General features: G+C 40.7%; 3 protein-coding genes and 1 pseudogene across 6 annotated transcripts; 3 read left to right on the top strand and 1 right to left on the bottom strand.

Moving 5' to 3' along the window:
- Positions 1-35,697: 35,697 nt before the first annotated feature.
- On the top strand, positions 35,698-36,268 carry LOC108402558 (AP-3 complex subunit sigma-1-like; annotated as a pseudogene).
- A 72,114-nt stretch (positions 36,269-108,382) lies between these two features.
- On the top strand, positions 108,383-182,525 carry IGFBP7 (insulin like growth factor binding protein 7). Of its 2 annotated transcripts, XM_017669183.3 has the most exons (5): positions 108,688-109,224; positions 173,897-174,006; positions 180,429-180,545; positions 181,190-181,316; positions 182,347-182,525. In XM_017669183.3, exons 1-5 carry the CDS (start codon positions 108,750-108,752, stop codon positions 182,364-182,366), a joined length of 849 nt encoding a protein of 282 aa, XP_017524672.2. In that variant the 5' UTR covers positions 108,688-108,749; the 3' UTR covers positions 182,367-182,525. The 2 variants fall into 2 exon arrangements, 1 of the variants encoding a protein (XP_017524672.2); XR_012131727.1 differs by lacking the exon at positions 182,347-182,525 and having other exon boundaries at positions 108,383-109,224; positions 181,190-181,222.
- Positions 182,525-227,070, bottom strand: POLR2B (RNA polymerase II subunit B). Of its 3 annotated transcripts, XM_037018721.2 has the most exons (27): positions 226,914-227,033; positions 225,193-225,220; positions 224,761-224,887; positions 223,825-223,897; positions 218,748-218,898; positions 216,477-216,589; positions 216,167-216,386; positions 215,638-215,796; positions 213,032-213,196; positions 210,281-210,477; positions 210,018-210,137; positions 208,725-208,911; positions 206,589-206,732; positions 206,203-206,342; positions 205,996-206,107; positions 202,677-202,831; positions 201,696-201,894; positions 201,196-201,364; positions 191,326-191,422; positions 190,227-190,321; positions 188,971-189,221; positions 188,801-188,890; positions 188,471-188,578; positions 187,622-187,735; positions 187,055-187,215; positions 183,236-183,431; positions 182,525-182,787 (listed from the first exon to the last, which is right to left on the bottom strand). In XM_037018721.2, exons 4-27 carry the CDS (start codon positions 223,893-223,895, stop codon positions 182,698-182,700), a joined length of 3,504 nt encoding a protein of 1,167 aa, XP_036874616.1. In that variant the 5' UTR covers positions 223,896-223,897; positions 224,761-224,887; positions 225,193-225,220; positions 226,914-227,033; the 3' UTR covers positions 182,525-182,697. The 3 variants fall into 3 exon arrangements, with proteins under 3 accessions (XP_036874616.1, XP_017524674.1, XP_017524673.1); XM_017669185.3 differs by lacking the exon at positions 225,193-225,220 and having other exon boundaries at positions 226,914-227,038; XM_017669184.3 differs by lacking the exons at positions 224,761-224,887; positions 225,193-225,220 and having other exon boundaries at positions 226,914-227,070.
- A 136-nt stretch (positions 227,071-227,206) lies between these two features.
- Positions 227,207-238,647, top strand: NOA1 (nitric oxide associated 1). Its single transcript, XM_073237560.1, has 7 exons — positions 227,207-228,802; positions 229,699-229,863; positions 230,334-230,539; positions 232,901-233,032; positions 233,985-234,101; positions 237,087-237,207; positions 238,294-238,647. The coding sequence occupies exons 1-7, from the start codon at positions 227,662-227,664 to the stop codon at positions 238,503-238,505; spliced, it is 2,094 nt and encodes a 697-aa protein (XP_073093661.1). The 5' UTR covers positions 227,207-227,661; the 3' UTR covers positions 238,506-238,647.
- Positions 238,648-260,267: the final 21,620 nt, after the last annotated feature.

Here is a 260,267-nt window from a genome sequence, read left to right on the forward strand (position 1 = left end):
TTTTATGTGGTAAATTCAGAGCCCTGCTGACACAAAATCAAGGAAATTTCAATAAAGATAGATTTATCTTTTCAGATCTCTGTAGGTAATAAGAGGTCAAAGCTGAGAATCACTACAAAATGAAAGCACCTTCAGTCAACCTACCTGTTAGCCTAGAGAGGTCTTAGGGGAAAAGTCTATGAGAGGTAGACCACTGAATGGTCTAAAAAGTGTATGAACAAATGTGGAATATAAGGAAAATCCTTTTAGTTTTGGATTTGATTAATTTTCACCATGAAATAATATGACTGGTTTTAATAGCAATGATAGGATATACATTTTGGTTGAAATAGTCATTGCCTTTTCAAAACAGTCATCTTGAGAGACTATCCATATTCTAACTATGCTGCTTTTGTTCCAAAAATGTCATCTTTTACAATTGGCTTCAGGGCCACATTCCATCAAAATCTTCATCCTTTTAAACTGGACTTCATTTTTGGAAACAACCTGTGGCAGGCAGACTCTAGGTTGTCCCCATGACCTCTGCTTCCTGGTGTTCATGTCCTTGTGTGACTCCCCTCCCCTCAAGTGTGAGTGGGGTCTGTGACTTGGTCCAAGTGAACAGAATTTGGCAAAAGTGAGGAGACATACGTAATTACATGTACATGGTTATATTACCTAATATTATAACCTATCTTGTTAGTAGACTCACTCTCCCTTGCTGGCTTTCAGGAAGCAAGTGGTCATGTTGGGAAAGTCCATATAGCAAGAAGCTCAGGGTGGCCTAAACAGCAAGAAATTGAAGCCCTGAGTCAACATCCCAGAAGGAACTGAATGGTGCCAACCACCATGTGAGTTTGGAAGTAAACCCTTCCCCAGCTTAGCATTCCGATGAGACCAAGCCCCAGCTAACACTCTGCAACCCTTCAGAGGGTTCAACCAAGCCATGCCTAGACTCTTCACCCACAGAAACTATGAGATCATAAGTGTATGTTGTTTTAAGCTGCTAAATTAATGGTAATATTATTATGTATTAGTAAATTACTAATTTGCAAGCTCTGGTCATTCTGAACCAGGACTAGTCAATATTTTATATATATTTTTTTAATTCAAGATATTCTTAAATCTAACCCTCTTAATTATCTTTCTTCACCATGCTTTCTTACACATTCACTCCTAACAAAATTAAGAATTCCCCTGAAAGGGAGCTACTTTCAAATCTATCTAGTACTTAATAAGTTAGATAAATAGTATCTAGCATTTATAGGACATTTACTGTGTGTCAGGCACCATCCTAAGCACTTTAGATATATTATTTGGTTAATACACACAACTTTATGAGGTAGAAATTTTTACATTCCCATTTCTAAAAGTGAGGCAACAGAGTAAAATTATTTTCCAAGGTCAAAAAGCTAGCACACCGCAGAGTAAAATACATAACTCAAGCAATCAATTTCTAGAGTCTTCACAATTAACATCTCTCCCATAAAGAATGTCTACAAGCAGTATCTCATCTAATCCAAATGAGGCCTCTAGGCGGAAGTTATTCTAATGACTGAATTTAGATGAAGAAAATGGGGGCTCTGGGAGTTTAAGAGATAAAGTTATTTAACTTGTAAATGATCGAGTAGAGAGTTAAAGAACAAAAGTTTCACTGATGCCCTAATCCCATGCTCCTTCTACCATGAGAACACCAGTCAGTTGCTGCTCTACAGTCCAGAAGCTTACTGTCTTGCAGGCAGGTCTGGTAACCTGAGTGCAGCAATATCCAAAAGAGAAGCTCTGGAATTGTTCTGAACGAAGGAACCCTGATCAAGACACTCGATGTAAATACACTCAAGGGCTCCATTTTGAAAGATAACACTCATCTCCAAGCAGTATTTCTAAGATCATTAAATTATAATCATCACACCTCATAAGCAGACACAAACTTTACAGTTACACCTCATAAGCAGACACAAAAATAAGATACTGAACAGAAGGTACATAACTGAAACTTGCTTTCCTAAACTATAAAGAGAACTGTTGAAGAAGATCAATATTTCTCAAAGTATGTTCCAGAGGACAGTAACCTCACAGGATGTTGGAAAGTGCTAGGGCTGGGGGAGGGTGGGGGGAGCTAGTATGGGGAGTCAAGTGAGTCTATGCTATTTGCAGGCTGTTTCCTTTGGGACGCTCCTAGTCCACATTAGCACTTAGAGGCTCTGAGAAGTCCTGCACTAAAGAAATCTGTGAAATTGCTGAACCCAGTGGCTTCAAACTTGATAACTACATACCTTTTTTTTCTGGTAACACTTTTTAATGTCTGCTAGGACTCTAATTTCTACTTGGGAAATTCTATGAATTTACCTCAAGGTTAATTTTCATTTCATGGGAGGTTAAAAATTAAGTTTGACCTATAAAGTGAGTTAGAGGTAGTTTGTTTAAATTATACATAACTTAGGAGGCAATTGCAAATGTCCCCAAGAGCATACATTTTTTTCCAGGCTTCAAATCCATCAATGTTAGCTGCCCATTATCTACTTGTTCTTTTCAAGGTACCCTGAGTTGATGATTTTGATGAATCTGAGAATGTAAAATAACATTGGCAGATAATCCATTTCCAGAGCAAAAGTTCTTGGTGTAACCATTTATTCTACCAACTTGCTTCATGTAATCACACATTCACTGCTAAGGAAAAGAAAAAGGGCAAACGCATTACATTTCCATTACACACATAGTCTGTGAAGTTTCTCCCATGCTGTTTCCTTATTTCAGCTAAAATAACCATGTTCAAAGGGTGTATTAATCCTATTGACCTTTGCAAAGCTATTTAAAGGAATCTTGCCTTGTTTTTCTTTTTTTCCATATTAAAGTTTTTGGTAGAATTTCCTCACCCAGGTCACTTTTGTAGCCTGTAATGTGGAGACAAAGTGAGGCTTAATGATTCAGTTCACGTCCCTTTATCAAGTCACTGCCCACACAGCCAAGTCATTAGCATCAGATACAAGAAAGAGCAGTTCTTTCACTCTGAGTTACTGGCGCTCCAGCTCCACCACCTTCAAGCAAATTGCTTAACTTTTCCCAGGCTTTGTTTTTAAGCCTCTGTTTCCTCATCGACAAAACTGTCTTACAGTAGCTCTTACCTCACGGAGTTTTTGAGAGAAGTAAATGGGATAATGCATAGGAAATACCATTCAGTCCACTTATTCAAAAAAGCATCCATGTGTCTGTAACTCTACTTCTAGGAATGTTACTACAATTAATTATTACAATAAAACTTACATGGTGGCTTCTGTCATTCCAATTGTTATCAATGAAAGAACAGGAAAGTTAAGGAATTTGTCCACATTCACCTACCTAATAAGTAGAGTACCTTGAATTTTAACTCTTTTCTATTTGCCTCTTTGTTCTTGCCATTGCACCACACTGATGCCCAACAAACTGTTCAGTGTCTCTGAGAGTACGCTTTTGTCAAGATGCTGAAGCACATTAACAAAAAGACTCACGTGAGCCTGATCCTTAGACAAAGCCAAATTTATCTCCTCTACCCTTGCTGTCCACCTCCAGGAACAGGGTCCTCGTGTTGCCCCATAAGCCCAGGGATCTTCTCACAATGCCTCAAGCCCTGCCCAGACTGTGACCCATCTTCTAGTGCTACTCAAAGTAGCTGCTCCAAGAGGTCTTTGTTAGCAGAAATTACGACATTAGGGATCTGCCCTAGAATGTAAATTAACATGCTGCTTCCTTCAGTGAAAAAGTCTTAATATAAAAAAAAATCTGTTTAACTTTAAGAAGAATGCTTAGTGATCCTACAAGCTACTTATGCTGGACCAGCAGCTGTCCCCAGACCACACTGAGTAGCAGTGTTCCAGAACACTCGCAGCTACTTCTCTCTTTCCCCAACAGAACACAGTTGTTTTATGCTCATTTCCCATATGCACTGCTCTTTTCTATGACTAAGCCAGCAAGTTAATTCCTGTGAAGGTATTGGTGTTGCTAATGGTTAATGTTTGGTGTCTCCAGTTAAAATATTTATCATTTCAAATGGGTCAATTATAAATGCTCCTTAACTCAGAGAATCATTCTGATAGTAAGGAATTTAGGTACCAATGCAAGGCCATGAGGAATATGTACTCAGGAGACAGATGAGAATTTAGGTGCTACTTAACCCATGGCAAACTGACCCACAAGTGCGTGTGAGTGTGTGTATGCATACACCCACATGTATGCTATTATGACGTGAGGACTAGGGAGAGAAGCTGCTGCTCTTTAGTCAAAAGATTTCCTCTAAGTTTGCCAGGGAGAGGTAGGCTGAATTTAAACCTTGCTTCTCTAGCAGAGATGATGATATTTCTCTATTATCTTCCCTACTCTGAGTACAAAGGACAACTATGCACCCAGAGGGCCAAGAAGAGTAACTGGCACATAATAGGTACTCAATAACTTCACCAGTCCCTCAGCAAACATCCACTTAGCACTTAATTTGTGCCAGGCCCTTTTCATACAACCAAAAAAGAAACAGATGAAGACCCTGTCCCCATGATGCTCCACTGCAGAGGGACTGACATAAATAAAGGAGGAAGGAAGGGAAGTGGAGCCTTTAAGAAGTGTGAGCTGGGTGTGGGGCAAAAGCAGAGTAAATGTGCATGTCCTACACTGTGTTTTCTTTCTCTTGACCCTACCCAGAATGTTATACAACCATGCTCTGTGACAGGTCTGACTTGGGCTATTTAAATTGTTCTTTGGGGCAGCTGGATTATGTATGAGGAAGAAGTTTCTGACTGGGATAGATTATCCTGAAAAGGGACAAATGCCATTCCCTGAGTTGTTAAAACAAAATAAATTATCCAAAAATGGATGATTAAAATCCAACTCTTACTAAGAACCATGAGTGAACACTGACCAGGGGACCTGAGCCCCTGCTGTGCCATTATTAAACACCTGTAAGTCTCAGTGTCCTCATGTGTAGAAGGAAAAGAGAGTATCTGGTGACTCAGTTTCCACTGCAGTCCTGTGATTTCAGTGACACTAAACTCTTCTGGTCTCTCCAAGTCTTCTACATGTTACTATAAGTTTTCACCAGAAAAATCAGGTACATCACTTCTGAAAGTATAGTGTCATTCTCAAGATTTTATTAAAAGTACAGCCCACTGCTAGGGCTACATTCACACAGTCTGAGAGTCAGAGAAAAAGAGAGACAGAGAGAACCCACAATATCACCTCATGTCTGCATGTGGCATGAGGCTCTCTTACTGTCATATGGTGCATCACCCTCCCTGTCATCACACAGATGAAACAACTACTATACAGTCTATAGTGCTGAAAAGCACTCTGTAAACCCAATTTGGGTTATTTAAAGCATATCATAAGTATGCTAAAGAGAATACTTTAACATTTTTTGCAATGCAAATAAACACCCATATTTGGTTTTTCATGATAATATGCATTTGTATGAATCTATATTTAAAAATTACAACCAATATTTACAAAGGGCCTACTCTGTGCCAGACCATATAACAAAAGATTTACTTACAGTATTGAATCTAATATTAATAACAACCTTATGAAATTAGTACTGTGATTATCACCATTTTATAGATGGGGGAAATGCAGCTCAGAAAGGCTTAATCCAAAAACACACAACTAAAGTACCAAAAAGCAAACCTATAGTTATGTGATCAGAGAGCCCAAGTTCTTAACCACTACTCCACAGTTCCCACGAAAACTGAAGCAAAGGTCTATCTTGGGCACATTTGGAATGTGTTCTCGCTTTGTACTGTGATTTCTATTTTCTTAGGGCCAGAATCCCTACACCCATTTCTCAGCTACTAAACCTTGTTTCCAGGTCTGACAAATGACACGGAGTTTCCAGGCACAGATGCTGCTCTCACAAGTCCAGATGTGTGTGCACAGATAGATCACAGGAGGCTCAAAAGAAAGCGGCCAGGCCAGGAGAAGGCTCAAGGCCATGTTATCTGGGGACAGCTGGCGGAAGTGGACTGGAGAGGAGAAAACTCAAGGGAAACTGGTACTAGCACAGTGTTTTCACAGTTCAATGGTCTCATTTGAAGAAGTCGCTTTGGCCAGAAGTAGCAGACTCTTGGCACATTCGGCAACACAGATAAATCTTTAAAATATTCAAAGTAACAAAATGTGAGCACAATGCCATCTATTTCAATTAAAAATCTTTGACAAAAGGACAGTGCTTATTTTATAAGAACTCACACAAATAGAAGGATACATATAACACATATTAAGATGCTTTCCTATGAGAAGTTAAGGAAGGGATGTCAAAGGGAAGATTTGTCTTATTTCTATTTTACCCCAAATGAAGGAGACATACATGTGTTTCTCCATATTTTCATATTTCTCCATATGAAGGAGAAATATATGTGTTAAATAAGCCCCAGCAGATGATGCTAGGATCAGCAGGTGAAACTTGAAGGGCACCATTCAAAATTTATCCAGAACCCAATGACTTTTCACACCTCCGCTTATCTAAGACTCATCATCTCTAGTCTGAACTATGGCAAAGCCTCCTACCTGCTTTCCTTAAGTCCACCCTTTGCTCTGTACAGTCTATTTGCAGAGCATACAGACTTTTAAAAACATAAGGCAGATTATACCCCTCAATCCCCTCCAACGACTCCCCACCTTCGAGTAAACCTAGTATCCTTATAATGGTCCACAGGGCCCCATATTTCCTGGCTCCCATCCCTTTCTAATCTCATCTCTCTCCCCCTTGCATCCCCCACTCCAACCACAGTGGCCTCCTTGCTGTTCCATGAACACATTAAGCACACTCCTGCCTCAGAGACTTCTCACTTACTGTTTCCACTGCCTGGAATGCTCTTCCCCCAGATACTCATATGGCTTGTTTAGGACTCCATGAAAGTCACTTGTCAGTGAGGCCTTTCCTGACCACCCTAGTTAAAACTGCAAGTGCCCACTCTGGCACTCTATCTTCCTTTCTTACTTATCTCCTGTCATGCTTTCATTTACTTGCCTTATTTGCTGTCTCTCTCCTGTAGAAAGCAAACTTCAAGAGCCCAGGAATTTCTGTCTATTTTGTTCACTGTTATATCCTCAGAACTTAAACAGGATCCAAGTCATGGTGTCTTGCCTGAGAGTTTCAGTCATCGGACAAGTTCACTAGGAATTCAGTGAAACCAAAAAGTGACAACAGAACGTTGGGGGTGAAAGGGTTTATACAGAGCTTTATTTTAGTGGTGGCAGGTCAAGCACTAGAGTACCATCTGCCTCTGGAAGAGTCTGCATGCAGCAAGCACACGTCCATCTCTGCCTCTGCTCCAGCTTCTGCCCCAAGCTCTGGGCAGAGCTCTTTATATAGCAACACAGACAGTTATGGATCACTGACAACAGGTGTGCAAGCATTTGCCCACGAGCACTGCACGTGCACAATGGGCAAGTAAATTAGGGTCAGACAAGGATCTTGGCCGTGGGGACTTCCATTTTTCCTACACATGGTATGTGGTCAACAAATATATTTGATTTTTATTCAACATAAAAATCTTCCTACAGAATTGTCCATTGATGAAATGAGACACATCAGGAAATAACAAGCTCCCCACCCCTGGAGCTATTCAAGCAGAGACTAAGTGACCTTTTGTTAGAGATACCAAAGAAAGGATTCAAGCGCTGGATATTTGTTTGGACTAGATACTAATCCAAACTCCTGCCAACCTTTAAATAGCATAGTTTCATGAACCACCACAAAGTTGCTAAGATGCTCAGACTCCTAAAATTGGACCTCAGAAGGTCAGGGAATGCTTAAGAAACCAGAGTCGTATTTCCAGCCTTCCATGACTAGTGAATTGAACACCAGTAGCTTAGGTTTTTTCTTTTGTTTCATTTTTAATGTAAATCTTTTAAACCCATGAGTCTGTTTGGTAACATTTCCTTCAGAATACAAAAAAGCAGCATACATCTAATTGCAAATGAGAAATTTCAGGACAAGCTATTGTTATCAAATAACTGTATTATTATCTGAAAAAAATTTCGTCTCATATAATTTAAATTCTTGCCCTTTGCTCTCTTGCATATATTTTTTGCATTAAAAAGTCTACTTAAAATTAGTTCGGTTCTTTGCTTTGGGGTAGACTTTAAAACAAAAACTTAGGAGGATTAAAAAGAGTAAGAAAATGACTGATAGTTGACAGTTCTTCTATAGATCTCTTGATTTATGTGTGATAAGAAGGTTGAAAGCATACGTGGAAAAACCAAAAAAAGGAATGACTGTCCACATGAATTAATGATGTTGCTGCCCTCAAAGGAAGAAATATTTTGATTGTATCTTTTACAGTGATAAGAAAATTGCAGAACAAAGAGATAGAGACTCATGCTTTAGACTGTATTAAATGTGTGCTAAACTAAAGTCCAGGTAGTTCCTGCACTGCCTCTGACCTCTGCTTACCAGAAGGCCGTTCAGTTGTGTGAAGAGTCCGGGGGTCCTACACGTACCTGTGTAACAGCAGCAAGAGTTGTCTTCTGCTCCTAGAAGGGGAAATCCTGAAGCCAGTAGGGAAATTCTTCAGAGCAGAGGAGGTGGTCCATCCCTGCCACAACTTTTCTCAGCACAGGGATTGCGGACCCAGGGGGATATCCAATTGCAATACTTTATTTCATCTAAGACATGGAGAGGCAAGCTTATCCCATTACTTTTACAGAAATCCATCCTTTCTAAACAAAGAAGGAGTTTGAGTTTGGGGTTTTTCAAGTAATACACATTCTCATTGTTGCCAATTTGTAGTCTATTTCTACAACAGAGCCCACCAAGCGTACTGCAGTAAGAACAGATGCCAATACTTACCACTTGTTCATCACATTCCCTACCAGTGCAAGGATACCTCAGGGGACTTTTAAAGGGGGTTCTCCAACACTGGGTTGAATAGTGATCTATAGGATCACTGCTACTCTCCTAATATTTTCTCTTTCATGCTCCCCATATCCACTCCTTCCCTGATAATGGAGCAGTTCTTTATTCTACAGAACACATGCTTTATTATAAACATTGACACTCTAAAAGAAAAGTGTTTAATAGACATTCAGTAGGAGATTCAGTGCTTCTTCTACATGCCTAGCATTGTGATCAGTGCAGAGGTAAAGATTAACAGGGTCTGGGGGAATGATGGAAGGTGGGCACAATAAAGGAGCATCTGTTGATAGCCAAATGGAGCTCACAATCCATTGGGTAGACAAGACTATTACCATAAAATAAAATAATTAAAGAGTAACATAAAATGGTGTTCATGCCATCAAAACAAGCATATTTAGCACTGGAGGTGACGAGATTCATGTGATTTAACCTGCACTGGGCCTTAAACAGTAGAAGAAAAAAATAGAGAACAAGTGGTGTCGGTCTCTAGATAAGGCTGCCCAAGGTCAGTCAGACAACCCATCCTGTCCTTCCTGCTAGCCTCCCTTTCATGATGGAGCCTGGTAGTGCAGCAGGGGGACTGCAAATAAGCTCAGGGGAAATCAAACAGGTTTTAGTCCCATTTTGATGTACCAGCTTTGGATTGTTCAACATGTGGAACCCAATTCTCAGAAACCACAAAATTAAAACGCTACAACTAAGTCAAATTCTTCCTTTCCTACAAAGAACCAAATGATTCTAAGTACATGTTTGTGGTCAGTTTTTCTCCAAAATGAGAATTTTAAACAGGAAACAACAAGCAAGAAATTTTTAAAACAGGTACAAGATTAGGGCAAAATGCCTGGGTCCCAGAAGAGTAGGGAAGGAGTTAGTGCTTAAATCCCAAGCAGGAGGAATCAAGTGTCCAAGTATGGCAGAACACCATGCTGGGAGGGACAGTCCCTTCCCATTAAAGGCCCTCTACTCCCACCCTACGGATGACCTTCAGGCCCCAAGAGACAGGAGGCCTGACTGACCACAAGCGTGTTACTTAAACTCATACAGAGAATGGGGGCAATCCTACTCACCAAGGGTATAGATATTCGAGATATTATGGACAAGGGTTTAGTATGGGGCCTAGGACAGAAATTACTCAATTTGTATTTATTAGCATTGTTAATAATAATAATTTCACTATCACCCATCCTTTTTAACAAAGCTTCTTCTTTCTTTCTGACTTTTTTTTAATACTTAAATAACTGTAAATTTCCATGCTCAGATTCCTACAGGGTTTTCTTCTCTTAGTGCTGTTTGGTCATCCTGGTTTAATCAGTCCTTTTAAAGAATCACCAGCCATTCTTCTGGCTGACATTTTAATCAGGTTTTCCCAACAATCCCAGTGGAGGGGGGAAATGGAATTGCAGTGAAAAAAAAAATCCACTTTTCTCTACATGCCAGTAAATTATAACTTTGTAGCAGCCTCAGAAAAAGAACAAAAGACACACGGCAGAACATTTTTCCGGCTGAAAAAATTGACAAAGCAGTAGAACCAAATTCCTTGCAGTATTGACAGTGGAGGGACAGGCAGGGGCAGGGAAAGAGTGTAGTTCTGCAGAAGCTCAACAAATGCTTCAAATAGTAAATGAATCAATGAGTGATGCGGGGAAGATTTATGCTATTAATATTCACTTTTTATTCTGCTGCTTCCAGAAGGATTTGGGGAGGTTGAGGAATTACTGACATGAGTCAGAGTTTATATGTTCTGACAACCATCATGGAAGGTAAAATATACAAAGATTCCAAATTGTCCAAGATTGGAAGCATTAATTAATTAATGCTAACTCTTCCTGCCTGGGCAAAGGTCTCAGGCTAATAACATTCTGAAATTGCTTTAAAGCGGTTATTGTCACAAAATCAAGATACACCAGGAGTCCACTGGGAGCTTTAATAACATTACACCTGAGCTCTTTATGTCAGGAGGGAGCTCAAGAGACTGTTCACAGACTGAAGCAAGATGGGAAAATCCTCACTCAGCAAATAACATGCCATTAACTTGGTCTGTGTGAATAGTACTCAGGGAAGCAGTAATTGAGTCAATAAAAAGTCAGAGTGGATAAACAGGCCAAAATGGGAGGGAGAGACAGGGAGGGAGCAGTGAAAACTGCCAGTTCCCAAGGAAACACAGAGTGAGACAACTTGAAATACATGTGTAACGAATCAGAATCTTAAATACAGGGCACATTAAATAAGTGGTAGCAATAATAGTATAATGATGTTAATAGGGTGATAGTCATTTAATTTAAAAAATGGCTAAAGTATATCATGTGTTTACTACATTCAGGGCCCTGTCCCAAGCATTTTATCCAAGTCTAATCTTCATTTAATCCTCACAACAGCCCTAAAAGGCAGGTTCCATGACAATCCCTATTTTGCATTTGAGGGAACTAAGGTATAGAAAGATTGACTTAATTTTTCATATATTATCTCATTTAATCCTCACCATAATGCTTTGAGGAGTTATAATTATTTGTCCCCATATTATAGATAAGAACAGTGAAGCACAGAGAGGTTAATAATTTTGCCAAGGTCACACATTTAGTAACTACTAAACCAGGGTCCAGAACCATCCAACTGACCTCAGAGCTAGTAGCCACATGAAATATACTGCAATTCACCACAAGGAATATCAGGAATAATGGCCAAGGGAAAGCCACTCCAAGATGTGCTACTGTGACATGCAGATTATTCAGAGCTGAAAACAATGAAGGCCCAAAACAGAAAGGAACTTTGACCTTCACCCCCTCAGTTGCATAAACAAGATTTAGAAGGGGGGCCTGCTCCAGAAGGAGACCTCTCAGCATAGATAACTACATCATAATATGAACTAGGTAGACATGTGGCTGTGGCTGTTAAAATTCTTCTCTGTGTCCATGGTGTCTCTGTGGCCCAGCAAACATTTGTTTCCCAAACATTTACTCCATGTTTCTGTGAATTACTTGCCTTTCCCTTTGAATTCTCAGACCCTTACCCCCTTCTCCTTGGTTCTGGATGACATATATTCCTGATTGTCCCTGACTGTCTTTGGAATCTATGTCTGTGGCTTCTACATATGTATGCAATTAACTTTGGGGTTTTTTTCCTGTTAATCTGTCTTAGGTCAACTTGATTCTTACACCAGCTAGAAGGATCTTGAAGGATAGAGGAAAACTCTTCCTCTGCAATACTAGCATGACAAGTTTGGCTGTGTATTCATAGTAATAATAATAGTAAACCCTTACATAGAACTCACTGTGGGCCAGGAACCATTTTTAATAATTAACTTATCCTTACAACAGTCCTCTGGGGCAGGGAATATAATACTATGCCTATTTTGCAGGTAAGGAAACTGAAACAGAGAGGTAAAGGGTCACACGGTTAAGTAGTGGAGTCAGATCATTTGGAGTGTGTGTTTTTAACCACTCTCCTCTCCTGCCTAAGTAAGAATGATGTTTTGAGGCTGTATTGAGCCATGTAGCAATCACTGGTGGTTAAAAAAAATCGACAACAGCAGTGAATTTCCTTCCCAAGTCTCATTTTCTCACTGGGGTGTATTCACATCATCACTATGTTTCCATGCCAATTATTCCTCTTAAAACTGTTGGTCTAATCCAGGAGAAAATTTTTTTGTTTCCCAAAAATAAAGAAAACACACGAATGGAAGCACAGTGCTGTATCGCAGACCATGGCAAGATACAGAGACAAGGACATGCAGCGTCCCAAACACCTGTCATTTCTGGCCCTAAGGGCAGAGCTCTCTGCTGCCCCCCAGGGGGTGGCAGCCCTAATGACTGCCCTCGCAGCCCAGGGGGAGCTGGAACTGCAGTTCCAGGCCGCAGTCCTCTCCTCCCTTGGAGAGCAGGCCAGGACTTCATTTCATTTTTTCTATGCCCTGACATTTCTTTTCTATAAATGCTATTACAAGAAGAGACCCATAAGGAGATAAAGCCAGGAGATGCTGGCCTGTTGAAAATACCTTTTGTAGCTGCTCACAAAACGTGAATACGCCTGCCACCACTCACTGTGCTGATGCGAGACCCTTCTGGGCTGTGAGGGCTGCTTGCTCTCCCCACTGCTTAAACATCTCATCCACAGCGCATGTTGTGAAGAGGCAGTCACAAAAGATCAAACAAAATTGGCTGGAAAGGGTTAGGCTCCGTTTTTATTAAGGTTTTAAATTCCAGGAGGACCCACATGCTCTGGGGCAGTGTGTCTCCACAGGCAAGGCTTCTGACCCACAAAAGTAGAGGTGACCCATACGTTTATAACCTTCCATTCCTCAGTGATACCTGTCTGCTAAGGTCTGAAAATCAAAGGAGTAGCCCCAGGGTCCAGAGGGAGCTCTAATTAGCTGCCTCATTCTGGATTCCCGTACCACCTTGTGTTTACCTCATCTCAACACACGTCAATCACATTGTAGTGAAATTGCCCAGGAACATGATGGCATGTCTCACCCAAAAGGCAGTAATATCTCTGCGATCAGAAAACAGGTTTAGTTTACTTTGGTTTCTACAGAGCTTGGCACCATACCTAGCTGATATAAACACCCGATAAATATAGTGACGCGGGAGGCAGCCCATAGGGTGGCACCAGTCCCAGCTAATGATAAAAGCAAGAAAAAACAAAACACTGGAACATGTTTTCAATCATCTTTCACTGAGTGCTTACTTCACTGTACTAGTCATTTTGGTGTAAGCTCTCATTTTATACTCACAAGCAACCCTATAATGTAAGTAACATGATAAACCTTATTTTATAGATGAGGAAATGGAGGCTCAGATGAGTTAAGTAATTTGCCCAAGATCACACAGTTAGTGGTCTGAGCTGGGATTTCAAATGAGGAAATTTGATTCCAGCTTGCATTAAATTAAGCATACCCTTCCACACATCCCCTCGGGACACAAGTTCCATTTTTCCATGTTGCAATTTCTACTGCCTTCCTCTCTGCCAGCCCTCTTTCCTCCTCCGTGTTCTTTACTGTTAACTTTTTTTCTATATAAAATGGCTGGAAGGTAGAGTACACAGCACCCTTAGTACTGACCCTACACCCAAATCTTATATTCCAGGTCAGATCAGACAGCCCTAGGCTAGAATATCTTGTTCCTAATCAGAATGCAGCTCTGTGGAGGAGAGGCCCCTCTCTCACAAACACCCCAGCCTTGACTCTGCCACCAGCCTCCTGCCCAGCTGACTTTGGGCAAGTTTCCAACCTCTCTGAGACTTCCCTACTTCAAACATGAGGATAATAATTTCTGTCTTGCATTTTCCTGGGCCAGTTTCCATAAAGATTTAAGGCTGGGGTATTTAAGAGTGCTTTGAACACTATGAAGTACCTCTCAGCCAATGTGAGAAGGAGGTGGGGTCAGGGTGCAATGACTCCTATTTAGGCGATGGAGATAGATTGCTTTTACTCACTTATGTTTTTGTATCTAATTAAAAGGAGTGAGAAAGAGAAGGATCACGGGAAGATGGTGGTGTGAGTAGTTCAGAGGAAATCTCCTCCCCAAAAACATATATATTCATGAAAATACAATAATAGAACTATTCCTAAAAGAGACACCAGTGGATGCAGTACAACAGCCAGGATGCATCTACATCTGTGAGAACCCAACATCACACGAAGGGGGTAAGATACAAGCCGCAGCCAGGCAGGACCCAAACGCTCCCCAACCCCAAAACCCGGTGGGAAGAAAGGAGTCAGAACGGGGAGGGAGTGAAAGCCCAAGACTGCTAAACAACCAGCTCTAGAAATCTGCACCGGGAACACAGACACAAGGTGCATGGGGTGCTGGATACTAGAGAAACAGAAAAGCAAAACCTGTGGGCAGTTCCCCGCAACTGGCGCCCCTGAGACAAAAGAAAAGCGAGTACTTTCTGCAAGTCTTAAAGAGACAGGGACCCCATAACTGGACAAAGTTGTCCTGGCACAATTAGCCAGCAGCTGGGAATCCCAGGGAAACTTAGGCACCCTAAACCTCGAGAAGGGAGCGCAGCTCTGAAGTCCCTCACAGCACTAAGCAGCCTGCCAGTCATTCCTCCAACTGGCATGGACCCTGACACACTGGCCAAGTAGCGGGAGAGAGGCAGCGCGTGCCAGGGACAGTGGTGCTGGAAGGTACCGGGAGCAGATCCATGCACCAACAGTGCCAGAGGGGACCAGGAGAGGCTTGTGCGAGCCCACAGCAGCACAACCAAACAGCCCGGGCATGGCTCGCGCACACCAGCAGCAGTGGAGCCAGAGGAGCCCAGAAGAGGCCCACGCACACCTGCAGCGGAGCCAGAGAGAGCAGGCATGCTCCCAGCAGCCAACCAGAATCCCAGCCCAAGGCACAGCCACCCAGGCCAGACCCAAAGGCCATTGCTGACACAGAACTGCCCAGCAGGGGCGCCACTAGCATGGAGGAGTGCACCTGGTGTGCCTGTCACTCCCCGCAGGGCTCCGGGCTGCTCTGACGGAGACTCCGCCCACAGCAGCTTAGGGGACTAACCTGGTGGCTGCCCCAGGAGTGCAGGTAACCGTCACAGGCAGCAGAGAAGGGCAAGGCATCCAGCAAGCAGGAAAGGACTTTCTTCTCCCAGCTGACACACCCGCAACCTGCCTACAGCCACCTCTATCACCATGAAAAAGTAAAAAAATTTAGTCCAGTCCAAGATAGTTCAAACAACACCTGAAAAGGATCGGCAGAGGCAGACCTAACCAGTCTCCCTGAAAAAGAATGCAAAATAAAAATCATAAACATGCTGACAGAGCTGCAGAGAAATATGTAAGAGCTCAGGTATGAAGTCCAGAGGGAGATTACAGAAGTGAAACAAACTCTGGAAGGATTTATAAGCAGAATGGATAAGATGCAAGAGGCCATTGATGGAATAGAAACCAGAGAAAAGGAACACATAGAAGCTGATGCAGAGAGAGATAAAAGGATCTCTAGGAATGAAACAATATTAAGAGAACTGTGTGACCAATCCAAAAGGAACAATATCCACATTATAGGGGTACCAGAGGAAGAAGAGAGAGAAAAAGGGATAGAAAGTGTCTTTGAAGAAATAATTGCTGAGAACTTCCCCAAACTGGGGGAGGAAATAGTTGCTCAGACTACGGAGGAACACAGAACTCCCAAGAGATGGGACCCAAAGAGGACAACACCAAGACACATAATAATTAAAATGGCAAAGATCAAGGACAAGGACAGAGTATTAAAGGAAGCCAGAGATAGAAAAAAAGGTTACCTACAAAGGAACTATCATCAGACTTCTCAACAGAAACCTTACAGGCCAGAAGAGAATGGCATGATACATTTAATGCAATAAAACAGAAGGGCCTTGAACCAAGGATACTGTATCCAGCACGATTATCATTTAAATATGAAGGAGGGATTAAACAATTCCCAGACAAGCAAAAGTTGAGGGAATTTGCCTCCCACAAATCACCTCTACAGGGTATCTTAGAGGGACTGCTCTAGATGGGAGCACTCCTAAAAAGAGCACAGAACAAAACACACAACATATGAAGAATGGAGGAGGAGGAAAAAGAAAGGAAAGAAATAATCATCAGACTTTGTTTATAACAGCTCAATAAGCGAGTTAAGTCAGACAGTAAGGTAGTAAACAAGCTAACCTTGAACCTTTGGTAACCACAAATCTAAAGCCTGCAATGGCAGTAAGTACATATCTTTCAATAATCACCCTAAATGTAAATGGACTGAATGCACCAATCAAAAGACACAGAGTAATAGAATGGATAAAAAAAGCAAGACCCATCTATATGCTGCTTACAAGAGACTCACCTCAAACCCAAAGACATGCACAGATTAAAAGTCAAGCATTCGCAACAACATGGATGGAGCTAGAGGGTATTATGCTCAGTGAAATAAGCCAGGCAGAGAGGACAAGTACCAAATGATTTCACTCATATGTGGAATATAAGAACAAAGGAAAACTGAAGGAACAAAACAGCAGCAGAATCACAGAACCCAAGAATGGACTAATAGTTACCAAAGGGAAAGGGCCTGGGGAGGATGGGAGGGAAGGGAGGGATAAGGGCAGGGAAAAAGAAAGAGGGCATTACGATTAGCATGTATAGTGCGTGGGGGGCACAGGGAGGGCTGTGCAACACAGAGATGACAAGTAGTGATTTTACAGCATCTTACTACGCAGATGGACAGTGACTGTTAAGGGGTATGTGGGGGGGACTTGCTGAAGGAGGGAGCCTAGTAAACATAATGATCTTCATATAATTGTAGATTAATGATACCAAAAATCAAAAAATTAAATAGATAGATAGATAGATAGATAGATAGATAGATAGATAGATAGATAGATAGATAAAAATTTTAAAAAGGAGAAAGAAAACCTTTCTGATAGAGACACACAGAAAGAAAGACAGAGACAGAGACGGAATAAAGAGGTAGGCAGCAGAGAAATGAGACATAGGCAATGAGGAAGGAAGGGAGAAACCAACTGAGAAAGAATCAGACAAATAAAGGGCTAAAGACAGGAACAAAGTTAGAGAGAGGAGCCGGAAAGAGGGCCCAAAGTTAAGACACAGTCTCACATCTCCTCCTTTAGATGCAACAAGTACGGTGCCTCCAAGATTGGACACAAATCTACTTTTAATAACTTAAACCCTTTCTTCCCAGCTAACAGACCTTCCACTCTTCCTCCTTAGCTGCCCCTCTACTGCTCCACAGTACTCCACCCAAATCAACACCTCACTCAGTAAGGACATGCTGGTGGGAGGGAGGTCCGTCCAGCGGAACCATGCTGCCACGTGAGGCCCTTTGGGTCACGCGCCAGCACCTGCCCCAAGCGCAGGTGCGTGCCTTTCTGTGCATTTTCCCACTGGGTCTCCCAGGTGCTCAGCCTCTCCCCTCACTGCTGCTCCAGCCCCTGGGTAAAGAAGCTGTGTTGGCCATCTTGGGCTCACTGAACGGGCTTCAGGAAGGACCACCCCAGGTATATCGGAGACAAAAGCTCAAACACCCCGGCCAGTGTACAGATGAGATGAGGACTACCAACCTGCCACAGGTCCGAGAATGATAAGCCCACTTCTCAAGAATGACGTGATGTTCCCCTCTGCTTTGAAGGATAAAGGCTAGAATCCACATTAGTCCTTGAGCTCAGGGCCAAAGAGCCTGATAACTGACTCTTTCAGCGACCTAGCCCCTGGCTGTTGTACAGATTGTCTCAGAGACTGCTCGTTCAGGGCACCCTCTTCATACCCTTTACTGACACACTTCTTACTTCCTAGATGGAAGTAAACAGCTATACACCTTATATTTGTCCCTTACATCACAGTTCCCCTGTCACACACATGTGATCCTCATAGCCTCCTGATGTGATGACAAAGGTAAGAAGGTAAGGCTCAGAAGTGTGTGCAGATTGCTAATTAATACTCATGGAGCATCTACTCTATGCCAAGTGCTGTCTGAGGCCACTGCACAGCCACCTCATAAAAGCCTTTGATCCTAGCTGAAAGGAAGTTACTACTTACCCCAGTTTAGAGATGTGGAAACTAAGGCCCACTGGGTTTAGTGGCTCAAGTATGGTCATGCAGCAATCAGAGAGGCGTTGCTGGGACTGAAACCTTTGACTCTACATTCGGACATACCAGTTCTCCCTATATTCACCCTTGCAAGATTTCAGAGGTAGAATTATTGTTAAAAGAAAAAATATCTCATAGTGGGTAGATCAGGTTTGTGCTGGCCAATAAGAGCATGAAAAAAATGGTTCTGGAGCCTTCCATGTATGTACAGTGAACAATTCCTCTGACTTGCCACTTCCCCTTCTGTGCACTCAATAATATAGAAGTGCTGGCTACTTAAGGATGTTCCTAAGAAATCCAAAACCTTACTTGTAGTGGTATCCTTATAACAAGTGTCTTAAACAATGAAAATTGCTTTCCTAAGTGAAACCAGACTCCAGTACTTTGTTCTGCCCCCTTATAGCCATCCAGTCAGTAGAAGTGTTGGTGTGATTTTTTTCAAAGTTCCAAAAACAACCCGAGGAGATAATAAAACACCATCCTCTTTATTGAAGTCTGAGACTCCCTAAAGCTGGAGACTACAAATTGTGGTGTTTGATTGCCCTAAATGAAAATGTTGGAAGATAAAGAATCCCCTTGGCTCTAACCTTCAAGGAGCAAACCATGCCCAGAGGCAAGGAAACACAGCGAGTCTAACATGTTCTCCCTCTGCTAAGTTCCACATTCTGCAGAAAAAATTCTCTCTTCTCCCTAACTACATTAGTGCAGAAGGCAACGCAGACAAAAAGGCCAGCCAGGTTTTCATCCTAAGGAACCCCAACTGCAACACAAAACTCTAAGCAGCACAGTACCAGAACTTATATGATTAACCCCTTATTCTCTGTGTGGCAACCTCTCTGAGATACTCACACATCTTGGTTTTCAAAGTGAAAGTCTGTTCTACTGAACCGTGAATTCTGTTGTTACAGTCTAATGTAAAGCAAAGCCTTTATAACCAACTGGAGGGCCTTCCAACTAGAGAGCCTTTGTCTCAGGAGATCAGTTAAGTTTATAGCACCTTCATAAGACCATCACCTCCCTATAACACCTAAGTACAACAAGGACCCTGCAGGTACTCTTCTTCCTCTTCACTGATGCATTGATGCCTGGGGTTGATTATAAGAAGGTATTTCATACTTTCTCCAGCACTCACCAGCGGAAAGCCACTGTATAACTACCACAATAAATCGAACTCATCAGTCCCACTCCCCTTTCTGTTACTGCTACAGGACATCCCAAGAAAACAGGTAAATCAGAAAAGGACACAATGTGGAGAACAAATTTGAGGAGTAAATCAATGATGGCAGGGAGGGCTTAAAACTTTATTTATGGAAAGGAAAGTATATTAAGAATATATGTATTATTTTAACAGAATGTAAGTTCTAAACATTTTTAAAAATTAAGTTTTAATGTGTGGGGGGGGGTTCCATTTATTTTCCCTAAAAAGAATTGAACGACAACTCAATTTAAGGTCCATCACTTCCCATTTGACTTTTACAGAATGATCGTAAAGAGGATTGTTTCTGCAAAACTATTCAAAGGTTTCTTCAATTTTATCAGGGGTCTCTATTCATTTGATATTCATATAGTTTTCTTTTGAGACATTGTTCTAGTTAATGTAGCTGCATAACAGATTACCCCCAAAATTCAGCAGCTTAAAATAACAACTATCTTGCTCACAAATGGGTGATCTGAGAAGAGCTCAGTGGGGACAGTTCATCACTGTTCCTGTCGTGAGCTAGAGCAGCCAAAGTCTGGAGGCTGGCTTCATCTGCCAGCCTGCACTCATGTCTGGCACCCGGACAGGGAAGACTCATCTGGAGGCTAAAACAGCAAGGGCTCTTCAGGCTACTTTCTTTCTCTCTCTTTGGTCTCACCACATGGTCTTTCCAACACAGTGGCTTCAGGTAGCTAGATTTTATACATGGCACCCTCTGGGGCTCTGATAGAAGGCAGAAGGTATACCACTTTGTATGACCTAGCCTCAGAAATCACACAGCACTTGTACAACATTCTATTCCTTAGAAGCAAATCTCTAAAGCCAGCCCATTTTTAAGGGGAGAAAAATTAGGCTCTATCTTTTGTGCAAAGAGCGTCAGAGGTTTGGTGGACATATTTTAAAACTACCAAAAGCATCTTTGTGATCCTCTTTGTGAATTTTCTCTTCTGATTGTTGATTGGTTCAGCTCTGCCAGATCCATCTGTCATTGGTTCTGTTAAACTTGGCATGTTAGGTCCATGAGGGCTGGGATGTTTATTTGTCTTATTCAGGGCTGGTTTCCAATACCTAGCATAAAAGATGCCTGGTAAATACTAGCTGAGTTAGTCAAGAGTTCTCTAGTATTACTTTGATCACTTTCGTGAAATCCTGTATCCTTTACAAGATCCGCAATTTAGTTTTTATTTTATTGTATCGTCTGAAGTTAAGGCAATCAATGAGAGACTAGTTTAAAAAGATGTTGGTAAGATGAGCAGAGATAGAAACTAACATTATCCAATGATATTGAAATAGGGATTAATATTACAAGTAGTCACTTCATTTTGGGGGGAGCATAAGGAGCTATATTCCCACATGAAGTTTAGAACTGCAAGGGCCCAGATAATGAAGACTTAAATAACAAGGACCCCCAGATACCTCTGAGCTAATCAAAATCTCACCTACCTTCAGGTTTTTCAGTTGTGGAAGGGCATTACCTCTCATGTTCTAACTTCTTGATGATTTTAAAACTTAGAATTTTAGATCAAGGTCATGGATATAGATGGGCAGATATTTAGCATCCATGAGAACAAACATATAATAATACTTATTAGCATCATATTCCCTGATTTCAAACTATATTGTAAAACTACAGCAATCAAAACAGTATGATATTTTATGGCATTAAAAAGACACTTAGATCAGTGAAACAGAATAGAAAGCCCAGATACAAACTCATACAGATATGGTTGCTTAATTTATGACGAAGGAGCCAAGAGTATACAGTGGGAACAGCACAGACATTTCAATAGGTGGCACTGGGAAACTGGACAGCCACATGCAAAATAATGAAAGTGGACCACTATCTTACACCATACACAAAATTAACTCAAAAATGGATTAAAGGCTTAAATTCAAGACCTGAAACAATGAAACTCCTGGAAGAAAACATAGCCTGAAACATCAGTCTTGGCAATGATTTTATAGATTGATACCAAAGCAAAGGCAACAAAAGCAAAAATAAACAAGTGGGATGACATCAAGCTAAAAATCTTGTGCACAAAAGAAACCATAAAAAAAAGAAAAGACATCTACTGAATAGGAGAAATAATTGCAAATCATATATCTGATAAAGGTATTTGCAAATCATATATCTGATAAGGGGTTAGTATCCAAAATATATAAGGAACTCATACAACTCAATAGCAAAAAATAAATAAATATGATTAAAAAATAGGCAGATAATCTGCACATTTTTCTAAAGACAAACAGATTGCCAACATGTACATGAAAAGATGCTAAACATCATTAATCATCAGGGAAATGTATATCAAAACCACAATGAGATATCACCTCACACCTTTTACAATGGCAACTGCCAAAAAGAAATAAGTATTAGTGAGGACTGGAAAAAAAGGAGACCTTGTTCTACTATTGGTGAGAACATAAACTGGTGCAGTCTCTATGGAAAAAAAGTACAGATGTTCCTCAAAATATTAAAAATAAAACTATGATATGATCCAGCAATTCCTCTTTTGGGTATTTATCCAAAGAAAACAAATACACTAATTGAAAAAGATAAATGCACCCCCATGTTTATTGCAGCATTATTCAGAATAGCCAAAACATAGAAAAAACCTAAATCCACTGAGGGATGAATGAAAAAAGATGTGTTGTATATATATACAGAATGGAATATTATTCAGCCATGACAAAGAAGGAAATCTTGCTCTTTGTAATAATAAGGACAGACCTTGAGGACATTCTGCTAAGTAAAATAAGTCAAAGAGAAAAAGTTACATGTATGAATCTTAAAAAAAAAAAGAGCTCAAGGATATAAAGAACATATTATGGTTGCCTAAGGATTGTGAGGGAGTGGGTAAAATGGGTGAAGGGCATTAAAAAATACAAATTGCCAGTAATAAAATAAGTAAGTCATAGAGATATAATATACAGCATTGTGACCATAGTTAATAATACAGTGTTGATTATTTGAAACTAGCTAAGATAGTGGATCTTAAAAGTTCTCATCACAAGAAAAAAAATTATAACTATGCATGGCAAGACCTTAAGTGGACTTATTGTGGTGATCGTTTGGCAATATATATAAATATTGAATCATTACATTGTACACCTGAAACTAACATAATGTCAATTCTCAATAAAAATATTTTAAAAATAATAATCATAAATACTGATATTTAATATAGCTGTCTATACCACTGATTATGTACCAGGCATTGTGTTTTCCATGTACGATCTCATGTAATCTTTGCAGCAAACCTTTGAGATAGATGATATTATTTCCATTCTTCCAATGCTCAAATAAATTACAGACTTACCTCTGGTAATATAATGGAAACAGGACCAAACTTAAGACTAACAGCAGAGCCCATGCTGTTAAGAGCCATGCTTTCTCACATCCCATTATTGCAGTGCAGAATGATCACATTAGGCCTGGCTGTGAAACTAGTCATACTGGAACAGGGAACTCATAATGAGGCTCTATCTCAGGCCTCAGCAAAGGACTTTAAATTTCAACAAGGCCCAGAACGACCAGGTTATAACCCTGCTTCATGGACAGCTTTCTGTAGATGCTGCCACATACCTTCTCTCTCCTGGTCTCTCACAAACGACTTTCTAAATAACTCTTAATTCAAAAATCTCTCCTCAATTAATCAGAGCCTGCTTTTTCCTTTATGGTTAAGTTACTGCTTCCATCCTATCCTAAGATCACAAATAAGGATTTGATCCATTTTTAAGCAGTATATTTTGAATATCATATTTAAAATGCAAGCTAGAAATTAGAGATAGCATGTGCCTTTGTCCTTTAAAGTGGCTCAAAATTGTTCACAGACATTATCTAATTCACTGTCACAACAAAGCTGGCATTATCTTCTCCATTTACTCATGGAGAAACTGAAATAAGGAAATTAAAGTCTGACTTTAACACTGTATAAAGGCACTTTTGTTAACTCTGTTGCAGGAGCTGGCTGGGGGGAGTTTGGGGAGAGCCAGACAGGGAGTGGTCTAGACCAGTTTTCAGAAGGACTTCATCAAACATGACAATATCCTGGAGATAAATGGGTGCATAGACCAGCCAGACCTCTTTAACCAGAGGCATAATGGCTCTGCATAGATTTTATCCACTTTAAGATTAGTATTTTTGTCAAAGATTTCCTTTTAACAAAGGTATCTTCTAAATACCTGATAAAACCAAGGACCTGGACATACTCAGGGTATTCCACCTTTAAAACAGTAATATTCAGTAGCCATTCAAAAGTCACAAAAGCAATCATTATTAACAAACCCTGGGCTTCTTTGTGCCCAACACTGTGGTAAGCACAGTGCATTAATAACAGGCATTAAATTATTTCATGACGGTAAACTACCATTTTTCTAATGAGTAAACTGAAGCTTAGAAAAATTAAGTAACTTGCCCAAGATCATCAAGATGGAGAGTGATGAAGCCAAGCAACTCAGGCTTCCTTCTTTAAGGCATTATGGGTGCGGGCTTCTGGGGCGCCAATCCTATGTCTGCCAAGGTCCAAGGCTGCAGGAAGCCACCCAGAACGCGCCGCTCCACTCGGGCAGCCCAGAAGTCCTCCCAGGAGACAATTACAACCCAGCCTTGGGACCTTTCCACCAAAGAACAGCCTCAGGGCATTGTTGTGCTTCTGACCAGCCCAAGTGCCAACCCTGCAACGGGCGGCTGCCCTCTCCTCAAGAAAATGTTCCTCCTTGCAAACAAAGTAAGGGACGCGTCCCAAGCCTGGCCTGGGTGAGTGAAACGTGGTTTCCCAGGAAGGGAAGCAGGGCACGGCTGGAGACCTCAGGGCGCACTTTGTGGCTCTGATGGGTGAGTAGAGAAACAAAGCTGAGTCCAGATATTGGGTCAGGAAGAGGATGAGCTCGGATGCGGCAATCGTCGCAGTGTCCAGCGGAATAGGAGCAGCGGGCCCCAGGCCAATCTGCCGGCTCTTCCCGAAGAGATCTCGCGGGATCTCCGGGGTCCAGCGGGATTGGAAGCCTGGTGGGCGACAGTCCTGGGATGAAAACTTCCGGTCGCCAGAGCCCCCGTGTCCTAGATTCAGTGTGGGTGCTGGCTCACGCCACCTTCCAAGCAAACCCAAATCCTCATGGACACCGCCTCACTCCGGACGCCTCCTTCCCACCCACCCACTCCGGTCAGTCACAGCGCTGCAGCGGCCCGTGGGGCCTGAGGCGCAGTGGGCGCAATGGAATGTGCGTGTTCGGCCAAAAATCTAAAGGCCTGAAGGGAGGGGCTACAGGCACGACTCCCACGCGCGAATCTGACTTTTCTGCAAAGGAAGGTCCAAGGGCACTGCAACGCAAAACAGCCCTAACTTAGCCATTCTGCCGCTGGGTCTCTAACCCAATTGATGACCTCAACCCATTCCTTAGGTACCCGTGAGAGAACGGTAGGAAGTACTAGGAACTTGTCCTCTTACAAAGACTTAGAGGACAGACAGAAGCAAAAGCAAAATGCCTTTGTTCTAGGTTACTGGAAGGGAGCCTCTAAATCCCTAGAATGTCAAGAGTAAGGAGATGTCTTTGTTATTCTTAGAGGGCTCAGTTTATACTAACAAAATTACTTAAGGTGGATCCTAAATAGTTTAAGCTAGTGACATGACTCAGGATAGGGGCTGGCCGCACCAGAAAGACTAAATGATTGGAGCTTTCACCCAGCCGCCTGATACCAGCCCCTCATCTGGGAGGGGGCTAGAGACTGAATTCTACCTTTTTGGCCAATAATTCCATCAAGCATACCTGGGTAATGAAGCTGCAGTAAGAGCTCCAGACAGAATCCAAGATGACCTCTCTGGTTGGCAGTGCTCTGTGTGTGTTGTTAAAACACTGATGAACTGGGACTGTTGATGCATCCTGACTCCTTGGGGAGAGGACTCCTACCATGAGTCTCTTCTGTTTCTGATTTTTATCTTCTTCACTAAGATAAAACAGTAATCATTAGGTTCAGCCCTTTCCTGAGTTCTGTAAGTCATTCTAGCAAATGATCCCAAATCATTGAGAACCCCCAATTGGTTATAAGTGAGCATGGTCTGAGAATCCTCAAGACCACGGCTGTTGTGTGAAGTAGGGCAGTTTTGTAAAAGATAGTGTCAGAAGTCATTGTGCAAGGCTATGTGAAAAATTCTATATTCACCTCTACTTGGCTAAAAGGTATTTTTCTGGATTCAGAACTAACCATCTTATGGCTTTCACAAGCAACAAAATTCTCTAAGGACCATTGCTTCCATGTCCATGTTTCATTCTTTCACTTAACCAGATGATCTTACTTTAACCACTAGACCCAGGGTTTATTTATGACAATCATGAACCACCACAGTTGCTTCAAGACCCTCACCAGTGGGAAATTTTTGCTCATTGGCTCTGTGACTTTTATACTTTTATACTTTTATTGTTTTTTGCAACTCCGCTGTGTAACAACTAAGATTTCATTCCTCTATTATTCAGCCATAAAAAGAAAAGAAAGCTTGCCATTTGCAACAACATGTATGGATTTAGAGAGTATTATGCTCAGTGAAATAAGCCAGGCAGAGAAAGACAAATACCACATGATTTCACTTATTTCTGGAGTATACAAACAAAGCAAAACAGGAGCAACAAAATAGCAGTGGACTCATAAACACCAGGAAGGGACTAGTGGTTACCAAGGGAGAGGGGGTCAGGAAGTTCCAGGGGGGAGGGAGAAGAGGATTAAGAGTCACTATAATTCACAATCACAATATAGGTTGGTCACAGGGACAGTTGTACAGCATGGAGAATACAGTTAATGGTTCTGTAACATCTTACTCTGTTGATAGTGACTGCACTAGAGGGGGTAAGGATTTAATAATATGGATAACTGTTGAACCACTGTGTTGTATATTTGAAACCAACATAAGATTGTATATCAATGATACTTAAATTTAAAAAATTTCACTCCTCAGGAAAATAAGGAACAATATCTAGATATACCTAACATTCTCTTGCACTATTCTTCAGACCTCCAACTAGCCAGAAGTCTGGACACAGAATTTAAAAATACTGCATAAGTATATAAATAAGATGAAAAGATAAAGCATAGTATAGACCAATCAGTGATTTAAGGTAGGATTTGAATTAAGCAAAGGAAAGGGGATAGATCTCAGGATCACAGGATTTATGTTACTCTTATGATGAACTAAGTAGAAAATTAAGGAACTATAAAAGGCCTCAGAGATTATCTAGTTCTAAACCTTCATTTTGGGTGTTAACTGGACTTCCTATGATGATCATTTCCCAATACATACAAATATCAAATTATGATGTTACACATCTGAAACTAATACACTGTAAGGTCATTACATGTCAATTATATCTCAATTTTTGTAAAAAAGAACCTTAATTTTGTGGGGGAGGAAATAAAGCCCAGAAAGGTTACAGTGAAATGTTTTCCCCTAAATTATAAACTAGGGAATCTAAAGACAGTATTTTCTTGGAATGCATTTCATATTTAGAAGTCAAACTTACTAAAATTCTTTTTTCCAAAGCAGAAAATTCAAACCATCAGTATGATATCTTATTCACAACATAGCTTGAAAATGTCACCATTAACAGTAGAATGACCTTATGATTATGTCATGATTGAATGCTAGAATCTTCCAGGTTTTGGGAAAGAAAGGTCCTAGTTTTATTTCCATGGAAGCTATTCTTTTTCTAAGAGAGTGAGGGAGTGAAAATCAGGTATCCTAGGTCATCTTTCAAGAGCTACACAGAGTTTCTATGGCTTTTTTCTGACTTTCCCAGTTCTTCAGTTATAAAATTAGATGACATAAAGCCTAGCTTGTTTTCACAGTAGATGTATTTCTGAAAGAGAGTTTTAGTCGGATTCTTAATCCAGTAAGGGACTTCTCTTTTTAAAGAAATCCTAATGTGAATTCTTTTGTAAAACCAAAAACAAAATGATTTTCTAATTTAAATAAGCCCCCCCACAATTTTTCTGTTTTGTAAATTCATATTTCTGTATGTAGTAGTTTATTTTAAGTGAGATTCCCCTTTATTGCATATTCTGTATTACTTATTCTGGGATGATGTGAGAAAAAAGCAGATGAATATGGCAAAGTGCTCATATATCCTCAGAAAAATAATCACCTGATTCAAGTAGAGCAGGCAAACACACAAAGGCTATATTTCCTTTATCCTGAACTAGCAAGGCTGTTTTTTCAAGACCCAGTCAGAAAGTGCAGAAGCAAATAGCTCACGAATGTTTAATACATGATCGAGTGCACCTCAAGATTTCACCCAAACACCTAATGTATTATTCCACAAGGCTATGAGGGACAAGCATCAATCAACATTCAGCCTACAGCATCCTTTCTCAAGGTGAAATAACTAAAACAACTGTATTATCTGTGTGACAATCACTCCTGTTTTATTTGGAGCTGCGTTCCACTCTGACCATAAGAGAAGCAATGACATAGTTTTACTGCTGCTCTTATTAAATATTATTACTGTGGTGCAAGCTTGACGGTCGAGAGAGGAGAAAAAGGAGGCAGCTTCATTGCCCAGAGGAGATGCAGTAATCAGATGGTCTGCAGCCTGAAGAGGACATCAATCTTCTAAATCCAATTCTGACTACACACTTTAGCAGTGACTGTATGGTCCCAGTTTAAAACATTGACAGTATTAAGGCAATTGCTAACCTAAAAAGTGTGTGTTTAAGAAAGAGAGCAAAAGGGAGGACTCAGAGATTCAAAACAATGTTAAGAATGCTAATTGAGATTTTTTAAAAACATACTGAGAAAACACATCGGCCTGGCCATTGGATTTCTTTCTCCTATCATAGCTCTTTGTCTTTATTATTTATTTATTTATTTATTTTGGAGGGCAGTCTAGCATCCAACCTGTTCCCTTCCTGGATCTGAGGAATACCTACTTCCTTGAGCATACTTTCCAAGGGTTCCCACAAGCCCCCACAGAGGAAGCTACAGAGGCTCAACCCTTCCTCTCCCCATGCCCTGGCAGGCAATGCTGGTACACAGTCAAGGCTCAGCCTGTCAGATGCTCTCACTCACCTGATTTTGAGCAACTGAAGCAAAGATAAAGGATTGGTTAAATATATTCATGGCATCAGGTGACACACAGTAGCCTGGCCAGATTCTTCTGCTCCTGGCTCTCTGTATCATGTTCATTTTCCAAACATAATCTCCCAACCTCCACTGTGCTTTCCATATGTCCCTTCTTCGCTTTAGAGTCAGAGTGGGTCTTGGAATCCAAAGCATCATGACTGATATCCATCATTACAAGATCATCCATGATTTTGAGACTGAGGCCCAGAAGAGAGGACAAACAAAAGGGGAAAAAAATGCGCTTTCCAAAAAGCTCATTATTATTCAATGCTATTTGACATAATATGAGAAAGGCACACAGAAAATGAATACTCTTTCTCTCATTTGTTTATTATTGCCACTTTATATATGAGGTATTTTTCTACTATTACCTGTTCCTCCGAGTGGGTGAATCCCCAAGAGTAAGTAGGGAAATGGAATGAATGGTAACATGTAGAGTTCCTTCAGTAATCCCAGCCCTGCAAATGAACACAAGAGATATCCCTTAGGGCTAAAGTAGGAACACGGTAAGACATCCAACAGGGTACGCAAAGTTTTGAAACTAGAAGAAAAGTAGGCCTTGTCTACCCTGGCAGGAAACTGAACTAGATGGCAGGAAAGCCTCACAGGATGGATCCTTCAGCCGCACAGGCTCCAGAACCCTAAGAGAAAGCAAGCCCAGCCACTGCCCTTGCCCAGCAAGTAAAGAAGCTAAATGTCACTGAAAGCTGCAAATGGAGGGTACATAAACTAAGGTGAGATCAGAGCACCAGATTGCTTATATTCCATGAAGGGATTGTACAACCCCAGAGAAAAACCTTCTGCATTCCAGGAAGACTTGCCTAGGAAGCAGAGTGACTATACAGATGAAGGAGAGCCTAACCAGGGCCAGGGAATGACCTTAAGGTTGTTACGCCAAATTAAAGGCTCAGAAGTAAGTTCCAGCAATGCCAAAAAGAAACTATTAATCTACCTTGGATCAGATAATCCATCTATGCTCTGAAAATGCATCCTCATCTATGTTGCATATATTCTTTACATACATGTGTATAGGTGTTTGGGGATTGGTGTTGATTGTTTTACCATTTGTTTTCCACTGAAATATTCCACTTGTCATTACTGAATTAAAAGGAAAAGATCTCTGGGAAAACCATCATACTCACCTTGACCTTAGAATAAAGGAACACTAAGAAGTCTTCCTAAAAATGAGGGGACTCTAATCTTCAGTAATTGCTGACTCTCCAAGCCAAAGAACACACATGCGCACACACATACATAAATGCATACCTGCACACACACAAACCAGGAAGCTTAGGGTCAGAGCAACACTCACTGAAGCCAAATTAGGCACATGAAAACTGAGCTCACCAAAAGCCTGAGTCATTACCACCAGTCCCTAGGAAGGGTCCAAAAACTACACATGCCAATGGCCCTTTAAGAACCCTTCTTAAAGGTGGAGTATCTGTAAAGACCAATGAAGAGGTTCAACTCTGCAAGACTATAGACAATTAAATAATAAAGTCCCCAGCTGGAGCCATGGAACATCTTGATTAGGAACATAGGCCAGAGTCAACCAGACCTGAGTTTGCCATCCAGCTGGGTGACCTCAGCAAGTCACTTAAACCTGGTATTATCTATGGGTAGTGACACCCACTTTGTAGGGCTATTTTGAAATTAAGTAAACTTTTAGATGTGTTATAGACTGCAGATTTGTGTCCAAAAATTTCATATGTTGAAACTCTCATCTCCATTGTGATGGTATTAGGAGTTAGGGCCTTTGGGAGATGATACATTTAGATGAAGTCTAAAGAGTGAAGGCCCCATAATGAGATTTGTATCCTTATAAGAAGAGAAAGAAACTGGGACTCATTCTCTCTATCATGTGAGGATACATTGAGAATACTGCTGTCTGCAAACCAAGAAGAGGACCCTCACCAGACACTGAAATTGCTGTTACCCTGATCCTGTCCTTCCCAGCTTCCAGAGCTGTGGGAAATAAACTTCTGTTGTTTAAGTCACCCAGGCTATTGTATCTTGTTATAGCAGCCTGAATTGACTAAGAGTATATGAAGTTTTTTGCATAGTGTTTGGTATATAGCAAATGTTCATAAAAATAAGAAAAATATATAAATAAGAATACAGGTAAATACAAATAAATGAAGCCATGTATTAGACAAGTCTGAATTTCAGTGAAGCTCAGAAAAGATTTCACTTACACTGCTAATCTAACTCCACCAAAAATACAGCTAGCAATATGATGGACCCACTTCCTAAATATACTTATTTGCAGTTTTTGTTTTGAAGAAGCAGAAGCAGCAGCCGGCACCATCTCCACAACAAACCGGGCAGCAGACACATGTCCGCAGAGCTTGCAGGAGTCTCTGTCAGGGGAACACTGACTCTCTAGCCAGTTTCATATGGAAATCAGGAGGACAGATTTTTTCTTAGGCAGTTTTCTCATTCATTCTGGTTTCTGCTTGGCTAGAAAGGGTACATAAACTGTTTGTCTCAGATGAATGCTCCAGTAGATAAAACACCAAAAGGGGTTTTGGGAAACATAACAAAATAGGAATTGCCATACTGGCTTAGACCAGCCGTCTGATAATAGCATCAAGAGACATTCTGTAGGAAAGAGCTGCAACTTACTCCATGATCATGGCCTCACAAACTTAGAAGCAACTCCTAAATATACTTAAATTCTCATTAAGGTTCTAATGTCCATAACTTTACTTAACCCTCCTTGAGTTCCATACTAGCATTTTCAGCTAATACTATGTATAGGGCAAAAAGTTCATTTACTTAACCAACTATTATTCCTGTGTTTTATTCCTCTTGACTACAACCTTGATTCACTATATAACCTGAAGCTAATTCTGTCATATCTCCATCTATAAAATGGAAACAATAGAGGCTCATTAGTGAGATCACAAATAAGAAAGATATTCCTGGAGCTGCATTTTTCTCTGCTGTGAGCCCTACAAAGGAAGAAAGGGGCTTTAATCCAGACACCCAAGTTCCATTTTCTATGCTAATTCATATCAATCCCACAATAATCAAATAATGGATAATGGAAGAGAGAAATAAAAGAGGGAAGGGAAATAGGGAAAATCTTGGGACTGAGTTGAATTATAAGCAATTGAACCAACAAAAATGTGTGTGCCCATCCACAACTGAAAGGCATTAGAACTTCGTTACTCACCTGGATTATAGTACTGCAGAATCCAGGTGACTTCTAATAAATGGTCACTTGTAAATATAAATGTTTGGTGAGAATAAGAATAAAAATGGCATCATTTTCCCTTTTGAGCTGTGAAAACCCAAAGAAATGTAGTCCTGGATTAGCAAAGCAGGGAAAAGCATAACAAACTATGTATATACCTAAATTACCCAGATCACACTAGAATTTGACAAGACATTTTTATTGTCATATATCTCACTGGTTTTAGACATGAGTTACTTTAATCACTGTTTTATGTCAGACAAGAGTAATAATTAGAGTGAAGATTTGGAGAGGAGATTTGATATTTTCTATTTAGAAGGAGGAACTATGGGAAAATACAATTATGGAGAAGCTAACATGCCAGGCAAGACAGAGTGAGTGATTAAATGACACTGTGGTCTCGATCTCACTCTCCCTTATTAAAGGCAAAAGAAAATTTTAGTGAAGTAATATAGTCACTTTCAGAAAGCCAAAATGAGTCCAGTGTGAAACATTTGTATATAACTAAGTCATCTGAGTTTCTTTGAAATTGAATTTTAGAATTTATTGAGAAAATAATAATTAAAAGTAAATACCCTCTAAATAATTTATTACAACCTTATGATGCTCACATTTGTTAACTATATAAAAAGGGAAAATTTTGCTGCTAGAAGAACATATATTACAGCGAAGGTAGTTCTATTTGTTATAATGCTGAAAAATGTTTTTAATTATGTAATATTAATATAAGTGCAAATAGAATTCTTTGGGGCCACTTCTTCTTTTAAAGAGGTTTTAAATATTAAATGAAGGAAAATGCAAACTACCTTAGTGTGTCCATCTTAAAAATTAAGTTGTATGACCTCGCATCAAGGGAATGCAGTGTAGACTAATCAGCTAATTAGATCTTTGTTGTATCCAGTGTTATGAAAGGCAAAGTGTGTCGGTGGCCCTGGCTCAAGCCAACTCTGATCTGAAACACAAAGGCACTTAAATCAGAACAAGGGGCCATCACCAGATCAAAGAGAACAGATACATCATAACTACAGTGTGGTCTGGCACTTGGAGAATCAGGGGGACGCTAGTTTCGTGGCCTGGTCAAGTCACTTGACCCCCTTGGGACTCAGTTTCCTAATCAATAAAATGAGAAAGGTTGACCTTGAGGGAATTTTTCAGCACTAAAATTCCATGGCACACAGTTATTACTGCCTGAGAGAAGCAAACAGATCCCTATGCATATTAGAGAAAGGTGCTGACTTGCTGCAGAGGGTGGAGCTGTACCATGTGTGATGCCACACAGGTCCAAGGAAAGGGCACATGTTCAGAAGTCCCCCCTGCCTCATACCACTTAATTGCCTGCCTTTTTCCCAGCCAACAGTAGACCCAGGTTGCCCAGGAAAATCCTCAGTCTGGAAACCTAGTGACACATCCCCCAGTTCTCCAGCAAAGGTTTATATGTGCAGCTCTTCCCCAATTTCTTTGCAAAACCTCTGTGACTCCCTTTCCAATCTCTCGGGCCAACAACTGACTTGCCCCTTCCATTTAGAAAACTCGTAATGTCTCCTCTTTTTTTCACTCACATGAATGACATGTTAAGGTTACTCTCGTTCTTCCACTCATTGTTTAGTCTTTCATTCACCAGTCTCGCATTTATTGAGCAACTATGGGCAGCTGTCTTCTGTAGGGGGCTTGAGCTCCTTTGACTCAAGCTGTGTACATCTCTGATGAGTTATACTGCCTGAGTTCAAATCCCAGCTCTCTACTTACTGTGTTATCTTGAACAAGTGTCTTAACTTCTCTGTGCCTCAGTGTTTTTATTTGTAACATGTGACTGATAGTAGAAACCACCTCAGAATGCTTAACAGAGGGTTAAATAAGTCATCAGTGTTTTGTGCTTCAAAAAGCACTTGATAAGGCCTGATGAGCACTCAGTAAAGGTTAGTTCTTATTACCCCCAAATGATCTGAATCAGTCTGAGATCAGCAGCCCCTCGGCTGAGCTGCTGATGACATGACACAGCACCTCCTATTTAAAACATGATATTTCACGGCTGTGAAGGTGTTTGTCCACTTCAAAGGCCCATTGGGAATGGATCTGAGGAGCATTTGTCACTGACAAGGATTAGCAAAGCAAGCAGAGTTGCTACCTCAGAGAGCTCAGGGCAAGGACAGCCACTTTGTCCAAGCCTGAGCCGTAACAAGAGAATGGCAAAAGCCCAAAGGAAAGAACCAGATGAGTAAGTATTGCCAGGCAAACCCAGGATGACCAAGAGACTTGCCCCAGCCACCTCTCTTGGAAGGTACAGAAGTCTGCGTTGCATATTTATTATAATGGAAATATTTCCCGTGCCTGGACACACAACAATGGAGATGCTAATGATAGTATAACTGTCCTAATAACGGTAGTACTAATAGTTGCAGTAATGGAGGTACTTGAAATGATAGTGGTGGTAGCAGAGGTAGTCAGTGGTAACAGTGAGAGTGCCTCAATAGCGGTGATTATCGAAGGGCTAGAGTGGCGACCAGAACCGCGTAGTGGTGTAGTGGTGACCATAGCACTGGTGTGCTAGTGACAAGCAGTGACCATTGTGCTGGCATGCAGGAAGCATAGCAAGGGCATGGTGGTAACAGAGCCTGAGCAGGAGCAATGGCAGAGCCATAATGGCAGCAGTGGCAATAGTCCCAGCAGTGCTGCTGGCAGCAGAAGTGGTCGCAGTGACGTGCAGCTACACATTTTTGGCTACTCAAAGCACTTTACACTTATTAACTCAACTCACACAACTACCCTCTGAAGGAGGGATTATTACAAATGTCCATTTTACAATAGTGCCTATAACATTTGGAATTATTTCAGTTTCAACTGATGCCAATCTTGTTTATGCTGGTTCCAGCAGCATCTCATTAAGACTGAGGTCCTCTCATCTCGATTCCCCAGACCCCACTCACGTCAGCCAAAGCCCCAGAGCCGCTGCCTTCTCGTAGGAGCCTCTGATGGGAAAGATACACGTTATGTAATGTGAAATCACTTTATTTCAATAGAGGTGTCATTCTTGACAAAAAGTAGAAGTGGGGGAATGGTGTTGCCTTCTGACGATTGTATTTTATTAAGTGGTTGGCTAGAGTGATGGAAGGAAAAGAAGCAAATGAGAGGTTGTCCCTCACCTCCTCCTTGGCTGAGGCAGTCATCTCACCTCCTCGGTGCCAGAAAGAGTTCTGTCCTTGACTTTCTGCGACAACCTACCTTCGCACGTGACATATTCTTTACCTTCAATGAATTAAGAAGTCTCTAGAATAGCCATTTTTAGTAGTGGTAATGAGTCAGATATATTGGTATGCAAATGCAAGCTCCCTCACTAACTGCTTGGTTCTCTCAGACTCAGCTTCCACCTCTGTAAAATGAGGATAACCATTACCTTACAGATTTCTTATAAGAAATGAGAGAGAAGGTACATCAAGAGCCTGACCCACAAGAGAAGGTACATATTAAGCCTCAGTAACTATTACTCATTACCGTTAACTGTGGTTATTGCCTTTATTCTTTTCCTCCAGCTATTAAATACATTATTGTCATGAATAAATACCCAAGTAATTCTTGCCTTCCAAAAAGCTTCATTAATTGTGTTACTCAAATAATTCAAAGAAATGAAATTTTTGGTCTGTAGTGTCAAGAAATCCTCCACACCTCCATTCTTCAAAGATGCTATATTGTTCACCTATTGCTGCTATAACAAATGACCAAACAAAGCACCCCTCCACCCATCCCCCACCACCCCGCCCACCAGGTGGGCCAGGCTCAGCCATGATCAAGGCAATTCTCATCTTCAGCCATGGGAAGACGTGGCTCTCCAAGTTCTACCAGCCCTACAGTGAAGATACCCAACAGCAAATCAGCAAATTTGGTATCCAGAAAAGATGAAAATATTTGCAGTTTTCTAGAAGGAGGAAAATTAAGTGGAGGATGTGACAACACACTGATAAATAAACATTAAGCAACATTGTATTTTGTCTTCCCTGTGGATTCTTCAAAAAGTGAACTTGGCATTTTAGATCTAACTCAAGTATTTGTGGAAACATAGACAAGTGTTTTGAAAATGTTTGTGAACTGGATTTAATTTTCCATGTAGACAAGGTTCATAATATTCTTGCAGAAATGGTGATGGGGCAGGTGGTATTAGAAATGAACATGAATGAAATTATGACACAAACTGATGCACAAAATAACCTGAGAAATCTGAGGCTGGCTTAGCAGGAGCTCCGGCCCATGATGTATCAGCTGTAAAGAATATGAATCTTTCTGAGATCCCAGAAAATAATATGGTGAATATGGTGACATCAGTATAGGAGTGCCAAACCTGCCTTCTTTTAAATAATAAATTTAAAAGGCCACTCCCAGGTAAAATCCAGGGGAATTGTCATCTGAGTTTACCATGCAATTGTTTACCAAAAATAGAGGAAGAGTTTTATCTTTTGCTCTTGAATTTAAGTCAATGTACATACAGAGGTTGTGTTAGATCAGTATGGAAGTTCAGTTTTGCTTCTCTTACTCAGAGATTTTGAAGAAATTGTGGTTTTTTTCTTTCTTTTTTAAACTGCATTCCTATGCCCACCTAACGCATGCCTCTATGTATTGGCTACTAAAGTATTTCAAAAAGTGTTTGAGAAATTTCTTTAAATTATGTACAAGCCACAATGTTGGTGTTTTGTATGGATCCACAAGGGCAGCATTCCTTAATTCTATTATTTGTCAGAACCAAGTATGTATTGCATGAAAACATTATGACCTTTTTCTCTTAGTCTAAATAAACTCCAAGGTAACTGAACTTCTAAAAAAACAAAAAGACTGCAGATTTAATGGTTTAAAACAACACAAAGTTCTTATCTTATCATTCTGGAAGTCAGAAGTCTACAATGGGTTGTCAGGAAGCTCTCATCTTCTTTGAATCTCCTACCTCCCTCTGACCCTTACAGAGACCTTTGCAAGTATATTGGGCCCATCCAGATAAATCAGGATAATCTCCCCACCTCAAGATCCTTAATCACACCTACAAAGTCCCTTTCGCTCTGTAAGGTAACTTACTCACAGGTTCTGGGGATTAGGTCACGAACATCTTTGTGGAACTATTATTCTGCCTACCATAAACACCCTGAAGAACTAGCCATAGAAAAAACTGAGTTATTTCACAGAGTTCCCCATCCTTAGTCAGTGTTTGCACATTCATTTGTGATCTTCTATCCTCTCATTATCCTCGATATGGTACCCAATCCCTCTGAGGGTCAGTTTCCCCATGTGTCAAACAATAATAGCCATCACATATCAGTTTTTTTGGAGAATAACCGATGTACTTGTGTTGTAAAACACTTGGTATATTTTAGAATAAAATGCCACATTAAATGAATGATTAATAATTAAACTGCCACAAAGTCAATTAATAGACTCAAACTGCTTTGAGATCTCTGGATAAAAGGCATTCTTCCAATGCCAAGTATACATTATGTTTTCCCTTTGTCCTCACTTTCAGCCATTTATCAAGAGCATACTTTAGCTCATTTTTCCTGTTTCAGGTAAGCTATCTCATTTCTGCCCCTGTGGTTTTCCTGAATGTCTCCTACCCCCAAGCCTTCCAGTGGAAGAAGTGTAGCTCATTTTCTTCACTGGGTATTCTGTGGGTGGGTAGATCTGGCCTCTTTAGTCTTTTTCTATCCCTTTATTCTTAAGCTACAGCTTTTGCTGCCTCTGACTTGGTTTCTGCTGTGTAGTTATGAGTTTGCCACCTCTCTTTTAAACTTCATCAAGAGCTGCTCTGGCCTGATATGTGGGTTTCTCTCTAGTTTCACCATCGCCAGGGGAAATGGAGTCGGTATGGTTGTCCCTCTGCTGAGTTAAATGTGTCCTCATACACATGCCATATTATTCTAGCTATAGGGAGCATGCAGAGATCGGACTTCTGTGGACTCCCACGTGAAAATAGAGAAGCTACTCTGTGTCCTGTAGAATTCCTCTGGCTTTGCCTTGCTGCTTGAAGGGCAGGAATATATACCAACTACACCCAGGAAAGAACATAAAGATGACTCCACCTTTTGAAGTTGACCTTCCCCAGAAACCAAGCCCTGCAAAGAAGCAAACCTTCATGCACTTTAAAAAAAGAAACCAAAAGTTGCATCACAATTTTTTATCATCTATAAAGATATGACTGCATTTAGAATAATGGGATACTCCCCTTTATCTCCTTCCCAGGAAAAATAGTTATGTGGATCTGACAGTCGCCATTCACATATTTCAGACAGAGAGGACTTAATAGAGAAAAAGAGTGATAAAACAGTGGCTGAAAGATGCTGAAAACACTGGCTACAGGGAAGGTGGCGTTACCTAAAGAGCAGCAGCTGCAGGAAGTTGCCCATGTCCCCTTGTTGGGGGAGAAAAGGGGTGTGTGGGGTACTACCCAGCACACAGTTGCTGCTACTGTTGGGGCTGATGGATCAGCCCTTGTATTAGTTACCTATTGCTATTGTGTAACGAATTATCTCAAAACACAATGGAACAACCGTGAGTACTTTACTACCTCATAGTTTCTGTGCGATAGGAATCCAAGTGTGGCTAAGCTGAGTCCTTTCACTGTTCCAGGGTCTCTCATAGTTTGTAATAAAGGTGTCAGGCTATACTCATGTGAAGGCTCAAATGGGGAAGGATACACTTTCAGGCTCTTGTAGTTATTGGCAGGATTCTGTTCCTTGATGGCTGTTGGCTAGGGTCCTCCCTCAGTTACTTGCCATGCAGATCTCATGCACCTGGCATCCTGCCTCTTCAGAGCATGCAAGCGGAGAAGGCAGTAGAGAAAGTCTCCTTAGCTAAGCAGTAATCACAATCTTCTATAACCTAACCACAGAAGTGGCTTCCCTCAAAATTGCCATATTCTGTTGGTTAGCAACATGTACTCAAAGGGACAGGATTATGCAAGGCATGAATACCAAGAGGTGAGGGTCCTTGGAGGCCATTGTGGACGCTATTGCCCATAGCTACTTGGCAGGAACCCAGGAGCCTAGGTTCCCACTGGTGATGCAGAAACCACCACCAAAGCTGTTAGTCAATGCCCTAATCACCCTTGGGACCACCCACTGCTGCCACTGTCACAGCCAGAGGGACAGCCTTCTCTTCCACCACTTTCCAGTCTCCCCTGAGCACTCCCATTGGCAAACCCTGCCTGAAGTCCACCTCCCAAGGGAGTCTAGAAGTGCATTTCCCAAGATTCTAACAACATGCAATTTAGAGGAGAAGGAATAGGGTGAGAATAGGACTAACAACAGACAATAGCTGGCATAATAAGAAGGGTTGTTTCTAGTCATTTGCATAACTCCTACATCACTCACTCTTTCAGAACCCCTCCTAGTCCACCTCACTTTAATCAGGTGATGCCCCAACACTGTATGCTCCACCCGTAAGGGCCACTCACTGCTGTTCACTGGGAGCTTCCACCTGCACTTGGTCTCCAAACTGTACTCCAAGTTCCCGTCTTTTCCTGCCTCCTTGCCTTTTCCCTTCCTGCAGAGCTTAGCTATCCTACATTCCTTGCCCTTTTCTACCTCAAAGCTCTTATTTTTGCCAAGTAGCATTTGATGATAACGGGAAGCTTTGAAATTGCTTCACTTCAACAGAATCCATTCGGAGATGCTCTGTTTCAGGCATTACAATAGGGGCTAGGGATGCGAAAACAAAAAAGAAGTAGTTTCTGACCTTGAAGAGTATGCAGTTATGCTAGGGACATGGATGTCCATAAAGCAAAGTGATAAGTGCTACGATACAGGTACATTCTGACAGACTGATTGACAGACCATACAGATCTGTCCTCAGTTGGCAGGTTATCTACACTTTTGGTTCTTGCTGGGAAAAAAATGCAACCTTGAACTCTCAGTCATATAATCCTTATCAAATATACTTGTAATAAATAATTTTGGAGGTTTACCTAAAAGACAAAAAGCCCATCTATTACTTTAGATATCCTAAAATTTGCTATTCATGTACACAGAAGTATAATTTGGTTTTAAAAAATCTATAAAGACCTAAAACAACATGATCCATGGCTTGTTTTCACACCTCAGGGAAACTGATTTTACTCAGCTATACTTTGGTGTCTCATCATCTGCCTAGTTTGAGCCACATTTTAAAAACTGCTGAATGAAATTTAATATGTAGCCAATGTAGGAATGTTGAAAGTGTCCTCCCTTTTATCACACTGTGCTCATTTTCTAAGAACCCCATGGAGAAATTACTCTCAGATCTCAGATGTAGGAAGAGCTTTCTCAGAACAGCTCATTTGTTTTTGTCTTCTGGATACAGCAAAATCTTAAAATTCAATGTGTTTCCATTTTTCTTTAGCTGCCAGAGGCTTAGGACCAAATTTTTAGTCCTCTTCTAACAACTGTACAAGAGGGAGGGGTAGGCATTTATTTTGCTGCCCTTGTTTGCCCTTGACCACATATCTCCTTTTATCCTTTTGTAGTTCTATTGGTAAGATAGCTCAAACTTTTTGTGCAATGGGGAAGTTTATATTAATTACAGATGAAGTGTACAGGTGTATAAATGGTGCTATTTCTACTTGGGGGAAAGAATCAAAATCATAGACAGAAATGGTATTTGATCTGAACCTTGGAAAGTTATGACATTTATCCAGCCTGAGAAGATCTTTCCAGCTCAAGAGAATAATATGGCAAATTCTTAGAGGCATAAAAATGTATGTGGGTTTATGAGACCAGATATAAAGGAAGGGGGGATGTAACACCTTATGTTTATTTTCCTATTAACACATTATCCCTCCTAGTTAAAAGAGCAGTTAGCCTATTAAAATGCATCTTTACACTGATGAGCCCTTAAGGAGTGGCTCTAATGATAACAGTTTCTATTAGGAGAGAGAATATTTTCTATCAAGTAAGCATTTTCTATTTATACAAATTACAAGGGCTTCCCACTCTGCCTGTGGGTTGGTTAACCTAGACACTAAGCTACCAAGAATGACAATACCTGTCACAGGCTTCTCCCAGAGCAGGTATAGCCAGGGTAAAATGAGAGAGCCCATCCCCCAAAGCCCAGTTCATAGTCCTCTGCTCCTGTGAAGCCAGCTCCTGGCCTGGCTGAGCCTGCAGGAAGGGTCGAAGGAGCAGGGAGTGGGGACGAGAGGATGATCTTAGGCACAGTGGGGCTGCTGCTAGACTGTTTGGTACCCACAAGACTTTGAGCAAATTACCTCCTTCTTGCTAGTCCTCATTTTCTCCTTATAACTTGAATGGCTGAGATCCAATGTTTTTACCTGATCTCATTATTCTAAAATCACACTGCCTATCTTGACAATCTGTGATGTTCATTGATTTTTCTCAGTCTATAAACCATCTATATACATCAACATAGCTAGAGATGACTTCAAAAATGAGTCATTCACTATGCTTCAGGCAGGAAATTAAAGCTTGTAATATTGAGATGTTAATAGTTTTAGGTGCCTTTCATTACTCTGGTTTCTTTTTTCTGATAAATATCACAATTATTCAGGCAGTTGAAAATGTCATGTTAAAATGTCCATAAATACAGTACCAAGTCTAGCTTTTAAGTGAGTCCCCACCAAGGCATCATGCAAACAGCAATTTTCTGGAATCACATATGAAAAACATCAGGTTATTTGAGGATTTGAGGTGATTTCCAGTCTGAAAAGTGGCCTATTTGAGAAGAAAGAACCATCTCCAGGAAGGAATTAACAGAGCAATGGCTTTTGTTGTTAGTTAAGTACATTTCAAGGTTTTTAAGTGTTGCTTTTCATAAATACCAAAGGAGGAAAATTGGGTTAACTCTTATTGTGGTTTTACCGTTAGCGTTAACTGAGAGCTTTATGCCATCCTGGGGCCCCCAATGAGGGAAATATCATGTGGGGACCACACAGGGTATTCAAAAGAAAATCTGCCTCTTTTGCCCAAGGAAGTTGGGTGCCGACCTGAACAAATCAGCCCCCTGAATGCAAGCAAAGCATTACCCTGAAAAGGCATTGGCAGCAAAGGCATCCACAGAAAGCACAAGCAGGAAGCAGTGAGGCAAAATGGTTATGCTTGAATATGAGTGAAAAGAAACCCTGCCATGAGAATTCTAGTCCTGAGGTGTCCATTTACTGATCCCACCTCAGACCTAGCCCTGAATTCCCCACCACCCCATGCGTCCACCCACCACCTCCATCACCTGTGCCCATGATGTTACACAAAGCACTCAGGAAGTTGTCTAGGACTGTGACTTCCTTTTCAGATTAATATGTGCAGGTTAGGGCTTTCCAGGTTGTGCAATTTTCACTGGGCAACTAGCTGTATGTAGCCATTGTCTAGACTGCCCCAGGTGCCTTAGGCTGAGACTATGAATATTTAGAGCCCAATTTTTTTAAAGCCAACCCTCATATGACAAAAGGCTATATTGCTTAATACATAAAGAGGTCTTACAGTCAATAAAAATGCCAGCAATTTTTAGAAAAGTATAAAGAGACATTGCACTAAAAAAGAAGTACAAGTATCTTTAAACATGATGCTTCAAGTTCTCATAATCAGAGAAAAACAAATTAGAACAATGAAACACTGTTTTTTTTCTATATCAGATCAGAAAAGTCTAGCAATTTTATAATTTATAGTAAGGCAGAGAGGAAATCAGCAGTTTCATGAACTATTACAGAAGTATAAATTGTTATTATCCCATGTAGGGTGATTAGGTAATGACTAGTGCAATTTAAATACATACATATTTTGACATGAAATTTATCCTTCAGATTTTTTCAGAAAATTTACCCTTCAAATTTTTTCAGAAAATTTATCATTTTCACATAAAATTTATCCTTCAAATATACTGTATTACATGTAAGCAAAAATGGGTTTCTGGAATATTTATGGTAATAATATCAATAATAACAAAAATGGAATACACCAGAGATGACAACCAATAATCAGGGAACTCCAAATGTCCAAGATTACACAGTTACTTAAAAGGTGAGTTAGATCTCCCCAAAAGATGTCCAAAATAGGTTGTTAAGGGGAAAAGGGGCTTGACTATTTCATACAACACCCTGTTATTTGCCCCATTACAAAGTAAGCAAGGTCACCTCTAGAGCCCAGAGCTCTTTATACAATCAAAGAAGCCCACCTTCTGGCAGCATTCCAAGGCAGTAGAGGTAATATCTGCATATTTGATAAGGGTTAAAGAGAGAGTAAAACTCCTCAGGCAAGTATCTGCCACATCTTTGTGCTGAAAACATACCCAAGCCTGGTCTTGTCCAGGGAGAGGAGACTGCCTTAAGTTTGGCAGGCCCTAGAACAATGTCTTATTTTCATAATAAAAAATAAAGTTAAGCTTCAATTAAATGAAATAAAATATAAAAGCTTTCTTATTAATTTGTTAATATAGACATACAACAAAACAGTAATTACCAATGGCTTTCCGATACATTTAAGTAAAGATACAATTTGAAACGATTTTCACAAAACTTCAACTCTCTTCTCTCAGTGCTTAATACAATCTTTTTTCCTCCTGCTTTAAGAAAAAGCTTTAACTTTCCTCACCAAAGCAGGCATCACCTAGCTTGCCCACGTTCGTGGATGCTAGCTTAGGCAACGACTCTTGGAGTTCATTGATTTGCTGCTTGCATATGGGAAGGCTTAATGGTGTGACTTCCATTATGTCGCTAGCTGGTGATCAGGTCTCACTGGGGTCTCTAAAAATAGGAAAAGAATTGCTTCCTGCAAATCTCAGGCAGCCACACTGCGTCCACATCCATTTGCTTACTGATCTTAAACAGAAAGAATACAGAGAAAGATTATGTTTCATTGTCACGCTGCATTTACATAAAACCCAATTGCCATCCCTTTCTGATCAGCAAGATGTTACCTTGGCAACTACTTTGTACAGCTCTTATTCTTCCTTTCCTTGAAACTCATCATTTATTTAAGTTATTTTACCTCCTAATAATTAAGACAAGACATTTGTCAGGCTGACTGGTTCCCTAGTCCTTCCAAACAAATGTTATAAAACTGGCAGCTGACAGATCAAATCCAACACTTGGGGACAGTTGGCCATACAGTTTTCTATTTTGTTTTTCTTTATTTCCATTTTTTTAATGTAAGAACATGGAGAAACCAGAAAATCTGACATGAAAATCCAAATTTCTTGTTCTCTTTAACAATCTTTAGGCCTGAATGCCCCAGACCCACATTCTCAACAATCAGCCTCACTTAGTGCTGGCTCCCTCCCCCGCTCAGCCACTTCCCTCCATTAGATTCCCTGGTAGGCATTTGGGTTGTGACCCCTGCTCCAGTACCCTTCAAAACATGAAAATATTTAGAACTGAAGTTGTTTCTAAGTAAAGATGTTTCTCTTATTCAAAATTCAGTGGAACTTCAAACTCACCAAAGGTCTTCCCAACTGCACCAAGTTTTCTAACATTATTCTTATCTTTCAGCCACCATTCCTAACGAAAGCCAGCAATTTAAGATACTTTGAGGGTTTAACCAATAAAAAGCCAAGCTCATGTCTATTGATCAGCTAGGGTGGTAGTGAAGTTGGTAAAAGTGGCAGTGGTCCTCAAACTTGATGCATCAGAATCGCCTGTAGAGCGTGTTAAAACACAGATTTCTGGATCTGAGTTTCTGATGCAATAAGTCTAGGGAATTTTCATTTCTATCAAGTGGGAGTGACACTGATACTCTTGATCTGGCTACCATGCTTTGCACATCACTGAATTCTCATTGCATCAAATACATCTGTGAATGCATAACACCCAAGGACAATAGTTTATTTCTCTTTCATGTAATAATCCAAAACAAGTTTCATTAAATAATTCAGAATCACAAGTTCCTTTGGGTTTACATGTTTATATAACCACTAAGACCATCTACAGATGAAAGTGGGTAAAGGTATCTAGAAATTAGACTACTTTTGAAAAGTCTTGGCATTGAAGTGTCACATATCAGTTCCACTCACAAATTATTGGTGAAAACTAAATATATGACCATATCTACATGCAAAGGGTGCTGGTAGTAGCCTCTGGTGGAATGACCATTTCCCAGTAACAGTTCTGCAAATGGAAGGGACAGCACACATTTCTGCTGATAACCTCTCCTCAACAGCCATGAATATGGCTTGCTCTTCCACCTGCCTAGTACCAGAAGGCTCTTCTCCCTTCTTGCTTTCCATGCAAACCTTAAAACCTTTCTGATTATTTATTGTCTCCACCAGAATTTCCAACAAAAACATTTACAGTTTTTTATCTTGGTAAGTAACTAAAGTAACTTTCTCCAAAGAGTTGTTGTTTCTTTGTGGGTATTTATTTTGATTATAACTCTTTAGAACAAAACTCATTTTTCTCCAGTTAATCAGGAGGAAAATATAAGCTGTTTGCACTTTGAAAGTTTTTGATTAAAGACTTACTAGAGTCAAGTATCACATCAAATTATCTGCTGCCAAAAAATAACAAATAAATAGACAAAGGAACTAAGTAATGAAAAATGCCTAAAATAATTATTATTGTGACATTATAATCCAACTACTCTCCCTGTGGTAAATTAATACTTTCTAAAGTCATCTCTAGCTCCTTAAATTTAAAGTGAGTTATAGAGGTGATCTGTGGGCCTCTAAAATCAATTTAAACTAACAATGTGAAAATAAAATGAAGACTGGCTCATTTACCATTGCAAGTAGCACAAAACTAAATCCAAACTAGCTTAAGCAAAAAGAGAATTTATTGTTTCATTCAGGATGAAAAGTCCAGAGCTGGCTTACTTAGCTTCAGTCATGAGCTCAATCAATATCATCAAGACTGTGTCTCTCCATCTTTCAGCTTCTTGTTGGAACCAGAATGGCAACAGTGGTTCAACCCCTACAACCTTTTCAGGTCCAGCATATAATGTCAGGAGTTCCTCCATGAGGAAAACATCGCTGCCATTTATTGGGTCTGATTGGGTCATATGTTCATCTTGAAACTAATCTTTGTAGCCAGGGGAAACTAACTGGGTCTCCTGTGTGAAATCAGTTTCACTTAATCTAAAATATAAGTTGGAAAAGTTGGTTCTGTAGAGGGGAATTGGGGTATGTTTGCTATTGAGATTTGAGGAGGTACAGTGGCCTAATTTTGGAACCAGCTGAAGGACCATGAGCCAGGGTCACCTTCATTGCATGACTTTAGATCGTTAACCAAGTGGGCTTGCTAATTCCTGAATTAGACGGGCTTGCCCTGTCAGACATGCAGTCTTCCATAAGAACCTGACCTTTTCAGATTTATGGCATAAAGAAGCAGAGAATGCCCTCTGCAAACCCATAGGTGATGAAGAGAAAATTGAAAGGGGCTGAGTTTAACATGCTTGGCCACTGCACCAAGTCAGGTAAGTCACTCTTCCTCCCTTGGTGCAAAGGGAGAAGAGGACTATAGGGGTAGAAGACCTAGGATTGCTACTCTGAAGAATTCCCTACACACAGCAATGTAGGAATGAGAAATAAATGTCTCCTCCCAACATTTAACAAGAGAGTAAATGGAGGGTGATGTCCACTGCCAATAGAAAATAAGACTTTTAAATACATAGAGCAAAATATATGCATACAAATGGTTAGATTCCTTAATCTATTTAGTTATAAAAGGATATTAATCCCACCTGCTATGGAGGCACCATAGTAATCTTTAGATTTTATACTTCATAGTGATTAACTCATATCTGATTTAGTGTTTTTCTATAAAAAATAACCAAGTATAAAAGTGGACTTTATGTTGATGCCCTGAGGTGAAGCAGGAATGAGTAGCCAGAGAATATGGTTTTAAAAAAAGCATTCATGAGTAGCCAGAGAATATAGGTGAAAGCTTAAGAGATTCAAACAAGATAAAGAGGAGACCATACTGATCTGGACCTGCTTCTAGAATATAAATCCCATGAGAACAGCCTCATTGTCTGCTCTGCTCACATTGTAACCTTCCCCGTTGAGTAGAATGGGGCCTCTGGCATACAGTAGGTGCTCAGTAAACGTTTGCAGATGAATGAATTAGGGAAGGTGTTTTTGGAATCAGAGGAAAAGAGAATCTTGTTTGGATAATAGTGGCCACAAAAGAGCAGTGTTGATTTGGTTCTAAGATTGTATCCTGACCCTAACTAAAAAGATCCTACTTTATGCTAGCTAGGAAGTAATCAGTTGACCTAGAAAAATTAGAGAACTAGGGAACCAAAAAGCTGAAATCATAGGGGTCTTAGAAGTTATTTGATATAGTAATTTCCAAAAATGGCTACATGTCTGAACTCCTTGGGAAGCTCTTCAAAAATTCCGATACCCAGACCCCACTTCCAAAGAATCTGACCCAGGCATCCATAATTTGTAATAGTTCCCAAATGATTCCAATATGCAGCCTGGGCTGAGAAACACTATTCTATTATAACCCTCATCTTATGGAAGAGGTTGAGCTTAAAAAGGTAAAGAATTCAGAATGTAACTTCATTATCAATGTCAGTGTTTAGATATATTTTTAAATCATAAATCATGGTGAAGAAACATCCAGTCCCTAATGTCCACCTTAGTCAATTCCTGAAATGAATAGGTCTGAATTTCTCAAAATATTACTAGAACTAACTCTTTTTACAGGTAGAAAAGGATGTTCATTCCAACCCCCTACTCTGCCCTGGGTACCATAGGGAGCCACTGACAGGTTCTGCAAAAGTGAGTGTCATGATAAAAAGGTGCCTTCCAGAGATGGACCTGGCTATGGTAGAAGGACACATGGTAAGGAACAAGTAATAGACAGGGAGGTCACACAATGACAACAAGGAATGAGCCCTTGATCATCTAATGTGAGGTGAAGATGGTGAACATGAGCAATATTACAATAAGTTATCAACAGGGCTACAGTACTGATGGCCTGGGAATCAAGGGTGAGTTGCAGCCAAAGCAGCTAGTTCAAGCTGTTTACTTAATTCAGCTTTCCCTTCTAAACAGCTGCCTGTCCAAGAGCTACCAGAAGCCCCTTTAATGGAGAGGAAGGAAGGGTGTAAGGAGAGAAAGTGCAAAGCCCTTGTCTGGCCCAGTCTAATTCATTTAGTCTCTCTAGGGTGCCTGCCACACTGCTGTTTTGTAAATAGAACCAAGTAAAGATGGTTATATCCAAAGAAGCCACTTCCTGGTCACCTCCAAAGTCCTCCACTGGGCCATCCTGGAAAAGGGGTGAAGGAGCAACACCTTCTACTTGATGGACCCAAACCTGTTTCATCATCACATTTAAAAAATTAAGTGTGCAGGTTGAGTAAATCTATCCACCTCAAACAAAATTCCCTTGAAAATACTTTGCAAACCATCACCCACCCCATGAAAATTTTGTTTTCAAAATTTCTCTTATTGGACCCTGCAGTCACTCCCACACCTGGAGGCTGTGGAGTGTGCTGCCTGTACACATAGACGTGCATACACAGCACTTGCCCTTTGCAGAGGCAGAACGCACTCCACAGTGAAATCTCACTCAAGGAACTTGTGTAAGTGGCCCTTCCAACAGCCCCACAGGGGCGAGGGCAGGTCCAAGCAGTTAGCCTCCTGTCTGCTCTGGCAGGGCCCCCAGCCCTGAGAAGGAGCCATGCAATCCCCAGCTGCCCACCCCCACCGGGTGTTACCAGGGTCCCCTTCCTTGAATGTCTCCAGTAATGGGTCTTCCACAGCTTCCCTTAGGAGAGGATGCCATGGGCTAATAGACATCACTGTCAGGAAGGCTTTTACGCTGTGCCGCTCACATTTTCCTTTGCGCAGTTTCAGCTCTTTGCTCCTAATTACCTCCCCCTGGACCCCCCCAGCATACATGATCACAGCCTGGCCTGCCTCAGCACCTCTCTGCCAGGGGTTCTTCATTCAGAATGGCCCACTTAAAATGCAGCCCAGCGCAACCTGGCTGCAACTCAGTGACAGGTCCTGGGAGGTGGCACACTTTCCTGCTACCCTCTGCCTCGCTTGAGGCCTCCTATGGGTTGAGCCCGGCAAGTGAGCACACACTACTATCTCTGTCCGCCTCCTCTACCTGCCTGGGCTTTCTCGCAGGCTGTGTGTTCCTACAGCATTTGGGGCACAGCTGATGGAAGCAGAGCTCTGGGTACTAAGCCAAGGAAACACAGCATTAAATATTCTCTCCCTACAAGCAAAGGTGTGAGGGCTGTGCCCTGCAATGAGCATGGCCTTCCAAGTAATAGAGCCAGCATTACTTCTCCAGGCTGGAAACCAGGGGGAGTCCCATTCAATTCCCTCACTCCTCCTGTGCCTTTTAACTAACTTTGAAATTCTTCTTGCTGCGGCAGGCGCCTCTGTGCTTTTTCCAAGGGCTAGAGCCCCACATAGATTTATTTGGTAACCACTGCAGGAATTTCAGAAAATGAGAACCAGAGGAAGAAGCCAGGCCTGAAGTAATTAAGGTGATTTGTTTCACGTGGTTCAGACGGGAACAAAGGGGTATCTGAACACAGAGAATAGAAGATCAAAGGGACAGCAGTCCAAAAGTGGGAGCTCGACTCTGCCAAATGAAAACCTTTCTCTGTATTTTTAGTTTTATTTTCCCGGAGAGAAAACAGAGGGAGATCATTTCATTTTTTTTTTAAGCTTTTGCTTTTAGCAGTTAGCTTCCAGAATAAAAAAAATTCAAATTATGAGCCATATTTACAAGGTCACAAGACCTGTCCACCTGAAATCATCTGTCAATGGAAAGCAGTGCTCTGTTTAAGCCCCAGGAATCAAGCTACAAGAGTGAATATTCCTTAGAAAGTACATGTTCTCTGCAAGCTTATTGATGGCTCTGGAAAATCCTCTCTGTGATGGGACCGCTCCTGCCTACTGCACGCTACCAGCTGTGGATGTGAAGGGAGGGTCAGGAAGGACAGGGGCAGAGGTCAGTGCATGGCAGCAAGGGAGCACGTCTGAGTGAGTCACCTTTCAAAACCATGACATGGTACTTTCACAACATGGTATTTGGTTGTGTTATTTTCCTTCCCAACAGCACTGATCATTGAGAATCAACTATCATTATTTTCCAACACTATCGATACCTCAAATCTTCTGATCTTTTGCCACAATAAATATATCCACCTATCTTCCCAGTTAACTAATTCTGTGGCTCCAGGTGACCTGCAACAGTCTCATCCCTGTTCCTCACTCATAATCATCCAGAGTTCCTTACAGGCCCTGGGAAGTCACACGTGTGCAGGACTTGGGTGACAGACCTAGGGTTGGAAGCCGTGGCTCTGGCAAGGTGAAAACAGAACCTTTTTCATCTTAGTGGTTTTCCCTTCCCTGTTCCCTTTCCATAAGGTGACTTCAAGACTCCTTCCACTCCTGAAAGATAATTCTCACCTCCTATAAAGATGACTTAAAATCTGATAGAGTGAGAATTACAGAATGAACACTAAGCTTAGTATTTACAACACACCCATAAGTTCAGTACAATTCCTATAATCAATGTTAAAATGGAGAATCTAAGGGTTGAAGAGGTTAAATAACCTGCCTGCAATCACAGAGCAGGCAAGTGGAGGATAGAGGCGTCTCTGCTGCTTCCATAAATAAACACCCAAATTCCTTCAAGACCTAAGACTGCATTTCCCAGTGGCTTCTGACTTGCGGTGGAGACCAACCTGGCTATGCAGGCAAACCCGCACGGGACTGTTCTCACCGAATGGGCTGCCTCCAGAACAGACAGACCTGCATGCATGCTGCACTGTCAGGAGATTTCCCTGAAGGGAAGTCTCCGAGGAGGGCTTTCTCCTAGGAGGCAGCTTCCATGGTGCCAGCCTTGCACCAAGCCCCCCGGGAGCCTGCACACCCACTGCATGTGATGTTAGAGGTACTGACCATGATTATGGGAAGAAGTAAATTACCTCACACAGTGGTGTCTAGCCCATGATGTGGTCTCCTTATCCCCGTGCTCTGAGCAGAAGGTCGTTAACATTCCTTGTCCCTACAAACAGTCTTAGAAATGTAAGAGTCCCCAGTCATTCTGCCATAAGCCAGAAAAAAACCCCAGAGGCTACAGTGATGGGACAGGGATGTCCCAGGATTTTCTTCCCCGAGCAGGCTAACAGGGAGTTGCTCCCTGTGGTGGAGAGAGATGGTGTGGACAGAATGGTCCTCACTGGTGCTTCTCAGGCTTCAGCATGCACACAGATCACCAGGGGAGCATGTTACAGTGCAGATCCTGTTTCAGCAGGCCTGGGTGCCTGAGAGGCTGGATTCCCAGCCAGCTCCCAGGGAGGACCATGCTGTGGGCCCCGACGCTGCAACTGGCCAGGTGTTACTTACACATTTGTTTTTTTCAGTGTGAAGGCCTTGATGTTGCATTTTGACAAAGTTCTGTGGAAAGTAGAAGCCATGGCCTCACCTGATTACTATGAATAGGAAAAGGGCTTTCATCTGAAGTAGAGAGCATTCCCCAAGTCTATCATGAAGAAAACCCTTCAGAGCATCCAGAGAGGAAAGCCCTCAGCCTCTGCTGGACCAGCTCCTCCACAGCCAAGGCCTGTCTGGTCTCTCAAGGATCCAGGATTCTGCCCCCTGGCAGGCTGACAGTGGGGCCATAACTAGAAGTAAAGTCTGCCCTGTAACCTGACCTGCATGTAGGTCCTGCCGTGGCCAGCCTGACTCACTCCAAGAATTAAAGAAGAGACAAGTGTCCCTTTAGAACTGGGACATTAACCATGCATGAGCACCCCTGAAGCCAGCATGGTGGGGCCTGCAGAAATTAGCTAGAGACCCCCAACAAGAAGATAAATCTTGAGGAATCTTTAAATTCCAGCTGCAGTTCTTATGTGATTTCCCCCCTGTTGCCAAATAGGGAGCATCTAAGTTTGATTATTAAGGGAGAGAGAAGTTTCCAGTGCATGGTGATACGTGAAGCTTAAAACAACAACAAAAAACAAAAAGTAAGCCTCAGGAACTTGGTTCCTCAATGCTGCTGGTGGACATGAGGTTGCCAGGTTGTGTCTAAAAACTGGGAGTACACAACTTGAGGGAGAGTGACCATGGCGAAGCCAAGCCACCTGTTAGCACACACATATGTGCGCTCGCGCACACACACACACACACACACACACACACACACACACTCCCCAGTGGAGGAGATGGTAGCCTTCATGGTCCCTGCTTCTGATTAGCTGAGGGAATTGACCATTGGGATCCCCTTAAAGGCCATTTCACTAAGCAGGAATCAACCCAAGCTCTGATCGTCTTAATAGCATGACTACTTGGTGCACATTTAGCCAACTGTTAGATAATGCTAATTCCAATACTGGGCCAGAGAAGCCTTTAATGAGCATCCCAAGGCCTGACCAGACTCTAAAGGAATGAGCGTATTGAGATATTAGTTGAACCTCAAAAACAATAGGTGCCGGCGCCCTCTAAGTAGCTTGTGTGTTACAGATCTGACAAGTCTCATTGATTTAAATGGCTGCGGCACTGCTTGGATTTTAATCTCCTTCACCCTTATACCAAGGAGGTCGCTGTTTAAACACTTTTACTTAATAATGTAAACACCTGTCACACACCAGGGGCAAAGCTATTAAGGAGAAGGATTATTTAAAGCAATGCTCCTGGATGCACCATTGCTGTTATTGCCTTATCCTCAGCTGCCAGGGCATGAGCAGGACTTCTTTCTTAGGACTGGAGACACTGGCCAAACCATCTAGTGCTCTGTCCCCAAGAGCGGTCAGCAGAGGGTCCTCTAACACCCACACAGAATGGGCATCTGCTCCCATGCTGTCATCTGAAGGCCCCCAAATATCTGACCTGCCGACACTCCTGTAGTCAAAGCATGCTTCTACCAAAGTCCCTTGTTAAAATAGAAAGCTGTTTCCGAAAAGGTGTATTAAGCTGTCATCCTGGTAGCTACAAGGTACAGGTACAGACACCTGTGACAACCCTGTGCTTTAGTGCTGTTGTTATCACCATAATCTGAAGTACAGAATGGTTAAGTAACTTACTCAAGAACACACAGTATTTAGCAGGAATAAGATTCAAATCTAGGGCTGAATTCAAAGCACGCACTTTGAATTATGCCCAATTGTCTCTCTCATTCGTTTACGACTTAAGCTGGTGAGAAGAAAGCAAAGGAGAAGGGCCCTGAAGAGTGTAGGAGAGAAAGACCGAGAACCTTGGGGGCTGCAAGGAGGGAGGGCTGCCAACGTGCTCTGAAGCCTGAACTGGGGCTGTAGAGCAGAATATTGGCATCAAGAGCCCAGGAGTTAGGACCAGAAGGGCAAACACCCCTGAGATATTAAAGAAGATGCCAAGACTGAAGATGTGAGGGCCCTGCCCATAGCCAAGCTCAGAGGAAGGGTGTTCCCTGCTGCCTGCCCTCCCTGTCCTTCACCCAGGCTGCCTCACCAGGAGGCGCACCTGAGGCCCAGGCACAGGTCCCTCCCTGACCCCTACCTGACATGTCTTCTGAATACTCATCACAGCTGCCTGTTCTAGCAAAACCCAGGTCAACTCAGGCCCTACCAACAATATCCAAAGTCCTGACGTCCTCAGCCAGCTGTGGGTCAGTGACGTTGGCCTAGGGAGGAGGGCAGGCTACGGGACAGCACAGGCTCTCAGGGCCACTGGTCCCTGTCCAAGTTACTGATGAGATATGGAGAGGTTTATCAAGAGGACTCCTCCACAAAATCATGTCAGGGATGAAAGCCAGCCCTTGGCTTAGTCTTGGCATCTGAACCAGCAATTGCTGACTATGAAGGGGGAATGTTGACTGTAAACAAATATTTGTCATAAACAAACCTGTTATAGGAGTACAGAAAAAGAGAGAGAAAATGGCCATGCACTCATTCAACAAATATTTATTGAACATCTTTTATAAACCAGGCACTGCCTTGGTACTGTGGATAAAGCAGAGAGCAGGAGCATCATGTCCCACCTGACATGGAAACTCAGTTGTATGAGGACAGAAAGCACATCAAGAAAAGGTAATATTATGCACTGAGAGAAAATAATCAGAGCACTGTTTTCCAAGAGCAATGTCCAAACCAGCAACAGATACTCACGCCCCTCCCCTGACCCAAAGAATCAAAAACTCTGGGGGTAGGCCCCAGCAATCTGTTTTAATAAGCCTGCCAGGGGATTCTGATCTGTGCTAAGGAACCACTGAGATAGAAAGTAAGGGTGGGGAGGAGAACATCTTTGATCAGGAGATCAAACAACAAGATGATCAGGAGAGGGCTTTCTGACATTCAAACTGATGATTGAGAGATGATAAAAAAAGGCCATGCAAAAGCCAAGAGAGAAAAACCTCAGGTACAGGCAACAGCAGGTGCAAAGCCACTGAGACAAGGGAGAACTTGTTATGGCCAAGGAACAGAAAGGAGAAAAGTATGACTAGAGCATGATTATTGAATAAGAGAAGCCTCTCAGGAGCTACATGGTAGAGGGAATTACAGACCTCAGTGAGGAGCATGAATTATAAGCTGACATAAACAACCTAATGAAAGAAACATGCTTCTATGAGAGCATAAACATGTGACTCTGACCTCGATTGAGGGTCAGCGAGGGATTTACAGAAGTCATGATGTTTGAGACATCAATGGTAAATACAAGATAACTTAGGAGATGGGGGAACTATCAAGTGCAGAGGCCCTGGGACAGGAGTGAGCATTAAACTGTCAAAAGAAACTGTGAGGGACTTAAAAATAGAAAAAAATGATTTCTAACACACCCTTCCTGGTTATATGTGCCTTTCATTATCTTTGACCTATTTTATAACTATTGCAAGTTGTAGAAAACTAAGAGTAATGCCCATGACTCTCATCCATAGAAATTAATTTGCCCAATGGAATGCAACTGATTATTGCTCTATGAATATGGCTAGTTTTACATCTATTAACAAATTCATTTCAGCATTTCCTGAATGCCTGCATAAACATGTGTGTTCCAAATTCTCCTTTGAACCAGTTGTGACTTAATGGTTATCTCATCAGTCAATGAGTTAAAAAAAGATTTGACACATGTTCATTTTATGTTTGTATAGAGTTATGATTCATGCCACATATTCTGAGGATTAGGGACAAAAGAAAAAAAGGGAGCGAGAATAAGGGCTAGTTCTGTGGCATATACACAGTAGGGGCTGATAGTGTCTTGGGTCTCACACAGCCTCACCCTCCAAATGGCCTCTTTCCCAGTGAGGCTTTGCTGCTTCAGGCTCAAGCTTTTCCGTATTCAAGCCCCGTAGTAAAATGCAAATATCCCCCAGGAGAACATCCTAACAACGGCTAGCATTTTAGCCCAAATTGCCTGACTGGACATGATATACAAACCAAGCATTTGATGGGAGGCAGAACAGCAGCTTGGAAAGGTGTGTGGGGACAGGCAGGAAGAGACCGAGGGAGCAGGAGGACCACAGTGTGAGCGAGACCTGAAGTCAGGCTTGCTTTCAGCCGCAGGCCAGTATTGCAGGCAAAGTCTTTAATGTGAAATCAAGGGGCAGATCATTTTAAATTTAGGGTCAAATGCTCTTGTTACTTCATCTCCCTTTCCCTAGAATGCGATAAAAGATTCTTCCCAAAAGAATATCTTCATGGCAATATATTTTTAACTCAGTAGGCATCCCTCCAGGCTGAGACTACAAAGACGCCTGCAAAATGAATAACCGCCCCCCACCACCACCAAAGGCCACTTTGAGTCCCCGCAGGGCTTTGATCACATCCTCCCAAGTTCCTACCGCACTGGGGTTTCAGGGGAATTACTACCACTTTCCAAATGCAGAGGACAATGAATGGGCCTGGTTCTTCCTGGAATGTAGGAGGGGAATCCCAGCAGACAGATTCTCTGCAGATTGAATATGCTGGGCAGTTCAGGGAGAGGATCACTGCCCCCAAGAAGCATTCATCCCTTTTTAAGGGATGGCTGTACACTCCAACTTAGGCCCCAACTTCTGTTTTATCTCTGTTATAAACTGGACAGTGCAGTGTGTGGTCAAAGAGCCATTACAAGCCCTCTCATGCAAGTTTTCCCAGGGATTTGATTTCTTAAAATGTTGGAGCAATAGTTCTCTTGGAAAGTAGGACAGTCACTTTTGAGCCTGCCTGACAAAAACAAAACTGAAAAACAAACAAGCGAAGTCTCAGAAAGGATAACCCAGGAGCAGGCTTCCTCCTGAGCACCTGGAGGCCCCTCCCCGCCAAGCTGAAGCTGTCGGCTCACTAATGAGAACAGATGGCACCTGTCGGGACAGGGGCTCGAGATGCCAGGCCTCCCGTGTCCTCCTTCTGAAACCAGATTTTCACAGATTTGGAACCAGTTGTTGAAGTGGTAGCCTAGATGCGTGCCAGAAAAGTAGGATGTTAATATGCAACAATACATTTACTGCTCACTTTTGGAGAGCTCAGCACTTCATAACGGAGAGGGGTGAAGTCTTCAGAAGGCCCTGCTTCAAGGGTGGAGGAAAAGGTTGCCATGAGCCACCCACAGTTGGTGAGTCATCTCATAGTTGGCAGAGAGGAAGTCACACCCCCTCCCCACAGGCCGCCACTCCATGAGCCCAGCTGCCTAGTGCCACCACATGGCTGGAGCACCACCAGCTGCTGGGCAGGGCAGAGTGTGGGGAACAAAGATTCCTCGTGGGTGCCAGGGAGGTCATTCCAGGTGGAAGGAGTCAGACTGAATCCGAACCTGGGAACTTGGGCTGGCCCATTCCTCCAAGTGGTGGAAGTCACCTGCCTGCCTGGGAGCCATTTGTCATCCTGCTGCACTCAGCAGCCAGGCCTGGCGGCACCCCTGAAGGGGTATCCACAGAATGAAGGCAACGAGAGAGTCAGGTTTCAACAGCAGGAAGCTTGTGAATTTTAAACACTGCTTCTCACAAAATGTGTTTCATTGTCGGTTTGTAATTGCCAAATTTAAACTATCTCTATTTTCAGGCCTCAGGAAATCATAAAGAAAGAAATAAGAGATTTGCACAGTGAGAAATGAGAAATGATGAGGGGAAGAGGGTGACCTGTGGAGCAGAGGCTTACAGAGGATAAACACTTCTGGAGTCTGCTGTGGCTGAGCAAGCTGAAAAAGGAGGAAAAAGGGGCCTAGGTGAGTGGTTGGGGAAAACGGGAAAGATGAGGTGGCTGAACGATGAGCATTGAATCAGGTCAGTGGTAAGGCCTGAATGAAATTCCAGGAAGGAAATTTTCAAAGGTGGTCATTTAAAATAAATACTACAATGAATGTAGAAACTGAAATCATGTTGTTTTGTGCACCTGAGAGCAGTGTTCGCAAAAGATAGGGATTAAACACTCAGATTTCTTCTGTGTCTTTAAGAAAATACAAAAGCAAAAACCAGGAGTTGTGGGAGAAATAACAATGATAATCAAACACGTGGACCCTTGCCATCCCCCAGGCTTTATGTGTGCTTTATGATTTGTAATAAGAAATATATATCTAGTCTGCATCCATTTTCTGGCACAAAGGTCCTGAAACTCTTGGAATTTCTCAAGTGATCCTAATGATAAAGGTGTCTTTTGTTGTGTTAATGAGGCGACTTTTGGAATACCCTAGATCACCTAGGATGGGGGCTGGTCACCAGAGGAGCCAAACATGCATTTAAGGAGTTGGAGTGTTCAGTCCCATGTCTCTGGCCTCCGAGGAGGGAAGAGGACCTGGAGGTTGGAGCAATCAATCATGCCAGTAAAATGAAGCTTTCATAAAAACCCAAAAGGATAGGGTTCAAAGAGTTTCCTGGTTGGTGAACACGTGGAGGTGCTGGGAGGGAGGGGCATCTGGAGAGGACATGGCAGCCCCTTTCCTGTGTCCTGCTTCATGCATCTCTTCCATCTGGCCGTTCCTGAGTTATATCCTTTTATAATAATGATCTGGTAAGGAAAATGTTTCTCTGAGTTCTTTGAGCAACTCTAGCAAATTAATCTAACCCAAGGAGGTTGTGGGACCATCTGCACATAGCCAGAGGGTCAAAAGTATGGCCTGTACTGACAATCTGGTATCTGAAGTTGTGGGGGCAGGTCTTACAGACTGAACCCTTAACCTAAGGCATCTACTGCTGTGGCTGGGTAGATAGTGTCAGAATTAAGCTAAATTCTCAGACACTCTACCGGTCCGAGAATTGCTTGATGTTGTGTGGGAAGTCCCCCACTACATGCACAAATTGGAAATGGGTCCAGGAACCCAAAAGAGTACACCTATTAAGGAAGGTTAAAACACCTGTCCCTTTATAGTTATACCAAGTGTGTGTGTGTGTGTGCGCACGCGCGTGCATGTGCACATTTCTCAACAATTTTTAAAGGCTTTATTTGTGCAGGATTGGACTCCACTTTGGTTTCTAAATATATGATCCTCCTAAGTAATATCCAGAAACATAAAAAATGATTACCTTTGGGTAATTTTGGAACTACCATTTCTATAGCTAATAATGGTCTTTCATCAAGTATCTATTATGTACACACACATGATATGATGTAATGTTCACAACAACCCTTGGAGTAGGCATTATTCTCCCAGTTTACAAATGAAGAAATTGAGCCTCTGGGATGTTAAGTAAATTGGCTGAGGTTGTTGCTATGGATCCAACGCCTGTGCTGCACCCCCCTCCCCACTGCCACCTGGCCCACACCATTCATATGTCAAAGCCCTTAATCCTCAAAAGTGGTAATAGTAGTAGGTGAGGCCTTTGGAAGGGAATTAGGTCCGGAGAGTGGTGTCCTCATGAGTGGAATTAGTGCCCTTCTAAGAAGAGACAGGAGAGACATGATCTCTGTCAGCTGTATGAGGACACAGCAAGAAGGTAGCCCTCTGCAGACCAAGAGGAGAGCCCTCACCAGGAGCTAAGTCAGGCGGCACCTTCATCTTAGACTTCTCAGCCTCCAAAACTGTGAGACACAAACGTCCATTTTCTAAGCCACCCAGTCTATGGCATTTTTTCACAGCAGCTCAAGCTGACTAAGATAGTTACACACCTAGTAAATAATGGAGCAAGGACTTGATGCAAAGTCATTCATCTTTCTATTACACCTGACCATCTCAGCAGCAACCTAGCTTGACCAATCTCAGTCTCGGCATGACAATCACAATAATATCCTTTTTCTGTGTGACTCAAAGCATTGACAAAGCACTTCCATACCTATCACTTAATTTTGAGTGTCTTTTAAAAAGGGGTGTCTGCAAATTTTACATCTCAAATCCTAGATCTTAATACCCAGTGCACAGACCCATTGTTGCATATTCTTTCTAATAGAAACAAACCGATGGAACAAACTTTAAATTAATAACACACAGGATTGCTGAGGATGTGGGACACTGACATTCTCCTACAACCCTATGAACATGCCATGTGGCATAAACTTTCTGGAAAATAATTTAGTAATAAAAGTTTTAAAAGACCCCATTCTCTGACCCAGTAACTCTGCTTCTAGTACTATATTTTAAGAACAGGGTGAGAAATGCAAGGAAGGTTAATAAAAACGATATTCATTGCAAGATAATAAATAACAGTCAAAACTTAGGAATAACATAAAAGTCCATAAAATCATTAATTAATTAAATTGATTATAAAATATTCTTGTAACAGAATACCATATGTCTATTACATACCATGTCATCAAAGAATATGCAAAGATATGGAAGCTTCTAATACAGTTTAAATGAAAAGATGAGTCAAAACACAGTATATAAAGTATGATTCCCAATTTTGTTTTCAAAATGTACCTACATATAAATGTGGCCAAACATAAATATATTCATTATTAAAAATGGTTGCCTCTGGATTAAAGAGTTACAAGTGATCTTTAATTTCCTTTACATTTCTCATTACATTTTTCTGAATCCTCTATACTGAACATGCATCTGTTTCTAATGAGGAAAAGAAAATAGAATGTAATTTTTAATTTCTAACACATGCATAGAAAAGCCATCCCATTAATCATTTCTTTGCAATAGGGTCCCCAAAACTCCCATTCGCACCCATTCCCAGCCTCAAATCCAGATTGAAACTCAGGCCCCATCTGCATAATTATCACTATTGCTCCCATTGTTCCTGAAAATTTAAGTCTTTTAAAGAACTCTTGAAACTTTGTCTTCAAAGTGGTGCCTTCAAAGGCAGGAATTATTTCTTAATTGTTTTGTACCCCAGCAACTAGCATAGTGCCCAACCCAATAACTGCTCAATAAGTGTTCATTAATTGAATAAATAAATGACTGACCTTTTTAGTCCCCACAGCAGATTATCACATTTATTCCTCAGCCCCTCTTGTGTTAATAGATCAAGAGAAATATGGTGGCAATGCAAGGCACTGCCTTGTTTCTCTTCCTGTTTCCCAGGCATGCACTTGTTCCCTGCAGCCTGAGTCATCATGTCCTCACCTACCCCATTCATTCCACCATGGCCCTCAGCAAAGGCATGACGGCCAAGCACAGAAGGCCTGTGATCAAGCCCTTAGTGAGCCTGGACAGATTCAGGAGTGGAACCACATGTGCATTCTCTTGACCACCTGCACCATCTCATCCGTAGTCTTAACAGTGAGCACGTGGGATCTGTGCAAGGTTCCTGGCTGGGGCCATCTGTCCCCCATGCACCACATTTCAGATGCACTGGCAATTCAGTTTCCATTAGGACCACCAGGAAGCCATCTAGTCTAATGAATGTCCACAGAGGGCCGGGCCCTGAGAAGACAAAGAGAATGCTTTCTGCCACATAGCTCTGTTGACTGTGAGGGGAGCACAGGATGATGGCAGGATGCCCAGTAGCTGCTACTGGGTGATTGGAAGTCAGAACCAGAAAACCATCATCAGGCAAAGCCTACCAGTGTATATCACTACAGGAAATGGCCATTCCTTCAGCTCACTTACTCTGCTTCAAGAAATTCGTTCAAAGAAACACTTGCACATGTGCACAAAAGTAAATGTAAAAGTATATTGATCACAACAGTATTTGTTTTAGCAAAAAAAAAAGTCACAAACAACTTAAATGTCAAGTAATAGAAAACTGGACATAGTAGGAAATACTGCACTAGTATAAAAACACCAGCTAATCCTTATGTAGCATGTAACACATACATAACATGTGCCAGCATCCAAGTATATTATATGTGTTAACTCATGTGGTCCAGGCACCCTATCAGGAAGGTTACTATCACAAACCCCACTTTACAGATGAAGAAACAGAGGTATAGAACAGCTAAGTTAGTTTCCCAGGATCACTCAGCTAAATGTGATGGATCCAGAATTCAGGAAAGAGATGGTATGATCATATAAAATAACACATCATGTAACACCGAATTGTGGCAGAATCTGAAATCAGCTATGTGACCATTCCAACATGTGACCACCAGGAAGAATGAGGTCAATTTTAATGTCCCAAGATAGAAAATGCAATGTATTGTTAAGTGAAAACAGGAATTTCAGAATAACCTATGCATTTCCATTTTTACTTTTAAAAAATCTAGACAAAACTAAATGCATAGACATAAACTTGTGAAGGTGTTCACCAAATTGCTAACAGTGGATACCAGAGGGAAAAGGGACTGAATGAGATGGGAGGCTGGGGAAACTGTCACAGTTTGTCTTAGATCCTTCTAAATTATTTGAATTTAATGAGCAGGTATTCCTTTGGCGATTTTATAAAGGGTAGACTATGAATAAAGAAAAAAGATGTGCCTGTGGAGGGCCCCTCAGGAAGCAGACTGGCTGTGTGAGAAAGGCCAGTTTAAGGAGTCTGCCTCGTATAGGGGTTTCTTTCCCAAAAGAGCAGAGTCACAAGGGGCACAACCAAATACCTGAGCCCAATAGAAGTGCTACCAGTCGTGCATGCAACCGGTCATCTGTGGAGCTCGGGTCCTGCTCGCCCAGCGGTGGCTTGGCTTATGGGACAGTGTGCGTTAGCAGGAAGAACTCCAGGCCTGAGGCCCAGCCCTTCCTCTCACAAGCTATATAGCCGTGGGCCACTCAGCTCTTTGGCCTTCAGTTTCCTCTTCTGTAAAATGTAGATAATAACTCCACCTCACAATGTCGTTCCGGGATGAAACGAGAGGCCGCACCCATGCCAAGCTCAGTGCCCAACTCCAGCTAGAACCCATTTCCTGACCACTAATCCAGTGTTCTTTCCATTAAGCCTCTGTTGTCCTATTCGCCCAGATCTATGCTTGCATTAGAAAAGGTAAAGTAAGACAAGGTCGGCCTACATTCACATGGGACCATGTTCAAAATGTTCTTGGACTTGTGCTCCTTGGGCCTCTAACCCTAGTTGCCTTGAAGATTTCTCTTGAAAGGAGCTATAGTCATGGGAACTTCTGTTCTCAGGCTGAAGAGTAAGTTTTCTTCAGTGAAGAAAGCTTAGTGATTAATAGCATGCCCTATATGGGTACCTCATGGCCATGCTTTTTACAGTTGTCCTACTGTGCCATGTGGCCTCAATGCATGATATTGACCAAGTCCCTTAACCTCTCCATCTTGATTTCCTCATCTACAAAAAGGAGGATAAGTAATCTCTGCCTCTCTTCTAACAAGATTGTTGAGAAAATCAAATTGCATGATGGAGACAAAGCTCTATGGCAGAGACGGCTAATTATCCACCATTATCCATCCATTCTCATCTCTTTCCCTTGGCAATTACACTCCACTCCAGCTAAACACACACCACCCAGCCAGAGACAACAGTCCCCAGCCTTCACTGCAGCTAGATGTGGCCAAGCAACCAATTGCTGTCCAACATAGTACAAAGAGAAATGACATCTGTGATTCTCAGGCCATGCCTCTGAAAGGAGCTGTTTGCCCTACTTGCCCCTTTCCTTCTTCCTGCAAGTCGGAAGCTGGACACGGTGATGGTGAGTGGTCTTCGACCTTGAAGGATGGTGGATGAACAACACTGAAGATGTCTGGGTCCTGCACAACCTCATGAAGCAGAGCTGCCTAACCTGCTGGGCCACCTACCAGCTCAGATTTCTATGGGAGAAAAAAATAACCATTTTGCTTTATTAAATCCACTGTTGTTTTGTTCTTTGATATAGCAGCTGAGCCAATATCTCAACTACCACAAATCCTTTGAATGTATAAAAAAGCTGTTATGCCAAGACTTGATACTGTTCTTAGTGTTAATTACATCTGCAATCTTGATCTGACAACCTGCATAGTCACATAGCAGTTACCCTCTTGTTCACAGGACCACAATTTCTGCTTCTGCTGGTCTCAAAAGCTGCACAACTGCACATTCAGACATCCTGCACATGTGAGAGCTACTCCTGGCACCCCTCCAGCACAGTTCCTTCTGTTTCTATACGCCCCAGAGTCCCTGGTAACTTTCTTTCTTAAAAATTGAACTTTCTGTTGAGCATGAGGAAGCTTGGCAAATAAAGGCCACAGCCCCTGTGATAACTAGCCTTGCATGTGATGTTTTCCACAACCTGACTTGGAACAAGCAAAGAAACCATCACTTTACTTCTAAATAGCCTTCAACCAAGCAAACTAAACATTTCAATTGAAAAGGTTACTCGAGTTCCTTTTTTTTAACGCACACACAAACATGTACCTGCCATGTCTGCTTTGGGGAAGGTGTGCAGGAAAAATAACTAGGAGGCAACAATAACCACTTTCCCATCTCATTTCTTACCATGCCATCTTGTACTCTATGCCCAGCCACCCTGAAATACATTCAGTTTCCAAATAGACATACTGTCCTACACCTTAGGACCTGTACACTTTACCCTCCCAGTAAATTGACCTGTTAGCTCCTATCCATCCTCCAGGGCTCCCTTTCAACATTGACCCTCCCACAAGCCTTTTCTGACCATCCAAGACCAGGCCGAGTAGCTTCCACCGCTCTGTATGTCCTGTATTAAAACTGCCTCTCCCCCCCTGTCAGTGTCTTCACCTGACCTATAAGCATCTATAGGGTAGGGTCTGTGCCTTATTCACTCTGTGTCTCTGGCATCTAATGTCGTGTTTGGCACACAGTAGACAGTCAATAAATATTGGCTGAATGAATGAAGGCATCATACTCCCACCCCACCCCACCCTGCCACAGAGTCCCTAGTAGTTCTTGCTCCACACACACACACACACACACACGCATGCAGAGCAGGCCCTAGTAAATAAGGCAGCCCACTGCTAGGACCGCACTCTGCCTTCTACAGTACCCACACATGATGCATTTGGGGCACCTGTGGAGGACTGGCTCAGGAATGGGGGCTTTGGAAACAAAAGCTTGCCCTGCTGGTTGTGATAAGCAGGATCAGAAAAACTTGTCCAGCTGGATTGAATGACTTTGTACCTCCATCTGTTAGACTATTTAAAAAGGAATTTATTCCTTTAGAGCAAAGTGCATCCCACCTCTAACTCCAGTAGTAGTAGAATGGTAGGATAGTGGTCCTGTTAGAGACTTCCTCTGGCATGTTTAAATGGCATGCTATAGTTCTTACTGACTGCATTGCAACTGACACTGGATGGTTAGGCATTTTTAAGAAAAACAGCTTCAGTGGATGGTGGGTTTGCAAATGTGCTATTTTAACAGCTATTTATATTTGCTCTGTGTTAAAAGGTCCCAGGTTATGTCTCATGTTTATTTAGTGCTCAGTGTTAGAAAGAGTAATAAGCCCCTTAGTTTTGTAACAGATTGTTCCTTAAACACCAGACTCTTCAGCACACTGCCCTTGAGTTCCTGCTAAGCAAAGAAGATTCCCAGGGAGTAACTCCTTGATCCCATAGGAATTTGTCAAATATGAAATTGGAGGTCAATGGCAGCATAAACAAATCCAAAAATAGCTCTAGTGAGAAATCTGCTGCTGTGCCATGCAGAGCCCATTCTGCTAGAGCAGGTTGAGACCTTCCATGGGTCCAGGACCCATCCTACTGAGACTACCAGAAGGTGGGAAGATATGTGGATTTAGCACTTGCAACTGACTTGGACACATCAAATTTGGGTCAAGTAATTCTTTAGAGTTTTTTTTTAGTCCCCAACAATGTTTTTCTACACCTCTGAGGGGACAGAAATAAATAAGACACTCTCACCTTTGTTTTACTGGTGGAGGAGGCAAAGCATAGAAATATCGACAGCCTGACCCATACAGAAGGTGCTACCTCCTAAATCAGAACAGCACTTAAGATTCTGGAGCCTAGAACATGTCCTGACCTCTTGATCATATGCCTGACACAGTACCCAGCATAAAACATATGAACATACAATAAATGTTTATTGAGTGAATGAATGAAATAAACTAAACCAGTGTCTCTCATACTTGAGTAATACAAGGACCTCTTCTGGAAAAATATCAGCCTCTCAGCCCCAGAGATGATCTACAAACCCCAATTTAAATAAGACAGTCTTAAGAAAGTTTACTCTTATTCTTTGAACATGTCTCTTGGTATCAAATTATCATTGCAAAATGTATCAGTCCTTATAACTGAGAAAAATATTTTGTTATTATTGAAAGAAAACAACAGTTTTTTTAAGTTTTCCCAGAATTCATAGACCTCAGGTAGCACCAGAAAACTTCACTTGGACTTCGTCATGAACCCTTGACAGAGGGAGGCCTCAGTGATGTCTTTATGATACTGTCAGCACTGTGATCTGACAGCCTTCCTCCCACTATTTGAGAGTGCTGATGGAATATGATCGTGGCCAACCTCCCACCCTAACTGGGAAAGGACAGCTCACAATGCCAGCCAGTGAGGGGCAAGCACCATGGAGAGCTCTGCAGAATGATGGTTAAACTCAGGTGTTCCCCAAAGGTGCCACAGGGAAGGTGGAATGTCAGCTGGGCCTGGGGACACAAAGAGGACTTGGTGGCATAGAGAAGAAGAATGGCTTTAATCATGAAGAAAGGGGAGTCTTTTCCTTTCCTGCTGATGCTGCCTCCTCTTAAATTGGGTTTTCCAACAAAGACAGGCTGTGAGGACAAACACCAGAAGTCCACCAAACCTCAAAGGACTGGATGGGCTTTGAGTGATGCCCAACCAATCATGACATACTAGGAAGATAACTAAAAATCCAAAGAAACTCTAACTCCTCAGTGAAGAAAGCATCCCAGACTGCTGGAAGAATCTACTTTCTGTCTCCTTTCTCCCTACTTCTGAGTACGAAAACTTCTTTAGACCATCCAGATCCTATTCTCAAAATCAGAAGTTTGTCTTCTAGGCCCTGAAACTCCCCTGTCTATGTTTCTTATGTGTCTTAACCCACAGCTCTGTACTCATGCACAGTGGGCCTTGAGGTCAACTATCATGTCTTTTTCATGTTTATTCCCATATCCTATTGCCAAATTTGTACCCCAAAATTCAATAAATGTTTGCTAAAGGAATGTTGTTTTGGCAAATAAATGCCCAAAGTTGCCCTACTGCCCTATCTTTTCTCCCATACCACTAGCAAAGGAACTGAGCAATGTGGCCACATTATGACCTAACACCACTTAGTACACTGCCCTGCCCAGTGGCATTTTATATCCACTGTAAATAGGATTTTTTATATACTCACAAACAGATTTGGGGGACAATTCAAGGCTAAAGAGGAGGTGTTCTTTGTTTCTAAGCAAATAGGTATAACTTCTTAAGGCTGACTTTGAAGCCAGATCTTTCTTATCAAAAGGTGAAGTGAGATAGAGGACAGTAAAGTTGTTCCTATGATAACAGATACGAGCTACAAAGAGCAACCTTTAAAAAAAAATACATTCTACAGCCTTAGCAACACATATGAAGATGAGATTGAACCAAAGACTATAAAATCTTAAATGGTAGATAATAAGGTCAATCTGAGTTACTATTTTCAGCTCAGAACAGATGACAAGATAGGAGGACATAAATGGAAATTAAAAGAAAAGGGATTCAGAGCAGATCAGAAGGTTACCAAAAATAATCAATGGCTAAAATGACTTTCTGGACTCATTCACTTACACTGAAAATATTGGGTCATTGAAAAAGTAATGAGATGATATTCTTGGGAAATGGAATAGTTAAAATGAATGAGTCCAGATGGACCCAAAGACTTTAATCATGCTGAAGAGAAACACTCGCTGGGACATTCTCTCCTACACCAAGCTGAAATTTCATTCCAGGGAGATAACGGGAGAAGACTCCACTTTTCTCATTCCGTGGGTGTTTGCAGCTCCTTCAAAATTGTAATGGCATTTAACATCAAGGGACCTTTATGAGTGGTGCCCCCTACAGGTTCTTAACAAGAAAAATGTGTGAGCCACTTTGCAGGCCAGCAGCTGAAGATATGTGGAGCCTTGGAGCTTATTTTCAGCCAGTGCCCATCCAAAGCTGAAATATTTTCTGTGTTCCCACAAGTCACACATTTCCAGTGCATAATTCCAGTACCAAAACAATTCAGAGGCAGCCTAACCTATTGAACAGCCTTAACTGTTAGACAGTTAAAATTGTTTCTTGCAGGGTCCACCTAGAGTCTCTAATTCTGCCCTTGGATATACACCATATATGTCTACGGTTGACCTGGTTGACCTTTGAGCAACATGGGGGTTAGGGTTGCCAGCACCCTCACGCAATTGAAAATCCACATACAACTTTTGACTCACCAAAAACTTAATTACTAACAGCCTACTGTTGACCAGAGGCCTTACCAATAACATAAGCAGTTAATGAACACATATTTTGTATGTGCTATGGATAATATACTATATTCTTACAGTAAGGTAAGCTAGAGAAAAGACATCTTTTTAAACAGTCACAAATCTCCAAAAAATGTTCCTATGTATTAACTGAAACAAATCTACATATAAGTGGACCCACACAGTTCAAAGCTGTGTTTTGTTTCAAGAGTCAACTGTACTTCTACATGGGAAACCAGCAAATATTTAAAGTAAAATTCATCACCACCCACCACCTGCCAGATGCTGGACTAGCCACCTTGCATACCTTATTTCTAATCACACCCATGGCCAATTCAAATATTCCCATTTTATAGATGAAAAAATTGACACACAGAAAGCAAGTAAATTGCTCAAGCTCCCAGCACTAGAAAATAGTTAAGCAAGGATTCAAATTCAGCTGTGCTTGACTCCAAAGCTGCCACTCTTCCCAGTCTGCCCTACTGCCTAGTACTTTCTTAATGACCACCTACCTCCCTGTTCTTTCATTAAACCTGTGATCAACTACAATCCCCAGACTCCTTCCTTCATATATGTTAAAGATATGCACCAATCAGGGAGTAAATTACTTTGCACAGTAGTGGCATTCATTGCAAGGTCTGCTGGGAGAAAAGGGCTAGACCCAGGCTGACAAGAGTATGGGGCTTTGTGAGCAGAGCTGTGACCCCAAATGAGCCACCAATTGTCCAAACCTTAACCCAAACAGACACAGAGCCAATGCAGCTCATTTCCAGGGGTCTCAGAAAGTCCTGTGGGGAGACCAGAGTAGGTATGTAGCTCCAGAGGTATAAATATTAACTATGAGAATGTCAAGCTAACCCAAGGTCCTACCTGGAATTCTTCCTCCAACAGGACCTCAGAGGACAGTGCACAAAGCCATGAGGAGGTTAAAGCAGGGCTTTGTTGCCTGGCTCAGGCTCCATGATCTAGAAAGGGGTGAAAAACAAGAAAACTTTAAATCCCCGAGATCCAGACAGAAGGGAGCACAGCCCAAGTTTGCAGAGCCTGACTGCCTGTGCAGTAAAGGGTTAACTCAGCGGGTGGCGGATGCTCAGGCTGCACATTGCAAAGGAGGGACAGCTGCTTGACTAGCTACTGGGAGATAACCTGTATTCATCCAAATGACTGTGTTGTTATAAATGTATTGGCAGGATCTATGTCTCTAATTGTGAAAGGAATACATATTCATTGTCAAAAATCTGGAAAACGTAACAAAATACGTACAAAAAAAACAATTTATGAAAATATTCCATTGGAATCCCTCCACCCAGCAGTAAGCATGACTAATATTATGGTATAGCTCTTTCCAGTCAATTTCATTTTCATGAATATGCAGCAGTGTCCCTGATGAGACAGAATCTAAAAAAATTTTTTTAGCAAGAAAATCTGCAAGTTAAAAGTTGCCAGCCACTTCCATGTCTAACAAGTCATCTTGGGACACATTTTTGTTCCAGAAATCACACAGGCATCTTTTAGTTTTGCAGATGTAAGGCAGAAGCACCCATCCTCCAGAAGCAAGAGTGTCAGTCACAGGACAATGTTTTCCTGGACAAAGGCTGCCCATCTTGTCTGCCTGGCACTAAAGTCAAATGTCACCGGGAAGTAGGTGAGCAAATCTGAGAGGGAGCCTAGAAGCTTCAGCATCTCTGATAAGTTTAGCTAGTCTTATGCAAGAGCCTGGATTATGGAATTGCTGGTGTTAGGGGGAGGTGGTTTAGGTATGGCCAAGAGAGGAAGCTTCTAGAGCAGTAGCCACAGCCATGTTGGCATAGGACAAGGAGAAGAACTGCTCTTCCAGCACCACGGGAGTCCTATCCCCTGACCAGGTGTGACGGCACTAGTCGGGATGGCCCAAGGCAGCAGTGCACAATTGCAGCGCAGCCCGAACAAGACACCCAGATAGGAGCAGCAGGCACAGCCACAGTGGGCTGACCGGATTCTCCAGGGCTCTCTCCACAAGGCACTTGGGAGTATCACTGCCCCTTGAGTCTGAATGCGCTGGGACAGAGGAGCCTTAGGTACATCACAAGATGGGGGTCACAGGAATGAGAAGGGACTTTTCATGCTGCATGAGACAGGGTCTCTACTCAATTCACTGGAGACATGTAACCATATCTTACACTTCAGCTGACAAAGCAAAAGATATAAACTACACAAAAACACAAACACAAGTGATATGTAACAGGAGATTAAATTGTGTGATGTAGATTTTTCCCACCTAATATATACTGAGCATTTTCTAATAACATTTAACATACTTGGAAACTTAATATAAGTAGGTATTATTATAATAAACATAATAATAATAATAACTAATACTTACATAATGCTTATTAGCACTATGTGTGGTAACGTTAATAACCTTACGTTATTGATGAGGAGCCTGTGGTGCAAAGAGGTTATATAATTTGTTAATGACACAACCAGTAATGAGAAGCTAGCATTTGGACCCAATTTTGAATACACAGGATATTTAATCATTTTCCTAGAGTAGGACATTTCATTTTTCCCATTTCTAAATATGCAGTGGTAATCATCCTGGTACATAAATCTTTGAAAGTCAATTGAAAATTTTAACCTAACATCACTTTTAAATTAGACTTGTGAGATTTGCTTGGATCTTGACTCTGCAATTCAAGTTTTCCACTTTCCCCCCACCTCTCTGTCATTCAGATTTAACTCTCACATCTTCTATCTAAAAAGCTTGACCTGGTCAAGACAAGGTTCCCCGGCTTAGTTCCTGTATCTCTCACAAGCTCATCTCATCCTCGGCCGTCCACTTTGTCAACCATGCCACGTTCTCACAGGCCACCGGGCCCTGCCACATGCTGTTCCTGAAGTTATCAGCTTGATTGCCTGAACTGCTCCCTCCACCTGCTGAGCCCCCAGCAGTCCTTCATGTCTCAGCTCAAGCTGAGGCAGGATGATTTCTTTGTTATATACTCAAAGAACCACAACTGTTCCTTCCAGTGGGAAATTCATGAACTCACCATGAAATTATCTGATTAATGGCTGTCTCCACCACTCAACAAAAGATTCCATAACAGCAGGGGCTGCACCTGCTTTTTTACCATGGTACCCAGGGCTGGCCTTGGCCGGAAGCAATATTCAATGACTATGTGCTGAATGAATGAATAAATGAACACAGCACCCCATGGCAGAGCAATAGGACCACTGCCCCTCTGCGTCACGGGGTTCCTCAGCCTTCCTTGAGTACAGCTACAGTTTATGACCTGCGCTCAGTCTTATCTTAGCCCCAAGGACATTGCTGGACAGTGTGTCCCATACAGCCGAGATCAAGAGTTGTGAATAGCCTCCTGCTCCCTCCTCTCCCCAGGCATTTTCTATTCAGCCTGCAGTTGTCCTTCCAAAGCAGCTCTGATTACAAGACATGCCAGTTAAAAACCCCTGCAGCTCCACAGTGCCCTCAGGATGAAGTCCAGGCTCCTAATCATGACATTCAAGGTCCTTCATGTTCTGGCCCTTGCCTGCCTTTACCCTTGTCTGCTCCCACCTGCCCCCCTATGCCGTACACACTGCAGAACCACAAGTCTTCCCATACACCAGGTGATTGTATGTATTTGAGCCTTTGCTCTCTCTTCCTACAATGTAAACCCCTCTACTCTGTCTGGCAAATTTCTACTTATCCTTCAAGGTGCAGGTCAAAAGTCACCACCCCTGTCTCCTCCCACCCCCATCAAAGGCAGAACTGATGATTCTTTTTCTTTTATTCCTGTAGTATCCCACTGATACTTATTTCTACTTTAGTATTTTCACCCTATGTTATATTTAGGTGTTACTGTTCCCTGAAGAATTTTGAGCCCCTTGAGGGCAGGGACCATACCTTATTCACCACTATTTCCCCAGAAACCACCTTAGTTCCTGACATAAAATAGACATTCAGTAAAAGCTTCCTGTTGCTATGTCTTTTGGTATTATCTCATTCCACAAGTTTTGTTACACTTTAAAAAAAAAAGAATGGACTTTCAGAGTCGTGGCTGACCATCCCACTAAGATCCAGTGGGACGTGGGACGTGGACATTCCTGGTCATGGAAGTAGTCCATTCCCCACAGTGTCTCTGCTTCCTCCACCACCATGACCAGCCACTGACCCTCCAGCCTCTGCCTGTACAGTGGGGCACCTGCTCAGTCCTGCTCGTCCTCCTGGCTGCCTGTCTTTCCTTTCTGTACTTTTACCACCCTCTACTCTTTCATGAATCTGTTGCAATTCTGGACTGGCTCAAGGTGAAGGGGCTACCGAAAGAATATAGGAACACCTTCAGAAACCAAATGCAGGGAGTTCTGTTGGGTTCTTGAGAAACTGGAAATGGAGACATTCTGGGGCTACAGAACCCTCACCTCTTTCTTCCTCCTTCTGCTCGGCTACCTCAGTTTGCCCATTTCACAGCCCCCACCTCAATTTACATGACTTTTCAGTTCTGCAATCCATACTTTAACGAGACCATTCCTTTCAGTGTTCCAGCCCCAAACTCTCACAAGAAGACTCTGATGGTTCCACTGCACCTCATTTTTGTAGCTTTGGGTCAGGTGTCCTGCCCCCACCCAATCATCCAAGGCTGGGATGGAGGCTCAGACCATGTGGCCAGGTGTGGTTCCCTCCACAGGGCTGAAGGGAGAGGGATGGCTGGATTCAGTGACCACATCGCTAGTTAAGCACTAGGTGAAGACAGTTTTCAGTCTTGGACAAGCTTTGAAAGAGAAACAACCAGCTGTTTGGAGGTGATGCATTGTTATTCAAAGCTTTGCTATAAAGGAGACAAACATTGCCTGTCATTCTTGGTATAACTGCCCAGAGACTGCTTTCTAAGCGTTGTCCCCTATTATAGCCTGGAAAAATGAAGAAATGGATCTGTAGTACAAAAGAGAAATTTGGACTGGAGATAAAATCATGGTTGTTATTGGGATTGACAATAAATGCTAGTGGAAGCGGAGAAGGCGGTGGTGGGTGCTATGCACATGAACAGGTTCTCAGGGAGGATGAGGAGAGTGAGACAGAGACAAAGACAAAAGCTGGGACCGCAGGCATGCAAAGGGTTGGCAAGGGAAGAACATTCCTGAAGAATAGAAAGGAACAGTCGATGACTGGAGGTCAAAACCAAAATCTAGCCAAGGTGGGACAGAATTTGGAAGAAGGGAGAAGGTGCCAATTTTAGGGAGATCTAATTAGGAGGAGCTTCTGAGAAGGGGAAAGGGATGGAGGAGCTGTGACGGGGACCGAGGGGGCTGGCCCAGCAAGAGCCCAGGTGGGGCGGGGTGGGGGTGCCCTGAGAGAGAGGAGTGGACAGCAGCGAAAAGCTTCGTGTCACTGAAATTTTTTTTTTCCCAAGATGTGGTTTACCTGGAAATGTTTAAAAGTTGATGGGAAAAAGCAAATCTATTCCGAGAGGTTGAGAAAGAGGCGAGAAGGGAGAGGCTGGGTGGAATGAGATCTCTGAGGGCACGGCACTATGGTGAAGGACCCCCGTAGTCTGGCAGCGGAAATGCCCCCGCCACGGGCAGCTGCGGGTCCCAAGGTCAAGCCTAGGACGTGGACCGCTCCGGACCAGCCCGCCGCCTTCCTCGCCGGGCTCCTGCGCAGCACGTGGTGATGCTGCCCTCTAGTGGCAGTAGTCGGCATCGCATAGGCACACAGAGTCCCTGCTGGCGGAACCCCAGAGAGACAGCGAACTGGGACCTTGAGTAGCTGGCGGACACCGGGTCTCTGAGGATAGAATTCACCGCACAAAAGGCGGGGGGCGGAGGAAAGCATTTGGAGTTCCTTGCATTTCTCTTTGATGAGAGTAAAAATTAAAATCAAACATCTGGGCCAATTAGCCAAAGCAACGATTGTGCCCGGAGCGGCAAAACCAGCCCAGTGTGAGTACGCCCCAAGCTGCGGATTCTACACCTGTAGACGGTGCAGCCCAGCGGGCACCGAGGGAGTCGGGAAGTTCCGCTCCCTGCGCCTGCACAGACAAGAGGAGTCGGGAGACGTCGGCGGCACAATGCTGCCATCTCCCGGCAGATCCGGGAACGGCGGCCTGCCGGGCGCTCGCCCCGGGTGCGCACGCAATGCAGAGGGAGCTCAGTTGGCTCAGAAGCCCCAGGATCTGATACTAGCGGGAGGTTTTCACGCTTAGCAACAGTGGGACTCGCTGGCCCATGTAACAACTCGGGAAAATATGCAGGTGTTTTGAAGTCGTTGGTTTTGGATTTTCTGTCTTAAAAGAGCTTCTAGAAACAAAAACACTCCCGTGGCCAAATGAGGTAAAATCTCCAATAAGGGTATGCAGAAGAGCAGATGGGGTCTGGAATGGTGTGGGTGGCAGTCTTAGGGGCCAAGTTCATTCTCACCCTTACCTAACTGTGGAGTGCAGGCAAGAGTTCGGTTTTTAGACAGATAGCTTATCTGGGTTCGGTTTCTTCATCTGTGACAGGCAATTAAGTTGGCCCCATGTTAGTGACTTGAGGATCAGATATGCTGACCTTGGAGTGAGCATGGATGACATGAGCTGCATGTCCTCACAGGTCTGACCAAGTGCAAACTCCTGTTCCAAATCTGAAATGACTGAGCAAGACGTGGCACATACAGGTGTTGCTGGGGCTGAGAGGAGAATTTAAGTGTCCCCATTTCACTTTCCCAGATGCAGTTTTCAGTAAAACTTGGCTTCCCTGAATGGGCCTCCCATACCATCACTAGGGATGATGTAAGGAACAAATTACATCAGTTTAACAAAGAGCTCATGTCTGTTGCTGGAAAGAGAGAGTGATAAGGGCATTTGGTTTTTGGCGTTGCATTTGCCAAGTCAAAACGAATGTTGGTCTTGTGTTTAACAGGTAGACAGAACAAATGCTAGATGTTCTTGCAGTGAGCATGCTTTTCCCATATTACATAAGAGAAAACTGAGCTTCACAGAGGTCAGTTTGCCCAAGGTCACAAAGTAACTAAGTGATGGGTATAAAACTCAAAGATGAGGGAGACATAATCAATAAACTCTGAACGAAGCCAGCCTTGGGCATTGGCAGTATAAGGGCCAATCCACAACATCAGTGCAGGTGCAAATGAGCACTTGCCTACCCAAAAAAAGTTCTTTCTCTGCCTGTTCATAAAGAAAATGTTACCATTTGAGAATAATTCCTCAGGACTAAGACATCTTTGTTCCCTTTTTTGAAAAGCAAACTCTCCAGAAAGTGGTAATAATTTTAAGCTTTTTTAGCCATTTATATCGAAGCAAGAAAAAGTTTTTTATCTTCCTCCCCAGAGAGAAGCGTTTGTTGGAGAGATGGATAAAAAGCATGTGGAGACTCTGAATGCTCACAGGAATAAAAAGAAAAGATACAGAAAGAGAGGCAGGTTGCCCAAAATTGCCCATTTGGCTATTTTACCTAGAGTTTTGGCTTTGATAATAGGATGTGTTTTTGGTGCCAACACAGCACCTACTGAAAACAACAAAGTCAGACGGCTCACATTAACCCATTTCAAAACTCAGTGCAAAGTTACAGGCATCATGGCATAAGTGTGTACTGGCATAAGGACTGATGTGTAGGTAAATGGAAATCAGCTGAGAGTCAGAAATAAACCTTAACGTTTATGGTCAGCTGACTTCTGGGTTTTGACGTTGTATTTGCCAAGCCAAAACACCAAGACAATTCAATGGGGGTAAACTAGTCTTTCCAACAAATGGTGCTGGGAAAACTGGATATCCACATGTAAAAGAATGAAGTTAGACCCATTACTCTCACTATCTACAAAAATTAACCCAACATGGCTTACAGCACCCACCTGCCCATGCCAGGCTGGCCACCAGGAAGGGAAGACTGCAAGCACAATTCTGAAGTATATAAAAAATGATGACATTTTTACTCTCACTGTCAAAAATACATGAAACATGCAGAACGCCAAGTGGCAGAGGTGTTCAAGGTGTTCATTTTTATTGATTCATCTTATCAAAAGAGATTTAAATAATAAAAAGAGAATGAAGGGCTCTGAAAAACAGAGCAGATTTCATTTTTATGACCTCCCCTACCCGGAGTCAGGCACAGGGAAAATATTTCCACTCTAAACCAGACTTAGGGTATAGACCTAGCTGGATTATTTCTTGTCCTGTGGACACAAGGAGGTAGCCAAATTGTGGGAGATGATCCCGTGAGTCACGACACTCTGCGAAAAAGCCAGAGTCTGGTGTGACCTGAGGATGCTAGACTCGGCCCCTAGATATTCCCAGATCAGCTCACCACCTGTCACACCCCAAGTAGTTATATAATTACTAAGTCTGTAAATTGTTTGTTTAATGCCTGCATTAGAGGTCTTCAGAGAAATAGAACATACATATATGTGAGAGAGGGGGGAGATGTATTATAAGGAATTGGCTCATGACTACGGACACTTGAAAAGACCAGGCCTTGCGGTTGGCAAGCCAGAGACCCAGGACAGCTGATGGCTGGATTCCAGCATGAGTCCAAAGCCAGGAAGAGACTGCTGCCACCTCAGACGTTCCCTTTTACTTAGCTCTTTGTTCTGTTTAGACCGTCAGTTGATCGGGTGAGGCCCACCTGCACCAGGGAGGGCAATCTGCTGTGCTCAGTCTGCTGGTTCAAGTATTAATCTCATCCGGAAACATCTTCACAGACACACCCACAATAACATTAGACTAAATATCTGGACACCCAGTAGCCCAGTCAAGTTGACAAAATTAGCCATCACAATGTCCACTGTTCCTATATGGACCAGACTATAAGCTCCCCAAGGCAAGTGACTATTTCTTTCTTGTTCTCAGACACAGTCCCATCCCAGAATCTGGCACAATAGTCTGTCATCAAGAAGATGTTACATAAATATTTATTGATTGAATGAGGCATGACCCCTAGGAGGTTTCTTCATTGACATTAAACTGCCGAGTGCCCTATGCACACCTGCTTATGGCCATGCTTACCTAAATGTGAAATAACACCCCTGCTGTGAACTACCTCGTAAAATTTCAAAGTCCAGAGCAGATGACCTACCCAGTCCCCACCAGTAACAATGATGTCGACTGAAGAAGCAGAAACCAGAAATAGAGTAAAGGCATTTAGGGATGCAGGTGAACAGAAAGTAATCCAAGAGAAATGTTATGTGACCACATGGATATTTTAAAATTTCTAGTAGTCACAATTTTAAAATGTAAGAAGCAGGTGAAATTAATTTTAATAATATAGTCTATATTATTATAAATATAAATTATAGTTTTTAAATATAATTATTTCACCCAGGATATCCAAAATATCATTTCAGCCTGTAATCCATATGAAATTATTAATGAGGTAGTTTTTCTTTCGTGCTAAACTTTTGAAATTCACACTTCCAGCACATCTCAAGCTGGACTAGCCACACTTTGCACACTTAGTAGCCTCATATGGCTAGCTCAGCACAGGCCAGAGGCCATCAGCACGCTGTCCAACTACTCGTAACTAAATGCAACACTGCAGCAAGTGACATCATCTAAAGCCCTGGTCCTTTAGTGAGACTGACTTGAGTCTCCATAGGCTTAAATGTCCATGTCCACATGTCTTCTCTGATTTGAGAAAAATCAGAACCAGGGTCACCATGTACCATGGAGCCAGGTGGGGCCAGACTTCAGAACCAGCCCACGCTGTTCACAGTTGGTGAGACCTGGGGCAAGTCACTCACAGAGGAATCGGAGCATTGCTGGGAGGATCTAGCACAGGCACTGTACAAGCCTGTATGACTCTTTTCTGTGCCAAGCACTTCAGGATTCCAGGCTGAACTCCCCAAACATGGAACTAATTTGGGGTCCTACCATTGGCTTTGTCTGCAGGATGGCTGAAGTTTGACTTAAAAAGAAGAAAATTCTGCAATATCTGACAGTATGGATAAACCTTAAGGACACTGTGCTAAGTGACAAACTCCACACACAGGAAGACAAATACTACATGTTTCCACTTACACGAGGTATGTGAAATAATCAGATTCATAAAATCTGAGGCTGGGATGGTGGTTGCCAGGCCTGGGAGGAGAGGGAAATAGATCATTATTCATCAACAGACATGAAGTTTCAACTAAGTAAGATGAATAAGCTCTAGAGAGCTGCTGAACAACATGGTACCTGTAGTCAAAAATAATATATTCTGTATTTAAAATGTGGTAAGTGGATAGATCTCATGTTAAGTGTCTTTAACAAGTAAGATTTTTTTTAAAAAAAAGTATGGCAGCGACTTGAAATGGGATCTGAAAGGGAGTTTCCACTTCCCTAAGACTTTGTGGGACCCCTGAGGGAAGCTAGTCTGCTGGAGGCCACTGTAGAGTGGATTTCATGGTTGCAGTGCATACAGGGAGCTGGTGGTCTTTTCCAACCCCTGACATGAGCTTCTAGCCCAGAGACAGGATATTTCATGTGCAGCAAACTGAATACCAGCACACAGAATCAGTGGCACTCTGTATAATGTGGCCAAATGAAGCACATGCTCTTACTCTCTGCCATTTTGGGTTTATCCCAAAATCTCAGAGATGTGGACTGGGACATGGATAGAAGCTGGCATCTCCAGGGAATAATGCCAGAATCAGTCACATTAGGAAGACAGTCCCAAACCCCTTTGGGGCCCTCATAGCTGCTTCCAATCCTTTGCCTATGTGGCTTTCCACTGCCTGCACACCTTCAAGTTTCTGTAAGAACAGCTTCTGGATTTAGAAATCTACCATCTTCTCCTAGGCTCTAATTTGTACGTTGGTTTCCTAGCACCCTTGACACAAACCTCCTGGCAAATGTTATCAAACCCATATCCCTGTGCATGATCTGTCAGCCTCTTTATCTCTTTGAAAGGTAGCAGAGGGAAAAGAAACAGGCCCAAATGGCTTTTTTGGCTGCCCATAGTGTTCTTGGAAATCTGTTAGCAAGGCCTCCAGTGCCTTCTCCCCTATTGTTAGTACCAGCTGGCAGGCCACAGACTGGCTGTGCATCCGCCAGCATCTGTTGTTCTATTATGCAGAATAAAGCCTGGCTGTTTTCTTCTCTATACCAACGTAAAAGAGGATTCATGAGCCATTGGTAAATTATCTGAATGAAACAAAAAATGTTTAAGGTACTTGCTGTTTAAATGGAACTGTCCAGGAGAGTGGCTGAAGCACACATCATTTCCAGGGCCCCTGCTGGGGAGCCACAAGCTCTCAGGACTGCTGGGGCAGACGGGACCTGAGGAAGCAGGTGCAAGGGGAGCAGACAGATGGGAACTGGGACGAAGGATGAGAAGAGGTAAAAAAGAGGATAGCTCTGGTGGCAGGGAAGAGACATGTTTGTTCAATGGCTGCTCGGTGGACATGAAGATTAAGCACCCAGCCTTCAGGGAAGGCCTTGCTGCTTCACTGCAGGCGTGTGGCCAGCAGACAGCTTCCAGATGTCAGCTCAGCATCTGCCTCTGCTATGGACGCTGGCTTGCCCAAGAGCATGCCCTTCCCAGGGCAGCCACATCCGGTGACTGAATAAGGCCGGGATATGAAGGACCTGCCACCACTGCCCCTTGTGGGACAACGCATATGCGCAGGACTCGTTCTGGGGCTCCTGGGATGGCAGAGGCTTGGGGCCTGCATTGTAGCTCAGCTGCTCCCTCTGCCCAGCCCTGCGTCTTCCTTTTGTCACACAGAGGAGCTGAACCCTATGAAATGTCTTGCACACAAACTGAATCTCAGCATCTGCTTCTGAAAATCCAGCTTGCAGTGGCCTAGGTTTGGTTATCTGGGGTGTTCCACACACGCTGCACTATTAATCTGCACTATTATGTGATATGTGTTCATATATGTGCCCTTTTACAACTGAGTACAGCAAGGCTCTAAGAGGTTTAGTAACTTGCCGTTGGCCCCCACAGTGGCAGTAATGGGGTTGAACTCAGCCGATCTAGCACCAGTGTATGCTAACACCCCGGGCTTCCTGATCTGAAGACCTTCCAGTGAATTGCTAATGACCTCAAGGGTACCACAAAGTCAGGGAAGGCATGAGCCACTTGAAGGGAAGAGCAAAGATGGGAGAAAAGCTGCAGTTCAATGAGATTTCAGGGTTTCTTGGGCGGTCCCCTGCACCGACAAATACTCCTCCTCCCACTGGCCAACTGCTAACTACAATCCCTTTCCTTCCAAAATCAGAGAGAATTAATACATGCATCCTGAGAAGAGTGTCACACCCACTAGTGTGTCCATGTGGTCACATCCACAAGCCCCCACACCCCTCTCTGTGCTCCTTTCTATCATCCTCTGCTTTGCCTCCCGGTTCCCATGCTGCCCTAGATCATAGGGGAAATGATCTGATAAACTAACCCCTTCAGAGTGATATGCCATAAGGAAATTGGAAATTTTATGGCCAGGATTCTCACCTGATCTGAATATTGCCCATTATGTACATGCGGTGAGGTAATACTTAGCCTGCTTGCACAGTCCTTGGCAGCAAACTGTTTATGGTCTATAGCAAACTGTTTATTGCCCGGTGCTAGGAGTGGAGCTTGAAGAAAAGCAGAGGAGCCTAGAGAGCAGGAGAGAGAGAAGCAGCAGAGAGAAGGGAGTCTAACCGAGAGAGAAGCAGAGAGCCTGGAGTCTGCAACTGGAGAGCCTGGAGCCAAGACAGAGCCACAAATGGAGGCAGCACCTGGGGAGCAGAGGCTGGAGCCAAGCCAGAGACTGAGACAGGCAGGCGGGAGTCTAACGCTCGGCCTGCTCCCGTGAGAATAAAACTTGGTATGAGCCCCTTTCTACCCTCAGAGCTCCATTGTCATATTTGGTCTCACCAAATTGATAATGAACTTGCCCGGAATGGGAACCCCCCTCCTCCCAGAGCAACACATGCAAAAGACAATGTGTGCACACTGTGCAAGATAACTAAGGAAGTAGCTAAAGTTGAACCTGAGCCCCGGGGTTCCAGATTGGGAAGGTATTTTAAGGTAGGAGGTCGCGACATTTGCTGTCACATTATAGCTTTGCACCTGCAAGTCCAACACTCCCAAAGCTGTTTACCTCTTCCTGGTTACATTGCCATAACTGAGATAAGGTGGACAACAGTCCTTTAGTAATTGTCTAGTGGCAAAAATAACTGTTCTTTACACAGGCTTGGTTAACATAGGTATTTTCTAAAAGCCAAAATAGAATTTTTCATTGAGCAGTAAGTATCATTACATACTAGTCTCTAAAATATAACACAATTAAAGTTTTATAATAAACATAAATAAGACCATTTGAAATACAATTTCACTAGTCCTTTCAATAATGCTTGTCTAGCTGTAGCTTCCCCTGGGCGGGATGGCCGCCACCCTGACCCGCCCACCCTGTGACACAGTGACCCTGCTGCAGCGCACACCCAGGTTTCAACAGCCCTGATGTCAGCAAGCTTCTGAATCCTCTGTCCCCAGTATGCTACCCCAAAATATGCTACTTTGGCATAAGAATTACTTTGAGCTAAAGGCAGTTAAGAGTCAATAGATGCAGGAAGGGTTCTCTTCCTTCCCTTTACCTGCCTAAAAGTGGGGCATAAATTTCCCTCAATGAGTGTATTTCTCCCTCACCACTAGGAAGAGAAGAGCATTCTTATCACAATGAGACAAATTCACATAAACATATCTTACTAAAATAGCCTTTTATCTGCCATTAATTCTGATATACATTTCCTAGTCACTTACCCATGATGTATGATCTCTTCAAGCCCAAACCCACTTCCCTTTGTTAAAATGACATTAAGCTCCCTAGTCTAACCACTTCTTTGAGTTTCACTTCTTTTCTGTGAAATTCGTGCAAGTAGAATATTGATAAAATTATACGCTTTTTTCTCTTCAATCTGTCTTTTGTTAGTTTAATTCACAAACCCACAGATTCTGAGCTTAGGATGAGAAAGGAAAGTTTTCCTCCCTGACACCTGCTACAAGCCAGAGAGTTTTTTTTAGTACTATTGATTTCCCTCTGTCATGGGGCTCAGGTTTCATTCTGTCTAATGATGCAGGCTCTCCTTATTCTCTACTTTGAAGGAAAATACTTTCTGAAAAGTCTGACTACTGACAACGAAAGCCCACAATCTCTTGGTTCATTGTTTCTCTGCGAGTGGAAACCCTTGAGACATGGAGTAAGGACCTCAAGAGGTTTGGATCCTTTCCTGACTCTGTTCTATGACCTTTTCAATAACCAGCCTAGGGCTCAGTTTCCTTACAGAGGGAAAAGAAGGGAAGCAAGGAAGAGCTGATTCTAACTCTAGCAACTCTGCTCACTCTCAGTCACCTTGAGCCAGTCCCTTACCTCCCCAAGTTTCAATTTTCCCACCTACAAGCTGAGGGGAAGGGAAGCTGCCCAAACCAGTGCTTCTCAAGATGTGGTCCTCTCCCACCCCAGCAGCAACAGCGTCACTGGGAAACTTGTCAGAAATGCCAATGTGTGGGCCTTACCCAGACTTACTGGGATACAGCCCAGATATCTGTGTTTTAACAAACTTTCCAGGTAATTCTAATGCAAATTTGAGAACCACTGGCCTAAATGATCTCACCGGTCTCTTCCAGATTGGAGACCCTCAAATTCTTTTTACTCCAACCTTATCCTGTTCTCTTTCCTCCCTCCCTACCTCTTTCTCTTAAAAACAAAATAAAACACCAGAACATCTGCTCCAAAATCCTCTCGCTATAGATTACTAACTTCAAGGGACTTAAAATAAAATTTGCTTTCAGTCATTTCCATAGCAACCTCAACAAAAGGTTTTAAGATGTTTTTGTTCTTCAATATACCTACTCCTTCTTTTAAAGGGACTATGTTCCTTTTCAGTTGTAAATCCAATCTTACCTACAGATATCTCTTAAAAACATCACAGAAGGACATAATTATAGCCCCAACCAGCAGTGCAAAAAATGTCATCTAACTCAAACCACCAAAGTGATCCTCTGTGCCAACTCTTCTAAAGGCCAGCTCTCAAGATGGGACACAATCTAAACTAAATCCACACAAAAGAATCTGTGTCCATAGTAGTACTCTATATACCTTTGTTGCTTTCACACTCTATCCATTGATCCTACTCCCAGAAATAATTGTTAACTCTATTGGTGAGCCATCCTGACCCCATCTCAGACCATGAATTTCTGGTGCACACCCAAATCCAGGCTTGGCCAATAAAAGTCTTTATGGCCCAAGGCAGATGACCATGTCACTTTTCTGTCACCAGATGCCAAACACATTTTACTGAACACAGAGCATAAATTAACATAGCTTTTAGTAGGTAACTTGTCAGTGTCTATAAAAAAAATTTCCACACACATAACTCTTGTTCTAGTAATTCTACTTCCAGACATACACTCTTCAGCTCTCCAGAAATGCTTTCACAATTTTGGACATATTACATATCTACATTTTATATATATATATATACACATACATGTATTTATGTATGTATGTGTGTATGTGTAGACTCCCACACTCATACATATACACACACACAATCATGAAGGTCATTGTCACAGTCAAGAGTTGGAAGCAGCCTAGTGTCATTCAATAGAGGAATGGATCAATAAATCATATTGCATCTATATATGGGATACTGTGATGTCATTAAAATGAATGAGATAGATCAATATTCTGACATGAAAAAAGTCACATTTCTATAGATAACCAGTTTCAAACAAAATTTTTTACATATTTTTCAAACTATATTAGAAGTAGGAGGGATGAATGTATGCATTAATAAGATCTGGAATAATCATATGTCCATTTCTATGGAATGGGATGAAAAAACATTTGTTTTTAAAGCATCGTTCAATTTTTACTTCAAATTTACATCAGTTTGATAAATTACAAAACAAATCAAGAACAAAAGAAAAAAATACTAAAATACAATCCATTGAGTTATGCTTTGGTTCAGCAAACAACCAGTGCCTACGATATGCTAGGTTCTATGCCAGGCCCTGGGTATCCAGAGATGAGCCTCAAGGTGAAGATAACACTGGGCAGTATATCTGTGCCATGGGGTAACTGTGCCCCACCTCCTTCCTGTTTTGAAGATTTGGCCATAAGGAATCATAGACTAAATCTGTCTCTTGAAAGTGAAGCCAGGGGTTTTAACACAATGTGGGGTAAATCAGTGCTATCAAATTACCTGTCAGTGCTGTCAGGAAAAGTTCTTGGTTGCACTTAACACAACTATCTAGTCTTTCAAGGACTCTTGAAAAATCCAGAGCTCATGGTTATGAGACCGCTGGGAAAGCTGATGTCGGCAAACACGTGCGCCTGAACAGCACCATAAACAACACTTGCTTTCACTCCGTGAAACAGCAAATGAGGTTTTGACTAGAGAAACATCTCAAAAAATAAAAGCAACAGGACTTCAAATGTTCTGGGCTCATGCTCCTCCCACACCTGACCCGAGACCTCCACTACTGTCTCAGGGGCCACCAAACACCTTCTGGGGAGGGAAAGTGTGCAATGGCTTCCAGGGAGTGCTGCATTCATTCCAACAATGGAAAGGTTACAGGATTCCTGTCCTTTCACTGCTCCTGGGCAACCTAGTTTCCATTCAGGAATGAAATAGTCACCACCCTTTAATTATTTATCCAGTAATTGCTTGCACTGCACTGCAAACTCCACAAGAGTAGGACCATGTCTATCCTTATAGCCCCATGTCTAGCACAGGGCCTGACATGTAACAGGAGTTCAATGGGCATGGTTGAATTAATAATCTAATTTTTTAGACAAAAAAAAACAGTTTAATGTGAGGGACAGTATTTTTGCCACCCTTTCCTGAGCTGTACTACAAGACTAACAATTACAGATTAAGGAAGAAGCAAGTAAGATGGTGCACATGGAAACTTCTGCAAATTTTAGGGCACTAATCCAAATCTTGGTGATTATCACTACCATTATCTGACAAGTGCTCAAGAAAATGGTTAACTTCTAAGTAATGGCTCTGTCCTATTCCCAACTGAATAGCTGATTTTGAAAATAAAAGCTAGGCAGCAATTAACTACTCAAGAAGTGGGTTAAAGTACGTTTGTGTTTACGGTTTTTAGAAATCTGCCTCATTTTATAGCCAAGATATGGAAGCAATAAAGTGTCCATCAATAATGGATAAAGATGTGGTACATACACACAATGCAATGTTATTCAGCCATAAAAAAAAAGAAAGAAATCCTGCCATTTGCAACAACATGGATGGACGTGGGGGGTATTATGCCAAGTGAAAAAAGCCAGGCAGAGAAGACAAGTACCATATGATTTCACTAATATGTGGAATCTAAAAACAGGACAAAATAAATAAAACAGCAATAAACCCACAGACACTGAGAAGTGACTGGTGGTTACCATGAAGGAGGGGTTGGGGTAGGCGGGTGAAATAAGAAAAGGGGATAAAGAGGTACAATGTCTCAATTATAATATAAATTAGTCATAGGGATGAAAGTACAGCATAGAGAGTATAGTCAATACTCTGTAACGTCTTTCTATGCTGACAGATAGTAACTAAACTACTTGGGGGTGAGCATGTAATAATGTAGATAACTGTTGAATCACTTTTATACTTGACACCAGTATAATATTAGAAATCAACTATATATCAATAAAAACAAACAGAAAAGCATGCAGCAATTAACACATCTATAAGTGAGTTAAAGTGTGTTTGTATTTATGTTTTTTAAAACCCTGCCTCAGTTTATGCATCTACAATGTTAATAAAGAGTAAAACACAACCTAATCCTAGGGTCAAAGAGTTTTGGAACTAGAAGAGACCAAGGTCAAGTATTCCACATCTATCTCCTGATAGATGCAAAGTCTGAAGCCTACAGACATAAAGTGACTTGGCTAGTGTCACCCAGTTAATTCTTCGAAGAGCAGGACAAGATCCTTTATCTTCTGGTAGCTGTTCCTCCTCTACATCATACTGGGTCTGAAAATCTGATTGTGTGGGCCATTGTTAGACAATGGTTGGTGTCTGACTTTTCACTGTAAAATCAATACCCCCAATGCAAAAGTTAAATCAACATTACACTCAGAGTCAATGATAACAAATTAAGCTGCTTCAAGCTAACAAAAATAGTTTTGTCCCTGCAGACAACTTTTTCTTTCCCTCTGCCTCCCTTTCTTCCCCACAAAACTTACACTAATCCTGGATACCCCATTGAGAATGGCAATTCAGAAAACTTCAGCAGCTGCATGTCAATCAGAGGCAAGCCCTAGTCTGGGCCGCAGTCATGAAGCAGTTGAAAATGCTGGGCATTCAAGTCACAGAAGCTCTGATTTCTGCCCGATAACAGAAATGAACAATGGTTCTTTGCCTGAAAATACATATTGATTGTTGGCTGCAAATTTCACCATGGATAGTACAAAAGTCACCATCCTTCAAATGTGTGTGAACTGAAGTCGCTGTTGCCTATTCCCTGCAGGATGATTTGCAGCAGGAGACTAGACAAGGCAGAAGAAATGTCAACATCCAGGTCAGGCAGACATTCTCCAGCCAATTTTCCATTCTGAATTATTTGATCTTTACTTCTAAGGTACCATTTATTGCAGGCAAAGGGCAGATTAACTGCCTGTAAGATGAAGGAGTCTTGGTATTCTTTAATCTTTTGCAGAACTGAATTCTTCAGCAGTCACCCCATTCTCCCAGGCCCAGCCACTGTTTAACAATTTAAATCTCTGGTGGCCGGACCTACCCTAGGCTGGTACACACTTCCAGCTTGCCTGTGAATGGAGTCAAATGGAAACCAGTACATTTACCAGATGTCATCATCTCCTCCCAAGCCAGGCCAGACTTCATCTTTGCTGCCCAAATGCAACAAGAATTGTTTTTTTTTTATCACTTTCTGATGCTTAAAAGCATTAAACACTACTAGCTAATTTCAGGTCCTGCAGAAGGCATTGGTTGGTCTTTGCAAGTTGACAGAGGAAGAAAACAGTAATGACCCCAGGATGTCAAAGCCTGGTGAGCTCAGAGATCAAAGTATGAAGTTTCTCACAGGATAGCATTCACAGGTTCCAAAAAGCTTCCCCTAACCCAAGGCCATTTCTCTAGCAGCCCATTATGATACCCAAAATTTCACCATTACAAATTTGTCCGATCATGTTGGGGTTTCTAAATGGCCCTTGTAGAAATTCTAGCACCACTTAATCGGCTATATATGATCTCCGCTTTAGCAGAGATGTCTTCTAAGTAGACAGAAACTGAGCAAAAGGCCTTGTGAGAATATGAAACGTCTAGATTGGGGAGAATGAGGAACAGGAAGAAAGTCACAGAAAGGAAATGCAGAAAGACCCTCAGATGCCCACATTCCAATCTAGCCCAGGGTCAATTTGAGTAAAACACCAATCCAGTTTATGAGAGAAATCAGTGCCAGTAAAATGGCCTGAGGACAGAAGTGGTAAAATTCCACAGGACATTCTGGGAACCTCAGTAAGTTCCAAAGGAAGTTTTTCGTGCCTTTCCAGGTCTATAACTCACTTCATTAGGCATCCTGGGTGCCTGATGAGGGAAACAGGATCAGTGCACAGGACACTTGAGGCATGGAGATTTCAGGAGGAGAAACATTCCATTCAATATAATTGAGTGTCATTTAAGGTTTTTAATGCTTTGTATAGTTAGCAAGACAGATTAGTTGACTTCACCTTCTTTTTTAAAAGTATAAAATATTGCAGTTAGAGCAGCACATAAAAAATTTCCCTTAGATATACCAATGCTTTATCACTGTTGTCAGCTCTTATTTTGTCTAACTAATGACTTACAACTTTATCCTTTCCCCAAGTTAGAACGGAGTCGTTTCCCCCCTCCACTCAATTGATACGTAGGCTGTGCACATCATAGTCACGGCCTCTTTAACACCTCTTTTCAGGAACGACTCTACTGACCAGAATTCTTCTACTCTTTACGCATCCTATAATTGCCCAGAGCTGCCATGTTCATTAACTTTCTTTTCTGTCTTGTTTTATGTGACTATTATGGATGGAGGTGGTATGGAAAAGATGCATGCTCCCATCCCACCACTTCATGTGTATCTAAAATACTCTGATTTCTACTACTAATTAAAACAATTTATGTCTTGTATTTTAGGGCAGCCAAATTCCAATGAGATTATCCACTGTAACCTCCACCACACATCCACTGGCCTCTGAGAAACCAGCCTAGCAAAGTAGCCTCCAAACCCTTTTCCTCTCAGTCTTCTGCCTCCCTCATCACCCATCATCCCTCCTTCAAACTCATCTCAGAATAAATGCTATACCACCTCTCTCCCAAGAAGAACACCTCAGCTTTCTCCTGGTCTTGTCCTTTGCCTCCTGCTCTACCTGACATATTAACCTTCTATTCCCAGCCTCATCATAATGCTCCTGTTCTTCTACCTTCTTACTCCCAGACTCTAAACATGCACCTGATGCTCCCACTTAAAAGAACGGCTCAATCCTCTCTCCACGTAGAAGGTGCAAAGACTAGTTCAATGACTAAACTTCCTGTCCTTTCAACCAATCACATTGTAGGCACTCAGATGTAGCTCTCTGTCCCCAGCTACAATAGATTTGCTCCTCGGCCTTCCAGCCAAGCCTGGGGTGGTGCAGCAGAGCAGAAAGAGCACAGACAGATCTACAGAGTGAGGCACTTCCAGGTGTCCTTCCTGGCTCCTCCACCTACCATTATATCTATATAATAGTGAGGGCTGTTGACAGTTCCATGAGATTCTGTACGGGAAATCAATGTGGGGCTTTTCCATCTCCCAGCATGGAGGGCAGGGACCATGATCTCAGTGATCTTTGTCTCTATCTCCAGTCTCAAGAGACACACTTGGCAAATAGAAGCCATTTCCTACATGTTTATTGAACTAACATGCAGCAGAGATAACTGAAGATGACAGTAAAGATAATATCAGACACCATGGAGGTATGGGAGGGAAAAAATATAAGGTTTTAGGAAGAGCCAAGAAATCCCTGCAAGTCAAGAGCAACTGTCCAGAGGTGGACAAGAGGCAAAATGTAAAAGGCAGGAGGTGCCATGATCAGCGCAGAAAAAAGGTGAGAAGCTGAAGGCTGCCAGAACAAGGGACTCTGAAGTTTGGTTCTCTAATTCTTCTTTAAAAAGGAAATTTCTATTAAAATTTTTTGAATGACTCTACATTATTTATATAGGCATTTTTAGTTATAAAATGTTTTTTTTATTATGTCATTCCTCCCTTTTATCAAAAACCAGCAAGAATTTTTAACTTATTTGGGTTGGAGGCAGAGAGAAGAGGAGGAAGGAACAGGAGGGAGAATTAATCATCCGAAAGAACATCAAGGAAACATGCTCAGGCATGGAATTCCTGAAACTAAAAGGCATCTGATCCTAGGTCCAGATAGAAGAAAGATGTAAATTTCCCAGGGAAAGTTTATTCCAACCCTTTTGAAAGGCCTCCTTAACTGAGTCTCTGCCCTATTTTAGCCTTGAATGTTTAGACTCATGTACTATTTTATATTCCAAAATTTTTGCCATTTATTTGTTTTGGTGAGAGTGTATAGGAGGTTACAGAAAAGCATCTATATATTACTTGGAACTAGAATTTCCACATAAACATTGAAGCTAAGGATGGTTGATCAACTCTCCATGTGAAAGAGAATTCTCTGTCATAGGATGACAGTAAGGTTTTAGTGTCTCAGGGCTCTGAGACTGTACCTAAAGCATCCGTCGCAAGTTCCAACAGCCGGAGGCCTTTATCAGAAAGAAGCATCATAGAACCACAGTAAGGATGACAGCAGAGTCCCACTATTGAGAAGTCAGTAGCTAGTAAGTTTCTACTGCTTGAAAAGAACAGTTCTCTTAGAGGCTTGCTCTCTTTAGAGGAATAAAAGATAATAAACGTGAAATACTATATATATCATGTTTAAAACCTAATGGATTCTGAAGGTGGTGTGAATTTTTTTTTTTGTCTTTGTAACCCAAAACTGGGTATTTCATAGTCAGTCCCATCACAGTTTCACATGCAAAAGAACCCAAAAGAAAACATTGAAAAGCAATTTAAATCTTCACAGCTCTTCTGAAGAGAGTGGGAAAGGGTTTTAGATGACATGACACTTTGGAAAACGTAAGTCTTTTTATTTTTTAACTTTTTTCCTCAGCAGTTCCATACAAAACTCCATCCTTCTTCCTCTCCCTCCCACCACAGCCATGCTCTCTGAGATGTGTTCTGTTCTTCCATAGCTCCAGGCTCTTTCCACTAAAAACCAGTTTAGCCTCTCTCTCCCTTCCAGCTTTTCAGCCTTATATTTCCAAGCACAGCAAAACACTAGATTCTAGCCTTCTTGGATAAGGAGCAGGGTGGGGAAAGCTGTGATTACTTACACATTAATACTTTTCAGTGTCACCAATTCTATCATTTCTGTATTTTCGATAAATCATCAATGAACCTGTATTACTTTAAAATCAGAAAAATAAGCCATTTCCTTTTTTCAGTAAAACAGAGCATCTTTAAAATGCACCTTAAAACAGTGGTGCCCAGATTTTAGAATTTTATAAACAAGTACAATTTTAAGAAAAATCCTGGGTATTAACACAGGGCTAGTAATTTTACATTTTGCCCAAGATAAAGGTTTATTAAATCAGCAATCCTCACTATTTTGTAAAACAAAGAGTATAACAACCTTAGAAGTAGGGTAGGCAGTATCTCATAATAAAAAAATATATTTTCAATCGAATAATTTGACTTTGCCAAAACCACTAAACTGTGCTTATGTTCTCTTTCACTATTGCCATGTTATGTGAACTTTGTCAGGGGCCAGAGCCCCTCTGAGCACTGGCACTTGGGAACCACCAGTTTAGAGGTGGAAGAAAAGGCAAGAGTGGATTGAGGCTAGACTTGCACATGTAGAGGAAGAAATGAAGCTTAGGAACCATTAGACAGGGATCTAGCAGAGCAACTGCACGAAAGGTGGAAGAGATGGAGGCTCTAGGCCTCCAGGCTCCCACTTCAACCAGAAAGGTCTTATTCTCCTCAACATTTATGGGGATTCCACCCCATCAGGCTAGTGGGGCACCTGAGTTTTCTCAACTGGCTCATGCTTTGGACTAATTCTTTAAATAGTGGGTGAGAATATATACAATGAAAGCAGAAAGAAATTGACTTCTGTTGATAAAAATCATATACCCTTTTATGCTCAGAACCAAAGACAATTATACTTATCATTCACATAATAGTTCCACTTATTTGCAATCGTCTTTCAATTCACTGATTTTCCATTATTTCCTACCACAACGCATGATGCACTCATACCCAGCCCCTCAGACTCACTGGGGATAACAGCAACTCATGCGGCTTTTTCAATGTGCTTTTATCCTGTTTTATCTCTTTTGTAAACAAAACATTCTCTTTTCTGAAATGTGTGTTCTCATTTAGGATGTAAATCTGGATGTATCCAAACCAGACCCATTTTACATGAAAGGGCTTAAAGTTTATGTGGTAAAATGAATTATTTGTTCTCAGTAAGTGGAAGCGAGTGACACATTATCGGGTTTCAGAATTTCAGCTGATGCAGCTGCCAACTTCAGGCCACTGTCAGCCGGTGGCTGGGGTTGGGTGGGGCAGACTGAACTCCACACATCCTGGGGTCATAAAGCCACTCAGGCAATGCTCGCCACTGCTACCAATGAGTCCTTTGCATTTGCTTCTGTTTTTGTTTTTGTTTCCACATGGGGGCCTCTACTTCATTAGGATTAGGAACAATATACATTTTTGATGCTTTTGAAAATAATGGCAGGTGGAAACCTGAGTTAAAAAGTACACTTCTGATTTATTCCAGCATCCCTTATAGTTGCCTCCCTAAGGAAGTAGTTCAGCTGCTTCTTAATCTAGCTCTACAAAATTCACTTGAATAAATGGCCTGACTTTTAAGTGAAGTTTAAAAATCAGAAAAGAATAGGTGTGCCTATCAGGGTATACCAGAGGGCTACAATATGTAGTTGTAAAACGAAGAATATTACTAAAGTCTCACGTGGTTTGACGATCATCCTGTTTCCTGATGAGCACCTTAGCCAGCACAAACAGTAACAACTGCTTTACTTGTGAAGGTCAGCTTTGATTTCTGCCAGATTAGGAAGGAAAGGGGAAATGAAGAGAAGACAGCAGGTGAGAGCTGACAGCATATCCTCTCTCTTTCCCAAGCAAGTGAAGAGAGATGCATCTCTCCTGCCTACCTCCATGTTTTCCCCAGTAATTGGCCAAAATGCTCCCTGTGGATAATATGTTCCACAGCAGCAGTCTCTTCTCCTTCCCCTCACAAATCTGCACCACTTTTTGTGCAGAGATAACCCTACCCAAGAGGAGAGAATCAAGCCCAAATTCCTCCCCAACATCCCAAGGAACAGCCTGGCTCCACTGGCCCACTTGCAGCAGATGCACGTGGCTGGGAGATCTGAGCCGCTGCCCTCTGGGGCTGCCCTCTGAAGCTCATCCAATAACCCACCCCTCTGGATGCAGGAGGTGTGGAGATAATGACTATTTCCTCAATATCATGCTGTTTAAACAGACCTGCTGTGGTGTTAGGAGAAATGCAGGATGTTTTTGCCTCCCAGGTGCTGTTGAAGCAGCCTAGCTGAGCTAAACACAACACGCAGGCATGGAGAACAGGTGGTGGCTGGCCAGATTGCTGGCAGTCAGGGTGGTGGGGGTTGTTTTTCCTGTTCCAGCAGTTGGCAGAGGAATGCATGCTTCAGTACGATCAGTAGCTTTCCATCCTCAAAAAAAGAATGTTTTTCCTGACACTAGAGCATGAAGACACACTCTAACTATTCAAAGCCCTTTCTGAGACAGAACAATGTCCCAAACTGCAGACTGCCGTTCAGAATCACCCTCATTTTATCCCTGTTTTTGATGAAGCACTTCGGCTTGCAAAACGAGAGACCCACTCAAGCTAGCTCAAAAGAGGATGTGTGTGTGTGTGTGTGTGTGTGCATGCACTTATGTGTAGATATGGTTTTGAAGGAATACAAGGGAGAAAATAGCTCTAGGGCTCAAGGGAACCAGAAACCCACCAGGAATCACCTGTGGCTCCCTGAATCTCTCAGGGACCACAAAATCTTCCCATTCCTAGTTCCCTCATGGGCCCTTACCCCTGTCAATAATTTTCCTATTTGTTTGCCATACCCCATGCTCACTAGCCTCTGTCACCTTCTTGGAAAGGCCTTCCTTGACCCCCTATTTGATGGCACCTGTCTCTCCCAGCTATCTACCAGATGACCCTGTTTTACTATCCCATTGCCTTTATTACTGCAACGGACTGAATTCTGTTGTCCCCCAGATACATGTGTTGAAACCTAATCACCAATGTGATATTAGGTGGGTCCTTTGGGAGGTAATGAGGTCCTGAGGGTAGAATGTGCATGAACGGAAATAGTCACTTTCTAAGAAGAGGCTGGAGGGCTTCCTAGCCCTCTTTCTGCCATGTGAAGATACAACAAAGAGACAGCCATTTGCAACCCAGGAAATGGGTCCTCACCAGAACCTGACTGTGCTGGCACTCTGACCTTGGACTTCCAGCCTCTAGAACTGTGGGAAATAAATTAATGTTGTTTATAAGCCACCCAGTCTATGATAGTTCGTTACAGCAGCCTGAACAAGACAGTTACCACCTGAAGTTTTCTGATTTGTTTGTATGTCTCCCACTTTAACATATGCTCCATGAGAGTGGGACTTTTTCTTGTACATCACCACACCCTGAGGCCCTACACTGGCATGGGGCAAGTAGTGCTGAGTGAGTGCATGATCTTTCACACCCAGTGTTCTCTGCCATGGAATTTCTATGATGATTGGTTCAAATTCCCAAGAGATCATCTGATTGGCTCTCTAGCCAGCAAGGACTTGTGCCTTTAGTTCTGGCCTCCATCCTTGGTCCAGTCAGCCAGGGCAAGGAGGAGGGGCTGGTCATAGACTGCCTTTTCCAAGGGCATAGGAAGTGTCGGGTCTCTGAAGGGCTCAACGGGTGAAGAAGATACCGAAACTTGTCTCAGAGGGGCCTCACCTCTTTGCAGGGTTACTTCCCACTACACACATGTGTACACAAGTGTGAGTGCAACCCATTCACATGGGTCACTCACCATGAAGACACCTGGCTCAGATTAGGCATTCAAAATTTTTTGTTAGGTCACCCTGTATTGCCTGCTTCCAGATCTTGTCTAAAGCTATTCCATCTCTTTCAGAAAGGCTCACCCCAACTAGCCAAGGCTCCACAGTCAGTCTGTAGATATTACAGCCTAATTTCAGAATTCACCTTAGATTTCATCCCTTTCCCAGATTCTACCATTCTGAATTAGTCATTCCTTTCCCCAAACTCAGGAACCACTTTTTGCAACTTCTATGAGGGACTTACTCCAGGCTTCTTTCCAAGAGAAAAGTAAGACTCAAATAATAAAATGCTACACAAAGACCTCCTAACAGTGATAACCCAAAGACTCATTTGCACTAAGACAGAGCTCAAGTGGGACATCCATACCAGATGCGAGAGGCTACTCCGAGAGTGTGCACATAGAGGATGCAGGTTCCTGAGGAAGGCCCCTGCAGAGCGGCGCAGCAGCACAAAATGGTGGGGCAAGAGGCAGCAAGGGGGATAGGGATAAATACCTGCCTATGTAACAACCAGATGCAGGCTGTCTAGGTTTTATCCCCGAGACCAATGATTATCAATCTTGGCTGCATGTTAAATTCACCTGGGGTGCTTCAGAAAAATACCCAAGTCCACTCCCTGCTCTAGAGACTGTGACTTAATTTCTCTGAGCTCTGGTGTGGTCTCTGAGAAGCACTGGCCTGGAGCTAGACCAAAACACATCATAAGAGAGTGACAAGAGCATTTGTTCCAATTCCAATTCCCAATTCTACCGTGTACCAGCTTCACGGCTTTGTATGAGTCACTTAAAATCTCTGAGCTTCCCTTTCACTATATACAAGTAAAATGATGCCAATGGTCCTATCTCATATATTATTGTAAGGATTAGAGAAAACATGTTCAAGTGTCCTAGAACATAATAGAACCTCAGTGAAATGAGGGGTATGGTATTATTAATGCTTCCAACAACCTGTTGCAGAGTGATATTTAACACTGTATGGTTTAAACATGTAGGCCACCTCAGCCCAGTCATATGGAAAAATTGCTTGGCAGGCCAGATGTATACTTCTCTGAAAATGAACATCCTCAAGACTCTGACTTTTCACTGAGGCAATGTGCCTTTAATAAGTAACATTCGCTCAGCAACTACAGACCAGGAAGCAGCTCTTCTGCCACAAAGCAACTGACACAGAAATCAGTAATTGCTCTTGAATAGGAATGCTGTGCCTACAGAAAGCGATGGACAGCACAGACACTGCAGAGTCCTCATATGAATGTGGGCTAGAGATCTTTACATTTTCCAGGCACATCTGTATACAAGGGAAACACCATCATCATGCAGGAAAAACAGGGAAAAATATTGTGGATAAAATGAGAGTTCCTGTGGCCAGGATTCTCACCGGGCTGTGGTTGACTAGCTCACTGCACCTGTGGGCAATACATGGCTGTTGACTCTATATAAAGAGCTCCACCCAGTGCTCTGGGTGCGACACGGTGGCAGGGCTGCAAGGCTGCAGGAGAGCAGAGCAGAGGCTGGGGTGGTGGCAGCGCCAAGGACAGAGGCCCAGAGGACGGCTGTGCAGGATGACTGTGCAGAGAGGCCAGGAGGACGGCTCTGCAGGCAGAGGGGCCCAGAGGCAGAAACCAGATTGCTGCATGCAGACTCATTCTGAGTGAATGGAATTTTAGTGATTGACCTGCCACCTGGAAATAAAGTTGGACGTAACCCTTTCACCCCAAGAACATTTTGCTGTCAATTTCTTTGGTCACATTGAATCCATAGCGAACTTGTCCGGGCGGAAACCCATTGGCAAGACAAATATCTCTCCTGTTTGTTATTAGCAAAATAATAATATCCAGTTCCCAAACTCTATTAAAGAAACGCCTCCTGGCTTTTCACTGTAATTGACCATCTTCCCACCCAAAACTGCAACTATTTCTAAAATGCAGTGATATGAATCTGCGGGCTTGCAAAGTCTGGCCTGCCCTAAGCCAAGTTTGTGAGTGACACAAACATGTCACAGTTAAAGTCTAAACTACTAGACAAGAGAAAATGGCATGTTTTAATCAGGGTAATTACGTGCTGACTTAATTTAAACTTGTGGAAATGTTGACAAGCCTAGGTCCCTACTTTAAAATATCAGATGTGGGAGGAAATTCCAACATGGGAATTAACAGATTTAAGTTAAGACAAACTATTCCAAGATGAATCAAAATACCTATGATAACAGAAGTATCCTAATAAGGACCCTAACTCATGAATTGACCTATTGATTTTTCTCAGCTGTGAACCTTAGCTGGTGCTTGGTCAGTTTCCCAAATAATAGGAAAAAATCTGAGTTTTTCTACAGATTAAATGTAAAAGGCAATGGAGCTGGTGTGTTTAATTCAACTCAGCACTTTCAAACTATGGCCCATAGGTCAAGCCTTAGCCACAAAGTTTTATTGGAACACAATCACATTCATTTGTTTACAGATTGTCTATGGCTGCTCTCATACTACAACAGCAGAGTTGTATAGTTTTGAGATCATATAGCCCACAAAGTTGAAAATATTTATGTAGTCCTTTACCAAAAAGTTTGCCAATCTCTAAAAACATGGCATAATATCATTTCCCTACCAAAAATACTTAGGTTAAACATGAACTAGCTTAAGTAAAATAAGTTAAAATACGTGCTTGAAGATTTATACTTTATATGGAGTACATGGAATAGCAATAATGTATTTATTATTTGTTACACACCATTTGGGAAAAATTACTAAGTAAAATCACCCTATACCACAATATATCTATTTTAATATAGATGAGTTATGCTAACAGTAAAGATTTCATCTCAGTCTTTATTAGTAATTACTAGATGGTTAGTTATTTTCACCTATCAGAGAGAGGCAATTTGGAAAAGAAAAACAGTTCATATTATTTCTGACTGAGTTTTTCTACAGATTAAATGTAAAAGGCAATGGAGCTGGTGTGTTTAATTCAACTCAGCACTTTTTAACAAGGATGAAATAGTGTCAATTATATGCACTGTAGTTGCTTTAGAGCAAACGGAAACATAAAATACACCCAATTTAATTAAAGCATAAAAATAAAATGAGGTATCAATAGCAAAAGAGTGAGAACAGCAGTATTGGTATGGTAATCTCATTTACGCATCTAGATTTACTGCATCCAAAACTGTGTGGGTTTTAAACAGTCATTAATGGGAATCTGGTTAAAACAGAGCAACAACAGAGAGGAGAAAAACAATTTAAATAAGTGACATTTTTCTTTTTTGCACTTAGCCATCCTCTAAAGAAGGGGCTATTAAAATTTGAAATCAGTTTTTAATCAAAGTTCAGTGGTATAGTATTTAATTGAAAACACCATCAGATGTTCTTTATCAAAACATCATACAAAATGGCTCAATCAAGGTCTATGGTCTGTGAATACAGCAGCAATTGCTTATTTACTTGTAACATGACGATGCACAGGTTTGGAAGATGCCTGGGGTTCTGTGGATGGCTACCTGCTCCTCATATATTTCCCTGTGTGGTCCAAGCAAAGTTGGGTGCTTGAAACACCAAACTTCAAGCTCCAAACCAACAGATGAGCCCCAAGTATGAGTGCCTGGGTGATTGGCACCCCCTTTGAACCACAGGGAAAATTCCACTGATAAGAAGTAAGGGTATAGACAACAAACTGCAAGGTTCACAGTCACACAAAAGCAAGAGGCGTCATGGAGCTTGGCTTCAGTAAAGAGTTAATTTCAGAAAACAGTATTTGAGAATTTTAGTAGGCAGAATTCTAAACTGACCATCCAAGATTTCCCACCCTATCTCTAGGACTATAAATATGATGAGATATCATGCCTGTGATTAGGTTATGTTACAGTGGCAAAAGAGACATAATTATATCATTGCTGATCTTTGACTTTGTGTTCATCAAAAGGGAGATTATTCTAGTGAGTCTAGTCCAATCACACAAACCCTGTAAAAGCAGAGAGCATTCTCTGGCTGGTGGCAGAAGATTTGAAGTGCTAAAAGGATTCAACAATACCACTTTTAAGATGGCCATATGCAAGGACCAGAGAGCTATCTAAACAGCCACCAAGAAAGCAGGGACTTCAGTCCTATGACTATGGGAACTAAATTCTGCCAACAACCTGAAAAATCTTAGAAGTGGATTCCTCCCCAAGAGTCTCTAGATAAGAAACCAATCCAGCCCATACTTTTGTTTCTGCCTAACCAGATAACTCAGCCAGTCCTGCAGGCTGCTAAACTTGTGTTCATTTGTTAAGCAACAGTAGATAACTAATACAACCACCATCACCTCCATTATTAAGGCCAGAATGACAGGACATAGCCAAAGCATCTATTAGCTTTTCTTATTGAGGCTCTGCTTCATCAGATTCCTAAAACCCCACCCCCATCCCCACCCCAACACTCACCATGAAATCCTCTCTCTGGAAGAAAAGATAGAATTGAGAATCTACAAATATGAAGCAAGTTACAATCTGCAAGCACCTTTTCTAAAAAGACTGCAACAGGTGGATCATGTAATGCTGTGAGATTCCTGGAATGCCTCTCTCAACAAAGGTGTGCAAGTTTGCTATTTGAACTTCTATAGAACAGAGGCAGACTTAACTATGAACATTCTTCAAATGGGGTGATTAAATTCAGGTTGGATATTAACCATCACTTCTGTTACATGGGAGATAACAAATCGGGATAAAACAGCTCCACCCCATACCCTGTGAATCAGCCCCTGCTTATGAGCAGAACCCTCTGTGTCCACTTACTTTGCCCTTAAAATGAAGGACCAGAACTGCTTAGCCTTTTGAAAAAAATTAATCTCGCCATCATGGGGTTAAACCCAGTGTGGGGAATGCTCAAATGTCATTTACTATTCTTTGAGATAAGGAATTAAAGAGCAGTAGAAAACACTTTGATGATTTTGAACCTCTACCTTATTGTTTATTTTAAAACAGTGAGGAAGAAGAATCCCCAAACCTTGGTAAGTCAGAAAGCAGCAGCCATGAGACTGCAGAACTCCATGGGTGCAGAGAGGCTAAGCTTACAGGCAGCACTGCTCTGCCAGAGAGATCTTCCCGTCGGCAGATGGCTCAGAGATCCAGCTTGTACGTCTTGCAAGTTGGGCTAGAAACACCAGCCATACACGAGTTCCCAATTTTGTCCCAGTTACCATTTTAACTTTATCAGTGTTCACATAGAGTTGTTAAAAAAAAAAAAAAAAGGGTGAGGGGCTTGTAAAAAACCGTTGAAAGAGTTTCAAGCTTAAGGCAACATTAGGTATCTCCAATATTCTAAGTGCGTCCTGCAGTCATTTAGCCCTAAGGGCTGCCAACAGAGCTACCCACCCACCCCACTCACTGCCCTGAATCCCTCTGAAAAGCATGGGAGGAGTCAAATGTAAGAGCAAAGGAAGAGGAAATAAAGCTGTTTATTGCATTCCCCCCAATCTGGTGAGAGAGGAAGGTTCAAAAGTGATCTATTTTATTCTATTGATCAATTTTGACAAAATCGTTGGTTTAGGAATTCTGTGAAAACACCAGGAAATGCATGGGAAATAACTGAATTATAACATTTATAAGGATTAATTTAGTCCTAAGCACTTTTCCAAGTACTTTATGTGTATTAGCTCATTTAACATCCCTACAACTTTGTGAGGTAGGTACTAATTTAATCCTTATAGAATAAACGGATGAGAAAACTGAGGCAGAGAGGATATTCAAGGTCATACAGCTAGACTGGAATAAGAGAAGGGATCCCAAAACACATACATTTGTATGTAAGGTAACAAATCTCTTAGACAAAAGAGAGCTAACCAGTGGGAGATGTGTGAACATTCATTCATTCATTCATTCATTCACCCATGTACCTGCTGGGCTGAGTGCCAGACAGACAGCAACAGGAAATCCGTTCTCACGGCCCGGTCTTTATCCTTCGGTCGCGCAGTCTGCTGCTTAGATCCAGGGCAGGAGGCTCCGGGAGCTCGTGCCAGGACCTGTCCGCCGCCAGAGCCAGGGCTGGAGAAAGCTCCGTGATGCCTGAGCCGAGCCCTGAGGGCGAGCAAGGACGATCAGCGCGGTCAGAGCGGGGAGCCTTAGCCTTTGAGGAGGGCTTTTGCTTGCCCTGAGCGCTGAATGTTTTAAAAATAGCTCCTCAAAGAAGAGAGAATTAGGACTCAGACGGCCAAATTTCAAATGAGTTCAGTCATGGTATATTTTAACTCCTACCCAAAAGCCCCCCGGGGACAAAGGGCTTGGCAAAGGCAGAGCAGGGCCGGGTGGATGGGCTGGGAAAGGGTGGGCGCTGGGACGCGCCCGCAGGAAAATCTGCTGTAGACGCTGTCAGGGAGCAGGGCAGGACAGGGCCACAGAGAATACGCCGAGGGAAGGTGGTCCGCGTGGGCAGCCCACCCAGAACCACCCAGCGAGAGGGACTGAACATGGACAGCCCTGAGGCCTGCAGGCGCAGGCGGGCGGCAGGCACGTGGCTGCAAAGTGCCAGGCTCGGTGGGTTTCCAACCGACAAGCCAGGAGGGATGCGGGCAAAGAGGGCAGGGGTCACGCCCAGGGAGAGCTCCGGGTCTTGGGAAGCGGGTAAATGCTCAATTTCTCCGAAGAAACAGCACAGGAGAAGCCTAGAGGGGATTGTGCTTCAGGGTATCATAAGTCTTTGGGCTTCCGATCAGTGAGGTGCAGGTCAATGGGCAAGGGCCTTTGGTCAAAGGGCAAAGGTGGTGCAGCTGGGGGACAGGTTTTAAGTACTTTACAAAAACAATCTGTAAGAAGCCTGGCATTCTTCAAATGATTTCCCTCATTTGTGGAGTATAACAATGAGGCAAAACTGAAGGAACAAAATGGCAGCAGACTCACAGACTCCCAAGAATGAACTAGTGGTTACCAAAGGGGAGGGGTGTGGGAGGCCAGGTGGGGAGGGAGGGAGAAGGGGATTGAGGGGTATTATGTTTAGTACACATGGTGTGGGGGATCACAGGGAGAACAGTGTGTCACAGAGAAGGGACATAGTGGATCTCTGGCAACTTGCCTCACTGATGGACAGTGACTGCATTGGGGTATGGGTTGGGGACTTGATAACATGGGTAAATGTAGTAACCACATTGTTTTTTCATGTGAAACCTTCATAAGAGTATATATCAATCATACCTTATGAAATAAAATAATAAAATAAAATAGAATAAAAAGAAGCCTGGCATTCTTATCAACTGGGGGTGGTAAATTAACAGTATTTATTTGCATATAAAGCCTTGATTGACCAGAGATGCTTCAAGAGGTCCAGGTCAAGAATTTTATATATTCTAATTGATTTGATGCACTTACACCTGAAAAAGCTTTAATTCAGTGTGAAGAAAATGGAAGTTCCTATGGCCAGGATCTTCACCTGACCCTAAACTACTTGATGATGTGACTGGCCTACTGCTAGGCTACTGCTTCCACACCCGTGGGCAATAAGCTATTGTTGACTGAGTCACTATACAAAGAGCTCTGCCCAGGGCTCTGGGTAGAGGCAGAGACAGAAGTAGACTACTGACCTGCAGACTGTTGGATGCAGACGGGATTCTAGTGCTCAACCTACCACCATGAGAATAAAGCTGGGTAAAAAGCCTTTTACCCCAAAACAAGAAAGTTCCATTGTCATTTCTCAGTCTCATTGAATCCATAGTGAACTTGCCCAGGGCTGAAACCTTCAGGCAAGACATTTGGTCTCCATGGGCCTTTTCTTGTAAATGCCAATGGTATAGAATTATATTAAGAATGTGACCCAAAAATATTAAGCAAGATGCTTTCAGACAGGCACATGAACTGGAAAGTGTTGCTTTCCCACATCAAGCCAATTTCCTGGCTTCAGGAATATCCATCAGCTCATAGCCATGGTTCAAAAGGGGGAAGGTCTCTCACACAGGCAACACTGCCGCCACAAAGCCCCTCTGGACCCTCCCGCTGCATACCTTACAGGATACCTCGGTTGGGTCTGCTCCCATGCTAGAGGCTGTTCAAGCCTCCAATGGACTCCCCAGCTGTGTGCTAGCCTGCCCTGTGAATTCCTGGGACCTGGGACTGCACACAGGATACCAGAAATTTCACTGAAGGCCAAGGAGACACTAGTTCCTTTCTTGTAAAGTTGTATCCTCTCTCCCCTCTCGAGTATCTCATCCCCAAATCACTTTTACTGCAGTAGGAAAATCACTAGGGAAACTTGAAGTTCATCCCTGTAGGCCTTGACTTTCAAGCCAACCACCAGTGCATCTCATGTGCTCCCAGGAACCAAGGTCAAGTAATATGAGGACAAAATTTTCACTTTGAACCTTGGAGAAAACCTAAAAATAGTACTCCTTAATAAGGCATAGCAATATACTCCAATGACCTGAGAGATTTCACTCAACAAGAATCAAAAAGAAGAGGGCCTTAAATTTGTCCAGTATTCCCTCTGTTCTGGCACATTAACATCTCTCTAAAAAAGCAAGCATTTGTATTACACATTAATGCTTTGAGAAGGCACTAATGAGGGAGGTGGCTTGGCGTTAGGGATTTGGACTTGGGTAAACTTGATAGCTATAGACTGAGACAATGCTGGAATTAGCTGTTTATTCACCCAAGAGGCTGGCACACCAGCAGGGGAGCTACACTGCAGGAGTAGATAAAGCAACGATCATGTCATTCGGTTATCAGCTTTTAAAAAAGCAGATCTTCAGCATCAGTGAAAGAACGTTGTTTTTCTACTCCCTTAACAAGTTAACAAAAAAAAGGCAATACAAGTGAAAGAAAACTTGTTATTCAACAGCTTAACATCCTAGATGATCATGTGCTCAGAAAGGAAGGAAGCAGTGCTCTCAGGATAACAACCGCACAGGCTTTCAAAGCTACCTACGTAACCCCTTCATCAGCACAAAGTTTTACTCACAAAGTTCATGACTGAACCCCTTACTTCCTGAGAATATTTTATTCAGCCTCGTTTGACGCACTCCCAGGCCTCTTATAATGATGAGGCATTTTTTATTTTTTATTTTTCTACTTTGCCAAGGTGAATTACAGAATCGGGCAACTGGAAGATTCATATGGGAACACTGCATCATTTACCAGCAAATGATCATATCATTTCACCCATAACAAAAAAGGATGGAGCCTGATTATGAAATAACCCAAGGAGATTTCTTCCAACTCGTCACAAGCAGCAATGCTCTCTAATTTATTTTCTAAGGAAATGTAAATGTAAAAGTCTGTGTTAATTAAAAGTTCAAGTGTAAAATAATGAATCGTAAGCCAGGAAATGAAGCTCCTACAGGTTTAACAGCCTCATGTAACATATCTGGGATAGTGAGGATTAGAGCTTAAACCTAAATTTTCTTTGCAACTGTGTGTATTTGGAAGTTGGCCTATTATTCAGTGACCTTCTAAAATCTTGAAAGGCTGTCAAATAATGGAGCAGAATACAAGACAGACCACCTTCCCCGATGATCTCTAAGTTCTTCAGATATCCCTGTGCCCTGATGATTTATGATCAAGGCTAAAGGCATGCTCCAGCGTCACCTAGCTTTAAATGACCATAGGAGAGTCCTTCAAGTTCTGTGTCTCTAATATCGAATTTTATAGGCTATTAATATCTTTTCAATTCTATCATTAGCTATTTCCCTTCATAGATGTAGCTCTTTTAAAAGATCAGATACAGACTGCTGTGCTGATAAGAAATCATTTTCTGTCCTTTATTAAACAATGAGATTTTATCATTGAGGGATTTCACACCTACAGAGAGAATATCAAGGGCTTACACTAAGTCAAATGCTCTGCACTGTCTCTACAACAATGTGATACGACTGCTAGGGAGCCTCTCTTCCCTTTCTGGAGCAACCAGTCATGCTCCTCACCCTCCCCCAACACAAACCTGCTTTAGCAGCAGCTTTCACTGCAAGAAATTTCAAGGTTTCTCTTGACTTCCTCTCAACAGTCAGTCATTTTCCAAAGCCTGCATATTCTACCTGTTAAAGATCTCTCATCCATTCCTTCCCTTCTATTTAGGGAGACCTGAATGTTATCTGGGACAATCTTAATTAATGCCTGTTGTGCCCATATAATTATGAAAAGTGCCCCCTTTTGCTCACAAAATGTTCAGGATGGACAGCAAATGACATGATCCATTCCCTCCATTTCCATTACCACTGTTTACTTCAAGCCCTCATTGATCCCTGCCTGATTGGTAATAGTAAGCAGGAGTAGTGGCCCAACTGATCTTCTCTTTTACTTTACTTTAAAATTTTACTTTAAAAATTTTCTGAGTGCCAGTTCTGTAGTAGATGCAATGTTGGGCTTCCCCGTAAGGCTGTGTAGTTTGCACATGCACAACAGAGCCTGGCCCAGGAAGTGAGTGAGGCTGAAATTCAGCCCTCCCTTAAACTGCTAGGCCATGCACTTTGGTGCAGGCTGGGTCCTCCTCCTAGGAAGAAGAGGCGCCTGTTTCTTGGTGCAAAGGCACCATCTGCTTGTCAAGTCTTACACCCTCTGTGCTACACTTGCCCAGGAGAGGTGCATCTTTTCTAATTCATATAAAGACAATGCATAGGCTAAGGGTAGCCCCTGCATTGTGGAAACTGCATTCCTTCTTCAAGTCTGTCCCTATTGGAATCCATCCCCCTCTTCTGTATTGACCTTCCTACACTGCTAACCTGATCTTGCCTTTCCCCAGCATCCTTCAATAGCTACCTGTCACCTATAAGCTCTGGTCCAAAGTCCTGCATGTGGTGAGCTTTGCAAAGCCCTTGGTCATCTGGCACCTGCCCTTTCTCCAGACTCATTTCTCCCCACTTCTCTCCATACATACCTTGCTTCAGCTATGCTAGACTTTTTCCAGTTGCTGGAATGTGCCAAAATGTTTTCCACTGGCTTCATTCCTTTTATATGTTGTTTATCTGGGCTGGGATGATCATTCACATCCCACCCCACCACATGACGATCCAGTTACTGATGATGATGAAGGTGGAGGGAGAGGAGAAAAAAATGAAATGACAATACAGATGCTAGATAGCTACCATAATAGATTGTTGAATAGAACAACTTTTCCCTTGCCTGGAAATGGCACCAGGATCCACAATCCAAAACTAGAGGTGCTACATGTCCCCACATTCTAAAACAGAGCCACCAAGAACTGGAGCAAAATGCTCCTTAGTGCTCACTGGCCCTACTGCAATCAACCCCACCCAACACACTAACCCCCTACTCTATATAAGCAGGTTGGGGGTGAGTAAAAGCCTAGTAGAGGATACAGGGGGGTTCTCCTCCCCTCCCATGACTGTGTCCCTCCACACACAAAGAAGCCAATTTGGGGGCAGTGGGGGGAAGCCTACATATTTGTGGTGTTTGCAATAAAAAGAGATAACATTCCCTTCTCCCGTTAGACCTCTGCTGGGAAGGCAGAGCACAGAGGGACACAGCAGGACAGGCTGCATGGCATCACAAGTTCCCACAGATGCCACTTAAATTTGCTGACCTGAGAAGTCTTGGAGATGCCTCACCACGAAGGGTGCCTGCCAGGCACAAGGACTCATCAGTAAAGGATTTTGGAGTTGGGGCAGGGAAATGTTGAGGGGAAATAGAATAGAAGAGAAGGAGCTAGAGGGCAAATCTCTAATGTGTCATTGCCCTTCATCCAATGACAACAGGAACACCCCTGTAGTCAAATAAGTTGGGTTTATTGTTCATCATAGAAGAGAAAATGGATTCTATATGGAACTGTGGGATGTCCCCAGTAAAAGAATGTTAGAAAGAACCTATTATGGGATTTGGACTTTGGGTGAGTAATTTGGGGGAAGGTCTATGGAAGCAGGAGTTTACTCTGGATCTAACAATTCTAAGACGGAGTATCTCAAATTTTATCTCTAGGGAAGACAGACTCAAGCAATATAAAGTTATAATTGGTAAGGCTGCAGTCTTGTTTAGCGAGGAAAGAGGGTGCTTGCTATTTTGTGGGTGGCATCTTGTCTGAAGGAGGGAGAAGATCTTGCCCTTATAGCCCTCAGAGGAAACCAACCCTGCTGACAGCCTGATCTTGGACTTCCAGCCTCCAGTACTGTGAGAAAAAATCTTTGGTTGTTCAGGTCCCCCAGTCTGCGATATTTTGTCATGGCAGCCCTAGCAAATGAATACAGACCTCTAACAAGTAAAGAGATTGAAAAAGTAACCAAAACACTTTCCATGCAAGAAAATCTCAGATGGCTTCACTGGTGAAGTCTACAAAACATTGAAAGAATTAATACCTATTCTTCACAAACTCTCCAAAAAAAACAGAGAGGGAATCATTCCTACCTCATTCAGTGAGGTCACTATTACCCTGATACCAAAAACAAAGACATCCTGAGAAAACTACAGCCCAATATTTCCTATGGATATAGATGCAAAAACCCTCAACAAAATATTAGCAAGTCAAACCCATCAGAAAAGCAGGATTATACATCATGAGCAAATGGGATTTATCCCAGGAATGCATTCAAACTCAATTAATGTAATACACCTTATTAAAAGAATAAAATAGATATATATCCATCATTGCAATAGATGGAAACAAGGCATTTGACAAGATTCAACACCTCTTCATGATAAAAGCACTCAATGAACTGGAAATAGAAAGGAGTTTCCTTAAAATGATAAGACCATGCATGAAAAACCCACAGGTAACATTGTACTTAATGGGGAAGTCTGAAAGCTTCTTTCTAAGGTCAGGAGCAAGACAAGAATGTCCACCCTCATCCCCTCTATTCCACATTATCCTAGAGGTTCTAACCAGGGCAATTAGGCAAGAAAAAGAAATAAAGGGCATCCAGATTAAACAGAAGTAAAATTCTGTTTGCAGGTAACATAATCCTGTCTCCACATCCAGGCTCTTCATCTCATTAGAACTGAAGCTAAGAGGTGACAGTGTCTTCGTTCTTGCAAGGAAAGAGTTGTCAAATTTCTTTGTAAAGGTTCTATTTTCCTGCCCTTTCTCTCTCCTCAGAATAACCACATCTGTGCCTATTTCCAAGTCTTGGAAATTGGCACTGTCACACAGCCCAGATGCCCCCTTCTGCCCTCTGCTGCTTGCTCGGCCCGCATGCTCACTGCTGGCTCCAATGCGGGGCTTGGGAAACACCGTGAAGGACAGTACTCAGTGGTGCTGCTGCGGTCACTGCCCCTGGGTGCTCCCCAGCCACCACACACACACTTGCAGAGCCTTAGTGCTTTGTGTGGCTACACAGCCCGCCTGCCAGGAGCTGACTTGATAAGCACCTTTGGGGGCTGTCTTCCCTTCCAGCTCACTCCCTACCACGCCCACCCCAAACCCCTCAACTGGTGTGACTGGTGTGTCCTGTGTGGTCTGTCAGGTAAGCTACTTGCAGTGGAATTCTTGTGGGGGGTGGGCTTCTGGGGAAGCTAAAACCATGACAGAGAGTCATAGCAGGTCATCACCAACTTAATGGACCTTGACCAGCAAATTAATAAATTGAAACAGAAAATATTAGGTGTACTCTGCATTTGTTTCAGTTTGGGCCTGTGGATAAAGTGAAGGTTCCTGTGGTCAGGATTCTCCCCTGGCCCTGGTCGGCTAGCTCAGTACACACATGTAAAGGCCCACAGGGCCGTACACACATGTGGGCAATATGTTGTTATTGACTCTATACAAAGAGGTCCGCCCAGTGCTCTGGGTGACACGGTGGTACAGCCGCACGGCTGCAGGAGAGCAGAGGCTGGAGTGGTGGCAACGCAGAGGGCAGAGACTGAGACTGCTGCAGGGGCAGAGAGGCCCAGACGTAGAGACCAGCTTGCTGCATGCAGACTCACTCTGAGGGGATGGGATTCCAGTGATGGACCTGCCACTGCGGGAATAAAGTTGGGTATAAACCCCTTCACCCCAAGAATGTTCCATTTCATTTTTTGGTCTCATTGAATCCATAGTGAACTTGTCTGGGGCTGAAACCCATTGGCAAGACAGGGACTGTTTACTGGGTCATGTAAACTCTATTTCTTACCGTGACACAATGGCAAAAGTATTTAGGAAAACTCTAAAAACTTAATCATTTTACAAACAATTGTCAACTGATGACCTTTTATTTAAAAAAAAAAAGTGCCCCTTTTCTAACATATGCTAAAGAGAGGCCAGAAAGCAGTACTGAGTTTTCTGGATAGGAGGGTGCTTAGTTTTTTTATTCCCTGAATTTAGGGATTATTTAATTTTCAAAAAAACTCACGACACTGACCCTAGGAAGACTCTAGCGAGTCTATATATTGCTGGTGGCATTGTGAACCACATACTTGGATTTAGCAATCCTATAAAGCCCTGGATTTACATCAGGAAAAAAGAATTGCTCTAAAATGTGACATACAGAAAATGCACACTTCAGCGTTGTGTGTTCAATAAAAACGGAAACAACTTGAACGTCTGGATGGGAGGGATTTGGAGGGCCAATATCCTGGGAAAAAGAGGCTTTGAAATTGAGTTTGCAGAGCACTTTACAGAAAGACTGAGGAGGAATTGTCAGTCGTTTATATAAAAAACCACAGCGGATTACTGGTGAAAACGGGGTACTTTAGGGTGGCACCCCCAGCTGTGCTCTGTTCTCCAGGGAGGTCTGATGCAGGCCCCACACAATTTTGTATAAATTTAAGACAATGAAACAGCTCTCCCATGGATTCAGTACTAGCACTTAAAACTTGACTTGCCGTAAGGAAACACAAGAGCAGTTACGAAGTTCCAAAGCGGAGTGGTTGCCTGGCTCCCACGGCCACCAGAGGCGGGGGGCCAACGGGGACGCCAAGCCACAGGTGGGACTTTAACAGGCGTTGTTTCTAAAAGAGCTTCCTCGAGTCTCCCGGGCCCACGGAGGACGTGACGTGATAGAATGAGCACTGGGGCGTTTGGAGGCGCGGGTGGCGGTGGTCAAGCGCAGGAGTCCGCGCTGCGGAAGGCGAAGAACCCGGCGAGGAGGGCGCGCCCGCAGAGGGCGACCCCCCGAGGGCCGGGCAGAGGCCGAGCGGGAGCCCATAGCTCGGCGCCCCGGCCCGCCAGCAGGACAGCGCCGGAGCCCGCGCGCCCCTGGGGCGGCCGGGCGGGGCGGCCTCGCTCTCACCGCCCCGGGGGTGGTGCCCGCGGCCCGGCCGGGCGGGGCGGTGGCCTTAAAGTGCGGGCGGCCGGGCGCCGGCTCACTCGCGCCCCCGCCGCCGCTGCCGCTGCCGCCGCCGCCGCGTCCCGCCATGGAGCGGCCGCCGCCGCGCGCCCTGCTCCTCGGAGCCGCCGCGCTGCTGCTCTTGGTCCTGCCCCTCTCCTCTTCCTCCTCTTCGGACGCCTGCGGCCCCTGCGAGCCGGCCGCCTGCCCGCCCCTGCCCCCGCGGGGCTGCCCTCTGGGCGAGACGCGCGACGCGTGCGGCTGCTGCCCGGTGTGCGCCCGCGGCGAGGGCGAGCCGTGCGGGGGCGGCGGTGCCGGCAGGGGGCACTGCGCGCCGGGCATGGAGTGCGTGAAGAGCCGCAAGAGGCGGAAGGGCAAAGCCGGGGCAGCGGCCGGCGGCCCGGGGGCGAGCGGCGTGTGCGTGTGCAAGAGCCGCTACCCGGTGTGCGGCAGCGACGGCGTCACCTACCCCAGCGGCTGCCAGCTGCGCGCCGCCAGCCTGCGGGCCGAGGGCCGCGGCGAGGAGCCTGTCACGCAGGTCAGCAAGGGCACCTGCGAGCAAGGTGGGCACGAGAGCTCTCCGCCGCCCCCGCCCGACGCGCCCCGCGGGGCGACGGAGGCCGGGGGCTGCCGCGGCCGTGGGGATGCCGGGAGGGACGGGCGCCGCCTCCCCTTCGCCCTCTGGGGTGGTTTTATTTTGAGAGTTTGGTGCGCGCGCCAAGAAACTGAGGACAAACAGGGCGAGTGTATTTCTAGAAAAGATGTTCTGATACCACAGACTCCCGCATCCCAGAGCTTACCCAACTCCTGCCAACAGCTGGCAAGTTGATTCCCGAGAGCTGCCCCTACATTTCCTCGTCGTTCTTTCTTGGGTTGGGTGCACAGAGGTGCCGTCAAGAGATAGGCGGAAGGAGTTTTGAAATACAAAAGTAAGGATTTTCAGAGAGAAGTGTTTGGCCCACGTTTAACTGGCTAAAGTATAAGAATTTTGAAAACTGGTTTTCATGGATTTCTGATTTTATTAAGGAAGATAATTTACCTACTGGAAATTACAGAATCTCATACTAATCAAACTATTTTGGGGCAGAAAATAAAATACAAACTCTTTGAAGAATGCTTTTATGATTAGTTCATGTTGTGAACCTTATGGCCATTTTTTCTCTCTTGTTCTTTTTTGTGTAATTGGTCCCCAGGATGCATTGTTCAGCAGGAATGCCTTTGAGCTTATGTTTGATCGTTTATTTCATCCCAAACAAGTCCAAGCTCGCCATAAAGGAAAGGGGAAAAGAAGATCCGGGCTTGCCAAAAAAAAGATTTTAACTGTAATGTCTGAAATAACATTTTCCATAGCCAGTTGTTTCAAGGGAAAGAACTGTGCGCCCCCGGCGAGGAAGTCCAAGCTTGGCAGTCCCTTTCTTGGTCCCAGCCAAGGTAGGAAAAGGGAGGGAAGCAATTCTTCTGATAGGACAGAAGTTGCATCGTTAACACAACTGAAACTCTCCAAATTTTCCAAATCATTCTTTTTTAAGAACTTTTCCCACAGGTCCCTACACTAATAAGTCACTCATTTCAGAGCTCATTATTGAATGCCTTAAATCATATATGTGGGACTTCATATATAAAGTACAAAAATCTAAAGTATAAAAATCATATGTATAATCACATTTGCCTTGATTGTTTATAGTTCATGATTCGTAGTCAAGACAGAAACAGTAGTCAAGACATAAACAGTTTCTGTGATACGAGTGCTCTTGTATTGTTTCCAGTATAAGAACTTGTTCATTATGTTTCAGAAGGTTGGAAACTGTTGAGAGTTGAACTTGATTAATGATTGTGCATGGAGTTCCCTATACAGAATCTTATTGTTAACAACCATTTAATCAATAAATATGAGAGGTGCCCTCTCAGCACCACTCTTGTGCTGTCACGCCTTGAGTCCCCTGGCTGGTCCTTTTCAGGTCTTCGACGACTCATCGCGACTCTTCCCTCATCTGCAGGTCAGAGACAGGGAAGGGGCCGACACATGTAACTTTCTGTCAGCTATATTATTAACACCTTAAACTTAGAAAATCACAACCCAAAATAATCTACATACTTCTCCAACAGAAACAGTCATTTGTTCCTTTGGATCTAACTTAATCAGTCATATCATGAAAAGAGAAATATGCAAAGTTTAAGAATTCATTCCAAGTATTGAGATTTTCTTATGAACATTCCAAGGGGAGTTTTTCTCTATAGTCCTTCCAAATCACTGGTACTTTATCACAGCAGGTTAGCTTAGTGATTAGGTTTGTTGTCTATTCAACTCTGTACCTGGCTTTATCTTTCTCTCCTGCTATTTACATCTCTAAACACTCACATAGAGCAATATAAAATATTGAGACTCAAAGTCATACAGAACTTGTTGTGACCTCATTACCATGTACCCTCAACTCCTCAGCATCTCTCCAGACTGTAAACCCCATGAGAGTATGGACCTGGTTTTTCTTCATGTTTGGGAAAATCTTAAGAGAAATAGCATCTAAAACTGGACACCTTGACATAAATTAGCCTTTTCTTCCCAGTCTAAATTTAGAGACATGGGGTCTAGTGCTTGGGACTGTTTGTAGGAGAATGCCAGAGAGAACATGAGGTCCACCAGAGTACTTTTCCACAGCAGAGACAAATTGGCTAAAACCGGGTCTCCTAATATATTCTCCTGACCCCTGGATGACAATTATAGAAGCAAAATGGACGGAGTGTCATTTACTTCTTCTGTATCATTTTGTACCTAGGTTTTGCAAAGAATAGGAAATGCATTTTCTAGGTTCCTTCATTTCCACCTCAGAAGAAGCTTGAGTTATGCTTCCTCAGCTATGGAGAGGAAGGGGGCATCACTGTCGGTCCCATTTAATAAATGTAATCTACAGTAAATGTAGATTTATTGAGCATGTAGCACATGTCAGTACTGTGTTAGTTCCTGTTCAGCCAGGAATGCACAAAGCAGTTCTGTCTTGCTGGTTAAGAAACATCCACACAGGCTGCAAACTCACCTCCCAGAGGGCTCTTTCTGGAGCCCTGGATATGCTCCCGATCTTCCCTTCTTTTCTGAGATCACCACTTACCTGCCTCTGGGAAGAGATCTCGGTCTGCTTGTTTTCTGTACCTCCATAAGAGGCAAAGTAATCTTGAAGATCTATCTGAAAGGTAATGAGCTAATAATCTCAACTCTTGGAATTTTTATCATGAATTTAGTGATAGTAGATCTTATTGAAGTCTCTGAAGTCATGAGTAACTGGAAGAGGGAATTTTAAAATTCTGTTTTATAAAAAGATAATGTAGAGAAGCTGAAATGTAAAATAAAATCTCACCCCCTTTATTGTCCAGCCACAATAATTGTTGGCTATTTGCTGTTGTTAGCAGTCACACCCTCACCCTCACTTATCTTTCCACCCTTTGAACTCTCAGCCTTCAAGGATCAGCCAGTATCACTTTCTCTGTGAAGCTCCTTGATGCCCCTCTCCCCTCTCCCCACAATGATGTCCTTGTCCTTCTTTGTTCCATGTAGGCTTCCAGCCATTTTTCAACAATATTTATTGCACACTGCTGTGTATATGTAAGCAAGAGGCATTCCAGCAGAATAGATAAGACACTGAGCTCTAGAACCAGAATCCCTGCTTCTAGAACTCTTATCACTTACTCAGCCTTGAGCAAGTTGCTTGACCTCTCTGAGCCTGGGTTTCTCACCTGTAATATAAAGATTATAATCATGCCTATCTTATAGAGTTGTTGTGAAGATTATCCATCGAAGGCACTCAAGGAATATTCACTGTTGTCATTATTCAACTTGAAAGTAGCTCCATGAGGGAAGGAAAGTTTTGCTCCCTGATCTGTCCCCAAGTGCCTAGGTCAGTGCCTGGCACTAGTAGATGCTTTAAATATATGTTGAATGAATGAATGAATGAATGAATATATTAATTTGCCAAATACTCTTCTAGTCAGAGTAAGCAGTCTTGAATAAAATAGACAAGATTGCTCTTTCATGGTGTTTACTGTAAACTTTAGACAGAAACAAACATATTTTCATGTAATAGTATGTGCTGTGACAAATGTACAACAGGGAAATAGGGTAGAGACTATGGGTAGATGAGCAGTGTAAGGAAGGGAGGGCAAAGATACGCGGAGAACCCCTGTAGGATTTCAGCAAAGGGAGCAGAGCTCCTGAGGGGAGAACAAGCTCTGCTAGTTGGTGTAGCATCTCCCCACCATCTCCAGAGGGCTCTCAATGTCTGTCTTCCCCCTAGACTAGGAGCATCCTCAGAGAGGGACTCCATCTTTATAAATACAGTGGCTGGCTCATAGCTGGATGTTCTGTAAATATTTGTTAATTAAACAAAGGAATCCTCTTAAGAATGTGCCTTTGCATTTGGAAATGCAGTCAATGGACTCTTCTGCTTGTCTGCTCTGTTTTCTCCTAGCCTCTTCTGCCTTCCTAAAGTCAAGGCCAGGGATCTGATGTTCACTCATCTTCTCATCCTCCACTATCTTGAACTCTAACATTAGGTGGTCACTTTTCTCCCCAAATCCCAAAATTTCCACATCTCCTTGTTGGTTAGAATTAGGTTCAGAGCAACAGAAATTGTTCTGTAGTTGAAAGTCCTCAGTGAAGATCTTCATTTTCAGAAACACTCATTTTATTTGATGGATTTTAAACATTTTTTTCTTTGAGAAGCTCAGTTTAGGCTCATTTTTATGTTGATAACATATTGTTTAAATGCCCATGTTCTGTAACTATCCTGCAGTAAATTTATGAACTTTAATATTGTGATTTATAATAAAAATATAAATATATTTGATCTTATTCACCATAGTTCTTAAAACCCTTGGAATTTCCTGTTGAGAGCAATGAAGGTTTTGTTTGTTATATTAATGAAGTGACTTTTGGAGGACCCCTAGGTCACCTAAAGAAGGGAGCTGATTCCCTGAAGAGCCAACTATGTGATTAGTAGGTTGGGATTGAAAGACCTTCTTGGAGGAAGGCAGCTGGAGACTGAGTTCAATTACCAGAATTGAGTTGACTTGTAGGACAGCCACCTGGTGTAGAATTGCTTGGTGGTGTGAAAAAAAATACAAAGTGTAACTGGTGTCACCGTTGTAGAGCTTCATCGAAAGTTCAAACCAAGGGGTTCCAAAATGAAATTATTAGTGGTCTGGTTTATCTCAGTGGTGGGAGGGTGTTAACATTAAAAATTAAACTGTTGTTTTACCATCAAAGCAGGTTTATTTGGGAATAGCAGAGAATTGCAGTTTGGGACACACGAGCTACAGAAAAACCATAGGTATGTCTCAAAAATGAAGAGGATTGCTCTTTTATAGCAGAAAGCCGGGGGCGGGGGGGGGGGAGTAACGGGACATTGGGAAGGACTGTTATAAACAAAGAGTCCATTCCAGTAAAATGCGAGTTTGATGTGTAGTGGTTTTTCTTTGGCTGAAGCTGTGTCAAGTCACTCCTCAGCTGGGCTGTTGCTGGATGAGGAGAAAACCTTCCTTCCTCCCCCAGGGAGGCTTCTTCCCATTGGGTATCGAAGGTACATCTCTTCCTGTTCTCTTTGCAAAGGGTTGCAGGGGTGGTATGGCATGAGAGCTCCCCCTTCTGGCCTCCTGACTCTGTTTTAAATGAGGCTTCCTTTTACTAATTTTCACAGGGGGGTTGCAAGTCAATGCAATACTTTGTTAAACTAACACAGTCATACCATAAAGACCGCCAGGGAGCCCAGAGGAAGGGGAGCTTGAGCCCAGTTTTGTGGAGAAAGAGCCAGGAAGGACTTCTTGGAAGAATGAGGTCCTAAGAGAAAGGGAAGAGTGAAGGAACTGGCTGGAGAGGAGCTCGCACAGAGGTTGGAATGGAGTTAGAAGGGAGATGCATGATGAGCAGAAGGAATAGCATTTGAGGCCAGGGGCTGCTTCCCAGAGAGAGCAGAGGCGGCAGCTGGGCACTTAATGGAGCCCAGTGATAGAGGGCCTCATGGGTTGTGGGATCTAATAAGGGATATAATTGGATTTGTGTTTTTAAAAGCCTCTTTTGGCCGGCCACCCTTAGGAGAATGATTTGGAGAGGGTAGTCCTCCAGTCTGCAGTCAGAGACTCCCAGTAAGAAGCTGTTACAATAATCCTGGCAAGAGCTGACTAGATTCCTTCTTCACAAAACCTTTAGTTCCTCTCTCAGGTCTTAGAAGCCTTGTCAAATCCAGGTTCCTACCCTGCCATGGCAAGCTGTTTGTTCCTTGGGAGTGAAAAGCCCATACTGCGCTCTCTTCTTGCTAAATGACTCCTCACAAAGTGCCCTCACATCCCTTGCTCATTAGCCAGCCCTGCTCCTGAATTACAGCCACTTGCTCACTTCAAGGTCACTCTCCCTACAATCCCCTTTCCTCTGCCTCTCTCAGCCTTCAGAGCAGACGAAGAGAAAGTCATTTCCCAAAGAGTCTACCCCAGCCCAATAGAACTGCTTTAAAATTTTTTTTGGCTTCAGGTGCCCTTAAGCACAGAAACTTCCAGAAAGTTGAGTGAATCACTGTTTCTTTCTTATCACTTTACTGAGTTTTAATCACTGCATCTTAGGAAAGAGTGGAACACCTAAAGAAGCTTTGGAAAAGAAAATAGGCAGCCTTGAAGAAAGACCTTAAAGGACTTAACATTCTTTTAGAGGCAAGCAATCCAAGAAACAAGTTAATGTTTCTCCATGGTTTGGGAGCTAATCATTAAAAGGAAGGTGCCTGACCTACTGTTCTACAGCTCCTCAGGAGACAGAATTAAAGGCCTGGATTTAAATAGCCACAAGCCACATTTAGATTCCACACCAGGAAGAATTTGCCAGGAAAAACTGTTCACTACCAGTAACTTGCTCACATGGGAGTTAGAATCGGTTTAAAAGATTCTGTTTTGGAGAGCTGAGAGATAATCTAAGTGAGGAGAGGAAGTGTCTGGGAGAGAAAGTTGTAACTTTGAAGAAACTCTAAACCTATGAGTTGGAATGGTTGAGCTGAGCAGGCATTCATTTATAGACTCTTAAATATGATTTCCATCCTTTCCTTAAAGCCTGTCTTCAGGGTTTACCATAGATTTGCCTTCTAGAAGAAACTGCCTTATAAGGCTCTCTTTGGGGTAGTTGAGTGACAAAACTCCCTTGGATGGAGTCCAAGGCCAGCCAGCCTTCTCTCGTTCTAAATTCCTCCCCACAGTGGATAAAATTATGGTGCTTCCTTTAGCTCAGGCTATCTTGCAAATGATCTCACCTCATCTGTGTTTTCAATTGCAAGACAAATAACATCTTGCTTTTAGAGTCTGTTATAGAAAAAGAACTCTGAATTGTTGCCATAAGAATTTTAAGCCAGGGAATATACAAGTGCAACCTTTTTGTACTTCAGGTCCAGGAGTGGCACCATTAGAAAACTTTGAGATGGAAAAAGACTTCAGAATATATAAATGAATGAGTCTGCTTATTTTAGGTAATTTCAAAGATTTCCCAGTGAGTCCTTTACTTTTTATGAGGGGGCCAGGTGGATGGGAGGGACTAGAAATATCTAAGGAAAACTTTCTCAAGTGTGTTCTGTGTGGATTTTCCAGGTTGATGGAGACCAGCACCCCACTACCCCATGAAGCCTCTGAGAGAAAGTGAGGTGGTCAGGATTGATAAATGTGTGGGGGGGTGTTGGGGTGGGGGGGAATGTTTATTTTTTACTTAAAGTTGATGTGTTAAATAGTTGAACTCTGTTATATCCCAAGTTGGATTAATGTCAGAATGATGTGGTCCCTTTGAAAAAGCTAATGTGTTGGATTGACTTGACCACCCCACAAAGGAAAAGCAGGGTGAGGCTATTTGCAAACAGCCGAAGCTAGCAATAACCTCCCGTCAGTGCCTCCACCAAGAGGGGGGTTACCAGAGAGAGGAGCCGTCCATGAAATCTGCTGGCTGGGGTTGCAGAAAAGTTTGTGTCTGAAAAGTAAAAAAGATTCACACCAGGTAAAATAGACCTAGTAAACCCAGTGTGGCCACAGCCCCATTCATATGGTATGAAGTTACTTACAGTAAGTGTGTTAACAAGGCCATGGAGAGGCCAGGGTGTTTATAGTAGAGTTTACCGCTGTGAGAAAGCAAGACCTCATAACTTCAGGAAAGTGTGTATAATAAATGAAGGTACAGTTTAATCTATCTGCTTCACAGGATTATTGAAAGGTCAAATTATAGAACAAATATGAAATCACAGTATATACTATACAGCATCAAATAAATGTAAGGAATCTTTAGTGACTATACTGTAAACTCCTTGCAGACAAGAACTCTATTCTACATAGTGCCTTGTGGGTGGTGATAATGACAACTGAGGGTTGTGGAGTACTGTAAAGTTTACTGAGGGCCTCCATGGATGTTTGCTTATCTGCTACTCACAACAACCTTGGAAGGTAAGGGTTTTTCTGTCCTAGTTTACAAATAAGGAAGCTGAAGAAGGCCGGCCATCATGCAGCCAGTAGATCACAGTTCTGGTATGTAAATCTGGGTATTCTGCAGCCTTACCTTTCAAAGTGAGGCATGTAACTCAGCAGTATCAGCTCTCTATATGGTCTTTGTCTTCTATAACCCTAAAGTTACTTCAAAATAAACAGTTTAAAACCAAAGTGACTCACAAGAGTTAAACTCCTGGATGTGAAAAAGTTCTAAGAGTACCTTATCTTCCTTATATTTTCTTTTTGATGATTTGACAAGGGGGTCATATGATACATTCCTGTCTACATAGCTCTAAGAGCTCTTTCAATTAGCATGAAAGAGAAATTCTGTGTGATAACAAAGTTTATGTCTGTGTGATAACGAAATGAATGAATGTTTCTGAGGGGGCTTCATACAGATCCCTGAGTCCAGTCTAGCACCAGGCCTTCCCAGACTGGAAATCTGAGAGTCAGTCCCCTCAATTGCAACCAAGAGGCTTTTCAAAGACCAGTGTGCTGGGGGCAGCTGGCATGAATATTTTCCCTTCCAGGACTTCTTGGGGCATAACGTTTGGGTGTGGTGTCTGATCATTTGCCAGGCCTTTCTGGTAACTCTGAGGATAGTGAAGGAGAAAACTCTCTGAGATAGCTGTCCGTGCACTCAAGTGTACCGTGTTCACTTTCACTGGAGCTTTTAGCCCTGTGTGCTGACTGAGCCTTGTCCCCAGCGCTGCTCCACCATCAGTTTTCCCAGCTGGGATAATATTTACTCCACACCTAAGCTGTGGTTCATTGTAGGGTTATTTTCTTCAGGGAATTTGTATTTTTAGGGATTGAAGCATATTTTTTGTCTGGTGACAACTTGGAAAAGAAAAAGAAATCCATGTAGGGGTTTGAGAACTCAACTAAATATAATCCATTTTGACTTTCTGAGAGGGAAGAAAAAGCACTTTAATATTCTAACAGGCAGAAATGCTGCTGACTCCAATCACCATGTTCTTTCATGCTGTTTTTCTTGAAGGGACAACTCCAGGTTTTTTTGGAGGCTTGTCTTTTTTTCTGAGTGAGAAACGCTCAAAGGCACTTCATTTACATCAGGGCAGATTAGCCGGCCAGCGGTCAAGTGGTTGAATTGGGGAAGCCTTAGAACTAACATCTGTTCTGCTCTCTTCTGGCCTGACCCTAGGCAAGGGAGAAAAATTTATCAAGAAATAGATCTCCTGGAACATTCAGAGGGTTTTGAAAGACCACACAGAAATGAGGCTTTAGGAATTTGTCAGGGTAGCCCAGGCCTGCAGGATGTAAAGCCTGTGCCTCCTCCGTGGGAGCTCTCAGAACTTTCTGCTCAGGGAACAGAACACAGACGTGAATTTCAGTAGCAGCTGCAGCAATTACACTACAACCCTGGCTTCGAAAGGACCCCCTCGGGAAGCCGTAGAACACATGCTAGAGGATGAAATGCTTCAGCAGCAGGGCCGCTGTGAGTTAGAGCAGGGGCAGCGAGGGGATCCATGCAGTGAGGCCGCTTATTAGAGATGCTCAGCCCAGCAGGAGAGGGCAGGCTGGGCAGAGATCAAGATGCTGCCCAAGTTTTGACATGCCAGGGCTTCAGAGCCAGAGGCCCCTCCCTGCCCAGGTGTGTCTCAGATCAGAGCTGCAGAGCAGGAGGCAGAAGCTGATCTGGTGTGGCTCTTTGCACATCACTGAACCTTTGGTTCACTTAAAGATAATTGTCAGGGCAGGAGCAGACCTGTTCTGGACCCAGTCATGATGTGGGAAAGTGGGAGATCCCTTTCTTCATTCCTGCCCCTTCTTCATTCCTGCCTCATCTGAGGCCTCCTTCTCTGCACCTGCTCTGCCTGGCCTACAATTGCATGCTGCCCCTTTTTCCCATTTCACTAAGTGCAAAGAAATGTGGTTTTCTTTCTCTGCCAATCCCCCCTTCCCCAAACTCTTTCTTAGTTACAGAGTTTGACCAGCAACTATATAAATGATGAGCTCTGCTCAGTCTGCTCCCCCAGCTGCATCCCAAGACTCATGAGCCACCTCGGGCATTCCCCCATAAGAGAGCGAGTAAGCCAAACCTTGGCATGCCACCTCTGTAGGGCAGCCAGCTCAATCCATGTCATCCAGGAAACAAGCGTCCCTCCCTTCTTGAGGCTCCTTTAGAATGAAGTTTTTTCAGATATCTCAGGATTCTAATGCATTTCATGCATCAACCCCAAACCCTTTGGCCCTTCTCAGGTCCTATCTAGGGGGTGGGGGAGACAGCCACAACCCCATGGTGACCATGGGCTTGACAGGTGCCCAAGGCTGACTCAAGGCCTAACCTCCCAGTTGTCTTCAACTCTTGTGACTGCTGGGTCACCCAGCAGCCAAAACCTTGCTGATACAGGTGAGGAAGTATAGCAGAGTGGTTAAGAATATGAACTTTGGAGTCAGACCCCTTGAATCAAATCCCCCTTTGTCACTTAACTACTTGTGTGGCCTTTACCTCCTTGATTCAGTTTTCTTACCTGCAAAACAGGTGTAATAATAATGTCTGCCCCTTAAGGTTGCTGGGAGCTTAAGTGAGATACTACATGAAAAGCATTGGTCCTTGGAATATAGTAAAGTCTCATTGAATGCTTCGTTTCAGTTTTTATTGTTAGCATTATAAACACACGTATGAATTCTTCTATAAGTGTCTTGCCTGTGACATGTTGCTGTCTTACTTTGGCCAATCCAAACACAATATTGCTTTATGCAGGCTTCCCCCGCTATCTGAAAGTAGGACATCTGTATGAAAACTTTCTAAGCTGAAATGGTGTAAAGCAAAGAAGCAGTTATTACTAATTTATATGGAAAAAATTTTGAATGTTCCCAGACCCAAAAAATAACCTTAGTCTTTTCTGATACCTTAGGGACACATCTTGTGAGTGGATGCACAAAATAATCGAGATACAGCACAAATCGCAGACACAGTTCAGAGCTGGGCAGCTTGATGCTGAGTTGCTAAATTTAATTCCCAGACAAGGAGCTTGGTGGCGCCACTCTCACTGCTGGGGGTTAATGCTGCCCTGGAACAGCTCAGTGCAGCACAAATGGTGAACGCTATTTTTGCTTATCTCCTTTTTTCATAAAAGCAAATCCTCTTTGGATTTATTTTGGTTAGCAAAAATAGGACTTGTAAAAGTGAAATGGTGTAATGCAAACTTTCTGAAAAACGGGGGATACCTGTACATCTCCAGGTTAGATCTGCAAACTGTGTGTATTCTGTGCAAAGAAACTGGCAAGATAATGTGCTTATAAACAATTCCTGGAAACTTCTATCTAGCTTTGTTCTTGCTCTTCAAGGTTTCCCGGACAGGGAGTCCTGCTCTGTCTGAGAGAGCCGAGGGTCCAAATGCAGACAGTTACGTGAGAACCATGCAGGATGCTGGCCAGAGGGTTCACTTTGCTTTACACCGTGAAATATTTCCATCTTCAAGCTCAGTGTCACACACTATTTTTTAACAGCACCCCTTAGGTATAGAGGACATTTTTTTGGACTCAAAGGACAGTAATTATTTGTCTGTTTCTTCCTTCCATTCATAGGAAATATTTTGGGATTTTGTTAGTTGGCTCATTAAAAAAAAAAATTGTAGATAATAGGTTCCAAAGAAGAATGTAACCAAAATCACAAAGACTGTCAGAGAATCTGATTAGTATCCATTAGGTACATACTGGGTATTATGCTTTTTTAGACTTTAGAGAGTTGGTGGTGGAAATAATAAAGCCCTTTGTTTGCAATTCATGTGTCTTCTTTGGCTTTCACATATAGCCTCAGCTTAGTAGGAACTCATTTAAAAAATAAAAGCATTTAACTATAAGGAGGCATATTTAGATTCAGGAAGGTACCCACTTAGGTTGATTCTTTTTATCTATCTGGGAAGTAGTCACATCCACCACTCAACATAAGGTGGAGAGCAGAAGATAAAGGGTGTGGAGAGATTTGAGAAGCTGGAGAACTTTTCAGATCCACCAGCACCAGCAATTTGGAGTGATTTTTTTTTTTATTAAAGTATCATTGATAAGCAACTTTATGTTGGTTTCAAATATACAACACAGTGGTTTAACAGTTACTCATATTAAGTCCTCACCCCCCTCTAGTGCAGTTACTATCAACATAATAAGATGTTACAGAATCATTAGCTGCATTCTCCATGCTGTACTATAGTCCCCATGACCAACTTATATTGTGATTGCCAATTATTTTGCCCCTTTATTCCCTTCACCCTCCCCATCTCCTCCTCCCCCTTGGTAACCACTAGTCCCTTCTCAATGTCTAGGAGTCTGCTGCTTTTTGTTCCTTCTCTTTTGCTTTGTTTTTATACTCCACAAGTAAGTGAAACCATATATTTGTCTTTCTCTGCCTGGCTTATTTCACTAAGCATAATACCCTCTAGCCCCATTCATGTTGTTACAAATGGGAGGATTTCTTTTCTTTTTATGGCTGAATAATATTCCATTGTGTATATGTGCCACATCTTCTTTGTCCATTCATCTATTGATGGACACTTAGGTTCCTTCCATAATGAGTAATTTTTTTATTGAATTATTTTTTGATATATAATTTTATATTGGTTTCAAGTATATAACACAGTGGATCAACAGTTACCCATATTATTAAATCAATTTTGAGTGATATTGACAGAATACTGGGGCTACCAAGTCTCTATGCACTGTGTACCCCATATCATTCTAAAGCAGTGGTTCTTGACCTCAGGCGGACACCAGAATCACTGGGGGAGGTCTACAGAATTCTGATGCTTGAGCTCTGCTCCAGGATTCTCACTTCACTGAGGTATACTTGTTACCTGGGCAGCAGGACTTTTAAAAGCTTCCCAGATGATTTAATGCCCAAGCCAGGTTCAGAACCATTGTTCTAAAAACTTCAAGGGACTTAGGGGGTGCGTCATTCCTTGGGATAATTATAATAATGATGGGTCAATTTTGCTCATTCTACCAAGTACCCAGTGTTTTGCAGCAGGACAGCTCAGGATAACTAGTACTCCATAGGAAATGGGAATCCTAGAAAACATCATTTAATACAGTGCAGACAGCGTCTTGGTTTGACCACTCCTTATCTCTTTGGCTCTTTCAATGCTGTTATCTGAATCAGACAGAATGGAAGTATTTCTATATCTAGCAGTATTGTTGGTATATGTAAAAGTTAAGGTACCATAGTGTTTTGAGGAAAGTATTCACCTAAAGCTGCACAACCCAATCTTCAATCATGTTACTAGAACATGTTCCATAAACCTAGTGCTTTTTATCTGTTTTGTTCACTGTTGAATCCCCACTGTCTAAACAGTCCTTGAGATATTATAGTAGGTGTTCAATACGTACTTGTTAAGTAAATGAAAGTATAATTAAGAGCAGGTTTTAAAGTGTCCTGTTGGGGAACCTTCATACTTGTGGAAGCCAGTCTCTCTGTCACCTGCTGTGGGATCTCCACTAGGGAGAGATTATTCTCTCCAGCTTATAGGCTCCCCAGCCTAGAGAAGAATTTCTTGTCACTTGGCTGAGACCTTCCTGACTGGCATCCTCTCAAATTGCCCCTTATAGTTCCTACTATCACAAAAGTTCTGAGACTAAGAACAATTGTTCAGTTCAATTTTAATCATTTCCCAGGCAGTAGGAATAAAATTCAACTGGCTGGGTGACCTTGAGAAATTAACTTAACCTCTCTGGGCTTCAGTTTTTTCATCTGTAAAGTGAAGATACCAACCTAACTCACAAGTTGGTTATGAGAGTTACATGAATTAATGTACAAATTCTAAGCACAGTGTTTAGCCCACAGTTGCCTTAAATAAAGGTTACTTCTAGTCTGCCTTCCCCTTCAGTTAAACAGCAACAGAGGAAAGTACAAATTCAGTCCATTCTCATTATTTGTGGTAGCTATTTTCTAGAAAGTCCTGCAAACACTGAATTAGCAAATACAGAACCGTTGCTCCAGCAGGCGATACAGAGTTAGGTTCCTGCAACTCTCTGATTACATTTTCATTAACCAGTCAGTACGTGACCTTCTTTTATGTGTGTTTCTGTTTAAAGACAGCTTATTTAACATATATTATTGATCATTCACATTGAACTTACAGCCAACAGCCTGTAACTCATGCCCGAATGACACTTACCTAACTCATATTTTTTCTATTAGACACATCATAACCTTTTTTTGCTTAGAAACATTAGGTAGCACTTCAGCCCTATACTTGGGGACCATTTTAAACAGCAAGATTGCCAACAAAGCACAAAAATTCAAAAATACAAAAAGAAAAACCCATAAAAACATGTGGCACTAAATAGACTGTGAAAGGGGCACTTGTTTACAGTGTGAGAGCTGAAACCAGGCAGAGCATCACCTTGTTCAACCTCAGCTGGGACCTCAAATGTTTTGCCACTCTGAGTATGTCCAAGAATGATTTGATTGGGGAGGGGTTTTACAAATTTTAGTGAGTGGGTGGATTCAAAAATACAGAATGCACAAATAATGAGGACCAGCTGTGTTGTAAATGGTCAGATCAGTGACAAGCATTAGAGAACTACCAGGGTTTCTGAGGGCAGAGCACATGTATGTGTTATGCTTCCTTTGTATGCCCCAAAGCATATAACATAGTTCTGGTTTCACAGCAGGTGCTCAATGGATAACTGGACTCTTGATTCTAATTTAACAAACACATGTGCTATCCCTCTGTTGACTGTCCTGAGGAGCTTCAGTTTTTTGCCCTGCACCCACCTGCAAGCAGAACTCCCATTCCACAGGCATTAATGAGATGTGTGTCTCTAGCCTTCCTACCAGCTGGAGTCTCTGGTGTGGCCCTTACCTCACAGACCCAGGCTTGCAGGCACGATTCTTCACCTTGCATGCAGCCAGCCCTCTCATCTCTCTCCAGGTTTATGCTCACCTATTAGGCTCTGCCCTGGCTCGTTGGAGTTTATCCATCACTTAGCTCAGGAAACAAAGGTCACATGGATCCTCACTGTCATTAAAAGTGGGAAATTATGATTCCTTATCACTCATGTCAAGTGCCTGCTTTTTATAAATGCTGTGTTAGGTGCCATAATAGGGAAATTTGCAGTGACGAGAAAGATAATGTACCTTCTCTAATGTCCCTACTAACCTGTGTTCCATCTGGTGGTTTGTGAAGTGTGGGAAGGTAGAAAAGATAGACTAAAGGAGCCCCATGTAAGTCAAGTTAATAAAATGTGTAGGAGCAAAGAATACACATGCATACACACTTCCACTCTTTATTTCTAATAATTGGAAGCATGTATTTTCTGTATAACTTTCTACCAGAAGAAAAAAAAGAACAAGGGTATATTCATATTTGTGGCATATGAATACATTATAATTCAATTAGACTGTATGAGCTTATAAATAATGTAACTATGGTTAGATGTGTAGTATATAAATAAATTAGTTATTACTTTGCCCAAAGTGACATTCTGTAGTGGGGATAAGGGCATTTTATTTTTGTTTGCTCAGAATTGAACTAAGAATAGTATATTGATCCAAAAGAATCTTAAAGATAGCATTTACCAAGATATTTAAACACAAAGAAAAAAGTATGTAGTCAACTCTGCTCTACCTAGTTCACTGGCAAATGTGTTAAAAGCAAAATTTTGCATAAGCGCCATGACCTACTGAGACTATGAAGATGCTGTTGTGCCCTGAGTGATCCCTTGTCTGATGTTTTAGCTTTTAGACAAACTATAGTAGGTTTTAGGTTCTAGACTTACATATCCTCGTTACTTAATTTAATTACAGTTGCCTTGTGTTTTCTGTCTGTTCTGGGAATGTGGGCTAATTTAACTTCACTTTTAATAAGGATCTTTTTTGTTACTGAAGAAAGATATAAACATTATGGAAATTTGTAGAACTCACTGAAATCAGAAATCATTAATATTGTACTGACTCCATGTTTTATCATAGTCTGGTGTTTTTCTAGCCATATATAATTATTTTGATGGTACTGTCTATATACTTTTTACATCTTGTTTTTCATTTATAACTACTTGACATGTATTTAAAATACTTGATAAATATGATTTATAATGCTGCATAATCATTTGAATGAACCATAATTTACTCCAATTGTCCTCTGTCATAAATAACCTTTAAATTTACATCTTTGGACAGGAAGATCTTTCTTCTGCATTATTTCTGTGGCATAGATCCCAAATTAGAATTACTGACTCAAACGTATGAACATTTCCTAAAAATTTGTTATGAACTTTGAAAAAAGTTTTGATACTTATTGACATTGATGATAACAGTTTAAAAATTAGCCTCTTTTAAATAATTTAGACACATTTTCTCCAAACAACAAAGTCCAAAACCTAAGCATTCCCATTTGCAGTTGAAATTACTGTTTAATTATCTTCAGACTTGGATTATCCTTGTCACTGTCTCTCCCCAATGGCATAAAGACCATTGAGAGGAGTACCTTTACCCCAGTTCCTGTTTATGAAATTAATGACTGGCCAACAGTCCATGAGCCCTACCAGTTTTCTAGTTTACATCCAAGATTGCCAGACACTGGTTGTCATTCAGATCAGCTAGAACTCTTTCAGCAAAAGCAGGAAGGTGTATGTTCACTATAATGCTTTTCTTTTGTTTAAATTCCAATTTGCCCAATCAAATATTTCAAAATAATAGGGAGATGGAAAGAATATGCCTTGGTACGCTGTTGAACTGAGGTTCACAAAAAGCATGCACATCCCTGCTAGCGCAGCTTAAAAATATCTGTTCTAATGGCAGCCACCTACATGACAGGTAGGCAGTAAAACCTTTGTGAAATTTGGACATTTGTCTTTAGTATTTTTTTCACAGAAGAAAAAAGCCCTTACTGTCCTACTTGACTTCAAACACACAGACAGTTGATTCTCAGCATCTCTTTAAATGAGTCCCATGCATGGTACTGAGACAAAGGCTTGGCCACTTGGCTCATCTCAGTTTGTGAGATGTACTGTGACTTCCCACATTCATGGAGAGCCTGTGGCCTGCTCCACTTATGAAAGCTGGAAAAGAATCTACTTACATTTGACTCACATGTCCTGGGAGCTCTTCTTGGGTCCTTAAAGAGATAGGCAAAGCCTTTCTTCCTTGTCATTAATCTCCAGCACATTCAGCAACATAGTCCTTTGCAAGGCAGTTATTCCCACTAATACAGTAACTAAACATGCTGACTATATATTTATAAAGTAGAGAAGCTGCATGTGATTGTTCTGACAGAATTTTTCCAATATTAGACCAGAAGATAGTAATACTAACAATACCTTAAATGACCATAGCACACACAATCCTGTTTATAATTTTCACATTCATGCATGTGTATATCACCCTTTTAATCTTCTCAAAACCCTGTGGTGCAAGTATTATCCCCATATTAGAAATTAGCACAAGAACATTGTGAAGAACAAGGTAAATTTTCAATCAATTTGAATAAAATTGAGTCCTAGGGAGATTCTGTTGTTTTCTTATGTGTGTGCGCATGCACACTCATGTGTGGGTGTCATCTCTGTGTAAGGAGATGTGACCCACAGAGAAGTCCTTCAAACCCACAGGGTGTGTCATAAGAACTAGAAAGCCTAACTTCAGACACTGCCAAAGAAAGCAAGAAATAGTAGGTTTCTCATGGAAGCATGACATTTATCTCAGACTCAAGAAATTTTTAGTCAATGAAGTGAAGGAACATTTCTCACCAATTTTCTGGATCAGTCATGTATTTTAGTTTGCATGTAGTTTGTAATATATTTTAGTTTGCAAATACTTTCAGGTTTTGTAAGTCTGTGCCTGATGTGAAATTGCTCTTCTATACCAGTCCTCCGACATAAAAGGGGGTGATGGTTGGATTTGGAGAAGGGAAAAAGAAGAGTGACAGCCCAAAAGGGTAACAACTGGTCTGTCTGTGAGGAATGTGTTCAGTTGCAAGCAGTAGAACTTCTGGCTACAGTGGCTTGCCCCAAAGCAGGCTTATTTGCTTTCAGAACCAGGGGTCTGGGTGTGGACAGCTGCTGGTCTGGGAAACTGCTCACCACTGCCATCGAAGATCCAGGTTCTTCCGGCCTCATCAGCCTTTCCTTTGTGTTGGCTTTGTCTTTGTGTTTAATGGCTGCAAGAAGACTGCAGTTCCTCCAATCACTGAGTCTTAATTCAAGACAAATGTCTTCCAGTCTCATTGCCCAGAAATAGGTCCCTTGGCTACCCTGGCAGCAGGGAAGACTGAGGAGGGAAGTGGAGCGTAGGGCAGAGTCAGCCTACCGATGGTGTTTGCCATATTTAAAGGATGACTGTAAGTTTAGTTATTTTAGAGTCTACAGACCCCCTCAGACCTCACTGGATAGTCATCAGTCACTTCTTGAAAACCAGATGACAAAATAGATCATGGCAGAAAAAAAATAAAAACTTTGTAGCTAAGGATGTCATTCCCAAAATTCGGTGGAAAGAAGTCCTGTCTAAAAGATGCCAAAGACCCTCACAGAGACCACTCTGAGAGAAATGGCACTTCACTCCTTAGGTCTCCTCACCAGAAGTGATGGCTGTCAGATTTGAGGGCTCCTGACTGATTTGCTTTAATATGTGAAAAGGGATAATTTGAAGTTAACTACAAGGAAAGGAAAGTTTTTTGTGTGTGTGTTCAAATAAGTGCTATAAAATGCTTAAAAAACAAGCATACTTTGATTTTCATAAGTTGTGTAAAGATAAACTTCATCCTCAGGTTTAAGTACAGTGAGCATCCAGTTATTGTGATGTTTTTATGCTTATTCAAGTCATCCATGTTACAGATTAATGTTTAGGAGAGCATGGAGATTTAATCCCCACTCCCCCATTTACTAAAAGCATGATCTTGGGCAGTTAGTTGTCTGAACCTCAGTTTTGTCACCTGTAAAGTAAGGACAGTATTGCCTACTGTGCAGGGTCAGTAATAGTACTTAGGCTCTAGGAGGCTTCAAGCACCACGCCACCACGCCCGGGGCTCCCAGTTGGGTCATTGCCCTCATCATTAGTAGTAGTGTTAATGCTTCTAGAACAATCTCCGAATGTCATCCCATGGTACTTTCCTCTTTGTTCTGCCTCTTTTTCTGAAATGATACCTAGACATGTGGTAATCAAGGATGGAGGCAGAAACAGTGGTGGGAGTGGTTTGGGAGATTGTGTAGAGAAATGAGGGCTATCCTTGCCCAAACTAGTCCAGACCTGCTTTATTTTTATTTACTTATAACTATACCCTCCCTTCTGCCAACATGGGACATGAGTAGTTTATATCACCACACTCTTCAGGTTTAACAATAGTCTTGTGAAAAACAAAAACTTAGAAGAAAAAAATTAGAGTCCTGACTATACATTGACTAAATGTATGGTTGTGAGCACATTACTTAGTTTCTTTCCTCACTTGTAAAGTGGAGCCATCAGGGCCTGTATTAAAGAGTTAGGGCTATGAGAAATGAATGAGGTAATAGGTTCAAAAGCCTTTTGGAAGTGTAAAGTCCTATACGAACGCAAGATCTTAGTCCCTTTGGTTTCACCAGTTGTTATAGCACCAACTCAGATATGCCCTATTAACTACCTTGTGTATGTCTGTGTCAAATGTTTACTTTGTAATAGGCCACCCCATGTACACCTTGGATTCTGTGACCCCCTTCCCTTCAGATCTCAACCAGCAAGTAGTGTACAGGAATACTTGTGCTAAAATCTTAGCCTGAACCATGCATAATTAATAAGGAGACCTGCCACAATAAATTCATACATAACAAAACATAAAGTACTTTAAAATCATCATCCATTTGAGATAGTCTCTTCCTCTCCTGCCCTTCATTAGTTGGGTAATCAAGAGTTTGCAGTGTTCTCCCATCTAGAAGCTCATGTTGTATATTGACCTGAAAAGGTATTAGTTGAGGTAACAGTGGAAACTTTTATGTTAACCATCAATCACTTTAATGAGTACCAGAAAGCATCCTCTCACTGTGCTAGAAGATACAGGAATTAAAAGTGACTCAGTTAAATATGTGCCTGTTCTCTATGTGACAGGTGCTGAACTCATGCCCTGGTCATAGAACACAGACTCTAGTCTCCGAGTTATAGTTTGATAATAGGGCCATGGCAGTGGCAGAGTTTGTTAATCTCCCTGAATTCAGTTCCCACATAAAAACTGAGGCACTAGAAGGATGGTGGCCAGGGGCTAGGGAATGGGGATGGGGAGTATGGGTATTGAGTTTCACTTTTGCAAAATGAAAAGTTCTGGAGACTAGATGTGCAACAGTGCAAATGTACTTAACGCTATTGAACTATACACCTAAAAATAGTTCATGTGGCAAATTTTATGTTATTTGTATTTTACCACAGTTTTCAAATATTAAAAAATAAAGCCACTAGATACCAAAACCCAAACCCCATGGACAATATTTACTGCACAAAAGGTGATGAGACATCCCCTCAAATCCCAAAATACAGGTGACAAGCTGTCTCCTCAAATTTTAAAAACACCTATGCCACAAGGCCTGCATGAAGACAGCAGCTTTGTGGAAGGAAGCAGAAGGAAGTAATGAGGTTGTGACAGACCTGACAGGAGGGAAATCCCAACACAGCCAACAGGGACTCACTGGAAAGTGGAGTATAGCTAGTCCAGGGGACCTATGGAGGGTCTGAGGAGCTGGAATCCCAGGAACTCTCCAAACTTGTCAGCCAGAGGGCCTTTCCAGGACAGGGTCCCTCACTAAGAAGAAACTTCCAGGAGTAGAATCAAAATTCAGCAGGAAAGAGGTAATACAGATGAATGAAAGAGAAGGACAGATGAAAGTGGAAAGGAATTTACCTCCTTGTGATTGCAACACAGTTCCCCAACAACTAGAGAAAAAGAAGGTCATGTCTTCTCATGAATTTCACATTATTATCAGAGAAAATATGCAGCTTTTCTAAGAGCTTTTCTAAGAAATGCTCCAGTAGATTTATCTGTAGGTATCAGCCAGAATTGGGTCACATGCCCTTGCCTGAACCAATCACTGTCAAGTGGAGTGAGACACCATGATTGGCTGACACCAATCATAATTCATCCCTTGAGAATTAAACTTCCCTTAGCACATGGGACTGAAGACCCAAACAGAAGTCTCGGTTTACCATCAAGAAGGGGCCTGCCTGTTGGGTATGTAAATGATAGTATTTGCAGCACTTTGCTATCTCCTAATTTGATATCATGCCCAATTTCATGGTTTCAGTCTTCAAACATTGGAATCACATTAAGTCTATGGGAATTCTATTAATTGTATTTGGTAGATATGTCCTCACACTTGCAAAATGAGTCTTCAAGGATGAAATGTGCTGTTGTGTTTGAGCCTCTTTTCTTTTCAAAATATCCTCAATTCTCTTAGATAACTTAGATACATGCTCTACTATATTACGTACGTATTATTGACTACCTAATGTATCCAAGTAATCTTTGAACTGTTATGTGATATAGAGTAATAAGGTATGATTCCTGTCTTTAAATTTTTTAGACTACAAGGAGTATAAAAATAACCATCATCGTTTAAGCCTATGGCATAATTTTATTGTCTTAAGCACAATAAGTCTCAAGAAGCACCTGGATTTCTTGTAATTCTCCTAGGGAGCAATTCAGCCTCGTTACATAAAAATAAATAAATTCTTCCAATAAAAAAGGGGGATGGAAACAGCAAGGAAATCCCAGAAAGCAAGTCACCATATTTTTAACACTAAGTGAAAACAACACAAAATGGAGCTTTAAAGAGTTAGAAAAAGGTATCTTAGAATACCTCCTTCAAAAAATTAAGAAAAACCAATTTTACATAAAAATAGTTGCTGTAAGGGATTAAGGTCAATGCCATACTGGGAAGAAATCTCATATAAGGACAAGAGGGAGAGTCACATCCCTGCAATGAAAGCATCCCAAAAGATGTGCCCTCAAAACAGATGACAGCTATAGCTTACTATTCAAAATGAGCTCAAAGACATTTTTTAAAAATACAAGATATGAAATAATAATAGAAATCAGACTTATTAGAAGAACTCAAGGATTAGGTGAAGAGCTCAGGAAATAATTACAAATAAAAAAGAGTTATTTCAGAACTAGATGCAAAACCAAAAAGAAAACAGTAGCAACTAAACACAACAGGTAGTTCCCTAAAAGAAATAGAAAGTCAAAAAGAGGAAAATGGTTAAAAAGAAATTAAGAAAGTTAAAAATAAATAACAATTAAAAATATGCAAAGCTGATCTAGCATAAGGATATTAGAGGTCGCCGAAGAAACTAAAGCAAGAGACCAGAATAAATAAAACTATGTTTTAGAAAATTTTCCTGAAATACAAAAAAATTATTTAAAACTACATTTTGGAAGACCAGACAGCATACCTAAGAATATTGACCTATAATGACAGATGCCATGTCATATCCTAGTAAAATTACTGCACTTGAAAGAAAAAGAAAGAATCCTTTTTGCAACTGGATAAAAAGAGAAAGTGACTTACAAGGTAAAAAAATAATCATCAGATCTTTGACATCAACTTTTTTTTTGATATCGTTAATGTACAATTACTTGAACAACATTATGGTTACTAGACTCCCCTTATTATCAAGTACCCCCCACATAGCCCATTAGAGTCCATCAACATAGTAAGATGCTATAGAATCATTACTTGTCTTCTCTGTATATACTGCCTTCCCCATGTCCCCACCCCCCTACATTATGTGTGCTAATTGTAATGCCCTGTTTTCCCCCTTATACCTCCCTTCCAACCCATCCTCCCCAGTCCCTTTCCCTTTGGTAACTGTTAGTCCATTCTTGGGTTCTGTGAGTCTGCTGCTGTTTTGTTCCTTCAGTTTTTTCTTTGTTCATATACTCCACATATGAGTGAAATCATTTGGTACTTGTCTTTCTCCGCCTGGCTTATTTCACTGAGCATAATATCCTCTAGCTCCATCCATGTTATTGCAAATGGTAGGATTTGTTTTCTTCTTATGGCTGAATAATATTCCATTGTGTATATGTACCACATCTTCTTTATCCATTCATCTACTGATGCACACTTAGGTGCTTCCATATCTTGGCTATTATAAATAGTGCTGTGATAAACATGGGGTGCATATGTTGTTTTGAATCTGGGATCTTCTTTTCTTTGGGCAAATTCCTAGGAGAGGAATTCCAGGGTTAATGGTATTTCAATTTTTAGTTTTTTGAGGAAACTCCGTATTGCTTTCCTCAATATTTGAACTAATTTACATTCCCACCAGCAGTATAGGAGAGTTCCCCATTCTCTACATCCTCACCAGCATTTGTTGTTCCTTGTCTTTTGGATGTTGGCCATCCTAACTGGTATGAGGTGATAATCTTATTGTGGTTTTCATTTGTATTACCCTCATGATTAGTGATGTGGAGCATCTTTTCATGTGTCTGTTGGCCATCTGAATTTCTTCTTTGGAGAATTGTTCAGATGCTCCACCCATTTTTTAATTGGGTTATTTGCTTTATGGGTGTTGAGGCCTGTGAGTTCTTTATATATTTTTTATGTTAACCCCTGTTGGATATGTCATTTACGAATATATTCTCCCAGTTGTAGGATGTCTTTTTGTTCTACTGATGGTAACCTTTACAGTATAGAATTTTTTAGTTTGATATAGTCCCATTTGTTCATTTTTTGCTTTTGTTTCCCTTGCCCAAGGAGATGTGTTCAGGGAAATTTTCTCATGTTTATATTCAAGAGATTTTTGCTTATGTTTTCCTCTAAGAATTTTATGGTTTCATGACTTACATTCAGGTCTTTGATCCATTTCAAGTTTACTTCTGTGTATGGAGTTGGACAATAATCCATTGTCATTCTCTTACATGTAGCTGTCCAGTTTTACCAACACTAGTTATTGAAGAGGCTGTCATTTCTCCATTGTATATCCATGGCTCCTTTATTGTATATTAATTGACCACATGTGCTTGGGTTTATATCTGGGCTCTCTATTATGTTCCATTGATCTATGGGTCTCTTCTTGTGCCAGTACCAAATTGTCGTGATCACAATGGATTTGTAGTACAGCTTGAAGTGAGGAAGTGTAATCCCCTGAGTTTTATTCTTCCTTCTCAGGATTGCTGTGGCTATTCTGGGTCATTTGTGCTTCCATATGAATTTTAGAACTATTTGCTCTAGTTCATTGAAGAATGCTGTTGGTGTTTTGATAGGGATTGCATTGAATCTGTAGATTGCTTTAGGCTGGATAGCCATTTTGATAATATTAATTCTTCCTACCCATGAACACTGGATGTGTTTCCATTTATTGATGTCTTCTGCAATTTCCCTTATGGGTATTATAGTTTTCAGGATATAGGTCTTTCACCTCCTTGGTTAGGTTTATTCATAGGTATTTTATTCTTTTTGATGTAATTGTAAATGGAATTGTTTTTCTGATTTCTCCTTCTGCTAGTTCATTGTTAGTATATAGTAATGCAACAGGTTTTTCTGTATTAATTTTGTATCTTGCAACATTGCTGAATTCAGTTATTAGTTCTAGTAGTGTTGGGGTGGATTCCTTAGGGATTTTTACGTACAATATCAAGTCATCTGCAAATAGTGGTAGTTCAACTTCTTCCTTACAAGTCTGTATGCCTACTTTTTCTTTGTGTTGTCTGATTGCCATGGCGAAGACCTCTAGTACTATGTTGAAGAAAAGTAGACAGAGTGAGCATCCTTGTCTTGTTCCCAATCTCAGAGGAAAAGCTTTCAGCTTTTTTGCTGTTAAGTATGATGTTGGCTGTGTGTTTGTCATATATGGCGTTTATTATGTTGAGGTACTTGCCCTCTACACCCATTTTGTTGAGAGTTTTTATCATAAGTGGATGTTGAATTTTGTCAGATGCTTTTTTGGCATCTATGAATATGATCATGTGGTTTTTGTCCTTTTGTTGATGTGGTGGATGATGTTGATGGATTTTCTAGTAGTGTACCATCCTTGCATCCCTGGAATAAATCCTACTTGATCATGATGGATGATCTTTTTGATGTATTTTTGAATTTGGTTTGTTAATCTTTTGTTGAGTATTTTTACATCTATGCTCATCAGGGATATTGGTCTGTGTTTTTCTTTTTTTGTTGTGTCTTTGCCTGGTTTTAGTATTAGTGATGATGGCTTCATAGAATGAGTTTGGGAGTATTCCCTTCTCTTCTACTTTTTGGAAAACTTTAAGATGGGTATTAGGTCTTCACTAAATGTTTGGTAAAATTCTGTGGTGAAGCCATCTGGTCCAGGAGTTTTGTTCTTAGGTAGGTTTTTTATTACCGATTCAATTTCAGTGCTGGTAATTGGTCTGTTCAGATTTTCTGTTTCTTCCTGGGTCAATCTTGGAAGGTTGCATTTTTCTAGAAAGTGTCCATTTCTTCTAGGTTATCCAATTTGTTAGCATATAATTTTTCATAGTATTCTCTAATAAATCTTTGTATTTCTGTGGTGTCCATCATGATTTTTCTATTCTCAATTCTGATTCTGTTTATGTGTGTAGACTCCTTTTTTCTTGGTAAGTCTAGCTAGGAGTTTATCTATTTTGTTTATTTTCTCAAAGAACCAACTCTTGGTTTCATTAAATCTTTCTGTTGTTTTATTCTTCTCAATTTTATTTTTTTCTTTCTGATCTTTATTATGTCCCTCCTTCTACTGACTTTGGGCCTCATTTTTCTTCTTTTTCCAGTTTCATTAATTGTGAATTTAGACTGTTTATTTGATATTTTTCTTCCTTCTTTAAATAGGGCTGAATTGTTATATACTTTCCTCGTAGAACTGCCTTTGCTGCATCCCACAGAAGTTGGGGCATTGAGCTGTTGTTTTCATTTGTCTCCATATATTGCTTGATCTCTACTTTTATTTGGTCATTGACCCATTGATTATTTAGGAGCATGTTGTTAAGCCCCCATGTGTTTGTGGGCCTTTTTGTTCTCTTTGCACAATTTACTTCTAGTTTCATACCTTTGTGGTCTGAGAAGCCAGTTGGTACAATTTCAATCCTTCTGAATTTACTGAGGCTCTTTTTGGGCCTAGTATATGATCTATTCTGCAAAATGTTCCATGTGCACTTGTGAAGAATCTGTATCATGGTGCTTTTGGGTGGAGTGTTCTATAGATGTCTGTTAGTCCATCTGTTCTAATGTGTTTTTCAGTGCCTCTGTCTCCTTACTCATTTTCTCCCTGGTTGATCTTTCATTGGAGTGAGTGGTGTGTGGAAGTCTCCTAAAATGAATGCATTGCCTTCTATTTCCCCCTTTAATAGTGTTAATATTTGTTTTCACATATGTAGGTGTTCCTGTGTTGGGTGCATAGATATTTATAGTGGTTATAGCCTCTTGTTGGACTGACCCCTTTATCTTTATGTAATATCCTTCTTTGTCTCTTGTGACATGTTTTGTTTTGAAGTCTATTTAGTCTGATACAAGTACTACAGCTCCTGCTTTTTTCTCCCTATTAGTTGCATGAAATACCTTTTTCCATCCTTTCACTTTTAGTCTGTGTATGTCTCTGGGTTTGAAGTGAGTTTCTTGTAGGCAGCTTATAGATGAGTTTTGTTTTTTTATCCATTCTTAGTTCTATATCTTTTGATTGATGCATTCATTCCATTTACATTTAGGGTGATTATTGATAGATATGTACCTATTGCCATTGCAGGCTTTAGATTCATGGTCACCAAAGGTTCAAGGGTAGCTTCTTTACTATCTAACAGTCTATTTAACTCACTTAGTATGCTACTTTAAACACAATATAAAGGTTCTTTTTTTTCTCCATACTTTTTCTTCCTCCTCCACTCTATATATTAGGTGTCATATTGTGTACTCTTTGTGTACCCCTTGACTGACTTTGTTGGTAGTTGATTTAATTTTGCATTTGCTGAGCAATTAATTGGTCTACTTCCTTTACTGTGGTTTTATTTTCTCTGGTGACAGCTATTTAGCCTTAGGAGCACTTCCATTTAGATCAGTACCTCCAAAATACACTGTAGAGATTGTTGGTGGGAGGTAAATTCTCTCCCTCTTTTGCTTACTTATCTGGAAATTAAATCCCTGTTTCTAATTCTAATGATAATCTTCCTGGATAGAGTATCTTCATTCACAGCCCTTACGTTTCATTGAATTAAATATATCATGCCACTCTCTTCTGGCCTGTAAGGTCTCTGATGATAAGTCTGATAATAGCCTAATGGGTTTTCCTTTGTATGTGATCTCTTTTCTCTCTCTGGCTGCTTTTAGTATGCTGTCCTTTTCCTTGAGATTTGCCATTTTAATTATCATATGCCTTGGTGTTGTCTTCCTTGGGTCTCTTTTGTTGGGGTATCTGTGCACCTCCATAGCCTGAGAGACTATTTCCTTCCCAGGATTGGTAAATTTTTCAGCAATTATTTCCTCAGAGACACTTTGTATCCCTTTTTCTCTCTTCTTCTTGTTCTAGTACCCCTCTAATGCAAATATTGCTCTGTTTGGATTGCTCGCACAGTTCTCTTAATCTTCTTTCATTCCTAGATATCTTTTTTTCTCTCTGTGCCTGTGTGTATTCCTGTTCTCTAATTTCTGTTTCATTTACCATCTACTTTACCTCATCTAATTTGCTTTCAAATCCCTCCAGTGTATATTTCATTTCAATACTGTTTTTCAAAGTTTCTATCTCTTTCTTGAAGCTCTCCCTGCAGTCTTAATACTTTTCTGTAGCTCTGTGAGCACGTTTATGATTTTTATTTTGAAATCTTTATCAGGAAGATTGATAATTTCTGTTTCACTTGGTCCTCTTTCTGGTATTTATGGGATTTTGGTGTGTATCAGGTTCTCTTGCCATTTCATATTTGTAGTGAATAATATGGAACAATAACTGTGTAGGTGGTGCCCTCTAGTGTCCAGAAGCTCTACTCTCTGGAGCTGCTCAACACCTGGAGCGATGGCAGGGGTCACAGATGAGCAGCACTGGTGCCTGCCAGGAGGAAAAAGCTCTTTTTAGCTTTACAGCTGCAGTGCCTGCCTCCACTGTGAGGGCCAGTGGGCTGAGCACTCATCAAGAAGCCTCTGTGCTTTGCACTTGTAACTGCTGTAGGCTGGACCACACTCTAGCTGGCCTGGTGCAATGGTGGTGGCAGCCAGTTTGCAAGCTGGTGACGGTTAAGAGGAAGGAGCAGCAGGCTGCGTGTCATGGTGGAGGTCTCGGCAGGTGTTGACAGCCAAGGCGATGGAGCACCTGAAGCTCCTGAAAGTTCCTAACCTGCTGAGCTGGGTGCCCCAGTTTTTTCCACCTGTCCTTTCTCAACCAATAAGCTCTGTGTAATCCTTTCCCCTTTAGCAGCCCTCTTTCTGTTGGCAAGTCTTTCAAAGTGTGCACCCTTCTTTTGTCCCAGAGCATCCAGTTGTGTGTATTTGTTTTCCCCCAGCAGCTGGAATCTCAGTCTCTCTGAGTATTCCACCTGTGTTTGCTTTCCGACCCCACGAATCTTCAGCACCCACGTAATGTACTTTCATGCTCTCAGAGAAGATCTCAAGGGATGGGTGTTCAGCAGTCCTAGGTTTCTACTCACTCCCCACTCTGTTTCTCTTCCTCCCAGGTGAACTGGGGCAGGGAGGGCTTGGGTCCTGCCAGTCTCAGCTTTGCTCCTTTACCCTTTTCCGTGAGGTCTTCTCTTTTCCATAGATATTGGTAATCTGTCTCAGCCTTCTTTCTGGTTGCTCTTTTGGGATTAGTTGTATTTGCTATATTTTCATATTATATGTGGTTTGGGGAGGAGGTTTCTGTCTCATTTCTCACACTCCCATCTTTAAGCCTCATTGTTCAACTATTTATAACATTAATTTTACCACTGCATATCCATACTTTTATTCATTAATTTTGTAAAAAGGAAATAATTTCTGGTAAAAAATGGAATTTTTTCAGTATTGAAATTTGAGCAATATATTCTGTGAATCCTGAATATACTGCTATTTTAAAAGTTATGTACAATTCAGGGATTTTATTAGAATAAATGTGATAAGCAACATACTTAAATTTTGTGTAAGTAGAAATCTTGATGATCCAGAGACAAAGTGATTATAATAATTAAATAGAACTCTGAGCAAAATTAACCATCAATAAAGCACTCTCCATCTTTATTTTTTGGTTAATTTAAATATTTTAATAGCATATAAGAGGTTGATAGAGTGTATTTATATTTTAATGCACAGATCACCTTAAATTCTAAAAAGAATTTGCATTTTAGCAGTTCTTTTTATACAACATAGTAGCCAAAGGTCAGGGCCAAACAGTTTATCCTGCTTTACACAACATATGCAAGATGGTTTAGGACCCAAATAGAAAAAAAATGTTATTAAAAATTGAAGATGGATTTGAGGATTAATTTCAAAAATGTAAAACAAATAAAATAGAGCAATTCTGAAAACCCAGAAACCATAAAGGAAAAAATTGATAGACTTAGCATATAAACATTTTGAACCCATATATTCATTCAGTCACTATTTTTATTGAGAACATATTATGTGCCAAGCACTGTTCTTGATGCTGAAGATACAGTGTATCTACTAAACAGCCAGCATGGCTGTTCTCAAAGGGCATATTATGTGCTAGATGGCAACCAATACCATAAATAAATGGCTGTGAAAAAAACAAAAACCTGAAATAAAGTGATAGTCTGAAAAAATTATTTGCAATATATATGATAAAGAGCATCTGTAATAAACAAGGACCAATTTAAATTGATAAACAACCCAATAAGCAAAAGTTATAAATAGTGAATTAAAAGGAGAGCAACTACAAATGGCCAGTGGACATGTGAAGAGTTGCTCAACCTCACAAGTAGCCCTGAAAATGTGATTAGAACAACAAGGACATACAATGCTTCCCCCTCACTTGGCCTAATTTCTAAAAATTCCTAACTCCCACTGCTGGGAAATTTATGAGAAAATGAGCACCCACATACATTATAGCCAAGTCCAAGAATTTCTAACAACTTTTTGAAAGTAATCTAGGAGTGTCAATTAAGATTAAACAGTCCCATACCCTTTGACCCAGAAAGCACATTTTCTGGAAACTATACTACAGAAAAAAAAGCTCTAATAGGTAAGGACATATATATATATAAGAATATTTATTGTATCATATTTTGTATATAGAAAAAAAATGAAACATCCTGAATGTTTTAAGAAGGTACACCCATGTAATTGAACATTTTGCAGCTGTTGAAAGGAATGAACTGTATAGACTTGTATTGTCCTAATAAGATCAATACATGATATACTGATTGCAAAAGGCAATTTATGGGGTAATAGGTGTGAAATTTTTAAGTAAGTGGATTTATAAATTGTTAATACAGGTTATTGGAGGTTAGGATTATCAAAGACTAGACAATTTACTGCCTCTTTATGCTTGTATAGTGTTTGAATTTTTACGTTTTGCATGTACTTTTTTTTAACCTCATATGGAAAAACAGTTTATTCCACATGTTTTGGAGGGTGGATGGTAACTAGTGGTGGAAGTTGCAGGAAGGCTGATTTCAGTTCATTTAAGGAAGAACTGTAACAGCAGAGATTCAACAAAGGGTTTTGGAACTTTGGGTGAGGATTTATAGAAGTACTCAGAGAACCAAAAGCTGTTGGAGAGAAGGTGTCTGTCTACTTTGAGGATTAAACTATATGGTTCTAAGATTCTTTTTATAATAGCTTAATAATATTAAACAGACCTACAATTGCTTTTGTTAAAGGATTTTTATTGAGATATACATGACATATAACATTATATTTCAAGTATATAATATAATCCAATATTTGTGTGTATTGTGAAACAATTATCCCAATAAGTCTAGTTTACATCCATCATCACACATAGTTACAGATATTTTTCTTGTGATGAGAACTTTTCAGATCTACTCTCTTAACAACCTTAAAGTACACAATAATAATTATTATATGGTCACCATGCTGTGTATTATATCCCTAAGAGTTATTTATTTTATAACTGAAAATTTGCACCTTTTGATCCCCTTCACCCATTTCACCCACCCCCTCCTCTGGCAACCACCAGGCTGTTCTCTATATCTCGAGTTCCAGTTTTGTTTGTTTTAGACTCCACATGTAAGTGAAATCGTATGGTATTTGTCTCTGCTTTATTTCGCCTAGCATAATGCCTTCAAGGTCCATTTGTGTTCTCACAAATGGCAGGGTTTCCTTCTTTATTATGGCTGAATAATATTTCACTGTGTGTGTGTGTGTGTGTGTGTGTGTACTGCAATTTCTTTTTCCATCCATCAGTGAACACTGGTTGCCCCATGTCTTGGTTGTTGCAAACAGTGCTGCAGTGAACATGGATGTGCAAATACTTTTTAAATTACTGTTTTTGGTTCATTTGGATAAATACCCAGAGGTGGAATTGCCGAATCCTATGGTAGTTCTATTTTTAATTTTTTGAGGAACCTCCATACTGTTTTCTATAGCCACTGCAGCAATTCCCATTCTTACCAACAGTGCACAAGAGTTCCTTTTCCTCCACATCCTCACCCAATACTTGTTATTTTTTTTCTTTTTGATGGTAGCCATTCTAACAGGTGTGAGGTGATATCTCATCATACCTTTGTTTGCATTTTCCTGATGATTAGTGATACTGAGCATCTTTTCATGTACTTTTTGGGCACCTGTATGTCTTCTTTGGAAAAAAGTCAGTTCAGACCCTCTGCCCAATTTTTAATTGGATTGTTTGGGGGTTTTTTGCTATTGAACTGTATGAGTTCTTCATGTATTTTGGATATTAACTCCTCATCCAGTATGATTTACAAATGCTTTCCCCCATTCATTAGGCTGCCTTTTCATTCTGTTCATGGTGTCCTTTGCTGGGCAGAAGCTTTTTGTTTGCTTTCATCGCACTTGTTCAATTTTGCTTTCATTGCCTTTGCTTTTGTCATAAAATACAAAAAATCATCACAAAGACCAATGTCAGGGATCTTATTGCCAATGTTTTCTTCTACAAGTTTTATGGTTTCAGGTCTTACAAGTCTTTAATCCATTTTGAGTTGTTTTTTGTATATGGTGTAGTATAGTTGCCTAGTTTCATTCTTTTGCATGTGGCTCTTCAGTTTTTCTAATATCATTTACTAGAGGCTGTCCTTTCCCCATGTACACTCTTGGCTTCTTCATCATAAATTAATTGAGTATATATGTTGGGTTTGTTTCTCAGCTCTGTATTCTGTTCCATTGATCTATTGTCTGGTTTTTAATGCCAGTGCTATACTATTTGGATTACTGTAGCTTTGTTATATAGTTTGAAATCAGTAAGCATGATGCCTCTAGCTTTGTTCTTTCTCATGATTGGCTAGGCGGGTTCCATACAAGTTTTAGAATTGTTCTATTCCTTTTAAAAATGTCATTGGCACTCTCATAAGGATTGCGTTGAATCTGTAGTATGGACGTTTTAACAATATTAATTCTTCCAGTCCATGAGCATGGAGTATCTGTTCATTTATTTGTGTTTTCTTCAGTTTCTTTCACCAATGCCTTATAGTTTTCAGAGTATGGTCTTTCACCTCCTTAGTTAAATTTATTCCTAGGTATTTTATTCTTTTTAATGCAATTGTAAATGGGATTGTTTTCTTTCTCTTTCTGATAGTTTGTTATTAGTTTATAGCAATGTATCAGATTTTTGTATATTGATTTGTGTCCTGCAACTTTACTGAATTTGTTAATCAATTCCAATGGATTTTTTTGGAGTCTTTAGGGTTTTCTATATATAACATTATACTGTCTGCAAATAGTGACAGTTTTACTTCTTCCTTTCCAATTTGGATACCTTTTATTTCTTTTTCTTGCCTAATTGTTCTAGCTAGGATTTCCAATACTGCATTGGATAAAAGTAGCAAAAGTAGCATGTTTGTTTTGTACCATATTTTAAAGGAAAAGCTTTTAGCTTTTCACTGTTAAGTATGATAAGCTGTGGACTTGTCATATATAGCCTTATTATGTTGTGGTACATTCCCTCTATGCCCACTTTTGTTGAGAGTTTTTCTCAAAAATGGATATGATAAACATGCATTTTTGTATTTTTTTAAAGCAAAATAAAATACCCTTAAAAAGTACTATATTATTTACAGCATTGGTATTTTCCATGTAACATGACAAAGACTGCTAAAATTGTGAAAATTGCTTCTCTTCATTACCAAAAATTTAATTAGGTTGAAAGTGCAAGATGCATAATCTTACTACACTGATGGACAGTGACTGCAATGGGGCACATGGGGGGTACTTGATAATATGGGTGAATATAGTAACCACATTGTTTTTCATGTGAAACCTTCATAAGAGTATATATCAATAATACCTTCATAAAAAAAAGAAAGTACAAGATGCATAGCATAGATATAGAATGATTCTCCAGTGATAGTTCACTTCACCATTAACTGTCCTCTGCCCATTTCCTTATGTCATCCCAGTCCAGGAGATCACAAACATGACAGTTCTGAAGACACCAGTACCAGAGGAGCTCACTCAGACCTCAGTCTGAGACCCACACTAGTCCAGAAAGGAAAGTTCCAGAGTATCCTTCACAAACTCAGGTTTATTCTCAGGAAATTCTTATAGTGACTGATATCCATTGGGCTAAAGCTTTTGCCTTTTTCTTCCACTTCAGCTGTAAGAGACAAAGACTCAAAAATGTTTCTTGGCCCCAGAAGGCTCTTCTAAATGATTGCTTCAACATTCCCATTTTAGAGATGAGAAAACTGAGGACTAAGCAGAGTGTGTAACATGCCAGTGGTGAGAACTGGTACCCAAACCCACCAACCCTACCTGCCAGACTAATGGACTTTCTGTCACTCTAGTCATATCTTTCTCTGAGACACACGCCATTACCTAGTTGGTTCTACATACATGCCCTTCACCCACTGATACAAGGACTGTTAGATGCACACTATTTCCGTAACATCTAAAGTATGAACTATCAATATTAAAGGCCCAGGAAGGCAAAAGGATTAGCCTTTCAGAGCAAGAATAAAACTCTAAATGACCCCTCATTTTGTGCTGAGGACCTAGAGCCTCCACTTTTCCCCTCTCTGATTCCAGGCTCCAGGCTGGGGCTTTGTCTTAAAATCTCAAGTTCTGTGCTCAGCTTCTGCTTGTGTTCAGGCCAAGTGAAAAACCTGTGTGTGGTTGTGGACCAAATGATTTCTGTACAAGGTCCAAGCATTCCTTCTGGCCTGATATGAAGGTTAACACCACACACCAAGAAGGATGTGACTAATAAAGAATGTGACTTCAGAGAGTCTATAATTCCAGACAACTTCTGATAAACATTTAAACAGAGGTCAAGAATGTTTTCCTTTCTGAGGGGAAACTATGCAGTCTATGGTGTGAGTGGGAGGGGTAGAAGGGAATAAATCTAAACATCAGCTTCCTCCTTTCATAATTTGTAAGCATTTTAGAAGCAGCCATTTTTAATACCCTAACAGGCTTTCATTCTTAGAACCCCTAGCTGGGTACAGGCCAAAAAAGAAGAGAGATGGGATCTCTGAAGGTCAGGCAATTCCAAAGTGATCACCAAGAAAGCTTAAAACTAAGCTGGATGTTGGGGTCAATTTCCCTGGTTCCCACCCTGAGGCAAGAAATGCCTCAATCAGCACTCACTCAAGGCACACTGTGAGTTACCTTGGTTGGGATCCTTACTTCCTATGCTGACAAAAGGGGGAAGCTCTGCAGAGGAAATGGGTGTTGACTTCTAGGGGGAGGAAAGGTGAGGTGGGCCAGACGCCATCTCTCAGCATCCTCAGTCCACCCAAGGAATTCTGGAAATGTCCCAGGACAGGAGGAGATATTGAAGGGCTGAGAGCCAGCACAGGTATCCCCTTGGCAGGAGAAAGGAAAGCAACATAGTTTTTATCACCCAACCATTTTCATCGTAGCGCTGGTCCACAGTCTTTGTATACTTTCCTTCTTATTGGCTGTTTGGTTTGTCTCCCTGAACATTTTGTATTGGGAGGAGTGGGGGGTGGGGGGGTAAGACTGGCATTCTCTGCTCAATTCTAAATAGGAAGTAAGAAAAATAAATGTCATTCAACAAACTCCCTCTAAGTGGGGAGAGGAGAGTTCAGTATTGGAAGAAAGGGCATTGATGAACTGAAACCCTTCGTGTGTCTGAAACCAAGGTTCCTTTGAATACATCAGCCTGGTTATTTTGGCCTTTGTGGCTGTCGCCAGGAGCACTCTGGACCAATGTAAATGAGGTGGACTGCGCTGCTGTTGTTTCTCTCCTTTGAATTTTAACAGGTAGAGAAATGATCTCATTTTGAAATCGTAAGTATTCCCATACAGAGTTTTAGACATTTTTGTTTTTCTGAAAGACAGAACTTTATTTTAAAAAGCTATTCTTTAGAAAGCACATTCACTTATTTGTTGGTTCATTCATTCATTCACATAGTCATTTATTCAAGTGCCACCATACCCTGTGACAGGCTCTGTGAGAATGGAAAGGGCTATCACTCAGAAAAGTGAGAGTCGCAGTCAGGAAGAAAGTTGTGGAGGTGAACTTACCCCAGAGTCTTGGCCCTGATACCCATAAGCTCTGTGATTCTGCAAGTTATTCAACCTCTCAGAGCCTCTGGTTTCTCTTCTATAAAATGGGGCTGAAAAGTATAACCACCACATCGGACTCTTGTGAGAATTACCTGAAATACATAAGAAAGAGCCTGTACTAATAAGCTCAGTACATGGCAGTAGAGGCAGCCTTCATGGTGGTGGTGATTTTTATTATTAACAATTATTATTATTATTGAGACTGCAAGAGTGATAGAGCAAAGCACTTTTAGATGTCAATGGAGGGGGCAGTGCTGGGCAGGAGATGCCTGGGAAGATTCCATATAGAACCTACTAGCCTTCCATCCCTTGAACTCTACAATTTTTTTAAATCACATCTTAGTGGAGAAATTGGGATAGTCCTTTCCCTCTGCGTTTCCTTTCCTGTTACATTACTGCAGACTGAAGCTTTGGTACAGAACTCAGCTGAATGCTATACCCAGCACTTGCATTGACCTTGGAGTGCCAGGGGAATTATTTTGCCAATTATTTGAATTTTAGAGTGTACTTACCTAGAAGACTGCAAAGGAGAATTAGGTTAACATGTAACACAGAGACAAGCAAGGAGCTGCTCGTTTCTTTTCCCCATGGCTGTTCAACTGGAAAACTGAAATGGTTCTGCTTGTAGCTCATGGAGCAGTGCTGAAAAGTAGGGAGAAAGGGCTCTTGCTAGTGAAGTGTAGCAGCATATGAGTTTTAGCAACATAGATTGCCATGTATCACCTACGACTTGTTTTTAAGAGAAAAGGAAATTGCAAGAGAGTGTAATACCTTGCTTGAAGAAGTGATGGTATTTAGCAAAAAAACAGCAAAGAGGATACTCTCAGTTGAGCCACGTAGCTGTGTACTTCTCTCACAGGTGGAATGAATGATTCCTACTTGCAAGGACAGCGGGTCATTTGTCTCTAAATAGACCCTAAATAGACGGCATTAGTCATTGGGGCTGGAGAACATGTAGGACAGGACGAAATGAACAACTGCAGCTGGAGGCATTGAGGTGAGCCAGGAGGCTTGGCGACCCTGCCGGCAGGAGCCAGCTCTGCCCAGGGGGTACCTCCCAGGCTAGCAGAGGTGGGGGTATGGGGGAGCTGGTTCTTGGGAGGCCTCACAGCTTTGTTGGGGACTTTCTGTTACAAGGGAAACCTCCTAGTCATCATCCCAGTGCGTTTCTGAAATGCCTGGCAGTGCTCAGAGCTTGGAGAGCTCAGGATTAGCTAGCACCCCACGCACCCTCTCTGCATTCAAGCAAAGAGCAGAGGAACGCAGTAGACACAATTAAAAAAACAAAAACAAAAATGTAAACGCACAGATGAATGAGAAATACATATTTATATCACTGGCCCATCAAGGCTAAGGGTGTTTTGTGGGAAAAGATGATAATCAGGAGTGAAGCTCTGGAATTTAGAGCTGGAGGAGCTGTGTTAAAGACTGAGAAGGGGAGGTTGAAAGCAAACCCTGGATCTTTTACCTCTTTTCCATCAGCTGCAACAAGTAGTTTACTCATATGTTTGTTAGTTCATTTGTCAAGGCAAAATTTTAGGTTACATATAAGGCAATATGGGATAGTGGTTAGGAGCCTGGGTTCTAGAACCAAATGGCCTGATTTTGAATCCTACTTATGAGCTTTGTGACTTTGAGTAAATGACCCAACCTTTCTGTGCCTTGGTTTTGTCCTCTGTGAAATGGGAGACAGCCCCAACCTCAAGGGTTGTTGAGAGGATTAAATTAGTTGCATCTGAACACCCATGGTAAGCATCGAGGAGGTGTAGCTTCTGTTTTTGTTAATGGCCTTTGGTGGGGAGGTGAGGGACTGAAGTGAGTTGAAGAGAGAAAAAATAACATGGAATAGGGTAATAGAATATCGTAGTTGGAAGAAAGTATGAAAGTCATTTAATCCAGTCTCTTCCTCAACCAGGAAAACAAATCCTGCACATTTTTAAGTAACTATTTTGAAATCATAAACAACAGTGACCATTCTTGAGTGCTCACTGTATGGCAGCCGGCATGGGAAGCTCGTGTGCATACACACAACAACCCCATAAGACCCACGTCCTATCTTACCCCATTCTTAAATGAGAAAACTGAGGCTCAAAATGTTCAGTAACTTACCCAACACCACCTAGATTAGTCTGAATCCAGAGATTCTGTTAACAACACAGCAATTCCTTTCCCTTTTCATCCCGTTTGTCTGTGACCTTCCTGAATACTAAGGCTTTGGTACATAATTCAGCCACAGGCTACCTCCAGCATCTGCAATGGACTTGGAGTGCCAGGGTGACTATTCTATTAATTATTTGGTTTTTTTAAATGTGCTTTCCTTAGAGAACTTCTGAGAAGAAAGGACTGGTTTATTGTTTTCTGTGGCCTCATTGAAGCAAATATTTAATATCCATGAGTACATGTCTTATGCTGCCTTCCTCCATATAAATCCAGGACACCCTATTTTGAAAAACAATTCTATTCATCTTAAATAAGTTTCATATCTCAATGCTAGTGAGGTTAGCTAGTCAATGAAATGATAATATTAAGTAATAAAAAAAATTCCTTTGGAACCACCCATCAATTGATTAGATTTGATTGAAATTGTAAACAAATGAATTCATCCCTGACAGCTCTCTGCCACTGGTCATATACATACAACTGCATCTTAAAACCAGTCTGTTTATTGTTGGAAATCTTTAACTGCTGACACTTTGTTGCCTTGACCTTAGTGTGTAATGCATCTTTGATCTTAGTGCTTCCTTCTGGAGTAACTAAAATTGACTTCTCCTTCCCTTCAGATGTTGGAAGACATTTAACAGGTACTTCCCCATCCCAGGCTTCTCTTCTTTAAGCTAAATGACCAGATCATTGTGTTGGTTCTTGGACCCCACACCCACCATTCTCTGATGAGCTGGTTCCACTCTTAACCTCCTGAGCAGGACTTGGGGCTGCAGGGCTGGTCGGATCTGAATATACTGGAGCCTAGGTTTCCATGAATGCCAGCCTCTAGCCTCTCAACCAAGTTGATGTCATGGTGGGCTCCATGGTTAAACAGCAAAGCAGAGTGATAAACAGGAGCCAAGCAGAGGGCTTCCCCAAACTGTTTCAGGGAGAAATGAGAATTCCTCATTATATAGGTTCGAACAAAGACTCTGGGTGCTCCAGATTTGTATAGACTATTCCTAAATTCTCAGGCACAAGTTCTAAAAAACAAAGAGATCTTCCTTCCTTTCACGGTGGGGGTCACTTATAGCCACGCATATTACAGGTCCATGTTACCCACAGACAAGGGTGCGTGGAAAGGGAGATATTTAAAGTCAGATTTGAGCTATTCAGGTGGCTCCCTTATGATCTAACTACCACACTGCTACCCTTTTTCTCAAATTAAATATTGCTGGACTTTTATTTTTCTACTTGTGAAATGCTCTTTAGCTTTCCATGCTGGGTTGAGTCTTTACTAAAGGCATTTTGTTGTTGTTCTTTTGTTTTTGTATTTTTGCCTCACTGAAGCTTAGCATGCCTTTTCACGGTTCTGTAGTTACCTTGCAGAAATCTCATTAGAAAAGCACTTTAATATATTACTTGGCAACCAGACATCTGACAGGGTTCCAGTTCATTAGTCAGGAAACCTCCCCAAGCTTGGGGGAATGGACATTCCTCTCTGAACAGGGAAGCTTTGATCACTCCTGCAGTGGCCAGGATTTATTTTAATGCAATTTAGGGATAGAGGAAGAGGTACTCTAAATGTGGCAAAATAACACTGATTAAAAAAACAATGAAACATTATTGAAAAAGAAAAAAATTCACTTCAGCTAATATTTTTCTGTGTTATCTCCTGTATCCATTGAAGAAAGAACTCATTTTAGGAAGATGGTTCTCCTTTCATTGGCAAGAGGCTCATTAAACAACCTCACACCAGATCACAGATTACATTGAACTGATCCTAATGAGGATAGACTTTTCAAAGCTATATTCATTTAGCCATGAATAAATGGATTCAAGTCTTATTCGTGCGTTTTTAATTTTCAACTTTGAATTTGCAAACTGTCAAATTCCTTCAAAGCTGTAGTGTGCAGAGAAGCCTCTGAGTAATAGGATTGCTTATTTTTCAAGTCAGATGCCCTTTAGCAAAGCACTAGGTTTTGAAATATGATCAGTCAAGGGTCCAATAGGTACAGATTTCCCCACATGACACTGTTTCTTGTTGAGTTCCAACCATATTTAATATCTCATACCAAATGCTACTCTACCCCTGGGGGCTTCTAGTGCCTCCAGAGGAGATGCTGCTATATTGTTTTCAAACAGATTATACCAAAGGAAGTAAAATTTAAGCTCCTGAAACATGACAGTACTTCGGTACTGATTACTGTTGGGGATGGGGGATGCTGTGTGGGATCAGAGAGCTGTTACCTTTTTTCTTTTAGTCGAAGACCTAAAAGAAGCAAGTGGTCTGAAAGGTGTTGTAAAAAAAAAAAAAAAAAAAGAGGGCTCAGTTATTAGAATGGTATAAATAGGCCATAAATAAAGGGGTCCTGTGAGAGAAGGAGATGAAGGGAAAAGAATGGAGAGTTTGGGCGAGAGCACCTTAAGCCCTGGATGCAGAGCTTGAGCATCTCCTGTAGTGAGAGAACTGAGTGTGACGCCTACAGTACTCTTAGACTCTCCTGAATGAGGAGCAGAGCCTAGGTGCCAGCTGTGGCCTTGTAACCTCATCAGAGGAAGGAAAGAGGCAGAAACTATAAAATGGTTTTGTTCTGGGTTAGAGATGCATTTTCCGAAGAGGAAAACAGGGCCGTCCTTTTGGAGACCTGTGTGCTCTTCTCCTGCCAGAATAGCAGCTGGGAACCTCAGGCAGGTTCCCACTGTTTCCCCCACCCCCACCCCACTTCCTACCTCACAGAGGTCACTCTGGCTCCCAGTCCATGCCACCGGACTGTGCTGACTTGGATAAGACAGCCCACTGCAGAAAGTTCTGCACAGAGGGAGGCTGGGGTGCTGGTGCTCACTGTGGTGGCGTAACCGGCTGACTCACAGCCTGGCCAGTTACTGTGGTCATGGAAGTTAGGGGGCAACCCAGAAAGGCCCATCCTGGTCTGCCCCTCATGATCCAGAGACCCTCTAATCTCAGGCAGCTCTGAATGTTCTTTATAACCACCTGCCTTCCTCCAGCCAGGGTTCACAATCTACAGAGAAAAGCAGTTCATGACAAGCTCTCTTAAGCAGACCCAAATTTTGAAAGCCCATGTGGACCTGCCTTCCTGAGTACCCTGATACCCACCACACCAAATATGCCTCAATGCAGGGTGGCTCCCTTGTGGCTGACCTGTTAGGATCCTACTGAAGCCAGCCCCCTTCGCTGAGCTCAGTGCTGCGACTGTGGGCCAGGGTCCTGCAGGCTCAGCCTTAGAGGACCCCCACCCACTCAGTGACCAGCTGGGGCAAAGCAAAAGGAGGCCATCTTAACTTGTGTGTGTGTTGGAACTCTGGTGTTGGAGATCTGGGGTTGCTGAGGCTAAGCCTGAGTGATCAAGAGCCAGGGACAGTGTCAGTCTAAAGCTAATGTTTTATCTATCAGCACAGACAGAAGAAGGAAGAAGACATGCTAGAGGTGAGTCCCAGAGGGGCCTCCTAGCAACTGAGCCTTCTCTCCTTACGCACACAGAACTCTCCAGATTTGATGAGAATCAAATCAATGACAGAATTGAACGCAGTTTGACTAGAACAAGTCTTCCAAAAGCTGTAGCAGGAGGTGCATTCTTTGTAAATTCCAAGCTAGTGTTTCATACCTCAGATATATCAAAATTTTCCTTCAGTAGGACCTAGAGTCATGCACTGATCTTTGTTTCCTCTCTCCTGCCCTCCTCACCCCTACCCCCACCACAAAAGTCTGATTGTCTTATATTAACACAGATTCTGTTAATTGAAGCATTTCCATTCTGGCTAACAAATTAAAAAGAGCACATTTCCCACTGAAAATCATATTTAACAAACCCTTTTGTTAATGATACCCATTGATGGGTGTCACTTTTGGCCAAAATATACTCATGTTACACCTTGTACTGATTCACATACTTCTCCAGCCAGGCTTCACCACCACCTTATGTCCATGGACCCGAAGGACTTTGTTAACTTGGTCCACCAGGTGTGTTCAGAGCAGAAGAAATAGGAAGTAGCATGAAATGAACATATGTGGGGAGAGCCCATGAATTAACCTTTTTAATTAGCAGTTTTATTTCAATAATTTATTTAACACATTGAAATGTGTGTATTATACCATTCAACACTGATTCACAAGATTGGTCATATGTGTTTTTCAAGATTAATCAATCTTAATCAAATAGAAAACTGTACCCCCAATCCATGTTCATTGCTCATTAACCCTCCCACTGTGGTCCCACCTCTGGTTGCAGCCCAACTTCTCTCTGCGTATTTGTCTTTATTCTTCTCTTCTGCTCCCTCTGACCTCACAAATAGCCCAGTAGACTTAGATGGGCATTTGGACTAATGTATCAATTTTAGTGTTCTTACTGAGCAAGTCATAGTGTCCTGGGGTAATACTCTGTCCTGGAAACTACCAGGGAAAGGTAGAATGGTGTCTGTCATCCTGACTCCTGGGCGCTCCCCGTGCGGAAGGCCCAAGAGAGGCTGGCCTACAGAGGCCCAGCCCAGTCAGCCGTGCCCTGCGCTGGCCCCTCCCCAGTGTCTGTGCAGGGGGCACAGGACATTTCTTTGGTCTCAGTCAGAAAGGCTTCCTTAGAGCTTTGGCTTCTCTTTCGTGTCCTTCAGAAGGGTTCTGCATCTGACACACAATTGTAAAGCTTCATAGAAGTAGCTTTTAATGTTAAAAAAAAAGAAAAAGGTAGGAAGGTGAGGAATAACTGAAAAGAAAGCATACTCCAGCTATCAGTCAACTTAATTTGTTGACTGACAAATAATTTGTCTCTCCTTGTCCTTATAATACAGTTTCCTTTCATTTCCCTCCATGCCTTCCACTGTGATAATTCAAATCTTCATGTGCCATTTTCTATGGAAAACGCCATCTATTTGTTCATTTTTGATCCCAGTTATGTATTCATAGACTGAAATTATTTCAGTCTTATTTTTTCTCTTTGCTGATGATTACTAGGCTCCTCTTATCTGCACATTAGCTTATGGCTTATCTGAGTCTCCACTGTTTCTATTTCGCCTTGTTCTCTTGAGTATTGGGTCTGCAGTTCTTTGCTGTAGGGAGAATTAGTAAACTGGTGACATCAGTCCTTCTCTGGAGTTTAGCTTTTCAAATGCTGAGACTTTTTTTTTTAATCCCACTTCTTTTGAAGTCTCGATTTCGTCTGGTCAGTGATTCCCAGACTTCTTGGAACTGCAACATCTTTTCCTTATGTTTGGTTTGAATGACATCCTACCCCCTTTCCCACCCTTCCAATCCTCCAGGAAGAAGAGTGCAATGTTTTTTTTTTTTTAATGTAAAAACAAGTAAAAATGTTTAGTGTTTTGAGGGGTTTTTGAGGTGGTATGACACCCAGTGGTGTACTGGAGAAGTTTGGAGTGTTGCTAGAAAGGACTCCCTGCTGTGAATCTCAGAGTAAGGCCATATAAATCTCACTCACTATTTCTTTTTTTTACTTTTTTGTGGTAGAAAACATAACATGAAATCTACCCTTTTAACAAAATTTGGGGTGTACAGTACAGTGTTGTTAAATACATGCACATTGGTATACAGCATATTTCTGAACTCCTTCTCATTGTATGACTGAAACTCCATTCTCCCCATTTCCCCTACCCTCCAGTCACTGGTACCCCCTATTCTACTTTCTGCCTCTCTCAGGTTGATTGCTCATGTAAGTAAAATCATACAGTGTTTGTCCTTCTGTAACTGGCTTATTTCACCTAATAAATCCTCGGGGTTCATCTGTGTTATAGTACGTAACAGGTCATCTTCCTCACTACTTCTTAAAGTGTAAATACAAGACTGCTGAGGGGGAAAGAAGTCCCTTATAACTTCTATGGGGTATTTAGGGCTACAAATTGCTCACAGTTAAGTCTTAATGTTTTGGGGACTTGGGACAGATGTAAGTTTCCATTCTTTTTTGTATAATGATGCAGTAACATAAAAGATTCTAAGAAAACAGGTACAAAGAACATGTTATGAATAGCCCCTGAAAATACCTACTGTCATCATTGCAGTCACTCCTCAGGACTGAGCCATCCTGGCCCAAGTCACTAAATGTCTATCCAGGAGGACTCTGTATAAAGGTGGGGTTTTTTTTCACTCTAGAACCTTGGGGAGAGACTTTATCACAAAAACAAAGTAAATGAAAGACTCATTCTCCAAAAACAAATCGTGATTAATTAAGGGGCTCTAGTTGATGGTTGAGAAAGTTCAAAGATGTATTAATTGTTGTCCAAAACTTAGCAGCCTAAAACAACAATGTAAAATTACTATCTTACACAGTTTCTGTGCGTCAGGAATTTGGGTCTGGTTTATCTAGGTATTTCTAGTATGGGATCTCTGGCCTTTCTAATCTCTCAGCTTCAAAATGTTTGGGGTTGAAGTCATCTGAAGGCTTAGCCACGCTAGAGGATCTGTTTCCACATTGGCTTAATCACATGACTGTGGTTGGTTCCTTATCACGTGGACCTCCCCACTGCACTGCTTGAGCATCCTAACAATGTGGCAGCTGGCTTCTCCCAGAGCAAGTGATCCCAAACAAACAGGAAGACTGCTACAATGCCTTTAATGACTTAGTCTCAGAAGCCGCACGTTGTTACTTTTACCATCTATTCATTAGAAACTAGAGACTAAGCCCAGCCCACACTTAAGGGGAACAGAATTAGGATCCACCTAAAAAGTGAGGATTTGGTAAGGGAATGGCAGAAGCAAAAGAGATGAGCAGCACCTGGACTAGGTACTCCAGTGACGCTGGGACACAGAACACAAACTCACATCTGTGGTTGGTGTGGACACTGGTGTGGGGCAGGGAGAGCCAGGGGACAGCTGGCTAGCCACACCCAAAAAGTGATCTGGATAAGGGCAGTGGCTTTAACCAGGGAACAAAGGTGGGTGCTCCAGGCCAGCCCAGGAGCCTGGGACTCCTGAAGGGAGGATGTACTTTTTTCCCAGTCAGACTTTAATTTAATTTGCTGTTTTTGACATTCGAACAGTCACTAGTGTGTCTTCTCTACTAGAGATGCTGCTTCAGCTCAGCAAGTTGCTGGCTCCGAACCCAGACTCCACATTTCTGTGGAGTGGAAGGAGGGCTAACACCTGCTGCTTCTGGAGTTGCCCCTTTGCACATGTCCATCTGTTGGCATTCTTAGAACTCCACACCTTCAGAATGAGCCTCTTTCTCTTTTCACTGTGGAGTTAGATTCCAGAGGTGGCCTCCATGTTTTCTCCCAAAGCCCCTTACCAAAAGTGAGCTTTCATTTACTTCCTGAATCACCCTCCTAACCTCCATAGACTGAGTTTATTTGTCTTGATGGATGAATGAATCTCGAACTCATCTTTTTGGCTCTAGCTCTCTTGGCAGAGAATACAGGAAGAGAGTTTTTGCTTATGTGCATGTTTGAGGGGACTTTTTTCTTTGTTTTTCTGTCTCAACCACAGCCTGTGGGTGAGCCAGCACCTGGGACCTTGACAAGTCTCCATGAGTGGGCTGAGTCACACGGGGAGTTCTACCCAGGACCATTTGTGATGTACCCAGACTCCAGAGCAGACTGCAGTTTTCCAAATCCAAGGCTCAGGGGAACTGGGAGAATTACTTTCCTGGAGCCAGCTCTATCTTACTTGTCCAAGGTCTATTCATGCAAATTGGGAATATTCCCACAACTAAATTGCATGCTACCCATCTGCCTAGGAGATGTAGTTGTGGATGTTTAATGGCTCAGTGCCTTTCTAATCTCTCAGCTTTACACTGTTCAAACGAGGGCCAGCTGGTTGAAAACACATCATGATTCTTCTATGTTAATAACAGCATACAAGAAGATGAATTCACACACTTCTCGTTCCATTTCTACCAGCACCCAGGAATGAGCTTAGGCAAATGTTTAACACCCCAAGCCTCATCTATAAAATGAGGATTTGGACAAGGTGGATCTCAGAGTCCTTCTAAATCTAAAGTTCACTGCCTATATGAAATTTAATTTAAGAACCTGAAATTATTAATGGGAGAGGATTTATTTACCACAGAGGAATGCCTCAATATTCTCTCCTGTCCCCCATCCTACTGGAAAGCATTTGTCCCTCAGCTGAAACTTTCCCTCTGCCTGAGCAAACAGCAATTCTTTCATGTTTGGAAAGAGATTTTTAAGTGGGACTTTTTCACTTAAAACCTCATATAAATGTTTTTAAATCTTTAGATAACTTGGATTTATGCTTTGCTGTTGTTTCTTTAAAATCCCTATTTTCCAATATAATATTACTGCTTGTCAACACAGAAATGCACTTTTAAATAGTTGCCCCATGCTTCACTCTGGCTTCTCCCACCAAAAGTCTGACCACTGACTCCCACTTTTTTTTAAATTAAGGTATCATTGATGTACAATCTTATGCTCAGGTTTCACATGAGCAACTTTGTGGTTACTACATTCCCCCCTATTATCAAGTCCCCACCACATACCCCATTACAGTCACTGTCCATCAGCATAGTAAGATGCTATAGAGTCACTACTTGTCTTCTCTGTTTTGTACTGCCTCCCCTGTGGCCCCCCTACATTATGTGCACTTATCATAATACCCCTTAATCCCCTCTCCCTCCCTTCCCACCCATCCACCTGAACCCCTTTCCCTTTGGTAACTGCTAGTCCATTCTTGGGTTCCGTGAGTCGGCTGCTGTTTTGTTCCTGCAGTTTTTGCTTTGTTGTTATATTCCACAAATGAGTGAAATCATTTGTTACTTGTCTTTCTCCGCCTGGCTTATTTCACTGAGCATAATACGTCTAGCTCCATCCATGTTGTTGCAAATGATAGGATTTGTTTTCTTATGGCTGAATAATATCCCATTGTGTATATGTACCACCTCTTCTTTACCCATTCATCTACTGATGGACACCTAGGTTGCTTCCATGTCTTGGCTATTGTAAACAGTGCTGCGGTAAACATAGTGGTGCATATGTCTTTTTGAATCTGTGATCCTGTTTTCTTAGGGTAAATTCCTAGGAGTGGAACTCCTGGGTCAAATGATATTTCTATTTTTAGTTTTTTGAGGAACCTCCATATTGCTTTCCACAATGGTTGAACTAATATACATTCTCACCAGCAGTGTAGGAGGGTTCCCCTTTCTCTGCATCCTCACCAGCATTTGTTGTTGCTTGTTTTTTGGATGTTAGCCATCCTAACTGGTGTGAGGTGTTATCTTATCGTGGTTTTAATTTGCATTTTTCTGATGATTAGCAATGTGGAGCATCTTTTCTTGTGCCTGTTGACCATCTGAATCTCTTTGGTGAAGTGTCTGTTCAGATCCTCTGCACATTTTTTAATCAGGTTATTTGCTTTTTGGGTGTTGAGGCCTGTGAGCTCTTTATATATTTTGGATGTCAACCTTGATTGGATCTGTCATTTATGAATATATTCTCCCATACTTTAGGATGCCTTTTTGTTCTACTGATGATGTCCTTTGCTATACAGAAGCTTTTTAGTTTGATATAGTCCACTTGTTCATTTTTGCTTTTGTTTCCCTTGCCTGGGGAGATATATTCATGAAAAAGTTGCTCATGTTTATATTCAAGAGAGTTTTGCTTATGTTTTCTTTTAAGAGTTTTATGGTTTCATCACTCGCATTCAGGTCTTTGATTCATTTTGAGTTTACTTTTGTGTATGGAGTTAGACAGTGATCCAGTTTCATTCTCTTACATGTAGCTGTCCAGTTTTGCCAACACCAGCTGTTGAAGAGGCTGCCATTTCCCCACTGTATGTATATGGCTCCCTTAGCATATAGGCCATATATGTGTGGGTTTATATCTGGGCTGTCTATTCTATTCCATTGATTTATGGCTCTGTTCTTGTGCCTGTTCCAAATTGTCTTGATTACTGTGGCTTTGTAGTAGAGCTTGAAGTTGGGGAGTGTGATTCCCCCCTACTTTATTCTTCCTTTTCAGGATTGTTTTGGTTACTTGGGGTCTTTTGTGGTTCCATATGAATTTTAGAACTATTTGTTCTAGTTCGTTGATGAATGCTGTCAGTATTTTGATAGGGATTGCACTGAATCTGTAGATTGCCTTAGGCAGGATGGCCATTTTGACGGTATTAATTCTTTCTACCCAAGAGCGTGGGATGTATTTCTATTTATTAGTGTCCTCTTTAATTTCTTTCAAGAGTGTCTTGTAGTTTTCAGGGTATAGGTCTTTCACCTCCTTGGTTAGGTTTAATCCTAGATACTTTATTCTTTTTAATGCAATTGTGAATGGAATTGTTTTCCTGATTTGTCATTCTGCTAGTTCATTATTACTATATAGGAATGCAACAGATTCCTGTGTATTAATTTTGTATTATCCTGCAACTTTGCTGAATTCAGTTATTAGTTCTAGTAGTTTTGGAGTAGGTTCTTTAGGGTTTTTTATGTACAATATCATGTTATTTGCAAATAGGAACAGTTTAAGTTCTTCCTTGCTAATCTGGATGCCTTTTATTTCTTTGTGTTGTCTGATTGCTGTGGCTAGGACCTCCAGAACTATGTTGAATAAAAGTGGTGCCAGTGAGCATCCTTGTCTTGTTTCTGATCTTAAAGGAAAAGCTTTCAGCTTTTCACTGTTTAGTGTGATGCTGGCTGTGGGTTTGTTATATATGGCTTTTATTATGTTGAGGTACTTGCCCTCTGTACCCATTTTGTTGAGAGTTTTTATCATGAATCAATGTTGAATTTTGTCAAATACTTTTTCAGCATCTATGGAGATGATCATGTGATATTTGTCCTTCTTTGTATTGACGTAGTGGATGATGTTGATGGATTTTCAAACACTGTACCATCCTTGCATTCCTTGAATAAATCCCACTTGATAATGATGTATGATCTTTTTGATATATTTTTGAATTTGGTTTGCTAATATTTTGTTGAGTATTTTTGCATCTTATGTTCATCAGGGATATTGGTCTGTAATTTTCTTTTTTTGTCTTGTCTTTGCCTGGTTTTTGTATTAGAGTGATGGTGGCTTCATGGAATGAGTTTGGAGGTATTCCCTCCTCTTCTCCTTTTTGGAAAACTTTAAGGAGGATGGGTATTAAGTCTGCTCTAAATGTCTGGTAAAATTCAGCAGTGAAGCCATCTTGCCCCCACTTTTTAAGTCTTATAAATTGACTAATAAGGCAGCATTTTGCTATAGAGCCAGTCTTTATCTTTTGTCTTCTGGGTTTTATATCAATTTGTAAACAAGATTGCTACTTTTTTATAGATTTTTAAACACATGGTATATGTTAGTATCAGAATCAGCAACTCTGGCCGTTTTATTGCTCTAGTTGAGTAGCTGAATCAAGAATATAAGAGGAACGTACCTAAACATTGAACAGCCAAGGACCAACTTTTAAATAGGCCACAGTTAATAAAAATTGCTGCAGTTTCCCAAATGCTAAAACATGCGCTTGTATAAACTCTAGAATTAAAGGAATTACAGCTAGCTAGCCTTCCTAAGTCTTTTCAATAATGAACAACAAAGAAAGCCAGTTTCTCAGGATGATTCCTATAAAGTCTTGCTCCTGAAATCTTCATGTGAACATACTGCATGTGGCGGATAGTTTGGGGGTGGCACTGGCTCACCCAGCTATGTAGCAGTTTGATGATCATCTACTCAGTGCCAGGCACTGGGACGCAGACAAGAACTAGAGAGAATAAATAGGTGCGTCCTTACCTGCATGCACCCACAGTCTACTGGGGTGTTGCAGACCCAAATTACAATGCCTTGTGAAAATACCACGATAAGAACCAGGAAGGAGGTCAACCTTGTAAGTGGGGTACAGGGTGGGGAATGAGGAGTGGATGGGATGAAGAAGGAAGAGGAGGTTTGTTAAAAAGATAACTGAGACCAAAATGATCTCTGGCAACCAACCAGGCAAAGGTGGGAAAGAGTGGGAAATGGCAAGTTGGGGGAACTCTCCATAAAAGGAAGGGCATTTGCAAAGGCTGGAGGCTAGAGAGAGCAGGACACACAAGAAGTTCACTATGGCCGGAGCTCAGAGTTCAGAAGGGATTGTGGCAAGAAATCAGACTGGGAAGATACTCAGGGTCAGATCTTATTTATTCTGGAGATAGTTTAGCAAACGTATTTATTTAGAACTCTCATTCCCTTTCTGGCAGTTAAAAGGTTTTTCTCAAGGTAAAGATATAAATCTAAGACATATCTAATCCCAGAGAGAAAACATTTTTACTAATACAAGGATTGCTTGGCTCTGCCCAAGAGTGTTTACTAAGTGTTAACATTGACTTTTGAAGTTCTCATAGAATTCCTGCCTATATAAAGTACTTTGTAAGAACATGTAAGAACAAAACAAGGAACATATTTTCAAATACCGATTGTCATATTAAATATTCATTGAAACCATTAAAATCCAGGAAGAAAAAGGGGGCAGCTGAAGTTCCCAGATTGTTTTATTCTAAGATGTAGCTAAGACTCTAACCATATGGCCATGGTAGGAGTAACCTCCACCAGCATTCAGGGTAAGGAGGACAGTTTTCACCTATTTGGAGTTACAAGTCCAGACTGCTTACCTAGAGCCAGTCAGATAACACCCCTCAAACATTTCAGGCCAAAATGTGAATGGTGAGCTATGATCTTTATTTATGATTCTAGGGATTGTGTGACCTTTTCTCCAAATACATAATATTTCTAATCTCTTGTTTTTATTTTCATCATGGTAACTGTAGACATAACTAATCTTGTTGGCTCAACACTGAAAATCTCTACAATCTAGTCTGGCCTCCAATTCTCAAGATTTCTTTTTCTTCTCGCCAAACATCTCACCCCTACCAACAAAACAAAGCAAGACAGAACACTTCAGCATACTGGATTGTGTGGCGAGGCGCCACGGTAGCCTAGAGGAAGCTCTGGGTTTGGACTCCAAAACCTAGTCTGGGTGACTGTGCACAAGGCACTTAACCTTACTCAATTTCTTGATAAATGATTAGCTGAGTTCACAAGATTGTTGGAAAAATCAAAATGAAGTCATGGATATGAAAACTCTTTGTTGAGTGTAAAGCCCACTACCCATATTAAAATACTATTTGTCCTGCAAGTGACACCTCACGTCTCTGAGCATGCTGATCCCCTTGCCTGGAGTTTCCTTGCCTACTCCCCACACCACCTCAAGCTTTTCAAAGCCCTTTTTCTCTTCCATGCATTCAGTTCTGACCTACTCAGTCAGAATATTTTTCTATATTTAATCACAGAACCAGTCATACTCGATCCATATTATAATTGCTTATATGCTTGCATACTTGTCTGTATTTCCTGGACTGTAAACCCATATCAGGTAGGGGTCCAACCCTGTCATCTCTCTTCACATCACCCAGCATGGCACTTAGTTCATGGAAGCCCTGAATGAATTAATCCCCTCCATGTTTTTACCTGCTTAATACAAACATGCTGTGCTGAAATTCAGTTTAGTTTGTGGATCTTTCTCAACTTTTATACCATTTTCCATAGGGATTTTCCCTTAGGAAATAAATACAGCTAGGCAAAAGTAGAAGTTAGTGCCCTAATTTGGGGCTGGATATTAAAGTAAATGATGATTAGATGATATTTTTATTTTAATATCCCCTAATAGTTAGGAATTAAAAACCTCCAGCCAGCCCAATTTTACATCTGACAATCAGTGTATTCCAGGAAGTTCTCTTTTTTAGTATCTTCTGTGTGTTATATGACATTAGGAAAGCTATCTAGTGCTGACACTATGGAATATTTGTGGAATTGTTACCCATCATTCTTATTGTGTGGGTTAAAATGCTCCTTGCTCGTTTAAAAATAAAAATACTCAGGACTCTGTGAATGGGATTCATATCTCAGCTCCAGAGATGATCATGACCCTCAGTTTTCACAGAGGCCAGGTTCCTATGGATTGTGGGTAGAAATTTGGAGACAGGTTGCATGATTAGCCAACGTCCTACTGTTTCAAGGGACTTGTTGTTATTTTCTCTATTTGAGTTTTCTCCTCTTCAAGTGTTAGTGTAACTTATCTAGAGGCGCAGAGACCACAGTCCTTTCCCAGGGACCAGGTGAGCCTGGGTCACTTTTCCATCTCTTCCCCATGCTCACAGGCAGAACAAGCACCATCCCTCTTGTGAGCAGGCATCATCTCTGAAAGCTCCAGCATCCAAAGGGAGTCACACATTTTGCTAAAGAGATTGCCTGAGAAGGTGCCCAAAAGGCAAGGTCTGAGGGGGCATAAACTGCAGCTTCACTTCAATTTTACAAAGATGGAGGACATTTTCTTCCCCAAGTCTATAAAGAATGAGTTTCCTACTTTTATGTATGGTTGCTGTGAAGAGGTGCCAAATCCATAATCCCAGCTGCCCTATGAGGAAATTATTTTCTTTACTTAGGCAAAAGAATAAAATCTCCAGGGCCAGAGCTGTCAGCTGCTCTAGGAGGAACACCTGCAGAGGGAAAGGACGGTCCTAGAAGGGGCCCAGGCTTTCTCCCTGATGCTCACCTCGCCTACACAATACTTTGCATGTAGCTGCTCCCAGTCCTGATAAAGATGCAATGTCCTCACCTTTAAAACCCAGTCTTTGAAGCCATGAAAACTTTTTTCCTTCTTTACTTGTTTTTTTTCCCCTGAATTGTAAAAGGAATGAACAACTCAGGGAAAACACAACTCCGAAAAAATAAAAAAGAGATAATGCCACTAATTACAGAGAAATAATTACAGCTTCAAAAAAAATCAAAGTGCCAAACTCAAGACATCTGGTCCTGTAAATACCAGCAGGAGCAGCGAAGCGCACTCCCACACTCCCCAGGGCTCCTTCTTCTAGGGCACCTACTCGCTGTGCCTTAGCACATCTTTCCCTTACCCGCTTCTGTTTCTCAGGCTCACATGCCACAGGATGGGCTCCAGGTTGTCCTCCACCTGATGAGACCCTCACTAGTGAAAAATACAAAATCCTTATTCAAAGTCCCCAGTTCCTACTAGATAGCCCTCCTACCCTGTGATCAGAAAAGACATGCCCATTTCCCTGATTTTCAGAGTAGTGTTGCTTGGCACTTTTGAGCCTCATTGAAGGTCTAGCTCTTCCAAGCCCAGATGGTCCTGTGCACCCACGTCTAGCCCCCTCTGTGATGTGAATTTCCTCTCAGCACTCAGAAAGAACGTCTTGTAGTTGTGCTGGGACGCACAGTCTGTTCACAGTGATTCACAAGCAAACACATAGTAGCATGCCTTGGCAGTGCCCAGTCACTCATACAGGAAGAATGAGCCCAGGAGGTGAGAGCGGTGTTCTGTCCTGGTTTCAGCCTTAGGGGCGGCAGAGTGTGGGAGAAGAAATGTGAAATCCTCCTAGGAAGCTGGGAGGAAGTCTGAAAACACTCAGCAAGACAGAGATAAACAACGGGAGAGAACTTTCAAGTCCACAGACATCACCACCAAGTACAGAAAACAACCAGATGGAGCGAGTGAGGAGGGGAGATGACTGAGAAAGAACAGGGGGCGCCGTTATGCGAGGCTGATTAATGTCTGGGGTTGTCGGCCAAAAAGGCGACTGTAACCATGGGAGTTCTCTGAGCGAGGCTGCGGCCTGAAGGGCAATATCATCACCCAGTAAAAATGCCAGACCCAGGCGCAGTACACCCCGCCCGGCCAGCCTGAGGGCCCTTTTCCCACACACACATCCTTTGTATCCTGTCCTGATCCTGCTCTCTTAAAACCCAGTCTAATATATCTTAATAGGGAGTCCATGTGACCTGCAATGAGCAGAGGGAAAGGGTCCCGGTTTAGGGAGAGATTACCTGGGACTCCCCCTGTCCTTCCCCCCCCCAAGCAGGTGGTCTGCTCTCTGCCCCTAAGGGTCGGATCCAGGAGGACCGGAGAGGCGCAGGGCTGCACTGGGGCTGGGGACCAGACCAACGGCTTTATTTTAGGGAAATGGAAACCAGTACCTGGACCCTAAGGCTCTGAGACAGGTCACCTCGAGGCTTCTGGCCCGGGAGGGGAAGTCAGACGCTACACGCAGCCCCCGCGTGGCTGGAACAGTAAGGCCCCTAAGGGGTGGTGCTGCCGCCAGGTTTCTGCGTCCTCGCCCAGAGCCGGCAGTTTTTCCTCTCCTTGAGCTCTTGTACCTCCCAGGTGTCCCTCTGGGGCCTCTCCCTAAAAGCACTTGGGAGCATGTCTTCAAAGCTGCCCTCCTCTCTGCCGTCCTGTCTTCCTCATCATCTGTCGCCTGCTCTGAAGCCCTGTTTTAATTGACTAGTTCTACCTAATGAGTTTTTTAAAAAATACCAGTGGCAGACCCCCACCCCCACCCAGACCAGAGAGAAAACCGGAGTGCAGCCCAGGCCTGCGGACCAGCTCAGCGTTGCCAGCGGAGCCCAACGTGCAGGCGGGACGGGCGACCTTTGGGTAAAAAAGCAATGCTGTAAAACAGTCTTTCGTAGAGCTCGCCCACCGCCCCTGTGGGCCTGGTTCGCAGAGGCCGGTCCCGGCGGGCTGGAGCTCGCCCACTGGCTCCTACAGGAGCCACTCTGAGAGATCTTTCCCAAACTGCGGAAGTTTCAGGAGACTGAACCAATCTACTCATTTTATAATTGCTAGTCTGAAAGAGTGGACCTGTCAGTTCCCACAGGCTGCTTCCAGGGCTGTCAGCCTGGCCTAAGGTGCTTGCTGGGACTCCTGTAACATAAATCTCTTGCTTGGACAAAGTGGAGCTGGGGGCTAGTTCTCAGGGAGCAGGAGAACTTTAGTCTTCTACAGAAGACCCATGTTTCCTCACACAGCACTGGTACCTGGGCTGTCTAGGGGATAAGAACTGGCCCCGTGATAGCGTCCAGGGCCTCCTGGGAGTTCAGGGCTCAGCCTTTAGCTTTCAGAAATGTTCTAGGCACTGGGTTTAGCAAGTCCAGCCCTCCTGAAGTTGAAGGTCACATGGGAGACCCTCACATCCTTTACCCCAAGGGCAGGATTCAAAAGCATCTGTTTATTTGGAGCAGCCCAGTCTGTAACCTTTGCTAGTTAGCCCAGGTCCTACAGCCAGAAACTAAGCTTCGAGGGTGCATGAGCCTGTAGGCTCCAGAAGACTCCCCTACAGCTTGGATCAGAAACCATGCCCTGATCCTGATGATGCCAGGCATGGGGTGCATGGGGGGGAGGCTGTGGGCAAAGACTCAGATGAAGTGCCCTGGGGGAACTCACTGTCTACATCCCTAGGATTCCCGGAATCAGGAGGCAGTAAATTCCTTCCTGCAGAAGTTTCCCCACCCGATTCTGTGCTTACAAAATAGGAAAAAGGGACCAAAATTTTTAATATGTTGGATTTAAGGTGAGCCACAGTTCTGACAGGACAAGCCCATAAAATGTGGGGGGGAAAGCATTTCCAAGGCTATGTTAACAAGATACATCCACATAACCAGGGAGTTGCCCTTCATAAAGGGACTCTGCATAAAGTCAGTTCTTCCATGTGCTCGAGCCAAGTGAACACCTAGTCCACTAATTTAACTTGTGCAGGCATCAGTCAGTCCAGGGTCATGATGGTAGTTCAGGTCTCTCAGCTTCTGTGGGGCTCCGCTGAGTACATGAACTCACTCCTTGGCATTAGTGTTGGCACCGCCCCAGGTTAGCTCAGTCACCACATGGCTTCTACAGTTGATCACTGCCCTTTATACATCTGAACTTGGTTTTATCCCTCATGGATTTACTTCACCTAAGGCAGGGGTCCTCCAAGGGTGACCCCAGCCACTTGTATAGAATCCCCTGTGGGAGGGAATCATGCCCTGGAGTCAGACCCTTGGTCAGTACTCCACTCTCTCTTGTGCTAGACCTGTACAAGTTAGGGGAAAAGAATAAGAGAACATCATCAAATAAGATATTTGTTTGCAAGCAGCTTTCAGTTTATGCTCCATAGTCAGTTCAAACCTATGGTAAAAGTTTTGAGACAATGCAAGATTCACAATCATCATAGAAAGACATCTGAACACTTTGATAATCTACTATAGAAAACATAAGACTTGTACACCCATAGAAGATTTTCAGCATCAAAGTTTAGAGCTAAAATGGGATGTCTGCTTGACCCAGAGATAATTAGGAGTCAAGAAATGTACTCACAGGATCTGTGTACTCTGTCACCAAGGTTGTATCATATTTAGTACTTTGAGATGGATGGCCCTACAAGTGGCTGGTGACTGAGTAATACCTCAGCTGTCTTCTTCCCTGCCTTGACTGGGAGGGAGGGGGGCTGGGCCCGGATTGTCAGCAGTGAGCTGATGGAATTCCCCCAGAGAAGCTGCCCAGGGAAGACAGCCAGGGCTGTCTGCCTTCCATATGGAGGAACTCACCTAGCCTTCCCAGAGCTAAAATGTGAACTAGACAGTATGTACCTTGGTGCCACAGCCCTTCCTTCTCTCCCCATGGGGCTCGGCACGTCCTCAGTGCCCAGGTGATATCGGATTCAACAAATCTAAACCCAAACCCATCCTTTCCTCCTCCTCCAATCCCGTGCCTTCCTCAGACTGGCACCCCTGCTCCTGTTCATGGTAAAGCAGCCTCGGGCCACAGCTTCTGGCTCAGCCCCTTATCACATCCAGTCAGTTGCTGGATGGTGTTAGTTCTTCCTGAAGAACTCTCAAGCCTTCCACTTTCCTCTCTGCTCCCATTGCCACAAACTTGGTTGAGGCCCCCAGGCCCCATCCTGTTCCAGGCTTGCTGCAGAGGCCTTCAAAATCATCTCCTGAGGTGCTATTTGAATCATGTCCCTCCAACATTCAGAGACAGACTGCACCACAAAGCTCCGCCACCTGCATGATCCACTGTGCCCCACACCCGAACCTCAGCTCCTCTCCCTGAGCAGACTGCTCAGTGTTCCGTGGGCAGCCTGGTGTTTCCTGCACCACATCTCCACTCAGGCAGGTCCCTGAAGGTGAAAACTTCCTTGACAGGCGTCTTACTTCTGAACTTCAGGGCCTGCTCAGATGCCCTCTCCTTTTCTCAGCCACCACGGCTCCAAGTGATGAGTCATCTCTATTCTCTAAATAAGCAATTTTTATCAGCTACAGTCATGAGGAATTTACTTGGAAATAAATAGCTAACACCCCATGGCAGATACTATGCTAATTGCTATACCTTTTTTGATCTTTCTGATGATCTAATAATTTAGATATTATCCCATTTTACAGATGATTAAACCAAGAGAAGTTAAAGTGCAGTGTCACCTAACTCAGAAGTGGGAGAGAAAAATTCCTGATTCCAAAGTCCATGCTCCAAACTCACTATTATCTATTATCTCCCCAGCATTTTGTTCTCAGTCTAAGTATGTTAAGCCTCCCCAACCCCACCCCAATAAATTACATCTGGAGAAGAGGAAGCAATTCTTATACATGTTAGCCCCTGGCAATGTTTCGCAGAGCTCCATCATTATAAACTATTGGGTCTTTGTTCACACTAAAATGTAAAAGACTAACAACACTACCACAACCAGATGACTGCCTTAAACTAAAACCTCTAAATTACATCTAGCCCATGCTGTTTAAGTACTTTTTCTCCTGCTCTTGCTGTCTTCAGCTGATGCCCTCTAGGCTGTCAGATGCCCGTACAAAGGTTCAGCGGCAGCACCACCACAGCCTCCAGGCCTTCCCGAAGTGACTCACCTGGCAGATGGCTCTGTCCTTTAATTAGCCGTCCAGTTCCTGCTTCCCCTTATTTAATATCAGGAAGTTTCCACATGTTTCACCCCTTCCCCCTCTTGACCATAGTGCCTTCCTACTATTCTTTTCCTATTCTGTACTTTTGTTTGGTGTTTTTCCCTTCAATGTATTATCAGAATCCAACCTGGGAATTTTTGCCAAGTTGTCAGAGCTCTTTATCTCCATATGTGGTATCTCTGTTCTTTCTTAAACCCTCCTTTTTTGGTATGAATACACATGCTCTGAATGAACTATTTCAGGAACCAGCATCATTAAAAGTCAAGGTAAGTATGAGTCACAAGTCTGCCGTGACTTGGAGGTCTTTATACTCAGCTGTCTTCACCGCATTAGTAAGTACTCATTGAGAACTATATATAACATGAGTAGCCCAGCAGACCTACCCTTCTCATTGGGATTTGCTTGGCTAATATTCAGATTAATTTGTATCCCCTGATCACATGGAAGTTGGCTGGTGAGTGGGTAGGAGCCAAGAAACATTGCTTCTGAGAAATTAAGTGGAGGATTAAAGAAAATCACAAGGAATAATCTGCCAGCTGATCAGTAAGAGGGGCTGCAGCACCACTTTGGCGGGGTACCTTGGCAATGTGTGCCGTGGAGCATTTTCAAAATAGTGGCTATCTTCTCGGTTCCATATGGCTGATGGTGTTTTGTTCTAAACTTACTGCTGCCCTTTACCCACTGTATATGATCTGGGCTATCCATCCTTACAATGAACATGAAGAGCATCCAATTCCAGAATTTCTGGCTCAGTTCTCACTCTGTCAGAATACTGGCATCTCAGCCCTGCTGGCGAAATCACTGGAGAACAACAGTGCACTAAGCTGTGTGGCACTGATTCTGAACCCAAAAGGATTTCAGAGAAGAAATAAGTGGGAACTGGAGCTGTAAAAAGTGTCAAAAGGGAGATGAAACTTTAGCCTTAGAGCTTCAAATAAAGGGTGGGACATAGATAATACGTGAGAGGAAGGAGGCCACCCCAAGTAGGCAAATGCATTAGCATAAGCATAGCTTCTGGAAGTGGTAATGGGCATGTAATGTTGGGTGAGCATGATTGCTAGGAGCTGAGAAGTGACCTCAGGTAGACATAAGAGTGGATTTGTAGGGTGAAAATGGAAGAGGTAATGAGGAAATGAAGAAAGTAATAAATAAAACAAAAACGTGGTTTAATATTATACCAACAAAATTGGGCAAAAATTGACTGTTGGGGAGGTTTTGACTTCTGACCATTTCCCAGGATCAATGGAATATATTCAGTTTCAAATCATGACTTCTACCATCCTCTATGCAGTTCAGATTTAAAAATTGGCTAACTAGGTAACAGCTGATACTTTCATAAGATCTAGTTTATTCATCACCAAGAAAATGAACTTTGTTATGAGTCATGTACATTGCGTTTAGGTAGCTGAGGAAGTGTATTGGGCTGATTTTCATGGAATGAGAGCTTCCAGAACCAGGCAGTAAACCTCAGCATTTTGTGGGTGTCAAAGATGCCATATGACTGTGTTCTAGGATACAGTCTTGATAGGTACCTTCACTTAGAAGACCAAAGAGAAGATTCTCAGACCTGTCCTGCGTTCTTCCTCTGTAAAAATGAGGAAGGGCTTGTCTGAGTTCTCATGGCTGTAAGCAACAGACAAGGATCTGAGCCAAGTGTTCTGTCCCCAAAAGTCCTTTGTTTGCTTGTTTAAATGGTAACATGGTGAGGACATCCCAGGTCATGTCTGGGGTGTTCTGTGCTCTGTAAGAGACTAGATTGTTCACATACTTCTTTTACATTGTCCCCATGCTTTTTATAGATAACAAACTTTAACTCTTTCTCTACAACTTTATGTGAAATCAGCCCGAATGAATTGGTCAAATGCAAAATTAATTCCATTTCATGGTCTTTCCCTCATGAAATTTGTGTGTTTTGTGAGAGCTTCCCTTCTTAGCCTCTTCAGAATCAAATTGAAATATTCCAAATTTAAATCCATCCACCCACAATTTTTCCTTTCCTGTATCTTCCATGATTTCTTGGTGCATAGCTCTTTGTAGGCTATAAATGCATATTCTTAAAGTAATCTGATAGTCCGTGGGTCATTTGCCCAGAACTTAATTAAAAGGAGTTGAATAGGAGGATGTAGACTTGGGTGGAGACTCTTTAGGAGGCTTCTAGCTCCTTTTAGGTACTTTGGAAGTGACATTGGTTCATTAAATTGAATTTTAGTTTTCTTTCAAACTAAGAACTTTCTTCTTCCATGCTACAACTTAATTTAGGATGTGGCTATCTTTCTTCATTTTATTTTCTTTTTTTTCCCTTCTCTTCCACCTCCTCCTTCCTTCCCTTCTTCCTCTTTCCCTTCAAGGAAATGTAATGAAGAGATCATTAAGGTGGCTAGGCAAAAGTTATAAAAATAAGGGAGCAAGAAAGAAAATTAACTCAGAGCTGGGAAAGATCAAAAGAAATTGAATTGAACTCACTGAGTTATGAAAGGGAAGAAAGGTCAATGGAATAGTCTGGTTTGGGTACAGGCTCATCTGAAACATAAAGTAAGGGTGGGCTTGAGGTAGAAAGCCTTTGGGGAGGCTTTGTTCTCACCGGCCACCAGGAAGCACTGTGACAGCTCTGTGCTGCCTAGAGTTGCCCAGGGTGGACGAGAGGAGAAGCTGTGGGCAGCCGGGTAGTCTGCCTGCAGGATGTTTGCTAGACAGATGTTTGAGCAACTGCAGTCCTTACTGGAACAAAGAAAAGGATAAATAAATAACTGAACCTATCCTGGTGTTTGGCCCCATAGGTTTAAGTATTCTGCAACTTATTTTAAATGGAAACCAGACACTGAGCATGATTATGATGGTAATGTTGTTACACTTGGCGTGGCCTCAAGGACTGATTTTGAGCTTTGCCTGGAGGCAAACTCAGTGAAATAAAAGTTCCTTTATCCTTAAAAACAGAAGTTCTGGATCTACTTTGGCCTTCTTGGAAAAAAGGCAAAGTGGAAAGAGTTAGAAGTTATTTGGTAAAGTATCATTTTGCTGAGTACCCTCCTGAGGTAGAACAGAGCCTTCCAGAATGGAATTGTGTAATAGACATGCATTCAAGATGATTGTAGGTTGTGAAATTGCTTATCAGTGGAATACATGGGATGATGGGTCCTTGGAGCAGGGCTGGGGGAGTGCAGAGCTGTCGGATCTGCTATCACATTAGCCCAAAATATTGTTACATCCCTTTGCTTCCATATAGACTTTTCCACTTTGTGTTTCTGTGGTTGCCATTTAGTCTCTTTCTTACTCTTTCTCACAAATGTCACCACTCATCCTTCTATAATGCAGCTCTGTTCTGCCTTTATCAAGAGTTTCTCCACCCCTTCTTCATATTCTGAGGGCATTTCCAGACCAGAGAGTGGCAAAGAACCAGGCAGAGTTCAGTAAGTGGGTGACCCCAGTGAATGCCAGCGTTGGGCAAAATAAGCAGGAAGAATCTGAAACCGTGGATTCTTCCAACCCAGGAAGTCAGGTTCAAGCCAGCCTGCCTCCACCTGTACCCTAGGATGTCAGATGATCACTTGAATGCTAGTCCAGTCATTCATTGACCTGACTTTGCTTTGTAAGCGACTACATATCAAAACCTAAAGAGCATTCTGTAGGTTGGCACTTTCCAATTTAGATATTGTTAAGCTTTTCATTGTATTATGGAATCCAACATTTGTTCAAGGACATTTGAAAATGGCTGAAGGTTTTTGTAAATGTTTTAAAGTAAACTGATCCTAATGGCCCCTCGTCTGAATCTCCACCCCATCAAGTTAACAGGATTTTAGTGGTACACAAATCTTGTAGAATTCTAGGGATAGCCTGGTAGCAGAATTGACAAGGCCACTTGTGTTCTTAGAATTGTCCAAATATTAACTCAGCCCATTCACCCAAGATTTTATATGTATTCCAAGGGTTGGGAGAGAGAAAGAGGAACACACACCATGAATGTGCTAATCCTGAACCCCGTGGCTATGGCTCTCATTCACAGAATTTCTGGCTTGCAATGTTTTCACAAAATTCTTGCTCCTCCTGAAAGGTTCTGCTTCTTGGAATAAGGAGAGGATTGGAAGGAGATGGATATAGTGCATCTGCCCTCTATTCAGTGCTCCAGTTTTGTTTTTTTTAACTAAGGTATCATTGATATACCCTCTCATGAAGATTTCACATGAGTAACATTGTGGTTTACTACATTCACACATATCATCAATACCTCCCACACTCCATTGCAGTCACTGTCCATCAGCATAGTAAGAAGCCACAGAGTCACTACTTTTCTCTGTGCTATTCAGTGCTCCAGTTTTAATACAGCTGATACTAAATTATACCATGGTGGTTGGTGTAAGGATAGACACAGAACAATGGAAAAGAAGAGTGTATCTAGAGATAAACTCAACACATATATGGTCAATGGATTTACCACAAAGGCACCATTAGGATTCCACAGGAAAAGGATAGTCTCTTCAATACAAAGCAATTGGATGTCCTTTGAGGCAGGGGAAGGAAGGGATGAATTTTGACCTCTACTTCATAGCATACACAAAAATTAATTCAAGATGGACCACAGTCTAAATGTGACAGGTAAAACCATAAAGCTTGTAGAAGAAAACAGGAGCTCTTTATGCCCTTGGCCTAGGCAAAAATTTCTTTAACAGGATAAACAAAGCACTATCATAAAAGAAAAATCTGATGAATGGACTCCATTAAAACTAAAAATATCTTAGTTTTGAAATTGTGCCATGGGGAGAGTCCACAGCATGTCAAGATCTGTGACTGGAAATCGGGCTGGAATTCCTCCACATGCACTCCAGAATCCGCCCCTGCAAAGGACTCTGCTACCTGTTCAGACTATAGGGAGGTGCATGCAAGGTAAAGTAAGTGGTGTGTGCAAGGTGGAAGCCCTCAGACCACACAGTAAAAACGCCGTACATTCTTTGTGTGGTTTTGATACGTGAGAAGCAGCTTTGTTCCCAAGTCCCTCCAAATCTCTGAACACTGGTGTATTCTTCTCAGAACAATCCCTTGAGATCCCCTGAGCTTCGAGGTCATCCTGCCAAGCCCATGTGTGGGAAGGACGGCCACATGGGGGCCCTCAGCAAGCTGAGCCAAAGTAGTTCAAAGTTCAGCCAGATCCGGTTCTCTGGTATCCAAGCCTTTGGGGTCCCAGGGCTCTGGAGGAAGCCTGGGATGGGGTGAGGCCCAGTGCAGCTCTTTGTGGGGTCCTGGGTTGGTACGGTCAGACTAGGAAGTGTTGGAGACAGAGCCAGAAACACACACAAACACAGCATTGCCGTGCTCACCACATCCATGTTTGCACAGAAAAGCAAAGACCCCTGGCCAAGATAGATGCTTCCTCTTCAAACTTAGGTTTAGAGGACAGTAAGTGCAAAATATATTTAGAGCTTTCAAAACTTTGGCACATTCTTACAAAGAGAAAACACAGAAATACCCCAAGGGATTAAAAAAGAAAAAGTCCAGCTTCTAATACTTTACATGAGTGGGAAACATTTTTCATGCTGGGGTCATTTCCTTTCTATTTCAAGAAATTAATAGTGTGCTGTAAATAACCTATTGCAAAAGGGGAGATTTCATATCCTTTGAATGCTGATTATGCCAGAAAACTTTCCAGACCTAAAGGGGAGGTCATCCCTTTCCCAGGACACTGATGCAAGAGGACCCTGCAGTTAAACATTTTATTTGGCTGGAAGACCTTAGGGCAGTGGAAAGCTGAAATTCAGAGGCAATAATTAACTCTTCATTCAAGAAAGACGTCAAGCATTGAGTACAGGCCCAGTTTGCTTCAGGAGCAGTATGTGGTCACTTCAGGGAACCCAGACTCCCAGCTCTGCTTCCCTGTCTGTGGACCCCCCACTCGCTCTGCAGGCCCCTGGTGCCTGAAAGCTGGCATTCCAAATTAGCAGAATGAAACTACACTAAGTACCACTTACAAGCAGTGGGTGCGCGTGTCTCTCTGAGAGCAGGTGTTGGGTGCTGCCCTCATCAGGAAGGAGCAGTGAGCATGCACGGCTTTCAGGATCTGTTGGCTTCACGAGTGTTGTGTCTCAGAGCTGGGCCAGCAGTCATCCTGTGGATTTATCTGCATCAGCTCCAAGGAACGTGTAAGGGACTGAAGTCCTGAAACTTTCCCGTGGTATCTTTTTGAGGCATTGATCGCACCTCCGTTGGTAAGAACAGGGATCAGCACTTCATCTGTAAAGGGCCACATCGTGTGTGTTGAGGCCATTATCAACCACAACTGCCCGACTCTGGGCATGCCTGTGTTCCAAATAAAACTGGATTTTACAGACACTGAAATGTGAATCTTATAACTTTCACTTGATGAAATATCCTTCTTACACTTTGTTCACCATTTATAAACTCAAAGACCACTCAGGAGCCATGCCAAAACAAACCATAGGCCAGTGTGGCCCACAACTATAATTTGCCAACTCAAGGGCCTATTTGGTAACTAAAGGATGCCTCGTATTGATGTTGGTTCTGTGTAAGGACCTTCTTGCCAGAAGGAATATGGTAGAGAAGGCCTGAACATGTGTTCCAGACCTGGGAAAACAAGGAGGCAACACCCAGGGCTCTGCCTGGGTGGCCTCAGGCCTGCTGACACCATTCAGGCCATGTCCCCACTTGCCAATGCCCCCTGGCAGGGACCTGGACACTGAGAACAGGAGCCCTTTCCTGGGGGCCCTGGCCACACCCAAGAGGCCTGTCGTTGCTTCTCTTTTCCCCACTGCATCCCCCAGCCTGCACTGGGAAGGACCCTTCCGCCTTCTTCCTTAACCTCAGGCCACTCTTGTTCAAAAGCCAGGCGCACAGCCCTCCAAGTTTCCTCTTTGGTGAAAGTTGCCATTCCTGCCTTCTCACCCCTGACTTGTCAGTCATAGATCCTAAGCGTTCTGAGACAGGGGCTGCCATTGTTTTCTGGGTGCTCAGCACATTTTGAAGTATCTTCTTAGATTTTTGTTTCATTACCCAAGGAGTGGTTAGTTGGCCCTTCCCTGAAAATAAAAATACTGGTAAACAAAAAAGAAAAACAAACATTTTGTGACCATAATTTTAGTATATTAATTGGAATGTCCCAGATAAGGCAAAACAGCTGGTAACTTTAAATTCATTAAGGCATGATTTGAGGGAGAAGAAAATTTTGTAAACAGTGTATTTTTCTTCCTAATTATTTTTGTCTGTCTAGATGTATGCATTCCCAGAGCACAGCTTAAAATCATGCTGGTGGCAGGGGGAAGCCAGTCTAGTCTCCACAAAGGGGATAGCCTCATAAACATAATCAAATATGTACTTCTTAGCAGGCTAATATTGAAGATGTTTAAACAAATAGTTTTGGCTTTGTGCCCTTTCTCATAGGTCCTTCCATCGTGACGCCACCAAAGGACATCTGGAATGTCACTGGTGCCCAGGTGTACTTGAGTTGTGAGGTCATTGGAATACCAACCCCTGTCCTCGTCTGGAACAAGGTCAGTGGAACAGATTTCAGGAAGATATCCTAGACTGACGAGCTCTTCTCTCACTGCACAAGGCTGGGAACAACCCCAAGTCCTGGGCCTGGTCCATTGCCTGCTGCTTCTTCAAAACGAAACTTTATGGCCGTCTCCCAGACTTCTTCCTGGAGCTAGCAAATGATCTTTCTGACCTCCAAAATAGTCCCTGCCCTGCTTTTGTTGGCAGTGCCTGAGCAGGGACCTGTAGGAACTAGGAAACCAGAACGCTGAGCACCCAAGCCCACCTCTGAGTGCATGCCCGTGGGTGCAGTGGTGGGGGAGGTGGGGTGTCCCCATTGAAGGCAGTACAGCATTGAGGTTCTGAACATGAGTTCCTTAGCCAGGTCAGCTGAGTTACTGGGGTTTCTTAGTCTGAGTACTATTAACATTTTGGACCAGATAATTCTTTGTGGGGGGGCTACCCTGTACATTATGTTTAGTAGCATCCTTGGCCTCTACCCACTAGATGCCAGTGGCACCTGCCCTCCAGTTGTGACAGTCAAAACATGTCTCCATTTTCCAATGCCCTGGGGGGGGAAATGGCCTAGATGAAGACCCACTGCTCTAAACCTCAGTTTCCTCCTCTGCACGATGTAAGTGGTATATGAGTCTTGTGTGAAATAATGCAGTAAAATCACTTGGCTTGTCAGATGCAGTTAGCACTCTGGATGTTAGCTACTGTTGGTGGACATTTTTCCCTTCAAATGGCATTATCTTGTATAACTATCTGCACATTTGAAGGATATTCTCAGCATGTCTGTAGCAGGAAAAAGAATATATTCATCAGATCAAGTAATCCTTCACAATTACACTGTACTTTATTATAATTATTTCCCTTTCCTCATAATTTAAGCCTCATAATAATCCTATGGAGTAAATGTATCAAACTCATGCTAACAAAAAGGAAATAAAGAGGCATAACCAGATACCCCTTTTTAGCTGGTTACTTCTCCAGCAAGCTCTAAGATGGTGATTGTCTCTCCATGTTTTGTTTGCTTGGTGTCTGACCAGAAGAGCAATTTCTGGAACTCCAGGAGGGATTTTGGCTCCTATAGTCAGAACTCCTTCTGTTGCAAGTTGTAGAAACTCACTTCAAACTAGCGTAGGCAAAAAAAAAGGAGAAGGTGAGGGGGCTGGTGATGCTAGCTAGCCTCAAGGGCAGCTGGATCAACGTACAGTGAGGCCAGGACCCTGCTCTCACTATATTGGTCTCATTTTTTCTGGTCTGTTAGCTGCCTCCTTGCCATAGGCAATATTGTCAATGGCAGCTCCAAGTTCACATTATTACAGCTTAAAGACCCCACAGGAAAGAAAGGGCTTCCCCTCGCCCAGCAGTCCTGTAGAAGTCCCAGCAAAGGACTGACTCGGTGGGTCACCTGCTGACCTCTGGCTCCCTCATGTGGCCAAAGGGATGCATCACCCCTAGGGGGCAGTAGGCCGGAATGAGGTCGGGAGCGCACAAGCTGTACAACTGCCCTTTAGAGCTGAAACTTCTGTTACAGGGAGCAATTCAATGTCACCTTAATAAATTCTATTTTTTTTAAAGAGGGGGAGGGAGCAGTAGAGCAAAAATGCAACCGGTGGATGTGTACCTGTGGCCTTCCCTGTGAAAGCTGCTCCCATTCCTCTGCTTATCTGGAAGCTACTGTTTTGTTCAGGGAGTGAAGAGGCACGGGAACAACTCTATTCCCAAAGAATATCCCTACAAAGAGCTCTGCTGCAGTTCTCCAGGGATTACACAATGAGAAGCCAGAGTGACCCAAGTGTCTGGGGCATGTCACGCCTTACCGACAAATCTTGGTAGAGAATAGTCTCTTCAGTTCTTGCTCTGCCCCACCCCAGGTGGCTACATCCATGCCAGGGGAATACTTCTGTCACAGGAATATTTTCCTTTAAGCTTTTGGGATCATATAGGGGCAGATCCCATGGGCTTCCCTGACAGTTGGTCACCTGGGGAAGGGGACTGAAAGGAGCTGGCGGAACAGAAAAAAATAATTTTCTTCATATTTACAAGGAGCAAGCATAGGCTCTGCTGTTTTCCTCAACCTCCATAATGTATTTGCCAGCCACATGCATGACCTAAAATAATGTTTTTGAAACTGCGTATCAGCAGAAGTAACAGAAAATGTCCCCAAGGTGTTTCAGGCTATAGCAACACTTCTGGTTGGCAGCCCGGTGAGTGGTCTGTACTTTCCTGACCAGTAGTCCTTGTGTGATGGTACATACTTTTTCAGCAAGACTCTTAGCCTAAAAAGATCCTACGAACCAGAAGGAGAGGCTCCTTATTTAGTTATTTTCCTGCCCGAATATTTACTTCAGGCAGAGTTGGCCTTTCATCATCTCGGAATTTTTTTAGCACCTTAAATAATGCCTTAAACCATCCAAGTATACATATCCTATATGCAAATACGATTCCCCCAAAGGATCCATAACTAGGCCAAAAGTTATTACTAAATGTCAGGGTTGTAGCAGATCACTCTCCCCAGCAATGTATGGGCACCATTTCCCTGTATCCTTACCAGCATGGAATATTTACCTTTTTAAATTTTTGTTAATGATGTGTAAAAGTGTCATCTCATTTATTAGTTTTTTTGACCACATTGAGAATATTTTCATATTTGGGTTTTCTCTTATATGAACCACCTCCTCAATATCCTTTACACATTTTTCTACTGGCTTTTTGTATATTAGAGATATTGACCCTTTCTCATGTATTACAAGTATTTTTTTCCCCATTTTGTCTTGATTACAGTGGCTAGGGAGTCTTAAAGTTTTAAGAGACATGTATTCTATTTTATTGTAACTCTTCTGAAATGTCACCAAAAAGGCACAGAATATATACTGCATAGAGTGATCTGTACTTCCTGAAATTAAAGGTCTCCTGAAATTCAGTGAACCCTTGAAATGTGTTAACATGTAGCAATCAGACCGACCCATCCTGCTTCTGAAATCATCGGCACTTTTCCTTTTCTTAGTAATTACATCTCTGCAATAGCAGGATTCAGGAAGATTTGTTGCAGCTAAAATGGAACCAGAGAGGGCTGGAATGCTTTCCTGCATCTCCCTCTGATTCAACTTCCATTAAGTTGACCCTTAATGGTGAGCAGTGACTACTAGGCAGTTTCTGCTGCCCTAAAGATTTCTAAGGTTCAAATTCTGAGGCACTTCTAGTCCACTGACTATCTAAAGAATTGTCTTAAAAACTGTCACTTTTCTCAGCCTGCATCTTTTTTTTCAAACTGGAAAACACATATTTATCAACAGATTCCCCTTACATAAGGGAAGTAAGGGAGCAAGGGAGTATGACATAAAAATTGTGTAAAAATTCTTATTGTTTCTATGTTTTCTACATGGTATATAACTTCTTACAATGTATTAATCAAAACATGAGTTAAGTATTCATTTTCCAATCAATACTTGACAACAACAATTTCTCTATGCATAGTGGACCAGTTTAATTGGTGCAGAATGCTCTTTACTAATAGCTACATAATCTGAGGATCTACAGCTCAGCTGCTAATAAGATTCAGTACTTCTATGCTATAGTGTTTTTCTGCTTTGATCACACACAAAGAATTCTGAAATTCAGTTAATAAAGACCAGAGACATACTACTTTAGCCACTGGATCAAATTAATACACCATTAAAATATTTTAATTGAAGTACAGTTGATATTCATTATATTGGTTCCAGGTGTACAGCAAAGTGACATCATATACATTACAAAATGCCTACCACAATAGGGGTAGTTACCATCTGACACCTAAGTTACTACACAATATTATGGACTGAATTCCTTATGTTGTACTTTTTATCCCTGCCAACTATAACTGGAAGTTTGTGCTTCCTTATCTTTTTCTTTCTTACCTATTTCACCAATTTGTTCTCTGTTATTTATGTGTCTGTTTTGATTTTTTTAGATTTCACATGTAAGTGAAATCATGCAGTATTTCTTTCTCTTACTTCACTTAGCATAATGCTCTCTAGGTCCATGTTGTCCCAAATAGCAAGATTTCATTCTTTTTATGGCAGAGTAATATTCCATTGTGTATATATACCATCTCTTTGTCCATTCATCTATTGATGGACACTTAGGTTACTTCCATATCTTGGCTATTGTAAATAATGCGGCAATAAACATAGGGGTGCATGTACCTTTTCGAACTGGCGGTTTTGTTTTCTTCAGGTAAATTCCCATTAAGTGGAATTACTGGGCCATATGATAGTTCTATTTTTAACTTTTTGAGGAACCTCCATACTGTTCTTCATAGTGGCTGCACTAATATTCCCACCAGTACATGAAGGTTCCTTTTTCTCCACATCCTCGCCAACCCTTGTTTTTTTGATACTTGCCATTCTGACAGGTATGAGGTTATCTGTCATTGTGGTTTCAATGTTCATCTCCCTGATGACTAGTGATGTTGAGTATGTGTCTTTTGGCCAATCTGTATGTCATCTTTTGAAAAATGTCTCTTCAGGTCCTCTGCCCATTTTCTAATTGGATTTTTTGGGGGGGCTAAGTTGTATGGGTTATTAACCCCTCATCAGATAAATCATTGCAAATATCTTCTTCCACTCAGTAGATTGTCTTTTCCTTTTTTTGATGGTTACCTTCACTAAGCAGCTTTTTAGTTTGACGTAGTCCCACTGGTTTATTTTTACTTTTGTGTCCCTTGCCTGAGGAGACATAACCTAGAAAGAAACTGCTAATGCCAGTGTTCCAAGAGTTTACTGCCTATGTTTTCTTCTAGGAGTTTTATAGTTTCAGATCTTATATTTAAGTCTTTAGTCTATTTTAGGTCTTCAATCCATTTTGAGCTTTTTTTGTGTGTATGGTAAAAGACAGTGGTTCAGTTTCATTCTTTGCATGTAGCTGCCAGTTAACCATATTTGAATAACTATTTCAAACTCTGCACTAGCAGAAGCCCATTTCTGCCAGCTACTTGGGAAGATGAAGGAAAAAGACAGGTATTGAGTTTATCTGTTTTGTCTTTATAGCATTCATATGAGAAAAACACTAAGATACCTGGTCTTCTCTCACAAGTAGTGGCAATGTGAGGAAATCCCAGAAAAAAACAAATAAGTAAAAACCAGATATTCCAAATCCATAATGCTATACATTTTTTATGGAGTAATAATTGACCTACATCTCACATGGTTTTCAGAGTCCCAAGCCTGGTGTCATGAACCAGATAAAACAATGGTTAGATCTGAAGCTAAGACAGCGAGCATAACAGGTGCTAGAAGTGGGGTCACAAGTGGGAGAAACAACACTGATCAGTGTCAAAAAAAATGCATATACTATGACTTTTAATTCAAAATTTGCTTAATTATACAAGAAAATGAAAACTATTTTAGATTGTAAATCCTTTTTTCTAATTATAAAAGCATTATCAATAATCATTCACTTAGTTCTTAACGCTGGCCTGGGATGGATTAAACATTGCTTCATGTATCCTTAGATTTAAAAGAAAAAACCATCATTATCACAACCTTAAAATATCTGTATTCTGATTCAGCAGTTCCACTTATAGAAATTAATGCTAAATGTGTTTGTACGGAGGAGTTACAGGTAAATTTTATTCTCAAATTCTTGTATATTTTCTGAAATTTATATAATGAACATGGTTTGCCTTTTTAAATGAGAGGGAAATTAGGACAGTATTCACTACTGGCCTCAAACCAAGAAAACTGAATTTTTTGCTGACCCATCCTGAATCTCATGGTGACCCGCACAGGGATAAGCAGCAAGCAAGTTTTGTCATAAGAGAACAATGACATCAGCACATACTTGACAAAAGAGTTTTGGCTCTCAGCTCTTGAAATCATTTGTTGAACTTTTCGCCCTCAGAACAGAGGAATGGTATTGGCTTTGGACTCAATCTACTATTTTCCACTGGTGAGGCTGCTGCAGGAGGAGCCCTAGGACTTGGGCTCCTTCATGTCCCAAGCAGTAAACCTAGCACTGGGAGATAGTTCATCAAATATGGCCTGGCAAGCAAGAAAAGCCCTGGCAAAGAGAAGCACAATTTATGAGAGCACGAGCAAATGAAGGGAGCCAGTGGAGGAAAGGGTGACAGTTGTACTCCCCAGCCATGCAGACAATATATACAAGCTTAGAAACTGACAGGAAGAGATAAAAGGCAAACTGTATTTTACCTTTGTAATTGGAAAAAAGAATTTACAATCTCAGGTAGTTTTCATTTTCTTGTATAATTAAGCAAATTTTGAGTCAAAAATTTTATTTACAAGTGGTCAGGAAAAGCTAATATGGAAGTTGCTTAATTTAATCCAGTTAGTCAGGTGTACACCCTGTATAATTCTAGGAATCAACTACAGCTACTTCAAGTTGATGATTCAGTGCAGAAAACTAAAGACTATTCCTTTTGGTTTTGCAGGTAAAAAGGGGTCACTATGGAGTTCAAAGGACAGAACTCTTGCCTGGTGACCGGGACAACCTGGCCATTCAGACCCGGGGTGGCCCAGAGAAGCATGAAGTCACTGGCTGGGTGCTGGTGAGTACCAAGAGCTGGCAAGGATTTCATTTTTAGGATTAGACACAGCAGACCTTGTAAAAGGTGCCCAATGTACTGCAGGCCTGAAAGTACTTGCTCTTCTACATTTCTTTGTAACAGCCCTACCACGGGGCTGCTGCTCCTCTTTCAGAGGGAACTAAAAAAAATAGCTGAAGTTTACTGGATACTTTAGAAACACCAACAAGTAAACAAAAACTGGCCCCCGGCCCACTCCCACCAAAAGTATTCAAAGCAAAATCCTCACAGGGAACTAAATGACTCAGGCAGTATTTATTTTAATTACTATGTTATGTTTTACTTGACCTTTGATATTCCTGGATAATACTTGTATCATATACCCTATCAAGGTCTCCCTCGAACTGGTATGTGCACCTGTCCAATTCTTAACCCAAGCACTATGATCAAAAGTTGTCCACGACATGTCCTCTGTGCATAAATCCTCCCAGCAGACCAAATAGGGAGGCCGTGTAAGTCTCCCAGTACAGGATGTGCACATTTCTAGCAGTATCTGTGCTATGAATCTTCCTGGTCACCTTAGGAAACGTATGAAATAATGACCTACCTGAAGCCACTGGAAAAAGAGGACCACCACAGAGGAATTAAAGATCCTTTTTCTTTCACAGGTATCTCCTCTCAGTAAGGAAGATGCTGGAGAATATGAGTGCCATGCATCCAATTCCCAAGGACAGGCTTCAGCATCAGCAAAAATTACAGTGGTTGATGCATTACATGAAATACCAGTGAAAAAAGGTAGGTAATAAATCTCACAGCCATTTAAAAATGATTAGTGCTTTCATTTAATAAAAGAACAGAATCAAGTAGGAAAGTGTCAGACATAGCTCTTAATGAAATTCTGTTAGGAACCTTTGGGGCACTGCATGTGCCATCCAAATGTAGAGCACAGGGCCTAAAAGGACATTTGGATGGTTGATGGAATGCTATGATTATGATTTAGATGCTTTTACCTTATCTTACACGTAAAAGTCAAAATTCAGACTTGCCTGGAATGGCTTTTATTTCCCATAACTTTCTAACTACATGACATTTTTCTTTGGTGTTTCAACTGTTACATTTAATTCCCATTTAAAAGGAAATGATTATAGGCAATTCTGGTCCTTCACTTTTAGCTTTTATAAGAAAAGGCCAGAAAGGAGAGTATATAGCAAGTCCCCAACTCCATTCTGCCTCCGTCCACTTCACTATCAAATACCTCCTCTTAAGCAACCATCACGGTGCTGTGAAAGCAATGCTACTTTACATTTATATAGTTCTATTAGACTTTGGGCTGAATTGGCTTTCCCTTAAGGCAAAAATAAGGACAACATCTACTGTCAGCATCTGTCAAACCACTGCACTGTGCACACCGCCCAGCTGTGGTGTGTACAGACAAAGGAACAAACGAAGATGTGCTTGGTCAGATTCTCTTCAGCCAAGATGCAGGCAGCCTGATGATGAAACAAACACAGTAGCTGAAGAGTCACGACACGGGTTTGAGTCTCAGTTCTGCCACTAATTAGTCCTTCACTTTAAATTTTGAATGAGAGCTGGATGACAAAAGCAAAGTTCTTCAGCACAGACCAACATAGCAAAATGGCCTTTCACACTGACAACTGTATAGCTCAAATTCCAAAGATACTTCCCCATACCATTTATATAGTTACTCACAGATCCTTCATCCCCACATTCTCTTCACATATTTGGAAACACTATCTTAAAATGAGAAAGTTAACCATGTCCTTATAAGCAACTAATTTTCATCTTTTTCTTTTTTTTTAAATAGGTGAAGGTGCTGAGCTATAAACATGCAGAAATGTTAGTCTGCATACTAAAAGTAGTCATGGATAACTACAACCCCTTTCTTGCCTAACAGCCAGTTTCTTTTCATCCAATCTACTAATACTTAGTTATATTCACTGGTTTTACATAGAGAAATACAAAATAAAGATTAACACAACAAGACTATCTACAAATCTTTATTGTCTATTTACAGAAGAAAAGCATGTATATAATCAAGAGAGATAAAAGTTCTTCTTACAATGCAGTACAAATTTGTTGTTTTTTTAAAAAGCCACATCACAGAAACAAGACACAACAGATATTTACAAGTACCTTGTGGAGACTTATAAAAGAACTAAACACTCATCATTCGAGGTGCAATACTCATGGACATAAGTTCCTGAAACAACAGCTTGCACGCATAAGGCATCCGCACCAAAGAAATCTGGGGGGAAAAAAGGGTGATTAGCAAAGCTGTACTGAAGAGAACCTAATACCCTGCCCCAGAAAAGGGGTAAAGACTTGGTGCTGTGGATAAGAGCAGGCTGGCAACACTCATCCTGCTACCACAGATTTTGATGTTCTTTCTCCTAACAGGCTTCGGTTTTTCACCCTTCTCAAAAGGCTTAAGAATAACTTTAAAATTTCCTGTACAAGGCCTTACTATTTCCAAAAGAGAATAACTTCGAGAAACTACCACACTAAAACTTAAACTGGTTTGTAGAAAAATCAAATTATCCTTTTCCTCACTTAAAACTAGGAATCTTATAGAGGCATGCTATCAAAATTGTGAAAATGCCTATCTGTTCCAACACACTGAATCTGCCTGGATAATGAGACCAACATGGTTATGTCCTACACAAGTACCAACTGTCAATAAGGTCTGTACACACCTGGGTTTTATTGCGGCAGCCCCTGCATTCATATGTATGGGTCCTCGTGTTAGCAATAGCCATTATTCCACACAGATTGCAAACATGAACCTGGTAAGGATCTGATGCCTCAAACAATCTTTCCCTTAGAAACTGGGCTGCTCCATGGGCAATCTGACAATCCCGTTCCATTTCTCCAAAACGCAGGCCACCATCTCTGTTAAGGGAAAAACAACAGGTTTTAGGTTTGCTATTAACAATACCATCTTAACTAATGGCAAAGGTAAGGAATGACAGCAGTGAAGAGTGGGAAGTAGGCTCTGATCTGTATACCCTAGCAATCTCTACATGGAGTTGGGGGAGAAGTCTACCAACCAGTTAATGTGCATTAGAAAGTCCCAAGTAGAAAGAACACATTAGATTCTCAAGTACAGCATATAATTTTCCTCATAAAATACAATGTAGCATAGAGTCTCATCATGCTATCACTTAATTAGAATTCAACTTTATGTTCAAAAATGAATTTAAGAAGTCAATCCAATAAAGCAGCTTCTCCATGAATGAGTCTCCCCAGTAATGAAGCCTAAAATGATAGATGCATACCAGCGAAAGTAATGGAAGAACAGGGGAATGATCACAGGTTTCCCCAGTAGTGGGTGAAATGCACTGTTCAGATGTCAAGCAAGCAGAGAGTGATGGTTTCCTTAACATTCTTAAAAATCAATCCATTTCTAATTACCAAAAAAAAAAAAAAAACAACAAAACCACATCATTGTTTAACTGGAGAGGATGCCAAACAGCCAGCTCATTTTATTCTGAAAACTGGTAAATAAAGGGACAGAATCAAAGATTTACCCTGCCTTTACTATATGAACTATGTCATCAGGTAACCAGTTGAGGAAACCATGTTTCTCTCTCTAGAAGTATTTCAGTTAATAAGTGAAGAAGGAATGAAAAAATTAGAATTTCTGTCCCTACTTAATTAGGGGTATCAGGTAATGATCATTAATAGCTGCTAAAATCATGAACGAAACCACCAGGTATTAGAAGTACACAATACCACCTATGAAGTATTACCACAAAAGAGCACCAACCCTTCATCTCATCAAGGCTCTAGAGCTAAATAGCTATTTACAAGAAAAACGGGAATGTAGAGCCCAAGGATACAATCAGCAAAATACAGACTGTGAGAAATCCTCTAGGTCAAACCACCCAGTTTCTTCAACAAACTGCAAGGAAAAAAGTTGGAGGATAGATTTTTTTTTAAATTAAGAGACCTATCAATCAATTGCAAAGCATGAACCTTATTTGTAACCCGATTAAACCAACAAATCATCCAAAAAATTATGTAATCATTAGGAAAATGTCAACACTGGGTATTTAATAATATTGAGGTGCGGTGGTTAATAATATGAACACCACATTTGTTTCTTTCACTGTGTAAGCATCTACAGTTATAGCTGCAAAAGTAAATGAATGACACTGTTGGCACTTAAATCAAGGCAGTGAACAAACTACTAGCAGTCATTCTCCACTGTGTGAAGGGGGTAGAGTTTTACTTAAAATGTCATTAATTAAACAGGAAAAATGATTAGTTTTATTAAACCCTGACCTTGAGTACACATTTCAAATACTCTAGGACAAAATACTAAGTTCTCATCAAGCATTTCTCCTGTAGATGAGGATGGTGGGCCTGAAGAAAAGCACTCGCACAATTCTTAACTACTCACTTTTATCATGGTGCATCTCTAATTCTGAAAAAAGGCTGACACCAATTATGTTAATTCACCAACACTAACACCAACTATTTTAATTCAGACTTAAGATATTTGGCAGACTTTTTTTGAAAATGAACAAAGTGAACCTTTCACTTCAAAGAAAACAAGTATTTGTTAGAAATTATGAAAATCAACTTTCAATAAAAAATCAGCATCTTAGAAAATGTATCCAACACAACAGCTTTGATAGCTTCCTACAGACTTTTCTGATGACACTGGTGGTGGTATTCATAAATGTACATGGTTTTTTTTTTGATGTAATGAAATTTAAAAATATGCATAACTCAGTGAACCAATAGTTTCCAAATGACCAGCTGTGAGTCTACAAAATTAGGCCTATGTGAAAGATACATTCAAACTGGAAGACAGGCCAATGGATTTTAATATAATAAATATAAAAGATTCACTGATATGGTTGCAGATCCGACATCAGAACTAATCTTTAACAAACTACAACTTGTTATTTTGGTGTAGCATCAAAAAAGAATATCCACAACCACCTGAAAAAGTTATTAGAATACTCTTCCCTATCCCAACCACGTATCTGTGTGAGGTCAGACTTTCCTCATATACTTAAATATAAAAATAAAATGCTGTCACATCCAGAGCCTGCCTCTTCCTCTCTGCCTGGGTCACCCTGGCCATGACTTCCCTGCACTATGCCAGGAATTCACTGCTGACCCAGAGTCGGCTACCAACTCAGATTTCACCATTGTCCTACAATCAATCAATAACCTAGAGTCAGCCACTGACCTAGAGTCAAACACTGCCCTAGAGTCGGACAATAACCTACAGTCAAACACTGCCCTAGAGTGAGTCAGACAATAACCTAGAGCCAAACACTGCCCTAGAGTGAGTCGGACAATAACCTAGAGCCAAACACTGCCCTAGAGTCAGACAATAACCAGAGTCAAATAACCAGACAATAACCTACAGTCAAATACTGCACTAGAGTCAGACAATAACCTAGAGTCAAACTCTGCCCCAGATTTGGCCACTGGCCTAGAGTCAGCCATTGATCTAGAGTTGGCCGGTGATGTCAAGTCGGCCCCTGCCCTTGAACTCATTCATAATGTAGAATCGACCACTGACAGGTATTCTGGAAAACAGCCTTTCGAATTGTCTACTCACGTGTAATCAAACACCAGCTGCTTTGAGGAACAAGCCACTGAGGCCACAAGCGATGTCACTGCTGCTCATTCTGAAGAGTTCATGACTAGAGCACCAGATGAGCCCAGCAACTCCATGGGGAGCAATGAGTTTGTCCCAGTGTTTGTTTAAAGTGAAGCATATTTTCCATTAGCTGTGACCATCACTCTGCTAACGACAACTCTCTCAAAGAGGATTCTGTGCTCCTGAACAAGCCTACCATTCCATGTTAGGAGACTGAATAGTTGTCAAAGACTACTGGACATATGATGTCCCCAGCTGAGGATGAAGAGAGTGGCAGCAATTAACCCAGATGGAGGAGAGGCCTTTCTTAACCATGACTTGTTTAACGTGAATTCAGTAAATGTTCACTTGAGTTGAAAAAAAAAAACTGTAATGAAATGAATGCAGAAGCAAACATAAGATTCCAGCTGTCTTCTAGTAAACTAGCTCATTAGGAAGATTTGCAAAAAGGTAAACCAATGGCACTCATCACTATATTTATTTGGAAAATATATTTTTCATTAAAATGTTATGCTAATGTGTGATGGGTTTCTGTTATTTTCTAACAAATTAATAAATATTTTAAATATTTCTCAGTTGTAATTTGATTGAGTATCAATAGATACCATTCACATAACAGTTCTTTGGGGTTCTGGAATCAAGAAATTTGAGAACCACTCTTATATGCTGAAATATTTACAGAAGAAATTAAATGATGTCTAAACTTTGCTTAAAAATAATCGGGTTGGTAGGAATGGGGAGATGGATATAACAAGATTGGCCATGAGTTGATAATTATTGAAGGATAACAAGCACAGAGGGCTTCATTATGCCATTATCCCCTATTTTTATATGCTTGACATTTTTTATTAAAAAAGGCTAGTAAAAATGATGACGCAGCAGCTCTTACCGAGATCTACCCTCCATGGGCTGTCTATTAAGGATCTGAATAGGCCCTCGAGCACGAGAATGAATCTTATCATCCACCATATGCTTCAAACGCTGGTAATAAGTGGGACCAATAAAAATTTGTGATGTGATTTTTCGACCAGTGAACCCATTGTACAGAACCTGAAACAGATTGTGAAGCACAGACGTAAAAATATTAAACAAGTTCAAACGATGTATGTGAATATACTGTGCATAAATACCCATTTATATAAAAATCAAAACAGACAAAACTAATCTATACATATTGTTAGAAGTCAAGAGAGTGGTTACCTTGTGGTAGGCATGGGAAGGAAGTGCCTGGAAGGGGACACAGGAGGGGGCATCTAGGCATAAAAGGGTTCTAGTAATTTTCAAGATGTGGGTGCCAGTCACAAAGGGGTGTTCACTTTGTGAAAATCCATCAGGCTGCACATTTGTGATTTGTGCACATGTGTTACAGTTCAATGAAAGGATTTTTTAAGAATGAAACTACATACATACAAAAAAAAATACACATAACAAATTACCAATTCAAGAGCAAACATACCTCATTTCCTCTGAGATGGTAGCCATAATCAGATAAAAGATTAGAAATCTTCTGCACATTAACAGCATCATTAAATGGAGTTGCATCACCAATTTCACCCTTGTTAGCTGATACCTTTAAAAAAAAGTAGTCTCTAAAAGGCTGCTTTCTTCTGTCTCCCCTTAGAAATCTATATTAATTAAAATATATTCAATAAAAAAAATTCTTCCTATAGAGGGAAGATTTTGAACTTAAGAACCTATGTCATGGAAAGCTGTAATATAAAGTTCATTTTGTTAATATCTTACATGAAATATTTATAACAAGCTAATTAGCTAAAAAATAAACACAATTCAATTAAAAGCCTTCATTTAGGAAGCTATCCATGGGACCAGATACAAAAAATAATGAGACTCTAAAATACTACCTACGGCTCAAGGAAAATGACATTTTAATGCCCTAAAATGAAGCCATCCATGTGTTAGGCTGGATACTTAAAGACAGAAAAGCTACACTGAAAGATGCATGCACAGCTAGTAACAGCTATGAGATGATTAAGTCCACACTGAAGTAACCATCAATGGATTGACTCTTCATCTCTAGAAAAGAACAACCCAAAAAGATCAACACATATGGTATGTGAAGGTTGGATATGTGATATTTTACAAAAATTCAGACTTAGCCATAAATTTGCAAATATTTAAAAAAAAAAAAAAAGGTAAAATCATAACCAATTTAAAGGCAAGAAAATAAGTAAGCTTCATACTAGCTTTTTCTAAAGTTCCCTGGCTCAAATATGAAAGAAATCACATATCATCATTTTGGAAGAAACACCGATTGGAACATTTATTTTTAAAGGAAATTGCTTACCTTCCCTTGAAGACATTCAATCAAGTGACCAATAGTCATACGAGAGGGGATGGCATGGGGATTTATGATGATATCAGGGGTGATACCTTCACACGTAAAAGGCATATCCTATAAAGGAATTTTTCAAAAGAGACTCTTAAACTTAAAATCTCTTAGCTATGGAACTAGATCTGATCACCCTCTGAATTTTTCTATGTTCTAAATTTAGCTCAGTAAGGTATGTTCATATACTTAACACCAAAATTAAAAAGTTAAGACTTTAAATTTTCATTTAATAAAGTGTTCAAAAAAACTTAAGAGTTAGAGATGAAGGATATAAAAGACACCTACCTCTTGTCTATACTGAATGCCACAAGTACCCTTCTGACCATGCCGACTAGCAAATTTGTCTCCAATCTGTGGAATTCTAACAGAGCGTACCTGAATTCATATAAAAATAGGTTAGTTAAGTCAATCTGGTTTACTTTTTATAAACAGTAGTATGACAAAGCTATACTCACCCTTATTTTACAAAACTTATATCCTTCCTGGTTGAGAGTTACCATAACCTGATCCACAATGCCCGTCTCACTAGTTCTGAGAAAAGTGCTACAGTCTCTCTTGGTATAGCGTCTGTTAGTGCCCTCCAATTCATCTTCATTTTCCGGCAAGGTGACTGTTTTGCCTATAATAACATCATCTCCTGAAACACGAACTCCAGGAGCTATCAAACCATCATCATCCAGCTTGTCATAAATGGCATGCCTCATACCTGCAAGGAAACAGACATGAAATTTTCTTAAAGTGTCACATAATCCCTCAAAAAGATTAAAAATGAAATATATAAATCAGCTCCAAATCTGAGTTCATAGGCATCTCTAATACCATGAACCACATGTAGTAATAACAAAATGCCCTTATTCCAAATATTACAAACTCTTCGAACTCCATAAAAAAGCAATGAACTGAGCACTGGAAAATCAGCTTCTTCATTCGCTGGGTGACTTTGGATAAGTGTGCTGCCATCTTCTGATCTCTACATTGCATGAGAAAGAGTACAGATGCCCTCTATACACATCCTTCCACAGAAATTGTGAGTTTCATCTTATGTAATCTTAACTCTACTGGATATCAATTCACTACTATATAGAACCATCCGCAGGAAACAGAGTAATAGAAAGATGCCCAAGGAAACAAAACACATTTTATTTCATGCAACACTATTAGAACTCAAAACTATAGCAAAGATACCCCATTTCTCTGGGACATTCCATCCATCCCACTGTATACAGTTTTTAAGTATCTGTGAAAATAATAACAACCGGAAAATAAGTTTGAGTTTTTTAGAAGAAACAAAAAATGCTAGGTATTCTCTCATCATCTATTTGTTCGATGCATACAAACACTGTGGCTAGGCAAATATTATGGTCACACCACACTGTGAAGTTCCCATGCAAATATATAAACTGAGGGATAGTATGAGCAAGAATGAGGCTGAGGTGTGTCCCATGAAATTATACAACCTCTTTGATTTCCTAAATACCCTCCTCAGTGCAGGGCCTACCAGGATGGAGCGACTCTAACAAGCCCACTCCAAGGTGCAAAGACTTTTACAAACACACATTTTCTTAAATGTGTGCTCTATGAATGACATGAAAACATATCCCACATGGCAAAGAAAGGAGAGAGTTGGGGAAGGACAAAACCCAGAAAAATTAATCAGGAAAATCATGGCAAGTTAACTTTGAATTCTATTCTAAATGGCAGTTTCACTTACCCTGGCATGTTTCACGTGTAGGCTTCTCAAAAACTTCTTCTTGATCAAATCCTTTTTTAGACTCCTGTTCTTTGTATGATCGATAAAAAACAGACCTAAAAACACATGGTTCTAAAGGTGACTTCTATTTCCCTTAATAATAGGGCTTAGAATATACCAATAATTTTTACTTAACTGATATTTGGATAACAATTTAAAACATGAATTTGAGACAAGAGTTAACTGTATTAAGGGTCAAAGTTAATTCTTAATTGCTATTGCATGGGCCACACATGTAGTGTCTGGCCATAACCTTACCACAGCTGGGATTATATGAGAGAACAGGAAGGACCTAAGGTCACTGAGTCCAGCCTGCTCCCAAAACAAGATGCCCTTCCATAATAACCCTCACAGATCGTCATGCAGGATCCACACCAACATTTCTATTGAGAAGTTTTTGGTATTAAGCTATCATGTCCACCCTCTGGTCCTATGGCTATCTTCTGAAACTACACAGAAAATTTTTTTAAAAATCCATCCTCTCTACTACCAAATTCCCAGTATTTAACCAGTCTTCATATGCCATGGATATAAGACAGTCAATAAAATAATCAAATTGAAGCAAAATAGAAAAAAGATTTAAAAACACACTATGATTTTGACAGTAGTTATTTATGAGTCCTAAGATCATAGGTTTCTTTTTATTCCTAGACGTTTCTGTATTATTTAAATGCAAACATGCATTTGTTTACCAAAAGAAAATTTTTTTAGTATTAGCATCTAAAAATCCTGAGATATAAGCACATTATCTTCAGTTCATAACCATCATCCAGGCCTTCTGCTTTCTGGAGCAGGGCACTGATTTCACCACTAAACTCTACCCAGGCATCTATTCAACAGCATGTGCCTACCAGACATCCACAGAGCTCTATGAATGGAAGCAAAAGACTAAGTATCTTAGCAGAAAAGTTTCCCTGCTGTCAGATCAAAATTTCTTCCAGCCTGACCTTCAAAACCACCAATAAGTTTGGACACTTTTTGTGCCCAAAGTCAAATGTGTTTTTAAAGAACTTTTTGATTAAAATAATAGTATTTCCACTGTATTTTATAAATAGCTGACCTGAAAAAGCCTCGATCTACAGCTGAGCGGTTCATGATAACAGAGTCTTCTTGATTATAGCCAGTGTATGATGCAATGGCCACAATTGAGTTGATACCTGTAGTGTATTTAAAAGCATACATTAAATCATCATCTGGGAAACAAAAATGAATCCTTTTTTTCTATCAATTGTATGTAATCATATTTGTTGCAGACTTCTTTGTCATGGTAATTGTCAAAGTCTACTCTCCATGGAATAGTAACTGTGATGCAACTACTTTGATGGCTTAAAATCTAATAAAAGCAAATCTTAAGAGGTCATTCCCAGTACATCCATTCTTATAACCAGATACACATTCAAGTGATTCCCAAAACAGGTTTCATTATTCTCACAGCAACACTATGCCGTAAATAGGTAAATGTTATTATGCTCATCATCAGAAAGAGCTAATTAGATCATTTATCCATAATCCCAAAGTTAATAAGCAATAGGCTCAAGCCCTAGCTCCTTGTCTCCTAATTTCTAGTTTTAGGTTTGAGCCTGGTACTACTCTGTTCCTTTCTCCAGCCCTGCTTTGCTCCTAGATCCTCTGCCTATGCCACCAGAAAAGTGGTGTTATCCTCCCCACCACAATCTTATTGGTATCTGCTGCTGCCAAAACTACTTTTGATGAGTCTGTAAAGAAAAGAGTAAGTATTAAAGAAGAAAAAAATTTTAAAATATACTACAGTAGATTGTAATAAGAAATAATTAGTGAATGTAGATGGGGTTTCAATTAACATAATTCAGACATATGTGAATCATCAGATTTTCCAAAAATAAAAATACACTCTACTCTAAAGGTATAGTTAACACAATATTTTATGTTTAAATATTTCAAATGCAGAGTAAAAACTATGACAACAGAATACAAAAGAACCAAGATCTGGATGATTGAAAGTTTTGGTTATCTCAATTCTGAATAAATAGTTTATTTACTCCCTTAAAGCTAAATTCAATTTTCAAAAACCCACCCTGCATGGGAAGACACACCACCCACTTACTCTTTATGGGTACAGTAGGGGTGCAATAGTTTCAACAAACAGAGTGCAGGTAAGGGGCAGCAGAGAGCTGCAGGCCTGGGACACTGAAGACACAACTCCTCCAATAATTCCCAACCCAATGTAGGAACAGATCTGGAGAAAGAGATACACGCAAAGGGCAGCCCCTCCTCCCTGACAACTATATTTGCTCATTAAAAGCTCTGGCTACTATGCCACGGAAAGCTTTCTACTGACTATTTTAAACTTAACTAGCCCAAGGCAGCTGATTCCAGAGTTTGTTTTTAACTTAAATTCATTCATAAAAATTTAAAAAGCAAATTCACACAAAAGCTTTTACTTCCAACTCTTCTTGAAAAATCAGATCAGGCATCACTGGGTTTGCATATGCACATCCTCATCATGGCTGAAGCTGAGTAGGGCTAACCCCAGTAGAAAGGTAAACCTCTCCAGCTCACCAACTAGTCATCAGTCCTGCCAAGAGGCTGCAAGCCCTGTTTCACAGGAAACACTAAATGCTTTGTGCTGACATGACCTTCACTGCTGTCAAAGGAAGAAAGATCGCTGCAACAAGAGGGCATTTGTTGTTCCGAGCACCTTGATGGGTTTGTGTATTTAAAATTGGAGCAGAAAAAGCTAAAACAGTCGGCTTGGGGAAGGGGCTATGAAGTCCTCCAAGAGTAGGGCAGTGTCAGGATAGCTGAGCCCTTCCTGAGAAGAGCCAGGGATAAAGCCTCCGGTAGCAAGCAGCCAAGAAAGGTCCTCAGGGATCAGAAAAGTCAGAGTCCCCCCTCATGTGTGCAATGAAAACACCTCAGGAAATCTAAATGAACTCCTCTAAAAAATCTTTAGTAACATCCACCTTGGTCACCATCCTCTCATGCGGATTCTTTGGGAAAACTAGAAGAATTCTAAGTTTCACACATGATCAAGCAGCATAATGAGGAAAAAGTATGTAAAATGCAGGATCCTGAAGGCAGGGAGTGGGGATCTGAAAAGGGTGGAGAATTCACAGAAATGTCAGGGTTTGGGAGAGTGAAGTGATGTGACCCTACTACTAAGCCAATAGTAGGACATTATGTGACATCTGTGACACATGGAACAGGCAAGACTTCCCTAGCATGTCCTCCCATTTCAGTGGAGCACTGCCTATGGCCCCCTCTTCTCCAGGTGACACAGCCTGTAAGTGCTCAACTGTCTTGACCCTTGTGATGCTTTCCAGCCACTGGTGTGACAATCCTTGGCTCACTCACATATGTTACATCTACTATAGCCCAGGAGGCAAATGCTCACCCTACATCCTTTACCCAAGGTATCTGGGTAAAACTGAGAAATTAGCTAAACTTAGCTAAAAACAGTAATCTTCTGAATTATGTTTCTAGTATTTCCATCAAATAAAGAAGCAACGTAGTAAAGAGGAAAGAGCATCAGAAGGGGAGATTAGGGGAAAGGCCTACATCTGGTCATAAAGGAAAAAACAGACCAGAGTTTAACTTCCAGATAAATATTTCTTATGTTGTATAACTTTGCACAAATAACCTATCTGATCCTGTCTCCACATTTGTTAAACAGATATAATACAACCACCACTATCACTAATCAGCTAACATTTATTCCTCATTAAAGCTAGGCATTAGCCCTGAGTTTTAAGTAGATTTAACCATTTAATCATCACAAAAGTTTATGAAGTAGTTAGTGGCATTTCACAGGTGAAGAAACATTACAGACCTTTAATGATGCTTAGAAATAACATACGTAAAGCACGTTGAATGAGTATCACAGAAACTGAATGCCCAATGAACATCATTAATACTTTGTTAAAAATATCTGTGAGCTACCCATTTCAACAAACAAAAAGCAAATAATCCAATTAAAAAATGGGCAGAGGAGCTGAACAGACAGTTCACCAAAGAAGAAATTCAGATGGCCAACAGATAAATGAAAAGATGCTCCACATCACTAGTCAACAGAGAAATGCAAATTAAAACCACAATGAGATATCACCTCACACCAGTAAGGATCGCCACCATCCAAAAGACAAACAACAACAAATGTTGGCGAGGTTGTGGAGAAAGGGTAACCCTTCTACACTGCTGGTGGGAATGTAAATTAGTTCAACCATTGGGGAAAGCAGTAGGGAGGTTCCTCAAAAAGCTCAAAATGAAAATGCCATTTGACCCAGGAATTCCACTTCTAGGAATTTACCCTAAGAATGCAGCAGCCCAGTTTGAAAAAGACAGATGCACCCCTATGTTTATTGCAACACTATTTACAATAGCCAAGAAATGGAAGCAACCTAGGTGTCCATCAGTAGATGAATGGATAAAGAAGATGTGGTACATATACACAATGGAATATTATTCAGCTATAAGAAGAAAACAAATCCTACCATTTGCAACAACATGGATGGAGCTAGAAGGTATTATGCTCAGTGAAATAAGCCAGGCAGAGAAAGACAAGTACCAAATGATTTCACTCATCTGTGGAGTATAAGAACAAAGAAAAAACTATTAGTGTCCTAATTAATTAGTGAAGACCTAATACCCATTCTCCTTAAAGTTTTCCAAAAAGTAGAAGAGGAGGGAATACTTCCAAATTCATTCTATGAGGACAACATCACTCTACTACCAAAACCAGGCAAAGACACCACCAAAAAAGAAAATTATAGACCACTATCCTTGATGAACATAGCTGTAAAAATACTCAATAAAATATTAGAAAACCACATTCAAAAATACATCAAAAGGATCATACATCATGATCAAGTAGGATTCATCCAAGGGATGCAAGGATGGTACAACGTTCAAAAAATCTATCAACATCATCCACCATATCAACAAAAAGGACAAAAACTACATGATCATCTCCATAGATGCCGAAAAAGCATTTGACAAAATTCAACATCCATTCACGATAAAAACTCTCAACAAAATGGGTATAGAAGGCAAGTACTTCAATATAAGAAAGGCCATATATGACAAACCCACAGCCAACATCATACTTAACAGCAAGAAGCGAAAGCTTTTCCTTTAAGATTGGGAACAAGACAAAGATGCCCTCTCCCCCCAGTTATATTCAATGTAGTACTGGAGGTCCTAGCCACGGCAATCAGATCACAAAGAAATAAAAGGCATCCAGAATGGCAAGGAAGAAGTTAAACTCTCCCTGTTTGCAGGTGACATGATATTGTGCATAAAAAAAACCTTAAAGAATCCATTCCAAAACTACTAGATCTAATTCTGCCTAATGCCGGATACAAAATTAATACAGAGAAATCTGTTGCATTCCTACACACTAATGATAAACTAGCAGAAAGAGAAATGAGGAAAACAATTCCATTCATAATTACATCAAAAAGAATAAAATCCCTAGGAATAAAACTAACCAAGGAAGTGAAAGACCTATACTCTGAAAACTACAAGACACTCATGAGAGAAACTGAAGATACCAAAAAATGGAAACACATCCCATGCTCATGCATAGGAAGAATTAATATTGTCAAAATGGTCATCCTGCCTAAAGCAATCTACAGATTCAACGCAATCCCTATCAAAATACCAATAGCATTCTTCAACAAACTAGAGCAAACAGTTCTAACATTTATATGGAACCACAAAAGACTCCGAACAGCCAAAGCAATCCTGAGAAGGAAGAATAAAACAGAGATGGGGGCGGAGCCAGGATGGCAGCATGAGTAGAGCAGCGGAAATCTCCTCCCAAAAGCACATATCTCTATGAAAATATAACAAAGACAACTCTTCCTAAAATAGAGACCAGAGGACACAGGACAACATCCAGGCCACATCCACACCAGTGAGAATCCAGCGCCTCGCGAAGGGGGTAAGATACAAGCCCCAGCCCGGCGGGACCCGAGCACCCCTCCCCCCAGCCCCTGGCGGGTGGAGAGGAGTCAGAGGGATGGAGAGAGAGCCCAGGGCTGCTGAACACCCAGCCCCAGGATTCCGGACCAGAGCGCAGACACAGTGCATGCGTGGGGTCCTGGATACTAGGGAAACAGGGCGGCTGGACCGGTGAGCGGGTGCTTGAGGCTGACGCCGGAGAACAAAGAAACAAGAGCGGGTTTTTTTTGGCGAGTGCTTCTTGGAAGCCTTAAAGGGACAGGGACCCCAATACTAGGGAAACAAGGCAGCAAGACTGGTGAGCGGGTGCCTGAGACCGGCGCCTGAGGACAAAGAAAATTGCGCATTTTTCCCTTTTTGGCGAGTGTTTTTGGAAGCCTTAAAGGGACAGGGACCCCAATACTAGGGAAACAGGGCAGCAAGACCGGTGAGCGGGTACCTGAGACTGGCACCTGAGGACAAAGAAAATCGCGTGTATTTCCCTTTTTTTTTTTTCTCTTTCGTTGTTGCTGTTGTTATTTTGGTTTGGAGAGTGCTTCTGGCAAGTCTTAAAGGGGCAGGACAGGACACTTAGCCCAGAGGCAGGGAATCTGGGGATCTCTGGGCACTCTAACCCCCTGGGCAACAGGGAGCACAGAGGCCCCTTAAGAAGATAAATAGACCCCTGACCACTCACCCTCCAACGGGGCTCCACCATTTTGGAGGAGCAGCCCCAGCCAGGCCATACCCACAGCAACAGCGGAGATAAACTCCATAGCAAACAGGCAGGTAGCTGAAGACCTGTTTGCGCACAGCTGCCAAGCATAAGCCACTAGAGGTCGCTATTCTCCCAGGAGAGGAAGGCCACAAATCAACAAGAAGGGAAGCTCTTCCAGCTGTCACTCGTACCAGCTCTGCAAACTATCTCTATCACCATGAAAAGGCAAAACTACAGGCAAAGATCACAGAGACAACACCTGAGAAGGAGACAGACCTAACCAGTCTTCCTGAAAAAGAATTCAAAATAAAAATCATGAACATGCTGACAGAGATGCAGAGAAAAATGCAAGAGCAATGGGATGAGATGCAGAGAAAAATGCAAGAGCAATGGGATGAAGTCTGGAGGGAGATCACAGATGTCAGGAAGGAGATCACAGAAGTGAAACAATCCCTGGAAGGATTTATAAGCAGAATGGATAAGATGCAAGAGGCCACTGAAGGAATAGAAACCAGAGAACAGGAACGTATAGAAGCTGACATAAAGAGAGATAAAAGGATCTCCAGGAACGAAACAACACTAAGAGAATCATGTTACCAACCCAAAAGGAATAATATTCGTATTATAGGGATACGAGAAGAAGAAAGAGGAAAAGGGATAGAAAGTCTCTTTGAAGAAATAATTGCTGAAAACTTCCCCAAACTGGGGGAGGAAATAATTGAACAGACCACAGAAATACACAGAACCCCCAACAGAAAGGATACAAGGAGGACAACACCAAGACACATAATAATTAAAATGGCAAGGATCAAGGACAAGGAAAGAGTTTTAAAGGCAGCTAGAGAGAAAAAGGTCACCTATAAAGGAAAACCCATCAGGCTAACATCAGACTTCTCGACAGAAACCCTACAAGCCATAAGAGAATGGCATGATATATTTAATGCAATGAAACAGAAGGGCCTTGAACCAAGGATACTGTATCCAGCACGACTATCATTTAAATATGATGGCGGGATTAAACAATTCCCAGACAAGCAAAAGCTGAGGGAATTTGCTTCCCACAAACCACCTCTACAGGGCATCTTACAGGGACTGCTCTAGATGGGAGCACTCCTAAAAAGAGCACAGAACAAAACACACAACATATGAAGAATGGAGGAGGAATAAGAAGGGAGAGAAGAAAAGAATCTCCAGACAGTGTATATAACAGCTCAATAAGTGAGCTAAGTTAGGCAGTAAGATACTAAAGAAGCTAACCTTGAACCTTTGGTAACCACGAATCTAAAGCCTGCAATGGCAATAAGTACATATCTCACTAGTCACCCTAAATGTAAATGGACTTAATGCACCAATCAAAAGACACAGAGTAATAGAATGCATAAAAAAGCAAGACCCATCTATATGCTGCTTACAAGAAACTCACCTCAAGCCCAAAGACAGGCACTTACTAAAAGTCAAGGGATGGAAAAACATATTTCAAGCAAACAACAGTGAAAAGAAAGCAGTGGTTGCAGTACTAATATCAGACAAAATAGACTTCAAAATAAAGAAAGTAACAAGAGATAAAGAAGGACACTACATAATGATAAAGGGCTCAGTCCAACAAGAGGATATAACCATTCTAAATATATATGCACCCAACACAGGAGCACCAGCATTTGTGAAACAAATACTAACAGAACTAAAGAGGGAAATAGACTGCAATGCATTCATTTTAGGAGACTTCAACACACCACTCACCCCAAAAGATAGATCCACCGGGCAGAAAATAAGTAAGGACACACAGGCACTGAACAACACACTAGAACAGATGGACCCCCCCCATGTTTATCGCAGCACTATTTACAATAGCCAAGAAATGGAAGCAACCTAAGTATCCATATCCACCAGTAAATAAATGGATAAAGAAGATGTGGTACTTATACAGAATGGAATATTATTCAGTCATAAGAAAAGAAATTCTACCATTTCCAACAATATAGACAAACTAGAGGGTATTATGCTCAGTGAAATAAGCCAGGCGGAGAAAGACAAGTACCAAATGATTTCACTGATCTGTGAAGCATAAGAACAAAGCAAAAACTGAAGGAACAAAACAGCAGCAGACTCACAGAACCCAAGAATGGGTTAACAGTTGCCAAAGGTAAAGGGACTGTGGAGGGTGGGTGAGAAGAGAGTGAGAAGGGGAACAAGGGGCGTTACGATTAGCACACATAACGTAGCTGGGGTGGGGGGTGTGCATGAGGAAGGCAGTATAGCACAGAGAAGACAAGTAGTGACTGTATAGCATCTTACTATGCTAATGGACAGTGACTGTAATGGGGTATGTGGTGGGGACTTGATAATAGGGGGAATCTAGTAACCACAATGTTCCTCATGTGACTGTATATTAATGATACTAAAATAAAATAAATAAATAAATTAATTAATTAATTAAATAAAATAAAAATGGACCACTTTTAATAACTGATGTAATGTTTTCCTTTAAAAAAAAAGATTTCTAAACCTTTATCTCAAAACTTCTAAATCCAGGACTGATTTTTTTTTTTAAACTTTCTCTTTACTTTCAATCTCTACTTTCATTTTTTTTTTTTTTATGGTTTGGAATAGTTTTAATAGTGGATTTATTCCTCAATAATTTTTTTAAATTAAGGCATCGATACATAATCTTATGAAGGCCTCACAAGAGCAACCGTGAGGTTTCAACATTCACCCATACCATCAATTCCCCACCCCTCCCAACTGCAGTCCTGTCCATGAGCGTAGCAAGATGCAACAGTTATCACTTCTCTTCTCCATGCTGTACTGCCTTCCCCGTAACCTACCTATATTGTGTGTCCTAATTATAATGCCCCTTAATCCCCTTCTCCCTCCTTCCCCACCCACCTTCCCCACCCTTTCCCTTTGGTAGCTGCTAGTCCTTTCTTGGAGTCTGTGAGTCTGCTGCCGTTTTGTTCATTGTTTTGCTCTGTTGTTATACTCCACAAACAAGGGAAATCATTTGGTACTTGTCTTTCTCCGCATGGCTTATTTCACTGAGCATGATACCCTCTAGCTCCATCCATGTTGTTGCAATGGCAGGATTTGTTTTGTTTTTATGGCTGAAAAATATTATACTGTGTATATGTATCACCTCTTCTTTTAACCATTCATCTACTGATGGACACTTAGGTTGTTTCCATACTTTGGCTATTGTAAATAGTGCTGTGATAAACATAGGGGTGCATATGTCTTTTTCAATCAGGGATCCTGTTTTCTTCCGGTAAATTCCTAGGAGTGGAAATCCTGGGTCAAGTGGTGTTTCTTTTTTTTAATTTTTTGAGGAACCTCCATACTGCTTTCCACAATGGTTGAACTAGCTTACATTCCCACCAGCAGTGTAGGAGGGTTACCCTTTCTCTGCATCCTCGCCAACATTTGTTGTCTGTCTTTTGGATGTTGGCCATCCTTACTGGTGTGAGGTGATAGTTCATTGTGGTTTCAATTTGCATTTCCCTAGTAATTAGCGATGTGGAGCATCTTTTCATATGCCTGTTTGGCCACCTGTATTTCTTCTTTGGAGAAGTGTCTGTTCATATTCTCCACCCATTTTTTAATTGGGTGATTTGTTTTTTGGTGTTGAGGCATGGGAGCTCTTTATATATATTGGATGTTAACCCCTTATCAGATAAGTCATTTATGAATATATTCTCTCATATTATAGGATGCCTTTTTGTTCTGCTTATGGTGTCCTTTGCTGTACAAAAGCTTTTTAGTTTGATGTAGTCTCATTTGTTCATTTTTGCTTTTGTTTCCCTTGCCCGAGGAGATGTGTTCAGGAAAAAGTTGCTTATGTTTATAATCAAGAGATTTTTGCATATTTACTTCTAAGAGTTTTATGGTTTCATGACTTACATTCACGTCTTTTCCATTTTGCATTTACTTTTGTGTATGGAGTTGACAATAATCCAGTTTCATTGTCTTACATGTAGCTGTCCAGTTTTGCCAACACCAGTTGTTGAAGAGCCTGTCATTTCCCCATTGTATATCCATGGCTCCCTTATCGTATATTAATTGGCTCTAGATTTCCAACAGGAATCAGTCTTTTCCCTCATTCTTTGCTTCCAAAGGATTTGTACCTCCATCATAACGCTTCCAACATACCCACCTGTTTGTGTTGTGTTTCCCACCACTTCATAAATTCCATGAGAACAGAGACTGTGTCATACGCATTTTATTAACCCTCCCAAGCACTCAGAAGAGTGCCAGAAGCATGGCAGAGTCTTAAAAACTGGAGAACAAAAGCAAACATACCTGCTGGCAGCTCTCTAAATCGGAGATATTCCATAGACCTTGTGGTCACAAGTGGTTTTTGAGGATAATAGAGAACATGGGCCAATGTATCCATACGAACATGGAAGTTGGTGATATAAACCCCCATCGCCTGCTTTCCCATAGCAGACTGGTATGTGTTTCTAGGAGACTAAAGGTAGAAATGAAAAGCACAATCAATGAAAATTTAATTACTTCTAAAGGAATAGACTCTACAAGGTATTACATAATCAAAAATTAGGTTGGCAAAGTTCCTGTTTTTTCTCTGAAAGGTAAGTGATAGCCATTTGAAACAGTCGATCATGGCTCTTAACAGTAAAACACAAGAACAAGCATGTATGTTTGATGTTGATTCTATAGGAGTTCATAGCCTTTTAATTAAAAGGCTTTTCTTTAAGAAAAAACTAAAAGACCAATCTCTAATTTTTATTCTATTTTCCCCAGTTCCTAATAACCCAGAAGTTATTAAAACTGCTACCAACCTGGTTATGATCAGGAAAGGGAATTATAGATGCACAGACACCAAGAATCATTGATGGATGAATCTCACAATGTGTGTACGTGGAACAATAAGCTACTTCTTTCTCCTGTAAATCATCTGGAGTCATTGCAAGCATCACGGTTTCTTCCTCTAGAGTATCAATATATTCTACTACCCCGCTGGCCACAAGATCCTGCCAACTAAAAAAGGAGATTTCACTTAATTTCCTATTTCCCAAACTATTAATGAGGCTTCCTACTTAAACCTTATTCTTGTATCTACATGTACTGATAAAGAGTTAAACAAGTGTATTATTGTTAACAGTGGCAAAAAAAAGCAAGTTACTGAATGTACAAATAATTCCATAACTATTACTATTAGTTAGTTTTGCTTTTTCTAAAGAAACTGCTTATGGGGGATGGGGATGATAATATGAATACTAGAATAAGATAGAATACACAGAATACTAGAATAATAAATACCCAATTGTTAATAGTATCTACTTTGAATAGGAGAGTATGAACTAGGGGCTTTTATATATTTTCATTACACAAATAATTTTAAAATTTTTTAATTAAAAAACAAATAGTTTAAAAATTTTTTATAATAAAAATATATACATTCATATATTACTAAAAATAAACTTTAAAGCAAATTCATCTTTTTACTAATTTTATTATTATATTATCCATGTTATATATATTATATACATTATTTTCTAGTATTATTAGACTTAAATATGTCACAGACTCTTCTAAACTTAAACAAAACCCAAGCCCCTTAACATGATAACAAAAATTAAGAGAAACACGTGTGAATGCTAATGAGTATAAAGTTTCTTTTTGAGGTGATGACAATGTTCTGGAATTAGACAGTGGTGATGGTTGCACAATCTTGAGTATACCAATAAACTGTATACTTCAAAAATGGTTAATTTTATGGTATGTGGATATCTCCATTTTTTCTCAATATATATTCTTACCTGTAGTTATTATATTCTCTCTCTTTCAATTGATCAATATGTCTCTTTTTCAAAAGTAGCTTTTGTTTTTCCACAATCAAAAGTGGTCTACAAATGCGACCTGCATCTGTATAGATCCGAATCTCCCTCTCTCGAATATCTCTGATCATAGAAACCTATGTATAAGAAGACAAAATAACCTCATGAACTTTTATTTTCTCTGTATCATTAAGTCTTAGCTAAAAATACAATAAAACCCCTAAAAATTTCTGGAGCAGGCAATCATCAAATAAAATGGATAAATCTTACTATTCAACAGGATAACATTAAATCAAATTGTTCAATATACAAAAAACCTAAGTATATTTAAAACTGTATAATGGATAAATATCTAACCTTGGTAATTCTAGAGCTGAAAATACAACGTCGGGTAATAATGTCATGCAACATATAGTAAAATGAAAAAAATATATTTTTGGTACTGTAAACACTAGTATATGACAATTTCTTAGTTTGCCTCTTTGACAATCACATATACTTCACTCTGTAACTGTTTAATAACCAGCCCTGTACCACTTGCCTTGATCATACTTTCCCAGTAGTAAGCCTGATTTCTCACACTCACCTATCAAACAAATGGCTTATAGTATCCCTAATACTAGAAGTCACTAGCCACATGTCACTACTGAGCACTTGAAAAGAGGCCATTCTGAACTGATATGCTGAAAGTATAAACTACACACGGTGATTTCAAAGATAGTACCACCAAAAAAAAAATTGCCAGTAATTTTTATACTGATTAATGTTGAAATTATAATATTGTGGATATATGAGGTCAAATAAAATATATTATTAAAGTCATTTTCATCTGTTACTTTTTTTCACTTTTTTTTAATATGACTACTAGAAAAATTTAACTTAGATATGTAGTTCACATTATACTTTTACTGAACAGCACTAGAAAATACATTCCTAAGAAATATCAAAAATAATTTGGGAAGATTTGCAATAAAAAAAATAATTATTAAAAACATCACAGAATTTGGAGTACCTATATATAAAGAAATAATCAAAAAGGAAACAAATACAAACTACCAGTGAATTATCTAGACCTAATATATAGTCTCAGAAACCAACAAAGAAATGAATTGCGTGATGGAAAAATAGATCGGTATTTCTCCACAAAAGTGCCTTAGAAAAGTAAAATCACATTTGAACACTTTCATTAAAGAAAAGATTAGGTTCATTTAAGAAGGAAAAGATTTGATTGCTCAGTTTAAAAACAATAATAAATCATAAAAGCTTGATAAAAAACATCGAGTTACCTAAAACTAAAGCTTCAAAAGCCAAGACACAGAAAGTATTCCACATTCTTAAACCACCTCCTGTCCTTAGAAAAAAACAATCTGAAGAGAAACACTGCATCTGGGAGCAAAAACACCCTGAGTGGCATTCTCAAGTCCCAGAAAAGACACTGCTTTCAAATGCACTGCCTTGAACTAATAAAATATAATTCTACTGTCTTAAAAAAAGTACATAAACTGAGCTGTGTCTCCTCAAAGGCCAAGCAGTATCTTGTGTCTCAAACAACACGGTTCTTTAGTAGGTCTACAAAGGATCATTGACAAGAAAGCCTACTGAGTCCAACAAAGGGCTAAAGTTAGAAATGAGTAGTGAGGACCTCGGTTATGAGAAAATAGAAAGAAAAAGAAAAAGAAGCAGGCTCTTTCTGAAAATATACACAATTCTCCCACTTAGAGGCTCCCAACATCACTCTCCAATAGGATATTAAAGTGCCAAGAGTCCAAGGACACAAGATCCATTTGTATGTTCAACAAATACTCAGGGTCTACTGTGTGTCAGGCACTATGCTCAGAGCTGAAAATACAGTCTTATTAAGATATGTTCCCTACCTCTGAAGAGTATAGTGAGTGAGGCAGGAAAATAAATCAATAGTTACTATCTGGTATAAGCATTCTGTCAGAAGTACTGTCATTAAGTAAAATATGCTGTACAGGACAGAGATAAATATCACAAAGTCAGTGAATAGCCTGCAGGCCAAATCTGCCCTCACAACTGCCATCTCTTTTTGTAAATAAAGTTTTATTGGTTTATGTATTGTCCATGGCTGCTTTTCACTACAACGGCAGAACTGAATACACAATAGACACTATATGGTAAACAAAGCCAAAAATATTTAGTATCTGACCCTTCAAAGAAAATGTATGCCAACCTCTGCTCTAACTCAAACTAGAGGGTCAAGTAAGGTATCTGAAGGAAGTAAGAGTTAATAATTATTATGTTCTGTAAAGTGATATTTATCTGGAAAAAAGTATTAAGCACCCCTCTCCCTACTGCCCATTTTTGATGAGGCATGGGGGACAGGGAGCATAAATATACCAGGTTGAGGGAATAGGCCCATGTAAAGGTAGGGAGGTCTCTAACAGCATGAAGAATTAATTTTATCCTAAAGACAATAGAAAAGCTGAAGAAGACTCTGGACATGGCATTATCAAAATTCTCGATCATAAAAAAATACAGCCAATTTTGGTTCATAGGCTTTCTCTTAGCCCTGCCTGCCCTCCACTGAAGCATGTCGTTCCTGCCTGGAAGCTGTGAATACACCTGGGTCAAAACCTAGAGTCTGCCTGCTAGAAAAAGGCCTACAGCAACCAAACTCTCTTTTCTGCTTTGCTAGGTAGGAAGGAGCCCAGCTACTGGCTTAAGAGTATTACACCTTTTCTCCAGACCCACTTTCACCTAGACAGACCCCCAGGTGTAGATTTGGGGGAATCAAAAGCCAGACCATATTCCTCAATTCAGAACACTAAAAGCAAAAGCCCAATTTGGGGGAACAATAAACTTCATACTATATTTTAATGATTAAAAAAATAAATTCATCCTAATCCCAAAGTACTTCAGTAGTCACCTAAATAGAAGAGAATCTATTAGATGTGTACCACATTTTACAAATCAATCTCTGGATTCAGACAAAGGATAAATCAGAGATTATTATTCCCTTTTTAAGAGCATTGCTGTCAGCTTTACAAAAAGACCCTCAAAAGAATTCCTTTTACTTTAAAATATAATCTGAGTCCTAAAATACAGTAATTCAAATTACATGTCAAATTTTTAGAAGCATCTATCTCAAGCATTAAAGCAAGTAATACCTTACAATAAAATTTAGCTCAAAACATCACCTAGACTTTTGATAATATACTTTAGAATACAAGGGAAACCAGTTAAAGAAAAGTGCCTATGCAAAAATAACTTTCACTAGTCTTATTTCTTCTTTAAAATCCCATATACCATGCCCTCTTAGTTAACCAAGGACTCTTACTTCAGACACAATGATGTCCATCTGACGCCTCAACTTCCTTAGAGTATTCATTAGTTGTTCAGGATCTTTATGTATTCCAACCCAGCAGCCATTAACAAAAATCTTGGTTGCACTAAAATGCGAAACCAAAAGCATTTGCACTTAGTAATTCTATACTATGCTACAATGAAATATTGACAATAATTTTTTTATTGCGTTTATACACACTCTGCAATGGCTGCAGGAGAAATTTCTTCTAAATTTTCCATACTCCATTCTTCCAAAAATTCCAAAATTGGAGAAGGTTGAGATCCAACTGAAATATAAGCCATCAGGGCTAAATTCTTCACAAGTCCTACAGCATGGCCCTAGGAATAAATAAAGTATTACTCACACTGACTTAACATGCCTGTCAAAATTCTCTTCCACAAACATTTTTCCTTCAATCTGATTTCAGGATTTACTCTTACCTTCTAAGAATATTCTAAGAATAATTAACATCTTAGTTCTAAACCACTGTATAATTAAACAAAAACTTACTTCTAAAAGTAATTATATACCCTACATAATTATTGGCAGACTCTTTGTTCTAAACATAAATTCTAATGTATTACCTCTGGAGTCTCAGCAGGGCACACCATTCCCCACAATGTATTATGCAACTGTCTTGGTTTTGCTAGTTTGCCATCTCTCCCAATAGGAGAATTTAAACGACGCAGGTGAGAAAGAGTAGACGCAAAAGTCAGGCGGTTCAATACCTAGAAAAAAGTAGCAAATCTTTAATGTCTGGGCCTTTCTGTTACTCATACCATCAGATTTTTGGCAAATAACAGAATGAGGCGAAGTCATATTTTTACATATAACCCACTGTCAAACTATCCCCATCCCTCCTTTCTCCAACTTTTCCCTGGATAATCCCATTCACCCCATAACCTAACTGCTACTTACAGAAGGAATGGCAAATATGTGATGCACAGTTCTAACATACTACATAAAAGTTTTGTTAATCGTCTGTCTCCAACCACTAAGGACATTACACAAGGGTGGGGATTTATTTCTTTTGTTCTCTATTGTATCCCAGTACTTAGAACAGTACCTGGAATCATTAAACACTCAATAAGCATTAAATGCCACCAACTCACATTCCTTGACCACAGAAGACATCACTAACTCATCCCAGTACTTTTTCACGCTGAGACCCCTGATCCAACACGGAGATTCAACACTTAAGAGGAAATTCAGCAAGGTAATCCTTGTAAGAAAAATCACACTTGGAGGGACATACCACTATAAAAACAAATCACTGTCTTCCCCGGCCCAACCACAACCCAAGCCTGTCTTCCTCTTCCGAAGTCTCCTGTTATGGTTAACAGCATCCCCTTTCCCTTAATTTCTCAATACAGATCTCAGTATCAGTTTTGTCTCTGACTTCCTCCTTTCACACAATAATAAACATACCTGTCAATTCTATTTTCAAATTTTCTCAAAAACTCAACCCCTCCATTCCCAATGCCACCTTACCTCTTACTTATACCATTTCCATCACCTCCTAAGTCCCTGCAATGTTCCCTCCAATCTATTCTCCTCAGTTGCTAAAATGATTATAACATAGGTTATATTCACATCACTCATCCACTTAAAAAGTATTAAACAGGTACCCAACAACTACAGAGGATCATATGAAAGCTCTTCACAAAGAAGTCCCGAACAACCTTCCCCAACCAGTCTCCCAAACTCCCATACTCCATCACATTGCTAAACACACTCTCACCTCCGCAACTCTGACCATGCAACTGCCACAGAAAGGAACATACTGCCCATTCTGCTCTGTCTGGGGGAGGGAACCCACCTCTGGGAAGAAGAGTTTCCTTTTCTGCACTCTATGGAGTTTTCCATCATTCAACTAATCAACTACAAAGTCTTACAAAATTTACTTCCTAAATATTTCTCAATTTTGACTCCATTCTCCATCTCTATCAGAATGCTGTGGTTCAATTCCTAATTATTTCTCACTCAGCCTGCTGTGACAATCTTCCTGCCACAAACTTTGCCCTTCTCAAATCTTTTCTCCACACTGCCAAATACTGTGTCTACCAAATATCCCAAAGTCTTAGAACATCTCAGTTTCTAGGAATCAGGAACTTGAAGGTGGTGTCTGAATGCCAAATTAGGGTGATACTGGTATAGGCTAGTTTAAAAAAAAAAAAAAAGAGGACGAGATGTGCCCAAAAATTCTATAAAGCTAGACATGTACTTACAGATTTTTCTGCTTGTATGCAAACAGAAAAGATTTAAAAATTTAAATACTAGTGAGCCATTTTTTTAAAAGGTCTCCTTCATTGCTTCATCTGAGAGCAGCTACTGCAGTCAATGTACAAAACAACAGGCCAACATAGAGAACTCAGTGGTAGAAGTACTATACTTTCCAACAGAGGCAGAGGTGCCTATTTATTCTCTGGGTGAGCTTCTACTATGGAGCTTTTAGACATAAATTTCACTAACATGAACTGTCTCCCTCACAAGCAGCTACTTAACTCTATCTTGATGCAAGCCAAAATCTTAAGTCTCTCTTAAGTAATATAATAGCTAACGTAAGAAAAATTTCATTTACATAATTCAAAAGCCCCCAATGCTTTTAAATCTTACCAAGGGGGAAAAAAGGACAAAATAATTTACATTCAACTACTGAAAGAATCTATTAGTCCCATAACACTTTCCTATTAAGCCTACAGCCCTAGCGACATCCTTACCTGAGACACTCCAGCTCTGGCTTGATGAGCTTTCTTTTGGTCACCCCAGTTTCCAGTAGCTAATGAATATTTTAAGCCATCAGATATAATCCTTGTTTTAATTGCCAACTCCAAATTAAAATCCTTTCCTCGATCAATAAACTTCTGTGCATAGATTCGCACTTCTTTAAGCAAATTCTTAAACATACTGTCAAAATAAAATGGTATTGTTTTAAACATGTAAAGGTCTATAACATACAGTAGCAATAATGCCCACAAGAGAGTAAACAGTGGTTGGGGTAGAGGGCAAAGGTGTTATTACTCTTTATGTATTAAGCACAGAGGTGCTTACAGTACATAACAAACATGAGGGTAGCCATTAGGGAAAAAATGTCAAGAGGCTCCTTAAGGGAGTGATAACAAAAAGGCTGAAAAATATCAATCTACGACACACTAATAATAGAACACATTATAAAAACATTGCTAATATGATCGATTTTTGTATTCAATTGTCTGTACATGTTATTTTTAAAAATAATTTTTCTCTATGAATCAAATCGTGCCATTAGTGACAACATGGATGGACCTAGAGGGTATTATGCTAAGTGAAATAAGCCACACAGAAAAAGAATGATTTTGTTTGTATGTGGTATCTAAAAAAAAAACAAATTAACAAACAAAAGAAGAGAAACAGACATTTAAATACAGAAAACAAACTGGTGGTTGCCAGAGGGGATGGGGAAACGGGTGAAATAGAAGAGGATAAAGAAGTACAAACGGTTGTAAAATAAACCATAGGGATGAAAAGTATAGCACAGGGAATATAAGCAATAATATTGTAATAAATTGCTGTATTGAGAGATGTGTAACTACACTTATCATGGTGAACATTTCGTAATGTACATAATTGTTGAATCACTAGGTTGTACACCTGAAACTAATGTAATATTTTATGTCAACTAGACCTCAATTAAAAACTTTTTAAAATAAAAAAATTAACTTATTTCTGATTATAAAAGCATATGTTCACTACAGAAAATATAAAAACATACCAAGAAAAAAATAAAAATCACAAATAATCCTGATGCTGTTGAGATAACCACTGCTAATATTTGGATGTTTTCCTCCAGCTTTAGTGTGATTTAGTAAAATACAAAAGTAGAACTAATAAAGATTCCAATATCAAGTGGCAAAGAAAATACAGTTAACTTGTATGCATCCAATATGGATGCCAAGTAATTTAGCATCTCCATGTGCCAACGAACAAAAGTGAAATCTCTGTACTTTTATCAGTATTATCCTGCAATTCCTTACCCTCTAAATAGGAATGCAAGAAGTGGCCCAGCAAGATCCAATCTTTTGTTTCCATAGTGATCTCTGTCATCCAATTCTCTTCTACCCAAAGCTGCTAGAAGCAATCTATGAACCATGTACCTTTAAAAGAAAGGAATTAGAAAAAAAAAACGTGGTTCTTGGCTTTTTTTTTCAACTTATATATTAAAAACCATTTAACTTAAAAAAAATTTTATCTCAACTATATCCTGGCAAAGAACTTAAGACAATGGAATTTAACATACCCCAAGAAATAAGCTTTTTTGGTCTCACAAAAATCACTGACACCAACATGAGGGAGCATTTCTTTTTGTAAGACTTCTTTTGCATATTTAATTCTTTTCTCTTTAGTGACTCCAGGTTTTGCCCCTCTTGAGCCAATGAAATTTAATGCAACATTCTGTTCTTGAATGACAAAAGCTTCATCAAGAGAAGGTTTAACCTGTCAGACAATTTAAAGTTATTTTTATATTTCATTTTCCCCCTAAAATGAATCAACTATCAGTTAATTTATAACATGTTAAATATCCCTACAAACCTAATCAAGTATACAAATATTTTTAGAAAATCAAAAAAATCACAAAATTTTAGAATCTAAAAACACTGGTGATCTAACCATCTCAGAGAAAATCTACTCATCAGCACAGGTAATTATACTTTCTGGAAAAATACAAAAAAATTCCATTAATAAAATAGTGTGGTTTTGTTTTTTACATTTTAATGAACAGAAGCAAGACTGAGTTCCTTCCAAATATCTAAAATCAATATAGAGAAGTTTAATAGTCAAATTAAAATTTATTAAGTTACAAATAAATAAATATGCCAGGTTGTTTTCAGTTTTAGTTTAAGAGGTTTCAACCCATAAATGAAACCACTCAGTTTTTTGTAAAGGAGACTATCTTAAGGGCAATTGTTAGAGACATGCATTCCACATCTGCCACTAACCAGCTGTGGCCCTTGTGCAGCCATGTAATCAGTTTCCTCATCTACAAAGGGACTAAATAAAATAATCTCTAAGTTCCACTCCAGTTCTAATATTCTAAACTCCAGTTTTACATAATAATGAGCATGAGACATGAGGGGTAACACTGAGTAACTTTGGCCCCTATAAACACACTTTCATCCTATCACATATACTGAAATGCCTTTCCTGCCTTTGACTTTCTGTCTATTCATCACTGATTGATGGGTTTAAACATCCAAATTCCAATAATGGAACCAAAGATCATAAAAAGGTAATGTAAACCAAAGTGAAGCCACAATACGGTAAATGGAAGTTACATTTTTAAAGGTAACTGTTTTTATGAAACGTGTTTTGTTAAGGTTAATAAGGATTTGAAAAAAGGAGTAACAATAATAATGTACTTACAGATGAAAAAATTAAAGCACTTTGCATAGTGAATGCTTGATTCACAGACTTGTAAAAATTGGTCTAAGCTTCAAAAGAGCTAAAGAAACAGCAATTTTCACAAAACAATATATACGAGGCAAATCAGTTCTTTCATTTTACTAAGAACATTCCAACTTGAATAGTGACTGAATATAGTTAGAATCATTTTGGATGCCTTTCAGATAAAAGTTAAAACATATTATCCTTCAAAGTCTTTTAATACTTCTTAAAAAAAGAAGCATGGAAAAGTTTAAGATAAAAATCTAACCAGAATCCACTTTTCTCATGTAATCACATCAATAAATACTCTAATAACTATAATATGCTTCATTTTCTAACTCTGTGACCAATGTGTTTGGCCTGCATTTTACCTTATTTCTTTGTAGTCTTAAAGTCTCTGGATGATTCACAACTTTAAGAATACCAACTACTTACATTTAAACTAGCACAAGGCTGTGTATCAATCAATGATACTTTAAAAAAAAAAAAAAAGAGTATCAAACATTACTGCGACAAGGATCAATAGAAAAGATGGATAAGGAAATGGTATTTATCTAGATTTAAAGACCCCTTCCACAAAAATAGTAACTTTCCAGTGGAAGAATTAACAGACATCACTATAGTGTTATCATTACTAATAATGGCACAAAATGGTGGCATGTGACTCCTGGTGTAACACCCTGGGAAGCACATAGTATCACTTGTATATTTTTCTTGCTAAAAAATGCACAAATTGAATCTAATCATGAGCAAACATCAGAAAAACCCAAATTGAGGGAAATTCTACAAAAGAAAAAGACCTGTCTGTTCCAAAAATTTCAATGTTATGAAACACTGAGGAAAAAGACAACGGATGATTTAAAAAAGACTATAAAGAGGCATAAAAAAACACGCAACACATGAGCCTGGATTGGATTCTGAATCCCAACCACCACCAAAATATGCCATTAGGGCATTATCAGGACAACTGGCAAAACCTGAGTAAGATCTGTTAATAGTACTGTACTGAACTTAAATGTCCTGATTTTGTTAACTGTACTATGATTATGTAAGTGAATGTCCTGGTTCTAAGGAAATATAAACTGAAATATTGAGGAGTAAAGGGGCTGGTGCCTCAAACTTACTCTTAAATGGTCCAGAAAATAATAATGTGTACATATAGATAACAAGACTGATAAAGCAAATGTGGCCGCGTTAAAAACTGTCTCGACCTAGATGAAGAGTATACAACAGTTTCTTTGCAACCTCTAAATTCGAAATTACTTCAAAATAGTTTGTAAAAAAAAAAAAAATGTTATCAACTACTCATTTTCCCTTTTTACTAAATTGCACCAGAGTGGTATGCTTTTAAGCTTTTTACTTTTTCTTCTTGCTGCTTTCAAAGAACTCTGGCTGCCTCTACTTTTCATGTCTATTTTACACAGAATTGTCAAGAATGAAGCCAAGGCAGGGCTGAAGGCTTTCACTACACAATAAATGGCAAATTTGTGAAAGCTAAATTGTTCTTCAGAGTAGCTTTCTACTCTGTTTTAAGATTAGTGAAAGTCAGTAACTTTAAACCTCTTACAAGAGGTAAAATACTACGAATACATTGTTCTCACATTACCATTTCCATCATCTCTGGATCTTCAAAATCATAAATAATATGCTCTAAAATATCTCTGTCAGACACAAAACCTAATGCTCTGAACACAATAATGATGGGAACTTCCTGCTTGATATATGGTAGAGTCGCCACAATTCGCTGACCAATAGCACTCTTCTTTGCACCCTAGAAAAACAAAACATCATTGGAATAGGAGTACACAGATATCACAGCCATATAAAAACATGAGAATTATTTTATAACATGTTCATTGTATGTATTTCAAAAGAAGCATGTCTCGAATACTTCACAGCTGCTTTTCAAAATCACTGGAACGGTTTTACTAATTTTTATGGACAAGCTAGTCATTTAGACCTGAGATTTTAATTATCTCCTCTCTGCCTGCCAAGGTTCTCTCAGAATTACCCAGTACTACATTTGGCAATGACCTGACTGCATGAGGGGTAAAAAAGAGAATACAGATAAACAAATGTAAAAAAATCTAAGCATAGAATGAAAAATAAATATTAACTCAGAGCTGGTCTGTGAGCTATCTTCTTGTTTGAATAATGTCTCAAAATTCACAAACAGCTGCTTTCACTCAAGCTTTTTTCAAATTTCTCTAACTGTACACACAAAGAAACAAAAGTTATTAGCCACATTGTCATGCAAATATCTGGTTTCTTGGCTTTAGTTATATTTTTCCTTCAATATGAAACTTTAGCTTTTCTTGGCCTCATAACCAATGACACCTTATCATGATCCCTTTAATAACTGTTTCTGTTATCTTCCTCCTCCTACTTCAGATCTTCTTCCTTAGAAACCTTGTCGCATCTGATGGGTATTCCGTAACAACTTTTCACAAATGAGACCCAAATCTTCATCTTGATCTTTTTCCTGCCCCCTCAGTCCTTAAATCTCCAGCTGTCATTTGGTTGTTTCCTCTTAGATAAATTATTCCATTATGTCTCCTATTTGTTTCATTACAGATCTTTTTCAGTATAAGCAAAACATAAAAAAAAATGCCTACATTATACACCTCTAAAATCTTCTGTCTAAAAATGAACTTACTAGGATGTTTTTAAAAATCAGTTTTTGCAAGTTCTCTACTTTACCCAGGAAACCACAAAATTTTAATTGACTCATTCTCATATTAAATCAAAGCTATCACTAAATCCAGATGATTTTCCTTTCTTCCTTTCTCTGCCTCTACTTAATCATTTTGCCCACAGCTGCCATGATAATCTAATATACTGTGTTCATTTCTTTGCTCTCCATGACAGGCCAATGCTTCTCAACAAAGAATGCATATCACAATCACCTGGGAATCTTTTCTGAACACTTGGACTCCATCCCACCCACTTAAAAGGAAAGAACCATTTAAATTCTTTAAAACACCTATTCCACATATTTAAATTCAAGCAGTTAAAACTCCCTAATCTTCAAGTTTTTCATCTTTATATGACTTATAAAAGTGGTATTAGATTCTGCAGATCTGTTTGAAAGAGCACAAAACTGGAAACCTAAATATCCACCAAAAGGAAAATGGTTAAATTACAGTACAGCTACATATGGAATATAACAGCTTAGAAGGAATGCTTTTAAAGGATACCAGCAAAGTTCAAACAGTATGTATTGCATGCTCCCATTTTTAGTTTCTGCATTTTTTGCATATTTCTGCACTGATTCATGAGAAATTATCAAAAGCAGCTGACTCTGTGGAAGACATCTGCATGGGGGTGGGGTCAAAGGAAGACTACTTTTTATAAAATACCCTTTGTTGTACTTTTCTAAAAAACGATTTTAACGTGCATGTATGACTTATTCAAAAGAAAACTTAATAAATTTAAAATGTACATGAAACTAGAGGTAATTACAACTAATTACCATGATGGGTTGTAAAGATTAAATCAAGCAATCTGAGTATCATAATTGGCACATAGCAAACATTCAAGAAATGCTAGCTATTACTTATGTAACATTATTGTAAATAATGTGTCTATGGTAGGCAGCCTCTAAGATGGTGCCCAATGACCCCTTCCTACTATTATTGCCTTGTAAAACTCCCTTCACGAGTATGGGCTGGACATACTGACTTGCAGCTAACAAAAAGAGTATGGCAAAAATAAAAGGATATTGTTTGCAAAATTAAGTCATAAAAGATTGTGATTTGCATCTTGCTCATAAGTTCTATGGCTCTTCTCAAATTACTCTCTCAGATGAAGCAAGCTGCAATGATGTGAGCTGCTACACAGAAAGGGTCAATGTGGCAAGAAATAGCCAGCGAAGATCTGAGACTCAGTTCAACAGCCAATGGTCAATTGAATCCTGCTAACAACGACATCAGTGAGCCTTAAGGTGACTGCAACCCAGGCACATACCTGAACCGCAGCCTATGACAGATGTTCGGCCAGAGGACCTGGCTAAACCATACCCAGACTCACAGAAACTGTGAGATAATGTTGCTATTAGAGTAATTCATTACACAACAATAAGTAAATAATATAACACCTACCATATAACACTGATATGCTCCAGAAAAGCTTTTTGACTAAGAATACAGTCTGGTAAATTACAAAACTAGACAAAATGGAATAAACCCAAACAATATCAACCCCAGTCCATACCTGTCCTCCTCTAGCCAGCATGCTAACCCAAATAGTGCTGGTGGGTCGGGAAGAATTCTCCAGACACGATCTACACTCTCCCGTATAAGCATATTTAGAATCCTTTTTGGCAAACACATAGACTGTGTTTGTTGCCATTTTTTCTTGGGCAATCAGAACCTATATGGACAATAAAAAAGTTACAGCCATAAAACCCACAAGGTCCTTAAAATGGAGTGAAATCTACACCTTAATCTAATCTAGTTTACTGAACATATAGCCTCAATGATACCTCAATTCTTGAACTTACAAACTCATTTTGCATAAATGCTTCATGGAAGCATGTAAAGTCAAACAACTGTTCAAATTTCTAATGCATATTATATACAGCTACGTAAAACATTGGTTTATATAAGTTCAACTATTACTGCCTAAATATTCAAGTGCCACTTCCAAGTTCTTCTATATACTAGTTTACTTTTTAATTTCAACTTTCACAACTTAAATCTAAACTGCCATCTTATAATTTTTAAAAACAATGCTACTATACCTTTTCTGATCCATTAATAATGAAATAGCCACCAGGATCCAAGGGGCATTCATTTAACTCACAAAGATCACGATCAGTTAATCCATTCAATAGGCAGTAAGTTGAACGCAACATAATTGGAATTTTTCCTATAAAAGTTTTCTGATGCTGAGTCTGAAGTTGCTCTTCACCTTCCTTAATGACTGTTTTTGTTATGTCAACATAAAGGGGGGCAGAATACCTTTGAAAATAAAGTAGATTAAGTAGCAATAAGGTATGTGCTTAAACACTCAACTGGTAAAAATTACATTTTCTGAATTGGATTTCTTACGTGAGATTTCTTAATCTGGCCTCATTTGGCATCATTGGTGAAGGAGCACCATCTCTTTCCCAATGAGTAGGCTTAGAGAGGTAAATCTGTTCAAACTTCAGCAAGTATCTTGGCTGAAATGAAACCAAAAACATCAAAAGGATAAATCATTTATTTTCCATAAAAGTTTTAATGGTTCCATTTTAACTGACATTAACATTTTGAGTACAAGACACTCTAGAAACTGATAAAATGAATCCACTTTACTAACAGGAGGGTTCTCCAAAGTCAATGTCCATATTCCAAGTCTTATACTTAATTTGCTCTCTTTAGGCAGGAAACAAAAAAAGATACTTAATATAGCACAAGTAAATAGAAACTATGCACACATCAAGTACTCCTGAGTTAGTATCAAACAGTTAAAATGGATTTCTATTAATGATCCATATAGTTTCACATGCCCTCTCTCCTTTGTTAGGGTCAGAAGTACATATTTACCAGAAAACGAAAGATAAATTCAGACAATTAGAACAAGATTATAATGTAATTAATAGACCATCAGAAAAAATAAACCCAACTCCTCAATTAAACATAAAAAAAAATCCTAATTATTCCATATAAAGGACTGAGAGCTTCCGACCTTGGTTAACTATAGCTTAGTCACAGCAAAACAAAAAACAAAAAACAAAAAACAGGTCTCAGTTAAATATCTATTTGCTGCCCAATAAAACAAGATCCTTAAGAACTTCCCAGAGATAAATGGATATTGGATTTCTCTCTAAATCAAATCTCAGAGAAGGAGAAGACAAGACTTAGCAGACCATCAAAGATGTATTATTGACAATGAAGTTTCCCAAACTGGAGTAGGTAAAGGGCAAAGAGAACTGGTGGTGATAATGAACCAAAGGGAAGCCATCCATTTCATTTTCCCCCATCATCCCATCAACATCAACCTAGGCTATTCCAAGATTTTTATCTCCCTCCAGCCTCTTCCCACTCTAGTAAGCACCATTTCTAAAGTAACCTTTCTAAAACAATATCTTAGACGTATTTTTTGACAGTCTTTCAAAAATTTTCCGTAATACCCAAAGCCTGTGACAATCTGGTTCCATCTTATCTTCCACTAACACCTATCAAAAACAGATCAAACCAAAAATCCTACACTGACTCTTGTGGCCCCATTCCATCCCCAAGCCAAATTACACCAAGTATTTTCTTGCTGAAATGCCTAAGTATCTTTTCTCTACAAAGACAAGTCCTACCCTGCCCTTCATGGTCAGCTTAAGTCCCTCCTCTCTTTTCCACTAAGCTCTGCAAACCACAGCTTCAGAGATCTCTTCCTCCAGTAGCACTTATGATACTGGCACTTTGAATATGCTATATTGTCACTTCTCAGTTTGCAAAGACCATGAAAAGAAAATGCCAGAAGTATAAAAAGAGCATTTTATGCCTATTTTTACAGCAGTGCCAGAAGAGCCAATTATTTTTGTGCTTAGCAGCAAAAGTCTGTGCAGCATAACCACTTAGAATGAGAATAATAGGTCAGCCCTTAGGAGCTTAGCTACAGAAAAGAAGCCTGAGCTGACTAAAAATAATGGCCTCCCTCTCTGTCTTACTCTTTTCTCAGTGCCTCATTTTGTTTTTCAGTTTTCCCTGTCTCTCAAGGCCCATAATGTTGTCTGTCTCCTTTTCAAAAACTGGGAACAGTCATTACTCTAGACTATACATAGATTCTTTACACTCACTCATGTAAAAACAGATTATAAAATTATAGCCTTGCTATGATTTTAACAAAGCTAAAAACATCCATCTGTGTAACAAAGATTATAAGGAACTTAGAAAAATTAAAGCAGCTGATACGTTTGGGTGATTTTCCTTTATTATCTCACATGTTGTTAAAATAATGTATTTCATGCAACAAGTAATCAAGGGGTAAAGTCCTTCAAACACTTCTTTTATGATTCTTTACACTACCAAAGAAAAAAAGTTGGGTTTCTGAAGCAGTATGACTATTTCTGGCTTGCTTCTCTTAGTAGTTCATCATATTTCTGACTTAGCTCTTCCCAACTATCAAGTACTTATTATCTGAATAGGATTAAGGTTTTGGACTACTTGCAGAAATGTATCTGTCCATTAGTAAGAATAAATCAGTATCTCATTACAGATGATGAAGTACACTGCCAAAAAATACCTACTTTTTTTTTTTTTACCATTAAGCCAGGTGAGAAGACTGAACTTTCAAATTAATACTCTTCTTTCAGGTATGTTACTTTATTAGAATAATCATCTTACCGGTTCCTCAACTTCTCCACTAGCATGCTGAGCTTCCGCCTGTAGGTCTATAGGTGGAGCATCTTCCACAATTCTTTGAACAGACATCTGAATAAATTCATCAAAAGAATCCAGCTGTTGTCTGACCAAGCCTTTCTCATCAAAATAAGAACTGGGAAAATATTTAAGTTCATAATCAGTTACAACTCAGATGTTTTCTAGCATATTTCCCATTTCCTTATAACTAAATTCAATGAATGATCATTAAAGACCAACCACTGTATGACATCATTTTACACAAGATATTATGAGGTATTCAAAAAAGGGGTAAGACTAGGAACAATTTCTTTGTAAACTTATTAAGTATGGTCAAAAAAGACTTATGGGTTAAAATAATTAGGCACAACATAAAAACTATAAGGAAGGCCTAATTTACAAATGTCCTCTTTAAGTTTCATCAGCCTCTTTGAAACATTTCCTCAAAAAAGTATCAGGAGATGTATGGCCCCGGAAGATGACTGGTTAGCCAGAGACGGGTAAGATTCCTCAAGGGAGGAACAACCTAAGACAGGCACAGTCGCAGGGGGGCCATCAGGTGAGAATTTGGGGATCAACAGATGTGAGGCTCAGAACCTCACCCCCCCTGCTTTGAGAGAAATCTTCTGCATCCGTGGATGTCTTGCTGCCCTTGTCTAGCCTGGATTAATACTTAGTCCATAGGCACACACCTGATCATCTGATCATCTACATTTGCCTTCTTACAGCACTAAACTATGTTTTCTACCTTTATCTTGCATCTACCTACCACTTCAGCATTTTATTAAAAATAAAAATAATAATAATAATAGGAGAAATGTGGGATCAACATATAAATCAAGTACAAAAATCAAATGAATATTCATATTTGACCTGATGGTTTATAGGTCATATTGCATGATCAAAACCGAAAGTTTCTGTGATGAATGCCCTTGTACTGTTCACCATGTAAGAATTTATTCACTCTGTAAGAATTCGTTCACCATGTAAGAACTTGTTCGTTATGCTTCAGAAGATTGGAGACTGACGAGAATTAGGCTTGAGATGGATTAATGATTGTACATTGAGCACTGACCCCCCTATACTGAATTTTATTGTTGTTAACAACCATTTGATCAATAAATATGAGAGATGCCCTCTCAAAAAAATAAAAAATAAAAAAAAATAAAAAACACCAGAATGCAGCAAAAAAAAAAAAAAAAGTATCAGGAGAGAAGACTAAAGAAAATACATAGTAGATGATAAAAATAAGAACTCAAATTTGAGTAAGAGGGAAAAAAATGGTATCAATGACTAAAATATGGAATGTGCAAGAATTTCAATTTTAAGTTAAAGATTATTAGTTTATTTTGAATATTTTAAAGGTGAGGTAAGAATAAATCATTCAAGTGAAAATACTCAGCAAATGATTGATGACAGAAAAGGACCATGGGTGAGAAATCAGAGCTAGTAGTGCAGATAGAGAAATCACATAGAAAAATCCTGAAGAAGGATGGAGAGTCTAAGAGTAGACAAGGAATAGACACATGAGGGATGGGGAAGTAGATATATAATAATACATAATAAAGACATAAGCAGGTACAAGTGTAAGAGGAATCTCCCTCCTCCCCACTACCCAGGAACAGCTGCAAAGCTGGGCTCTAGTGAAAGTAGAAGGCTGAGATCTAACACAGGCCTAAGGGCTGGATTATCTCACCACCTCTCAGCAGTAGGAACTGCCCCATGAGTACACACCCATGCCTCAACTCTTTCACCTTTGAACCCTGCATCCCGTATCTGAGACTTTCTTAGATTCTAATTCCCCACTCCATAGCAAGTACTGACTCCCCCACCCTCATATCAATTTTCTGAGTCAATATGCATAGCCTCTGTTTTGACATCATAAGGTCACCTCACCGGTCCACTGCAGGCCCACATACTGGCTGGCTTTGGGTCAAGGCCAACCTGAGTTAGTCAGTCACGGCCACCAATATTAGAAGTTACAGCCTATGGCAGACAGTGCACGATCATCCTGGTATAACCTACAGCCAAAAGAATGCTGGGGCATCTCCTTCAGAAGCGACTGAAAGCTAACAAAGGAAATTCTCATAACCATTTGAGTCAGCCACTGATATAAGAAACACATACAGGATACTGTCTGTGACTTAAATAGCAATGGCTTTTATGGACAATTTACAATGAAAAAATCTTTACAAAATTATGGACAAGTTTCATTTCTCCAGTAAGGAACCATAGCTACTTTCCCCAAAACCATTAGAATAGTGCTTCATTAGACTGTTATCCTTTAAATGACAAAACTATATAAATATTTCATATTATGGTATCTGATATCATGATTATTTTACCAGAAATCATGTGACTTGGTGAAATCACAGATGATATTAATATCATATTCACATTGCTTGGGAAAGATCACCTGATGTTAAAAAGTGAAAAAATATCATCTCACAATAGCCAAAGCACCTATAGTCAATTAAAATGTGAAGATCACTTTATATTATAACAAATGTTACATACAGTGATGTTCACAATAAAGTATTTTTATCCATGATCAATCTATAACATGTTGAAAATAATTATTTTTTGTCTAAAATCAAAATACTCTTTCTTCCTGAAGATGGTAGATGGTACGATCTTTCTTTCTAGATGGAGATGGCATGCCAAACAGAGTATCTCTATCCAGTTATTTTTTTCCTCATAAAATGCTTACTAATACTCAAATAGCATTTGAAGTATAATGTCTAAGAAGCATAATGTATAAGACCTGAAGATACTGTCTCTATACAGTTTTTATAATCCATAGTTTAATAGGATAAGTATATATGTATATCCCAAAAACTCAATACATTTTTAACAAAACTGTGTTCAAGAAAAGTCCAGTTATATTCCAGATACAACAGGTAGTATGTCAGAAGTAGCCTGTGTTCTTTGAAAAGGAAGAGTGTCAACCAAGAGGCTGTGCATCTCAGTGATGAAAGGCCCGAAGAGGCATCATGTTACTATACACAAAGCAACTGTCAGTTTTATGAGAGAGAGTTGCAGCATATTATATTCTAACATAGCAGAATGCTACTTTATTACTTAAAAGTTACTTTTCTTACAGGTAAGGCTTCTTACTGAGTTCTATTAATTTATTAATTTAATTACACTTAAATTTGGATGGGAATTGGGGTTGAAATACAACCTACTATAACTTAACCCATTTAAAATAATGAGAAAACCAAGGAATCAAATGAACATCACTAGTATAATGGACTACATAGGCATCACGTGCATCCTGATATAAAGCACTGAAACAGAACACCACTGCTGCCAAAAACAATCATCTGAATCTAATTATGATTAACATCACACAAACTCAAATTAAGAGGCATATAAAAAGCAACTGGCCTGATCCTACAATATGGGAGAATATATTTGTAAACAACTTCTCCATTAAGGGGTTAACATCAAAAATATATAAAGAGCTCACATGCCTCAACACCCAAAAAACAAATAACCCAATTAAAAAATGGGCAGAGGATCTGAACAGACACTTCTCCAAAGAAGAAATGCAGATGGCCAAACAGACACATGAAAAAATGCTCCACATCGCTAATTATCAGGGAAATGCAAATTACAACCACAATGAAATATCACTTCACACCAGTTAGGAGGGCCAACATTAAAAAGACAAGGAACAAATGCTGATGAGGATGCAGAGAAAGGAGAACTCTCCTACACTGTTGGTGGCAATGCAAATTAGTTCAACCATTGTGGAAAGCAATATGGAGGTTCCTCAAAAAACTAAAAATAGAAATACCATTTGACCCAGGAATTCCACTCCTAGGAATTTACCCAAAGAATACAAGTTCTCAGACTCAAAAAGACATATGCACCCCTATGTTTATCACAGCACTGTTTACAATAGCCAAGATATGGAAACAACCTAAGTGTCCATCAGTAGATGAATGGATAAAGATGTGGTACATATACACAATGGACTATTATTCAGCCATAAGAAGAAAAAAAATCCTACCATTTGCAACAACATGGATGGAGCTAGAGGGTATCATGCTCAGTGAAATAAGCCAGGCGGAGAAAGACAAGTACCAAATGATTTCCCTCATTTGTGGAGTATAAGAACAGAGCAAAACTGAAGGAACAAAACAGCAGCAGACTCACAGACTCCAAGAAGGGACTAGCAGTTACCAAAGGAGATGGAGGAGCTGAGGTAAGGAGGGAGAAGAGGATTAAGAGGCACTACAATTAGCACACACAATATAGGTAGGTCATGGGGAAGGCAGTTACAGCATAGAGAAGACAAGTAATGACTCTACAGCATCTTACTATGCTGATGGACAGTGACCGAAATGGGGTATGTGAGGGGGAACTTGAGAACATGGGTGAATGTTGAAACCACAATGTTGCTCTTCTGAAACCCTCCTAAGACTGTATACCAATGATACCTTAATTAAAAAAAAAAGTAACTAGCCTGTATTCTTCAAAAATGTCAAAGTCAAAAAAAAAATAAAGGACAACCGTGGAACTGTTCTAAATGACAGGAGACAAGACAGTAAGTCATAAAAAGGAAATGAAATGTGTTAGCCTACGTAGGATCCAGGATCAGAAAAATTTTTTTATTTTGCTATAAACAACATTAGCGGGACAACTGGAAAAATTTGAGTAAGGTTTGTAGATTAAATAAGATTACTGTATTAATATTAATTTCCTGATTTTAATGACTTGCGATTATGTAAAAGGCATGTTCTTATGTCTGCAACTTAACTCTCAAATGTTTCAGAAAAAAATACGTAAAGAGAAAAAGACAAAGAAAATTTGTAAAAGGTTAACATTTGGGGAATCTGGGTGAAGTACATACATGGATTCTTCATGTAACTCTTCTGTAAGTCCTAAATACTTAAAAAGTTAAGTTAAATATGTAAATAAGAAAAAAAGAGAAACCAGCTCTGATGTAGCATATTCATATATAGCATCTACTTTTCAAATACAGAATAAGCAGGAAATCCCAGTATAAGTTATTGTGCTTTTTAAACCTTATTCAGTTCATCTAAAAAATTACCTGATTACAATCCAGCAAGCTTCCTGCCACAAATCTGGGGTGATTTCATCATCATCCTCATCATATTGCATATCTGCAAAAAAATATATATATATTGTACTTACCTGCAATAAAATGCTACTAGGTAACATCTCGCCCCTATGATTCAAAGTAACAAACATATTTACTCTCTGCTAAATAATGGCAATCGTTTTATCCCACTTTTCTAAAATTTCAATTACATTAATTGGATTGCAAAGAAATTATATATATATATATATATATATATATGTATGTATATACATCTATGCACACATAGGTCTATGTCACATAGGTATTCTCCCAATATACAGAGAGGCCTCAGGACAAAGGTTCAGTGTAAGTTAAGTGAATCTGCAAGTTTTCCATCTTCTCCAGAAAGTCCGTGTAATTCTCATTAATAGCTAACTATAATGATCACTAGGAACAATCTCATAATCCTCTCATCAATAAGCTCCTCAGAAACTAGAATCAGAGACTAAAGCAAGGGAGTGGATTCAAAAAAGGATGCCAGAAATCGGGCAGTACCTTAAGGTAAAGTGGTCTATTATACCAACATTTTATCCATGTAAGGTATGACACCATATTTTCCAAAGGTGACCACAACCCTATCTTCCATTTCACATACTCTTTTATAATGGGATCTTGACACTCCTACCATGAGGATATAAGGGTCTATGTTTCCTTCCTTACATTCCTTCTCCTTGAATCTGGGTGGGTTTTTGACTCTCCCATAACTAAGAGAATGAGGCTGAAATGTCACTACATGACTTCAGAAGCTAGATCAGGAAAGGTAATATAGTTCCACCTTGTTTGCTGATACACTTGTTTCTGGACCTAAGCTGCCATTAAGAAGTCCTGCTACTCTAAAGCTGGTGTGCTGTGTGAAAACCCAAACCATGTGGAGAGGCCACTTACATATGCTCCATCAGCAACCTTAGTCCTTGAATCCTCCTAGGCTAGGAGCAAACATGTGAGTAAGCACTCCAAATCATCCAGCCCCCAGTTGTCAACACCCAGCCTCTGAGTCTTTCCAGCTGAACCACTGACAAAATGAAGGAGACACATCAGTCCTACTATGCTCTATCCAAATTCCTGACCCATCAAATCCATGAATATATTGTTTAAGCACCCAAACTTAGGAGTAGTTATGCAACAAAAGTAATTTGAATAGGGCAATTTGAATATCTGAAAAATCAGTGTACTACTCCTCTAATATTAGTCTCAACTTATGTAAAAAAACAAATTTACTGGATTTTCATTTTTATATTCTGACCTATAGTCTGTAAAACTTAAGAGCTTTGGATTCAAAATTTGATACATATCCAAAATAAACTATTTAATAAATACCTCTTGAATGGACAGCAATTACTGATCCCTACACATGATGGGGAGAAAGAAAAACAAATATCTAAAATTAGCTTAGAAATTTCTAGCTTTGATGACAGATTACAGGTTAATATCACAACCACATAAAAGAAGGTGAGAAAAGGAGGAAGTGATTTTGTCAGTTTTAGGTATACTTGCAGATCATGTACCCCTTTAAATACCTGCAGCAAGCAACTGGATATAATTATGAAGCTTCAATAAGGGGCCTAAATAACAAAGAGTTGAAAATCATTAACAAGTGATTGGTAGACTATGGAGAATTTACACAGAGAAGGAAGAGTAAGGTGGGACATTAGGGAACACCACTGTTAGATGAAGGTAAATTAATCCATGAAAGGAGACTCATTTATTCATCCATCCATTCATCAAATATTAATTCAATGTGTTTACTATCTCCCAGGCATTGGAGACACCACCTTCAGTAAGATAAAAGATGGCTACATTCTCAGGGAAATCATCACCTACTGTGGAGATACAGACAAGATAAAGTCAATTCAGAAAAGAACAAAGTAATGTTTTATATATATGTATATATATATGGCAAAAAATGAAAGTGCAGTAAAGTATGAATGTTTCTTTTTGTTTGTAAAAGGGAGGAAAACAGAATCTGATTTGTATTTACTTGAATATACATCAACCACTCCTGGAGGGATAAGAATCTAAGAATAGTAGTTACCTACTGTGGAGGAGGTTCACCCTGAACATATGGCTGAGATTGAGACTTAAAACTTTAAAAGTTTTATATTTCTAGCTTGCAAGCCATGAGAATATATTACCTACTCAGAAAATTAAACTAAAAAAACTTCAAATTTTTCTGAGACAGGAGTTAAGAAAAGGGAATGTAATGACGCTAACAAATTTTTGGACTCAAGATATAAACAAGACAGAGAAGTTTAAACAGTATAGTTGAAACTTTTGCATCTACTTTCTCCATGAAATAGCAGAGGGAATAGAGAGAAATGTGAGGGGTGGCCACGGAATTGGAAACTAGAAGACAATAATGTTTGAAATAGTAGCTGTGGAGAACGGAAGGGTGAGATCTTAAAATAATAACTAGACGTCACTAAGAATTCTCTATGTAAAAAGAAAAAAAAAGATACATTGGCCCTGTTCAGTAGAATACATACCATCTGAGAACTGTGTCACCTTGTGAGAAAAGCAAATTTAAAGGTCATCTTTTACAATTTAGACGTGTAAGCAATGAAGGAATGCCATGCAGAACACCCCCAACACACACGCACACACACACTATTCCCCGTGTCCCCGGTATATTTCCAGAGCTGAGCACTATGCCTGGCACAGGATGACGCTCAAAACTTCAACTACTCAAATCCACTAACTCTGGCCTTAAGGAAAATAAAAAAAGGAGCCCTCTGCTTCAAAGTCAAAACAACGTAATTTGCCTTACGGTTCTGAACTTTATCAGAAAGGGAAGGAGGTATCAGTTTTACGCAGGTGCGGACAGTGGAAAGCACAAGTCACCATGACGGGAAATTTTACATTATACAGCTCGCACCCTCCACCTCTCCCCATCGCGGCTCCGTCCCCGGCCTGGGTGTGGGGACCACCACTGGGGGCACTTGCGCGGCGGGCTACGGGAAGGCCGCAAATCCTCAACTCGTCCAGCTCCCTGCGTTTCCCTCTTTACACCGTCGCACGGAGTGTTCTGAGTGGTCACCTACCCTCGTCCGCGTCGTACATATTGGAAAACGATCCCTGAGCCCCGAACTCTTGAAATCACACAGATAAAGGCACGTAGCACCACCCGCACTCGCAGCGCGACCCGAAGCAATTTCCGTCTCCGGCGCGTTCCCAGAATACTCTGCGTCTCACACCAAACGTCACCCACAAAGGAGCCACGGTAAGATCTGCGCCTGCGCAAAGGGCTGGCTACGTCATGCGTACACTCCTAATTGAGCACGCGCAAATTGTGGCCCGCCGCCACTGGTGGCTGTTGGGGCGATCGCTCTTACATGACGTTCGGATACAGCCAATGAAACTTTTTGTAATGTTGCATCTGAAAACACAAGCGGAGAAGATTTATTAATACAAGATTTTAATTGTGGCCGTGAATCCTGTTCTCATTTTTCTCCTTCTAAAGACCACAAAACACAAAGCCTTTAAAACCGTAATTTATTAAAAGCGAGTTGTGCCAGCGGTGACGCATAGAAGACGCCTGCAAGTGAGCAAACCCTAATCACCAGCTACTTCTGCCCACCCATCTCAGTCTAGGGCCTCCGGGCTTTAAGCGCCGGAGCCTTCATCGCGATAACTCTCGGACTAGACGAGGGAGGAGGAGCCGAAGTGCCGCGGCTGACAAATGACCGCTTCGAGGTAGTCCCTGACCTTCGCTTCGGGTTTAGCGCTTGCCTTGGGCCTTCGTGAGCGTGCACGTGCGTCGTTCCGCCCCTCCGCCCAGGGCTGTTACCCATGTTACCTGCACGCCTAGCCCGGAGGCTGGTAGGCCCCTTCCTTCGGCCATCGGTTCCTACCACAGCGCGCCGGGGCCTCCTAGAACCGCTCCCCGAGAGGAGATGCACAGCCGCCGCCTCCCAGCACCCGTCGGACCTGGGACGTGGGCCTCCTTATGGCCCGACGGCAGCCGGAGGTTTCCAAGGAAGGGCTGATCTGGAGGAACGGTTTCTGTTCCCCGAGTACGTGCCGGAGCCCGCGCCGGAGCCCGCATCCACCCTGGAAGAGCAGCTGCGGGAGCTGCAGCAGCGGCAGGAGGAAGAGGAGAGACACAAGCAGCAGCAGCGGGAGGAGCGACGGCAGCAGGGCCTCCGGGCCGGCCGCCGGGAGCACCCGGTCGTGGGGCACCCGGACCCAACGGTGCCGCCCAGCGGTCTTAACTGCTCGGGCTGCGGGGCAGAGCTGCACTGCCAGGACCCGGGCGTGCCCGGCTACCTGCCCAGCGAGAAGTTCCTCAGCGCGGCGGCGCAGGCAGACGGTGGCCTGGCGCGGACCGTGTGCCAGCGCTGCTGGCTGCTGGTGCACCACCGGCGCGCCTTGCGCCTGCGGGTGACCCAGGAGCAATACCTGGAGCTGGTGAGCACTGCACTGCGGCGGCCTGGGCGCGCCATGGTGCTCTACATGGTGGACCTGCTGGATCTGCCCGACGCGCTGCTGCCCGACCTGCCCGCCCTGGTGGGCCCCCATCAGCTAATCGTGCTGGGGAACAAGGTGGACCTGCTGCCCCAGGACGCTCCCGGATACCGGCAGCGGCTCTGCGAGCGGCTGTGGAACGATTGTGCCCGTGCCGGGCTCCTGCCGCCTCGTGGCGGCCGAGTGCCCCAGCAGTCAGGCGGGAGCGGGGAGGAGAATTGGAATCCTTCGGCCAGTTCCCGCACAGTGCTCAGGGACGTGCGCCTCATCAGCGCCAAGACTGGCTATGGGGTCGAAGAGCTAATCTCCACGCTTCAGCGCTCTTGGCGCTACCGCGGCGACGTCTACCTAATTGGCGCCACCAACGCTGGCAAGTCCACTCTCTTCAACACGCTCCTGGAGTCCGATTATTGCATTGCCCAGGGCGCTGAGGCCATCGACCGAGCCACCATCTCTCCTTGGCCTGGTGAGCCTCAGAGGCACCCCCGCCCTCCACTTGGTTTTCTGAGAAGCTGGAAGTACAGGCACCCAGTATAGCCTTAAAGTCCATGAGGAGCAGTCTGGAGCCTTCCCTTTAAAATTTCTCGCCCTACTGAGACCACACCTCTCTTCTCTGTCAGCTTAGTGATTGGAGGCTTAGTATATGTTGTAATTTTCTAACAGCAATAATTATGGAGCACTTAGGTGTTCTAGTAATTTATCTAGGTACTGTAGACTAACCAGGGGGAAAAGTAAAGTTCCTGCTCTCTTGGAAATTTTCCGAGCTTTACTTCTTATGTTTCGCCGAAAAATCCTTGTACTTTCTAATAATCCCTCCATCCCTCAATCTTACTTTTCGTATCTGGAGGTTACTCATGAGATCAGTATACTGTACAAATTTAACATTTGAATGGTTTACTAATGCTTGTTGAAAAGAAATGTCAACTTTGTAGCTTTAAGAAATTTCTAATTGCAAAATGGGCCCTTCTGTAACCGTGTGTATTTAACAGCTGGCAAAACTGACTCATTTGTTCCTTCAAAACCAGTGTTTAATTTTTGTTGGACAAGCTGTTTTCTCTGTCCTGGACTTTGGTTGAAGAATACACAGAAATGCTTCTATAATGGGTGGTAGGCTGGTGAACATGGAAAGAAATCAGGCCTGCGGATGTGGGATTCAAGTCCTGGTTCAGCCTGTAAGCCAATCTCTGAGGCTATTTCCTCATCTGTGAAATAAGAGCAATTTTGTAGAGGGTTGTCATGAATGTTAAGTGAAATAAATTACAGTACCCAAGACAGTGTAGCTCCTCAAAAATAGATTTCCTCCTCATATTCCCTTTTCTTCTACAATGTTTATAAAAATATATTTATTCTTTGGTATTTCAGGTACTACATTAAACCTTTTGAAGTTCCCTATTTGCAACCCAACTCCTTACAGAATGTTTGAAAGGCAAAAAAGGCTTAAAAAAGATGCAACTAAAGCTGAAGAAGATCTAAGCCAGCAAGAACAAAATCAACTTAATTGCTTGAAAAAGCATGGTTATGTAGTAGGTAAGTGTCTTCTTTTGGAAAACTTATTGGGTCTATACTGAAATTCTTTGTCGAATGACCTGAAATACAGCTGAGACTAGCTAGTTTTTGTGAAGACTGCCTTCCTCATTCTGGAACACAAAGGCCCTTTTGAGGCAAGGTTATGTTTGGAAACCCAGAGTTCACTGTGCTGAAAAAATGAATACAGTAGATACTTGGAGAAATCCAGTCAACATCCAGTAACTGTCCACCTAGCCATTGTCAGCAGCAGAAATATTTTCATTAAGGTTCAGCCCCACTCCTTGCAGACCAGTACAGGTTGTCAATTCCATGCAGCAGCTATAAATTAGATTGTCCCCTTTTCCTTGCTTCTGACTCCCACTGCCTTTGAAAAAAAGCAAAGGTAGCATTGTAGTCTCACTTCCATACACCAGGTAGTCTTAGTAACTTTTTAAAGAAGTGACTGATAACTTCAGTATAATTTGTTCTAGGAAGAGTTGGAAGAACGTTCTTATATTCAGAAGAACAGACGGAGGAAGCTGCCTTTGAGTTTGATGCTGATTCACTTGCCTTTGATGTTGAAAATGAACCTGTTATGCTTGCAGATAAATCCACCAAACGAGTAGAATTGACCACACAGGATATGAAAGATGCCCACTGGTTTTATGACACCCCTGGAATTAAAAAAGAAAATTGTGTATGTTTTTGATGTCTTTTAGAAACATGAACTTTCAGTTACGTGAGTACTATCTTAATTGGCAGAACACAGAAAAGGAGGTATCCTTTCATTTTAAACTCAGTTCTGATTCATTCATAAAAGTGCTTCAGGATGAATCTCTATGCCATCAAGTTCTGTGTTGTTTGGTAGGCTTCGCTGCTGATAACCTTGTATGATTGTGGTTGTTCTCTTCATTCGAGACACATTCTCCTCATCCTAGATTTTGAGGTTGAAAAAAAATTGTATCACTGCAGTCCAGCCACCTATTCCATGCTTGAATTCCCCCTATAACACATCCATCAAGAGGGCATCCAGCTTGAACTGAAGTACGGAGTGACTCACCATCAGCTGAAGATGTATCACCTCACATCCCAAGGGAACCCAGTTGGTGTTTGACCTCCTCTTTTGTGTTGAGCTGAGCAGTCTTCCTGAAACTGATACCTGTTGTTACCCAAAGTTGTATGGACCAAATGTAATGCCTGTTTCTTTTGCCAGCCTTTAAAACATCCTTTCTCTTCCTCACTCTACCCTCTCTTTCTTTCATTAGTTCATCGAACAAACATTGAACACTTACTGTACTGACATAATCCAGATTATTTGTCTTCATTATCTGTAGCTGTTCTGAGAGGCTGTTTCAACCCAGGCCTGTTTTCAGATTGTTTTCTAATTTGTTTTTGTTCTTAAAGTATGACACTTAAGAACTTAATTTCACATAAAGTGTGCTCAGATGAGCATAATTCAGAATAGAATTAATTCTACCTACCTTGACTCTATATATCTTTTTAATCTAATTGCAGGATCTCCTGGACATTTGATTGTATCTTATTAAACTCAGCCTGTATCTTACATACTTGTTAAATCTCACTCTATTCATTTGCAGTTTTGAACATCATCCAAGTCATTGATTGACTTAAGTGTGCATCTAGGATACACCCTTACAGCAGATTCATTAGCTTCCTTTGAGTCTGGTTACCTACCAGTTTCTAATTCACCTAATTACTCTATATTCCTGTGAAACAACACTGGTTTCTTGGGTACTTCTCCTTCCTTTGCCTCATCAAGATCATTTAACAGTGTCATTCTCAAAATCATATTCTATTTGGTGTCCCATGACATAGAATCATATATATCTTTTTAGAAATGCTTGTGGCAGTCTTTTCTTCCTTAGCAGTCCATAACCAGAATAATTGGATGGCTCTCTAATGATGTTCCATCAATTCATCTTCACCAACTCCATCTTCCCTTTTAGACTCAGGTCAGGGATAGCAGTTACTGTAGTCATGTATACCCTCTTGTCAAATAGGCAGAAAAGCAAGAATTTACTAAATACACTAGCCAACAGAATGAGACCCTCAAGTTTTTAGATATAAAAGTTCTCTCAGTTTGCTTTTGTGTCACTTTATTGACATATTTATTAGATGCCTTAAACCACAGTTTCTCAAACTGAACCAAGGATCTCTGTTGTGAAATGGAAGGATTAGGGTCTCTGCTTAAAGGGGTTAAAAGGTTTCTTTACAGCAGATGACTTTCAATATGCTTTATCAAAACAAATGTTGAGGAAAACTACTTGCAGCCCCCTTCCTAGGTGTTTTCTTGTGAACCTCTTTAAGGGTCACATATTTTGTATTTCCTTATTATTTTTCTTAACTTCACAAAAGTTTCTTTTATAGTTTTTTACATTCTCTGTTTTTGTTTTTTAATCATGTTTTGATTCCTTAAATTTGTACCAGAATCTTACATTTCCTGGCTCTCCTTTCCTGTTTTCTCTAGTTTATTTAGGAATACTTCATCCTTAGAAACCAGAGGATTCATAACTTCTCTCATTTTTTGCTGAGCATTTGGGGGAAATAAGGAAACTGAAGGCTGGAAGTTAGAAAAAGGTTTTTAAAGCTCCTTTACTTGCTTCTGGAATGAAGTGACCAGTTTGCATTGAATGCATGCACACTTGCCCCCAGGACCTTAGGTAACATACTGCCTTACCCTTAGCTGAAAACCACTGCTCCCAAGAAGCCTTGATGGAGAGAACATACTATCTATCTTGGGCTTAAATCACCAGTGTTTTCAGTTCACACCAATTTTGACATTTAGAGGGTGCTGCTGATGTAAGAATGTCTTACACTCCTATAGACTTATTTTGCCATTACTCGAGATTAAGTTGTGAAAAGAGTAGAGCCATCCATAAATTCATTCATTTAGACAGAATATATAAGTTTTATGTGTAGCAACTTCTGATATAGTTTGATTTATTGTGAAGTCTGGAATATCTTTTATCTTAGAAGTAAATCACAGTGTATCTTCAATAAAAGTAATTCTTAAAAAAATATGCTCTCTGCTTTACAGATTTTAAATCTTCTCACAGAAAAAGAAGTAAATATTGTTTTGCCAACACATTCCATCGTTCCAAGAACTTTTGTGCTTCAACCAGGAATGGTTCTCTTTTTGGGTGCCATAGGCCGCATAGACTTTCTACAGGTAAGGAACATCTGTATACCACTAAAAAATAACAGTATTGGGATTTACTTTAAGGTAGCAGGTATATGAACAAGATTGGCAAAATGTTGATAACTAGATCATGATAGTATGGGGAGGTTAATGAAGTATTTTCTTTTTTTAATGTTTGAAAAATGTCCACAATAAAAACTTGGGGAAAATAAATGGAAAAATAGCTGTATCTTCAATATGATGTTGAGTACCTGATACCACTTGGCATGAAGAAAAGGGGCTCTCCCCGTCCTGTGGTAATTGTTTGACACGGAAATCATAGTCCAAACCTTTGGGCACAGAGTTAATATTAATAAAATAAATTCCACACTCCTTTGTATCCCATGGTATGAATACTTCTATATATATACATTTTTGTTTGGTATTCATTTATATAGCACCATTCTGGGGGTTTTAGGGTATATCACTGATCCCCATTTCGGCAGAGGGAGAAGAAAGGAAAATGAATGAATGGTCCACCAGCCTAACACTGCATGTGTCTGCTGACACTTGCTGGGCATTGCTATAGCACATCTCCTGGCTTTGGTGTTGGGTCAGAATTTGTTGGAAGTGGAGCTTTACACACTTAAATCCCTTACATACTTCACTAATCCCACAGAACGTTAATATTTTAAACCTAACTTTACATAGAGACATTTAAACCAGACAGTATTTCCTTTTCTTTCTAGCAACAGAAGTATTACTACTTTTTAAAATGGCATCAGCTTACAGAAGGAATCAGTTTTCTGTATACTGCTGATGTGCACTCCTGCCATATTGTGCACCTTTTTTTAGTCATTAATATAGTTTGAGTACAGCTGCCATACTGTTACTTATGAACAGCTTGGGTTTTTTTTCTTTTTGGTTATTTATTGTGCCTTGTAATGTGCAGGTTTTGCAAGTTTTTCATTGTGTGAAATAACTTTTTTCTTCCTTACTTAAGGGAAATCAATCAGCTTGGTTTACAGTTGTGGCTTCCAACTTCCTTCCTGTGCACATTACTTCCTTGGACAAGGCAGACACTGTGTATCAGAAGCATGCGGGTCACATATTACTCAAGGTGAGGCAGCATGCTTTGATGATTGCATAGTTAGGTTCCCATACACCATGATAGTCCCATGGCCTGCTAAGGAAGCCTTTATGGGACAGAACCATCTTTGCTGTACCACTCTCCCCTCACCTTGTCCCCCTTGAGGATCTTGGCTGTAAAGTGAAATGGGCTCTATAAGAAAAAGGGATGTTGGTTTGGACTTATCCTAGAATAGCTACAGACCTGTGTTTTCTCTGTAGTCTATACTGTCCAATACAATAGCCACATGCAGCTATTTAAATTTAAATGTTATTTAAAATTAAATAAAATAGAAAATTTAGTTCTTCAGATGCACTAGCTACTTTCCAGCTGCCCCCAGTCATATCATTGCAGAAGGTTGTGTTGGATAATGCTGAGTGAAGACAAGTTACAGGTATTCTCACAACTGGTGCACTTACAATTGGCATTAGTGGGGTGGGGGCAGCCAGGGGATGTTGTACATGTACAGGACAGCCCCTCACAACAGAGAAGGATCTGGTCCAAAGTGATAGTAGTGCTGAAGTTGAGAAGCCTGGTCTAGGTGGAAAAGCTCTCCTCCCAGGTTCTTAATCCCACACACTTACAGATTATCCCTCCTTTTCTCTTCTTTTCTGTGAGCTCCTTCCTTCAGCTTATAAGTATGTTAAAAGTTCTGTCGTCTCTAAAAAACAAAACAAAACCCAGTGTCCTGCTCATTCCTTCTCTTTACAGTTAAGCTTGCTCCTGCTCCTCATGCCCCATCTTCTGCACTCCCTGTTTGGCATAGACTGCCACTGAAATTGTTCTTACTAAGTTCACCAAAGACTGAATCAGGACTTTAACAAGACATGCTGTGCACACTGTTGGCTAGTGTATATTCTGTCATGGTTAAGATCATTGAAGACAGACTGGGTTCAAATGCCTGCTCGCTCCACCACACCAGTTAACAAAGTGTGTGACCTTAGGCGAGTTGCCTTTCCTTCTCGATGTTGTACCCCATCACAAGGTGGAGAAGGTTGAGTTCGGGCACTGTTGTAGCTGCTGTGTACGTGTCTGTGATGATACTGTGGAAACACCTACAGCAAGACCAGCAGGCGTGCCCAGTACAGAAGTGACTGAGCGTGAATCAATGCTCATGCAAGCTGAAAATAAACCACAGAATAAAGCCCTGCCCTTCAAAGGATAAAAACAAGTCTGACTTGAGAAATAAATGCTTTCTCACTGAATTTTTTGAGAAAGCCAGACTGAAATGAAAACTCCATCGAAATAACTGCCCTAAGGTTCCTATTCCAGAGATTTGTATGATTTGCAGGGTGGGTGAGCATATAAAGGCAATCAGCAATATAGGATCTGTTGATTTTTCTACACTGAAAAACTTTAGTTCTCTTGTTATACTTGTTCACCTTTTTTTTAACATTTGTCTTCAATTTTTTTTTTAATACACAAAATTTTCTATCATAATATAATATGGTCAGGGATAGAAGTACAGCATGGAGAGTATAGCCAGTTCAGTGATTCTATAACGTCTTCCTATGTTAACAGATAGTAACCACACTAGTTGGGGGTGAGGGTTTAATAATGTGGGTAACTGTTAAAGCACTGTGTTGTACATTTGAAACATTATATATCGATGCTACTTCAATAAAAAAAAAAATATATATATATATATATATATATATACACACACACACACACACACACACACACACACACACACACACATGTTGAAATATAGCTTGAGACTTAAAAGAAAGACAATGTCCTTACTTTCTCTACGAAAGCTCTCTTACAGATGAGTTCTGTGTTGCTCTACCCTGTGCATCTGTGTATTTCAGAATGGACAGCACTTATAACTTCCCCCAGCTGCAATCCCAGTCTTCCCTCCCAGTGTAAGGTGTACGGTTTCCCGGGCTGAGACTCATTCTTGCCTCCTGGTTTTCTTGCTGCCCCGGTCCATCAGTCCTGCCCCCTCACACCCCTCACAGTCACTGAGTGCAGCCTCGTTATTGTGTATGCCGAAAGCCCCGCTCTGCTGCGCCTTTTTCAAAATGCAGAGCAAGTCGTAGTCTTTTTTTTTTTTTAATTTTTATCTTGGTTCTCTTTCCTGCTATTAATTCCCTTTCTTGCTAATTGTCCACATCCCTGAGAAGTCTAAACTGATAGTCTTATCAGTAATACACACACCACACACACACATAACATACTCTGGATAGTTAAACTGTAGTTCCCTGTACTCATCATCCTTTTTCCAGTTTTTGTACCTGTATGTGATGCTAACCCAGAATACTTTTCCACTGAGTAATAACTTCAACCTAGTTCTCAAAAAATTTCTTCGTTAATGTTTTCCTTGAGAAAACATTTATTACTTCTTCCTCCACAATCATAGTTCTCAATAGATGCCTCTCATAACATTTCTTACCTTGTAATTTGTTTACATGTTATTTTTACCTTTTGATATCCTCGGGGGAAGTGACTATATTGTAGTATCTATCTTTGTGTCCCTAGTGCTAAATGCAGATCTGTTAATAAGTAGATAAATTATTATCTGGTTACTTCCAATTCATAGAAAAATCTGTAAACATAGAAGCTGAACCCTTGACTTGTAATGAAGCAGAGATTAATCTTTATGGGCTGCCAGGACTGTAAGAATGACGGTATTTGGAAGGATGTTGCCTTAATTGCCCAGCATTACTCTGTGTAAAGCTTTATGGAGGGCTGTTGAAACTGTAAACTAATAAAGTAAGATTCTGCTATTAGGAGGTTACTACCAAATGCATGCCCACATATGGCCCCTTGGCACTGGGTCTGAAGGCTTCATCTTATCACAGATCTCCCATGCTTATCATTTGACCTAAGAGTGATTTCAGATGTTTTTTCCATTGTTCAATACTTAAAAGGATTTTATTCTTGATCCCTGTACCAGTGCTTTACTTAATATTAGAGTCATGGGAAATACAGTTTGAACTTCCAAACATCTTCATTTTATCTCATTGGAAGGTTCCAATGGGTGGAGAAGAACGAATGGCAGAATTTCCTCCTCTTGTTGCTGAAGAAATTACATTAGAAGAAGGACTTAGGGAATCTGAAGCAGTGGCTGACATCAAGTTTTCCTCTGCAGGTAATTTTATACCAAGCACTGTTTAAAAGATGAATAAAGTATCTTTTCTGACTTAGTATATTTTTTTCTTAGATAATTATTTTTTATTGAAGGGTAGTTGACACAGTATTACATTAGTTTCAGGTGTACAACACAGTGATTGAACATTTATATACATGATAATTCTAGGTACCAGCTGTCACCATACCAAGTTGTTACAATATTTTGACTATATTCCTTATGCTATACATTACATCCCGGTTATTTATTTATTTTACAATTGGAAGTGTGTACTTTTTTTTTTTTTTTTTTTGTGAGGGCATCTCTCCTATTTATTGATCAAATGGTTGTTAACAACAATAAAATTCTGTATAGGGGACTCACTGCTCAATGTATAATCATTAATCCACCCCAAACCTAATTTTCATCAGTCTCCAATCTTCTGAAGCATAATGAACAAGTTCTTACATGGAGAACGAATTCTTACATAGTGAATAAGTTACATGGTGAACAGTACAAGGGCATTCATCACAGAAACTTTCGGTTTTGATCATGCATTATGAACTATAAACAGTCAGTTCAAATATGAATATTCGTTTGATTTTTATTGATTTATATGTGGATTCCACATTTTTCTCTTTATTATTATTATTTTTAATAAAATGCTGAAGTGGTAAGTAGATGCAAGATAAAGGTAGAAAACATAGTTTAGTGTTGTAAGAGAGCAAATGTAGATGATCAGGTGTGTGCCTGTAGACTATGTGTTAATCCAAGCTAGACAAGGGCAATAAAATATCCACGGATGCAGATTTCTCTCAGAACGGGGGGGAGGGGGGGAGGTTCTAAGCCTCACCTCTGTTGATCCCCAATTTCTCACCTGATGGACCCCCTGCGACTGTGCCTGTCTTAGGTTGTTCCTCCCTTGAGGAATCTTACCCGTCTCTGGCTAACCAGTCATCTTCCGGGGCCATACAGGGAAATGTAACTGACTTAGTATATTTTTATAGAAATGTAGCCTCTTTTGATGCTACATCTTGAGCTTTGGTTTGGTGTTTTTTACTAAATGGTTGCCAACACCACTTTTTGTTTTGTCACATGCCTGCATAGGTTGGGTTGCAGTAACGCCTCAGTTTAAGGACAGACTGCATCTCCGAGGCTACACACCTCAAGGAACAGTTCTAACAGTCCGGCCCCCTCTCCTGCCACATATTGTTAACATCAAAGGAAAGCGCATCAAGAGAAGTGTTGCCTATAAAACCAAGAAGCCTCCTTCCCTCGTGTACAACCTGCAGAAGAAGAAAAAGCAGATAAATACATGAAATTGAGCTTGGTCAGGGTGAATATTAAATATATTGAACACAACTAATAACTTCAGGGACTCTCTTGTCCCCTCCTGGCATGAGCCAGGAGCTCTGTCCTTTCACTTTACTTCTAAATAAACGCCTGTTCCTTGCTCTCCTACCTTGAGTGTTTGTGAAGCTCATTCTTTGGCTTCGTGAACAAGAACCCCAGCGTCATCTTTGGGGGCTCATCCAAGAGAACTTCGGAGAAGCCACAAAACTGCAAATAGTAATAGAAATGAACATAACTACATATACTGAATTGTATTAAATATATCTATAATAAAATCCCCCTGCTCTGACCCTTTTTAAACTACTCAGAACTGTGCCTATTTGTAACATACTGTGTTTATAAATACAAGTTTTTTATAGGGTGTATATATGTATGTATCCATAACCCAAATATACCTAAAAAGGAGTTCTGCTATATTCAAGTTTCTCCCTCTACTGTTTTTTTTATTGAGACCAGATGTCATTTCTTATTTAGAGTCTAGCTGAGAAAGCAACTTTGCAGTTGGCATATAGGAAAATGGCAGAATTTTCTGCCATTTTAGCTTAAATAAAATAGAAGTGAGTAGGGGCTCTGTGTTCCATATAGTCATCCAAGGATTGAAATGGTGGAAAACTCCCTGGCTTCATCTCTAGGTCTAAGGTGGTTGCTCAAGTTGTCATCCTTTCACAGCATGTGGGAAGAGGAGAAGAGAGTAAAGAGCACGCAGCTTCCTAAAAAAGGAGGGAAAGCTGGATGTTGTATACCTCATTTCACACTGTCACTTGGCTAAGAGTTACATAGTCACACCCACCCACAAGGAAGCTAGGAGATGTAAGGGGAAATGATGACCATTTCAGATTTTTATTAAGGGAGAATAGACACTGGTAAACAAAGTTTAACTAACATACTCTAAAATTACCTGCAAATTTTTGATAAAAAAGATTCTAGTTTTATCTTTCTGGCACCCAAAGTATTCTGCAACTGTCAGAGCACTTTAACCATTTCATTAAGATTTGCCTGTACACACTATAACACTACATCAATCAAAAGTCTACCTTTTGTTACTCCTAGTTGAGTACTATGGCTACATTCAGTGAACAGCTGGTAAGGCCAAGTCCCATATCCCAATGCTGAGATAAATGCCAGTAGGATAAGCCAGCCTGAAATGCAGTCACATCCATGAACTTCCTATAGACCCACGTTTAGCATAAACTTCTTAACAGATAGACTCATGTTCTCTGTCAATGTGTACCCATTTTTTAGCTCCCTTCTCACTAAGTCATCTTAGAATAAATGGTTATTATTTCAACATGCAACTTGTAAAAACTTAACAGATCTCTTTCATCGTATTTCAAAGTCAGTACTGTTCGCATCCTGGGGAAGGTAGCTTTGATGCGTAAGAGTTCATTTCTGTATGTCAGGCATCCCTCATCCCCAGGTACTCAATGTCAAGGAGCAGCACTCCCTGTCCCATCCCTATGACAACAGTACTCTACCCCTGACGTTTCCAAACCCTCCCTCTAGAGGGCGGCAGCTTCCCTAATTAGGAAAATTTATTGAGAGTCAATTTCTAGTTTTTTATATTGCAGAGAATGAAATACCATTAATTCAACAAATTAAAATTGTGGCCATTATATCTACTCTTCCAAGTTTGGAGCTTAGGCCTTAATCTTGAGATAGAATGAAAAGAAAATATGGTAAACTTGGCACTTCTGGAGAAATACAGAACCTAAAAACTGATAACTTCTGAATATGTGTTTTTTTCTTCTTACATTTACCAGTTTAATAAAGGATACAAGTTAATAGCAAGATGAAGAGATACATAGGACAAGGTCCCAAATAAAGGAGCTTCTGTCCTCAGAGCTTGGGGCCTGTCTCAGTGGCACATGAAAGCATTCTGGTTCCCCAAGCATGAAAACACTCTCCGGGACAAGGAAACAGGAGGCAAAAGGGTCTGAACATATATTTTCAATAGCAGAACATTATCTCCCTTTTCTGCTCTCTAGGATTTTAGGCCCGACTAGCAAAGATTCAGTTAAATGTTCATAATTTATAATTTCAGTTCTCTTTTTACATCTAAAATTCAATGATTTTCCTAAAGAATCCACCAAAAAACTACTAGAACTGAATTCAGCGAAGTTGCAGGATACAAAATTAATACAGAGATTCATGTTGCATTCCTATATACTAACAACAAATTAGCAGAAGGAAATCAGAAAATCAATTCCATTTACAATTCCATCAAAAAGAATAAAATACCTAGGAATAAGCCTAACCTAGGAGGTGAAAGATCCATACTCTGAAAAGTATAAGACACTCATGAGAGAATTAAAGACACCAAAAAATGGAAATCTATCCCATGCACATGAAGAGGAAGAATTAATATTGTCAAAATGGCCATCCTGCCCAAAGCAATTTACAGATTCAGTGCAATCCCTATCAAAATACCAAGGGCATTTTTCAACAAACTAGAGCAAATACTCCTAAAATTCATATGGAACCACAAAAGACCCTGAATAGCCAAAGCAAGTCTGAAAAAAAGGAACAAAGCTGAGAGGATTACACTCTCTGGCTTCAAGCTCTACTACAAAGCTGCAGTAATCACAACAATTTGGTACTGGCACAAGAACAGACCCATAGGTTGATGGAACAGAATAGAGAGCCCAGATACAGACCCACATATTTATGTTCAATTAATAAACGATAAGGAAAACATGAATATGCAATGGGGAAAAGACAGCCTCTTCAGCAACTGGTGTTGGAAAAACTGGACAGCAACTTCTAAGAAAATGGAACTGGATTACTGTTTAACTCCATCCACAAAAGTAAACTCGAAATGGATCAAAGATCTGAAACCATAAAACTCTTAGAAGAAAACATAGGCAAAAATCTCTTGAATATAAACATGAGCAACTTTTTTCTGAACACATCTCCTCAGGCAAGGGAAACAAAAGCAAAAATGAACAAGTGGGACTACACCAAACTAAAGCTTCTGTACAGCAAAGGACACCATCAGCAGAACAAAAAGGCATCCTACAGTATGGGAGAATATATTTGTAAATGACTTATCCAATGAGGGGTTAACATACAAAATACATAAAGAGCTCACACACCTCAAGACCCAAATGGCAAATAACCCATTAAAAAATGGGTGGAGGATCTGAACAGACACTCCTCCAAAGAAGAAATTTAGATGGCCAACAGGCACATGAAAAGATGCTCTACATTGCTAATCATCAGGGAAATGCAAATTAAAACCACAATAAGATAGCACCTCACACCAGTTAGGCTGGCCAACATTGAAAAGAAAAGGAACAACAAATGCTGACGAGGATAAGGAGAAAGAGGAACCCTCCTATACTGCTGGTGGGAATTAATTTACTTCAACCATTGTGGAAAGCAATATGGAGGTTCCTCAAGAAACTAAAAATAGAAATGCCATTTGACCCAGGAATTCCACTCCTAGGAATTTACACAAAGAAAACAAGTTCTCTGATTCAAAAAGACATGGGCACCCCTGTGTTTATTGCAGCACTATTTACAATAGCCAAGATACAGAAGCAACCCAAGTGTCCATCAGTAGATGAATGGGCTACATCAAACTAAAGATGTGATACATATACACAATAGAGTATTATTCAGCCATAAGAAGAAAACAAATCCTACCATTCGCAACAAAATGGATGGAGCTAGAGGGTATTATGCTCAGTGAAATAAGCCAGGCAGAGAAAGACAAGTACCAAATTATTTCATTCATTTATGGAGTATAACAACAAAGTAAAACTGAAGAAACAAAACAGCAGCAGACTCACAGACTCCAAGAAGGGACTAGATGTTACCAAAGGGATGGGGGTGGTGAGGGAGGGAAAAAGGGATTAAGGGGAATTATGATTAGCACACATAATGTAGAGGGGTCGGGGGAAGGCGGTACAGCACAAAGACAAGTAGTGACTTTATAGCAGCTTACTACATTGATGGAGAGTGACTTGCAATTGCAATGCGGTGTTGGGGGGTGGATTTGATAATATGGGTGAATTTAATAACCACAATGTTGCTCATATGAAACCTTCATAAAATTGTATATAAATGATACCTCAATAAAAAACAAAAACAAGGTAGGAAAGAGCAGTCACAATACCTTGGACAAAAAGGATGCTCCATGCCTAGACAGTCGGGGACTTCTGCTAGGATCTGGTATTAATTTACTGCATACTCTGCTGACCAAATGCAGCCTAGGATCACTGCTGGTCTGTTTAACTGCTCCACAGTGGATTTTGCTTTAAGAACGTCTGTCACTGTGTTGGTTTCTGAACTTTAGTCAGTTTGCTGATACTTTTTAATCCATTAACGTAAGTATGAAAACTCCCTTGAATCAGTAATTATTTACACCATGGCAGCATGTACAAATCTGTAAAGGAGACATTAATGGCAATGTCTCAAGACAGGCCCCTCAATTCCTCAGAACAGAGGTTGTTTTGAGTGGCTAGAAAACAATAAAGTGAATTTATACTAGATCATTTACCTGGCTTGCAGCTTTATGAGGTTCAGCATCTCACCTCCTTTGAATTCATGGCCCCTAAAAGAAGTAAAATATGTGCCATCAAAGGGCTTTTTGACTTCTGTGTGACATTAAACTTGGTTTTATTTTTTAAAGTTATACCTTCTCTTTTCTCCCTCTTAAAACAGCATTTTCTTCAAAGTTACTGAGACAGAGTGAAGTTCAGCACATTTTGTATTTTTAATCACCATAAATGGCAAGTCTTACAATCATTAGGGCTTTACTGAGTAGTTCCTCAGTCTACATTTGTTTATGTTACTTGTCACACTCACTTCCCATGAGAGCCCAAGAGAAGTAGAGATGCAATCTTGTATTCCATATCTCTTGATCAGACATTTCTTGCAAAATGGAGATCAAGACTAGTTTTCTGCAGATGACTGTCTTGGAGCTCCAGCTGTGCCAGCCATGGCAGAGTTTTTACTGCTCTACTGAATAGGCACCCAACACTCAAGCTGAGGTGAGCTGTTTCATAGACAGCCTTGGATCATTTATCCTGGAGTCCCTCCCGCTTGGCTCTGTCTCATGGAGCAACAGCATCATTTCCATTCTTTCTCAGACTGTTCCATTTTCTCTTGGCTGCTTTCCTCCTCCCAAGGGGATTGTTTTCTCTCATCTGTCAAAGAGTAATGCTTAAACATTAAAAACAAGACTTCAGACTCATGGGAATTGAATAGATCACACCTCTGCCTGCTCTTAATGTCTCTCTGTCATGTTATCTGCCCAATTAATGCCCCATAATGGGAAAGGAATGGTTCAAGATTCATACTTAACATTGTACTGGAGCGATGCCTCACACTTTCATGTCAAAGAACGTCATTATTCTCTTCTTTAGTATAATAGTTTCATGTTCTGAATATTCCTAAATATGTCCAGAGCATCTTTAAAACACCCATGGCTTGCACCCCCAGGTTCCTGTTTTTTTAAACTTTCCTCTCCCTACCCAAGCAATTCTTAGAATATATCTTCTGGGTAATCAACTTAGTGGAAGAATTTCTTTGGTCTTAATATTCTCACTGTTAGATGCAATAGATATGATGCTTAGCTACACATAATGGCAGTACCTCTGGCCAGTGGCTGTGGTAAATGGTAAATCTGAGGCCACACACACACACACAAAGAAGAAGAAAGAAAAAAAGAAAAAGATGCACATGTGCTGGAGAACATATCAGCAGGTGGTTTTGGAAGTGTAAGACCCCCAAGATCCTTTTCTAACTTTTTCAGTATGTCCCTGGAAAAAAGCCAGCATTCAATGCATGACGAATGAACTAGGAGAATGGAGGGATTTTTTTTGTTTGATTGGTTGGTTTTTGCCTTTCCTGAAAAATAGCAACAGAGCAGACTTAAATTTGCTTACTTAAATTTAAACTGGGGTTTCTTCCTTTCCTGCATAAAGGCAGGGCTTCACGGTAGTTGTATTTCAAACTATTTCATGGTAGACGTATTTCAAACTGTTTGCTATGATCATATGACAACCCAATATTTTCTTTTTATTGCTTTACATTTGTAATAGTAGAAGCTAGCTCTTATACAGCATGCACAATAAGCCAGGCACTATTTTAAATGCTTAACATATGGTAATTGAGCCCTTACAACTGCATGCAGGAGGAGGTACTATTATTATCTGCATTTACAGATGAGAAAACTAAAGCACAAGTAACTTTCCCAGGTTCACATAACTGAGTGATGGATCTGTAAGATACCCAAGCAGTCTAGCCCCAGCACCCATGTGGATTGGTTTAATTATACGGTAAAACTGACTTATTTCCCTGAAACTTTCAATGTACAGTTTTATGGATTTTTCAAATATGTATAGGTTCATTTAATGACCACCATAGTCAGGATATACAACGTTCCCAACAGCACCAAGGTTTTTAACCCCTGCACTATACTTCCTCTATATACTAGAACCTATCAGAAGTCTAAAGGCAAGAACTTCTCAACCATAGGAGAGAAACATGTTGCTTCAGAAAAGAAAGGTAACCTACTTTGAAGAACTCCAAAGGTGATGACACAACTTCCCTGAGAATTCTGTGTAACTGACACTTAATTCTCTGATCAGCTTCCTTTGAATCCTACCATCTACAACTCCACCCTGAGAATGGTTCTCAGAGCTAGGGGTGTGTGAGATGTGCCGTATCCTTGCTGTTTCACTGAGCACAGCTGCCCAGACTTGAACAAGTGTCCCAGTACATCTGTGCTGTCTTATATTTCAGATAGCTTCAAATCCACTGTGCTTTCAAGACTAGCTGAAGATCTTCTCACAGCACTAAAAGGGCTGTGCCAAGTACCACGGACAGATCACAGCATGAGTGGTGATCCTGACCCACAATTCTGATTAAGAAAATAGTAAGATATACAAGAAATTTGAAATGCAAACATCCAAAGAATGACACCGCCAAACTATCATGGAAAACAACTGGGAATTTTAATCCTCACCCTACTAATGAGAAAATTAGAAGAACTGATGGTTCTATTTATTCACAAATAAAATAGCTTAAAAAAACAAATTAATTTGGCACTGAACTTGTTTAACTGGCCTTGCCTTTTCTACTTGTACAGCACTCATCCTGTGTACTGACCTTTTTATGTTTTACTTTCACTGTAGGGAATCTTGGTTGCCCAATTAAAAGCCTCCTATTATTTCCTCTTTTTCTCAGCATTTAATATCTAGCCTAAACAGATTTATCTTTTTCCTCTTTGACTTCAAACTTTTTGGTTAAATACTCAACAGGAAGGAAAATTAGAGAAACAGGGACTACTTTCCTCTAAAATGCCAGATAAAGATGTCTTTTATTGAAACACTAAGCAAAGTATCTTTTTCACTACACAAATAAAGCTATTATGTAAAGCTAATTCTGAGAAATGTGTTGAAAATTTTCAGCATGGGCACTTGGATGAGACTGTTCAAATAAGGAAAACAGTGCTTAACAGTTCCATTTACCCACTAGCTCCCTAAATTCACCGTGGGTTAGGTCACTTCTAGGTATAGTTGCTCATTTGTTATTTGGAAATGCTTCTTTTTACTAACTAGATGGAGGGCATAATTAGGTTTGTATCCCCATACATTGCAAAGTAACAAACCACCCCAAAACTTCATAACTTCGAACAAGCACTTACTGGCTCCCAATCTTTAGTTTCAGTCTCATCTAGGCTCAGCTCAATGACTCTTTTGCCCTATGAGAAAATGCATTTACGGACCTCACTGTGTTAGGAGTTTCAGCTGGGGTGAACATCTGGGAAACCTGTGTCTTTTTCCAAGGGTCATTCTCTCTATCTAGGGTCTCATCATCAACCAGGCTACTTCAGGCTTGTTCACAAGGTGTTCAGAAAGAGAGTTGAGAATAGAAACTAGATGGCCTCTGGATGTAAAAGCTCAGAAGTCACAGTGTCACTACATTCAACGCAAGTTGAAATGGCAACCAATTCAAGCTGATTGGAAGGGCTGCAAAGAGTTAGTGACAGATTTTTATCCACCAGGTTTTAGCATGTTGATCACCTTGAGAAAATATAGTATGATATCTGTTCTAATGACCTATATAAAGAGAACCCACTGTAAATCTATCAAATAAGAAATTTGATGCTAATTTAAATTTATGTCAGGAGTCACATATCATGTTGTGGAATTTTGATTTCATCATACTTCTTTTAGGAATTTTTTTGTCTTTAACTATGTACCAAATTTTTTTAAATTGAACTATAGTTGATATACAATATTAAATTGGTTCCTACTATACAATGCAGTGATTCAACAGTTAAACACATTATTAAATCCTCACCCGAACTAGTGCTGTTACTATCTGTCAACATAGAAAGATGTTACAGAACCATTGCTTATATTCTCCATGCTACACTCCCAATCCCATGACTAACTTACACTATGACTGAGAATTTTCATGCCCCTTTATCCTCTTCTCCCTTCCCATTCACCCAACCACCCATCCCTGTGGTAACCATTAGTCATTTTTCAGTGTCTAAATCTACTGTTATTTTTTTCATTTTGTTATGTTTTGTTTTTAGATTCCACAACTGAAATCATATGTTCTTTGCCTTTCTCTGCCTGTCTTATTTCACTTAGCATAATACCATCTAAGTCCATTCACATTGTTGTAAATGGCAGGATTTCTTTCTTCCTTATGGCTGAATAATAGTCCATAGTATGTATGTGCCACATATTCTTTATCCATCTATTGATGGGCACTTTGGTTACTTCCGTATCTTGGCTATTATAAATAATGCAGCGATAAACATATGGGTGCATATATCTTACAGAATCACACATTGTTTTCTTTAGGTAAATTCCAATAAGTGGAATTACTGGGTTCTATGATATTTCTATTTTAAGTTTTAGAGGAACCTCCATACTGCTTCCCATTGTAGCTGCACCAACTTATATTCCCATTAGGTGTAGGAGGGTTCCCTTTTCTCCATACCTACACCAACACTTGTTATTTTTTATCTTTTGGACAATGGCCATTCTGACTGGTATGAGGTGATTATCTCATTGTGGTTTTGATTTGCATTTCCCTGATGATTAGCGACGATGTGGAGCATCTTTTCATGTTCCTGTTGGCCATTGTATTTTTTCTTTGGAAAAATGTCTGTTCAAGTCCTCTGCCTATTTTTTAATTGGGGTGTGTTTGTTATGGCATATGAGTTCTTTATATATTTTGGATGTTAACCCCATATTACATAAATCATTTATGAATATACTCTCCCATACTGTAGGTTGCCTTTTTGTTTTGTTGATGGTAGTCCCACTTGCTCATTTTTTATTTTGTATCCCTTGCCTGAGGAGACATATCCAGAAAAAAATGGCTGATGCTTATGTTCAAGAGATTTATACCTCTTTTTTTCCTAAGTTTTATGGTTTCATGACTTACCTTCAGGTCTTTGATCCATTTTGAGTTTACTTTTGTGTATGGGGTTAGACAATGATCCAGTTTTGTTCTCTTACATGTAGCTGTCCAGTTTTGCCAACACCAGTTGTTGAAGAGCCTGTCTTTTCCCCATTGTATATCCATGGCTCCTTTATCATTTATTAATTTGCCGTATGTTTGGATTTCTATCAGGGCTCTCTATTCTGTTCTGTTGATCTATAGATCTTTTTTTGTGCCAGTAACAAATTGTTTTGATTACCATGGCTTTGTAGTAGAGCTTGAAGTTGGGGACATAATCTGCCCCCCAGCTTTATTCTTCCTTCTCAGTTCTCCTTTGGCTATTTGGGGTCTTTCGTGGTTCCATATCAATTTTAGAACCATTTGTTCTAGTTCATTGAAGAATGCTGTTGGAATTTTGATAGGGATTGCATTGTATGTGTAAGTTGCTTTAGGAAGGATGGCCATTTTGACAATATTAATTCTTCCTATCCATGAGCATGGTATCTATTTCCCTTTATTGGTGTCTTCTTTAATTTCTCTCATGAGCATCTTGTAGTTTTCAGGATATAGGTCAAACCTCCTTGGTTAGGTTTATTCCTAGGTATTTTATTCTTTTTGATGCAATTGTAAATGGAGTCATTTTCCTGATTTCTTTCTGCTAATTCTTTGTTACTATATATTAATGCAAATGCAACACGTATCTGCATTAACTCTGTATCCTACAACTCTGCTGAATTCAGTTATTAGTTCTAATAGCTTTTTGGGAGAGTCTTTAGGGTTTTCCATGTATAATATCATGTCATCTGAAAATAGTGACCTTTTAACTTCCTTACCAATTTGGATGCCTTTTATCTTTTTGTGTGGTCTGACTGCCATGGAAGGACTTCCAGTATTATGTTTAATAAAAGAGTGGTGAGAGTGGGCACCCTTATCTTGTTCCTGACCTTAGAAGAAAAGCTTTCAGCTTTTTGCCATTGGGTATGATTTTAGCTGTGGATTTTTCATATATGGACTTTATTATGTACCCTCTATACCCATTTTGAGTTCTTATCATGAATGGTTGTTGAATTTTCTCAAATGCTTTCTCAGCATCTATTGAGATGATGTTTTTTTATCCTTCTTTTTGTTAATGTGCTGTGTCACATTGATAGATTTATGACTATTGTACCATCTGTGCATCCCTGGAATAAATCCCACTTGGTCATGGTGGATGATCCCTTTGATGCTTTTTAAAATTTGATTTGCTAACATGTAGGGGATTTTTGCATCTGTGTTCATCAGGGATATTGGTCTGTAGTTTCTTGTTTTGTAGTTTTTGGTTTGGTATTAGTGATTCTGACCTCATAGAATGAGTTTGGAAGTTTTCCTTCCTCTTCTATTTTTTAGAATACTTTAAGAAGGATGGTATCAGTTCTTGTTTAAATATTTGGTAGAATTTGGCTGTGAAATCATCTGGTCCTAGGTTTTGTTTGTTGGGAGTTTTCTGATTACCAATTCAATTTTGTTACTGATAATTGGTCTGTTCAGATTTTCTATTTCTTCGTGGGCCAGTCTTGGAAGGTTGTACTTTTCTAAGAATTTGTCCATTTCTTCTAGATTGTCCAGTTTATTGGCATATACTTTTTCATAGAATTCTCTAATAATCTTTTGTATTTCTGTGGTGTCAGTCGTAATTAATCCTTTTTCATTTCTGATATTGTTTATTTATGTCCTCTTTTTTCCTTGATAAGTCTGGCTAGGAATTTGTCTATTCTCTTTATCATCTCAAAGAACTACCTCTCAGTTGAAATGATTTATTGTTTTATTCTTATCTATTTCATTTATTTCTCCTCTAATCTTTATTATATCTCTCCTTCTACTAACTTTGGGTTTCATTTGTTCTTTTTCTAGTTTCTCTAGTTGTGAGTTTAGACCATTTATTTGGGATGGTTCCTGTTTCTTGAGGTTGACCTATATAGCCATGTACTTCCCTCTTAGAACTGCTTTTGCAGCATCCATGTATTTTGAACTGTTGTATTTTTGTTTTCATTTGTCTCCATAAATTGTTCAATTTCTTCTTTGATTTGTTCACTGATCCATGGATGATTTAAAAGCATGTTGTTTAGTTTCCATGTCTTTCTAGGGTTTTTTTTTTCCATAGAATTGATTTCTAGTTTCATCACGGTAGTCTGAGGAGTTCCTTAATACAATTTCAATCTTCTTGAATTTATTGAGGCTCTTTTTGTGTCCTAGTATGTGATCTATTCTGAAGAACATTCCATGTGCACTTGAGAAAAATGTGTATCCTACTGCTTTTGGGTGGAATGTTCTTTTAAGTACATCTGGTCTAGTGGATGCTCAACACCTCTATTTCCTTACTTATTTTGTTTGGTTGATCTGTCCATTGATGTAAGTAGAGTGTTATAGTCTCCTAATATGATTGTAGTGCTTTTTCCCCCTTTAGGTTTGTTAATACTTGTATTATAAATTTAGGTGCTCCTATGTTGGGTGCATAGATATTTACAATTATTGTATCTTCTTGTTGGACTTATCCCTTCATCAGTATGTAATGTACTTGTCTCTTGCCTCTTGTTACTTTCTTTGAAGTCTATTTTGTCTAAGAACTGTTACTCCTGCTTTTTTCTCCCTTTTATGTGCATGAAATATTTTTTCTCATCCCTTCACTTTCATTCTACATATGTCTTTAGGTCTGAAAAGAGTCTCTTGTAGGAAGCATATAGATGGGTCTTGTTTCATTATCCATTCTGCCAACCTATGTCTTCTGATTGGTACATTCAGTTCATTTACATTTAAGGTAATTATTTATAGGTATGTATTTATTGTGATTTGATTGTTTTATGGTTGTTTTATAGCTTCTCTATGTTCCTTTCTTTGTAATAGTCATGTTATTTGATGGTTCTCTTCAGTGTTGGGATTGGGTTCCTTTTTTAATTTTTTGTGTTTCTATTACAGGCTTTAGGTTTGTTGTTACCACAGGGTTCAAGGATAGCTTCCTGACTATGTAACAGTCTATATGAAATTGCTCTGTTTCAAAGACAATCTAAAACTACTTTTCTTCTTCCTCTACTTTTTGTATGTCATAATCTACATCTTTTGTGTAGCCCTTGACTGATTTAAGTAATTGGTCTACTACCTTTACTGTAGGTTTATTTTCACAAATGATTTAGGTTTAAGATCCTTTCTATCTACAAAAGTCCCTTTAACATATTTTAAGGCTGGTTTAGTGGTGGTAAATTCTTTTAACTTCCATTGATCTGGGAAGCTTTCTCTCTCTCCTTCAATTCTGAATGATAAACTTGCTGGTCAGAGGATTCTTGATCGTAAGGTTCTTCCCTTCCAATACATTAAATATTCCATGCAACTCCCTTCTGGCCTATTATGTTTCTGCTGAGAAATCTGATCAACTTTTGGTAACTGCCTTGCTTGCTTCTAAGTTTCTCTCTTTATATTTAATCTTCACCATTTTAATTACTATATGTCTTGGTGTTGTCTTTCTGGGGTTCCTTCTATTAGGGCTCTCTGTGTTTCCAGGACCTGGGTGTCTATTTCCATCACCAGATTAGTGAAGTTTTCAGGAATTATTTATTAGAAGAGACTTTGTATTTCTTTGTCTCTCTTCTCCCTCTGGAACCCCTTATTATGTGAATACTGTTTCATCTGGAGTTGTTACACAGCTCTCTTAGCATCTTATCACTTTAAGCAATTATTTTTTTTCTGTTCTTCAGCTTATTCTCCTGCCCTCTCTTTTCCACTCATTCTTTCCTCTACATTCAGCAGTGTATTATTCATTCCCTCCATTGTATTTTTCATTTGTTATTGTAGTCTTCAGCTCTTAATGGCTCATTTTCAAATCATCTATCTCCTTGTTGAAGTTCTCACAGAGATCAATTCTTTATCCCAGGTCAGTGAGCATCTTTATGACTGTTACCTTTGAAATCTTTATCAAGATTGGTGACCTCTAATTCATTTAGCTCTTTCTAGCATCTTATCTTGTTTCATTTGGAACATATTCCTCTGCCCCCTCATTTTGTCTGGCTTTCTGTTTCTTCCATTGTATTAGATCAGCAATGTCTCCTGGTCTAGAGTAATAGCTTTATGAAGATGGCATCCTGTGGTGGCCAGAAGCTCAAGATTCTTTGCTCACTGGTGCCTGGTTCTCCTTTGGAGCCCAGTTACTGTTGGTGCAGTGTGTGGGGCCACATTTCTGCCTGTCTGGAAGCAGCGGCTGATCTGTCAGCAAAGGTTGACAGTTCACCTCAGTGGGCTCTTTGTATGTTGTGGTGCTTGTGCTGGGATTGTTGTGAGTGGGGTCACCCTCTGTCTGCCAGGCAGCAATGGTACCATTGCTGGACCTGTGTGGCAGGTAAGCAGGGGAGGAGGGCCACAGGGCTGAAGGGTTGAACTGCCAGAGGGAGATGGAGCAATTGGAGCTGGCTCCAGCAAGCACCTGACTAGAGGGCGGACTGAGAAAGTGTTATCCACCTGCCCTTCTCCTCCAGAGAGAACTCCCTCCAGCCCCCCTCTGACACCCATTCCCCTGCTGGTAAATCTTTCAAAATACCACCTCAGTGTTACATCTCAGTGGGACCAATGGAGTGTGCCTGTCATCTACAAGCAACAGAAGTCTCATCATCCAAGAGTGCTCCAACTCTCCTTGGTGTCCAGCCCCTTTAATCACCAAAGCCCAGTGTAATGTGGACTCATGTTCCCAGAGATCTCCAAGGCCACTTGTACAGGATTCCTGAGCACTCTTCTCCTCTCTGCTGTCTCTCTCCCTCCTGCTTGTGGGCAGAATGGGGGAAAGGCTTGGGTCCTGCTCAATCACAGCTCTGCCACTTTTCTCTATGTGGTCTCTTCTTCACCAGGTGTAGATGGTCTGTTCTGCAGTCTTCAGGTTGTGTTCAGGGTTAGTTGTGTTTGCTGTAGTTGCTTCCTTGGGTGTACCTGAAAGTTTCCACCTTGCCTTCCTGTTCCACCATTTTTCCCACCCAGGAGTCCTGTGTATTACTTTCATGAATTACTGAGTTTGAAGAGTCCACTCAACTGACATTCAGTGAAAGTGATAACATTTTCTGGTGGGACTTGGGATCCAGGGATCTACAAAGGTCCTAGGGCATATCCTCTGCAATTCCCCAGACTGTCTGGTAAAGTACATTTCCCATGTACATGAGCACAGCAAAGATCTCCACAAGGGTCCTTTTCTCTGGAGTTCACTAAGAGGCCAAGGCCCTAAATAAGTCTGTATCCTTTGCCTTCATCTGCACAGGTGTACTGACCTGGACCTTCTTGCCAGTAAGCCATCTGCTAATCAGTCAGAACAATCTAGAATTTGTGTGTGTATGTGCACGTGTACTCGTGTTAACACTAAAGATGGAGGGAACACCAAAAAGACACAGGTTGAGAGAAATGTCCTTATTAATTGCTGGTGTCAGTGCTTATTACTTTCATGACTCATCAACAAGAAATGAAACATAAGACAGCATGAGGAACTTACTTTTTTAAAGAAAGTTTAAAAAGTGAAATACAGCACTGTGTCTGATAGAAGACAGAAACCCACATGGAGGACATTTGCTGCTCTCACCCCTTCCTGTTTACGATAGACAGCTTCTGATTCCCTATTGGCTCTGGGAGACTGGGAGGCATGCACTTGCTTCCAAGTGTCTCCAAGTCAAGGGATGTTCTAATAAATAGATCAGAGGGGACAAGTATCAAGGCCTACAATACAACAGGCTCACAGCGGCCAAGGACCAAGGGCATTTTCAATAAGTAGTTTTTTAAACTATGACATTATCTTTCAAATAGCTACCTACATAAAAAATATAGTAGCTTACCTAAAAATGCCAGCTTATGCTATCTCTGAACTAGATGTCAGTAGAATTGGGCACTATTATTTTAACCGTTTACCATACAAAGGTGAAATTGTTACTACTGGTAAATTTCTTTAGTAACATGAACTGGTTAGATGTCATAACAGAGGGAAGCATGAAGTGCTTTATCATGTTAATATAATACATTAACATTGCAAATTGAGAACATTCAGATTAGGCCTTTGACCACCACTTTAATTCCACATTTTATTTTATCATTTCCCCACATGATATTCCTCATTTAATCAGAAAGACAGTGACACAGACCTACCACTTCTTACTTCTGTGACAATGTGCAACTACTTGTCTGTAGGAAACAAAGTGGAAATAACCTATTTCTTAGGGATGTTGAGGGGATTAAGTTATAGTGATGTGGTTAGAACAGCACTTGGTACTCATGAAAGGATTATTTCTTTTACTGATGCTAATTATTTCTTTTCCTGATTCCATTCTTCCTGATGCTAATACAGGACCTCAAGGACCATGTAAAATGTCTCCCACTTCAAGGTATCCCCAGGGTTTTCTCACATGGATCATGAATAAGGCCTGCCTACTTTTACATTAAATCAGCCACTTTATTCCTCTCCAAGAACAGATCCGTTTAGTGGAATTTCATACTTCTATGCACAGGGCACAGAGCAGCAGCATGCAGTGTGCCACTGCACTGCTGACACTCCTGACCAGTGGAATAATGGTGTTCATTAATGGTCCTATCAAAGAGGCTCTCAGTGCTTCTATACTGTCAATTCCTGTTCTTGCCTCTCTCTGGTCCCCGGGTACTGCAATCACCATAGTTAACCTCTGTTCCTGCCAAGTTCAAGGCCACATGCTTGGTACTAAGCAAACTTGCTTGACTTTTTCTCAGTATCTTTAAGATAAGCTGTATCTCATCAAAAAAATCTTTGCTCTTCCATGTAAGTACGACTCCTGCTGGGCTCTCCACACTGGCCCACCAAACATGGCCAAATCCCAACCACAGTTATAGCTTATGCTCAAATAAGGATGTATGTGTTATTAACTCCTTAACATACCATTATATGGATAATTTGTTTGCTCCAATAATGCTAGCTGAGTGCCAAGGTGCTATTCCCCCATATCTATGCTAAACATTAGATGTTGAACATGTTAATCATCCTTTCATTTTAAGCAACATTTAAGATTCTGAATATATACATCTTGTGCATAAAAAAAACTAACCGAGTTCTTATAAGAAATTATCGATCCTCTGAACTACTCACTTTAAATTGTTTCCACTCTTAATATTCCAATTATCAAACAACTTTGGCCATGATGATGTCAAAGAATCAGACATACTAATGTAACTAAACTAGGATAGATCTATATTCTGGAACATTATTAAATGGTTACAAAAATGAGGAAAGTTCTTTACTGACAAAAATCTCTTAAATTCAGCAAATTACAGAATACCAATAAACCCATTTATGTAAAAAGCATAGAAATCAAGCATTTCAATATGCAAAAAATATGGAAAAGTTAACAGTAAAGCATTAACACTAGTTAACTCTAAAGAAAGAAATCAGAATAAAAGGGTTAACAGGAAGAGAGCTAATCAAGATCGATTTTAACTTGTTTGAGTTTTTAAGAATGTAGTTTTGTGTGCATTATGTGATTTTGTTAAGACTAATCAGAGCACACACAAAAAAAGAGAGACTCATTTAAAAAGCAATATAAGAATTAGGGTATTGTTCTCTAAAACTGTGCTTGCACTTAAACACACAAACAAGTCTGATTAAAAAATAGGCAGAGAATTACTGGGGGAGGACAGAAAAAAGATGGCAGAGCAGAAATCAAGCTGGAAACTTCCTCCCACAAACACACACATAAAGCAAGCAACTACAGCAAATACAACTAACCCTGAAAACCTGAAGACTGCAAAACAGACCACCTACACCTGGGGAAGAGAAGGATGAAGTGGCAGAACCATTATCAAGTGGGACCCAAGCCCTTCCCCTAACCCAGCCCACAGGTGGGAGGAAAAGGAAGGGAGCAGAGACGGGATAGATCCTCAGGAACTCTGTGCGCTTGGCCCTGACGATCTGCTCTGGGAACATGAGTCCACATTGCACTGGGTTGTGATTAGCAGGGCTGGATACCAGGGATGGGTGGAACACTCAGGAGGAGGCTGAGACTGCAGCCGCTTACAGAGGACGGGCAGGCACCAATGGTCCTGAGACCCAAAGCAGAGGTGGCAGTCTGAAAGACTTGCCAGCAGTAGTGGGGTGACAGAGGGGGGAGGGTTGGGTGGAACTCTCTCCTCAGGAGAAAGAGCAGGTAGATACCTCACAGCCCTCCCTAAGCACGGTATGTCACAAACTCTTGGGAGCCCCATATGCTCTACCCACCTTGCTGACAACTCAACCCTAAGGCAGCTCCCTGGGCAAAATGCAGGACACCGCACTCCGCCCAGCAGCAGTGTCAGACTTTGATGACTGGCAGGCAGAGGCTCTCCCAGCTTTCTCAGCCCTGTTTCAGCCCAACTGGGGAGGTGCCTGCAGGAGCCAACTCTGAGAGCGCCTTCCTCCCTGCATGTGTCCAAGTCCCACGCTGTGTCCCACCCTGCCCCAGAGCCACACAATGACCCTGCCCACTCTATTAACCCTGCAGTCTGGCCATCACTGCAGGGGAGGCAGAGGGCTGTACTACCAACAACAATTGCAACAGAATCCTCTGCTCTGATCACAAAGGCGGCTGAAGCAAACTGCTGATGCTGCAGACTCAGACCAATACCAACAGAGAGGCAGCTCTGCCCACTGTGCACCAACAGCAGCTGAGGCTCCTACACCGTAGAACCAGGCACTGGAGAGTAAGGATCTTGAGCTTCTGGGCACCACGGGATGCCCTCTTCATAAAGCTATTGCTTTATAGGCCAGGAAGCATAGCAGAGCCATCTACTACAAAGGAAGAAACACCGAAAACTCGGACAAAAGGGGAGGCAGAGCAATATGTTTCAAACAAAACTACAGGACAAGACACCAGGAAGAGGGCTAAATGAAATGGAGATCACCCATCTTCTTGATAAAGATTTCAAAGTATAAGTCATAAACATGACCACTGATTTACAAAAAGTACTCAAATCAGTAGATGAATGGATAAAGAAGATGTGGTACATATACACAATGGAATATTATCCAGTCATAAGAAGTAAACAAATCCTACCATTTGCAACAACATGGATGGAGCTAGAGGGTATTATGCTCAGTGAAATAAGCCAGGCGGAGAAAGACAAGTACCAAATGATTTCACTCATCTGTGGAGATTAAGAACAAAGAAAAAACTGAAGGAGCAAAACAGCAGCAGACTCACAGAACCCAAGAATGGACTAACAGTTACTAAAAGGAAAGGGACTGAGGAGGATGGGTGGGAAGGGAGGAATAAGGGAGAGGAAGGAAAGAAAGGGGGCATTATGATTAGCATGTATAATGTGGGGGGGGGCACAGGGAGGGCTGTACAACACAGAGAAGACAAGTAATGATTCTATAAGATCTTACTATGCTGATGGATAATGACTGTAATGGGGTATGTGGAGGGAACTTGGTGATAGGGGAAGTCTAGTAAACATAATGTTCCTCATGTAACTGTAGATTAATGAGACAAAAAAAAAAACCCGTGAACTTCACAGAGCAAAAAAAAAAGTATTCAAGATCTCAGGGAGGACTTCAACAAAGAGCTACTGAAAGAAGGCCACTCAAGAGTTGAATACAGTAACTGAAATGAAACATGTAATGGAGGGAATAAATAGCAGAATACTGCAAGTAGAGGAGACAGGCACTGAGATGTAAAGGTAATAGACCAATTAATTATGAAGCAAGTATGAAATTAAAACAAAAGAAGCAATATCAACTATACACAAAATCAGTCAAGGGATACATAAAAAGGGCAAATTATGACATCTAAGAATAAACTGTCAGGGGGAAAAAGAAAAATATCTTTGTTTTTGAAACAGAGCAATCAACAACTTAATATAGACTGTTACATAGTAAAGAAGCTATCCTTGAACCTTTGGTAAACACAAAACTAAAGCCTACAATAGATACACAAAAAAATAAGAAAGAGAAATCCAATCACCACACTAAAGAAAAGAATCAAATAACAAAGAGTGTAGAAGAGGAAAAAAGGAACACAGAGGACCTATAAAAACAACCAGAAAACAATAAAATGGCAGTAAGTACATACCTATCAATAATTACCTTAAATGTAAATGGACTAAATGCAACAACCAAAAAACAGAGTGGTGGAATGGAAAAAAAAAGACCCAGTTATATGCTACCTACAAGGGACCCATTTCAGACCCAGATACATACACAGACTGAAAGTGAATGGATGGAAAAATATACTTCATGCAAATAGGGAGAAAAAGCAGGAGCTGCAGTACTTGTATAAGACAAAATAGACTTCAAAACAAAGTCACAAGAGACAAAGAAGGACATTACAAAATGATAAAGGGGTCAATCCAACAAGAGGATATATCCATTATAAAAAACTATGCACCCAATATAGGAGCACCTACATATATAATAAAGTTATTACATATAACTGTATTATATATATATTATATATAATAACTATATTATATATAGCATCTACATATATAATACATATATTAATAGACTTAAAGGGGGAAACAGACAGCAGTACAATCATTAGGAGACTTTAACACATCACTCACATCAATAGATCAACCAAACAGAAAATAAACAAGGAAACAGAGGCCCTGAACAATACATTAGATCAGATGTACTTAATAGAGATCTACAGAACATTCCACCCAAAAGCAGGATACACATTATTCAACTGAGCATGGAACATTCTCCAGAACAGATCACATACTAGACCACAAAAAGAGCCTCAATAAATTTTAAGATTGAAATTTTATCAAGCAGCTTCTCAGACCACAATGATATCAAACTAGAAATATATTACACAAAGGAAACAAAAAAAGCCTACAAACACATGTAGGCTAAACAACATGCTTTTAAATAATCAATGGACCAATGAACAAATAACAGAAATCAAGCAATACATGGGAGACAAAAATCAAACAGTACAAAACTTGTGGGACACAGCAAAAGCTGTACTGAGAGGGAAGTACACAGCAATACAGGCCAACCTCAAAACAAGACAATTCCAATAAACAGTCTAAACTCACAATTAATGAAACAAGAAAAAGAACAAATGAAACCCAAAGTTAGTAGGAGAGACATAATGATTAGAGCAGAAATAAATAAAACAGGAATAAAACAGAAAAAAAAATCAAAGAAACAAACAAAATCTCAACAGACCAAATACCAGCAATGAAATTGAACTGGTAATCAAAATACTCCTAACAAAAACCTACGACCAGATGGCTTTAACACTAGTGAATTTTACCAAACATCTAGAGAAGACCTAATATCCATCCTCCTTAAAGTTTTCCAAAAAGTAGAAGAATAGAGAATACTTCCAAACTCGTTCTATGAGGCCAGCATCACTCTAATACCAAAACTAGGCAAAGACAACACAGAAAAAGAAAATTACAGACCAATATCCCTCATCAACATAGATACAAAAATACTCAACAAAATATCAGAAAACTGAATGAAAAATACATCAAAAGGATCATCCATCATGATCAAGTGGGATTTATTCCAGGGATGCAAGGATGGTACAATATTCAAAAATCCATCAACATCATCTACCACATCAACAAAAAGGACAAATACCACATGATCATCTCCATAGATGCTGAAAAAGCATTTGACAAAATTCAACATCTATTCATGATAAAAAACTTTCAACAAAATTGAGTATAGGAAACAAGTATCTCAACATAATAAAGGCCATATGACAAACACAAAACCAACATCATACTTAACAGGAAAAAGCTGAAAGCTTTTCCTGTAAGATCAGGAACAAGACAATAATGCCCACTCTCCCACTTTTATTCAACATAGTTCTGGAGGTCCTAGCCATGGCAATCAGACAACACACATAAATAAAAGGCATCCAGATTGGTAAAAAAAAGTTGTTAATCTGTCACTGTTTGCAGAAGACACGATATTGTACATATAAAACCCTAAAGAATCCAATAAAAAAACTACTAGATCTAATATCTGAATTCAGCAAAGTTGTAGGATACAAAATTACTGCACAGAAATCTGTTGCATTTCTATACACTAACGATGAACTAACAGAAAGAGAAATCAGGAAAACAATTCCATTCACTATTGCATCAAAAAGAATAAAATACCTAGGACTAAACCTAACGAAGGAAGTGAAATGACCTATACTCCGAAAACTACAAGACACTCATGAGAGAAATTAAAGAAGACACCAGTAAATGGAAACCCATCCCGTGCTCATGCATAGGAAGAATTAATATTGTCAAAATGGCCGTCCTGCCTAAAGCAATCTACAGATTCAATGCAATCCCTATCAATATACCAATAG

Source organism: Manis javanica, chromosome 5 (assembly GCF_040802235.1).
Source record: "Manis javanica isolate MJ-LG chromosome 5, MJ_LKY, whole genome shotgun sequence".
Taxonomy (NCBI): Eukaryota; Metazoa; Chordata; class Mammalia; order Pholidota; family Manidae; genus Manis; species Manis javanica.

Coding starts and splice junctions, on each gene's coding strand:
- NOA1 (XM_073237560.1), top strand. CDS start 227,662: ATGTTACCTGCACGCCTAGCCCGGAGGCTGGTAGGCCCCTTCCTTCGG. Junction 230,540..232,900: donor GAATTAAAAAAGAAAATTGT/GTATGTTTTTGA, acceptor TCTGCTTTACAG/ATTTTAAATCTTCTCACAGA. Junction 234,102..237,086: donor CGGGTCACATATTACTCAAG/GTGAGGCAGCAT, acceptor TCTCATTGGAAG/GTTCCAATGGGTGGAGAAGA.
- POLR2B (XM_017669184.3), bottom strand. Junction 206,733..208,724: donor CCAGAGCTGGAGTGTCTCAG/GTAAGGATGTCG, acceptor ACTTTTTTCTAG/GTATTGAACCGCCTGACTTT. Junction 201,365..201,695: donor CCTTTCCTGATCATAACCAG/GTTGGTAGCAGT, acceptor TTCTACCTTTAG/TCTCCTAGAAACACATACCA.
- IGFBP7 (XM_017669183.3), top strand. CDS start 108,750: ATGGAGCGGCCGCCGCCGCGCGCCCTGCTCCTCGGAGCCGCCGCGCTG. Junction 109,225..173,896: donor CAAGGGCACCTGCGAGCAAG/GTGGGCACGAGA, acceptor CCTTTCTCATAG/GTCCTTCCATCGTGACGCCA. Junction 181,317..182,346: donor TGAAATACCAGTGAAAAAAG/GTAGGTAATAAA, acceptor TTTTTTAAATAG/GTGAAGGTGCTGAGCTATAA.